General features: G+C 32.4%; 17 protein-coding genes across 28 annotated transcripts in view; 8 read left to right on the top strand and 9 right to left on the bottom strand.

Moving 5' to 3' along the window:
- Positions 1 to 3970, bottom strand: part of LOC134725853 (COP9 signalosome complex subunit 1-like) — an 18356-nt gene extending 14386 nt beyond the window's left edge. For both annotated transcript variants that reach the window (XM_063590082.1, XM_063590081.1), the window contains exon 1: positions 3896 to 3970. In XM_063590082.1, the coding sequence (XP_063446152.1) occupies positions 3896 to 3928 (33 nt within the window). In that variant the 5' untranslated portion in view covers positions 3929 to 3970. The remainder of the gene's footprint in view (positions 1 to 3895) is intronic.
- A 7158-nt stretch (positions 3971 to 11128) lies between these two features.
- Positions 11129 to 20130, top strand: LOC134725852 (oxidized purine nucleoside triphosphate hydrolase-like). Its single transcript, XM_063590079.1, has 4 exons — positions 11129 to 11255; positions 17156 to 17307; positions 18660 to 18805; positions 19565 to 20130. The coding sequence occupies exons 2-4, from the start codon at positions 17159 to 17161 to the stop codon at positions 19735 to 19737; spliced, it is 468 nt and encodes a 155-aa protein (XP_063446149.1). The 5' UTR covers positions 11129 to 11255; positions 17156 to 17158; the 3' UTR covers positions 19738 to 20130.
- Positions 20131 to 29580: 9450 nt separating this feature from the next.
- On the bottom strand, positions 29581 to 35688 carry LOC134725851 (TNF receptor-associated factor 3-like). The gene is made up of 3 exons (XM_063590078.1): positions 35515 to 35688; positions 32230 to 33128; positions 29581 to 30273 (listed from the first exon to the last, which is right to left on the bottom strand). The coding sequence occupies exons 2-3, from the start codon at positions 33103 to 33105 to the stop codon at positions 30241 to 30243; spliced, it is 909 nt and encodes a 302-aa protein (XP_063446148.1). The 5' UTR covers positions 33106 to 33128; positions 35515 to 35688; the 3' UTR covers positions 29581 to 30240.
- A 13453-nt stretch (positions 35689 to 49141) lies between these two features.
- On the bottom strand, positions 49142 to 54191 carry LOC134725850 (RNA demethylase ALKBH5-like). The gene is made up of 3 exons (XM_063590077.1): positions 53456 to 54191; positions 52944 to 53024; positions 49142 to 51714 (listed from the first exon to the last, which is right to left on the bottom strand). The coding sequence occupies exons 1-3, from the start codon at positions 54145 to 54147 to the stop codon at positions 51453 to 51455; spliced, it is 1035 nt and encodes a 344-aa protein (XP_063446147.1). The 5' UTR covers positions 54148 to 54191; the 3' UTR covers positions 49142 to 51452.
- Positions 54192 to 75679: 21488 nt separating this feature from the next.
- Positions 75680 to 80482, top strand: LOC134725846 (protein singed-like). Its single transcript, XM_063590071.1, has 4 exons — positions 75680 to 76608; positions 78013 to 78172; positions 78641 to 78942; positions 80109 to 80482. Exons 1-4 carry the CDS (start codon positions 75768 to 75770, stop codon positions 80312 to 80314), a joined length of 1509 nt encoding a protein of 502 aa, XP_063446141.1. The 5' UTR covers positions 75680 to 75767; the 3' UTR covers positions 80315 to 80482.
- A 3510-nt stretch (positions 80483 to 83992) lies between these two features.
- Positions 83993 to 104862, bottom strand: LOC134725844 (cytochrome c oxidase assembly protein COX11, mitochondrial-like). 4 transcript variants are annotated; one of them, XM_063590069.1, is made up of 6 exons: positions 104751 to 104862; positions 100913 to 101240; positions 100440 to 100592; positions 99389 to 99514; positions 98598 to 98639; positions 83993 to 84183 (listed from the first exon to the last, which is right to left on the bottom strand). In XM_063590069.1, the coding sequence occupies exons 2-6, from the start codon at positions 101210 to 101212 to the stop codon at positions 84022 to 84024; spliced, it is 783 nt and encodes a 260-aa protein (XP_063446139.1). In that variant the 5' UTR covers positions 101213 to 101240; positions 104751 to 104862; the 3' UTR covers positions 83993 to 84021. The 4 variants fall into 4 exon arrangements, with proteins under 4 accessions (XP_063446139.1, XP_063446138.1, XP_063446137.1 ...); XM_063590068.1 differs by having other exon boundaries at positions 104766 to 104860; XM_063590067.1 differs by having other exon boundaries at positions 104697 to 104854.
- Positions 104863 to 105139: 277 nt separating this feature from the next.
- Positions 105140 to 151068, top strand: LOC134726680 (GATOR1 complex protein NPRL3-like). Its single transcript, XM_063591094.1, has 29 exons — positions 105140 to 105331; positions 108489 to 108577; positions 112739 to 112810; positions 113405 to 113494; positions 114200 to 114260; positions 115010 to 115100; positions 115889 to 115961; positions 116761 to 116851; positions 117172 to 117269; positions 121494 to 121570; positions 122975 to 123063; positions 123725 to 123783; positions 124835 to 124888; positions 125564 to 125646; positions 129752 to 129894; positions 132536 to 132590; positions 133164 to 133199; positions 134038 to 134227; positions 134950 to 135103; positions 135583 to 135658; positions 136460 to 136574; positions 138334 to 138368; positions 139776 to 139938; positions 140197 to 140303; positions 145784 to 145916; positions 146515 to 146656; positions 147441 to 147636; positions 148665 to 149288; positions 149960 to 151068. The coding sequence occupies exons 1-28, from the start codon at positions 105268 to 105270 to the stop codon at positions 148819 to 148821; spliced, it is 2793 nt and encodes a 930-aa protein (XP_063447164.1). The 5' UTR covers positions 105140 to 105267; the 3' UTR covers positions 148822 to 149288; positions 149960 to 151068.
- Positions 151069 to 155587: 4519 nt separating this feature from the next.
- Positions 155588 to 160126, bottom strand: LOC134725848 (uncharacterized). 4 transcript variants are annotated; one of them, XM_063590075.1, is made up of 3 exons: positions 160049 to 160126; positions 157402 to 157887; positions 155588 to 156714 (listed from the first exon to the last, which is right to left on the bottom strand). In XM_063590075.1, exons 2-3 carry the CDS (start codon positions 157868 to 157870, stop codon positions 156353 to 156355), a joined length of 831 nt encoding a protein of 276 aa, XP_063446145.1. In that variant the 5' UTR covers positions 157871 to 157887; positions 160049 to 160126; the 3' UTR covers positions 155588 to 156352. The 4 variants fall into 4 exon arrangements, with proteins under 4 accessions (XP_063446145.1, XP_063446144.1, XP_063446143.1 ...); XM_063590074.1 differs by having other exon boundaries at positions 159978 to 160090; XM_063590073.1 differs by lacking the exon at positions 160049 to 160126 and adding an exon at positions 159776 to 159865.
- A 3158-nt stretch (positions 160127 to 163284) lies between these two features.
- On the top strand, positions 163285 to 166403 carry LOC134725847 (uncharacterized). Its single transcript, XM_063590072.1, has 2 exons — positions 163285 to 163478; positions 165321 to 166403. The coding sequence occupies exon 2, from the start codon at positions 165321 to 165323 to the stop codon at positions 166230 to 166232; it is 912 nt and encodes a 303-aa protein (XP_063446142.1). The 5' UTR covers positions 163285 to 163478; the 3' UTR covers positions 166233 to 166403.
- A 5657-nt stretch (positions 166404 to 172060) lies between these two features.
- LOC134725843 (nucleolar RNA helicase 2-like) lies at positions 172061 to 199967 on the top strand. Its single transcript, XM_063590066.1, has 14 exons — positions 172061 to 172241; positions 173753 to 173963; positions 174302 to 174385; positions 175473 to 175492; positions 175875 to 175949; positions 176504 to 176621; positions 176815 to 177000; positions 177989 to 178134; positions 178350 to 178556; positions 179136 to 179360; positions 179708 to 179781; positions 182343 to 182502; positions 196242 to 196376; positions 199244 to 199967. Exons 1-14 carry the CDS (start codon positions 172176 to 172178, stop codon positions 199577 to 199579), a joined length of 2043 nt encoding a protein of 680 aa, XP_063446136.1. The 5' UTR covers positions 172061 to 172175; the 3' UTR covers positions 199580 to 199967.
- An 833-nt stretch (positions 199968 to 200800) lies between these two features.
- Positions 200801 to 213309, bottom strand: LOC134725841 (interferon regulatory factor 1-like). 3 transcript variants are annotated; one of them, XM_063590061.1, is made up of 9 exons: positions 212044 to 213308; positions 208916 to 209083; positions 208320 to 208687; positions 207005 to 207086; positions 206428 to 206535; positions 205951 to 205991; positions 204334 to 204400; positions 203658 to 203711; positions 200801 to 202881 (listed from the first exon to the last, which is right to left on the bottom strand). In XM_063590061.1, exons 1-8 carry the CDS (start codon positions 212282 to 212284, stop codon positions 203674 to 203676), a joined length of 1113 nt encoding a protein of 370 aa, XP_063446131.1. In that variant the 5' UTR covers positions 212285 to 213308; the 3' UTR covers positions 200801 to 202881; positions 203658 to 203673. The 3 variants fall into 3 exon arrangements, with proteins under 3 accessions (XP_063446131.1, XP_063446133.1, XP_063446132.1); XM_063590063.1 differs by lacking the exon at positions 204334 to 204400 and having other exon boundaries at positions 212044 to 213309; XM_063590062.1 differs by lacking the exon at positions 200801 to 202881 and having other exon boundaries at positions 203657 to 203711; positions 212044 to 213307.
- A 1756-nt stretch (positions 213310 to 215065) lies between these two features.
- On the bottom strand, positions 215066 to 220843 carry LOC134725842 (interferon regulatory factor 1-like). Of its 2 annotated transcripts, none has more exons than XM_063590064.1 (10): positions 220717 to 220843; positions 219005 to 219270; positions 218455 to 218649; positions 218117 to 218232; positions 217704 to 217842; positions 217169 to 217273; positions 216857 to 216909; positions 216515 to 216614; positions 216058 to 216149; positions 215066 to 215606 (listed from the first exon to the last, which is right to left on the bottom strand). In XM_063590064.1, exons 2-10 carry the CDS (start codon positions 219249 to 219251, stop codon positions 215574 to 215576), a joined length of 1080 nt encoding a protein of 359 aa, XP_063446134.1. In that variant the 5' UTR covers positions 219252 to 219270; positions 220717 to 220843; the 3' UTR covers positions 215066 to 215573. The 2 variants fall into 2 exon arrangements, with proteins under 2 accessions (XP_063446134.1, XP_063446135.1); XM_063590065.1 differs by lacking the exon at positions 220717 to 220843 and adding an exon at positions 219669 to 219692.
- A 10364-nt stretch (positions 220844 to 231207) lies between these two features.
- LOC134725840 (CDGSH iron-sulfur domain-containing protein 2 homolog B-like) lies at positions 231208 to 246643 on the bottom strand. Of its 2 annotated transcripts, none has more exons than XM_063590060.1 (3): positions 246566 to 246643; positions 234879 to 235090; positions 231208 to 232714 (listed from the first exon to the last, which is right to left on the bottom strand). In XM_063590060.1, exons 1-3 carry the CDS (start codon positions 246588 to 246590, stop codon positions 232625 to 232627), a joined length of 327 nt encoding a protein of 108 aa, XP_063446130.1. In that variant the 5' UTR covers positions 246591 to 246643; the 3' UTR covers positions 231208 to 232624. The 2 variants fall into 2 exon arrangements, with proteins under 2 accessions (XP_063446130.1, XP_063446128.1); XM_063590058.1 differs by lacking the exon at positions 246566 to 246643 and adding an exon at positions 236451 to 236637.
- On the top strand, positions 236611 to 260134 carry LOC134725839 (ubiquitin-conjugating enzyme E2-17 kDa-like). The gene is made up of 6 exons (XM_063590057.1): positions 236611 to 236733; positions 252825 to 252894; positions 253664 to 253695; positions 255468 to 255545; positions 256162 to 256264; positions 257711 to 260134. The coding sequence occupies exons 1-6, from the start codon at positions 236710 to 236712 to the stop codon at positions 257851 to 257853; spliced, it is 450 nt and encodes a 149-aa protein (XP_063446127.1). The 5' UTR covers positions 236611 to 236709; the 3' UTR covers positions 257854 to 260134.
- Positions 260135 to 262184: 2050 nt separating this feature from the next.
- LOC134725836 (histone acetyltransferase KAT8-like) lies at positions 262185 to 281197 on the bottom strand. The gene is made up of 10 exons (XM_063590054.1): positions 280963 to 281197; positions 276404 to 276481; positions 275778 to 275950; positions 275466 to 275519; positions 274757 to 274921; positions 273021 to 273110; positions 269489 to 269629; positions 269160 to 269253; positions 266542 to 266692; positions 262185 to 263232 (listed from the first exon to the last, which is right to left on the bottom strand). Exons 1-10 carry the CDS (start codon positions 281159 to 281161, stop codon positions 263016 to 263018), a joined length of 1362 nt encoding a protein of 453 aa, XP_063446124.1. The 5' UTR covers positions 281162 to 281197; the 3' UTR covers positions 262185 to 263015.
- LOC134725838 (serine-enriched protein-like) lies at positions 265071 to 265898 on the top strand. The gene has a single exon (XM_063590056.1). It carries the CDS (start codon positions 265129 to 265131, stop codon positions 265849 to 265851), a length of 723 nt encoding a protein of 240 aa, XP_063446126.1. The 5' UTR covers positions 265071 to 265128; the 3' UTR covers positions 265852 to 265898.
- Positions 281198 to 281199: 2 nt separating the features above from the next.
- Positions 281200 to 288028, top strand: LOC134725837 (leucine-rich melanocyte differentiation-associated protein-like). Its single transcript, XM_063590055.1, has 7 exons — positions 281200 to 281337; positions 282603 to 282703; positions 283542 to 283668; positions 284361 to 284500; positions 285180 to 285306; positions 286149 to 286239; positions 286930 to 288028. The coding sequence occupies exons 1-7, from the start codon at positions 281260 to 281262 to the stop codon at positions 287007 to 287009; spliced, it is 744 nt and encodes a 247-aa protein (XP_063446125.1). The 5' UTR covers positions 281200 to 281259; the 3' UTR covers positions 287010 to 288028.
- Positions 288029 to 288358: the final 330 nt, after the last annotated feature.

Raw genomic sequence — 288358 nt, 5'->3', positions numbered from 1 at the left:
AATGTTGTTATTTACTTTAAATGTTTTGAATAGAACAAACTGTTAACTGTTATCCAACTCATTTATTATATGTATGATTATAGGCTACTCCTTATTTCATGTTTCTAACTTTCTAAACCTTTATGATTTTGACTGTTTGGGAATCATATTTTGAAAATCTACTTGAAGTATGAATAAGTAACAGTGAGTAGGGTCATTATTCTGTTAATCTTACTACATGTAGATCAACATGATAAACTTACATGATACAAATAGTCATGAGGCTTAAATTAAAATATTGTTTGTTTGCAGTTTACCGACCGACCCTTGAAAATCCTCCCGACTGTGAAGATTTTATTGCTTTAAATTTGAACAAATTTTTTTTAATACCTCTATTGACGCGATCCGGAACTTTGGGTCCTTTCCGGAAATGATTTAAAGTCTGGGTCAATTACGTATTTTAAGTTCGTTTTTTCTTAGCTTCCCGTCAAGCGTTCATGTGGCCATTAAATGATAAAGCACATGGAAATTGTTTACAGGTATCCATGAAGTCACGGAGGAGTACTTTACGCTGTCGTCTCGTGTCAATTTTAAGACAAATAATAAACAAAAAAGTTTAATAGTTAACTGTTTATACAGATTCAGGCACATGTAATGATGTGTGATGATATCATTGACGTTGATGCAGCGGATATTCATACCTGACACGATAACCATTCTGTCTCAAACAAATCGGGTTCAGAATCTGTGGAGCCTGACTTTATGGAACCAATTTCAGTGGTTAAATAATTCGACAGCAGCTTGAAGTATGGCATATTTTCTACAAATCGTTGTGAACACGACAAAGATGAAACCACTCCTCCGTGACTTAAATCTTCATTGATATCTGTCAACACGCCTGTACGGAGGAAGGGCTCATTTGAAATGTTAATGGATATAGATCATGCCAAATCAAATAAGAAGCAACCCTAACTACACAAAGATGTAGAGAAAATTAATGGTTAGCTTAAAAAATAAATCTACTCTCTCTATATTAAATCTATCTTCGATTGCAATGAGTATGCTCCTTTAGGATAAGGGGGGCTGCCCCACTCATTGCAATTATTCTCTTTCTTACAATATTAAATATACCAAAACTGTGTGGCCTGTGTGAATTCAATTTAAACATGTCCTTAGAAGCTATGCTGCCAATTTTTTTTATGCATTAAAATCATTTCAGTACAGACCATTTACTTTTAATGGGGTGCTATGGATTTCTTTGGTTTTCTTTAAAGCCTGGCAAAAATATAACCTTATCACATATAATTAAATATTGTTAGAAATATAAAAACAGTCGGATATCTTAATACATTTTTTTCAAGTTGAATTTTTTTTCAATTGAGGAAGATTCAATGGTTATTTTTTTTTGTTAAAAATACACTCTTTAATAATTGTCTTATAAATCTATTATTATATACATTTTTCTGATGAAAATACTCTACTCATGAAAACATTCTAGTCAAGAAGCAAACATGTCTGAATATATTTCTTTAAAACAGTTCTAGTCATAATGACATTCCTTGTTTATAAGTGTTCCAGTATTTAATAATTATACCATATTTTATGTCATAAATTGGATAATGACACTATGTTAAAGTTTCAGTTTTGGTTAAAAAGTTTTTTATCTGAAAATGCCTGTTCATTTGATGTTGGTTTTCAGCATGTCCAGTGGTTTGTTGTTTTAAAATGTTTTTTTTTCTTCGCAAGAAACTTGGTTTAGTGTAACTGCTTGTTTAAACTGTATTTTGGCTGATAAAATAAAATATTTTTCCTACCTACCGACCCTTCAGTCTGAAGGTACAGTCGGAATACTGCAAACAAACATATTTTTAAGGTTGGCCTGAACTACAAACTTAAATCATACAATGCATTTGAATTTTATTTATCTATGGCATGCTTTGCATTAAAACTTTCCAGATTCACAGGTTCATCTGAAAATTTTGAGATGAAAACACAGCCTTTTAGCCATAGGGTCCATCATGAACATTATTTTATTTCAGAACAACTGAATGTCTAATCACATAAAGCCAAAATCTCATCAGACTATTCACATCTGATTTCTCTTTGTTAAGCCTGTCAGTCTACATTCATTTGGTTTGTATCCTGGTCTTAAAGTTGTTTTTTTGTTATAAAAAATTTATCATATATATCTTTAATATAGAAATAGAATAGCATAGGGGTTTCTGGTTTATCTATGTCCACAGATGTCTCCAACAGCATACCTGTCAACCTGTGATGATGAAAATGCAGGTCATGACCTGCATTGATTGCCATTGAAGAATCAAAACTCAGGTCATAACGCGTACGAATGGTACATTTTCTTAAAATGTAAATCAAAGATACCAAAACATCAATGCATTTTCACTTGGTTAAGTCATTTTAAATTCTATTAATTATTATTTTATTGCACTTTTAAAGATTTTTTTTTTAAATTTGAGTACCACAGTTTTATGTTGTTTGCTTATTGAGATGAGGAACGTATTTTTGTTGAGATTATGAAACACAACAACTTATTATTGAAATGTAATTTTTGAAACATACCATCTGATAGACCAGAAGGAAATTAGACTATGATAAAATATAGTAATAAAGTTAAAGGAGGTATAAATGTAAAATATAATTTTCAACTATTTTTTAAAAATTGTATAAAGGTATAAAAATAATGATAAGTTATTTTTCAATATGTATTTGAATTTTATATTTAAATTATTAAATCTGTTTTACCCATAAAACGTAATTATAAGGAATAATTTTTGAATGTTGACAAATAAGGGGAAGTAAATCTTGGTTGAAATAACCAATAGTGCAATTTATATACGACCTAAAGCTAAGTTAATTGGTGTTAATTAACAGTGTGTTTGACACCAAAGCTGTCAAATTAAGCCATGCACATAATGGGTCACTTCATTCGACAGTTTACATAGCTAGATGAACTTTCTGTTCATGGAAGAATTACGAATTTGCCAGTATTTCAATTGAATATTACTTATGAAATCAATCTCAAGGCTAAGAAATACGGGTGAAAGCGGGTGATTTTCGGAATTCCCAGGTTATTTCAATGACCCGGCGGGTGATCAGGGTGATTCCTCAGAATTGTGAAAATCTCGGGTCACACCCACAGAATACGGGTCAGTTGACAGCTATGCCAACAGTGACACACTGTATATTAAACATGGCCATATCAAACTGTAGGGTGCGAAAGTATATTGGGCGCGAACGGACCTGATACCGACCAAGATGAACCATCACAGCGAAAAAGTTTGACAATTTCCAAGCAACAATCATAATCGAATAACAAGTGAGGAACAATACTATGTGCTTTGACAATCACCAGTAAAACTCAGCAACACTCAAACTCATTCTTTGCGTCCACTATTATTAACTGGAACCATCTTGAGGAACTATTTTGCACACAACCAGCATAGAGTAATTTAAATCCGCTCTCACAATACGTCAGTAAATCGACTGCGCCTTCGCCCCATTGTATAATAGACAGGATTGGTAACTATGACGTACCCAAACAGATACAATATGTAGCAAGCCCTCCAAATTTTTCAACTATCTTAATTTACAGTGCACCAGAAATACTTATACTTAAATTTAAGGTTACACATGCTTCGTCTCTTTCACAGGCAACACCTGCTCAATATAGTGTTTCTTTAAACAATACAGTAACACATTATGTCAATATTTAGCTCTATTTAATAAATATTTGTTGAAATTGTCATTATTGTGGAGTATGATACCTCGTGCAAGCTTGGTAAACATATAATTTACAGTTTTATCTACTGTTTACGGACTATGGTATAACCATAAAGATTTGGTTGATAACCGGCCTGTCCTACGGTCATTTTGTTTGCTGTAAGTTACAATTTACCTGCAGTAAACCTTGCTGAAATGACAGCGGCATTTTTCCGGAAGCTTATTGTGCAAACCGGAAGTGAAAATGCGCATATTCAAATAAAATCTGACCACTAACCAGCATATATTTTTATAAAATTTCAGAAAATAACGGACATGTAAAAATGAAACCACCAAAAGATTTATTAAAATACTTGATTTTGAAAACTTATGAGACTTTCTGGGTTTTTTTGTGCTTCTTTGTGACATATTTGTTCTTTTGAGGGTACTTTTTTATGCCTTTTTGTGCTTTTTTGATTTAAGAGTGCCTTTTATGTTGACTGCTGAACCCCTTTTTTTTTAACATTTTTACCTACTTTGTCTGTTTGTTTTGTTCACACATCTAAGACGATATTTTGTCATTTCAATTCTCTAAATTTTGACTATAACTTGAAATTCTGACTTTTCAAATCGCGAAATGTTGACTTAATGATCTTAAAATTTGGACTTTCTAACACATTGAAATTTTGACTAGTTTGAAACTCGAAATTTCGACTTATCAAAAGTCGAAATTTCCCCTTTAAACTCGAAATTTCGACTTATTTAAAACTCAAAATTTCAACTTATTTTCAACTCAAAATTTCGAATTTTTGAAAATTTCGAAATTTCGACTTATTTTAAACTTGACATTTCAACTTATTTTTAACTCAAAATTTCCACTTTTTTAAAACTCGAAAGTTCGAGTTTAAAATAAGTCGGAATTTCGAGTTTTAAAAAAGTCGAAATTTTGAGTTTGAAATAAGTTGAAATTTCGAGTTTATAGTTGAAATTTCGACTTTTTATAAGTTGAAATTTCGAGTTTCAAAAAAGTCAAAATTTCGACTTTTCAAAAAGTCGAAATTTCAAGATTTTAGAACACAGGCACTGAGACAAGTGCCTGTGTTTTAGAAGTCAAAATTTCAAGTTAAAGTCAAGATTTCGAGATTTGAAAAGTCAAAATTTCGGACTTTGAAAAAAAAGTTCACTGCCAATTTTATTTTTTCTATGTCCCTAATACGCTTCCGTAATAACTCGTAAATGTTGGATGTATATAAATACCCAGACATGTGTTATCTCAATGCGAATTAACACTCGGTTAAACAGTCATTTTCACGTCATGTCATGTCACGTTCGGAAATAACTGACAGAACAGACGATGTAGATGGTAAACCATTATGACATGATAAAAATGTAGTTAGTCAGTTAGTTAGTTAAGGCACAGACACCTTTCCTATTCAAAACTCTGTTTGAACAGTTTCTGCATGCGCAAGGAGCACACTACTGTATATGAAATCCGTATACAGTGAACATGCACGGGCATAATGTATCAACTGAGATATGTACACACCATACGATGGGACAGAGAGTATGTTTCTGCTGAGATAAGGGAAATTGATAATTGGGAAGTTGAAATAGAAATAGATTTTAGTGTGAAGTCGTCCCTCTGTGTCAATATTGAGGAAAATCAACATCACTGTTAAGATTGTGATGCGTTATATCATTAGAATGAGACTGAACAATTGTTTTTTTTTCTTTTTGTGATAAACAATACTTAACCTGGCGTAGCCGCGCATAAATATGTATATATGTATTTCTCTTTAAAAAAAAAAGACTTTTTAATGGAATATAACGTCTCAGTGAGTGCTAAAACTTTATCTGTTTTCTACGGAAATAAACCTATCTAATCTATATGTTGAAATTTGGTGAAAATATGAGAAGGGGCAATTCTTAACAGCATCTTTTATACCTTTTGATAGTTTCATCAGTGATAAAAAATAGAAAAAATAAATTTAATGTGCACTGTGTCCCTCTTCTTGTCGACTTGTTTCTTTATTATTATGAGGCTGACTTCATACAGGAACTTCTTAGGAAGAAAGATAAGAAGTAATCAATATCCTTTAACTCTCCTTTCCGCTATTTAGATGATTTTCTTTAGCTAAATAATTCAAAATTTGGTGACTATGTTGAACACATCTATCCCATCGAACTAGAGATAAAGGATAAAACAGATACAGTTAAGTCGGCCTCATATCTTGACTTACATCTAGAAATTGACAATGAGGGTTGGTTAAAAACGAAACTTTACGATAAAAGAAATGATTTCAGCTTTCCAATTTTGAACTTTCCATTTCTAAGTAGCAACATTCCACCAGCATCTAGATACGGGATATATATCTCACAACTGATACAATATTCCCTTCAAGTGCTTGCATTTCCTATCATGATTTTCTTGATAGAGGGTTGCTGCTCACAAGGAAGCTATTACAACCAAGAGTTCCAATTAAGTGGTGAATCCTTTTTACGGACGCCATAGTAACGAGTTGGTTGACCGTTGTGGAATAACTGTTTCAAAAATGATATTGAATATGTTCCATACGTCGTAACTATAACCCTTTCCCTTCCACGAATGTGGCCTACCGAATTATACTATTAACCGGTTTTTTTATAACATGACCAATCGACGGGTGCCATATAGAGCAGGATCTGCTTACCCTTCCGAATCACCTGAGATCAATCTTAGTTCGTGTTGCTTATTTTTTAGTTTTCTGTATTGTGTCATGTGTACTATTGTTTGATTGTCTTTTTCACTTTTATCCATGGCGTTGTCAGTTTATTTTCAATTTATGAGCACGGTTTGACTGTCCCTCTGGTATCTTTCGTCCCTCTTATGAATATAAAAAAGAATATGTGGTATGATTGCCAATGAAACAATTCGCCAAAAGAAACCAAATGATACAAAAATTAACAACTATAGGTCGCCGTATGGCATTCAACAATGAGAAAAAACCCATACCGCATAGTCAGCTATCAAAGGTCATTTAAATTACTGTACACATTCATGCATGTATAAAAAAAACAGTTCAAGTTGAAGGTATACTAATAATAATTCAATCCAATCAGATTCAACAATGACTGGTCGAAATCGTAATAAGTAATAGGGTTAACTGCCTGGTAGATTGAAAATGACATATATTTAAGTTATTTTTTAGCAATAACGAATAAAAGTTTGTCAACCAAAACTTGAAAAGTTTTGCTATAATTTCCCAAAACATGCCGCTGTTTTGTATTGGTATAGTTTTCGGAATTTTACACAAAATATACACCCTTTATAAACATTTTTAATGTTTCATAAACCGTATCAGAGATAGATACAAAGTAAAATCAATTATTAAAACACTGCAAAAATGTGCTTCCAATTGGTAAAGTGGTAAAGTCACTATAAGTGCATTGAAATTGTCCGTATAGTATGTTATATACCCCATGCAAACACCGAATTTCCTCACAAAATGTTATCGGTGAACAGTTTACCCTGGCCCAAGCAATGACAGCACAAGATACATGTGTGGCACATGTGATGATGTTGTGACTTGGGAACACAGAGGTATCGTTTGTGAAACTTGCGACCAATGGTATCATATTGATTGTCAAAACATACACAGTAATACATATGATCTACTAAATGATAGCATGATAAGTTGGAATTGTTTAATTTGCGAAAATCCAAACATGTCCTTTTGACTTACATGGTGTGAGTTCATCTAATCCATTTGAAAGTCTATATCATTATTCAAATGATGACTGTGGCATGAAAACACCAACAAACTCATTTAAACCATCTCACCAGTCTACACCAATACGTACAAATAAAACAAAAACAAATTGTAAAAAACCTTTGCGAATACTTAACATCAATTTTCAGTCTATCAAACGTAAACAACACCTTATTCAAAATATAATTGATAGCACTAAACCTGATATTGTAATCGGAACAGAAACTTGGCTCGACTCTACAATAAAAGACATTGAAATCTTTCCTGAAGAGTACACTCTATACAGAAAAGACAGAAAAAAACAAGCAGGGTGGCGGTGTACTCATTGCAATAAAATCAGAATTTATAAGTGATGAAGTTGAAAACCTTACACCTGATGATAAATGTGAAATGGTATGGGCCAAAATTGAAATTAAGGGTAGCAGATCACACTATATATATCATCCTTTTACAACCCAAAAACATCTGATGATCAAAGCATGAAGTGGTTTGACACATCAGTTAGGAGAGCTACTCAAATAAAAAATGCAGCTATATTAATTGGAGGTGATTTTAATCTCCCAGGGTGGGATTGGAAAAACAAAATACTTAAACCAAAATCAACCCACCAAAACATACATTATGATTTTGGAAATACTTTGGATGACACAGGCTTGGTACAGTTAATTGAAAATCCAACAAGAAAGGACAATATATTAGATCTCATGATCACAAATTTACCAAACCAGGTCCCACGAACTGAAATTATGCCGGGAATCTCAGATCATGACATTGTCTTTATAGAATTTAATTTAACACCATCTAAGCTAAAACAAACACCAAGAAATGTGCCAATCTACAACAAGGCAAACTGGGAAACATTGAAAAAAGAAGTAATCAACTTACAACATACCATACAGGAAAAGGTTAAAACACATACTGTTGATGAACTGTGGCTAGAATTCAAAACAAAACTCAATGAACTAGTCAGTGAGCATATTCCACACAAAAAGCTAACTACAAAAAATAAAACCCCAGGGGTAACATTTGAAACAAGAAAATTAATGAAAAAGAGAGACAGACTTTATAAAAAGATGAAAAGTCTGGCAATGACAACATGAGAAACAAGTATAAGCAAATTAAACATCAGGTACAAAAACAACTCAGACAATCATACTGGCAATACATTGAAAATATTGAACACCAAAACCAGATGAAAAAAAAATTTCCAACATGAAAAAAATTTGGTCTTATATTAAAAGCAAGAAAACTGACTACAGTGGAATAACATCACTTAAGCAGAATGGGAAACTTATAACTGACACCAAACAAAAATCTGATGCACTCAACACTCAGTTTCAATCAGTTTTCTCAGAACCAAACAAAATCACTGCTACTGAATTTGAAAACAATCAATACATGCAACAGAAAACAGCTTACCCTATCATGCCCGACATAAACATCACCATCCAAGGTATCTCAAAACTTCTTCTAAATTTAAACCCATCCAAGGCAAGTGGACCAGACGAACTTAAGCCACGTGTCCTTAGGGAGTTAGCACATGAAATTTCACCAATACTATGCCTTATATATCAAAAATCATTAGACACTGGCGAAGTCCCTACTGACTGGCGTACTGCACATGTTTCACCCATTTACAAGAAAGGTTCCAAATATAATCCAGAGAATTATAGACCTATTTCTTTGACATGTATATGTTGTAAACTTATGGAACATATTGTAGTTAGCGCAATCATGACACACGCAGACAAACATAACATCCTGTATCCCCTACAACACGGCTTTCGAAAAAACAGATCTTGTGAAACTCAACTTTTGGAATTTGTAGATGATGTCACTAAAAATATGGCAAACTCAAAACAAACAGATGTACTTATAATGGATTTCTCCAAAGCTTTTGATAAAGTCAGTCATAACTTGTTAACACACAAATTAAACTACTATGGGATACAGGGGAAAACAAATGCATGGATACAGGGCTTCTTATCATGTCGTACCCAAGCAGTTATCCTAGAGGGTGAGACTTCAGGCTATGTCCCTGTAAAGTCCGGAGTGCCTCAAGGATCTGTTCTGGGCCCAAGTCTGTTTTTATTTTACATAAACGACATACCAGTTGGGCTAAATTCCACCATACGCCTATTTGCAGACGACACCATTGCATATCTGGTAATAAAATCAAACAGTGATTGCGAAACCCTTCAAAAAGACCTCAACACACTAGGCATTTGGGAAAATACATGGAAAATGGCTTTTCATCCTGACAAGTGTAATGTCATGTCCATCAGCCGAAATAAAAATCCATTCGTATATAATTACACTCTACATGGCCACACTCTTGAACATGTTGATAAGGCAAATTACCTAGGTGTGACAATTCAATCAGACTTAAAATGGCACAGTCATATTAACAACATCTGTAATAAAGCCAACAGCACACTAGGTTTTCTTCGAAGGAATCTTAACATCAGTTCCACCTCAGTAAAGGAACAGGCATATAAATCTTTAGTCAGACCATCACTAGAATATGCCTGTTCAGTTTGGGACCCTTACTTTACTGAGGATATTAACAAGATAGAAAAAGTACAAAGAAGGGCTGCTAGATATGTCACTTACCGACACAGAAACACTTCAAGCGTTAGTGACATGCTAGATCATTTGAAATGGAGAGACCTGGCACAGAGAAGAACTGATGCACGCCTGGTCATGTTCTATAAAATTTCATATCACCTCATTGCTATCACAAAAACAGACAGATTAATTCAACCGCTCAGACAGTCCAGGAACATGCACACACTCTCATACCAAATTCCATCCTGGCGAACACAAATAAGACAACAATCATTTTTCCCACGCACAATTAAAATCTGGAACAGCCTTCCCCTGAGTATTGTGATGAGCGACTCTATAGAGTCGTTCAAAGTAGCCGTCTCAAACTACACCTACAGCCCGTAAATTCATCATGTGTAAATAGTTTTATCTTAATATTTAAAAATAATAAATTAAAAATATGCAAAATTTTTTTTTTTGTTTTTTTTTTTTTTTGTTTTGTTTACTATCACAAATTTGTTATATTTCACTGTATATATCTTCACAAAGCAATGCGCAGTACAAGTGACGTAAACTTCAACGTGTTGAAGGCGGTCATTACATAGTAGAAGTAGAAGTAGAAGTAGAAGTTTTATGGGTAGACTTTACATAGACAATTAAAGTTGTATTTGATAAGCAAAATGAGTATGTTAAATTTGATGTGTGTCTTTTGCTTCTTCGTTACATTTGTTGTTTTTACAGTGATTAAGGTGATAATATTGACTGCTGTACCCCTATTTTTGACATTTTTACTCTTTGAGTATGTTTGTTTTGTTCATGCATCGTTGACAATGTAAAGGAATTTGATGCGACTGTCATACAGGTGAGAGGTTTAGCTAGCTTTGAAACCACTGAGGTTCAATCCACCATTTTCTACATTAGAAAATGCCTGTACCAAGTCAGGAATATGACAGTTGTTATCTATTCGTTTAATGTGTTTGGACTTTTGCCTTTTGATTTTGGACTTTCCTTTTTGAATTTTCCTCGGAGTTCAGTATTTTTGTGTTTTTACTTTTTATGCAGATCGTTATTGTATGCTATTGTTCATGAGTCCTTTTGGTGATTGGTTAGTTAGTTTTTGCATCTTACAAACGATTATTTTCAATCAGACGCTTGTATTGAAAAGGAAAGTAGAAAACGTGTTGTTTTGTTTTGAAATCTGCCGGTTGGATCATTGTTTGTTCTCTTTTAAGAAACAAAAACAACCATAAAGTTGAATAGGTTTGTCATATTTTACTTAAGCAGGTTACACTTTAGTGTTTTAAATTGCTGTATAGATGATGTGGTGTAACTCTCCATCCAACAGTCCAAATAACAATTTATAAAAGTAAACCATGTGTCAATGTACGGCCTTCAACACAAAGCCTTGGCACCGAACAATGAGCTTTAAGGTAGCAATAAACAGTTGGCACTGGCTACGGTTACATGGAAATGTAACAATAATAAAAATATTATTGTTACATAAGAGACTAATTGCCGGAATGCAAAGTTGGGTAAGGAACTGATTAATTACGAGTGTAACAATAATTATTGAGGCTACGGTTACATTGCGTTATTATTACATGAAAAACGGCAATGTACGATGGGACTAGTAATATGTACTAAATAATAAAAGTTGAAAAAAATTATTTTATATTTACAATACATACAATTATAACATACAATTTCTTTATTTCTTTTCATTTACAATGACAGTTTCTACATATCCAGTAAGTGTTTTTTGGTGCATTTTAAAGTCAGACACTTTTTTAGAACTGCGTTTGTATAGTTGTATGAAATTTGTGACTTGTTATTAAATCAGTTTCGTTTCAAACCAATCCAAATTTTTAAATTTTTCACCCAAAACTAAATTGGTAATAGGAATCTCTTCATCTATTGTTCAAAGTATAATGAGTTATGAGAGTAGGTGTGCAGTTAAATACTGAGAAAAGGACACTGGAAAAGGAATGATTTCAACAAACCATTGAACAATAATTTTCGCCTTTAACACTACTTATCTGAAGTAAAATTGAGAATGGAAATGGGGAATGTGTCAACTTAAAAGCAACAACAACCTGACTATAGAGCATACAACAGCCGAAGGCCACAATGGGATCTTCAATATAGCGAGAAACTGCCGCACCCGGAGACGTCCTTCAGCAAGCCCCTTAACAAATATGTATACTAGTTCAGTGATAATGGACGCTAAGCTAAACTCCGAATAATACACAAGAAACTAAAATTAAAAATCATGCACGACTAACAAAGGCCAGAGGTTCCTGATTTGGGACACTATCTTTAAGAACATCAAAACCATTAACACGTAAAACTATTCAAACACAATTTGTTGAATAATAATATTTTTTATTTGTCATTATTACAAGTATTATTTGGTACATATGAAAGAACTAAAGCAACAAAACTATAGAAGATTTAAATTTGATAAATCCAGCGTATATTGCTGTTTTTCATGTAACAATAATGCAATGTAACCGTAGCCTCAATAATTATTGTTACATTCGTAATTAATCGGTTCCTTACCCAACTTTGCATTCCGGCAATTAGTCTCCAATGTAACAATAAATTTTTTATTATTGTTACATTTCCAGGTAACCGTAGCCAGTGCCTAAACAGTTAGGAACTAAAATTTGCCCTTATGAATTTTACCATCCCCTTTTCATTGCTTTCTTGCAATATCAAGTACACTGTTTGTGTCATATATGGCCAGTAGTCCAAATAATAATGACGTCTTGAAAGGCTATTATATTTTTTCTTATCGTCGATGTAAGGCGTCAAAGAAAAAAAATATAATAGCCTTTCAAGACGTCATAATTATTTGGACTAATATGGGCAGATGTCCCATATTTACCCAACCGCACGATAACCACTTCAGGTGTTAGTTCACCTTGTCCAAATTGAAGTTTACTTTTTTACTGTGAACCCCTGCATCCGAGAGTATCCACCTTTGCCAAACTAGCGTTGTATCTAACAACCACACAGCATGAACGAAAAACCAGACCATTTAAAAAGTTCTCAATCCGTTCCCCAAAATTACCAGATACGAGGAAAAAAGAAGGAGAGATTTGGAAACAGAAGCAACCACAGAAACATACAAAGAAGAAGCAGTCCTGACATCACTGAAGATTAACACACCATACATAAGTACACACAGTCAAAGGAATTCAGAATACCAGGCATTTTACTTAGAGATTAAAGGAAGGAACCAGAACCAAGATGAACCACATAAACCACAAACCATATTTATGAAGAAAAGCTTGATCCATGGACATTTTATTAGAAAAGTTAATTTTTATGAACATATCATCATCTACCAAGATTTACAATTCCCAAAATTGCGGCGGTCATACATTGTACACTTAACCTTTTACTAACTCAATGGAAGCAGTACCTCCCTCGGAGGGAAGCCAGTTGAATTGGTACGGGATGGCCAATGGGGTGTTGTCTAATTTGGAAATGAACTGACATTTTATGAGCTACTTCCATCATTTCTACAATATTACCACTAGAAACCTCTATGAGGACCACTACACAGACGTGCGAGAATAGCAGATAACCACATCGTTAATAACTTTATTGACTAACTTTCACTTTTAACTATACTAGATTCTTATTTTACTTTCACTTTCTATTTATATATATAACGTCGTCATAACAACCTCTATTGTTCGGCGAACCACACAACCGCCAAATTTGTACTTCACTATCTGATTTCATGTATAATATTGTCCTAAAGACGCCACGCTTGTTGGCGAAACATGTCAACCACAATAAATTAATCACCATGAGGAAATTGATGGGTGTTGTTGTCTTTAATGTCGATTATCTCATTTTTTTGTAAAATTGTGCAAAAACTTCGTGTAGAAAAAGAGTGTTTGTAAACAGTACATTAAATTCTGGACCAATGGCTGGTCTAGCTATGAAAATACGGATTGTCAAACAGAAAACAGCCCATGAAACATGTAAAAAATAATCTTGATGCTCTTATAAACCATCTTTGAAGGCTAAATTAGCACTCATCTGTCCTATTTGAAAAATCCACAGGGGCCAAAATGTGAAACTAAACACTAACTGTGTATTGCTACCTAAAGGGCCCCAAAATTACTAGTGTAAAACCATTCAAACGGGAAAACCAACGGTCTAATCTATAAAAAAAAGAAAAAAATACTGTACATTTGTATATGTTTTCTGTGTTACTGTTACAGAGGCTGTTTTAAAAAAAAAATATAAAACCTTCATGACTTATCATGCTTATAGTAGGGGCCTTGAAACAGTATACCTAACAATTATATATATTATATGCTCCTGGAGGGGCAGATGCTCCAATCCAGCATTTTTTTCAAGAGATGGGAGGTTCCAAAAAAAACAGGATAAAGGCAGTGTTCCAAATACATGTCCCCATTTAAATGCATTGATCATTTTAAAAAGGGGATTCCAACACCTGAATCCCCCTTTTCAAGATCCGTCATTTGTTATAGCATAGTCTCAGTAAAATAACTCCCCTATTGTTATACAATCATAGTAATTGTCATCAAATTCAGGGAAGATAGTTGATATTTTTTAGGTCTTTACCATTTTTTGGTCGAAAGACCACAGGCACTTGTCTCAGAATTTTATTTTCCTTTACACACTAATATAACACAAGATACTTTATGTCTTAACTCAAATTTTTGTAAAATGTCAGTTAGTTCCAGTGTAAGTCACCAAGCTTACAGCTTGGTGGGCGGCCGGCTTCGATGAACACATGTTACAGCCGCCTATAATTTTAATTGAGACTTCTACTTCAATTTCAATGGAAGCTCTGAGTTCGTTGCTAATTTCAGTTATCAATTTTTTTGGTCTGATTGGAATTTGGGTGGAAAGACCTTAATCTAGTTTTGTTAGCTCACCTGGCCCAAAGGGCCAGGTGAGCTTATGCCATCACTTGGCGTTCGTCGTCGTCTGTCGTCGTTGTCTGTCATCGTAAACTATTTCAAGAATCTTCTCCTCTGAAACTACTAGGCCAAATACTTCCAAACTTTAACTGAATGTTCCTTAGGGTATCTAGTTTATAAATTGTATCTGAAGTTTTGATCTATCAACAAACATGGTCGCCATTGCTAAAAATAGAACATAGGGGTCAAATGCAGTTTTTGGCTTATATCTCAAAAACAAAAGCATTTAGAGCAAATCTGACAGGGGTAAAAATGTTCATAAGGTCAAGATCTATCAGCCCTGAAATTTTCAGATGAATCAAACAACCCATTGTTGGGTTGCTGCCACTTAATTGGTAATTTAAGGAAATTTTGCAGTTTTTGGTCATTATCTTGAATATTATTATAGGTAAAGATAAACTGTAAACAGCAAAAATGATCAGCAAAGTAAGATCTACAAATAAGTTAATATGACCAAAATTGTCAAATGTCCTTTAATGACAATTTTTCACAATTTGTTCATCATATTTGCTTACTTTAAAAAATCTTCTCCTCTAAAACTACTCAACCAAATTCAACTAAACTTCAACTGAATGATCAGTAGGGTGTATAAAATAAAGTTTGTGTTTTATTTTCTATTTCGTCAAAAAACATGGCCGTCATGGCTAAAAGTAGAAAACAGGGTAAAATGCAGTTTTTGGCTTATATCTATCTCAAAAACACCAGCATTTAGAGCAAATAAGACAAGAAGTTAAAGTATTTATTAGTTCAAGGTCTACCTGTCCTGAAATTTTCAGCTGAATTGGGTAACTGGTTTTTCAGGTATAATGCCCCTGAATTGATGATTTTAAAGAAATTTTGCAGTTTTTGGTTATTATCTTGAATATTATTATAGATGCAGATAAACTGTTAATAGCAAAAATGTTAAGCAAAGTAAGATCCACAAATAAGTCAATTTGACCAAAATTGTCAATTGACCCCTTAAGGTGGTACCTAACACTACAGGGAGATAACTCTACAAAATCAGCTAAACGTTTTAATTACATTGTGTTGTAAATGGAATATTAAGCTTCTCAAAGATCAAAATTCATGGTTGTCAATTTGCTAAATAACCAGTGTAATTTTTCTGACAAAACGGTTGGTTCAAAATTTTTTAATTTTTTATATTTTTGTTAAAGTGTCAAAGTAAATACTTTGTTAAAATTTTTATGAAAATTAAACGAGCCAAATTAATTTTAGTCCAGGTGTTGGGTACCACCTTAAGGAGTTATTGCCCTTTAAAGACTTTTCACAATATGTTCATCATGTTGACTTACTTTAAAAAATCTTCTCCTTTGAAACTGCTGTATCAATTTCAGCCAAACTTAGGCTAAATGAGTTTCAGAGTATCTAGTATAAATTTTATATTTTATTTCCTTGTACATGTATGTCAAGAAACATAGCTCCTATGGCTAAAATAGAACATAGGAAAAAATTATTATTTTTTTTTTGCTTTTAAAGAAAATAGGACGATTCAAAGAACATTTAAATAAATTGAAAAGCCAAAATAATCATTGATGAGAGATTTAACCAAAAAAATTAAGGTGAGCGATTCAGGCTCTTGAGAGCCTCTTGTTGTATATTGTTTCATTTATTACACCATGTTTTATTTACATTACTGTGGATTCATTATTATTAATGGAATACCTATTTTTGTGGGTAAACTAAGACAAATTTAGATTTTAATAAAGTATACATTTTTGAAAAGACTTGTATGCAGGCTAAGGAAAAACCACAAAATCAGATTTCTATGGAATAACAATTTTTTTCTCTATTGATGAAAAGTGTTACCCACTAAACTAAATAAATCCAAAGAATATAACATGTACAGTGATGTTTTTCACCAATGACCTACCAGTCAAATCTAGTCAAATTGTATTCACAATCTACATACATGTACTTGTACATTGGTAAAATCGCTCAGAAACTCATTGTTTGGATATACATGTAGTTGATACCAGAATTAGATGAGCACCAAAATAACTTCATGGAAATGATACCAAGGTTCTAAAGAAGACATAAAAAATTGTAGTTTTGGTTTTCATATGGATCATTGAACAGCCAATTTTACCAATTTTCTCTTTCAAAAGTCTTTAGTCTGCAGATTTAAAGCATGCACCATTTTCTGGAAATATTACTAAACATTTTTGTATATTTGATGAACTTTTTTAGGCAATGATGAACAAAATCTTGACACTTGTTCTAGTTAGGGATGGAAAAAGAATTTTACTTGGAATGAAAAAAAGAGGATTTGGTGAAGGCAGATGGAATGGATTTGGTGGAAAAGTAGAAAAGCAAGAAACTATTATTGATGGTGCAAAAAGGTATACAAATGTAATTGATCTTTTGTCAGCATTTGTTTATCTTTCATTTATTTTTTCCAATTTTCTACTTCAAGAAACAATAATAGACAACCATTTAATGCATTTGCATAAATTCAAAATCTAATGGAGGTCTGACTTCTGATATAATTTAGGGAAATGATGCAAAAATGATGCTAGTTAAGAACCTACTGGGCTAACAAAAAAGGTGTATGTCATTGTTTCCTGAAGTATAGGATTACAAAAATTTAACAATAACGATTAACATATCACCTTACATTTATAATGGTCAACTCCAGCTGTAACCAAAATAGGGAAAAGTGGTGTAACTCTTGTCTTACCGTCATACTTTGAATTTCAGATTCAGATTAACTGACTTTACTAATTTGACTTCCAGCTCTGTTTGTCCTATACAATTAAATTTTCTTGCTACAAATTATTCACCACAAAACAAATTTAAAGTAAAAGTGGTATATTGTTTTTGGAACAGAAATCAGTCCATTTGTCAGTCTGTAAGTTATTTTCTGTTCCAGTTTCTGAATACTGTATAGAAGTTTTGCAATCTTACTTGTACTTGGATATGCGATCACATTTGATAAAAAGATCTCTATTGGTAATGAGTCAAATGTCAAGGTCAAAATGTGTGCAGAAAAATGGTTTCTTGATGCTGATTCAAATACAACATTGGTATTGCAACCGTATTTGTATCACATATAATGAGAGAAATTTCCTGATCAATTTCTGATCTCAAAGGTCATTGGCAAATTTTCTAAAAAATTGCCAAGGTTTGTTCAGATAAATCATGGTGTATGGATGATAATGCATATACTGCACATGGGCTTTTTCAAGCTTTTTTACTCAGATTTATACTCTTTTACGAATACTGATATATCCCTATTGATTTAGGGGTCAATATCTTGAAGGTCAAGGTCAGAGTTACTTAAAATACAATACAATTTGTGCAGATGAGTTGTTTCTAGATACTTATTCAAATAACAAATATGGGATTGAAACCTTACTTGGATCTATTGTCACATACAATGAGAGGGAGGTCTCTATTTGTAAGGATTTTGTCTAAATTCAAGGTCAATGTTACTAAAATAGATTTGTGTAAGACAATATTACTGTTTTGAAGAACAAATAAATAGAAGAATACTTTAAGGTAAGCAGAAAAAATTTTGAAGAACAAATAAATAGAAGAATACTTTAAGGTAAGCAGAAAAAACTATGCCATCAGGTCATTAAATGCTTTTCCCTTTTATATGGAGGTGAGAGGGTAAGTCGGCTTGCTCACTTAAAGCTCTTTAAATATTAGTATATTTCCACAGTTTATGGCAAGATATTTTATGTTTTAGAGAGTTAAGAGAAGAATGTGGTCTGGTTAGTAATATCCTGGAGAAGATAGGTTTGTTGAAGTTTGAATTTGTTGGAGAACCACAGCTATTGGAAGTCCATGTGTTTACAACAGAACAGTTTACTGGTACAGTAGAAGAATCTTCAGGTACATGCTCATATTCTATCCCATAATTCATTTTCCTCACAAAGATATTTTATATTTGTTCACATGGTTGATGCATGCATACCCTGAGACGCTTATCCTGTTGTCTCACCCGACACCACTTCGTTTTGAGTCTTGCTTTTACCTTTAATGAAATATTTTACATCAGTAAATAGTAAAATAACATAATAACCAAACTATTTGAAAATTCAAAACAGAAAGTCCAGAAACAAATGGCAAAATTAACCGTCCAAACACATTAAATAAATGGAAAACAACTCATATTACTTGTTACACACACTTGGTACAGACATATTTTTATGTAAAAGATTACCAAAAAGCAAGGACACAGTTCATTATCTATAGAAAATATATATATATATACACACAAGTCTAAATTAAAAACTACGTTCAAACCTATGATTGCGTTGGATAAAAACCACAATTTTTATATGTGTGCATGTAAAACAAATTTCGTTGTAGAAGGGTCTAAAAACAGCACAAACAACATATATATATATATAGATATATCTCCCTATCTCCAGATTGGAAAATGCCTTATCTGGCTGTTTTGTGATAGAAGACTGTAGCTAATTGCTTCTGTTCAGATTTCCTTTTGTTGAGTTATTTACCTCTGAATTTTTTCCTATTTTGATTATCAAAAAAAATAAGTTTCATTCCTTCAAAATTATGAGGAAAACACATTGAACCACTATATTCATAATATATCAATATGTAATAACATCTTTTATCTATTTTCAGAGATGAGACCTGAATGGTTTGATACCACTAACATTCCATTTGATAAGATGTGGCCTGACGATAGATTATGGTTTCCACTGTATCTAAAAGGTCAAAAGTTTTCTGGTTACTTCCTGTTTCAAGGTCATGACAATATTCTAAAGTACACATTAGATGAAGTTGATGACCTCTGATATTGAATCAGTTAGATGAACAGTCATGCTTTTAGCAAACTAAGTGAATATAAGATTGATTCAGGTATAAAAATGTGATGATGTGAAAGATTGTGTTACATAAGAAGAAAATGGAAAGCTTAAAGGACCAAACAATAGTTTCTTTACTGCTGTATACAAAGTGATAAACAAGCTGAACTGTATTGTAAAGAAAACGTCTAGGTGACATGTACACAAAAAGAGGAGGGCTTTGAAATAAATGTGTAAAAGTACAAAAACTTTAACAAATGTTTTCCTTATTTCCAGCCTTGGATTTTAAGAAAGGAAATCTTGAATAATAATTATGATATGTATTGTCGTATGTAAACCAAGCTTGGTACATTACTAGATCCATGTAGAGTAGAGATGTGCATTTGGTAGGATGCTTCTAGATGTAGGAGATTAATTCCTACTTAACAAATTAACAAACAGTTCTAGTTTCATGTATAGTTCAAATGTAGTAGCTGACATATTATTTTAGATTACTTGAAAAAGAAGGGCGAAAGATACCAGAGGGGGACATTGAAACTCATAGGTTGAAAATAAACTGAACGCTATGGCTAAAAAAGAAAAAGACAAACTGACAAACAATAGTATACAAGACACAACACAACACAGAAAACTAAAGACTAAGCAACACTTACCCTACCAATAACTGGGGTGATCATAGGTGCTTTGGAAGGGTATTAAAGACACATTATGTTGCCCATGTTATTACAAACCCAATAAGTAGTCTTATTCGGTAGGCCAAATTAATGATAAGGGAACATGATTGTAGTTACAACATGATTAACATATCCGAAATCATCTGTGAAAGGGATATTCCATAACAGCCTGGGAATAACGTATGAAGTTGGAGATATATACTCTATATGCAGGTGCTACTGGAATGTTGCTACATAGAAATGGAAAGTTCTCAATTGTGAAGCTGAAGTCATCTCTTTTATCGTAAAGTTTTGTTTTCAACCTACACTCATTGTCAATTTTCTAGATGCAAGTCTAGATATGAGACAGACTTAACCATATCTATTGTATCCTTTACCTTTATGTTAACGGGAAAAGTAAAATCACAAAAAAATAGTGAACACTGAGAAAAAAATTCAAAACGGAGAGTTACTGATCAACTTACAGAATCACAGCTTGATTACAGACCTTTTTTCTTATGTAGAAAATGGTCCATTAAACGTGGTTTGATAGCTAGCTAAACCTCTCACTTGTATGACAGTCACATCAAATTCCATTATATTGACAATGATGTGTGAACACAACAAACAGACACAAATGATAAAAATGCCACAAAGAGGAAAGATTCATTCAACATAGTTACCAAACCAATTTTTTAACTTTTAAGGGAGATAACATCATCTGTATTGCAGAAAGTAAAGTTACATGATATTAATAACTTTTTTTTTCTTCCTAATAAGTTCCTGCTTGAAGTCAGCCTTATAAAAATAAAGGAAGGAGACACAATTGTTTCCCAAGGGAATGCCAATAGTTTGTTGAAAACACGTCTTCCAAACCGTGAAACATAACATATATTGTAAATCAAGAAATCAAGCATCTTGACAATGTCATTTTCATAGAATTTTTTGTTTGAATCAGAAGTTTTTTTTCCAAAGTAGGATTTGTCCATCCCTAAGACAAGACACTTGTATCTACATTGGCCATTCTTTTTTATGAAACTAAGCATTACCAACTCTTTCAATTTGTCTTTTACATTGTAATGGGGAACACTTGTGTAAAGTGAAAGTATCGATATGATGTATACATATTTACCATAAACCCCTACATATACTTGACAAACCTTAAGAAATGTAACAGTAATTTTATTCCTGTTATTCATCTTTAAGTATATATGAAGTCTTCCACAGAGTATAAAAACTAACACCTCACTGAATGCAATGGCTGGAGTGGAATTCTTTAATTCTTAAATAAGTAAAGTTTCTCTTTTGCCTTGGAGATTGACACTGAGGTTGGTAACTTTCAACAGGTTGTTAACATATTTCAGTTTACAACAATGCAGTTTAACTAACACTTTCATAATTTGTGAAACAATATCGTCATAAAAAATAAACAACTTTAAGACAATAACAGGGCACATCAAGATATATATTGGGTTACCTGACTGAAAATAGACTATGGGAAATTTTGTGCCTGATGTTCATATGATGAAATCGTAATATTTCAGTCAGTTTAATTGAAGTCTGGAGCTGGCATGTCAGTTAACTGCTAGTAGTCTGTTGTTATTTATGTATTATTGTCATTTTGTTTATTTTCTTTGGTTACATCTTCTGACACCAGACTCGGACTTCTCTTGAACTGAATTTTAATGTGCGTATTGTTATGCGTTTACTTTCTACATTGGTTAGAGGTATAGGGGGAGGGTTGAGATCTCACAAACATGTTTAACCCCGCCGCATTTTGGCGCCTGTCCCAAGTCAGGAGCCTCTGGCCTTTGTTAGTCTTGTATTATTTTAATTTTAGTTTCTTGTGTACAATTTGGAAATTAGTATGGCGTTCATTATCACTGAACTACTATATATTTGTTTAGGGGCCAGCTGAAGGACGCCTCCGGGTGCGGGAATTTATCGCTACATTGAAGACCTGTTGGTGACCTTCTGCTGTTTTTTTTTTATTTGGTCGGGTTGTTGTCTCTTTGACACATTCCTCATTTCCATTCTCAATTTTATTTTATGGTATGAACGTATCTGTAAATTCCGTACTTTATTTGGCCTTTTTGACTTTTTGGATTTGAGCTTCACTGATGAGTTTTTTGTAGACAAAACGTGCGTCTGATGAGGTTATTTAAGTAGATGGACCACATATATATAATTACAATATGTGATGTCATGTTGAGTTTGGAAAATTAAAGATAATGGTACCAATAACATTAATATTTTTTTATTATTTTGCAACTATGTTAAACAATAATATAGGTGTATAATATGAATGAACAATAACTAATAAATAGATACAAACAATTAGGAGGTATATATAAAGTAAGTAAATAAAGTAAGTTTCTAGAGTGAGAAAAAGTAATGCTGATATCAATAGTTTTCTTCAACAGGAGGCAATTCTCACAAAGTTTCACCAAATTCATTCGCTTTCATGATATCCAGACATGCATCCAGGCTGATAGTCTACTTTTCCACAAAACTGACATGTCTGTAAATAGAATCCAATTTTGGTTACATATTTCATTTTGGTTCAATATTCAATTTCAACGTTCGTTTTCAGCATTCGATTTTCTACATTCAACATTCGATTTTCTACATTCAACATTCGTTTTCAACATTTGATTGTTAGCTTTCAACATTCGATTCGTTTTCAACATTTGATTTTTAACTTTCAACATTCGATTCGTTTTCAACATTTGATTTTTAACTTTCAACATTCGATTCGTTTTCAACATTTGATTTTTAACTTTCAACATTCGATTCGTTCAACATTCAGAATTAGTTTTCAACATTCAGCATTTGTTTTCAACATTTAACATTCGTTTCCAACATTCGATTTACAACATTCGTTTTCAACATTCAACATTCGTGTTTAACATTCAACATTCGTTTTCAACATACAACATTCGTGTTTAACATTCAACATTCGTTTTCAACATTCAACATTCGATTTTCAACTTTCAACATGTTATAAACGATTTGTATTAGTTGTATCTGATCAAATATCAAATTTATCTCAAAGAAAATCTGGAGAAACTAAAACCCAGTTAATCAGACCGAATGTTTTCAGTATAATTATTACCTATGAATGATCATTTTGCATTTCTATGGTGTAAAATATAGTAGATGGTAAAAACATATGAGAAAAAAGCTAAAATATCATGTTTCAAATGCAAACTTTCATGTAAGTTTTTCGCTACATTGAAGACCCATTGGTGGCCTTCGGCTGTTGTCTGCAACTATTGTCGTGTTGTTGTCGCTTTGACACATTCCCCATTTCCTTTCTCAATTTTATTTTATGTGAAAAGTACCACAAATAATAGTACCAAGAGAAATAATGTTCTTTAGTGATAAGATAATGGTGGTCTGTTAAACAATAGTAAATTCTGAATATAATGAAAGAGGATAATTAATACTTACACCCTGATTGGTAGTTATGTTGAACAGCAGATGATATGAAAAAAAGAAAAGAGTTAAATTGAAATTCATATATAATAGATCTATGTTAACAATCAAACAATATACTGTAAACTTAACAACTGTTACAGTTTGAAGTGGTATGTGGACTACTTCTGGTAACTGTTATCCCTCATCACATGCCGGCATCTTCTATCTCTTATTTGAAACAGATAAGAATAAATCCCATGACGGGTAAAATCGTACAATCACTGTTTTTAAACATTCACATTTAGGATCGATCATTATATGTTCCCGTTTCTCTACGAGTAGTTTTTGACAAATCAACCACATAATAGCATAAGGAAAATGGGGTAAGAGGATGAGGATGTATAGACAATATAAACATTGAACCAGGACCCTATTAATTTACCCATTCAAAGCAAAATATGCCAAACTAAAACCACGATACACACCTGCTGTTAATATTTATAGGAACAAACTAACCGGTGGTTTACAATGTTGTCTATCAAATAAAGATCACTCTATAAACGACTAGTATACTATGTTCATGTATTGCCCTTTTACCTCTGATTTGGGAAGTCATTATTTAAGCTTCCAAATCCTTAACCTTTGTTTGAGGATCATAACCAAGAGTTTTAGTTACATGCATTTTGTATTTCATCTTTAAAATTTGAGCTAGCATTTTCAATTACAGCTTAACTGCAAGTTGCATAAAACATAATTACATGTACACTAGACTCGTACCAGAGGAAATGTATAAAATCTGTGCGAATTTAAATTAGTTTGTTATATAGTCGACGCTTGACATTTTCGACAAGAATTATAAGACGACTCCTGTATGATTAACATATTTGTTGGAAAGCATATTGTGTTCAATTTGACTTTTTGTATATTCTTTATTTTATTTTCTGTTTATGATGTTTTCAACAAACTCAATATGTAAATTCAATTCAGAAATCTTACAAATTTCGTACATTTTCTGTACTTATTATACCATTTTAATCTTAAAAAGATTTGCATATAAATTTCACTTGACGTAAGTTGAATTTTATATGTTAAAATATGATTGAAAAAAAGTTCACATAAATGAATAAAAACTTACCCCCTGTTGTTGAATTTATTAGAACAGCATATGAAAAAAAAAAAAAATGTCAGTTACATTGTATTGATAGACAGTTACACGTACTAAGTCTTGTTACACCGAGAGACTTTGAATTATTTACAGATTATATTTCCAATTTTATAAAATGTATTTTTTTTACTGTAAAAATGTTTGTTGAATAATATTTAGAATTGTACAAATCGCACATTTGTTTCTTAAAAATAAATTGCATGTATTGTATATTTTTACATATTAATGGTATTTGGCAAATATGATATGTAACTGAATGTTAAAACTACTCACAAAAAGCTGTTTCGTCAGTCAGATTCAATGGAATATGAAATAAAAGAATAAATCTTAGACATTTAAAAAGACATCCTTACTAAATTTTATGTTACATTTTATCTTAAAATTATTCTAGTGCTAAACTACAAATGTACATGAAACCAAAAATGGGGTGGACTCAGGTGTAACTGAAATATACCATGCTCAACATGTGGCACCAAAGAAAACTTTCCAAAACATCAGTCATAGAATGTTATGAAAACTTTAAATAATTAACCTATGTTTTCTAACTGCTTGATGCTTTTTAATGATGTAATGCATGATAAAATACTAACCCCAAAATAGATCATGAATTTATACATTTTAAAATTATTTATAAAATTGAGAATGGAAATGGGGAATGTGTCAAAGAGACAACAACCCGACCAAATAAAAAAAACAACAGCAGAAGTTCACCAACAGGTCTTCAATGTAGCGAGAAATTCTCGCACCCGGAGGCGTCCTTCAGCTGGCCCCTAAACAAATATATACTAGTTCAGTGATAATGAACGCCATACTAATTTCCAAATTGTACACAAGAAACTAAAATTAAAATAATACAAGACTAACAAAGGCCAGAGGCTCCTAACTTGGGACAGGCGCAAAAATGCGGCGGGGTTAAACATGTTTGTGAGATCTCGACCCCCCCCCCTATACCTTTAACCAATGTAGAAAAGTAAACGCATAACAATACGCACATTAAAATTCAGTTCAAGAGAAGTCCGAGTCTGATGTCAGAAGATGTAACCAAAGAAAATAAACAAAATGACAATAATACATAATAACAACAGACTACTAGCAGTTAGCTGACATGCCAGCTCCAGACTTCAATTAAACTGACTGAAAGATTATGATTTCATCATATGAACATCAGGCACAATCCTTCCCGTTAGGGGTTTAGTATCATACCATCATAACATATATGAGAAGAACATAACCCGTGTCATGCCAACAACTGTTTTTAGAATAAATGTGTTTAGTTCCGCCGCAAAGACCTTATCAGTGACTCAATATTAACGCCAAAATATGCAATCTTTAATGACATGACAACAGTATCGTAATTATATCCCTTCTTAATAAGTCTATTCAAAGGTTTTGTAAGTTTCTGAGGTGAATACTGACACATTTGTGCTTTATAAAGAATATTTCCATAAAAAATTGGATGTGAAATACCTGAACGTATAAAAAGTCTGCATGTTGAGCTATATTTACGAATGATGTCTTTATACCGATGATAAAATTTAGTAAATGTTATACATATATATAATATCAAATATTTTTGGATGCCGATTTGACTATACTGAGTGCCGATTTGATCAGGTGTCGATTTAACCAGGTGCCGATTTGACTTGTACCCGTGGCACCCATCATAAAGTTTTTGTCACAAATGTATACTTTATGCATTTTCAAATTCCCACAACAAAAGCTTGTATCGTTTCCTTTTAAGGAGGATGCTTTTGACTTTTAAAATTACCAGTCAATTTCCTATTCATTTTACTATGAACTTCAACGTTGATCGAGTGGCTCGTTGGTCAAGTAGTCTTGGTAATCGAATGCATCAGTCTGGAGTAAGATTGTAAGTTTGAATCCCACAGGTGCCAGTTCGTTCGACTAAAATCTTAATTGATTTAGATTATCATTTTCTAAACGAAGGTCTTTGGTTCTTTTTGGATACTCCAGCTTCCTTTACAAAACAAAACCTCACCGCCACGAAACAACACAAGAGATGAAAGTGGCATTAAACACCAATCAATCAATAAACCAACGTTGATTAAGTAAATCCACCCTTTGTTTTTGATTTGGTGTACGGATTCTGACCTCGATAGATATTTCATAATTTTAGCAGTTAGGAGTGTTTCGTGTCTTAAGTGATTTGCCTCTTGTATCTCCAAAGAACTTTATTGTTGATATAGGACACGTATTGACAGGAATATCAATAATGTAGTCATTTTTATAAATTTCCTGTTTACAAAACTTTGAATTTACCGAAAAACTAAGGATTTTCTTTTCCCAGGCATAGATTACCCTAGCCGTATTTGACAAAACTTTTTGGAATTTTGGATCCTCAATGCTCTTCAACTTTATACTTGTTTGGCTTTATAAATATTTTGATATGAGCGTCACTGAATAGTTTTATGTAGACGAAACGCGCGTCTGGCGTACTAAATTATAATCCTGGTACCTTTGATAACTATTGAACATCTAAATAAGTGTGCACGTCATGTTTGACTTTTCAACATTTGATGTTATAACAGGTTATAGGCAAATAGTAATTGGGTGCCGCTGCCAGTCATATTAAATTATTATCAGTTTCTTTTTGTGACTGTTTGTAAGACTTTTTATAAATTTTAATAACAGTTCTTGTTGTCAGAGACATCAGTTAGCATACCATTTTTATTTGCAAAAATAGCGTATCCAGCCAGAAAAATATCGAAAACTTTAAAGTTATACATATTCTTAAAGATTATAAAGCCTTAGTTTTAATTGATAATTGTTAGCTTCTTAATCATCATGCTTAGGAGATGGAGATCTTACTATAGCGAAATCATTGTATTAAAGAGATGCAGTGGTGTTATATATGTTTTTTTTCCAATCGGGACTTCTCACAATTTTTCGAGCTTGATTGATAATATTACTGTTACATTGACTTACCGGTACCTGTTCAGAGAAGGATATGAAAAAGAAAATATATGATTTATTACCTAAATTTGGTATAACAATATTTCATACAATATACTCTACTGGGACAATTTGGTTGATAATTACTTTACGGTCATTGGAAAAAAAATCGTGCAAAGAAAAAGTTAGAGTGTGTGTCCATACGACACCTTGAAATGCCAAATGAATGCATCAGTAGTATACCGCTGTTCAAAACTCATAAATCGATATAAAATAATCTGGGTTACAAACTAAAACTGAAGGAAACGCATTAAATATAAGAGAACAATGACCCAACATTAAAATGTAACACACACAGAAACGAACTAAGCATTCGACAAAGTCCGATGAGTATAACAAATATAACATCAAAACTTAATACATGAATTTGAGATAGAAAAGTAGTACCTTGGCACGTCTTATATTAATTTGAATTCACATAAATATAAGAGGAAACAAACGACACAAAGGAACGTTAATTAAAAATGTAACACACACAGAAACGCTTACAAATATGTCCATTTTCAGTCAAACGCAAAATCTGGGTCAAAACCATTTTTCAGCATATACCTTTATAGAAAGTTATTCCAGATTTCAGTGAACATGGAAATGCAAAATTGTGACATAAGTATTATATGTTGACGGTAGAGTTTCATTTAAGGTTTCTTTATACTTTTATCAATCTTTCTCATGAGCATCTTACTCTCTGTCCTTTATCACTATAGTGTCTCCCGTATTGTTAAAGAACTAAACTTACTCAGCGAGTACACTTGAAGTGATATTCTCTTGTCAGATGGAAATTTCCTTGAACAATTTACAAGATGGTTATAACCATTTACACAAGACAAGTTATAAAAGTTTTGTAAAAAAATATATACTTACAATCTGTATAGGTCGCCAAATCGAGTCACATGAAAAAAATACACGTTAATATTACATTAAAGACTATTAGAAATCCAACTGTTTTATATGCATGTTCTTTTCCAGCAAGATAATATGCTAGGTTACATTCTATTTAAGTGAAAAAGCTATTGTACTAATAATTCCTTTTGTCAGTATTGAAGTTTTATGGACGCCATGATGAGGTGTTTGGCAGTTTTGGAATTTCTGAATCACAGATGACGACTGATAAATAAGATGGTGTAGCTATTCTTCCGTCCTCTTTTCCTCGATTGATTGTGACATGCATACTCAGTTTTCTTTTTTTTAGGAAGAAGAGTGGCCGAATTTCAAGTAGTTTATCTACAGCAATGATTAGCCTGTCAACACTCAGGTTGTTAGAACGAACTTTCATGTGGCAGATACGTTTGACTCCGATTCTAATTGACAAATATGACAGTTAGGTCGGTGGTTCGCACCGGGCATTCCGGCTTCCTCCACCAAATGATAACTGACCGCAACGATATAGCCAATAGTGCTATTAATATTAGTGGCATTAACATCAACAACCAATCAAGGTATGGCAGTGTTTTGGATGTATAAACACACATTTGATCTGTAGATATCATAGTTCCAAGTGTTATATGGTCCGGGAGTACAGTTATCGTACCTTGATTTAGTCCTTAGTGTGGACAGTGTGTTATTTGCCTATTATTTTTTTTATTATTATTTCTCTTCCAAATGTATTTATTCATGTTTTTATGCCTCAAATAGCAAGTAGGTGGATGACATTACACTGTGAAGAAATTTGGGTCATGCATTTTAAAGTAAAGTAGTGATTTGGTCCATCTTAAAAAGGTTAAAAATTAGGTATTTGGAACCTGTCAAAAAAATTCAAGATCCCCGTTACATAAAATTGTCCATATTTTGAGTTAGAGCGGATGAAGTTTTCTATAAATTTAATATGATTTGTTCCAAAAGTAGTACCACACACTGTAAAAATACCACTGAAAAAGCGCAGATGCTTTTTTTTTTAATTCCATTTATTGTCTAAAAGAAATGCACTACGAAAGAACTGTGGTGTCAGACCATATGTAATGATTTACCAAGACTTGTATTATTCATACACATTCTCATTACAGACGCTTAATTTTCTAGTAAAATATATAAATCTGTGTTTGGTAAAATTATAGATACACTTCTGTTTTCTAAATGTATATGGGTTACTTGAATCATTATATGAGACTTCAGACAAAGCATACTAGTATCTGTTTGAAATAAGTTTGATAATGGCAGGAAATCAGTTTAAACATACTTAAAGAAACCAATAAAACAAATGAAATTGTTCATCAAAGGTACCAGGATTATAATTTGAAAATGATAAGATAATTAACCTCATAACTAAATAAAGATGCTCATAATTACTTATTTTGAATAAGATAAACATATACTTACAGGCTGTAGAATGCATGAAAAGAAAAAGAATGAAAATTTTAAATCTATGTAAACAAGTTTTAGATCTACAAAGAGAATCCATCTGGGATATCTTTCAATAAAACAGTCCGAATTCAAAAATTGATAAAACCACACACTCACACTTATAACAGTTACTGTAAAATTGTAAATAATCAAATTGACATGAGTGATAAAAACGTCTTTGATCAGTTGCTTGCGTTCTCGCCCTCAAGCCGATAGTTGTCTCTTCGATATTCGTACATTATCTGCTTTTTTTTTTTTTTTAAACGTGGGTAAAGTCTCATTTTTTAAAGCATTTTCTCCGGATGAGTTATAAATATAAGAGGCGATGAATATCAAAGTGTGAGTCAAACTCATTAGGCGAAAACAAACTCGCAATGCCTTGCTAAAAAAACCCAAAAAAACAACAAAAAGAAAACCAACATTCTACACAATACGACATAGAAATCTAATGAATGAGCATCACTTAAACCACTAAAACCGGGGTGATGTGAGGTACTCCATTCGTTATCTTTTATATAAAGTTTATGCCATTCAGATAATATGTATATTTATTTGTAAATTAATCATAAAGCCATGAAACATTGCCAGTGTTAACTTTCTGGGTATCTTTGACAGATACATCTTAATTAACACCTGCATTCATACCATCGTTAGAGAAAATAGTTTGCATAAAAGACTTATAGTGGTGGTGATTTCAGTATGTATTGTTGGTGAAAACGATACACACAAGTTTATACTTGTTTTTTCTTTCTCTTATTTAATTTGTGGTATCTTAACCCGAATTATCACAGAACTAGTATCATTGTGTAAGAACCAGGATGTGACACATTTGTACTGAATGAGTTTCGATTCTCCCCTTGGTATCTTAAAATACCTTTTGCATTGTACCTACATTTCTACACATGCATGAAACCTCGCAATAACTCCAATAGAGTAATGAATAGTTTTCTTCCAACAACCACAAAATAATTAAAATTATCTTCGCTAGGCTTTATCAAAGCCGTCATATCAACATGAAAGTTGTTGAAATATTGTCCTATTATATGTCATTATGATATATTTCTATTATGAATTACTATATACGTTGAACCACAAACGTCAAAATCATTCAATCGCGTAGTGGAATCGACTATTTTTGGATTCTTATAAATTCTATAAATAACTTATGGACTAGTTTAAATCTCGGTCTATTTCTGAAATTTATTCTTTCATACTTTTGATTTTTTGACCCTGTATGCTAACATTGCCTATGTAAATTCTAAACTTGTTTGTATGCACATTGAACGACAAATTTATATGACGTATAAAAAATTTCTGACGCCAGACACTCACATCAATCAATGTATTCGTAGTTCTTAGATGTTTTTGTGTTCTGTTAAATTGTCCCTTTTAAAATTGTTAAACGATGATGACTGATGTACCCATATTTTGACTATTTTATTGTTTATCTAACACATCAATGTAAATATAACGGCATTTGATAAGACTTTCATTAAAGTGAGAGGGTTAGCGCTATAGAATCAGGTTTAATCCACCATTTTCTACATTTGAAAATGCCTGTACCAAGTCAGGAATATGACAGTTTTTGTCCATTCGATTTTGATGCGTTTTGTTATTTGATTTTGCTATGGGATTATGGACTTTCCGAATTGATTTTCCTCCAAGTTCAGTATTTTTGTGACTTTACTTATTGTTACTTAAAATTTAAAATAAACAATAGAACTGTCACAATAGGACAAATTCTTAATTTTGCATCTATTTCGAAATCGTCCCATTTATTTATTCTGATACCAACAATTGAATGGTTTGTCATTCGGCAACTCGAAACATAGTATCAGAAGGTAGTATTTGAACTGTTAAGTTTGTTTTTCTAACAATTATCAATGTGTTAGATGGTCGATCATAATTAATTCTTTTTTCGATATTAATACATACCCCTTCATGCCAACGGCAAGATTTTCCATGGTTCTTTCCAGGGAAGAAATGCTTAAGGCATCTATCACACTGCTGGGATCCAACTGTAGATCTAGAGTGAACAGGAGTTGATGTTAATGAAGTGTCTTTGTTTTTCAATTCTTCTAAATCGGTTAAGAAAAAACTGTCTCCAGATTCACTGTTTATGGCATCATTATTGTTTTGTGAAAGCAGTAACTGATGGAGTTTTTGTTTTCGTTCTTGCAGATAACGGGCATGTTGAATTACTTTCTTGGTTTGTTCTATGTCTAGGCGTATATGATCTCTCTTGACATTTGACCTGTGGTTTATTACTTCCTGATGAGCATGTCTTAACTCCCTTATAACTTGTTGTTTTAGCTTTCGCTCTAGACATTTTTTTCTACTTTGGTGAGTGAAAAGGTCTTGGAAAATAGTTACATGTCCACATGCTTCACAAGTTACTACTCGAAAATTGCATTCGTCAATGTGCTTATTCAAATCACACCGCTTCACCTTTTTCTTACACCCTTTGATCGCATTAGGACACGGCACTGGTGCTTGTTGACACTCGTCTTTAAGATGTTCTGGTAGCTGCGCCATTTTAATTTTCATGCCACATTTGTAGTTACATATAGCATTAAGGTTCAGTAGTTTTCGCTTGAAAGCCTCGTCAGCTTGTTTACAAGAAGGCCCATGATAAGGTGTCTCGCATGTTGAACATATATCAGCCTTTAATCGTGTAGCTCTGCGTACTAAGCAGGCGCTGCAAAACATGTGGTTGCATTGCAAAACCCTTGGGTCGAGGAAAACTTCGTTACAGAGAGTACAGATGACGTCATCTGGAAGTTCTTCAAAAAGCTTTTTAAGCAGTCCCATGCTTGCCTTTTATCTTCCTTTCCCTAGATAATAAAATAGTGTTATATAAATAATTTGATATAAGAAAACAACTACAAGCATACCAATAAAAATAAATGGCGGATTAAATGTAGTGTCCTTTTATACTTTTTTTCCGTTTCTTGTCGATCTCATTAGTAAAGCATTTTCCGAAGTGATCTAACGATTGTATTCATTTCTGTACCAAAATATATATGCATGGTTTGATGTAATAACCGAGTTGCGTCTTAATATGGAGGCACACTCATAATATCAGGAAGTGAATATGTTAAAAGCAATATGAAGGCATATAATTTGTTACACCAGACGCGCGTTTCGTCTACATAATTAAGACTCATCAGAGACACTCAGATCAAAATAGTTACAAAGCAAAACAAGTATAAAAAGTAAAATTACAAAAATACTGAACTCAGAGGAAAATCAAATCGGAAATTCCCTAACAACATGGCAAAATCAAATGACAAAATACATCAAAAACGAATGGACAATAACGGTCATATTCCGGACTTTGTACAGGCATTTTCAAATGTAGAAAATGGTGGATTAACCTGGTTTTATAGCTGAAATGTTTGGAGGAACCAAAATTCCAAAAAGTTGTGCCAAATACGTAAGTTTAGACGATAAAACGTCTGGTAAGAATGATTGATATATTAGTTTTAGAAAAGATTATTTATTTATTTGATGTAATCTGCTTCGAACTAGCTTTTAATTGCGGTTGTCATAGGTGTTCCCTTTTAATGCTTTTGTTTCGTGTGCTTCTTGTCGATCTTATGAGCAAAGCCTTTTCAGAATAATTTTAAAGATTGTATTCATCCTGGCGATTTACACCATTTTTACAGTTCTTCAACTTATTTATCGAATTATATATGTCTCTATTCTTAGTCGTGAGTCCTTGGTGAGTGGTTGTTGATGGATGCTATATACCATATTTGATTTAGGTGCATTGTTTACATAGGATTTTTTCTCTCATCAGCAATCAATCATCTACTTTTCTATATAGATAACAAGAACAACATATTTCAACCAGGTAGTCTACTCTAACTAATCAGGCATAAAAACAGAACGCACAGAAGATAGCAGGACATATCCATGGGTGTGTCAGTGGTTTTCGAACTCAACCAACCGTGGTAATAACGAGACCAAGATGTTGAGCTCCAAGTAAAAATGTAAACATAGATCATTTTTGGTCTGATTTGTTCTTTGCAAAACATACAAACTATTTCTATATGGTGCCTCAGCGGAATACACTGCAATTTGTTATTGTGTTTATTCAGTAATGATGGGTGCCATATGAAACTCCTGCCTTGACGGGATTTAAGAAGGGTTTTTTTTCTGGTAAGACAACAAGTTCTACAATCACTTGTTTTACCATCTCATATCATCACTTGAATATGTACGAACACGGTCTAATTCTTTCTTAAACTTATATCGATCAATCCTTAATGTCTACTATGCTTAATTCTCTCAACCTTGATTTCAATATACGCATTAAATTTCAAAATAAGACATATTATGGATACGAGACCTCTTAAAAATATATTAAAGTCTATTGAAAGTTTAAGTAGAATTAAAGTACTTATTATTAAGTACTGTAATAGGTAAATTGAACTTTTATTCCATAGAAAATTAATCATATTAACACTTTGCCAAGAGTCATGTTATTTCTAAATGAATTAATTAACGACTTAGATTACACAATTCATTTACATTCTAATAAAAAAATCCTTTTACATCGGGAAATATCTGTTGCAAATCAGGAATATGACAGTTGTTTTCTGTTCGTATGATTTGTTTTAGCTTTTGAACTAGCTTTCTATGAAGAACATTCCGTTTTGAATTTCCCTTTTGAGTTCGGTATTTTTGTTATTACACTTGATATCACCCGCTCTTGCAATTTGCCCTAAATACTCCCCTAATTCCTCGATTAATTTTTCGATAAATGTTTTTGACGCTCTTTTACTTTTATCCCCCACCCCAAATAAAGTTTCATACGTGAATAGAAGTGTCTAGGATCTGTGTATTTATTCATCTTTTTATGTTTCATATCATCTATTTCTTCAAATTTCTATTTCTTATTAACTGTTCTAAAGGACTTCGGATGTGAATGTCCGTCTCAATATTTTAAAACTGAAAGTCAATACAAAGTTGAACCGATTTTTTAATTGGTCAATTTCTTCTAGCTTCGGAATTTCAAGATACATAAATACATAATTTATCATCAAAATAATCAGATTCTTATGTGTTGACCATTTGGAAAAAAAACAAAAGCAACAGAATAATAACTCTCATTCAAAAAATAGAAATAGATATGGTATAATTTCTATTAAGACATAAACTATGTGTTAACAGTAATAAAGGTGTAAAACATTAAGTACAATGTCAGTAACATACCTTCTGTTCCTAGTGACTGTTTGCTCTGTGCTATCCTATCATAATTATGTACATAGAGACTGTATTACACCTGTATAAAATTACCGTGTAAACAGATACCACAAGTTTACCTGGTCAAAGGAAAAACTATTACTGGTATCAATACCCAATCTAAAACCGTTAGTCTCCGCTTCAGTAATCTGCAGAAAAAATAGAAAGGTTAGAATTTCAATTTAAAGAATAGAGGATCGTAAATACAAACAAACTTTAATTCTGTCAATTGATATTAAATGTTGAAATGAAAACTCTTAATTTGAGATATTTGTCATTGAATTGAAATGTTTAAATACCATTTTAACTCAAACATGGACAGGTACATAGAAACTGACAAAATATTGTAAATAACGTAGAAATTGTCCTATGTTGTACTACACTGGATTTAAATACCTAGCTATAATAAAAAGTGCATTTGTTTTTAATTGATACCAAAGATCGAAGCGTCAACAGTGATGTAACTCAAGTTTCAAATAATTGTCAAACATTTTTATAGTGATTGAAGTTATTGATTGTAGGGACATTAAATAAGAAGTGTACTTCACTACTTGTCCCTGTTGCCAAATTTAGACATCTGCACATTTTCTATCGCTTGACATCCTTTTATGTCATGTTACAGTAAGAAGTGGTGTCACATATTTTAACAAGATCTTCTTACACATATAGTTAAATAAATATTCCATTTACGTTTGTATGCAATGTATTTTGAATATGTCAGGAATATGGCAGTTGTTATCGAATAGTTCGTTTCTATATATGATGTTGCATATTTGTTTGTGTTTGTTGCACTAAAGTGTTCTGTTTTTTTCCTCTTATAGTTGATGTGTTTCCCTCGATTTTAGTTTGAAACCCCGGATTTTTTTTCAATCCATTCATGACTTTTGAACAGCGGTATATTACTGTTGCCTTTATTTATCTTACTTCAATCATGCGTGGAAAAAAATAAAATTGTCCTAAATCTCCATATTCCCATTGATGTAAACTTATTTAAGAATTGAATGCTTCTTTTTGTAAATTTATTGGGTGGTAAAAGCGCTGACCGAAGTACATTTTGTATGAAGCGCGGAAGCGCTTCATTCTAAAAATGTACGCACGGTCAACGCTTTTACAACCCTATAAAGTTTCAAAAAGAAGTATTCAATACTTATAATTACATTTTTTTAGCTAAAATCATGAAAACACGATTTTTATCCAGTTTTATTTAATTCACATGTGCACTTTTTTGTGGGACCTCGTGTCATCATGCATGATAAATGTTATTGTCTGATGCAAGTGTTTACGGAATAACATGTTAGCCAATCAGAATAACGTATTATAATGAAACTTACATCTAATGTAATTATTAGATATACAATCATAAAGAGATGGAGTATATGATTGTCAATTTGACAACTATCCACCTACGGAAGTGTATGAAAACATGTATGGTAGATAAACGCATGGCTTTGAGCAATAAATTAAACTAATCCCGTTTATCAAGTATAAAAGGCTCGGAAATGATAAAATGTAAAACATTTCAGAAGAGAAAACAATTTGAAGATGTCTAATTGACGATAAAAAAAACCAACACCAAATATGACAAGCAGCAACCAACAACAACCACTCAAACACTGGCACATAAATAATGTAGAAATTAAGGGGGCTTAATATTACTCATATTGAATGGACAGGCAAAAGTAGTAAAGTTGTGTAGCAGATTTCACAAATTTCGAAACAAGTTAATTTGTAGAGCTTGTGCAATAGTTATCAAAGGTACCAGGATTATAATTTAGTACGCCAGAAGCACGTTTCGTCTACATAAGACTCATCAGTGACGCTCATATCAAAATATTTATAAAGTCAAACAAGTACAAAGTTGAAGAGCAATGAGGATCCAAATTTCCAAAAAGTTGTGCCAAATACGTCTAAGGTAATCTATGCCTGGAATAAAAAAATCCTTAGTTTTTCGAAAATTTCAAAGTTTGGTAAACAGGAAATTTATTAAAATGACCACATTATTGATATTCATGTCAACACCGAAATGTTGAATACTGGGCTGGTGATACCCTCGGGGACGAAACGTCCACCAGCAGTGGCATCGACCCAGTGGTGTAAATAGTTATCAAAGGTACCAGGATTATAATTTAGGCGTTTCGTCTACAATAATGTAATACAATGTATATAAAAAAAATAAAAGGATGTGGTATGATTGCCAATGTGACCACTATATACCATAAACAACAAGACTTAGCAACAATAAACTATAGGTATCTGTACGACCTTCAACAATGAGCAAACCTCATACTGCATAGCAATCTATAAAAGGTTTCTATAAATGACAAGCAATTCAAATGAGAAAACTAACAGTCTGATTTATGTACTTTTCTGTAGGATTACAACAATCCAATAATTCGTGGATAAAAAATAAATGTATCATTCATTTATTACAAGGGAAATAAGAACATAAAATTTAAACTTTTTATACCTTTTTTTTTCTAACTGCAACTGTTATATACCTGTTTATGTATAATATATAAATATAAAATGTGTTCCCGATTGTTTTATAAGTATTTTATCGATATTGATTGACAATTTATTGGTCGGGCTCAACCAATTTCAAATGACAAAATGTTCTTATAAACCATGAAAACGCTGTGGAAGTATATAAAAATACTTTGTTTACAGAATTACGGATAATATGAAGAAAACCATTAAAATTAAAATAGCACATAGTATATCATGGAAAACAGTGGAATATAGCCATAGTGATATTTCATAACAATACCCGATACCGTCAATAATACTTTCAAAGGAATGTTCGACTTCAGATTTTTATTTGGAATTCTTTGTTCATTTGTTACACTATAACCAGCAACACTCTGTCAAAGAAATGATGATAGAGATACGCAAACTCTCAAACTATCGTATCATCAAGTAAAACAACAAGAATACTGAAATCCGAGAAAAATTCAAAACTGAATCCCTCATCAAATGGCAAAATCAAAATATCAAACACATCGAAAGAATGAATAACTGTCATATTCCTGATTTGGTACCGACATTTTGTTTTGTAGAAAATGTTGGATTAATCCTGGTTTGTTCAGTCTTAGAGAAGTGTTAGATATTTTCCCCTATTGTGGCATGTCACCACTTCAAACGGGAGATTTATTTTCCATTGGCAAGCATTGCTGCAATATTGCTACAGAGAGAGACTAGTAATCAAGAAGATTGGAAAGACAAATGTTTTTTATATTATTGCACAAGAAAAGAATTCAATATTTTACTCCGACAGATTTCAAAAATTGTCAAGTATCAACTCATCATTTACAGGGAGTTGATATACGCCTAAACTGTCGTTAAATTGTGTCGTTAATTTTTTGTAGATCGTGTATTGGTGATTATAATTAGTGTTTCTGTCTTATCTTTCAATATTAGAACCGGTAGAAGATAAATTTGATAATAACTATCCGTTAAAGGTACCAATTGTTATATAGAGACATCTTAACATTTTGAACTGATTGGCGTATTTATCCTGTTGGAAATTTTCTGTTAAACATTCCTACTTTTCTATGCGATTTTCTAGATAACAGCAAAATGTGAACAGAAAAAAAAATAGATAAACATCTTTATTCCAAGGGTACTAACTCGTTGAAAATTAATGCAAAGCTAACTATAGGCGGGTCTTGTCTTATTGGTCAAGTTTGCTTGTAAAGTTTCGTCTTTTTCCTTTAGTTTTCATGATAATCAAAAACTGACGAAAATAGATTACTGAATATAGTCATCAAAGGGCAAAATCTCTTAGAAGGAGTCAGTTGGCAATTTTGTTCTTTTCTACCTCTTTGAAGATTTGGTATATCTGGAACGTTTTGATCTTTATGGTTTCTGTCTAACCATTATAGTTATATTTCTCTCTTGTGACCAGTCATCACCTCAGATGAATCTTTCGAAGTCAAAATTCAAAGTCATCCATACCAGTTGCCTCGTACATGGATGTAAATATGAAAGGTTTATACAGGTCCTGACACCTGTTGCTCCAGTTAATAAGATTATCTTACTTATTCTCAATCATATTTAAAGTTCAGTAGATATTGACATACCAATAAACAACATATGCGTTTAACCGGCTGTATATATAGTTGTATATTATGTTGTTGTTCAGATCCTTCATGTTTAATGCGTGTAGCCTATTATTGGTCAATGTTGATTTTGAACTACTATTATCTACCCCAATACATACAACAGTAGTATACCACTGTTCAATAGTCATAAATCGTGAAACTGAAAACAAATTTGGGTCACAACACATCATCTTTAAGAGGAAAACAACGGAACAACAGAAACACTGAGCTGCAACAAAAACAAACGTCAACTGAACATACATAGAAACGGGCTATTTGATAACAGCTGTCATATTTCTGACTTAGTACACTGTTGCCTTTATTTGGTACTGGACATTTTAAGAAAAACTGGTTTTATGGCTAGAAAAATCTCCCGCTTATATGATAATGAAAAAATACAACTGAAATGACAAAATTACGTGACACAAATACAGAACAGATAAACAATTGTGATCTTTCCATTTCTAAGTACCAACATTGCATCAGCACCTGCATACGAATAAGACTATTTACCGGATTTGTTTTCATATAAGCATCACGACGGGTGCCACATGTGGAGCAGGATCTGCTTACCCTTCCGGAGCACCTGGGGTTCGTGTTGTTTATTCTTTAGTTTTCTATGTTGTGTCATGTGAACTATTGTTTGTCTTTTTTTTAATTTTTAGCCATGACGTTGTCAGTTTATTTTAGATTTATGAGTTTGACTGTCCCTTTGGTATCTTTCGTCCCTCTTTTACATCATGTAAACCATAGAATAACAACGGACATATTCCATGAATTTACGACAGTACACCACAAACGAAATATAAGCTGTGCTTCACACAAGTGTATAAAAAAGTGACTTTTGTATTTCACAGTTTGATTTAGAAGAAAAACCACATAGTTATATAATATAATTTATTACACAATTACTAATACAATTCTATGTTAAGTTCGTTGTAATTATTATGAAAAACATCAAATAACATAATTACCAATCTAATCTTAAATTATATCCAAATATAAGACATTAACCCGTGGCGTCACTTTTTTGTGGCGTTGCTATATTTTGTGTGACGCACAATTCGTAATTCTATTATGAGGTTTTTGTCGAGCCTTCGACTTTAGTTGAAAAAGCGAGACTAAGCGATCCTACATTCCGTCGTCGTCGGTGTCGTCGTCGGCGGCGGCGTCCACAAATATTCACTCTGTGGTTAAAGTTTTTTTGAATTTTTAATAACTTTCTTAAACTATACTGGATTTCTACCAAACTTGGACAGAAGCTTGTTTATGATCATAAGATAGAATCCAGAAGTAAATTTTGTAGAAATAAAATTCCATTTTTTCCATATTTTACTTATAAATAGACTTAGTTTTTTCTGCAGGGAAACATAACATTCACTCTGTGGTTAAAGTTTTTAGAATTTTAATCACTTTCTTAAACTATCCTGGGTTTGTACCAAACTTAGACAGAATCTTGTTTATGATCATAAGATAGTATCCAGAAGTTAATTTTGTAAAAAAATAAATTCATTTTTTTCGTATTTTACTTTTAAATGGACTTAGATTTTCTTCCAGTTAACATTACATACAGTCTGCAGTTAAAGTTTTCAAAACATTTATTAGATTCATTAACTATCCTAGATTTTTACCAAACTTGGTCAGAAGCTTTTAACAATCATAAGATAGTATATCAAGAGGAATATTTTTATAGATTTTTTTCCTCATTTTTGTTGAGCCTGGGATTGATTTACAGCAAAAGTAGGCGAGACACTGGGTTCCACGGAACCCTTACAAATTTTTGTTGTACTATCCTAAGTTTATTTTAGATATTTGTTTTCATTATGTTGTTATCATGTAAAAATGTGCTTTTATATTATGTATTTCTCTGTCCTGTGTGTTCTTGCATTTATTTGTACAGTATTCCTGTCATGTATTGTTGTCATTTTTGCGGTATATAACATTGACATAAACATATGGTTTGGCTAGCCACTATACAAGGTTAATCCACCTTTTTTTCTTAAAATGTCCCGTACAAAATCACGAATATGGCACTTGTTATCTAATAGTTTGTTTCTATGTTTGTTGCATTGTCGAATGTTTTTGTTGCAGTTCAGCAGTGTCTCTATTGTTTTGTTGTTTTCCTCATATAATTATTCTGTTTCTCTCGATTTTATTTTTAACCCAGTTTGTATTATGATCTTTTATCTCAATCAATTTATGACTTTTGAACAAATGATGAGTCTTATGTAGACGAAACGCGCGTCTGGCGTATAAAATTATAATCCTGGTACTTTTGATAACTATAGTACCGTTGCCTTTATGTATGTCATGACAGGTCTATTTATAAAAATGGAATAGATAAGTTTGTAGACACGTACAAGAATATAAAACTGGGTTTGAGTTTTAAATGGTAAAATTATTTGTATTTTCTAACCATGTTGATTTTTCTTCTAAATCAAAAAGAGGGACGAAATATACCAAAGGGACAGTCAAATTCATAAATCCAAAACAAACCGACAACGCCATGGCTTAAAACGAAAAAGACGAACAGACAAACAATAGCACACATGACACAACACAGAAAACCAAAGAATAAACAACATGAACCCCACCAAAAACTAGGGGTGATCTCAGGTGCTCCGGAAGGGTAAGCAGATCCTGTTCCACATGTTGCACCCGTCGTGTTGCTTATGTGATAAAAAAAAATCCGGTAAATAGTCTAATTCGGTAGATCACATTCATGAAAGGGAAGAGAATTGTAGTTACGACGTAAAAAGTAAAATCACAAAAATACTGAACTCAGAGGAAAATCAATTTGGAAAGTCCATAATCACATGGCAAACGTAAGGAACATATCCGATAGAATTTGTGTCTACCAACTCGTGATGGCGTCCGTAAAATTTACGAAGGGCTGATTTCAGCTTCAACATTTGGAACTCTTGGTTTAATAGCCTCCTTGTGAGCAGCAACCCTCTATCAAGAACATCATGATAGGAAATGCAAGCACGGGAATATCGTATCAATTGAGAGATATATACCCCGTATGCAGGTGCTGTTGGAATGTTGCTACTTAGAAATTGAAAGTTCACAATTGGAAAGCTGAAATCATCTCTTTTGTCGTTTTTGTTTTTTACCGACCTTCATTGTCAATTTTTAGCAAAAGTCTAGATATAAGGACGACGTAACTGTATCTGTAGTATCCTTTATCTCTAATTCGATGGGATAGATGCGTTCCACATAGTCACCAAATTTTGAATTATTTAGTGAAAGAACATCATCTATATAGCGGAAATTAGAGTTAAAGGATATTGCTAACTTCTTGTCTTTCTTTCTTAGAAGTTCCTGCATGAAGTCAGCCTCATAATAATAAAGAAACAAGTCAACACGTAGAGGGCACAGTTTGTTCCCATTGGAATGTCGACAGTCTGTTGAAAAACACGCCCTCTCCTCAAATCTATGTTTTAACAAAAAATCCTGTGCATTTATAGTAACATGTGAATTTAAAATATGAAATAGCGGATTAATTATCTAATAAAAATAACTTATAACATAAGACATAAGACAAAAACACTGTAGACGAATCACGAGTAACGCGACTATACTGACAAATATTGCATATGTGAAATGTATTGAAATTACAGAAACAACAAACAATAACAAAACCATTAAACTATTCTCACAGAATTTATTATTACCAGCACAGAAGTCACTAGTTATCAAAGGTACCAGGATAATAATTGAATACGCCAGACGCTCGTTTCAACTTAAAAGTCTGGTAATATCACTGACGATTGGATTAAAAAGGCATAAAGCCAAACAAGTATAGAGTCAATGCAGGTACTGATAATATGGAAACTGATGAAGATTGTAGGTTGCACCTAATTTCTAATCAAATGATTGAGACTTTTCTTTCGATTCTGCTAGAGAGCTCTTTCCTTACAGTGATATTGATTGGCAGGAAACAGTTACCCTTGTATAAGTGAACTAATGTCACGTAGCAATGTCTACTCCTTGCCATGTACTGGCACCTGCTGACAATTTGCTTGGCTGATGTTTAGTAAAAAAAACTCATCATATATACCAGGACTAAAGTTAAAGGATACATATTAGGGTATGAATCATCCTCAGAGTCTGGACATATTAACTCTTGGGTACCTCAAACCTCAACCTAACCTTCCCAAGACATAAGGACAGAAGGTGGAAGAGGAGAACATGTGGAATATGTTCTACGGAAGAGAAATTCGTCATTTGATAAGACAACTAATACTAGTACTACACAATTAATCAAGAGCACATTATAGACACTGGTTAGCGGTTCCAAAAGGTATCATTCAGCGAAGGGTACATTGGTACAGCGAAGGTTTTTCTTGGTTTCTGCATTTAACACGGAGCCTAGGTTCACACCGAATAACAAGCTATAGTTTCTAAAAGTACATTGTTGTCTTGTAGCTTGAAAACTTCAAAAAAATTGGTAGAATATCATAGTATTTCCAAGTGTCCAACGAGAAAAGAAATTCACTAATAAGTACTATAAGTCAGAACTTTAACATTCATATTACACATCAGAATGTCTGGTGGTTTTTGAAATTCTTCCACTTCCGCAGGTGAAAAGCAAAAGTGATAAAGGGAAGAAGAAGTCTAGTAAATGATGTATGTCCTTTTCAGCAGTACAACCACTGATGCCTGCTCATTATGTAGTTTGCGTTTGTTGTCTACTTGTCAATTAATGATATGAGAACCTCGGTCAAATACTGTTTTAATTAATTTATAATCCTGTGAAAAAGCATTTTTGCCATCAACTTTTATTCAACTCCAATGGAAAGCAGACGAAGTAAGTTCGTAGTTCAATGACATTACTTGGTGTTTTTTTGCACTGGTAGAGAGTCTTAAACCAGTCTCACAACACTTATCTCCAGTTCTTCCTGAGGGCAAATTTCCTATCGAGATTTCATTTTAAAGAAATACTATATAACATCTGGTTTCCCTCAGAGCATTGTTTTACTCAGTTTAATCTAGTCTATTTCTGCCACATTCTGTATGTGCCTGTGCCAAATCAGGAGCCTGTTAGTCAGTGATTGTCGTTTGAAGCTTTATATCATACTCATTTCTTTTGTTCATAAATTAGTCCATTAGTTTTCTTTTTGCATTGTTTTTCATTCCGTGTCTTTTATGCTGATGGGAAGTTTTTAACTACCTTGGCTGGCTTTACAGATTGAAATAAACAATTAATTTCCCCATAGGCGACAATGGTAGCCTTTTTCGAGATACAGACTTTAGAAAGTTGATTTTCTTACTGAAACCTTGCTAGAATCAAAGAAAAGTTATTAGGACAGTATTTTTTGGTCCAAAAAATATAGGTTCGCGTTGCTTTTCTTAGCGTATTTTGTACTTATCTCCCATGCCTATCAATTTTGCCCTTAAAAATACGTGTCTTGTCATCTCAGTGCCTTTAGGTCTACGGAATAATTTTTATTTTGCCTTTTGTATAAAGCAGAGTGCACGAAGTCTCTAATAATAAAAAATTCGTAAGGGTTCCGCGGAACCCAGTGTCTCGCCTACTTTTGCTGTAACTCCCAGGCTCAACAAAAATGAGGAAAACAATCAATACTACTGATACTATCTTTTGATTGTAAGATGCTTCTGTCCAAGTTTGGTATACATTTCAGGATAGTTTATGAATCGAATAAATGTTTTAAAAACTTAAAGTGCAGACTGTATTTTATGTTAACTGGATTTATTTTTTTACAAAATTTACTTCTGGATACTATCTTATGATCATAAACAAGCTTCTGTCCAAGTTTGGTACAAACCCATGATAGTTAAAGAAAGTTATTAAAATTTTAAAAACTTTAACCACAGAGTGAATGTAATGTTTCCCCGCAGAAAAAACTAAGTCCATTTATAAGCAAAAAACAGAAAAAAAGGAATTTTATTTTTGCAAAATTTACTTCTGGATACTATCTTATGATCATAAACAAGCTTCTGTCCAAGTTTGGTAGAAATCCAGTATAGTTTAAGAAAGATATTCAAATTTTAAAAACTTTAACCACAGAGTGAATGTAATGTTTCCCCGCAGAAAAACTAAGTCCATTTATAAGTAAAAAACAGAAAAAATGGAATTTTATTTTTGAAAAATTTACTTCTGGATACTATCTTATGATCATAAACAAGCTTCTGTCCAAGTTTGGTAGAAATCCAGTATAGTTTAAGAAAGTTATCAAAACTTTAACCACAGAGTGAATATTTGTGGACGACGCCGACGACGACGACGGAATGTAGGATCGCTTAGTCTCGCTTGTTCGACTAAAGTCGAAGGCTCGACAAAAATAACAGGCACACATATCGAACAATCAGGATTCGCCATTCTCTTAATTCTGAATACCATGTTATGCTCATAAAATGGCTGCGCCTATAAAATCTAATGGTGTATTGTAACCGACAGACATTGTACGATTGTTAGGGGCCTATTATAAAGATTATGCGGTATGATGTTTGTTTCATTAATGAAGGCTGCAGGGTGAACTACAGTTGTTATTTCGTCTCTTGTGAAGAGGTGTCTTATTGGTTATCATACATCTTTACAATCTCAGCATTTTTGTCCGGTCTACTATTTTCTGCAACTTCGTCAGTATTTTCGATATAAGACACTTTTATTTATTCAGTATTCTATTTTGCCAAGGTTTAGCTGGATTTCTTTTATAAGAGGAACAAGATACCCAAGGGATAGATTTTTCGAAAAACTAAGGATTTTCTTATCCCAGGAAAAGATTACCTTAGCCGTATTTGGCACAACTTTTTGGGGAATTTTGTATCCTCAATACTCTTCAACTTTGTACTTGTTTGGCTTTATAACTATTTTGATCTGAGAGTGTCACTAATGAGTTATGTAGATGAAACGAGATTCTGGCGTATTAAATAATAATCATGGTACCTTTGATAACTTTGATAAGTTTCAAAGATTAGTCCATACTAACCTTTTGGTTGCAGAGGTTTTTTTTATTTGTTAACCACAAAAGAAAACAAGCGTATAGCCAACAATCAAAACATGAAAATGAGATAATAGAGAAACAACCAATAATGAAACCTTATACTCACGCCATAAGCATCTTTAGGCATTCACATATTAATTGAGAAAATATAATCCAATCAGGTTGAGATTGATCTTCTGAGTATGGTAGTTAAACCAAGATCATGTGACAAATGTTAAAAGCATATAGCTAATCACACATGCTCTTCAACTTTGTACTTGTTTGGTTTTATAATATTTTGATTTGAGCGTCACTGATGAGTCTTATGTAGACGAAACAAATTATAATCCTGGTACCTTTGATAACTATTATATGTACTCTTTAATGCCAATGAAATTGCCCAAGTCTAAATTTGAAACCTCATTATTCAAGCAAATAATCAAGATTTACTTTTATAAATTGTTATTTAGATGAAAAGTTCTCTCATTGGCACTCATAACACATTTTCCTATATCTATGTAAAATTTTGAAGCTCACAAAGTTACATTCTCCCGACCAAGGTTAGCGGAAGTGCCAAACGGAATAAGATATACAAACATTTGTAAATTGGTTTGAGAGAGTAATCACAGTATGAAAGGTAACACAAATTTGTATCATCACAAAAGTTTCATATAAGAAGAACTTAATATATAGTGTTTATTTTCCACTTTTATTATATTTATCTATAAAGCATAACCAGATCTGATCAACAATATGAACCAAATAAGAATACAACAAACTGATGGACTAGGACTGTTCCAAATTTATAAATAAGTATCATTGATATTCATCGTACAGTGTGAAGCCATATCCACAAAGTTATTTGATTCAAAACAAAATTTCTCTGGTAAGCTTAATGGGCCACAAACCATAATCTACTAATTCCTTTTCTTTGTTTTCTAAAAATTCTTGTATTTTTGGACCAGACACTGTGTATATGTATATCAATGATATTTTTCATATTAACAAAATAAAAAACAAAAAATAACAATAGAGTTCACAGTATAAACTGACTACTGGGTATATCTTATACCAAACTCATTACAAAGTAACTCTTGCATCATAATAACTAATATATTTCTCTGAGTAATACTGTACACTTAATTGGCAACTGTTAACTCAGTCTAAAAATATAAGCAAAGGTTTAACTTGAATTACAGATGTATGCAGTAAGGATTTAATAAACAAATTCCAAAAACGTTTTAGTACCATCTGTCTTTAACCATTATATTTTTAAATCATCCAATTTCTGTCCAACTTTATAACTATAAATTCACAAACAAAATCATACACTAACTTTTCTAGTTTTTATGTGAAATAATGAATAAAAAATTACTGATTACAAATGTGTCTTTAAGAAAATGCTTATTTACAATCTTATGCCAATCAAAAAACTTTAAGCCATTATATAATTTAGTTGATAACTAATCTTGTTGTAGTACAATATTAAATCATTAGATAAGAGTTAACAAATGTTAATAACCAATCTTAACCTCATTTGAATCCTTCTTAAATTAAAACCCAAATCAAAAATGGTTAGTTTTCAAAAATGAAACATACTTCAATGTCATATGATGTAGCCTATGTAACAAATGTCATTGAAATAACAACTGTAACCTTATGCAATACTATCTATGTGTGCCTAATGACTTGAATACATTCTATTCCACCCATTCAAGATATACTTTAAAATATAAACAAGTCAATGTTATTTCATAGTTTTAATGGTTTTTACTAAATTTATCTCCTTTTGATTAACATCAAAGAAACATTTCTCTACAGTTGGTATACAAGGGAATAAGGTTTTTCCCTCTAAATATTCTTAATTGATATATTTCGTGCATTCAAATCCATTTTAAAATTGAAAATCATAAAATTTTCAAGGAACATTTTTTAAGTTATGTTGAAAATTTTAAAGAATGATCAAATTATTTTCACAATGTTTGGAAACCCTATCTTCTACTAGTTTAATCGATAACTCTGATACAGAAAGTTTCATGACATGAATATTTAGATAGATGGCAAGGCAGAGTGAACAAAAATAATGAAGGCCAAGGTTCTAAATGACAATCAGCAAAGCTCTGATGTTAACTTGGTCAATTTCTAAAAGGGCCTTTTTATAATTAAGAACAAGGATACATTTTCCATATCAAAACAAATATTCTATCAGTCACTATTCCTGCAAATGTCATCAAAGTGTCCAAGCTTTGAAATCTATCAAATATAATGTGTAAATAAAAACAGTCTAAATTTTATAGTCTTTTGCATCTCATTTTGGTTCATTTTTGTTTTAAAATATATGTCAGATGGTTTTCTTTTTTTTTTACTTTCTAATGCCTATTTCCTACAGCACTTTCAAACACTTTTAATTGTTATCTATAATTTGCTAGATATATAATTCTAATGAATTAAGGAAATATGATCTTAATAACATGCTTAAGTTTGTTTTATTTTCAAAAAATAATTAAAATCTATCAAATTTAGTAACTAAGCTCATCAATTAAAGGACACACTTTTAATACCCTTCAGAGCATGCAAATCAGAAGTCACCTTGTTTTTAATGAAACCATTGGTAAATAACTCATGTATATCTTGTTTATTGTAAAATTTTACTTTTGATGATCATTTGGACAGCTTTTCCAGAAAAGGGGTGTTTTTTTTATTTATTAGATCTGCTTTAGTGGATACTCATCAAAGCAAAGCTGAACTATAGGTATCTGAACGAAAGTTTTAAAATGTATGTTTGTTGGTGACAGGATAATAAGGTCAAGATTTTAAGAATAAATTAAGCTAGTGCTTTTCCCAGAGAGTTCCACATATTTGTCAACAAATGACAATTGTAGAAAAAACATCTTGCAGAAATACCCAAACAATGGCTCTTTGAAGCATGCATTTTAAGGAAATATATCTAAAAGTAAGATTTGAACTTCAAAACTTGCAAAAACAAAACAATCAACAAACAACAAAATAAAAATAACAAATGCAATCGTTAATGAGTTTCAACAAAAGAATACCAGTCAGTATTTTACAAGCAAAGAAACAATGAGCTTAATTTGGGGAAAATTACCAACCCAAATTCAAATTGGTATTTAAAACACATTAATTTTTGATAATTTTATGCCTTTTCAAGCAAATATGTTTAACTTAATATGGTGTAAAAGAATACAAAACTGAAAAAGACTCTTGAAATTTTTTGAAGAAAAAACATGTTTTATTTAAGGAATATGATCAAATGTAACATCTGAAATGTATAATTTTTTTTTTGGAATAATTTCTTTTCAATTCTTATAAGACATATTTGGTTTCTTTTAATTAACTTCAAACTTGCATTGTAAGAATTCACATAACACACAATGACAATCAATACATGTACCACTTTCTTCAGGTTTACATGTATGCAAGTCATTTAACTTACAGATAAACGAACAAGGTTTGTATTAATTATTTAAGATCTTGAAATTGAAATTATTATTCATAATAGTAAGAGGCAATCATGTCAAAAGAAAGCTTATACATAAACATTTCACTTTGAAGCCTCTGTTTATTTACTCATCACATTAGAATATCTGACATTCACAAGTCATTTTTTTTTAAACTGTTGACCATGATTCTCTTTAATACATTTTTCAATCCATAAGACAAAATCTAATACTCATGATAAATACAAGAGAAAAATGAAACACTATGTCCACCTTCATTGAGAGAGGATTATAATTAATTGTTGCCATACTAATAATAAATATTCAAAATTTCAAATCATAATCAAGTCAAGCTATCACTTATTCCCACCTTACAAATAATTAAAAACAAGCGACTATATATAGCGAATAATAATTTGGTAATATTAATTACTATACTATATTTAACTATGTAGAAACATTGAACAAGCACCATGTATAACATACACTGAGGTAAAATCTGTTAATAAAATATCCAAGCTATATTGGTCAAACCAATATATAACCACACAAAAAAATAATGTTGATATACATTGTACATGTTGTACATGGCATTGAAAGATCTGAAGAAGAAATTTTAATTATAGGATCTGAAATGACATGCTAGTTTTGATTTAAAGATGAGTATTAACGGTATAGGAACAAAAGTTCACCTTTTCTATGATGCAGTGAAATCAAAATTATAAGCCAAGTCTTTAAAAAAAAATTACAAAATACATTCTCCAACTTAATAATTGATAATCAATGAAATGCAAATTAGGCTTTTAGTTCAGTTCCTAAATTTTTGTAGATTTTTTTTTAGCTAAAAACTGATAATATACATGTATATATTCAGTCTCTCAAACACATTCTTTACAACCCCTTGTTTTCATATCTTTTCTTTTAATTTTAAGGAGAGAGGAGGGGGAATACAGTCTACAATACTAATACTTTAATCTATTACATGAACACATCTTGGAGAAGTGAATTAAATGAAAAAATATGTCCGATTTGACGTAAAAATCCCAGATTTTGTATTCACTATAAAAATTTAAGATGGTCAAATTTTGAATGAAAGAAGTAAAATTGTAGCATCCAAATCTCATCAAAACTTTTTAGTGCAATTTTAAACAGGAAACAAAAATTAGTTTTATTTTGTCTTTAAATTTTATGATTATTTCAGAAAATAATATGATTTGATTTTCTTTGATGGTCAATACATGTACATTAATACATGTTATTATGAATGTTATATTAAAATGACATAGAAGGCTTGTTACATGTATGTACAACTTGGCAAAATGTGGTTGTGAAAATTTGATTCAAAAATGCAGAAAAACACAAATCACAGGAAATATGCAATTATAGGCAAAATGTGCCATTCAGGACTTCTTGTGGTAACGCACTTCTCTGCGATGTTTGTGACTGGAACGATTCTCATTTGAATCATCGCTGGAGTATGAACCACTACGATGCCTTCTACCATTACTATTGTAGTGATCATGGCTGGATCTTTTATGCTTATGCTTCTTGTTACTCTTTCTTTGACCATCATCACTCTCAGAATCGGAATCAGATGCATGTTTTCTTTTCTTAGATGAGCTTGAAATTTCGGCTGGCAAGCGTGGAGCATCATCTAGAACTCTGATAAGAAATAATTCAATAACCAATTAGTAATGCTATTTGTTTATGTACATGTAAGTTTTCTTATTGGTCATGTGAGTGCTGTCTTCAAATACAATGAAATACTTGTATTAACTTATAAGTATTTTTTTTCTATCCAGATGTGCAAAAAGTGCTGGTGAAAAGGTTTTATACAATTAATAATAAATAGACCACAACCTATAGACATTAACTATCATTTTACCACTATTCTAAGACCAAGGAATATTTCAGCTAAATATTGGTTTTAAAGAGAAATTTTTTAGAGGTATTTCCTATCTGTCTGCTTTTCATCCTATGATACATAACACATAATAAGTAACAAAATGCACAAGTTACATAACTATTGTAACCTGTTTGAATGTTTTACACTAGTATTTTTAGGGGCCCTTTATAGCTTGCTGTTCGTTGTGAGCCAAGGCTCTGTGTTGAAGACGGTTCTTTGACCTATAATGGTTTACTTTTACAAATTCTTGCTTGGATGGACGGAGAGTTGTCTTATTGACACTCATTCCACATCTTCTTAATATCTACTATCTAGAATACCAGGATATATTTTCATAACGATTAAAAAAGTGCACACAGATATGCACTAGACCGGTCGGACTATCGGCAGTGGACGTTAACTAGTCCGAGCTTATTTAAACTAGACTCGGGCTTCAGGCTACCGCTTAACGTCGCAGACTGGTACATGTACTTTAATTGATTTGGTAATTTAATTACAAGAATGACAATATGTATGATCTGATTTCATAAGTCTGTTGGCAATAGCTACAAATTATTATGTTTATGGCACTACATTTTGTACTTTACGATCAAACAAAAATTAACATATTTATTAACCAGGGCTCTTTATAGTATGAGAAAATATCGAAGTAATCAGTTTTTGTTTAATGAAGTAAATGAACATCAAAACATGCATAATGGGGTAATCAATACAATGTGCAAATGTACATGTAAATGACTTCTATACATATACTACATTGTACATGTATGTTAAGGCCTACATACATGTATATATGTTTATACCACATGTATGTACAGGTCGTACAGTGACCTATACATGTAGTTATTTTCAAATTTCTGTGTCACTTGGACTCGTCGAGAATTGTCTCATTGGCTACCATGCCACATCTTTTTTTTATATTTTTATACCACATGTATGTATATGTTTTGAGTATTTAAACCTTGTGTGAGTAAATATAGCATACCTTCTTAGAATGACAACTGCTCTTCTCTCTTTGATATCTTGGGGTCTGATACAATGAGTGATCTCGTCTGCAGCATAACCACTGAAAAATAAATGTTAAATCATTAGAAATATGTGATTAAGAATGCCCTCAACTGTCAGGCATCAATAAGTCATTTTCAACTTCAAATAGCATCAGATTGGTGAATCTTTTATTGTGTTTTGTCAAAATATCTTTATAGTTATTTGTCAGATGTCTCATGTACATGTACGTGTAATTCTCTGCTACATGTACAATGTATCAATACTTCAGGAAAGAATTAAACGTGATATATCAAAAGCAGTGAGTTAACTTTTAACATCATATAGAAAATGTAAATTTTATTGTCATGCGCCAATAACTACTATCAATGCATTTAGCAAGATTGTTTTACGTTTATTCATCATGAGGGAGTATGTACCCCCATTACAAATACAAGTCTCTGATTCCATTAAAAGTATAAACATGCATCATCATTGTTGAGTGTTACATACCTGAGCAAAGTTACACAGCCTTGTCCAACTGGTAAACATAATATTGGCTCTGTTGTTCTGATAGGTCGAAATGAAAACCTACAACCAAAACACAAATAACTGTCACTGAAAAATGACACTGAAACTATAGGTCGATCAAAAATATGGATAGGATCAACATGTGAAACAATACAACCTCCAGGCATATAGTCATTGATAACGGCACTATTTACCCAATCCTTTGGGATTATATTTGCAGCTTCCAGTGGAGTAATAACCAAGTCATGTATCCATTTTGGTATTTCATCAACTTCTCCTTTTGGATATAACCTTTCCATTCCTGGACCTTTTCTTTCCAACTGAGATCCATACGTGTAACCTTCACCAAAGAAATACTTATTTCTCAAAGGAGCTCTATCTAGTGTATGCTCCTTAAACCCACCCTTATCACCACATTTTACAACCAAGTCAATCTTGTTTTCTATTTCTGAACATTGCTCCTGATCGAACACGCGAATCTGTTCGATCCCAGAATGAACTTTACGTAATTCACGTTCTCTTTCTGTTTCCCCCTCATCCCTGATTTGAGATTTATGTTTGGAGTAGGATTTTGAATTGTTTTTGTCTTTGTCTGATCTGTGCTTCTTTCTCTTTTCACTGCTGCTGTGAGGTGACTGTAACTTTTGCCGTAAGTCTTTATAAACTTCAGCCATTTTCTTTCCTTTGCAATATTTGTGGTCTAACCTAAGACCGAAAATGAATAAAGGTCAATAGTAGACCGCAACTACAGCAGCGATACTGATAATTAGGAATCAAGTTAAAAGGACCTTATTTTGACAATATGTGTACTCTTATGTTACACAATTGTGGTCCTACGAGATATGATATTAATGATACAGTGCTAGAAATGATTTCCTAATAATGAACAAGTTTTTAAATTACAAATACAAATATGAATTTTCAAGTGCACCTTTACGGCGAGCTCGACTTTAGTGAGTTAGCACGAGGTTTTTGGATTTAAAAGGTTTTAAGACATTTTGTTATCAAGAAACTTTTGCACAAAATGGAGAAGAAAGCGGGTTGTCTATGTACAGCTGCAGGGGCTTGTTACTATTTTCCAGGTTAACTATCTATGGGAACCCTAAAATTTGCCGGGTTTAGTATATTACTATCCCTAAAATGTACTGATGGTAAACCGGGAAATAGTAATAAGCCCATTTGGTTCATCATAACCTTTTTAAATTTAGCAAATATGGCCATACACACCACAAATTGTTCTCCGAGTACAGACAATCATGTCACCAGAAAAGTTTTAAGCGGCATGACTGGACCAAGATAAAAAAAAAATAGCTCACCTGCCCCAAAGGGCCGAGTGAGCTTTTCTCATCACTTGGCGTCCGTAGTCCGTCGTCGTCGTCGTTAACTTTTCACATTTTGAACTTCTTCCACTGAATGGAATGAAACCAAACATAACATGAATGTTCCTTATGAAGTGCTGAACAATTGTTGTTACTTTGTAGCCGATCCATCATCCAAGATGGCCGCCAACGGGGGGCTTAGTTTAACATAGGACCCGGCCTATGGGAAATGCATACATATGACTTCTTTTAGAGAACCACTGAATGGAATGAAACCAAACATAGCATGAATGTTCGTTATGAGGTGCTGATCAAGTTTTGTTACTTTGTAGCCATTCCATCATCAAAGATGGCCTCCGTCGGGGGAATAACTAAGTTTAACATAGGATCCTATGGGAAATGCATACAAATGACTTCTTTTAGAGAAAAACTGAATGTTATGAAACCAAACATAGCAGGAATGTTCCTTATGAGATGCTGACCAAGTGTTGTTTCTTTGTATCCGATCCATCATCCAAGATGGCCACTAAGAGGGGAACTAGTTTAACAAAGGATCCTACGGGAAATGCATACAAATGATAACTTTTAGAAAACCACAGAATGGAATGAAACCAAACAGCATGAATGTTCCTTATGAGGTGCTGACCAAGTATTTTTGTTACTTTGTAGCCGATCCATCATCCAAGATTGCCACCAACGGGAGACATAGTTTAACATAGGACCCATGGAAAATACATACTTTCTTCTTTTAGAGAACCACTGAATTGAATGAAACCAAACAGGTTTGTTCCTTTCCTTTTGATGTGCTTGCAAAGTGTTGTTACTTTGTAGCCAAATTTTATCTTTTCTTATATAATCATTTCAAAAACCCAAGAAAACACAAGCTCTTGAGAGCCTCTAGTTTAAGTTTCAGAATATCTGGGAATATTACACTAAATGATACAGTATGGTATAATAGTCCAAGAGAATATTAAAAAACTTAAGGTTTATTACCCCCTTCTGTGGCCTGTCAATTACGTTTCTTCAAACTGCAATAGTTTCAAAACAGCACAGATAATGAACAATAGAGATGGACCATTGTATACATATACCAAGGGGAAACTTCGTGCAACGCATTGTCATTTATAGTTTAATTGCATTTATAGAAAAAGAGAATTTGTTGATATTTTTTTTTGTAGAAGATCCAGACTTTAATATAGATCTTTTTGTTACAAAAGTTTAAACATAAATTACTCGAGGTATCAGACAGACAGGATACTATAGAAACCTTCTAAATGTTACTAAAGTTCTTGGAATATATATGGAGGTTACTAATAGATTTCATTTTATATAAAAAAAAATACTCTCTGGGCTGTTACATTAAATGTTCAGTCAACATTATATATAACAACAAGATTGTGTACGGGTTCAATCTTTAACTCACGCGAGATTTAGTTTAGATACAAGTGACGTGTATAGTAGCAACAGTTAACGAAATAGAAAAAATACAAAACGATCTAATGTGAATGTCGACTGTGGCTTTTCGCCTGGGAGAGAGTCCATGAATATTGCCTTAATATGTCTATAGTTGAATTTTAAGTTCTAAAAAGCAACGATGGTTTCAACTATCCGCATATATTATCTCATATTATAAAAAAAACCTCACCATATATACCAAGATTGAAATTTTGTATTTGCGCTAGACGCGCGTTGCGTCTACAAAATACTTAAATCAGTGACGCTCGAATAAAAAAAGTTTAAATTACGAATTTGAAGAGCATTGAGGACCAAAAATTCACAAAAGTATTGCTAAATACAGCTAAGGTAATATATTCCGGAGGTAGAAAAGACTAAGGCCGTGTTCACACCAAACGCCGTGTACAGTAAACATATTTACAATAAGTTTAATGTAATAGACACTGGTTTCACATTAAATTTGTTCACATCTTTACACCTTGTTTAATTACCTGTATACATAAGATTTGTTCACACTTGTAAACTATATGTCATTTAAATGTTCTTTACGTAGAACTGAATTCAAAGTTTTCGGACACTTTTTCTAGCAGTAAGGGAACGACCATTTGACTTCAAAAAGGGATATGGAAATATTCCGATCCCAAATTTGAAAAAAATAAATCTGGTCATACAGATGATAAAAAAAAATCATCTGAATCAAGAGTTTCCCCATACGTTATAGTATTGAAAAAAAAGTATTTGATCACCAGCATCGATAAAAAAAAACGGAATAAAAACGTACGCGCGAAGAAAAAAAATCTGACTCAGATAAACAAAAATAACCCTTCCCTTTCTTTAAGTTAAGTGTTTGCTACTTTATGAAAGACATTTTTATAATTTGCAGTAGTTTGAATATACTAGATATGTCTCGATTACGTATTAGAAAACGTTAGCTGCAGCGGCGTGCTTACTGCCGAAAAAAAGGAATGAGATATTAGGGATCACTACATTTTTATCTTTTCTGTTTATTTCAAATGGTATTTCCACTCCGAGGAGTATTTGGTAAAGGAATAGGGTAACTTTTTTATTATTATAAGTGTTATTTAACGGATCTGAGATACTAGACAAACATATCATTTACCTCACACATTTTTTAGTCATGCATTTATGCGTGAATCGTTTTTTGAGTAAAGACCAGTGGCGAATATTTCTATGTACGTCAATTCGATTCGGGAATACCTTTTCAAATGAATTAGGCAGCAACTATTTAAACATTTTTTTGGGGAGGGGGGAGGGGGCGTGGGCTATAGATGTTTTTCATGACAAATTTTGGTGACAAGTCAAAATCAATTTTAGCATTATATATAGTGGCAGCTGAGAGTGAAACAAACAAATATTTTTTCAGGGCCAAAAACTTGAAACATTTTTTTTCAAAAACAAATTCATAGCCCACCCCACTACCCCTGTCTTTATGACTATGATACCCCCCCCCCCCCGAAAATCAATTGGTTGCTGCCTTGTGGGTTCGGCAATGATGCTGCTTTAAGTCTTGATCAGGGGTTAATAAAATACGTTAATTTTTTTAACAAAAAAAAAAAGAGTAAAATTTAGACAACAATTTCTGTAAAGAACTGTACTAATAATTATCAAAAATATCAATTTTCCTCAAAAATAGTTTCCTCCTTAAATATATACACGGTTAAACGTATGTCCTAAATGCCTAGTTTTGTGTACACTGAACCATGGAAGTAATATTCAAATATTACTTCCATGACTGAACCTACATAAGGCCTACGTTGACTATCGACTGAGTGTTGATAAAACATGATTTAAACTACATGTATGATGTACTGATGTAGACATTGAGTTTTATCAATGTGAACGCAATTGTGTTTAGTTTACGTGTAAGTTACACTAACACAACACCGCATTTAGGTCAATGTGAACACGGCCTTAGTATTTAAAAAAGTTTTGTAAACAGTTACTTTAAAGTTATGACCATACTAATGATAATCCATGTCAGCATATAGAAGTGCTGACAACTGGGCTGGTGATACCCTCAGGGAATAAAAACTCCTCCAGCAGTGATATCGACCCAACCGACTGTGCAAGGGCTGTATAGCCAGTCAAGGTACGGTTGAAAGTTTCCATTTGTTGTATCAACCCAGTGCATGATTGTAAAAACCTCATATATACCAAGATTAAAGATCAATTTACCCCTTGTTTGTCGTTGACGTTATAGTTATCAGTCCAAATGACATTAACCGTCAACAGTCAATCGTCGACATTCAGAACTCAATTAAAAAAAACAACGTTTCAGCTTAATCTTAACTATATATCTACATCTGTCATATCCTACAAAATCCTTCAACTTCTATACCGACAGACAAAAAATGAGGATTATTTTGTAGTCTTATTAAACAACAACACACTCGTAAGGAGTAGACCGTTAGGACGGATTGTCTTTCCTTCTGTCAGGGATTAACACCAGTACTGATACTGATACTCAGTTTAATCCAAACCTTAACCTAAAGATAGAAAACACTTGCACATACACATTGTGTTCATGTCTCTGGTGGTACAATGTGTTCTTAGAGATGAAATGACCCTATTAGAGCGAATGTACCCGTTCCAGCGCTCGGTTAATACCCTGTTACTTATTTGGTACCTATTCGTTACCTATTCACTTATAATACGTTTGTTGTACGTTGCACCTTTTAAAAAAGAATTTTGAATTGTGCCCATGTCTCTGGTGGTAACAATGTGTTCTTAGAGATGAAATGACCATATAAGAGCGCATGTAACCTTTCCAGCGCCCGGTAAATCACCTGTTACCTATTCGTTACTTATTCGCTTTTAATGCGCGGGGTATACGGGGCACCTTGAAATAAATCGTTTTTTAATTGTGTTCAAGTCTCTGGTGGTAAGAATGTGTTCTTAGAGATGAAATGACCCTATTAGCGCGCATGTACCCGTTCCAGCGCTCGGTAAATACCCTGTTACCTATTCGTTACCTATTCGTTACCTATTCACTTATAATACGTTTGTTGTACGTTGCACCTTTTAGAAAAGGATTTTTAATTGTCTCCATGTCTCTTGTGGTAACAATGTGTTCTTAGAGATGAAATTACCCAATTAGCGCGCATGTACCCGTTCAAGCGCTCGGTAAATACCCTGTTACCTATTCGTTACTTATTCGTTACCTATTCACTTATAAAACGTTTGTTGTACGTTGCACCTTTTAGAAAAGGATTTTCAATTGTGCCCATTAGTCTGGTGGTAATAATGTGTTCTAAGAGATGAAATGACCCTATTAGCGCGCATGTAACCGTTCCAGCGCACGGTAAATAACCTGTAACCTATTTGTTACCTATTCACTTATAATACGTTTTTTGTACGTTGCACCTTTAAGAAAAGGATTTTTAATTAAGTTCTTATCTCTGGTAGTAATAATGTGTTCTTATAGATGAAATATCCCTATTAGCGCGTATGTACTCGTTCCAGCGCTCTGATAATACCCTGTTACTTATTCGTTCCTTATTCGCTTTTAATGCGCGGGTTACACGCTGCACCTTGAAATAAATCGTTTTTCAATTGTGCCCATGTCTCTGGTGGTAACAATGTGATCTTAGAGATGAAATGACCCTATTATTGCGCATGTACCCGTTCCAGCGCTCGGTTAATACCCTGTTACCTATTCGTTACCTATTTGTTACCTATTCGTTACCTATTCACTTATAATACGTTTGTTGTACGTTGCACCTTTTAGAAAAGGATTTTTAATTGTCTCCATGTCTCTTGTGGTAACAATGTGTTCTTAGAGATGAAATTATCCTATTAGCGTGCATGAACCCGTTCAAGCGCTCGGTAAATACCCTGTTACCTATTCGTTACCTATTCACTTATAATACGTTTGTTGTACGTTGCACCTTTTAGAAAAGGATTTTCAATTGTGTCCGTGTCTCTGGTGGTAACAATGTGTTTTTAGAGATGAAATGACCCTATTAGAGCGCATGTACCCGTTCCAGCGCTCGGTAAATAACCTGTTACCTATTCGTTACTTATTCGATTTTAATGCGCGGGATATACGTTGCACCTTGAAATAAATCGTTTTTTAATTGTGTTCATGTCTCTGGTGGTAACAATGTGTTCTTAGAGATGAAATGACCATATTATGGCGCATATATCCGTTTCAGCGCTCGGTCAATATCCTGTTACCTATTCGTTACCTATTTGTTACCTATTCACTTATAAAACGTTTGTTGTACGTTGCACCTTTTAAAAAAGAATTTTCAATTGTGCCCATGTCTCTGGTGGTAACAATGTGTTCTTAGAGATGAAATGACCCTATAAGAGCGCATGTACCCGTTCCAGCGCTCGGTAAATAACCTGTTACCTATTCGTTACTTATTCGATTTTAATGCGCGGGATATACGTTGCACCTTGAAATAAATCGTTTTTTAATTGTGTTCATGTCTCTGGTGGTAACAATGTGTTCTTAGAGATGAAATGACCATATTAGCGCGCATATATCCGTTTCAGCGCTCGGTCAACATCCTGTTACATATTCGTTACCTATTTGTTACCTATTCACTTATAAAACGTTTGTTGTACGTTGCACCTTTTAAAAAAGGATTTTCAATTGTGCCCATGTCTCTGGTGGTAACAATGTGTTCTTAGAGATGAAATGACCCTATAAGAGCGCATGTACCCTTTCCAGCGCTCGGTAAATAACCTGTTACCTATTCGTTACTTATTCGCTTTTAATGCGCGGGGTATACGGGGCACCTTGAAATAAATCGTTTTTTAATTGTGTTCAAGTCTCTGGTGGTAAGAATGTGTTCTTAGAGATGAAATGATCCTATTAGCGCGCATGTACCCGTTCCAGCGCTCGGTAAATACCCTGTTACCTATTCGTTACCTATTTGTTACCTTTTCGTTACCTATTCACTTATAATACGTTTGTTGTACGTTGCACCTTTTAGAAAAGGATTTCTAATTGTCTCCATGTCTCTTGTGGTAACAATGTGTTCTTAGAGATGAAATTACCCTATTAGCGCGCATGTACCCGTTCCAGTGCTCGGTAAATACCCTGTTACCTATTCGTTACCTATTCGTTACCTATTCACTTATAATACGTTTGTTGTACGTTACACCTTTTAGAAAAGGATTTTCAATTGTGTCCACGTCTCTGGTGGTAACAATGTGTTCTTAGAGATGAAATGATCCTATTAGCGCGCATGTACCCGTTCGAGCGCTCGGTTAATACCCTGTTACCTATTCGTTACCTTTTCGTTACCTATTCGCTTATAATACATTTTTTTATACGTTGCACCTGTTAGAAAAGGATTTTCAATTGTGTTCATGTCTCTGGTGGTAACAACGTGTTCTTAGATATGAAATAACCCTATTAGCGCGCATGTAACCGTTCCAGCGCACGGTAAATAACCTGTAACCTATTCGTTACCTATTCACTTATAATACGTTTTTTGTACGTTGCACCTTTAAGAAAAGGATTTTTAATTAAGTTCTTATCTCTGGTAGTAATAATGTGTTCTTATAGATGAAATATCCCTATTAGCGCGTATGTACTCGTTCCAGCGCTCTGATAATACCCTGTTACTTATTCGTTCCTTATTCGCTTTTAATGCGCGGGTTACACGCTGCACCTTGAAATAAATCGTTTTTCAATTGTGCCCATGTCTCTGGTGGTAACAATGTGATCTTAGAGATGAAATGACCCTATTATTGCGCATGTACCCGTTCCAGCGCTCGGTTAATACCCTGTTACCTATTCGTTACCTATTTGTTACCTATTCGTTACCTATTCACTTATAATACGTTTGTTGTACGTTGCACCTTTTAGAAAAGGATTTTCAATTGTGTCCGTGTCTCTGGTGGTAACAATGTGTTTTTAGAGATGAAATGACCCTATTAGAGCGCATGTACCCGTTCCAGCGCTCGGTAAATAACCTGTTACCTATTCGTTACTTATTCGATTTTAATGCGCGGGATATACGTTGCACCTTGAAATAAATCGTTTTTTAATTGTGTTCATGTCTCTGGTGGTAACAATGTGTTCTTAGAGATGAAATGACCATATTATGGCGCATATATCCGTTTCAGCGCTCGGTCAATATCCTGTTACCTATTCGTTACCTATTTGTTACCTATTCACTTATAAAACGTTTGTTGTACGTTGCACCTTTTAAAAAAGAATTTTCAATTGTGCCCATGTCTCTGGTGGTTACAATGTGTTCTTAGAGATGAAATGACCCTATAAGAGCGCATGTACCCGTTCCAGCGCTCGGTAATTAACCTGTTACCTATTCGTTACTTATTCGATTTTAATGCGCGGGATATACGTTGCACCTTGAAATAAATCGTTTTTTAATTGTGTTCATGTCTCTGGTGGTAACAATGTGTTCTTAGAGATGAAATGACCATATTAGCGCGCATATATCCGTTTCAGCGCTCGGTCAACATCCTGTTACATATTCGTTACCTATTTGTTACCTATTCACTTATAAAACGTTTGTTGTACGTTGCACCTTTTAAAAAAGAATTTTCAATTGTGCCCATGTCTCTGGTGGTAACAATGTGTTCTTAGAGATGAAATGACCCTATTATTGCGCATGTACCCGTTCCAGCGCTCGGTTAATACCCTGTTACCTATTCGTTACCTATTTGTTACCTATTCGTTACCTATTCACTTATAATACGTTTGTTGTACGTTGCACCTTTTAGAAAAGGATTTTCAATTGTGCCCATGTCTCTGGTGGTAACAATGTGTTCTTAGAGATGAAATGACCCTATAAGAGCGCATTTACCCTTTCCAGCGCTCGGTAAATAACCTGTTACCTATTCGTTACTTATTCGCTTTTAATGCGCGAGGTATACGGGGCACCTTGAAATACATCGTTTTTTAATTGTGTTCAAGTCTCTGGTGGTAAGAATGTGTTTTTAGAGATGAAATGACCCTATAAGCGCGCATGTACCCGTTACAGCGCTCGGTTAATACCCTGTTACCTATTCGTTACCTTTTCGTTACCTATTCGCTTATAATACATTTTTTTATACGTTGCACCTGTTAGAAAAGGATTTTCAATTGTGTTCATGTCTCTGGTGGTAACAACGTGTTCTTAGATATGAAATAACCCTATTAGCGCGCATGTAACCGTTCCAGCGCACGGTAAATAACCTGTAACCTATTCGTTACCTATTCACTTATAATACGTTTTTTGTACGTTGCACCTTTAAGAAAAGGATTTTTGATTAAGTTCTTATCTCTGGTAGTAATAATGTGTTCTTATAGATGAAATATCCCTATTAGCGCGTATGTACTCGTTCCAGCGCTCTGATAATACCCTACTTATTCGTTCCTTATTCGCTTTTAATGCGCGGGTTACACGCTGCACCTTGAAATAAATCGTTTTTCAATTGTGCCCATGTCTCTGGTGGTAACAATGTGATCTTAGAGATGAAATGACCCTATTATTGCGCATGTACCCGTTCCAGCGCTCGGTTAATACCCTGTTACCTATTCGTTACCTATTTGTTACCTATTCGTTACCTATTCACTTATAATACGTTTGTTGTACGTTGCACCTTTTAGAAAAGGATTTTCAATTGTGTCCGTGTCTCTGGTGGTAACAATGTGTTTTTAGAGATGAAATGACCCTATTAGAGCGCATGTACCCGTTCCAGCGCTCGGTAAATAACCTGTTACCTATTCGTTACTTATTCGATTTTAATGCGCGGGATATACGTTGCACCTTGAAATAAATCGTTTTTTAATTGTGTTCATGTCTCTGGTGGTAACAATGTGTTCTTAGAGATGAAATGACCATATTATGGCGCATATATCCGTTTCAGCGCTCGGTCAATATCCTGTTACCTATTCGTTACCTATTTGTTACCTATTCACTTATAAAACGTTTGTTGTACGTTGCACCTTTTAAAAAAGAATTTTCAATTGTGCCCATGTCTCTGGTGGTAACAATGTGTTCTTAGAGATGAAATGACCATATAAGAGCGCATGTACCCGTTCCAGCGCTCGGTAATTAACCTGTTACCTATTCGTTACTTATTCGATTTTAATGCGCGGGATATACGTTGCACCTTGAAATAAATCGTTTTTTAATTGTGTTCATGTCTCTGGTGGTAACAATGTGTTCTTAGAGATGAAATGACCATATTAGCGCGCATATATCCGTTTCAGCGCTCGGTCAACATCCTGTTACATATTCGTTACCTATTTGTTACCTATTCACTTATAAAACGTTTGTTGTACGTTGCACCTTTTAAAAAAGAATTTTCAATTGTGCCCATGTCTCTGGTGGTAACAATGTGTTCTTAGAGATGAAATGACCCTATTATTGCGCATGTACCCGTTCCAGCGCTCGGTTAATACCCTGTTACCTATTCGTTACCTATTTGTTACCTATTCGTTACCTATTCACTTATAATACGTTTGTTGTACGTTGCACCTTTTAGAAAAGGATTTTCAATTGTGCCCATGTCTCTGGTGGTAACAATGTGTTCTTAGAGATGAAATGACCCTATAAGAGCGCATTTACCCTTTCCAGCGCTCGGTAAATAACCTGTTACCTATTCGTTACTTATTCGCTTTTAATGCGCGAGGTATACGGGGCACCTTGAAATACATCGTTTTTTAATTGTGTTCAAGTCTCTGGTGGTAAGAATGTGTTTTTAGAGATGAAATGACCCTATAAGCGCGCATGTACCCGTTACAGCGCTCGGTTAATACCCTGTTACCTATTCGTTACCTTTTCGTTACCTATTCGCTTATAATACATTTTTTTATACGTTGCACCTGTTAGAAAAGGATTTTCAATTGTGTTCATGTCTCTGGTGGTAACAACGTGTTCTTAGATATGAAATAACCCTATTAGCGCGCATGTAACCGTTCCAGCGCACGGTAAATAACCTGTAACCTATTCGTTACCTATTCACTTATAATACGTTTTTTGTACGTTGCACCTTTAAGAAAAGGATTTTTAATTAAGTTCTTATCTCTGGTAGTAATAATGTGTTCTTATAGATGAAATATCCCTATTAGCGCGTATGTACTCGTTCCAGCGCTCTGATAATACCCTGTTACTTATTCGTTCCTTATTCGCTTTTAATGCGCGGGTTACACGCTGCACCTTGAAATAAATCGTTTTTCAATTGTGCCCATGTCTCTGGTGGTAACAATGTGATCTTAGAGATGAAATGACCCTATTATTGCGCATGTACCCGTTCCAGCGCTCGGTTAATACCCTGTTACCTATTCGTTACCTATTTGTTACCTATTCGTTACCTATTCACTTATAATACGTTTGTTGTACGTTGCACCTTTTAGAAAAGGATTTTCAATTGTGTCCGTGTCTCTGGTGGTAACAATGTGTTTTTAGAGATGAAATGACCCTATTAGAGCGCATGTACCCGTTCCAGCGCTCGGTAAATAACCTGTTACCTATTCGTTACTTATTCGATTTTAATGCGCGGGATATACGTTGCACCTTGAAATAAATCGTTTTTTAATTGTGTTCATGTCTCTGGTGGTAACAATGTGTTCTTAGAGATGAAATGACCATATTATGGCGCATATATCCGTTTCAGCGCTCGGTCAATATCCTGTTACCTATTCGTTACCTATTTGTTACCTATTCACTTATAAAACGTTTGTTGTACGTTGCACCTTTTAAAAAAGAATTTTCAATTGTGCCCATGTCTCTGGTGGTAACAATGTGTTCTTAGAGATGAAATGACCATATAAGAGCGCATGTACCCGTTCCAGCGCTCGGTAATTAACCTGTTACCTATTCGTTACTTATTCGATTTTAATGCGCGGGATATACGTTGCACCTTGAAATAAATCGTTTTTTAATTGTGTTCATGTCTCTGGTGGTAACAATGTGTTCTTAGAGATGAAATGACCATATTAGCGCGCATATATCCGTTTCAGCGCTCGGTCAACATCCTGTTACATATTCGTTACCTATTTGTTACCTATTCACTTATAAAACGTTTGTTGTACGTTGCACCTTTTAAAAAAGAATTTTCAATTGTGCCCATGTCTCTGGTGGTAACAATGTGTTCTTAGAGATGAAATGACCCTATTATTGCGCATGTACCCGTTCCAGCGCTCGGTTAATACCCTGTTACCTATTCGTTACCTATTTGTTACCTATTCGTTACCTATTCACTTATAATACGTTTGTTGTACGTTGCACCTTTTAGAAAAGGATTTTCAATTGTGCCCATGTCTCTGGTGGTAACAATGTGTTCTTAGAGATGAAATGACCCTATAAGAGCGCATTTACCCTTTCCAGCGCTCGGTAAATAACCTGTTACCTATTCGTTACTTATTCGCTTTTAATGCGCGAGGTATACGGGGCACCTTGAAATACATCGTTTTTTAATTGTGTTCAAGTCTCTGGTGGTAAGAATGTGTTTTTAGAGATGAAATGACCCTATAAGCGCGCATGTACCCGTTACAGCGCTCGGTTAATACCCTGTTACCTATTCGTTACCTTTTCGTTACCTATTCGCTTATAATACATTTTTTTATACGTTGCACCTGTTAGAAAAGGATTTTCAATTGTGTTCATGTCTCTGGTGGTAACAATGTGTTCTTAGAGATGAAATGACCCTATAAGAGCGCATGTACCCGTTCCAGCGCTCGGTAAATAACCTGTTACCTATTCGTTACTTATTCGATTTTAATGCGCGGGATATACGTTGCACCTTGAAATAAATCGTTTTTTAATTGTGTTCATGTCTCTGGTGGTAACAATGTGTTCTTAGAGATGAAATGACCATATTAGCGCGCATATATCCGTTTCAGCGCTCGGTCAACATCCTGTTACATATTCGTTACCTATTTGTTACCTATTCACTTATAAAACGTTTGTTGTACGTTGCACCTTTTAAAAAAGGATTTTCAATTGTGCCCATGTCTCTGGTGGTAACAATGTGTTCTTAGAGATGAAATGACCCTATAAGAGCGCATGTACCCTTTCCAGCGCTCGGTAAATAACCTGTTACCTATTCGTTACTTATTCGCTTTTAATGCGCGGGGTATACGGGGCACCTTGAAATAAATCGTTTTTTAATTGTGTTCAAGTCTCTGGTGGTAAGAATGTGTTCTTAGAGATGAAATGATCCTATTAGCGCGCATGTACCCGTTCCAGCGCGGGTAAATACCCTGTTACCTATTCGTTACCTATTTGTTACCTTTTCGTTACCTATTCACTTATAATACGTTTGTTGTACGTTGCACCTTTTAGAAAAGGATTTCTAATTGTCTCCATGTCTCTTGTGGTAACAATGTGTTCTTAGAGATGAAATTACCCTATTAGCGCGCATGTACCCGTTCCAGTGCTCGGTAAATACCCTGTTACCTATTCGTTACCTATTCGTTACCTATTCGTTACCTATTCACTTATAATACGTTTGTTGTACGTTACACCTTTTAGAAAAGGATTTTCAATTGTGTCCACGTCTCTGGTGGTAACAATGTGTTCTTAGAGATGAAATGATCCTATTAGCGTGCATGTACCCGTTCGAGCGCTCGGTTAATACCCTGTTACCTATTCGTTACCTTTTCGTTACCTATTCGCTTATAATACATTTTTTATACGTTGCACCTGTTAGAAAAGGATTTTCAATTGTTTTCATGTCTCTGGTGGTAACAACGTGTTCTTAGATATGAAATAACCCTATTAGCGCGCATGTACCCGTTCCAGCGCTCGGTTAATACCCTGTTACCTATTCGTTACCTATTCGTTACATATTCACTTATAATACGTTTGTTGTACATTGCACCTTTTAGAAAAGGATTTTCAATTGTGTCCACGTCTCTGGTGGTAACAATGTGTTCTTAGAGATGAAATGATCCTATTAGCGCGCATGTACCCGTTCAAGTGCTCGGTTAATACCCTGTTACATATTCGTTACCTATTTGTTACATATTCACTTATAATACGTTTGTTGTACATTGCACCTTTTAGAAAAGGATTTTCAATTGTGTCCACGTCTCTGGTGGTAACAATGTGTTCTTAGAGATGAAATGATCCTATTAGCGCGCATGTACCCGTTCAAGTGCTCGGTTAATACCCTGTTACCTATTCGTTTCTTATTCGCTTTTAATGCGCGGGGTATACGGTGCACCTTGAAATAAATCGTTTTTTAATTGTGTTCAAGTCTCTGGTGGTAAGAATGTGTTCTTAGAGATGAAATGAATAGGTAACAGGATATTAACCGAGCGCTGGAACGGGAACATGCGCAATAATAGGGTCATTTCATCTCTAAGATCACATTGCTACCACCAGAGACATGGGAACAATTGAAAAACGATTTATTTCAAGCAGCGTGTAACCCGCGCATTAAAAGCGAATAAGGAACGATTAAGTAACAGGGTATTATCAGAGCGCTGGAACGAGTACATACGCGCTAATAGGGGTATTTCATCTATAAGAACACATTATTACTACCAGAGATATGAACTTAATTAAAAATCCTTTTCTTAAAGGTGCAACGTACAAAAAACGTATTATAAGTGAATAGGTAACGAATAGGTAACCGGTTATTTACCGTGCGCTGGAACGGTTACATGCGCGCTAATAGGGTAATTTCATCTCTAAGAACACATTGTTACCACAAGAGACATGGAGACAATTAAAAATCCTTTTCTAAAAGGTGCAACGTACAACAAACGTATTATAGGTGAATAGGTAACGAATAGGTAACAAATAGGTAACGAATAGGTAACAAATAGGTAACGAATAGGTAACAGGGTATTAACCGAGCGCTGGAACGGGTACATGCGCGCTAATAGGGTCATTTCATATCTAAGAACACATTCTTACCACCAGAGACTTGAACACAATTAAAAAACGATTTATTTCAAGGTGCCCAGTATACCCAGCGCATTAAAAGCGAATAAGTAACGAATAGGTAACAGGTTATTTACCGAGCGCTGGAAAGGGTACATGCGCTCTTATAGGGTCATTTCATCTCTAAGAACACATTGTTACCACCAGAGACATGGGCACAATTGAAAATTCTTTTTTAAAAGGTGCAACGTACAACAAACGTTTTATAAGTGAATAGGTAACAAATAGGTAACGAATAGGTAACAGGGTATTAACCGAGCGCTGTAACGGGTACATGCGCGCTTATAGGGTCATTTCATCTCTAAAAACACATTCTTACCACCAGAGACTTGAACACAATTAAAAAACGATGTATTTCAAGGTGCCCCGTATACCTCGCGCATTAAAAGCGAATAAGTAACGAATAGGTAACAGGTTATTTACCGAGCGCTGGAAAGGGTAAATGCGCTCTTATAGGGTCATTTCATCTCTAAGAACACATTGTTACCACCAGAGACATGGGCACAATTGAAAATCCTTTTTTAAAAGGTGCAACGTACAACAAACGTTTTATAAGTGAATAGGTACCAAATAGGTAACGAATAGGTAACAGGGTATTAACCGAGCGCTGTAACGGGTACATGCGCGCTAATAGGGTCATTTCATCTCTAAGAACACATTGTTACCACCAGAGACTTGAACACAATTAAAAAACGATTTATTTCAAGGTGCCCCGTATACCCCGCGCGTTAAAAGCGAAAAAGTAAAGAATAGGTCACAGGTTATTTACCGAGCGCTTGAAAGGGTACATGCGCTCTTATAGGGTCATTTCATCTCTAAGAACACATTGTTACCACCAGAGACATGGGCACAATTGAAAATTCTTTTTTAAAAGGTGCAACGTACAACAAACGTTTTATAAGTGAATAGGTAACAAATAGGTAACAGGATATTGACCGAGCGCTGAAACGGATATATGCGCCATAATATGGTCATTTCATCTCTAAGAACACATTGTTACCACCAGAGACATGAACACAATTAAAAAACGATTTATTTCAAGGTGCAACGTATATCCCGCGCATTAAAATCGAATAAGTAACGAATAGGTAACAGGTTATTTACCGAGCGCTGGAACGGGTACATGCGCTCTAATAGGGTCATTTCATCTCTAAAAACACATTGTTACCACCAGAGACACGGACACAATTGAAAATCCTTTTCTAAAAGGTGCAACGTACAACAAACGTATTATAAGTGAATAGGTAACGAATAGGTAACAAATAGGTAACGAATAGGTAACAGGGTATTAACCGAGCGCTGGAACGGGTACATGCGCAATAATAGGGTCATTTCATCTCTAAGATCACATTGTTACCACCAGAGACATGGGCACAATTGAAAAACGATTTATTTCAAGGTGCAGCGTGTAACCCGCGCATTAAAAGCGAATAAGGAACGAATAAGTAACAGGGTATTATCAGAGCGCTGGAACGAGTACATACGCGCTAATAGGGATATTTCATCTATAAGAACACATTATTACTACCAGAGATAAGAACTTAATTAAAAATCCTTTTCTTAAAGGTGCAACGTACAAAAAACGTATTATAAGTGAATAGGTAACGAATAGGTTACAGGTTATTTACCGTGCGCTGGAACGGTTACATGCGCGCTAATAGGGTTATTTCATATCTAAGAACACGTTGTTACCACCAGAGACATGAACACAATTGAAAATCCTTTTCTAACAGGTGCAACGTATAAAAAAATGTATTATAAGCGAATAGGTAACGAAAAGGTAACGAATAGGTAACAGGGTATTAACCGAGCGCTGTAACGGGTACATGCGCGCTTATAGGGTCATTTCATCTCTAAAAACACATTCTTACCACCAGAGACTTGAACACAATTAAAAAACGATGTATTTCAAGGTGCCCCGTATACCTCGCGCATTAAAAGCGAATAAGTAACGAATAGGTAACAGGTTATTTACCGAGCGCTGGAAAGGGTAAATGCGCTCTTATAGGGTCATTTCATCTCTAAGAACACATTGTTACCACCAGAGACATGGGCACAATTGAAAATCCTTTTCTAAAAGGTGCAACGTACAACAAACGTATTATAAGTGAATAGGTAACGAATAGGTAACAAATAGGTAACGAATAGGTAACAGGGTATTAACCGAGCGCTGGAACGGGTACATGCGCAATAATAGGGTCATTTCATCTCTAAGAACACATTGTTACCACCAGAGACATGGGCACAATTGAAAATTCTTTTTTAAAAGGTGCAACGTACAACAAACGTTTTATAAGTGAATAGGTAACAAATAGGTAACGAATATGTAACAGGATGTTGACCGAGCGCTGAAACGGATATATGCGCGCTAATATGGTCATTTCATCTCTAAGAACACATTGTTACCACCAGAGACATGAACACAATTAAAAAACGATTTATTTCAAGGTGCAACGTATATCCCGCGCATTAAAATCGAATAAGTAACGAATAGGTAACAGGTTAATTACCGAGCGCTGGAACGGGTACATGCACGCTAATAGGATAATTTCATCTCTAAGAACACATTGTTACCACAAGAGACATGGAGACAATTAAAAATCCTTTTCTAAAAGGTGCAACGTACAACAAACGTATTATAAGTGAATAGGTAACGAATAGGTAACAAATAGGTAACAGGGTATTTACCGAGCGCTTGAACGGGTACATGCACGCTAATAGGATAATTTCATCTCTAAGAACACATTGTTACCACAAGAGACATGGAGACAATTAAAAATCCTTTTCTAAAAGGTGCAACGTACAACAAACGTATTATAAGTGAATAGGTAACGAATAGGTAACAAATAGGTAACGAATAGGTAACAGGGTATTAACCGAGCGCTGGAACGGGTACATGCGCAATAATAGGGTCATTTCATCTCTAAGATCACATTGTTACCACCAGAGACATGGGCACAATTGAAAAACGATTTATTTCAAGGTGCAGCGTGTAACCCGCGCATTAAAAGCGAACAAGGAACGAATAAGTAACAGGGTATTATCAGAGCGCTGGAACGAGTACATACGCGCTAATAGGGATATTTCATCTATAAGAACACATTATTACTACCAGAGATAAGAACTTAATTAAAAATCCTTTTCTTAAAGGTGCAACGTACAAAAAACGTATTATAAGTGAATAGGTAACGAATAGGTTACAGGTTATTTACCGTGCGCTGGAACGGTTACATGCGCGCTAATAGGGTCATTTCATCTCTAAGAACACATTATTACCACCAGACTAATGGGCACAATTGAAAATCCTTTTCTAAAAGGTGCAACGTACAACAAACGTATTATAAGTGAATAGGTAACGAATAGGTAACAGGGTATTAACCGAACGCTGGAACAGGTACATGCGCGCTAATAGGGTCATTTCATCTCTAAGAACACATTGTAACCACCAGAGACATGAACACAATTAAAAAAACGATTTATTTTAAGGTGCAGCGTATACCCCTGCGCATTAAAAGCGAATAAGGAACGAATAAGTAACAGGGTATTATCCGAGCGCTAGAACGAGTACATACGCGCTATTAGGGGTATTTTATCTATAAGAAAACATTGTTACCACCAGAAATATGAATTTAATTGAAAATCCTTTTCTAAAAGGTGCAACGTACAACAAACGTATTATAAGTAAATAAGTAACGAATAGGTAACGAATATGTAACAGGGTATTAACCGAGCCGGCTGGGACGGGTACATGCGCGCCAATAGGGTATTTTCATCTCTAACAACACATTTTTACCACCAGAGACACGGACACAATTGAAAATCCTTTTTCTAAAAGGTGCAACGTACAACAAACGTATTATAAGTGAATAGGTAACGAATAGGTAACAGGGTATTTACTGAGCGCTGGAACGGGTACATACGCGCTAATAGGGGTATTTCATCTATAAGAACACATTATTACCACCAGAGATATGAATTTAATTGAAAATCCTTTTCCAAAAGGTGCAACGTACAACAAACGTATCATAAGTGAATAGGTAACGAATAGGTAACAGGGTATTAACCGAGCGCTGGAACGGGTACATGCGCGCTAATAGGGTATTTTCATCTCTAATTACACATTTTTACCACCAGAGACACGGACACAATTGAATTTTTTTTTTTTATAATTTTGCTGTTTCCATGGTTACAGCGGCCATTTTGCAAATTCCAACTTCAAAATCCAACTCTGCCAATGCCAGTTACCATTACTGTAAAGTTTCATCCAGTTTGCTGAAAATTCTTATTTTTGAAATTTTTGACCTTTTTGCATTGTTTCCATGGTAACAAGACCTATTTTGGAAATTCCAACTCCCATGTTGCTCATCATTACTGTGAAGTTTCATGAAGTTTTGAGCATTTTGGTGTATTTTCCATGGCAACATAGTAGTTCCAATGATCGCCAAAATCATCCAACACCTGTATATCTTGGGCACCTACATTGTTTTAAAATATGATGATTCTGAGTTGAAGCATATCCAAACAGTTCACCAAAAACCAAAAACTGATTATGAGGTCTGGACTTTGTTCATTGTAGAAGGCCGTACGATGACCGAATTTTCAACAAAACAATTTACGAAAAACAAATATGACAGATTTGAACAAACGACAACCGCTGAACTACGGGCTCCTGACTTTTGGACAGGAATATAAAGAATATGGCGGTGTAAGAGCTCTCAATCATTCTTATATGGGACAACGGTGTGTAGCACCTGTATGACATATGTTACAATTGGCTCAACTCAAAAGACCGGAACGAAACACAAAAACAAACCCACAAAACACCGATTTAAGAGTACTCGCGGTAACTAAAAGCTAGTTCAAGCCAATGACAACTAATAAATAAATAATGTCCTCCAAGACTAAATTATCAATTAGTTCACATCCAACGAATAAGACGTCATTTAGATCCTGCAAATGCATGATTTTGTGCAGTGCCAAGATAACTAACAAATCAGTTTCAACAGCATGGAGGATCATGGGCCTGATTAACAGGATCCCGTGTCATATTTTTTTTTTTTTAACAATTTTCATTCTAAGGTTTTACAAGTGTTTTATTTTATTAGCTACAGAATTTTCTGAATGGAAAATTCCGTTTCAAGTTACTATAATTCAACTACTATAATTCAACCATGAACAGTGTGAATCAAAGTAATTATCGCTCTGAACATGGAAGTATTATATTGACTTCCATGCTCTGAATAATTGTATGGTGAGCTATTAGAGATGGACATTTCAATCTGATGCCTTTATTCTTTACCAACGAGTAATTTCATTTCAATGGAAAGTTTAAGGCAAATATGTAGATCAATATCAAATGTACACATTTACAAGAAAATAATGGGACGTAACTCATGTGGGCTTGTAGAAATTATATTATTAAATCCAAATTTTAATGAAATCAAGTGTGATACCATAATTTTGTGTAGACAACGTCAAACTTTGCATATAAATATGATTATGGATATCGCCTATATACATTGTAGATATACATTTCCGTACGGAAGCAACTTATCCGTGCAGATGCTTACTATTTCGTCTGTAAGAATAAGAATAAGAATACGAATTTTATTAGTTTGAAATCCAAACAATAGGACTGTTACTAAAATACACAACAAAAACAAACAAACAGACAGGCATATTAAAATTACAGAACGATAGTCATTAAACACTACAAACATGTAGCATTGAAAGAAAAACAAAAACATAGATTTTCTGTAAGAAAATGAAATACAGTGTAAGTGACAAACAAAGAATGACATATTTTAAAAAATATGAAAAATTATCAAACAATGTCAAATTATAAACCGAATTTGCATTAGATTCCATTTAATTCGGGGGAGGGGGACTCTTCGTTTATCCCCTTAAAAAGAAGTTTGTTATTTAAACAAAAAACAATGCCAGCTATTTATTGGAGTTGGGACTATCAAAAATGCAATTTGGAAATTGGTCTTTTTTTCTATTTGGACGATGTTACTTGAAAATCAAACATTTGTAACTATAAAAATATGAGTGCAATGGTATGTATACCAAATAATCACTTAATGCTAGTAAAATATGAACTATTTCATGGATATATTACAATTATACGATACATTAATTACGGTTTCGCTATTTAATTTGAAAGAAACACGATATATAATTCATTCATAGCCAGCCGGGGAAATTGAACTCCAACTGTGCCTTGATTCATTATTAGTGAATGTTTACATTGATCAATTATCAATAATTAATTATAGTTCGTTAATTAAAATGGTTTACAAGTGTAAAATAGTATTTGTTGCTGCACATGTAAGTGGTTATAAAGTCAGACAAGGTTCATAGGTAAAACAACGATAATAATAATGATATTGTAACAATTTAAAAATTAAGTTTAAATTTACACGATAATACGTCGTTTGATATGTTATAATATTGTGAATAAATTTCTTTGTTAATAAATATCCTTTTCTAATCCCATTGATGCGGAACGAAGTCACTGTGCGTCATTGACCAATGAAACGACGGCAACATATTATGAGAAGTGATTAGGCGAGGCAGACGGCAGAAGTGCTGGAGTTAGCAGACGTGTTTATCGCAAAACAACAAATTTTCAAAATGAATGGAGTGAGTAATGGCCACAGTCCTGCAGCTTTACAGTGGAAAGTTGGACTGGTCAATTATGCAAACAAATATCTTACAGCTGAAACATTTGGATTTAAAGTGAATGTTACAGGAGCGGCTTTAAAGAAAAAGCAGACATGGACATTGGAACAAGATTTAAATGAAGAAGTTGTATACATTAAAAGTCATTTAGGAAAATATTTATCATCAGATAAATACGGGAATATGACATGTGATGCTGGTGATGATGAATTTGATGCAACCGCAAAATTTGTGATAGAATATGCCACCGACGGGTCTGGAAAGTGGCACTTCAGGAATGTTCAGCATGGTAATTATTTAGGTGGTACTGATGAGAATTTGAAATGTTTTGCCAAAACTCCAACAAACGCTGAGCAGTGGACTGTGCAGTTATCCATACACCCTCAGGTTCATTTGCGGAACGTCAACCGCCGACGCTACGCGCACCTAAACAATGATGAAATACAGTGTACAGAGGTAACGCCATGGGGACAAGATGCGCTCATCATTCTGGAGTTTGTTGACGGCAAATACGCATTGAAGACTTGTGACAACAGATATCTTCATAAAAATGGTCATCTAGTGGACAATTTGGACAATGACAGTTTATTCGCTCTTGCAGTCAAATCGGGACAACATTCTGGACTAGCTTTTCAAGATTCAGAAGGTCGCTATTTAACAGCCGTTGGTTCCACGGCCTCAATGAAAGGAAGAAACAAAACAATAACAAAGGACGAACTGTTTACAATAGAAGACAGCCATCCACAGATTATTTTGATAGCTTATACAGGGAAAAAGGTTTCAACTAAACAAGGTAGGTTAAGATTAAATCAAGATTTATTTTTAATTTTCAGACGCAAACTTTTGATTATACCAATATTATTATTGATAATCTAGAGAATTATAAAAGTCAATAAATAATCAGGGATGAATGAATTAGTCATGAAACCGCGTGAGTCACATGGTTTAATTAAAGACACATACACAAAGAAACTGTGTGCGAACTCGAAAACCTTGAGAAATTGAATTTGATATTATAACCAGAAGGCAATGTCTTGCAGACTGATTTACGATGATTCAAGTAATCCAATCAGACAACAAACACAAAACAAATCAAATTTGTTGGGAACATCTGTCACAATTAAATAATAATAAAATGAAATTTGTCAACAGGTTAATAAATAATGACTAATTACTATGGTTAAATTAATTTTTTATATGACGTATATCAGGATTGTCACATTGTAATTCTACATGTACATGTACATTGACAATGTCATTGTACATGTAATATGGTTAATATTTGAAGTGGCCAATTAATTAATATAGTCAAATAAAGATGTTTGAATTTAATACCTCGATATGGTGATATGACAATCAGGAAGTGATAAGAGGCAGAATACACAATGTTATATAATGCACAGGTGTTAGAGAATGTATCTGTCTACTTTTTGTGGAATTTGATACCACTGTTTCTTGGGAAACTTGACGCACGTGTTATCAGGGGTTATCTCTGATAGCCACCGTCAACTTTAATGATCATAAACATCATACGCCGATCTACATGAATCAAACTGAACTAGCTTTACATTTTTCTATACTTAGGCAACGACCCATTTTTTTTAGTGTTTTTTTTTTTGGGGGGGGGGAGGGGGTCATTATGCAGTACGTATAGATCTTTCTGTACTTAAATGTGGCGAATTTGATTCTTTTATTTTATTTTGTCCTTTTGGTGGAATTATGAGTTGTTGTCTAGTGTCTTTTCTGGTGTTTAGATTCTTGGCTATATAGTATCAACGTTTGTATGTAGCTGGTTAATAAAGTGAAAATAACAGCAATACCGTACTAATGAAAATTCCTAACGGAAAGTTCCTTTAATATCAAATGGCAAGATCAAAAGCTCAAACACATCAAACTAATGGAAACCAGCTGTCATATATTCTTGGCTTGGTTCAGACAGTTCCTTGTGTCTAAACATGATGGAGAATTAAACCTGATTTTATAGCTAGATTAACCTCTCACTCGTTTGACAGTCCGCATTAAACTTTATTATAAGACAACAATATTTGAAAAGTTCAAACAGGAGGAGGGAAGTATATTGCATTGTGCGGAGTCTGCCTCATTGGAGTTCACGTTCCATTTTACTTTAATTTATATGCAATGAAATATTTTGAACAAATATACATTGTATTTACTATTCAATTACTTTGCTTTTAAGGTGTTGATATAACAGCAAATCAAGACGAAGAGACTGACAACGAAACATTCCAAGCTGAATATGTCAAATCACGTGAGAAGTGGGCCTTTAAAACAATACACAATAAGTATTGGACGTTTGACCAGGTCACGTCCGGAGTACAGGACAAATCTTCTGAAATGTAAGTTATATAATATACATATTTGAAATGACTTAAATCACTCAGTCAATGACAACTTAACAATGAAATAAGCAAAGAAAACAAGATAGCATTGTCCATGATACGCTTTCTGTGTTTACTTGAGAGATAAAAAAACGAATCTTTTTAATATAAACTCAATACTTGATGTAAAATTAGGGGGTCTCAATAGTATTTTATCAACTCTGCATTTCAATTTCTTTTGTGATTTTCCCTGAACCTACATGCCAATGGCAAATATAGGTGGCATAGGCGGATTCGCAAGGGGGTATTGCTTGGATATTTCTTTTATAATTATTTGGACTTTTCGGGGTTTCAGAGCCCCCTTTTCAAAAAAAGCTGGATCCGCGCCTGAGAGATATTACTAGAGGGGCTTTTTCCAATTTTTATGTTGCTCTTACTTCATACACAATCTATTCAAATACTTATTTAGCCGTATTACTATTTCAGAAAAGCGGAATGTTTGTTCGATTTAGAATGGCAAGGAGATGGTTCAATAGCATTGAAAGCATGTAATGGTCTGTACATATTCAACAAACAAACCGGCTGTCTTCTGGCCCAGAGCACGACTATTACAGATAAAGAAAAGTTCAAAGTGAAGATTGTCAACAGACCATTACTAGTCCTTAAATCAGAACATGGATTTGTTGGACAGAAAACCAGCACAAATTTAGAATACTGTTGCAACAGAGCCACTTATAATATAATCTTTATGGAACCAAGTCCAGAGGGAGGGTCGTACAGGTTTAAAGGTAAGCTTTTACTCAGTCGGAATGAAAGGTAATTTAAAAAAAGAAGATGGTGTATGATTGCCGACCATGCAAGGACTGTATAGCCAGTCAAAGTAGTTATAAAACTCCGATCTTCGTCGTGATTGCCTATGAGACAACTCTCATCAGGTTCCCCATTAAAATTTCAGATGCACTAACAATATCTAAGCTTCGTAGAGATTGTTGGGAAATCGAATATTCATTATTTGTACATTATGTACATTGAAACGATCTTCAAAGTAATCATGGTGTTCGAATTTCCATCATGATTTAAGTTACTTCATGGTCGATTTTTTTTCTGTAAAAATAAAGAATATTTCGCGTACAGCTATAAGACATATATATATATGAAATGGTCTACCCACACGGAAGTATGATACACAATTTAATTTATATGTATGTTTTGCACTTTATCCTTGTGCACTCATAACATTACAATAAAAAATATTGTAGGAAATACATGAAATAGGAAGGCGATAATTCAATAAAGGAAATTGATGCAGTCAGGTGTAAATAGACAGCTTTAAAGTATTCAGACAACCAACTATTGACAGCTTTGTTAAATTAGCTGACCCCTTGTTGTTCTGGAGCTGTCTATGATTTTTCAATCACTAAAATGTATTCTGTTGTTTTTTTCTCACTCAGGGGACCGTAAAATTGTTGTTTGACACATTTTGGTGATAAGCATTTTTACACTCGATTAAATTTGTATAACAATAAATCTCTTACTGTGTAATTTTTATTTCACTGTTAATTGTATAAATTGTGTAGTACAACACCTCGGGATATCTTTGTTGGAATATATTTTGTAAATCATATGTGAAAAAAATGAATAAATCAGTCTTGACCTACATGTGTAGGTTATAGTGGGAAAATTTACGTTTTGGGGACAAAAACTCGTTAATGCTATAGACATCAATACCAAGCGAAAAATACCACATCTTCTTATTTTTATATTGTATTATTTATTTTATTTTGTTGGTCTTTCATAGTCGGCTTTTTTGTTATGGGGTTTTCTCATTGTTTATGGCCTTACAACGACCTGTAGTTGTTAACAAGTACGTCATTTGGTCTTTGTGATTAACTGTCTCGTTTGCAATCATACCACATCTTCTTATTCTTACATTGTATAATTTCTGTATTTTTAGGTACAAATGGTAAATATTGGAGCCTGACATCAGACAATACTGTAAATCCAAATAGTGACTCCCCTGTAGATTTTATATTAGAATTTCAGCCAGAATCAAAACTTACAATCAAAGCACCAAATGGAAACTTTTTGAAAGGTGAACAAAATGGACTATTCCGTGCACTTGCCGAGGACCAAGCTTCAGCTACTTTATGGGAGTATTAAACCATTCCAGTATCACTGACCATTTATCGTACAATGTATTTTGTAAAACTTTTGTATAAAGCTAAAGATTCTAGTCTTACAAGGAAATCGCTTTTATAGTATTAACAGGAACATTGACTTGAGATGCTCATATTGTGCTTTTCAGAGAATTAAATTTATAGAAAAACATTTTACTCTTAAAAGTTGCTGGTAGACAGTATTGATTATTCTTTAGCCTGGCAAAGGGGATGACACATAATTGTCAGTGGTCGTATTTCTTCAACCCATCCCGATATGTGCTAATCTCGTTTCAAAATAAAAGAAAATGAATCTCACTTTATTATTGCTGAATAGGTTGGTTTCCTACTGGGTAAATTCAGCTTCATGCAGCACTTGTTTCTGTCATCGTCTCTGAAACCTTAATTCTAATTTGAAGGAAGACATATGTTAAGTATAGGATCAGTTATAATGTGCTTCCGAATCTCTGATCGAATTTAGACATGACGGACAGATGCCATCTTTGATTTTAATTGATCAAATTTCGAAAATTCCAATTAATACGTCTTCAGGGGATTCGTGATTGTCAGACCCTTTACCTACAATCCTCAATAAATATTGATCAAATTAGGTACATCGTGGTATTGTTGAAACCCATTTAAGATTCACTTAAAATAATCTTTAAAAACTTGCAATTGCTATTTTAACAAGAGTGCAAACACTGAAATGTCTCGCCTTCTTGTTGAGATTTGGCATGTATGTAAAGTCTTTTGGTATCCTGTAAAGTATAACAAAAATGGTGATCGTTTGATTCGAATAAAGATGCAGTCCATCTACGATTCAATCCATGAGTTGCCTTGTGGCTTGCATGCCTTCAAATGTCCCTATGTCAGTACAGTACAGAAAAAAGACAACACAAATTTTGCTTCAAGTGCTACAAATAGATCATGAAGATATTTCTGTCCAATATGTGTAAATTCACCAATTTCAAAGATGATTTGATAATCTTCAACAACAAAAATTAATGTTCACTAAAATAAATGCAGACCATTTATATTAAAAATAGAAAAGATAAAATACTAAATATAAATGTAATCATATGATATTTCGATAATGGAGAAACGAAATTTAAGTCCATTTATCAGTAAATATTCATCATAAAGATACGAAGCCAGCCACGTTTCATCTGCAAAAGACTCTAGGTGCATGAGTTAATGATTTGACATCGCGGTATAATGCAAATTGTACCAGCAAAAGACAATTATCTTACAATAATTAGAAATACATTCAAAGTCAAGTGGCCAATGAACTCGATGATTTTGGTGGTAAGGTGAAGATCGACACAAGAAAGACCTCGGGTACAAGTGGAACACTACTATATTACACATTTTGCAAATACTCAATTTGACAATTCAACTTTCAATTCTTTATTTACACTGACACAACATATGTGTTACATCAGGAAAAATAACAAATGACAAAATAGACCTGATATGATATTGTCGAAGATTTGACTAAGTTATTGATGACTAAAAAACTATTCATCAATGAAAAACAGAAAAAGTGAAATAAATATTTAAAAAATTGTTTAAAATACAAGAATGTTCCTAAATGTTGACGCAGACGACGGAATCAAGGATAACAGGCTCGACATCCAACTTAAAAGAGTTGTGTGTCTCGCCAGATCCTCTTAGTTTTCTTATATTTTAGTCACGTCGCAGGCATTACAGGTGAACAGTTTCAGGTCAGCTCTTGCAAGGAAAATCCGCATGTCATTAGATATACCTTTGATAGCAGGTTAATTTATGACTAGACTTCTTTTACAGTGACAAACCTACTTTCTTACATGTCTAAATACACAATCATCGAAAGTAAATAGTTATCAAAAGTACCAGGATTATAATTTTATACGCCAGACGCGCGTTTCGTCTACATAAGACTCATCAGTGACGCTCATATCAAAATAGTTAAAAAGCTAAATAAATACAAAGTTGAAGAGCATTGAGGATCCAAAATTCCAAAAAGTTGTGCCAAATACGGCTAAGGTAATCTACTCCTGGGGTAAGAAAATCCTTAGTATTTCGAAAAATTCAAAGTTTTGTAAACAGAAAATTTATAAAAATGACCATGTAATTGATATTCATGTCAACACCGAAGTGCTGACTACTGGTAACACTGGAACAGTGTGATTTCAAACAATATTCTGTTTAAATTATTTAAAAAGAGCAACAAAATTCTTGAAATATATGTTGTACCACTTTATTTGTTTCAAACCTTTAAACCGGAAATATTTTAATTTGAAATAAAAATAGCAGATCTTCTGTCTGTCTGAAGAACCTTTCCTTCCGGGGATTGACTCCAATTATTTTACCATGCAGAATGCATTGATGTTTGGTGATGTAATACTTAAACGTTATCTTAGCAATAGTTATCGGTGGATTCTATAGTTTAGCAGGTGCGCGTTTTTATGAGAGATAATTAATCAATACAAGATATAGCTTTAACAAAAGATCTAAAATGATTCACAAATACAGCTGAAAACTTTACGCTTTAGAAGTTTTATCATGAGATCGATACAATATATATAATATACAAAAATATAACCATCATACAGAAATATGATGCGTTTCTTTCTATCGGATTATTATGTCTGGTGCCATTTTGGTACGTCTGACAATGACTGACTTCTCTCTATTTGATTAGAGCATTAGAATCAATAAAATCGAAGTCTGTGTGAATCTGATTTTCCTCTTCAATAATTCAACGGGATAAATAGAAGATAAAAAGACAATTCTTTGTTTACTTTTGACTATAAAAGAATGAACGAAGATTATTGATAATTAAATTATCATAAATCCGTTTTATTGTTTTTTTAATGCCGCAACTTTGAAGAATCATCAAGATGCGAAGACTTTCCGATCTCTTCAAACATGTACACGAATTTCTGACAAACTTATCCCACAATTCCAATCCACGGGATAATTTTATAACCGCAAATCATAGTTGGGGATTATGCAGCACCAACATGAGGCACATTAGATGAAACGACACTCAACATGATAAAAACACTTTTAGAAGTATATATTAATAAATTGACTCACAGACCATGTGTGCACATATAAGCCGACTTGTACATCTAAATTAACGTACTTGCAACAGAAAATCTGTGAACCAGAAATCACTTATATTTTTTATAGAAGTTTCAACTTGGTTACTAACGTTTTCTGGTTTTATTGAGTTTAAATGATAAAACGTTAAAGAATGCTAAAAAGAAATTCATTCTTTACCAAACATTGCGTATACATCCGAATTATATCACACTATCAAAACGGAAATGAATAAATCAAATCGTATTCTGTTCAGAATTTTATACCAGTTGTATGTTACAATTTTGAATCACTATAATGCTTATTGCTCTCTTGTATATTTGTCAGCGTTGCTGAGTTGACTGTGGTTGACAGATGTAAAATGTGTATTGTTTAGACATAACACACCATAAGGTCACATCCAAGATGCACTAAAATTATTTTATCACTAACAGACGAGCCCAATAAAATACATTAAACTTCTGAACTATGCACTAACTGAGACGGTAGGTAATTAGGTACATTTGGGACCCGCATTGTGAACAACGGTAATAACTAATTAATACATATCGGATCCCATATGGATTCAAAATCTACATGTAATAAATAACGGATACATACTATAAATAATTTATTTACATTTTATTACATAGCCTCAACTTTTGGTGTTGGAAACCCTGGGTATGGTAATTTATCAGAGTCTTTTGCCTCAAAAAATGTGTATGATAACATTATCTCTTCTACTTTGTCCATGAAAGGGTCCTCCATAAACTCGGGATCAATGAAGAAAAACACTGGCATATCAACCTGAAAGAAACAAAATAAGTTAAGTTTTTAAAATTATAGGTTGGAATACTAAATTATTAATCTGAGTCCCTGGCCTAATCTACTTCGAGTCAGAGGCCTAATCTACTTCGAGTCAAAAGCCTAATCTACTTCGAGTCAGAAGCCTAATCTACTTCAAGTCAGAGCCTAATCTACTTCGAGTCAGAAGCCTTATCTACTTCGAGTCAGAAGCCTTATCTACTTCGAGTCAAAAGCCTAATCTACTTCAAGTCAGAAGCCTTATCTACTTCAAGTCAGAAGCCTAATCTACTTCGAGGCAGAAGCCTAATCTACTTCGAGTCAAAAGCCTAATCTACTTCAAGTCAGAAGCCTAATCTACTTCAAGTCAGAAGCCTAATCTACTTCGAGTCAGAAGCCTTATCTACCTCGAGTCGGAAGCCTAATCTACTTCGAGTCGGAAGCCTTATCTACTTCAAGACAGAAGCATAATCTACTTCGAGTCAAAAGCCTGATCTACTTCGAGTCAAAAGCCTAATCTACTTCGAGTCAGAAGCCTAATCTACTTCGAGTCAAAAGCCTAATCTACTTCGAGTCAGAAGCCTAATCTACTTCGAGTCAAAAGCTTAATCTACTTCGAATCAGAATTGTCTTGAACAGTGAGCAAATTATAGTTCGTTTACAGTCACATATTCGCTTTAACCAAGTGCTATGATTCAGTCCCCTCCATGTGTAGAGCATGCAATAGGTGTAGAATCTGTATGAATATGTTTCATTTTAGGTGATTGTCTGATATACTATATATATAGTGCAGTTAAATATGTTTAATATAGCCTCATAATCTAATGCATGGAATAAAAGAAGCCTATTTATTTCATCTATCTACTCAATTCATTTAACATATAGGAGTACCGTTTTTTTGGTTTTGACTAGATTAACCAGTATTTTGATCACGACTCCTTGGGACCATAGTGTATTACTGCATTTGGTGTATGAAAATATAAACTGCCGACATAAATGAAAATAGATATATATGTTCTTTGATCCTGTGATACCTTGCATTAACTGTTTACTAATAGTAGAAATTACTAAAGAAGCACAGTATGGAGAAGGATAAAAGATAAATATCTATTGTTTTGCTGTCTTATATTTATACAATTATTATGAATTCAAGCATAAATAATAGTCTAGACTTGAAATATCACAAGGTGTTCTCAAAAATGGTCTAAGAATTAACAAAATACATAGACACATTCATGCACAAATATGTATAAAACACTCTTACTGATTTGTGTACAAAAACTTTTTTCACGGAAGACTGAAGTATGTTTTTTAACAACTATCATATTCACACATTCATATATTTATAGACATTTAAGTATCATTTCATTGTATTTAAGATCATATGACTGAAGTTTCAAAGTTCAGGTATGTTGTGTTTTAAACTAAATGTGTCATTAGGAAAATAAACTCAACTACGATCGGATAGACCTATATATGGCTATAATATAAAAATAAGAAGATGTGGCATGCTTGCCAATGAAATCTCTTCAGAAGAGATCAAAATTACACAGAAATTCACAAATATAGGGTATCATACGACCTTCAACACTGAGCAAAGCCTATCACGCATCGTCCGCTATAAAAGCCCCCAAAATGACAAATGTTAAACAACTCAAACGAAAAAACTATCGGCCTAAATCATGTACAAATTACAAGTTTATAAAAAGTATTTTTAAAAGTAGATCACATTTTATGATCTTAAATGATATGATATTAAATATGTATGCAGCTTTCTTCCCTATAAACTACTTGACTGAAATCTGTCTTAAGAGCAACAAAAGTTTCTTCCTTGTTTAAGTGTTAAATTCAGATCAAAGTAACAACATCATGTCCTCTCTAAAACAACTACGTATATATATATATATCTGGCTTAGTGCCTGTTTACCCATCCGGTGTAGACTGGAAAATATTGTGTAACCCAATTATTTGTTAGATTATATTTTGGAAAGCTTACACATTTCCCGTTTTATACAGTCAACCTGCATCAAAACTAGCTACGGAACCGTAGCTCTTCCGCAAATAGTAAAAAAAATAACACAATGACCAAAGAGATCTGGTTCCGCAGCTAGTTTTGATGCAGTTGATATGATGCCCTTTTTACAAGTGCGATTGATTGTATGAAACGGGAAATGTGTAAATAGAAAAGCGCATCTAGTCAGACTGGAAGGTATTATACCCACTGGACATGCCATCTAATTCAAAATTGATTTCAAGTTCCAGCAACTGAACAAAATTGATTTTGCTGTTTATGATATTAATAGTACCCGTGTGCTCCACAAAAAGAACTGATAATACGTCAACTTACATATGTATTTTTTTAACTCTTGACTGGCAAAAAAAAACCCAATATCAAGTAAAACAGAATCGTGATGTTTCATAAAAGGAAATATAAGTGTTCCTATGATTAACTTTTTTCAATTTCAAAAAGGGTGTGGAAAACATGATTATATGGAGTTCCATTTTCTCTTAATAACATCATGTCATACAAGACTATTGATCGGAATAAAAGATAAGTTAGTGATATAATCTTAGTATGTAGGTATATAGATGTTTCTGTAATAAGTCATCACCTGTGTCTGCCCTCACCTGTTCAGTTATTGATCAATATTTGATGCAGATAGGGATTATCTACATCGATGTAGATAGCTATTTAATCTCTGGATCCTTAATGATGTGCCAGACAATCATATAGATATTTACTAACAATCGTGAATATTTCACATACATCTCTGATACATCAATTATTTTTAATCAAATGGAAAATATGATACTGGACAATATAGTTATACAAATTAAAAGTTCGACAGTCATTACTCTGTGCTTCCTAGACTTCTGCTAAAAATCTGCTTATAAAATCAAAGATCTGCATGGGTGAGACTATATGTAATGAACATAAAACCAAGGAATTGTATATTTAAATTTAAATATACAGTTCCTTGATAAAACACAACAAAATTGGCGAGTCACAAAATAGAAATTTTAGATTATGAATAGCCTCTGGTCTAGGGATTCATCAACTGGTACATGTACAAGATATATTTTGAATATAAATTTCAATCACAAAGATGAAAATTATGTCCGAATGATGATTTCCCCCTTCGTGTTACTGTGTTCTGTAATAGCAATCATGTTGATATGTTGACCATGTCATCGAACGCAACCTTTTAAGTTAACTCCCCCAAAATGCTAAGTATGGTATGGTTAGACATGCAAGTAGTTTCAGAGAAGGTTCATAAAGTTTAGGACCTTTGATAGAGTTTAGAATACAGAACAACGAAGAATGCGACCAGTGGACATGAATTAACTAGTGACCCAATGGGTCTATATTCTTTTATTGGGATCGTGTTGCTCACTCAGTCACTAGGTTAACAATCAAAAGTTGACACAGAGACGCCGAGTGATGTATAAGAGTGAGGTGAACATATCCTTGGTGAAAGAGGAGGAAAGGTTAGGACCCTTAGTTGATGGATCTTGGGTCGGCGTTGATTAGTCCGTAAATGGTGTTTTTTCCCGATCGACGAGCTTTGCAATTTATTAAAAGAAAAGACCCATAGCTTAGGAAGTGCAGATCGTTATGTTAATTTCTATTCACTGATTTTTCAGTTTGATCCTGCAAGTATCTTGTTAAAGCAGAAACTGCGTGACTCAAACTATTTATTTTTCAACAAAATTTACTGTCTCCAAAATTGGCAAACTGACAGCTAAGAGGTTACACATGCTATATCTTATCAGACACTTAAACTAACTTCCGACATCTTGATATAATTCTTAACACTTAAACATCACATTACATTCCTCGTCGACAAAATATTTATAATAAATGTTACTAAACTTGTGTGTAACACAATATGACATGTATTTTTTTTTTAGTTAATTGCTTGCATAAGTCAGCAAACTTGCTTTTTAAATTGACGCTAGAATATTGCATTTAACAAGTTTAATAATCAACTTATTCAATAAAAAAAGTCACGAAACATTACTTTCATAACATTATTGCATTAATCGGGTTAGAAATGTCTACAAGTATTTTAAATTACATGCATTTATAATCAATGATAACTGAACCATGCTTTTTATACATAAGAAAAAGAAAAGTTAATAAGTTCCACATTAACGACAAACAAGTCTATTTTCTGCAATCGTTGCAGCTTTTATAGAGCATATCATATGCTATGATTGTCCAATATTGATTTTTTTTTTTTTTTTACATAATAGTGACAAAGATCACTTTAAAAGGGCTTGCTAAAGCTTGCTCCCAAAAAATGAAAAAAAAACAAAACAACAATAGTTATATTTTAAACTTTGTACCTACAAAAGACATTATACCTCTTCATTTTCAAAATTCAGAACAAAGACACTCTTCGAATATCAATGCTCTTGAACTTTGAACTTGTTTTGGCTTTCAAATTATTTGAACTTAGCGTCACTGATGAGTCTTATGTCTGGTGTATCAAATTTTAAGCCTGGTACCTTTGATAACTATCATTGGTCCATTTGTGTTTTTTGTTCTGACACAAATGTTAGTGTAAGAAAATTATAGATTTTCAGGTTTTATTTTTTTTTTCATTTTCTGGTGTAATTTTTATCTTCCGAAAACATGGAATATGTTCACCATATCTACGGTCTACTGATACCAATGAATAAAATAGTTATACAACCCTGTTTATCATTAGTGAAGGCTAATTTATGTCGACATGTTTAATGGGATTACTGATTATCACGTTTAATTCATTAAATTTACTAATTTTCTCTCCGCACACCAATCTTAACTGTCTCAACCTTTGATAAAATATTAAATATTTTCAAATGCTGTTTCGTGAAAGAATTTGTTATGGAATTTACCATCATTTAACACAATATCCTTAATTCTCTTATTTGTTTTGAATATCATTATGTTAATCATTCAAACCTTCTTCGCGCGAGCGAAAGGATAAGTTTCATTTCACTTTTTGAGGATACTAAAACAAAAATTTGTTGTTTCAGCTGAACATCTATTTATAACAAAAGTTTGGAAATTCTTTACCTAGCTGAAATGATTCACTCTAGTCACTTATCAGCATTTGAATCTGTGTCAGACTTTCTTGCTTTATTACCATAGTAACAGAAACTTGATAGAAATTAAAATAAAGAGCAAACTTTAAACAGAAACACATACTTGTCATTGATTGATTTAGATTGTCATGTTTCATGATAGATCAAGTTCAATCGGCTAATTAACGTTAAACGATAATGATACTTCAATCAGTTAAATGATAGATAATGCAGCGATGCTGACTAGACGGTCAGATGAGGTCAATCAATGAGGTCAGCAACAGCATCATTATAAGTTCAATTTCAGGTTGTTAAAATTTCTCGACTATGATATATATGTATATAAGTTAATCAATAAGTAGTAATGTTTCTAAATGCAACCAATGATCATTCGTTTAAATCACAACACGACTGTCACTCAAAAATTCTCGGGGCGTTAGTAGTTTCAATCTAAGGGAGCCAACTCTATCTGGACTATAAGATGAACATAAATGACGTGCATCGTCTATTATTATATATGCATAGGAATACATATGTATATTATCAACAGTGTTGTCAACAAATGAAACTATTTTAAATTACTTAACGGCAATACCTACTCATGCACCTGGTTTTTATTCTGATCAACCGTTCTATGCACTAGTTCAAAGATTTGTTTTAATAACAGAAAAAATACATTTTCTAATAGTTAAAACTTGTAGCACATAAAGAGGCCCAAGCGCGATTGTTGACTTGTCACAGGACTTAGCATCGTCTAGGATTATAGACTTTTCCAAAGAAGTTAAAGATAGATTAAATCAAGACTAATCAAATACTGGAAATCTGTCTTAATATTATTGATGGAGAAAGCCTGAGTATAACCAACCTACGGTCAGCAATTCTAGTCGATTCAAAAGCAGGGTTCAAATTTACAACGTTTATGCTGAAAGGCTAGTGACGACGGTAGAAGAACTTGTTAGACAGGATTGTATTCTTTTTCATATGTGGGGCGATTTAGCTGTAAGCAGTGGGACGATTGTATTGCTTCCGTTTACAGTAACACACAGAGTCAGCATGAAATATAACGATCTATAATCATGGATCATTTCATGATTGCCTTGACAACAGGCCAATCTTTAAGATATCAGTTAATGTTTCATATTACAAGTTTTGCGATCTTATCAAGCATAATCTACATTGTGTTTTCTTGTTACATGTTGCGCACAAATCGGAAACAATATAATTGCTAGCAGCTTTGACCTTGTGTCTCTTGGTACTAGTGTTACAAGCTCGTCCCAACAATCTTCTAGCAGTCAGCAGCATCGGCCTACTGTGTCTTGGTTATCAGTGTTGCAAGCTCATCTGAACAATCATCTTGTAATCACCAGCATCGACCTAATGTGTCTTGGTAATCATTATTGCCAGCTCATCTGAACATTATTTTTGTAGCCGAAAGCATCGACATAGTGTGTCTAGGTTATCAGTGTTGCCAGCTCCTCTGAACGACCATCTTGTAGTCGGCAGTATGGACCTCATGTGTCTTGGTTGTCAGTGTTTTCAGCACCTCTGAAGAATCATCTTTTAGCCGGCAGCATCGACCTATTGTGTCTTGGCTATAAGTGTGGCAAGCTCTTCTGAATAATGTTTTTGTATTCAGCAGCATCAACCTAATGTGTCTTGGTTATAATTGTTGCAAGATAATCTGAACAATCATCTTGTAGCCGGAAGCATCGACCTCATGTGTCTTAGTTATCAGCGTTGTCAGCTCCTCCGAACAACCATCTTGTATTCGGCAGCATCGACCTCATGTGTCTTGGTTATCAGTTTTGCAAGCTCCTCGAACAATCATTTGTAACCGGCTGCATCGACCTTATGTGTCTTAGTTATCAGTGTTGCAAGATCCTCGAACAATCATCTTTTAGCCGGCAGCAATAAACCCCATGTGTCTTGGTTATCAGTGTTGAAAGCTCCTCTGAACAGTCATCTTTTAGCCGGCAGCATACACTCAATGTGTCTTGGTTATCAGTGTTGCAAGCTCCTCTGAACAATCATTTGTAAACGGCTGCATCGACCTTATGTGTCTTAGTTATCAGTGTTGCAAGCTCTTCGAACAATCATCTTTTAGCCGGCAGCAATAGACCCCATGTGTCTTGGTTATCAGTGTTAAAAGCTCCTCTGAACAATCATCTTTTAACCGGCAGCATAGACCCAATGTGTCTTGGTTATCAGTGTTGAAGGCTCCTCTGAACAATCATCTTTTAGTCGGCATCATAGACCCCATGTGTCTTGGTATCAGCGTTGTCAGCTCCTCCGAACTACCATCTTGTATTCGGCAGCATCGACCTCATGTGTCTTGGTTATCAGTTTTGTAAGCTCCTCGAACAATCATCTTTTAACCAGCAGCATCGACCTCATGTGTCTTATTTATCAGTGTTGCGAGCTCCTCGAACAATAATCTTTTAGCCGGCAGCATAGACCCCATGTGTCTTGGTTATCAGTGTTGAAAGCTCTTCTGAACAATCATCTTTTAGTCGGCAGCATAGACCCCATGTGTCTTGGTTATCAGTGTTGAAAGCTTCTCTCAACAATCATCTTTTAGTCGGCAGCATAGACCCAATGTGTCTTGGTTATCAGCATTGCAAGCTCATCTGAACAATCATCTTGTAATCTGCAGGATCAAAGTATAATGTTTCTTGGTTATTATTATTGCCAGCTCCTCTGAACAACCATCTTGTAGTCAACATCATCAATTTTATGTGTCTTGCCTATCATTGTTGCAAGCTCCTCTGAACAATCATCTAGTAATCGGCTGCATCGACATAATATGTCTTGGTTATCAGTGTTGCAAGCTCCTCTGAACAATCATTTTGTACCCAGCAGCATGGACCTAATGTGTCTTGGTAATCATTGTTGCCAAGTTATCTAAACAATCTCCAAGCTATAAGCATCAACATATTATCACCTGATATGAGTGAACATTGAAAACCTGTCCGAACAATCTCTTTTTTAGAAGCATCTACCCCTTTCTTTTATAGCCAAAGGTACTATTCCGAGAGAAAGAGATTAAGTTATAAAAATTGGCTCACAAAGTGCAACGACCTAGAGATATATTCACCTCATCTAAGCCATCTCATAGCTACCAGCATCAACCTTATACCTCCTGGTTACCAAATTTTTTTTTATACACAATTTAAACAATCTGTGTGTTAGTAGCAAATACTTGATGTTTCCTTGTGAAAAATGTTGCAATTGCACAAAAAATATCCACTTACGGGGCAGTATTGACAAAAAGCCTTCTTGTTAAAAAAGAGGGCTGAAAGATAACCAGAGGGCATCCAAACTCAAAGATCAAAAACATAAACTGACAATGCCATGGCTAAAACAGAAAAAGACAAATAATCAAATAAAAGTACACACCATAGAAAACTAAAGACTAAGCAACTCGAACCCCACTAAAAACTGAGGATGATCTCAGGTGCTCCAGAACGGTAAGCAGTTCCTGCTCCACATGTGGCACTCATCATGTTGCTCATGTTTATAAAATCCAGGTAAAGAGTCTAATTCGTGAAAAGGCAAGACTTTTGTCAACCTCTCTGAACAATTTCATAGACTATTTAGTATCTATTGACAAAGAATGTTGCCTTCTCGGTTAGAGAATATTTAATTTGAGAGTAAGGCTTATATACTGATATTGCCTACTTAGCTTATGTTGTCAATGCAACCAAACAATAACTCTTATAGATAAAAATACTCAAACTAAACACACACAAGAACAAATTACAACAATAAAACCATATTTCTACATAATTGTTGGTTGTTTCCCAGTAACTTATGAATAACTTCTCAAAACCATTTCTATCACCTATTTTCATTTTTATAGTCTCATAGTCTTAATATCCTTCTGATTTCTGTCATTCTCCAAATCAAATGAACTAGCTTGTCTTCTAATTACTAATGTTGTCAACCACTTTGATGTTAATAGAACTATCTTGTCTCCTCATCACTAGAGTTACAGACTAATCCCAACAAATTCCATGTTAACAGGACTATCTTGTCTTCTGGTCACTAGTTTTGACAACTATTCCATGTTTACAGTACTAGTTTGGCCTCATATCGATAGTTATGCTTCTGATAACTAGTTCTTCAACTAATCCAACAAGTTTCCATATTAACAGAACAATCTTAGCTTCTGATCATTTATAGTGTTAAAAGCTTATCCAACCAATTACTGGTTAACAGAACTATCTTGGCCTCAAATCACTAGTGATGTTAAATAATCCAAACAAATCAATGTATCAGAATTATCTTGGCTTCTGATCACTAGAGTTGCCAACTTTTCCAACAAATTCAATGTCAAAGGAACAACGTCTTCTCCAAATTTCTGTAGTTGCTAACTGTTCCTACCAATGTCCATGTTAACAGAACTACATTGGCTTCTAATCTCTAGTGTTGCCGAAATTAACATGTTAACAGTACTATTTTGACTTCATATCACTAGTTTGCCAACTTATCTTAACAGTTACTAAACTATCTTGGCTTTTGGTCACTAGTGTTGCTAACAATTCAAACCAGTTCCATGTGAACAAAACTATCTTGGCCTCTGATCACTGGTGCTTTCAACTAATCAAAGCAATTCCATGCTAACATAACAACCTTAGCTTTTGATCACTAGTGTTTCTAACTAATCAAAACAATCCATGATAACAGAACAACATTGGCTTCTGGTTACTTCAACTAGTGTTGCCAACTGATCTAACCAATTCAATGTTAACAGAACAACCTTGGCTTTTGATCACTAGTGTTGCCAACTTATTAAAACAATCCATATTAACTGAGTAAAATTGGCTTCTGGTTACTACAACTAGTGTTGCCACCTGATCTAACCAATTCAATGTTAACAGACCAACCTTGGCTTCTCATCATTAGTGTTGCCAACTAATAAAAACAATCCATATTTACTGAGTAAAACTGGCTTCTGGTTACTACAACTAGTGTTGCCAACTGATCTTACCAATTTAATGTTAACAGTCCAACCTTGGCTTTTGACCACTGGTGTTGCCAACTAATTAAAACAATCCATATTAACTGAGTAAAATTGGCTTCTGGTTACTACAACTAGTGTTGCCAACTGATCTAACCAATTCAATGTTAACAGAACAACCTTGGCCTCTCATCATTAGTGTTGCAAATTAATCTAACTAATTAAATGTTAACAGAACTAACTTGGTTTCTAATCACTAGCTATATAGTGTTGCCAACTAATCTAACCAACTTAATGTTAACAGAACTAATTTGGCTACTGATCACTGGTGTTGCCAATTAATCTAAATAAACATGTTAACAGAACTAACATGGCTTCTGATCACTGATGTCTCATGGTTTTAAGTACAGTTGTATTGCCTTCTCAATCAATTTAAACCCTTCTTCTAGATATTTAACATTAAAACAAATATCTCCTAGAAACTTAAGTCTGTTGCTGTTATATTATCCAGTAAACAGACTGTTTGTTAGAAATGTTACCATCTAATCTAACCAATTTATATAGTTAAACCTAAGGTCTACTGGTTAATTTTGAATACTGATTCTACTGATTTCTTACTACCAACATCTCCTCATAATAATGCTGCCTACTGGACCATCAAATCTCATTGTCAAAAGTACTACCCAATGTATCCAAAATACCATGGATAAGTGTATCATTGACTCAATAAAATAATCTCTACACTTATAATAATATTACAAATATTGCCTTCTAATTTTACAACATGTAAATTAATAGAAGGGTTAAATATCACAAGACTTGCCTTTTCATGGATCTAATCTGAAAACTTAATGTTTCCAGGAAACATAACTCTTTTGCACTGATTTTGGAAATCATTCAAGACCTATATTACAAGTTTTACAAAAATCTGTCAAGAATTGTACACATGAGAAGGGACATGATACAATTTCCATATAATCAATATTTCTAAGAGACATAACTCTTTTAAAATAATTGATCTGCACTGATTTTTGACTTGTCCAAGACATTGCTGATATAAACCTATGACATAATTTTCATAAAAATCTGGCAGAGCAGAAAATGTTAAACGGCTAACAAAACCTAAACGACAGTATTTCTATGTTCCAACAAAAACAGTTACTTACACAAGGTTATTACAACTACAAGGACACACAGGGGTGACAGCACCTGAGTGCTTTAAAGATGAGAGTTACTTACACCAGGTTATTACAACTTCAAGGACACAGGGATGACAGCACCTGCGTGCTTTAAAGATGAGAGTTACTTACACCAGGTTATTACAACTTCAAGGACACAGGGATGACAGCACCTGCGTGCTTTAAAGATGAGCACCAATATTACAACTACAAGGACACAGGGGGTGCTTTAAAGGGAAAATTCACGATTTTTTACTTATGGTTTAAATATGTTCATTATGACATAATATATATATTCACAAAGTTTTATCGCTATATGTGCAGTAATAAAGGAGAAATTCAATATTTAATGAAAAAATATTAACTACTTCCTGTAGGTCGTGACGTTTTCTCCTGGTTTTTGCATGCCGGGATTTAAAATACAATCATTAAAAGTCTTGGTTTTTAATCATATTTTAACGTAATCGTAAGCGCGCCGATGACTTGTGCTTTATCTAAATAACCATCCGATAATAAGAAGATAAAACGCACAGACGTTCAATTGTACATATTCATGAGATAAATTTTCTATGTTAAAGGTATATATTCGAATTATTTTTGTAGACAACACAAAAAGTTATAAATTTATTTTTAATTAATATATTTTCGGACTGATAAGGTGAACAAAGTAAAGTACAATAATCTGTGAAAAACAATATGTTGGTGTACTCTTATTGACCTTTTACTATCTCTGCTATGACTTGGTTGATACGATGTGTGTATTCACGGTTCTGTGGCAATACTCGTAGATGGCTTGTTGAAAGGTAAATTGTTATTTGCACTTCGGTATTTAACCACGCCTCTAGGGCACACCTTGCCAGGTGTGACTGTCTATTCGGATCAGTGAATTATAAGACAAGGGAGTATTTAATACACATATTTAAAATATATATTCAAGTTGGTGACAAATAAAAATTGATCGCCGTGGAATTATTTAATTATGTTTGGTGCTATTATTTATTTGAATTCAAATAAGTTAATTTACTAAGAAATACACAATTTTCGGTTAAAGACGGGAAACTTAAATCATATGTCCGGTTGAAATGATTTACACCTTTTGTCCTTGATTGATGTCTAATAAAAAGGAGAACTTAGAAATTATAAATAGCTTTACCAAAGTATTTTTATTTGTCTTTATTAGGCAAATAAATGAATGAGAACACTTAGATTTAGACTTTTTAAAAGCCACGTATAAATTAATAACTGGAACTCACTGAAGATAACTCTACCGAAGCGGAATATGATATGAACGAATAAAGAAAAAATATTTTTCTACTTGAGAAGTTTTAAAAAATTGACAGCAAATTTAAGGTCTTCTTGGAATGGAGTCGAAAAATTACGAATAGATATTCTTTATCAAGTGTGAAAAACGTCAACCAATCATAATCGGGGACGACCTTATTAAAATAGTCTTCGTCTCACAATGTATAATACTTAATAACTATTTGACCAAAGATGTTTAAAAACAAAAGACAACGAATTTAATGTCATCTTTCCCTATTTTTGAATGTAATTATAAGTCTGTTCAACTGGCAAGAATACCCCTAAAGCGGACAAATATCTGACAAGCAGTTTATTCTTTAAATTTGCTGTCATTGAATACTAGTATCAAGAAAGAAAATAAATCCCGAAAATGATTTGAAACTTTAATACTCAATAGCTTTCCTAGAAAATATTCACATCCCTCGGGGATTATTAGTGTACGTCCAGTTGCATATGTCGGAACAATTGTGGTGATGACGAATTTCTTTCTTTATTCGAGAACAATCTAATTGATATATAAATCTGTGATTTTACTATGTTCATAACTTCGATGAACCAAAGGGTCCTCTTCTTCTTCTTTTGGTATACAATAGTCTATCGAATTGGATGATTACATACTGTTGGTATACGTGGAATAGTCTATTTACAAAACTTTTACCCCAATTTGCACAAAATGTATGTTTCTTTCTTATGTTCAATGTATACATGTATATATTTTAAATTGCGCTGTAGTTCCGTAACTTTCTATCCGGGCGTATAAACGAATCGTCGACAAGTGCGCACATTTTTTTAATCAACATTTTTGGAATGATCCAACTATGTCCTTTACTATTGACAACAAGTAAATATTACATTTTCCCAGAGACGTCTCTGATTTTCCCAAATTAACCCTTGGAAAAAATACGTATATTTGTATATCTTCAATTTTTTTTTTTTTGTATCATTTTTTTTTTTATAAATAATATTCTTTACACCAGAAATTTTATTTATAAACAAGCGTATGAGTTAAGTAATGACTAGTATATTATATCACGTTCGGACACGCAAGACAGAGATGTATATTATACATGCAACTGATAGTTGAAAATGGAAAGTTATAAGTTATCGGCCGGGTACACTGATCAATACCTACAGAAGTGAAACGATGCATGAACTTGCAAGTCCGACAGGAAATCGCTTGAATACCTGGACGTGTCACCTTACACCCCTCACAATACCTTTGGAAGTAATACCTTAAGCCATGCGGGTGATCAGTGGAGCGAAGATCCTAATTTATTTGAATAAAGTATATTACTTTAAAGAATTATGAACGAATTAGATTTTCGAAAACAATTTTCACGGAACACTTATTTATGATTTGAACTTTGACTTTTTAACTAATTCCAATATAAACAGTTTAAAAATAACAGACTATATGGTTATTAAAAAAATAAGAACATTTTCTGTATCAAGTTAGTTAGTCCAAGGATTTGTATAGTTAGATCTAACTATACAAATCCTTGGTTAGTCAGATAAAACAACCGTACGATTGACAAGATATCGACACGTAATTAAGACTACATCGGTTACTGTAGTTTTGTTTCTTTGTGGTTTATAGACATATCGTGATTTTTATTTGGACAAGATAACAAAATGGCGGAAGGCAAAGAACTGATACTCAAAATTTAAAATCGATGGTGATCTCTTATCTAGCGGAATAAAACTTTAATATTTATAAATTTGAGCATTTTTATACAGAATGGACATAATATCAATTTTTGATTTTTTTGCGAAGTTTCCCTTTAAAGATGAGCACCAATATTACAACTACAAGGACACAGGGTTACAGAACCTGAGTGCTTTAAAGATGAGCACTAATAATGAAAAAAATATTTTTTATAGTCATTTAAAAATTTTGAACATACCTCTTCCTTTGGATTTAATCTTTGTTCTTCAAAACAGAAACACTAAAAATGTAAATATATGTATAATCAACATTTGTAATGAATCCTTCCTAGAATTTCTCTTGAACAAAAAACAAATACAATAAATATGAAGTTGTTGCTGACAAACATAATAAATAACGACAACACCAGTGTAACCAAAATCTAAATATTTACGATTCAATTGCACCAATTTCAAGAAGCAATTGTCAAAGGGGAGACAACCAGTATATTTATTTTTTTCATTTTTTCATTTACATTACCTTTCCTAAATTTTTTAGAAGTACATATTTATTGATATATAATCATGCCTGTTTCAATTTCTGGGTTCCTAACAGTATCCCGCAATAAAAGGACAATTTCATCAAACATGACAAAAACGTTAAAGTTCTCATAATTCATGCTAAAATGTTCAATTAAGAATTGAATGCTACTTTCTATAACCTTATTGGGGTGTAAAAGCATTGACTGAAGTGCATGAGAATGTGTGCACAATCAATGTTTTTGACCCCCACCCCCATAAAAAAATATAAAAAAGAAGCTCTACAACAAATTTAAGAGTATTAAACATCAAGCTGCATGACTGTTTTACAGTGTACTATTTTAACCTTGTTATGGACAGCAAATGCTGTCAAATCAGTTATATTATATACAAAAATATCATACGATCATGGAGTGACAAATGAATGTTTTAGCCAATCAAAATTACAGATTTTAAGGAAACATACATGTAATTTAATTATTTTATGATATCTACAATATAATTGGCTTACTTGTATTTTATTGAAGTATTGTCCTGCTTCCCAGGGTTCTATACTGTATGTAGATATACCTATTATAGGTTTGTCTGTTGGGTTTGTTGCTTTGTAGAAGGCTAAGGCTGTTTCACCAGGCACGACCTGTGGAAATATATGTGTATCATTATATACAACACAAAACATTTGATTCACCTTCGGCATAAAAAATATTAGCACCATCAAACTACAAACTCAAAAGGACTTGTATCAGGTAGGCTTCACAAATGCTTTTATTGATTTTAGTCTTCAGGAATATCATCTACAGTTGACATGGCCTGGAAGGAAGTCAAGCCTTGAAATGGCTTTCAAGATACTTTTGGTATGTACTAAATTTACATCTTATTTAGGCTACAATATCTTTCAGTGACAATTACAAGTGGAGCAGGATCTGCTTGCCTTTCTGGAGCACCTGAGATCACAGATAGGTTTTCGTGGGGTTCTTGTTGCTTAATTTTAGTTTTCTATGTTGTGACTTGTGTACTTTTATTTGTCTTTTTCTTTTCTAGTCATGGCCTTGTCATTTTTTTTCAGTCTATGAGTTTGACTGTCCCTTTGGTATCTTTCAGCCCTCTTTTATCATTAATTTCATCAGACAACATATCAAGCTTCCACAATATCCTCCTTTTATGTAAATCAATTGTATCTGATTTTATGCCCTTTATGGGCCCTGTAATTTGGGAAATAAAAATATTCTATTCTGTTCTATTCTATTCACAAGAAAAGAGATTGCCTTTACTATATTAAAGAATTCTGTAAGGAGTGAAATTCCACAAATAGATTATAAATGAAGTCTTTTGACCTGTGTACTAAATGCTTAAAGTGTTATCAAGTATTTACCATACTGTATGAATTTTGATTGACAGGCCATCTTGCTTTCACAAAAGCCAAAAAAGTTTTGAAAGAATTTTTTAAAGGTCCAAGTTGCAACTACCAATTTTGAATCAAATTTTTTATATGACTTATCTAACTTGACACAAAATTGGTGTCAGCTGTGAATGGTCGATACCAGGTCTAACAAATTACATACCCTGACTTCTGTTTGTTGTGGTTTAAAGTTCCACTGCATAGAGGCATATTTCTCCGCAGAAAACCTTATAACGATGGGTCTATCTCTTACAGGTTTCATCATTTCAACCTTTTCTATTTTACCAGCAATTGCTGTGCCCCCAACTCCTGTGGCCTACAATGAAAATGAAACAATGTCTTATTTTATTTTCACTTTATTTCTGCAAGATTTAGACATGAATTTAACTTAGTGATACAATATTAATGATTTGATTGTGCAAGATCGTGTAATGAATCTAACTAGGTGAAACAATTAACTGATTCGCATTGGGTAAATCTCTGAATATATATATATGTCAATAATATTTTGATAGCATAAAAATCCTGACATCAAAGATACCAGGCAAATCATATTGAACTCCAGACACGCCTTTCAACTACAAAATACATCAGGATAATCAAATGGTTTAATGTTTAAGAGGTTAATTAACTTACCTGACAAAGTATTCTGTATAATGGTACCATTGCATAGGCTGCACCTATCATAAATATCCCACCAGCCATTGCATACATGATTGTACTTCTATGATTACTTTGATTACTTTGTTTTGTTGTAAGCTGTCTATAAATTATCACTTTTTTAATATGTATTTGTTTTTGTAACACTGTTTTACATTTTGTAATGCAAACATTGTGGAAAGCTCGATTAGAAAAAGATCTGTTCAGTGTATTTAAATTTTTCAATAACGAGGAGCAACAGCGGGTTGAAATCTTCATACATGTCAGGACTGCCATTTTGTCTTGCTTTCAGTTTTAACTTTTCCTGAAAAAAAAGCAAAGAAATATTATCAAACAATGATATTAATTTTCAATGAATATCAAACTTTACAATTTCTGAACCAGAAAGTACACACTAACTGACTAAGTAACAAAAAATCATGAATTTCTAATTGGACACTTAAACTTGTGTAGTGTTAATTTGTTAAAATAACGATTGGAATATCAACTGATAGATGAAATATCAATTCACCAAAATCATTTATAAACATGATAAATGTATTTAGTCAATAAACAAGATAGATATCAGACGGATATTTTTCTGCAAACAAGGGGGAGCTGATATAATCTCAATAAACATGATAAAGTGCTACGTTTTTCCTGTTTCATAATTGTAAAATATGTATTATCGAATATTTTGTCTTGAAATTGTACAAAGCAAGAACATTTGATACATCATCTCGCTTCAGATTCTATCATTTTTATATAGCAAAGCTACAGGTTGACTTTATAACAAAACAATCACAGTACTAAAAGATGAAATATACCGGTATGGGTCAAATTAAATACCTATGTAATGAATCACAAAATCGGAGTAGGTGTGTTCGAATAGCTATTTTGTTTTATTAAAAATATTTGACGACAGTCTTTAAAGTCGAATGATGAACAAGAGGCTGTCACAACGACAGCAAACCGGATTTATTAACATTTATTTGTGTCCTGGCAATATCACAAGAACCATTACTGATGAATGGTGAAAGTGAACATCGTCAATATCAAATTTGACCTCTATTTTGTCATCAGTATCAACTTATTAAAATTTGAAAAGCTTAGATTGAATAGTTCATGAGTAAATGCAATAACGTGAATGGAAACGACATTTTACGATCTTTCAAGAACCATAACTCCTGAACGATAAAAGTCAAAATCATCATTTTTGAACTTGACCTCTATTTTGTCATCAGTAACAACATATAAAAATTTCAAAAGCTTTGGTTGAATGGTTCATGAGAAAATGCATGGACACGACTGGAAACACCATTTTTCAATCTTTCAAGAACCATAACTCCTGAACGGTAAAAGTCAAAATCGTCATTATTGATCTTGACCTCCATTTTGTTATCAGTAACAACAATGAACATATTAAAATTTGGGAAGCTTTTGTAGAACAGTTCATTGGTAAATGCACGGACACGACTGGAAACTCCATTTTTCAATCTTTCAAGAACCAAAATCAAAATCGTCATTATTGAACTTGACCTCCATTTTGTCATCAGTAACAACATATAAAAATTTGGGAAGCTTTGGTAGAACGGTTCATGATTTAATGCACTGACAACATTTGATTGCCGCCCGCCCGACCGCCGTACATCCCCAAATCAATAACTGACATTTTTGTCACAAAATCCGGTTAAAAAGCATATCTTCAAAAAAAAATAAAAAAAATATGGCTTCCATTTCTACGATTGCGCTTTATATTTGTCATCATGTGATGTTTAAAATTTTAGTGTCCTTAACCTCAAACATAAATGTAAGGCCCAATTAAATTTAAGTATGATGTAAACAAGCTGATGCCATGCTTGAGCAAACATTGATACAAACAAAGCAAGCAAGCCAAACAAAGATTTGTCTTGCTAGCTGTTGTGCCAAAGCTGTTTAACTAAATTTTCTTTCGTGATAGAAGTTATTACGTTGTTTAATGCACATAGTTTGTGCAGTTCATTTTTATATTTCATAATTCCCGCAATATTTTGGTAATGATTTTACCGGGAGTTGGTAGCACATTTTAGGTTGTCATTCACGACTCAGATGTTATGCGGAGTAATTTTCATAGGAACTGCAAAACAAATCAATTATATATGTTAAAGTTGTATGGAATTACCTTTTACACATTCATTTATAACGATAATCTTTCATAATTGTAGCCTTTTGCTACACAGCGTTCATGTTTACATTGTTACCGTTAACCGGAAGTAGGGAATATCTATTTTTGTGTATTAACTTTGTAAACTAGGTCAACTATAGTGAGTTTCAAATTCGGATTGCTAACGATCAGCTGCTTTACGAACTTCAGATAAAAACTCATAGATTAGTTATTTTATATTCAATTCAATTCAATTCAATATTTTATTGGAAAGAGCACAATAGAGGCGTGATCCAAATACAGACAATTATAATATTAAAACAACATATAAATGAAATAAAGATTCATGTAACAAGTCATGAGCCAATTCTATGTATACAAATACATTATAGACTGATATTGATACCATAGACTTATATTTCAGTATTATTATAGATTTTCGTATATTTACTTAAAACACACAATACAAGATATTTATATATATATATATGTATATGCACAAACTACTGTAAAAGATTATTATCTGATGAAACGGTATGGTGGTCTCTCAAATCAAGAGCTTCTTCAATATACATACAAATAGATTTTAATTCCTTTTCAGACATAGGATTTAACATTTTGGTAAAATTTTCATCCAAATTATTTGAATTAATATCATTTATTTTATATTTAGATCTAATGTTTTTATATTGCGGACATTCAATCAAGAAATGAATCTCATTTTCAATTTTTTCTGTGCAAAATTTACAAAATCTCTCATTAGATGGTATTTTTGGTCTTGCATACCTCCCAGTTTCTATTGCTAATGAGTGTGCACTTATTCTTAATTTAGTGAGTTTTTTTCTAAGGTATTTAGGAATATTAAAATTTAAATATTCTTGTTGTTTAAATTTAGTATAAATTTTACTAAAAAATAAAAGTTTACCACAGTTTCCATCTTTTATCTTAGAAAGTTCAAAAATAATTTTATTTTTGTAGAAATCTTCTAGTTTCTGTTTGAAATTAATATTACAATGCTTGTTAAAGGATATTCCAATATATTTCATTAATTCAGATAGTTATATAGGTAATTGAATACGTAGAGAATATTTAAATACTATTTATTGTAAATTTCAATAAATTTATTTCTGTTATAATAAACGGAATATATTTTACACCAGTTTTTCATTCATTGCTTTGAAATTGGTAAACTTGATAAATGGTCGGCGCTACACTAGCATTAATGTAAAAGCTGTAATGTTTAGAATAAAACGGTTGACCTGAGGACATGGCCCAGAGCCAATGGTACAAGTCAACAGATTGCTGGAAAATCATTTTGTACATTTTTTGCTTTATTAAGTGGTCAAATGAGTGGGACCAATTTAGCATTAATTTACCAGAATTGGCTAAGATATCAATGATGCACATCCTTCCTACTATTAAAATCCTTGACAGAACAATCCATACACAAGACCTCATGAAGTGTTTTTAAATCACTAGTACATCTATTATTGGAATCTTATAAGTTCATTTATCAATTGCTTCTTATTGAATACATTTTCATTAAAATTCTAAACTCTCAAAGGTTGCATAACATATTTCTTTTACCAGTTGTTTACCAGAATTATACAGAAAATCAATTGAAAAGCTTACACTTACATGTAAAATAAGAAGTCTTTTATGTTTAGATTAAAAATGCGTTTATCTGTATACTTTTACACAATATACCCTCGAATTATAGAGTAAAACAGTCTTCTTATATCTGTTGTTTCACTTTTCTGACTTTCATAACGAAATAATTTTGTGGATACGTTAAATGTAGGTGTGTTCCGAAGGTAGTGGGTTGTTTCGGCCCTATTCCCGGCTCGCTCTGTTTCAGTTCGCCACTGAACGTGAGTAATTTCGTCCCGGTAATGTGGGAGTAAATTTCATTTATTCCTGTATGAATTGTATAAAAGATATACAGACATAAAAATAACAATTAAAACAAAAAAAAACTCAAATTTTAAATGCCCAGACTCTCAAATGTATTCCATTATGAATAAAATCTGGCCGAAATGACACAGGGCGACCGCGTAACAGGCCGAATAGAAACAGATTTTTGTTCCGAAATACAACATGTCTGCTCCCATGGATCACTCACGATTTTTATTTTTGTGCATTTATTTTTCATTTTGATCAGTTACATATTTATTTAAACCTTTTAAAGTCTGCTATTTGAGGGAACACAATGGGAATCTTAGAAAAAATTGGGGAGATTGAGCGGGAAATAGGTCGAACTCAGAAGAATAAAGGTTAGCAAATTTGTTCTGAATTTAGGACAAATTTTTATTTATAAACTTAAGGTTCATCTTAACAAACGGACAAATATGGCTGTATTTACATGCCAAAAATTACTCTGAGTACAGACTTACCTGTAAAGTTGGAAAAGTTTTAATGCCTAGCATCCACTAGATATAAAAAAGTTAAATCCATTTTGTGTTTCAGTAACATAAAATCTCTTTTTGATTTTGATGGGCATTTTTTTTCCTTCATGCAAAAGGTGTGAAAATTGACTAAGTTGTGGAACAACTATGAGATGCTCCCTCAGGTAAAAAACCGGTTTGTATTGTTTTCATTGTCCTTAATTGACCTGGACACCAGGTATCTTCACAACTATAGGTGAGTTAAAGAGTTTATCTGAGTCAGTGAGTGGACAGTATCAAAGTAATGCAGGTGTTTGTTTATTTTTGCACCTTCTGAAAAAAGGAAAAAAAATGCCCAGCAAAAACCAAAAAAGATTTTATCTTCCTTAAACACAAAATGCATTTAACTTTTATATATCTAGTGGATGCTAGGCATTAAAACTTTTCAAACAGCACAGGTAAGTCTGTACACAGAGTAGTTTTTGAGGTAAAAATACGGCCATATTTGTCCATTTGTTATGATGAACCTTAAACAAGTTCAACTTATATTTTTTTCTTCTTTCAGTGTGTGGGACATTTTAAAACTTCCACTTAAAATTTGAAAAATCATGTCAAATACTTGTTCATGGACACAATATGTGAGCCAAAATTTGTTCCTGTGAAAAAAGTTCCAGTGGAACTTATTTCACATGAAATTTGTTCTTGGAGAACTTTTTTCACAGACAATTTCCTTATAATTTGTTCCATCTCTATGAAATAAGTTCCACACTTTACCTTGTGAAATAAGTTCCACACTTAACCTTGTGAAATAAGTTCTGGGTTAGTGAAATTTGTTCCTTACCTTGTGAAATAAGTTCCATGTTTGTGAGATTTGTTCCCTACCTGGTGAGATTTGTTCCCTACCTGGTGAAATAAGTTCTGGATTTGTGAAATTTGTTCCTCACCTGGTAAAATAATTTCCTCTTCTATGAAATATGTTCCACTGGTTAAACCAGTTAGCTTACATTTATATACTGAGCACTTGTCATCAGTGAGTTTAAGGATGTTCGCTACTCTGTTAAAAAAATAGCATTGGATAAAGGGTGTTTTAATAATTTAAGAAGTACATGGTAATCATTTAGTCTTGATCTTTGGCTAATGATCTACCTAAATATCAAGTCTTGGAATAGTATTTCATGGTAGTTATGTGACCTTGATATTTGGCTTAGGATACACCTAAATATCAAGTCTTGAAAAAATACTTCCTAGTAGACTAAATGATTACCATGTACTTCTTAAATTATTAAAACACCCTTTATCCAATGCTAAAGCCCAAATATGGTTATATCATCAGGTCACATGTTTACAGTATAGTGTAAAAATGTTTACCGTAACATGTCAAAAAGTTTACTGTAACATGAACATTAGCTAAATATAGATAATTGTAACCATGGAAAATCCCACTGAGATTTTTCACTGGTTAACTCAACCGCTGGTAAACTCAACTGCCGGTTAACTCAACCGCCAGTCAACTCAACCACCCGTCAACTCAACCGCCGGTTAACTCAACTGCCGGTTAACTCAACTGCCGGTCAACTCAACCGCCGGTTACCATGTCTATATAAATAGGGTGCAAACATTAATCCACCATGCTGCCTCTGATGAAGGTCCTTTTTGGACCGAAACCGGTCAGGCTATCAAACATCACCAGGCGCTGTTAATTATGTGTATTGGTATATATACTATATTTTTATGCTCGTACCATTATCTACTCCAATCAAAATCTGCAAACACTTATCATTGTCATCTCTGTTTCATACCATAAAGAATTGAACAATATCAGACTATTCTAAGAATTCCTTTTTATAACATTTATTTAAAAATTGAGATAAAATTTTAATGAATTTTCTTTGAAGACGTCAGAGTACATGTAGGTCTTATTGAATTTGTCCTCAACTTGATAATGGATTGACCTACATTTTGCACGGATTTGTAAAGTCATCCTTTATTTTTTAAATTAATTACAATTCATGTCAAAGTGGCACACCTCCCATTTCCACCCCTCTGAATTCAATTAAAATCTGATCATTACATTTCAAGAAACATCTCCTGTTATTGTTCTTGACAATCTGTATTCTAAACTTTAAATTAAGTGGTCTGGATGTAAGAAATTTTTAGAAACTGTATTGCCTTCAACAATGAGAAAATATATACAGTATAATTGGCTGAAAAAGACCCTGACATATCAATTATTAAACAATTTAATTGATTTAATTGAGAAAACGAACAGCCTAAGTTATAACAAATTAATTTCCAAAGCACAAATATGACTGACATAAACAATTTAGTAAAGACCAAAAGAGTATCCACAGCAAAATTAAGAAAATAAATTTTGTTTTCATTCTACTGATCAAAGAACAAGTTTTTTTCTAAGTTTTACAAACATCAATAACTTTGTAACACCTGAATGGAATGAAACTTGGACAGAAGCATATTAAGGTCAATAGACAGTATCCACAGCATAATTTATTAATTTGTTTGTTGAGTTTGCTGTATTTTACCAAATGCACATTATGACATAATTACTTTGTTAAATCTTCATAGAATATTTTTAAACTTGTAAATAAGCTAAGCTTCTTCAACATTAATAAATAGCATCTGTCCTGTCTGTAGAAAATAGCTTGATTTATTTTAGTTTCCCTGTATTTTACTGATAAATGAAATTAATACTTTTGGTGATTATCATTACACTTTGAGACTGACAGCAAAAATCTCAAGCTAGAAACTTGTTTTACTGACTTATTGTTGCAAATAAAGTATATAAAACCAATCCACACATGAATTGATTTTCCTCTGAGTTCAGTATTTTTGTGATTTTACTTTTTATGAATACAATACTGTAATGTCTTTTACATGTTTTATTTCCTAGATTCTAAAATATTTGAAACACACATTTTGATAACAAGCACAAACAATTCTTGTACTAAAATTAAATCATATCCTTGCTAGAGCTTTGCATGCAAATTTATAAATTCATTTACATGATATACTTCTTTTATCTTATTAGCAACTGAGTACCATTTAGGGTTGTTGAAGGCAAAATTGGCAAAGTACAGACAGCAATTGCTAGAACCTACAGGCAAAGCTGGAGCTAAGGTGAGTTTAAAAGGGCAATACTAGCTTTAAACTTATAGAGGTTACTAATAATTTTTCAGATGTCCCAGGGAGGGACTCATCTTTTTTGGCCTAGTGAAGTAGCAAAAATTGGTATCAAACAACCAAAGATTGTTCTCATCTTTTAACATTTATCCCAATACTTATGGTCTAAACATATTGAACTGAATCAGATTTAGATGATGATAATAATGATAATTCTTTGTTTTTATGGGGTGAGACAGTTAACTTTAAAACTAATCATTCCTGAGGCCCCCATTGAAATGACTATAAAAGAAAACAATATATTAATGATCAAACAAACACACATAAAAAAATATCAAATGATAAATAAACCATTGTTTAAACAGATAAATATAATGAATCATTCAATTTTGACACATTCAAATTGACCTCAACAATATCCAAAGTTCAAGTGTGCAAAAAAAATATATTACACAACTTCTTTTAGTTCTGACAAGTAATTTAAAAAAATAATTGTTGAATGCAATTGTACATTCAGCCAAAAGAATAACTGCAGCTTGAAACTCCTCTTTTTAGAAATTTGAAAATCCTGTCTAGTTTTCATTAGTTTAGTAATCATTCTAGGGCTGTTCTGTTTAAAACATAAATGGTAGGCAATGTTGAAATATGGTACAAAGTCAGAAATTATTGCATGCATTTATAACTGTGATTTTGTCATTTTCGACTACCAGTTTAATGCAATTTTGATTTTTGCAATATTGAGAAAAAACGTGTTTAACTCATATAGAAAATTTCAAAATGCGAGTTTCAATTATTGCGATTATAACCCTGTCACATTTTTCGCAATAATAAAAATCTTGCCATAATTTCTGAATTTACAGTAACTCAAAGAGGTTAATTGTACTTGACACCCAACCATTATTGAGAAGTGCATTCCCTTAGTCCCATGTAGGTTTTATGAAACAGCCCATAGGAAACTGAAAGTTATTCCTAGTAAAAAAATACAGAATTCTGAAATGAAATGCATGTTTTTTATTTAGCCTTTTGAGTAAGAAGTGCTTGAATCTGCTTCTTGCACTACAAATATTCCAGGTATTATTAATGATTGCCTACTTATTGAATTTGAGCCACCTTTTCTGGTTGACATACCATAACTGAATTAAGCTGACAAATGTTTTTGTGAAAATTGTTCCCTTTCTAATATAGTCATGAAACTTGTTCACATTCAAACATTTGAATAAAATTGAGAATGGAAATGGGGAATGTGTCAAAGAGACAACAACCTGACCGTAGAAAAAAAACACACAACAGCAGAGGGTCACCAACAGGTCTTCAATGTAGCGAGAAATTCCCGCACCCGGAGGCATCCTTCAGCTGGCCCCTAAACAAATATATACTAGTTCAGTGATAATGAACGCCATACTAATTTCCAAATTGAACACAAGAAACTAAAATTAAAATATAACAAGAGGCTCCTGACTTGGGACAGGCTCAAAAATGCAGCGGGGTTACAGCTTTTACATTAATGCTAGCAAGACAAATCTTTGTTTGACTTGCTTGCTTTGCTTGTATCAATGTTTGCTCAAGCATAGCAATTAAGATGGGTGGAGCTTCAGCTTGTTTACATCATACTTAAAAAATTTATTGGACGTTATGTTTGAAGTTAAGGACAGTCACACTAAATTTTAAAACATCACAAGATGACAAATATAAAGCGCAATCGTAGAAATGGAAGCCAAAAAATTGTATTTGTTTTTCTCTCGAAGATATGCATTTTTGTATCATCCAACTGAAAAGACTGTCGTCAAGTACTTTTAGTAAAACAAAAAAACTATTTGAACACACCTACTCTGATTTCGAGTGATTCATTACATAGGTATTTCTTTGACCCATATATTTCATCTTTTAGTACCGTGATTTTTTTATGCTATAACGTTAACCTGTAGCTTTGCTATATAACAATGATAGAATCTGAAGCGAGATGATGTATCAAATATTCTTTCTTAGTACGTTTTCAACACAAAATATTCATCTCAAACACACCCTAATAAAGAAGGTGCACTTGATTTTCTAATAAAAGAGATAAATTAATTAGGGGGGATGACTTAATTATTCTATTTATTATGTCTATTGTTATTGAATATTGCGCACTTTGGATTAATTTTTGCTTGTAAAACTTCAAACTGATTATTCTTTGTTTATAGAGAAGGCAATAAGTGCTTTCTGTTATGTTTAGGCAGCAACTATTTACTTTTTTTGGGGGGGGGGGGGGGCTATGGTTTTATTTGGAAAAAAAAGTTTGTTTCCAGGTTTTGGTGAAAAAATTAATTTTTTTTGGACCCTACGAAAAAAAAAATTGTTTGTTTCACCCCCCACTTGCAACTATATGTAATGCTAAAATTGAAAGAAAAAATTTGTTTACGGTTTGTCGCTTAAAAAAAATAGATTGTTCTTCGCCGAAGGCAAAAAAAAAGTTTACACAGAAAAAAAACATATTGGTTGCTGCGGCAATGCTGCCTTACTTTAGTAAGAATTTTTTTAAAAGTGAATAGAAACAAATAAAATAACAAGTTTCTTCTCAAATACGAGTGTTTTATTGTAAAAAACAACCATTTTCATAAGTTTTTAATTTATCTATTACATAGTTAAGTAGAAAAGTTGGATATCAAGTCGACGACATGGTTATCTATCAAGTTGGATGAAGAAAATTCTTCCCTTTTTTTAAAATTAATACAGACGGAGAACATATCAATCTATAAGTTTACTTATTTCCGTGTCTGTCCTTCCATTACGTGACTCAAGAAAAAAAATCAAAAAATTGGAAACAATTGTATCAAAAAGAGAAAATCGAGCGAACCTTCTTATGTTAGGGTGTGTTTGAGATGAATAATTTGTCTAAAAAACGCACAAAGAAAGAACATTTGATACATCATCTTGCTTCAGATTCTATCATTTTTATATAGCAAAGCTACAGGTTGACTTTATAACATAAAAAAAATCACAGTACTAAAAGATGAAATATATGTGTCAAATGAAATACCTATGTAATGGATCACTAAATCAGAGTAGGTGTGTTCGAATAGTTATTTTGCTTTTCTAAAAGTACTTGACGACAGTCTTTTCAGTTGGATGATGAAATTCAAAATGCATATCTTCGAGAAAAAAACAAATACATTTTTTTGGCTTCCATTTCTACGATTGCTCTTTATATTTGTCATCCTGTGATGTTAAAAATTTAGTGTCCTTAACTTCAAACATAACCGTCCAATAAAATTTAAGTATGACGTATACAAGCTGAAGCCCCGCCTATCTTAATTGCCATGCTTGAGCAAACATTGATACAAGCAAAGCAAGCAAGCCAAACAAAGATTTGTCTTGCTAGCATTAATGTATTAGCTGTAAACATGTTTGTGAGATCTCAACCCTCCCCCTATACCTCTAGCCAATGTAGAAAAGTAAACGCATAACAATAGGCACATTAAAATTCAGTTCAAGAGAAGTCGGAGTCTGATGTCAGAAAATGTAACCAAAGAAAATAAACAAAATGACAATAATACTTATTACAATAATAAGGACATTTGTTCACATTCAAACATTTTAATGATACTTGTTCACATTCAAACATTTGAAGGACACTTGTTCACATTCAAACATTTGAAGGACACTTGTTCACATTCAAACATTTGAAGGACACTTGTTCACATTCAAACATTTTAATGATACTTGTTCACATTCAAACATTATTTTAATGATACTTGTTCACATTCAAAAATTTTAATGATACTTGTTCACATTCAAACATTTGAAGGACACTTGTTCACAATCAAACATTTGAAGGACACTTGTTCACATTCAAACATTTTAATGATACTTGTACATGTTCACATTCAAACATTTTAATGATACTTGTACATGTTGTTCACATTCAAAGATTTTAATGAAACTTGTACATGTTGTTCACATTCAAAGATTTTAATGATACTTGTACATGTTCACATTCAAACATTTGAAGGAAACTAGTTAACATTGAAACATTTTAATGATACTTGTTTACATTCAAATGTTTAAACAATACTTGTTTATATTCAAACATTTTCATGATACTTGTTTGCATTTCATCTGTTATGGACCGATGCTTTCATGTTGTTCTGGCTTATTATGTTATAAAATATTTTTCAGGGTGAAGGTTTCGATGTTATGAAATCAGGAGATGCACGAGTAGCACTCATTGGTTTCCCTTCTGTTGGAAAGGTAGGTTTTTTAATAGGATTTATGCTTGTGATGCATGCTACATGTATATCCATCTGTAAGTAGCTTCCCTATGGACAGAGGAATAAGGAAAGTGTAAAATTGACAAATTTCTTCATTTGGATACTAGAAGTAATCTCTACTTTCCATATATATGTAAAATAGATTTTATGAAAACACCTATAAATAAAAATTTCAATTTTCCTTGTTTGCAAAGGGAACTTTTCTGATGACACAAATGCTGCATGATTTCCTTGCAAGATGAGGTGCCTCATGAGACATGATGACTAACTCACTACTATCTGCTTTTCAATGTCTTTATAAAGTATGTTTTATGACTAATTTGTATGTTTATGGCTAATTCTCTATTGATTCACATCTGATATGATGCAGAACTCAATTTAGGTATGCAGTTCTAGAAAGAGTTTTTTTTATTTTATCATCCATATTGTTAAATTAGATATCATAAGTGCCAATTTGGGAGTAGAGACATTATTACATGGTAGGTTTCTATATAATTTACTGCTTGTGTTATTAAAGTTTATTCAGTTGAGTACATATAGTCATTCATTCATTCAATTAACTTGTTATTTTCAGTCTACTCTGTTGAACACTCTAACAACAACACACAGTGAGTCAGCTGGTTATGAGTTTACCACATTGACGTGTATTCCTGGTGTAATTGAGGTAAAATATGAAACGAAGCGTAGATACATTGTCATTCTTATAACAATAAGTGATCAAAGAATTTTTTTTATGAAAAGTCGTAAATATTTTGATGAGAAAGAGCTACTAACATCCACTTTGTAAAACACTATCAACCAGGGTTTGGACAACCTATGGGTAGACATGATATTTGTCATAGTTTTTATCTCAATTGCATTTGTAATTGCAGTCATTTAAAATAATTTACTTAAGACAAAGAGGACCAAGGGCAAGGAATATGGTCACAACACATGAAAATGTTTAACTTGTACATATGTCCTTTGATATGGGTTATGAAATTCTGCATAGTTTAATGTCAATTTTAGATAAACATATCAAATATACAGACATTAAATTAAATTGAGCCCAACTGATAACTGAGTGACATATTGTTGATTCATTATATTCATGGATTTCAAGGGATATAGATCTAGATGAATCACAAATAAGCATATTCCACAATTTTTTTTCTATAATATGATTGTACACAGATGGTTTATAATAAAAAATAAATTAACCAACAGTTAGGTAAATTGGTTTGTTTCAATGGCTCGGCCCTTTGCAAGCAGTTGTATGAATTTGTTATATAATGCATGCGAGTAAAACAATGCTTCACAACATATTTCTTTTAGTTTTATGTATGTTTTTGTTTATATGAAAGAGAATGTTATAATTTTATATTTATAGTATAATGGTGCAAATATACAGCTACTTGATTTACCTGGTATCATTGAGGGTGCTGCTCAAGGTAAGTTATCATATAATAATTAAACTTTGGATGTAACATATCTTCTAAATGGCTGAAAGTCTTTTGTACATCAGCTTATAGACATAACTTTGTCATGTGACCGTGATGTCATCAAAGTTTTTACGTGATTTACTCCTGGAAAATGGAATTTAGAATTAAATTATAAGGAATTGCTGTAATTTTTTTTCTGTCTATTCAAAACCTTTTTAAAAAACCCATTACAGGGTTTATTCAGTGTGCACCACATTTTTAGCTCACCTGGCCCAAAGGGTGAAACATGTTGACCAAATAAACAGATACTTTGCGGTAAAAACTTGAGTGTTGTTGTCTTTATTGTCAACATGTTTATTTTAGGTAAAGATAGAGGTAGACAGGTTATAGCAGTAGCCAGAACAGCTGAAGTTATAATTATATTTTGTCCTGTTTATTTTAGGTAAAGGAAGAGGTAGACAGGTTATAGCAGTAGCCAGAACAGCTGAAGTTATAATTATATTTTGTCCTGTTTATTTTAGGTAAAGGTAGAGGTAGACAGGTTATAGCAGTGGCCAGAACAGCTGATGTTATAATTATATTTTGTCCTGTTTATTTTAGGTAAAGGAAGAGGTAGACAGGTTATAGCAGTAGCCAGAACAGCTGAAGTTATAATTATATTTTGTCCTGTTTATTTTAGGTAAAGGAAGAGGTAGACAGGTTATAGCAGTAGCCAGAACAGCTGAAGTTATAATTATATTTTGTCCTGTTTATTTTAGGTAAAGGTAGAGGTAGACAGGTTATAGCAGTGGCCAGAACAGCTGATGTTGTTATCATGATGTTAGATGCCACCAAAGGAGAAAAACAAAAGTATGTAGTGGTAAACTATTTACTTCAAACTTGTATCATCTCCATCTAAAATAAGAAATCTAATTGATGATACCCTTGTCCAAGTAAATTGACTTTCTTATTCAAATTCAATCTGTTCATCAAAATCAAATTTCTTAAACCCTCATTTATATAATGCAAAGACTTCATGTATTGTTGTGACTTTGGGCTTGTTTGCAATCCTTAATAGGAACAGGTTATAACTTTGTCCTGTATTCAAGATGACCAGTTAAGCTTTTCACATTATTTGTGTTATCTGTAATTAAATGAGCTGTGTTTGATATGACCCTTCATACAAATGAATATAAATAAATCTGTTTATCTGTTTAAGGTCGAAAAAATATCTATGCCAAGTCTTTCACTGTTAGAAAATTGAGTTAATTATGATTAGGAACCCTGCAAAACAGACCAAAATTCATCTTCAACTTCATATTGGAATGTTTAAAAGTCAATTAAAGTCTTGAACATGTTAATGTATACTTTTATTTTATTTATTTTTTTCTACTGTAATTCAACAAAAAATGGTGATCATTGAAAAATTTATATATATCTATGTCTTAATTATTACATTTTAGTTACAGCAACCTATCCAGGATAACAATAAATACTTATGTTCAATATAATAACTTAGATGACAAAAAAGGCAATATTCAAACCCACACAAGAATGGAGGCCCATATGTGCTTCATTAAAGGAATTTCTCTTGTAATCATGCTACAAACAAGATGACCACAAATGGGTGAAATATGAATGGTTGTTTTTATTTTTAGGGAACTTTTGACAATGGAGTTGGAAAGTGTAGGAATCAGATTAAACAGAAGAAAACCAAACATATATTTCAAGGTAATATAGACATAAGTCTTGTTAAGCATGTTAAAGTGGTAACACATATACTTTTTTGTATGCCAAAGGTCTATTTATTATACTATAGCAAATTACATGATTTGAATGATTGTAAGGTGTCCTTGTCCGTCTGGCAGGGTTTATCTGACCTGGACTTCATTTTATGGTTCACTGATTAAGATTAAGAATCATGTAAGGTCTGTTTGTCCGTTACTATGCTACATTTGGGTACATAATGATTGTTAGATGAACATGTACATCTTACAAGGTTCATCTGACCTTGAACTCATTTATATGGTTGATTGGTCAAGCTTTTGTGACTAGGAATGTTTCTCGAATACTTTAAACACAAGGGTCAACTTAATTTGATGTATTGAAGGCAAGGTACAACTTCCCTCGACATCATTTTATCGATCACTGATAATATTAAAAGTAAAATTGTTGGCATACATTTCAATTATGATCATTAAAGCAGTTGAGATACATTTCAGTGTGTTACTTTTTGTTTGAGCTTTTCTCGACTTACCTCTGGTTAGATATTAAAGAGAATTGTATGTTGTATGATTGCCTTTGAGACATGAATCAGCCAAAGACCAACAGACAATTATGTCAACTGCTAGTATACAATACATGGTTAATTTAATGTAAATTTTATGGAAAATTGAGCAATTTTAAAGTTACTATAATATTTTGTTAGGTATTTATAAATAAAATACATAGAAAAGATTCATCATTATCTTAACAACAATATTAAACACCATTAACATTTATGAATGATTTAAATTTTGTTTTATTTCAGCCGAAAAAAGGAGGAGGAATATCATTTAATTCAACATTAACGCTGACAAAATGTAACGAAAAATTATGTCAGATGATTTTACACGAATGGAGTATCCTTTTATAATATATTAGACAAAAAGGTTTTCTATCATTTTTCATTATTCATATTCATGCTTAATGATTAGAGGTATTTGCAGCAGGAATGTTTCCCTTTGATAGTAAATACTTAGCCAGCTGTAAATTGGTTGAGTGAGTTAAGTACTTCTTTAGCTCAGTGGGTTAAGAGTTTTGACTTGAAACTCAGGAGAAATTCTTGAGAATTAAATGGCCTTATCCCAAATTCCTGAAATATATTGTTCTGCCCTCTGCCTACCAAGACTGTAAATTTGTGTACATGAACTTAAAACATATTTCCCTTAACATTGAACAGAAATTTTTAATGCTGAAATATTATTTAGAGACGACTGCACATCAGATGAATTTGTAGATGTTATATTGGGAAGTCGTGTATATATGCCTTGTATTTATGTAAGTAAACTTTTTATATGTTTATTGATGTAATTGTCTGCCATTATATACTCATTGATAGGGATGATGATATGTTTAACATCCTTTAAATAATTTTTAAATCTATATCATGAGGATACGATTGTCATAGGAATTAGGCTACTTTTCAAAGGAACTTTCAATAAGAACCATTTTCCTTGGAATGTGATGTACTGACTATGTGCATAGATATTGCTATTGCATCTTATTGTGAGAAGCAACAACACAGATTTAAAAGTCCTTAATTCCATGATTTAAATTGACAACTTCTCCTTTACAAGGTTTTTTAAAGCAGCACACCAGTATTATATATGATTTAGGTTATTGGAAAAATAGAGATTTTTGGTAATTTTATAGCAATGCTTAGGCCACACCAATTTGATTCCTTGTTCAACAGACCCGCCCGCAACTATTTTTTTCAAAACAGATTTTTTTTTTTTTTTTATATTCCCGCTTCCCGCATCCAGAAATGTAATCATGTCCATGTCGCACCGTTTTTTTGTGTAAATATTATAAAAAGATATCAACATTTGTTTTTAAAATCACAGTCTATCCTGTAAATAACAATTTTAAACACAAAAGCACCCCACTACACAGTAAATATCTGTGAGAATATTTTTTCCAGCATGAAACCTATTTATCCAAAGTGGGACAGAGTGGAAATACCTGTAAAGAACAAAAAATTGGTTTCTTTCCCCCTTACTTATATTTATACCCCACGCAACAAGTTGCGGAGGGTATAATGTTTTTGACCCCTCCGTCCGTCAGTCCGTCTGTCAGTCCGTCCGTCAGTCCTGTTTCTTGTCATCTCAACTCCTCTCAAACCACACAACAGAATTTCACAAAACCTTTTCAGATAATAAGAACATACTATGTAGTTGTGCATATAGACGGGAAATTGCGATTCATTTTTTTTTCTAGGAGTTACGCCCCTTTGAACTTATTTGCTTTAATGTATTACTGCAACAGTTTGTCATCGCAACCCCTCTCAAACCACACAACAGAATTTATCGAAACCTTTTCAGATAATAAGGACATACTATGTAGTTGTGCATATCGACGGGAAATTACATTTCAATTTTTTTTCTAGGTCTAAGGAGTTACGCCCCTTTGAACTTATTTACTTAAATGTACTACTGCAACAGTTTGTCATCGCATCTCCTCTCAAACCACACAACAGAATTTTACAAAACCTTTTCAGATAATAAGGACATACTATGTAGTTGTGCATATCGACGGGAAATTGCGATTCAATTTTTTAGTTTTTTAGAATACTTTTAGTTTTCGCACTCTAACTTAAGTAAAAGTGAATAGAAATCCATGAAATTTTAACACAAGGTTTATGACCACAAAAGGAAGGGTGGGATTGATTTTGGGAGTTTTTATCTCAACATTTTAGGAATTAGGGTCCAAAAAGGGCCCAAATAAGCATTTTCTTGTTTTTTGCACAGTAACTTTAGTAAATGTAAATAGAAATCTATGAAATTTTGACACAAGGTTTATGACCACAAAAGACAGGTTTTGATTGATTTTGAGAGTTTTGGTTCCAACAGTTTAGGAATTAGGGGCCAAAAAGGGGTCCAAATAAGCATTTTTCTTGGTTTTTGCACCATAACTTTAGTATAAGTAAATAGAAATCTATAAAATTTAAACACAAGGTCTATGACCACAAAAGGAAGGTTGGTATTGATTTTGGGAGTTTTGGTTCCAACAGTTTAGGAATAAGGGACCCAAAGGGTCTAAAATTAAATTTTGTTTGATTTCATCAAAAATTTAATAATTGGGGTTCTTTGATATGCCTAATCTAACTGTGTATGTAGATTCTTAATTTTTGTTCCCGTTTTCAAATTGGTCTACATTAAGGTCCAAAGGGTCCAAAATTAAACTTAGTTTGATTTTGAAAAAAATTGAATCCGTGGGGTTCTTTGATATGCTGAATCTAAAGATGTACTTAGACTTTTGATTAATGGCCCAGTTTTCAAGTTGGTCTAAATCGGGGTCCAAAATCAAACTTTGTTTGATTGCATCAAAAATTCGATAAATGGGGTTCTTTGATATGCCAAATCTAAATGTGTATGTAGATTCTTAATTTTTGGTCCCGTTTTCAAATTGGTCTACATTAAAGTCCAAAGAGTCCAAAATTAAATTAAGTTTGATTGAAACAAAAATTGAATTCTTGGGGTTCTTTGGTATGCTGAATCTAAACATGTACTTAGATTTTTGATTATTGGCCCAGTTTTCAAGTTGGTCCAAATCAGGATCCAAAATTATTATATTAAGTATTGTGCATTAGCAAGAAATTTTCAATTGCACAGTATTCAGCAATAGCAAGAAATCTCCAATTGCACAGTATTGTGCAATAGCAAGAAATTTTCCATTGCACAGTATTGGGCAATAGTAGGAGATCTTCAATTGCACAGTATTGTGCAATAGCAGGTCTTTTCAATTGCACAGTATTGCGCAATAGCAAGAAATACTAATTGCACAATATTGTGAAATAGCAAATTTTTTTTCAATTAGAGTTATCTTTTTTTGTCCAGAATAGTAAGCAAAAACTATCTAATTGCAAAGTATTGTGCAATAGCAAGATTTTTTTTTAATTTGAGTTATCTTTCTTTGTCCAGAATCAACTTAAAAATCTTTGTTACATACACTATACAATGTATATTAACTTTTTACTACCAACTGATAAATTAAAACAATCTTTACCATTCAGTGATAACAAGCACTTTTTTTACATCTTAATATTTTATGATGTATTTAAATGAGTAGTTATTGTTGCAAACTCCATTAGAAATTTGAATTGAGATCAGTTTTGGAATAAGGGAAAGGGGGATGTGAAAAAAAATTGGGTGTTGGGGGGGGGGGGGTCAATTTTTCTCATTTCAGATTTCATAAATGAAAAGAAAATTTCTTCAAACATTTTTTTTAGAGGATTTATATTCAACAGCATAGTGAATTGCTCAAAGAGAAAAAAAAAAATTTAAGTTCATTAGAACACATTCATTCTGTGTCAGAAACCTATGCTGTGTCAACTATTTAATCACAATCCAAATTAAGAGCTGGGTTCAGCTTGAATGTTGTGTCCATACTTGCCCCAACCGTTCAGGGTTCAACCTCTGCGGTCGTTTAAAGCTGCGCCCTGCGGAGCATCTGGTTTTTCCTTACACTTATTTTATTTCTCCAATGACAATGTGGGGACGTGGGGTATGTGAGCGTGCTCACTAAGGTTCTTTAATCCCTATTAAAAAATGTTCGTTGTTAGAATAAAGTACAAAGAACTTTAAATATTTGAAGGATTTGCCCTCAACTGCAATTATATTGTATGCTGTCGAAACAAAACTATCCATAGCCGCTGCATGCATGTTTATGGATATATAAATTAGATCGTTGGTTTTCCTGTTCGAATTGTGTATGCTAATAATTTTGGGGTCCTTTATAGCTTACTGTTTGGTCTGTATCAAAGCTCTGTGTAAAAGGCCGTACTTTGACTTGTGTTTGTTATTGTCAGGTTGAGACACCCCCCTCCCTTTTTCATACAAATTTAATTTTACTGATGTAGAAAAGAAAATAGAAATACCAAGGATTAATTTTACATCATATTTAAAACAACTTTTTCTAAAAGAGGGGTCCACTTATTTTGCATAATATTAAACTGTTACATTTGTAAAGTAGATGTGTTAATTTCACATGGTTAAAGTCCAGGAATATTACAAAATTCCTGGACATGTTTTGAACATTTAATACCAGATCTATAGATATATAATTCTTTGAGAAAATATGAGCCCTTTTGTACAAACAAATATATTATAACTTATATTGATCCCTCATAAAACTTGTAAAAGGGATATTTATAACATTAAGGGATTGCCCCCACACTGATTATGACTTGAATGGAGAATTGTCTCATTGTTAGTCACACATACATAGACCAGATTTAATTATTTCTTGGTGAACAGGGAAAAAATACTTCAAAAATTAAAGAAATGTCAAAGTACAAGTGATAAATCAAGTTTTAATATTATCAAAATTTCCTACTTTATGTTTACAAAAAAAATATTATAATCGCTTGCCTTAACTTTTCAAGCTTTGCCTCAAAAATTTACAAATTTTTTTTTTTTTTTTTTTTAAATCCATAAAACAAGAAATTCAATTGGTGTGGCCTTAATACATATTATAATAAGTAATTTTATAACTATTTTTTAGGTGTATAATAAAATAGATCAGATTTCTATTGAGGAAGTTGACAGATTAGCAAGAAAACCACATTCAGTAGTTGTAAGGTATTGTAATTTTCTGTATTCAAGAGAGGGACGAAAGATATCAAAGGGACAGTCAAACTCACAAATGAAAAATAAACTGACAATGTCATGGCTAAAAATGACAAAAAGACAACAGACAAACAATAGTGCTCATGACACAACATAGAAAACTAAAGAATAAGCAACACGAGCCCCGCCAAAAACTAGGGGTGATCTCAGGTGCTCCAGAAGGGTATGCAGATCCTGCTCCACATGTAGCAAAATTCACAGTTATGTGAGTGTATTTCCTATAATGAATGTTGTATAAGCTTGATAACTAAATTTTTTACTCCACTTTTTATTTAGTTATAAAGAAAAGGTTTCTTCCCTTAGTGAAAATCATTGGATTATTCCATCTGTCAGTATGTCCCAAAGATCATTTCTGTTCTCTAACTTCAGTGTGCCTTTTGGTGGTGTCACTTTTACTGTTTTAGAGTGATACCCCTTTGTTTCCTTTCTCTAACCAAATGTTATGAACTTTTAAAAACACAATACTTATTACCACAAAATACTGATCAAGTACAGGTTTGGGTAGATTCACTTTTACCATTCTTCAATTATATCCCTTTACAACTTTATATGATATTTTATTACAATTTGATTGTGATTCTAAGATGTACCCTTAGTAATTGATAGAAAAATAGTTCAAGTTATATTAGACACCAGATTTAAATTGGAATCTCAGATATAGTTAAAGTTTTCTTTAAATGCTAGCTAATGCATTGAAAGGATGTTGATTAGATATGAATGAGACATAGCTCCTTCCACAAAGATGTGGTAACCAGCTTTTGCATCTATGGATAACATCATATCATATCAGCAAATGTCAACCAAACCAACACAAATATTGTCCATTGTTTAATGGAAGACATCAGAGAACAGAGAAACAGTGAAACCTTGATTGGATGAAAATCAAGTACAAACACATATACAAAAATATGCACACTAAATCATTTTATAAGCTTTTTTACTTAAAAAAATGAAACAGTGTTGAAATATAAAAAGTAAAATCACACAAAAATACTGAACTCAGAGGAGAATCCAATCGAAAAGTCCATAATCACATGGTAAAATCTAATAACAAAACACATAAAAAATGAATGGACAAGAAATGTCATATTCCTGACTTGGTACAGGCATTTTCAAATTTTGAAAATGGTGGATTAAACCTGGTTTTATGACAGTCTTGTCAAATTCTGTTATATTTACAATGATGCGTGAACTAAACAGACATAATAAATAAAATAGTCAAAATATGGGTACAGCAGTCATCATCGTGTAACAATTTTAAAAGGAACAATTTAACAGAACACAAAAAACACAAAAAACATCTATCTACAAACACATTCATTGATTCGCTTGTCTATTTAATTATTTCCTTTTCAGTTGCAATATGAATCTGAATCTTGATTATTTATTGTCAACGACATGGGAATATTTGGCCTTAGTGAGGGTCTATACAAAGAAGAGAGGAGGTAAATCAGTGCTTTGTTTAATATTTAATTCCCATTTTGATTGTAATGAAGAAGATATATTGATAAAACAATTTTTTTTACAAAGAAAAAGATCAGCATACGTATGAAAGAACCCTAAAAACAATCAGTAGTCAAAAGGAAGAACATTTTATGATAATAGCAATTTATTAATTTTCTATAATGACAAATCTACAACAGACATTCTCTGTCAAGGAAGCATGTGTTATACAGATCAAAGGTCCAAATTACAAATACATAGCTAAAAGTTAGCCGAAATATGAAAATAAGAGGTTGTGAATTTATGTCCTTCCCTTGGCAGCTGGATTTAACTCAAGCCAACCAGTCTTCTCTTAATCTTTCATGCTGCATGCTTAGCTAAAAAGCAGCAAATACCAATTATTAGGTTTTTGGTTTGATACAGCTGGAGATAGATCTAAACCTCCTGACTTCAGGCAAGCACATTACCATGAGACTAGTGAGTTTGTCTTGATCAAGGAAACCTAAAGGAAGAAACCACAATGTCACAGAAGTATGGTTTTAAATCTAGATATAGGAAGGACATAAATTTGCCTAAGCAAATTTGCACATCTAACAGTGTTGGGCTAAATGATAGTTGAAAATATTTTCCTTTGAAACTGAATATTAACATCTCTCATTTCAGCAAGACCAGATTTTGATGATGGACTGATTTTAAGAACAGGGTGTACATTAGAACATGTAGTGAGTATTGGAAACTTATGACTTTATTATACCCCCACTCTAGGATTGAGGTCAAACTTGCATTCAGCTTGTCTATCAGTCTGTCTGTTTGTCCACTTGTCTGTTTCTTCAACCAACAAATATTTCTATCACACTTTTCTCATGTACTTCTGACCTGAATAACTTCATATTTGAGAGTGGAAGGATGTGATCACTTTTCAGATCTGTTGGATACATACTTTCTGTGCTGATACTTTTTTTTTCTGTATGCTAAATAAACTTAGATCTCTTCATCACATTTTCTACAGTACTACTTGACAGAATGACTTTGTCGTCAGGTCTAGCAGAATCCCAAAAATTCTGTTTTTGGCGAGACATAGGGATTTATGAACCTGTCGCAGGCAGTAGCATCAACATTTAGGTTCAGTCTGTGGTGAAAGTTTTCTTAGACATAAATAACTTTGTAAAACCTTCAGAGAATATTTATGACTAAGATACAGTATCCAGAGCAAAATTTTGAAAATATTTATTTTCAATTTTCTCCTTTTTTTAACAGTTAAATTTAGATTTAGTCTGTGGTTAAAGTTTTTCACTCATCAATAATTTTGTCAAACCTTTGTGGAATACTAGTATTAGGAAATTTGGACAGAAGACAGAAGCTTGTTTATAACCTAAAGACAGTATTCAGAGCAAAATATTGAAAGTTGAAGCATGGTTGCCAATGATAGTATAAACTTCAGCAAGTCATAGTACAGCCTATAACCATGAGCATAATTCATACTGTCGTGTAAGCTATAAAGGCACCAAAATAACAAACTGTGTAACCATTCAAAAGAAATCAGCAATAACCTGATTTAAGCTAAAGAGAAATAAACAAAACACAATTATGACAGACAGGGCCAAACATCAGCCGCTGATCTTCAAGCACATGAAGAATGTGGCTAAATTTTTAAAAAATTCATCGCACATAACTCTGTACTATTTATTTCGTTAGTGAGAATATACTTCAACTTTTAAGGTTATGAATATCTTTAGAAAAATAAAATTTGTATGAACATTTCTCTACTTGTAGTGCCATAAAATCCATAGAACCATGGTCAGCACATTCAAGTATGGTCTAGTTTGGGTATGTATTTTGTATGTTTAATTACATTTATTTCGCATTCATTTTTCTCCCCACAACAAAATTTAGATAGGCATATATTATTTTACCCATATCTTGTGTCCATCCTACATAGGGTACAGTGCTTGACGAGCTATTTAACTCTTGGTTTTTAGGCCCAAAATTTCCAATCAAGTTATACTCCAATATTTCCTCTTTCTCAAACACATTGAACATAGATACACAATAACAAATCTAATTTGAATAAATCATATAACGCTTAAAAGTGTTAATAACACCAGACCAATATATATAAACAACACCATTCAATTGAGTGTACACATGTATCAAGACAACAACAAAAAAAACTCTTCCGTCATATTTCATTGAATATTTTTTATATTTTACATCTCAATGAATGCTATTTTGATTTCAGCAGTTGCGTTTTAATATCAAAAATGTATATAGGTAAGACATATCTCTCTGACATCAAGTTGTTCTTTTGTAGCAGTCTTACTTAACATTGTTGTTTCCATTACAAATGTACTGTGCAGTATAATGTTAATCCATTTTGAATCATTATTTCTCTCACCTGAATCCTACATATACATTTGTGTTGTTCCTTGTGAACTTTGATTAGTTGAACACATATTTGATATTTGATAGATTTTTAACAGATAAATATTTGTATTATTTCAGGGTCGGAGTGCTAAGTATAGTCCACAGAGAGTAGGAATACATCATAAAATGTGCCATGATGATGTAGTACAGATAATAAATAAATGAATTAAAATCATCAACTTTTTGCTGAATTGCGACTCAATACAGACACAGACTTATTTTAGTTATAAAGATAATGACAAAAATGTGTTCAGAACTGTGATATGCCTAGGACAAAAAATTAAAAAGTGCTCTTTATTAATATAAAAATGAAAATACAACTTTCAATCAGATATTGATATTGAAAAATTTTGTTAGTGCTTTTTTTATGACAGTCATTTATTTATCTTTAATGTTTAATGACAAAAAGGCATTATTTCTGCAATTAAGCATGTTTAATTTAATCCTGGTAATAAGATAAAATTTATAATTTTTGGCAGTTTTAATTTATGTCCTTTTCTGTTTCTTTGTGGTATGTGGAGACAGCTTATTACTATCAATAAAGTGAAATACAGCCATTCCATTTTTACTGTGTTTTCTTTGCTTAATTGGAGACATATTTCTTTTGGAATATTATCCATAATTGCAAATGTGGATTTCAAATAGTTTTTGATTATTAAATTATTTTTTTTGTTCATTATGAGCAATTAGCTGAAAAGCATAGTATGGAGGAAAAAGCGTTTTTGTAAACCCTAGGTGAATAACTCAAAATCTTTCATTATTAATTATGCCCCATTGTTTTTGCAAATAGATATGAAGACAACCAATCTTTTCTATTTACTATTGAAAAGTGGTGGATTGCAATAGGGTTTAAAATAGATATTATCTTGCAAACAAAATGAGTGAATAACATTTTGAATGGAAATGGGGAATGTGTCAAAGAGACAACATTTACATCACAACAACCCAACTAAAGAGAAGAAAACATCGGAAAGCCACTAATGAGTCTTCAACACAGCAAGAAAATCACATGCTTCAGCTACCAGTTCAGTTAAAATGGAAGTCATACTAAACTTCGAAATATGTTTAAATGAAACGAAATTAAAAATCATACAAGATTAACAAAGGACCTAGGCTCCTGACTTTGGACAGACGCAAAAATGTGGTGGGGTTAAACATGTTTATGTATAAATTCAAACACACAGCAATATGCACAGTAAAAATCAGTCTAAAAGAAGTCTGAGTCTGATGTCAGAATAGTAACAAAGAAACTGAGCAAATTGACAATGATTCATAAATTAAAAAAAGGACTACTAGCAGTAAATGACATGGCAGCTCAGACCTTTAAAGACCTGACAACAGAATCATAACTATATGACTTCTTAGTAACTCGGTTTAAGGTTTGGTTATCTTTTGAGGTGAATGCTGACAATTTTGTGCTTTGTAAAAAATAGAACCATAAAAGATTGGATGTGATATACCTGAATATATAAAATGTCTGTTTGTTGATTTATATTTTTTTTAAAAATGATTGCCTTGTACTGGTGATAAAATTTATAAATGTTTTGACTCGTTTGTGATATCGAAAACCCTGGTGTAATAATTTTTCAGTAATTCATAGATTTCTTTCCTACAAATCTAATACATTGTTACATACAAGAGTGAATCAAACAAGTTGAGATATATAAACACCATAAGATGGGGACATGGGAACTCAAATGTTATGAACAATTTAAGGTTCCCATCTTATAAAGAATATACAATCAGATTATAGTATGGTGATATCTTGTCAGTTTAATTTGAGCAAATTTTATATAAACAGCCCCTCAACCAAGATCCCTGAAACTTCACATTACCATATCATTGCACACACATATTGCTGTTTTGCACCTTTTGTTAGCTCACCTGGCCCAAAGGGCCAAGTGAGCTTTTCTCATCACTTGGCGTCCGTCGTCGTCGTCCTGCGTTAACTTTTACAAAAATCTTCTCCTCTGAAACTACTAGGCCAAATTTAACCAAACTTGGCCACAATCATCATTGGGGTATCTAGTTTAAAAATTGTGTCCAGTGACCCCGCCAACTAACCAAGATGGCCGCCATGGCTATAAATAGAACATAGGGGTAAAATGCAGTTTTTGGCTTATAACTCAAAAACCAAAGCATTTAGGGCAAATCTGACATGGTGGTAATATTGTTAATCAGGTTAAGATCTATCTGCCCTGAAATTTTCAGATGAATCTGACATTCCGTTGTTAGGTTGCTGCCCCTGAATTGGTAATTTTAAGGAAATTTTGTTGTTTTTGGTTATTATCTTGAATATTATTTCAGATAGAGATAAACTGTAAAAAGCAATAATGTTCAGCAAAGTAAGATCTACAAATAAGTCAACATGACCAAAATGATCAGTTGACCATTTTAGGAGTTATTGCCCTTTATAGTCAATTTTTAACCATTTTTCGTAAATCTTAGTAATCTTTTAGAAAAATCTTCTCCTCTGAAACTGCTGGGCCAAATTATTTGAAACTTGCCCACAATCATCATTGGGGTATCTAGTTTAAAAATTGTGTCCGTTGACCCCGCCAACTAACCAAGATGACCGCCATGGCTATAAATAGAACATAGGGGTAAAATGCAGTTTTTGGCTTATAACTCAAAAACCAAAGCATTTAGAGCAAATCTGACATGTGTAAAATTGTAAATCAGGTGAAGATCTATCTGCCCTGAAATTTTCAGATGAATTGGACAACCTGTTTTTGGGTTGCGGCCCCTGAATTGGTAATTTTAATGAAATTTTGCTGTTTTTGGTTATTATATTGAATATTATTATAGATATAGGTAAACTGTAAACAGCAATAATGTTCAGCAAGGTCAGATTTACAAATAAGTCAACATGACCAAAATGGTCAGTTGACCTCTTTAGGAGTTATTGCCCTTTAAAGTCAATTTTTAACCATTTTTCGTAAATTTTATATATCTTTTACTAAAATCTTCTTCTCTGAAACTGCTGTGCCAAATTGATTCAAACTATGCCACAATCATCTTTGGGGTTTCTTGTTTAAAAAATGTGTCCGGTGACCTGGCCATCAAACCAAGATGGCCGCCACGGCTAAAAATAGAACATAGGGGTAAAATGCAGTTTTTGGCTTATAACTCAAAAACCAAATAATTTAGAGAAAATCTGACATGAAGTAAAATTGTTAATCAGGTCAAGATCTATCTGCCCTGAAATTTTCAGATGAATTGGACAACCTGTTTTTGGGTTGCGGCCCCTGAATTGGTAATTTTAGGGAAATTTTGCTGTTTTTGGTTATTATATTGAATATTATTATAGATATAGGTAAACTGTAAACAGCAATAATGTTCAGCAAAGTAAGATCTACAAATAAGTCAACATGAACGAAATGGTCAATTGACCCCTGTAGGAGTTATTGACCTTTGTAGTCAATTTTCAATCTGCTTCCTTTGTTTAATATTCACATAGACCAAGGTGAGCGACACAGGCTCTTTAGAGCCTCTAGTTTTATAAGACATCAAAATGTGTTTTTCTTCGTATAATGCTATGATGTATTCATCGCTACCCTTGTCTCATTGGTTGAATACACATTTGGTTTCCAGACAATAACTTTAGTTGAAGTAAATGGATCTCAATGAAATATTACAAGAAGGTGCAATACCAGAAAATGAAGGTTGGGATTGATTTTGAGGGTTATGGTATTAATAGAATAGGAATTAAGGGCCAAAAATAAGTTTTTTGTAGTTCCCGACAATAACTTGTGTGTAAGTGTATGGATTGCTCTGAAATTAAAATCACAAGGTGTCATATTACATTGTAAAAGCCTGGATTGAATATAGGGGTAATTGCCCCAAACATGCAGGAATTTGGGGCAAAAAAGGGCCAAAATCAAGCTTTTATCTAGTTTCCAGACAATAACTTGAGTTACAGTGTATGGGTCTCTCTTAAATTGTACAAGGACTTAGGTTCAATACCAAAAAGGGAAGGCTCACATGATTAATTTGGTGGTAATTACTGCCAACTAGTGGAGGTGTACCTTCATTGGAAGAAGTTGGACAGACGGTGAACCGTAACAAATTAGTAAATAAAAAGCACCCATGAAAACTAAGAATAAATTTGAGTCAAAAGATTGGAAATTAACTTCTGTCATCAAATATGTTCTTTAGAACTTCAAAATCATTTCTTTGGAGAAAATTTCCGAATTTTGTTGTTGCTTGTCCGAGTCCGTTTTTTATTTATTTATTTTATAGAGTTATGTCCCTTTGACAATACAGATTTTTTTTTTTGGCAAGATTGAAGATGACAGATTTTGACCCGGTCTCTATTTTGCTTGTGACTTCGGGTACAAGAGGTGAAAGATTGCTATTTCAGTATCCAAATTTTGAAACAGCAAGAACCCACCAAGATATTGCTAAATGTAAGTTGTAGGTGTAAGCCAAAAAAGTGTCCCATGAAATTGTGTCCTCTAGAACATTATTTCACAGTTTATCTGTGAAATTTTGTTCATGGGACAGACTATCATATTTGTAAACTATAAAATAGTGTCTCCCTTAGTGAAAAATTGTCCCTAGTACTTGCACATAATTTCATGGATGTTGTATAAAAATATGTCACAAAGGACAATATTTCATAGTATAGCTATTTTTTCTGTTCCTAAAGAAGGGAAATAATTTAGAAATCATTGAAATGTTTTAATCAATTAGTTAAATCGTAATTGATATTTAAATAAAGACAACACAGATGTGAACAAAAATGACTTCAAGACTGAAACGTATGCAGAAGAAACGGCAATCAAGCATTTATGAATATTATTCCTGACTTTATTGGTATTGTTAAAGAGGACAATTCAAAGATGTTAAAACAATTCTTAGATTCCTATTGTATATTTAAAAACAAATGTCAATTTTGTCTTATTATTATTTTTTGTTGAATAATTTTTTTGGTATTAGACAAGACTTATGCAATATGGACATGATTTCACTATGAAAAAATGTCCAATGAAGGTCACAATAGAATCTCTGGTCAAGGGACACTTTTACATAGAAGTGGACAATATTTTATAATAATATTATGTCCTGGACCAAATTTCATAGGTCATACCTGTGCAATTTTGTCAATGGGACATCATTTCATGGGGGACAGTACTATTCAATCCTACATAGGCAGGTAAAAATTATCTCAAGAGAGTGATTATCTAGTGTTTAGGGGAAGGTCCTAAAGGGCCCATGCTATTGGGAATAAAAGGTCTTGAAATGATGGATTTATAGAAAATATATAAGTTCATTCGTACTGAAGGCACACAGGACTAGCTGTGCTTGCAACTTGGTCCCCCAAGAAAATTTTGAAAAATTAGGTGCAAAATCACAGGCACTTGTTTCTATCCTTCTTCTTCTTACAGGTTACGAGTCGAACTCTATAAAAGTGTAATTGACTCGGGCGCATCTCAAACAGACAGGAGGCCACTCCTCTCTGCCCAAAAGTAAAAGTCCAGGAAAATCTGGATGGTATTTACAGTAAAATATGCTTGATTACAACTATATACACTGGTTCTCCTGCTGTCTATTTAAGGTGTGGTTGGGTCCAGGGGATAGTGTTCACTCTGGCCCTGAAGTCCTCTAGTGATCCGGACTCCACTACTTATTCTGGGAGTTTGTTCCACTCTCTTGTTGTTCTCTGGAAGAATGAGTGATAGTAGACGTCTCTCTCCACTCTTGTCTGTCTAAATTTGTGGTTGCCCCTGGTTCTACTGTCACCTGATGTATTGTACTTGGCTGGATCAATGGCAATCATCTGGTGTTGAGTCTTGTAACACAACACCAGAATCTGTTTCCATCTTCTGTGCTGCAGTGATTCCCTTTTAAGTTGGTTCAGAAGCTTTGTGACACATCCTGGAGAGTTGTCCTGGTAGCAACTGTAGACCAGTGTATATCCATTGGAAGACTCACTATCAACGTATATTTATGGATCTGTAGGGGGTTAGTAAACTTTATAGGGAGTTCATGACATCACGTCATACTGTTAATGGTGATGTAGTCCTTTGATTTTGTTGTCTTTCATTGTTTATTTTTCTACAAAACGCAGCAGGAAAACTCCTATGAGCGATAAATTCGCACTCACCCCCTATGGATTTTACTAACCCTTTATGGATTCGTAGGGGTCAGTAGCAAACCATATAACTTACAGTATGATGTCATACTTTAACTTGTATGTGCAAAAGACTTAATCCAACATTTTTCAGAATTTTTATTTTACACATTGAGAGTGGAAGTGTTGACCATATAAAGTGAAATTGATTTAACAACTTGTGAAAATTGAATATCACTTGATACCAACTCTTATTGAATTTAGATAGCAACATATATATATTGAAATTACAAATGTAAATAAATTAAGTTGATATCAAGCGATATCCAATTCTCAATTTATTCTCACTCATTATAAAACCTATAATTATTGCTAAATAACGGTCTAATCTATATATAAAAAAAAACGAGATATGAGAAACACATATAAATTACATAAACAAACGACAACTACTGTACATCAGATTCCTGACTTAGGCCAGGTGCATACATTTGCAGCGGGATTAAACATTTTAATGATACCAAACCTTCTCCCTTTTTTTACAATGGCTGCATATTTTATATATTACTGAACACATTGACAAGGAATAGCACATAGGCTCTACAATTCAAACCTACCTGAAGTAGCATAGTCCCATAATCATCATGAAATAGTCAACTGTGCAAAAAAGGCATTTAACACCAATCAATTAACCTTCAGTGGTACACACTTAAGAATGTTAAAAGGCAGCTGTCAATTCAAAGGAGAAGCAGAAGTAAATCATTGGTAAAAGTATTAAACAGTTTGGAACGATTACCCAAATTGGTTATATAAATATGTTTGAGGTATTATATGATATCTCCAATGGAATATACATTTACAAAGCAACATAAAAGTCAGCAACTTTTGGTAATGAACAACTTTCTGGATACCTGATTTTAAAATATTTTTTTGTGATTAATCCATTTCATAATATGAACTCTTGTATATTTCAGCTAAAAGAAGAAATGTTTATAGTGTGCGGATTGCAGAAGATGTTGTCACAGTATCGTGAGTTTTTAGATGCTTATTAATCAGATTTATTTTAAAACTTCCATGTCATAATTTCTCTGAAATACTGTATCTTAAATGGCTTATGTAAAAAAAAATAACAGTAATTTCCCTTCCCCTACATATTTGTTTTGTATTTATTAATTAAAGACCTAACATGTAAATCTTATCAAATCTGTGAACTTTTCCTTGTACAAAGCATACATGTAGGACATATAAATACAAGTAATTTATATTTAAAAAACTAGTTTAAGCTAAAATGGCCCCATGAAAGGTGCGTTTACATCTACATGAAAACTTAGTAAACAGTTCCAGTATGATGTAAACTTTTAAAGAGGTATGCATAATTATGGTTTTGACCAAGATCTTGCAGTTCACTAGCATGGGAATTATTGAATTTAACTTTTGGTTCAAGATCTATTTAACAGTGAAGTTTTTCCTTAATTGTGATCTTGAGAAACTTAAAAACTTAATATAAATGCCAAATTAGAGTTTTTACTTAGATTTTTCAATTCACTGAATTAATTGTCTAAAATTCTTTTTTGTTCATACTGATTTTGCTTATAACTTCAGAAGTCCAGTAAGCAGCAACACAGGAACCTTATCTGGGTAAGAAAATAAATGTCTGATAATAAAAGATATATAGATTTCACCACTGCAACAAGTGTGTTACGATATTTCTCAACTCAAAAGAGAGTTTAATCATAATATTTAAAGTGTGAGTCATCACCGCTTGCAGAGATTTTACAATATTTAAAATTTAGCTGTTGAGTGTGGAGAAATATAGTAATACAGGACTTATAGTGGTAAAATTTATTTCTCTAATGATTTTTATCTCTTTCAAAGTTTTGCAGAAAGATGTGTCCATATATGTGACAGAGGTTGCCTTTTTTTATGACATCACAATTTGAAATTCTTCAGAAACACAAGAAAATTTAAAGTCATAATTAAATTTTAACCAATCATTTGCCAAGAACAGATATCTCACATACATTTCATGGATCAAGAAATGAGAAAAAGCACAAAATTAGTGAAATCAAGTACTCTTTAAAAAAAGGTGTCTTTTCCATCTGTTGGAGAAGTGTCTGTTTAGCTGTGCAAAATGTATATAAACTCTGTCACATTCAGTCATATAGGGAATGTTCGATCTGAGGGCATGAGTTGGGAGGGTGTCATACTCTACTTATTTAAGGACCCTGGTGCAATATTTAAGATTAGACCACTGCATGGTGAGACTGTGGGTTAGCTAAGATCTAATGTTCGTCATTCTATATGTGTTAATTATATCTAAATAATTTCAAGACAAGGATGCAGGTAGACTGTACTTAGTCATTTGCTATTTATCACAATGAAGAATGTAATATTTCAGAAAGACTTCTGAATTATTATTGTGAAATAGTCTCAATATCATCACATCATGTATTATAGTCATTTGCCTCCATTTTAGATTTTCAAAGGCAATATTAGCCAACCTTCTGTCAGTCAAGCCAGCCTTATGTGGTCAGCCATTTGATCTGAAGGTAGATGATTTAAGGTTTATAGGATTTCCAATGCTGTTGGATCAATCTACAAAACAACAGACATCTGGCAAAATATCCCACCAAATTGGCTCTTTTAATATTGTCTTTGTTTTAAAGGTAGGCAAACATAAAAATGTGACTGTGGAATAATTTTTTTTGTGGATTGATGGAAAATTGTATTTTTGTGTATATGTATTTGATTTCATGGTTTGTCCAAAGTTTAAAAACAAGCCTATTAATTTCATTTGACTCTTTAAAATTGTTAGTTCACCTGAACCAATGAATTTCATGAAAATTGGTATCACACAAATAATAACAAATCCACAGTACACAGCTATTTCATGTCTGTTGACAAAACTGAATAATAATAAGGTTATAAATTGTATGATGTAAGTTTAATTTTTAATTTTGTTTGTTAAGGGGTCATTGCATACAGTGAACATATTCTTATCAAAAAAGATGCAGTATGATTGCCAAAGAGACAACTCTCCACCAGAGACTAAACAATATAGAAGGTTAGCAAATCAAGGTCACCATACAGCCTTGAACCATGAGCAGAACTCATACCTCAAAGCAAGCTATAAAAGGCTGAAAAATCACAAATGTATAAAAAAAAAAAATGAGAAAAATCATTGGCCTGAATTATGTCAAAAGCAAGAACCAAAAACAAAAGCGATAAACAGCAAAAAACAACAACCACTGAAATACAGGCTCATACAGAATGTCGCAGTGTTAATCATGATTGCAGTCACCTAGACTGGGACAGTAGTCTAACAGTACAATACAAGAAGAAACTGTCAAAATCAGTAGTAAATATTCTTGTTTTTTTCTAATTTCAGGCCTCAGTAGATCAATCAGTAATCAACTGTTATTTTGATCTGGTTAAACAACTGACAGGGGCTATCAAATACGAGGAGTCTCGGCGGCAGTATCTATCAGCAGAGGCTAAAATCATGATATCAATACACGATGATATTGCTTCTCTTCCAGAAGGTATTTTTAGAAATTATGATTATTTTTGACAAAAGAAATACATCTACATTTGTTTGTATTCCCTTCAGCAGATATAGTTTAGTTTCAAAATGTAGTATATTTATTTTGTCATTCTAGTCTTAGTGTACACGTATCAATTATTGTTAGGAAACATGTTTAGGGTCATATGAGCTATCATCGTCACTTGGTGTCCTTATCATCTGTTAGTCAATCTGAACTATTTCTCTTTCACATGATTGAATCTTATGGTGTCTTTTTGTAGTCTGTTGATTATACTCTTGTCCAAACAGTATGATCATAAATTCTGAGTTTTCCTCTCATTAAAATAGACTTGAGAAATAATTTTTGCAAGCCATAGATTTATCAAATAAAGAAATTTTTGTTGACCATTTTGAGAGGAAAAATTCTGAATTTATGAATCATCTGTTTGGGAGAAAGACATCTGTCTTTCATTCAATGTCAGTTTTCATATTTTTCAGATCAGATGCATTTTCCATATGATTTAATACAGACGAAAAGTTCTTTAGCAAGAGACTTAAGAACAGCATATGAAAGGTATGATTATGGTTGAGATAGTCCATTATGTCATTACATTTAAACAACAGATCTGTATTTTCACTCAACTCTTGGGTAAAATGATTATTAAATACTGGAGAATGTATCTAGATGTTGTCAGTAATGTATGTTATAGAAAGTTTGCCTTTGTCCCTTATTTTACCATTGTTTGTTCCAAAGTTACTTTGAAGTTTGTTTTTTTCTTTAACTTTCTCTTTCAGTAGAGGAGCACACCAAAGCTCAATTCATAAAATTGATTTTTTTTCCCCACATGTGTGACAATAACTATGAAATTCATCAGTAATACTTGGAAGAATATTTATATGTACACTAAATAAAGTTCTATGAAGAAAAGAACCCTTTCCTAATTTTTTAAGATTTTTATTTTTGCATTCAAACAGGTACATTATTTTGTTTAATTTTAGTCAGTACATGTATATATTTGTTCTTCACTTTAATCCTTCCAAAAAATTTGGACTTTTCCAGATTGTTTTTTGTAATGACTGCAGAAGAGGGGGTGATTTTTGGCATATTGTTTAATGATGACTTATAGACAGATTTTGTGCTCATTTCTAAGAAATGACTTTTGGGAAAATTACAACGGACTTTAAAAAAAATTATAAAGCTAAAGACTGGGTTGTACTGACACATCTAGCACATCTAGGTCTTATAATGTAAATTAAATCAATAGAATTTCAAGGTTACACTTAAAAAATATCAACAATGATCCAGTTTCGCATTCTCAGTGAAAGTCATACCATTAATGTTTTTTTAAATTGTTCACAATTGTTCTAATTTCAGTGTGAAAGACAAAGGAGTTGTTCATTTATATATTAACAAGTGGATAGAAGTGACATTTTGTCTGCCACACAAAGTACATTCTAAATCTTCTGCTGCCTTATCTGTTAAAGTAAATGTAAGTATATACACAACTTTTAAATTAAATGTAAGTACATACATAACATATGGTATATATATGTAGAATGATGACTGATATCAGTTTTAATGTTTTTTACCAACACCAGGGATTTTTTTATGTATTTTACTATAAGACGCTTTACTTTTTTCATTGTCAGTGTCGTTTGAAGACAGGTGATTTCCGGATAATAACTTTAGTATAAGTAAACCGGAATCAATAACATTTGAAGACAAGGTTTATAACCATGAAGTTGAGATCGATTTTAGGGGTTTTGATCCCAACCGTTTAGGAATTAGGGGCCAAAAAGGGGCACAAATAAGCATTTTTCTTGGTTTCTTTTACAATAACTCTAGTATAAGTCAATTAGAATCTATAAAATTTATACACAAGGTTTATGACCACAAAAAGGAGGGTTGGGATTGATTTTGGGAGTTTTGGTTCCAACAGTTTAGGAATTAGGGGCCAAAAGGGTCCAAAGTTAAACTTTGTTTGATTTCATCAAAAATTGAATTATTGTAGTTCTTTGATATGCCAAATATAACCATGTATTTAGATTTTTACTTTTTGGTCCCGATTTCAAATTGGTCTACATTCAGGTCCAAAGAGTCCAAAACTAAACTTAGTTTGATTTTAACAAAAAATTAAATCTTTGGGTTCTTTGATATGCTGAATATAACCATGAATTGAGATTTTTTTATATTTGGGCTCCTTATCAAATTGGTCCACATTAAGTTCTAAAGGGTCCAAAATTAAACTTTATTTGATTTCATCAAAAATTGAATTCTTGGGGTTCTTTGATATGCTGAATCTAACCATGTATTTAAAGTTCTTAGACCACATTAATTCTGTGTCAGAAACCTATTCAGTGTCAACTATTTAATCACAATCCAAATTCAGAGCTTGAATGCTGTGTCCATACTTGCCCCAACAGTTCAGGGTTCAATCTCTTTGGTCGTATCAAGCTGCGTCCTGCAGAATATCTTGTTAAATTGTGTAATGCATAATCAGAACAGTAATCAGAGAAATGTTCTTATTAAAGGTTTGTTATCAGTGTTATTCAAATGATATTTGTCTATTGGTTTGAAATAAGATAAAATTGAGAATGGAAATGGGGAATATGTCAAAGAGACAACAACCAGACCATAGAAAAAAACAACAGCAGAAGGTCACCAACAGGTCTTCAATGTAGTGAGAAATTCCCACCCGGAGGCATCCTTCAGCTGGCCCCTAAACAAATATATACTAGTTCAGTGATAATGAACGCCATACTCATTTCCAAATTGTACACAAGAAACTGAAATAAAATAATACAAGACTAACAAAGGTCCTGACTTGGGACAGGCGCAAAAATGCGGCGGGGTTAAACATGTTTGTGAGATCTCAACCCTCCCCCTATACCTCTAGCCAATGTAGAAAAGTAAACGCATACAAATACGCACATTAAAATTCGGTTCAAGAGAAGTCCGAGTCTGATGTCAGAAGATGTAATCAAAGAAAATAAACAAAAAGACAATAATACATAAATAACAACAGACTACTGAGGTTATTTCTGCTTTTCAGTGCGATATAAAAAATATATTTACAACTTAAATTCCATAGAAATCTTTGAATAGCAAATTATTCCCAAATAACATATAATTTTAATTTCAATTAAAACACTATTTCAATTTTTAAATACATTGGACTTTAATTGCAAACAAATAACTTCACATTAGAATACTCACATAGTATAATTGTCAATTTATATTTAATCTAGCCTGAAGTTATCCAGAGATGTATAGAAGCTTTAAGGTTAGTACAATAGCTATGAATAAGAGGAGATGTGTATATATAATAATTAGATAGCAAACCAACACATTTAGAATTCAAAATTCAATCTTCAAAAATAAAACAAAATAAAGGTGTCTTTACAATATGTTGAAACTCGTCTTAGTCTAGAATAATTGTGATAAAAATAAAACAGAAACCATAAATAATATAATAATAAATTCTTTATTTAAAGAGGGTAAACTCAGTTAGTTACAATAAACTAATCTTCCCTGAGGCCCTCACAGACATAGCATCCAATGACATAGCATAAGACAACGACTGATAAGATCTTAACCCCTCTCCCACACACCCACTGAAATAAACTATATTTGCAAAAACTTTAATGAAGGGCTATTCCATTAAAATGTATGTGGGAGGGTAGGAAGGGAGATTAATTATTGAATGTGGGTCATCATAATGTATCTGAGGGGGCATTAAATTTTACCCTTGTCCATCTGTATATACATCTATACCTCTGTCCGTCCATACATCCTAAAGATGATTTCTGTTCTCAACTTCAGTTTGCCTCAACCAAATGCTATGAAACTTCTACAGAGGGGGGATAAGACCTTTATCAGGACTCTGGGATGGAGTGTTTTTAAGCTCGAGATTTCGGGATTGACCCTTTCAGGATCCGGGAATTATTTATTTCGAATTTCGGGACCTCAGGATTTATGTGTTTTTAAGCCTGGGATTTCGGGATTTTGAGTTTTTAAGCCCAGGATTTCGGGATCAGCACCCCTCCCACCCTCCCTCTCTACACATTGCTATTACCACAAAACACAGATCAAGTTTGAATTTTGGTGGGGTCATTTTAACAGTTTTAGAGTTCTGGCCCTTTCCAAACAAACAAAAAATCTGAATTTTTCCCATTCTTTAACTTTAGTGTATCTCAACCAGATGCTATGAAACTTATACACAATGCTTATTACCACAAAATACAGATCAATTATGAATTTTGGGGCGTCATTTTAACTGTTCTAGAGTAATGCTCCTTTACAAAACAAAAAAAATGCTAAGTTTTTTAGTTTCCAGTTTCTCACTTTTCTTTACCTCAACCAAATGTTATGAAACTTGAACAGAATGCTTATTACCACAAAATACAGATCAAATTTGAATTTATGGATTGTCACTACATTTTCTAGAGTTATGCCCCTTTACAAATGGAAAGATTGCTGGATTTTTCGTTTCTTGTCTTGCATTAACCATATTTTATGAAACTTATACACAATACTTATTACCACAAAACTCAGACCAAGTACAAATTTGGGTAGGGTTACTTTTACTGTTCTTCAACTATGTCCCTTTATAACTTTATATGATATGCAAGCAGGGGCATTATAGCTATTTATTTCAGTTACTCATTGAAAAGATATAATTTATCAACAGACCTTACCATGGAGTGTTATTACTTGTGGATGGACAGAATCTTTTGGATACTTTGTCAACAGATTGTACACCAGCTCTGAACAGACTTATCAATGTCATTATACAGCAGCCAGTCAGAAGTTTACAGATTATAGCATTGGAGGCTGATCTGAGTTTGTCACAGGTATGTTACTTTCTTACTTATAAAGTTATTACTAGATCAAATGGACATAAAGCAACCACTTGGCATTTTGCTGTATAACGCCTTTCATCGCTTTGTTTCACATGACATGGCATGATTTTAATTATTTTTGCTCAATTTAAAAAAAAAAAAAATTTATGTATTCAAATGATATATTTATCAGTTTAATGCTGAAAGTGTGATTTATTTAAACATGCTTTTAACAGAACTTGTCTGAAATTAATCATATTTAATTTCTAGGTATTCCAGCTGGTCAGTCATCTTGTATACTGGGGTAAAGCTACTATTGTGTATCCGTTATGTGAAAGCAATGTGTATTTACTGTCTCCAAGTTCTAATATCAAAATGTAAGTGTTTGTTTATAAATCTTGAAAATTTACCAAAATGAAAATCGTTTATCCATTGAAGGTGAAGAAATCATTTGTGTTCATGTTTTCGAACTATATTCGAAGTATTAGTTTATCTTACCGTTGTATTTCTTTTGTGACTGTACTACATTACTTTTTATTAAGTTTTTTTATGCCCCACCTACGATAGTAGAGGGACATTAAGTTATCTGGAGCCAATTTCACAAAACATCGTAAGTTTAAGTCTTAAGTGTTATACTTAATACATTCCTAAGTGCAGTCCTAAGACAATTTCACAAAACATGTCGTAAGTTTTAATCCTAAACTTAGGACCGCTCTTACGCTTGAATATTACGTCTAAACTTACGACCACTCTTAAGATATAAGTACCTTAGCAACGTTACTTTCACTTCATCAAAGCATGCGCATCGGTTACTCCCTATGTAACTGAACAAAACGGGACGGAAACATTCCATAGATCTCCCTTAACTTGTCAATGGAAATAACAAAGAGAAAGCCAGACTTGTCAGAGAGTGAGCTTCTTAATTTTCTCTGGCACAGTAACTTCCAACATTTCTGTGATTACGGCGCGGTTTGGACACAGCCTAACTTTCCAAGAAACAAGTACCTGTTGGGCACAACGTTGGATTTTTTTCATTGCCCATAAAACAAACAATATGGCAAAATTAGGAGAAAAGAGGCAAAAAGGTGTAATTACTTATTTATTTATTCATACATGCAAAGAAATTGCCTCGGATGAATTAATACTGATCATTTGGTATATAACACTATTCTAATCGACACTTACATGCAGGTCATACATTTTTTTTAATCAAATCAAATCTTTATCTCTTAATGGGTGCCGTAGGAGGTCCATCAGATTTTTAAGCGAGGATTTCTTGGCATGTAATTGATAGAAAACTTAGGGTTAAAATTCATAAAACAGACAAGGTACATTGACAAATATTTGATTTTTATTTTAAACGCACAGAGCGGTACCACCGGCACCCTTAGCCAAAAATAAATCTTCAGTTTTCCTATGTGCCTATACGGACCTTTTTTTTAATTGTAGTTCCACTTTCAGTATTAGGTATTTATTCTATAAATATTAGTCCTACGTGGTAAAAAATAACGTAATGCAGGATTATATTATTTTGGAGTTGGGCTATTTATTTCTTTTAAGGCGGTGACTCTAATCAGTTTTTAAACAAAGAGAGTTGCCAGTCCTGTATATGAATTAATCAGTTAGAAAGCAAAATTTAAATTTGAAGGTCCCATCCAAAGGGTGAAAATGGAGGGAGCAAAAGGAGGTGTTCCACGCGGAATATTTGTATCTTATGAACTCTTATACTTAAAAGTGTTGTTTGTTTTTTTAACAAAAAAAAAGTTATACAAATTGTGAATGGTCTTCTTTCTCCTATGCAAAGAAATTGCCTCCGTTGAAAGTTTGCAAATATTCCTATGAGCAAGTTACATGGATGATACATATTTACCATTTGCTACGTAGCCGTGTTCTAAGCGTACACGCAGGTCATAAATTAATTTTTTGAATGATTCAAATCTAAATATAGGCTTTCTTGGCATGGTGCACTTTGTTTGTATACCAAATATCTAGGCTAAAGACATTACAATACAAAATGGAAAGTTGTAGAATTGTTAGAGATAAGCAATAAACTCCTTATAGGCAGCTATTATGAGTCCTTTGATAGTTTCTCTTCATTGTTAGCGCACAGGTACTTCGTCTTATGAATATAAAAAGGGAAATATAAACTAGACAAAGTGATGCCCCCGCGCTCCACTCTGAAGTAACTGTATTATAACAAAATAAATGTGGGACGTTCTTTGATATATTATTGCGTCTAGGCACCCGCAGATGCAAACTGATATTTTAAAATAACTATAATATTTATGCTAATGTCCCCAAGAGACAAAGTTCAACTATCTCACAAAAGAGCAAATGTTAATAAAAAAAATAAAACCCTGACCACATGCACACGTTCAATATGTGGTTCAAACATACTGTACGAGGAGTTCTCTGAAAACGCTCCTCTTATGCAAGTAAATACTCCAATATAAAAATGACAAAGTTTAAACATATACACCTTACAGTCATCCAAAACACTAAATATAGTTGACATATTGCTTATAGTTTCTAAGAAAAAGACTTTACCAAGAAAACTAAACATTGACCAATGAACCATGAAAATGATAGCAAGCCTGGTCAAGGTAAGATGAACCATGTCAGACAGACATGTACAGCTTACTATTCTTCTATAAAACAAATAGTGTTGACCTATTGCTTATAGTAAAAGAAAAACACAAAAACTTAACATTGATCAATGAACCGTGAAAATGAGGTACCAGTCAATAAAACCTGCGAGACTGACAAATAAATTATGATATATTTCCATACAACAAATATAGTTGACATATTGCATAAAGTAAAAGAAAAAAAGACCAAAAACTCAAACAAGGTACAAATATGTAACAGGGTATTAACTGCGCGCTAGGAACTCATAGTTACATGAGACATGAACACAATTAAAATACGATTTATTTCAAGGTAAAACGTATACCTTGCGCATTAAAAGCAAATAAGGAACGAATAAGTAACTGGGTATTATCCGAGCGCTGGAACGGGTACATACACGCTAATAGGGGTATTTCATCTCTAAGAACACATTATTACCACCAGAGATACATGTATGAACACAATTGAAAATCCTTTTATAAAAGGTGCAACGTACAACTAACGTATTAAAAGCGAATAAGTAACGAATAGGTAACGAATAGGTAACAGGGTATTGACCGAGCGCTGGAACGGGTACATGTGCGCTAATAGGGTCATTTAACCTCTAAGAACACATTGTTACTACAAGAGACATGGACACAATTGAAAATCCTTTTCTAAAAGGTGCAAAGTATAACAAACGTATTACATGTATAAGTGAATAGGTAACGAATAGGTAACAGGGTATTAACCGAGCGCTGGAATGGGTACATGCGCTCTAATACGGTCATTTCATCTCAAAGAACACATTGTTACACGTGCACCAGAGGCATGGACACAATTAAAAAACGATTTATTTCAAGGTACAACGTATACCACGCGCATTAAAAGCGAATAAGGAACGAATAAGTAACAGGGTATTATCCGAGCGCTGTAACGGGTACATACGCGCTAATAGGGGTATTTCATCTATAAGAACACATTATTACCACCAGAGCTATGAACACAATTGAAAATCCTTTTCTAAAAGGTGCAATGTACAACAAACGTATTAAAAGCAACTAAGTAAGGAATATTTAACAGGGTATTATCCGAGCGCTGGAACGGGTACATATGCCCTTATAGAGTTATATCACCTCTAAGAACCCAAATCTACCACCAGAGACAACAAAACAATTGAAAATCATGTTTTAAAAGGTGCAACGTATGATACACGTATTATAAGCGAATTACAAGCGAGTGATAAAACGAATTAAACAAGGTAATAGCATGCTCCGAAACGATGTACACCCTGCTAACATGTTTAACCCCATCACATTATGTTAGTATGTGCCTGTCCCTAGACAAGAGCCTTAAATTTAATTAGTTATCGTCGTTTTTGTGTTACATATTTGTTTTCCGTTTATTTTTTTGTATATGAAATACGGCCGTTAGTTTTGTTGTTTGAATTGTTTGAGATTGTCATGTCTGGGCCTTTTATAGGTGACTACACGGTTTGGGATATGCTTATTGTTGAAGGCCGTACAGTGACCTATAGTTGATAATTTCTGTGTAATTTTGGTCTATTGTGGGGTGTTGTCTCATTGGCAATCATACCACATCTTCTTTTTAAGCTCACCTGGCCCGAAGGGCCAAGTGAGCTTTTCTCATCACTTGGCGTCCGGCAGCGCCCGTCGTCGTCGTCATGGTTAACATTTTACATTTTGAACTTCTTCTAGAGAACCACTGAGTGGAATGAAACCAAACATGGCATGCATGTTCCTTATGAGGTGCTGACCAAGTGTTGTTACTTTGTAGTCGATCCATCATTCAAAATGGCCGCCAGCGGGGGACTTAGTTTAACATAGGACCCTATGTGAAATGCATACAAATCACTTCTTTTAGAGAACCACTGAATGGAATGAAACCAAACATGGCATAAATGTTCCTTTCTTAATGAGGTGCAGGCCAAGTGTTGTTACTTTGTAGCCAAATTTTATCTTTTTTTTATATGATTTCGAAAAACCCAGGTAAAATCAGGTGAGCGATACAGGCTCTTGATTTTTTTGGCAGGAATTTGCCCCAAAGTGGGTCAACAGGTGCATAAAGCGTCAATTTTGCCGATTTTTCACCCCTTCTCTTGACCCAGAAGACCCAGGGATGCTGGTTAAGGTATCCAGCTGTAGCCTGCGTATAGAGTAGACCCTAGTGAACAAATTGACCCCAACAGTTGTTAGGTCGGAGTGAATCTGATCTTGATGCATCAGTCTACAGAATGTCATATGGACCCAAAATACTGAATTTCACGATTTTTGCTGATTTTTGACTTCGAATGGACCCAAAACCGGAAGTAGTTGTTTCCTATGCGTATTTCAATAATAATTATGATCAGCAGTTATATGGCTGTGGGTTTGCACTATCTTTGCCAGTTTTATGCCTCTGAACTTCTTGTGTAAGATACAGATGTGAAGCCTACCCCTCCAGAAAACCGATTTTTAGCCAATTTCAATTTTCCAAGTCCGTATTTGTGCTCAAAATGCTACTTATACATGAGAAACGTGAATATGGATAGCCTGAGGTTGACGGAACATGCATAACTTTTAAAATAAGTATCATAAAGTGGACTTCTAAAAGTATGGAACGCCATTGGAGCCAAATAACGGTTATTAGGGTCCGCCCGTCAAAAGACGGGTACCGCATGGTAAGGGTTAAGATAATCGTAAGAGTGGTCGTAAGTATTTATTGGACACTTAAGTGTGGGTAGAGGCACTCTTAAGTTTACGACCAAAGTTGGTCGTAAGTTTTGACGTAAGTTCTTTTGTGAAATTGGTTTTTGACTTAAGACTTGACTTAAGTATAATCTTAGAATTACGATGTTTTGTGAAATTGGCCCCTGATCTGTGTGTCTGTTCATTTTTCCGTTGGTCCATCTGTCCCATTTCAGGTAAAAGTTTTTAGTCAAGGTAGTTTATGATGAAGTTGAAGTCCAAACAACTTGAAACTTAGTACACATGTTCCCTATCATATGATCTTTCTAATTTTAATGCCAAATAAGAGATTTTTTCCAATTTCACGGTCTATTGGACATAGAAAATGATAGCGCAAGTGGGTCATCCGTGTACTATTGACACATTCTTGTTTTTAATAATATGCACAAAATGTATATTAATATTATGTTTTTGTGAGGATAAAACTAAACTCTTAATAAGAAAATATTTGATTTTATAAATAGTAATGGGTTAAATAGTAAATTATATATTTTATTTAACAGGAATTCTAAGATTGCAGAAGAATTTGTACAGCTCTTTCCTGGAAGATCTTTAGCAGTCGAGCTGTCAGAATTTTCTTATCCTACAAAGTTATGGGATACACAGGACATGCTGAATAAACAACAAAAGCAACAGGTAAAGAATGGACTGCTCTTTATAAAAGCCTAACATTTTTTTTTAGAATAAAAAATGATGAACTGTAGAAATATTAAAACATAAGTTAAAATAGATGATGCCGGTTATATATTGGTATTGTTATGAATTAAAGATTTGTTAATAATTAAGATCAAAAGAATAAAGAGAGAAAAAGAAGTCAAGTGGTCAATCAAAGACTAAAAGACTGCTTAAAAAGCTTGCTATCTGTATATATATCTCCTGACTTCTCAATATTTGTTCAGCGCAAGGTTGTTTCGAGTTTCCATCCATACTTTAATCCTTTTTTTTTCTCCAAAACTGAGGTGCCTTTCCATGATTTTATGCTTGAAAACCATTCATTAAATAAAACATTGTGCAGCCAATAGTGATAATCTGGTAAAACAAACTTCTGTCATGAAAATATAAATTTTTTAAGTGAAACAGAGTTGAATAGACATTATTCAATTGAAATTTGAAATTGACAACATTTAAAGGAAGTTTAGATGAAGGAAACCGATTTTCAAAGAATCTACTATATGGGATCTTGCATCTTTCCGAAGTACTCATTCTTGTAGCTGATCTTTAAATTATATTTCAGGAAGAGAAAGTTAGTATGGTTGTATGGTTATTACAGCATGGGTTGATACACCAACTACATACCTATGTGTTTCTAATGCCACCACTTAAATCCAGGCTTTGTGTGGAGGACAGAACATCTAGTTTCTCTGATGTAACTTCAGGTAGGTCATCAAGATGATAACGTTTTTATGATAATAATTTATGATCATGTGTACTATGTTAGAACAGAGATAGTGAAAGATACCATAGGGAGCAAGGACATTTAAATTAATAAGTTAAAAACAAAGCAATAGCAAAAGGACAAATAAAATACCAAAGGACAAAAAGCAGTTTACAAAGCACAGCTTAAAATGGGGTTAATGGCATTTGTGTTGCTAAGTGACAGTCAAAGGAGACTTTAGGTTTGCACTCCGTCTGTCTGTCCATATGCAGTCCGCCATATTAAATTTCCAGACTTTTTTTCTTCATACTGAAAGATATTGAATTGATATTTGGTTTATTGTTTTATATCACAAGTTACAGATCAAGTTGATTTTTGTTAAAAGTCTGATGATTTTGTGCAAAGTTATGGTCTTTGGACATAAAAAATTCATACTTCAAGATATTCACTTAATATTTGTTATATAGTTTACACCATGAAAAGTTATTATAAATCTAGTTTAAATTTTGTCCCATTACAATAATTTAGATAATGAAAACGAACCTCACCAAAATTATAGCCAAGTAAACAAGAAAACTTCAGACATTTCTGCATCTTATGGTATCTATTTTATAAAAATCGCTCATAGATTTAATTGGTAATAATTTTTGGAAAAATATTCATTTTAGTTGAAATGATAGGACATTTTTTGAGTGAGAACTCACTTTTGTACTATGACTGTATATATTTTATGTTATATTGTCTTATTAGTTTTATATGGTTTTATATTTTTGAATTGTTTTCAGTAAACAGTGATGAAAGTCAGATCCACTACCAGTCTCCGTCTTCAGAACTGGCAAGTGATGGGTCTTTTATATCTGAAGAGATAAAAGGTTTTATGCCCATGGAAGACACCATGTCTAAATTGACCAGAGAGGAGCAAGACTACATGCTCAACTTATCAGCTGCAAAAAATACAGATGATTTAAGATTATTTCTAAGGTAATTGATTAGTCAATAAGGGCAATAGCAATTATATTTATTTCTTGCCTTTAAGTTCGTACCTTACATTACAGGGAGATAACTCTGTAAAATCAGCTACCGGTAAACATTTTAATAACGTTGTATTTTTAAGAAAATATTACGCTTCTCAATGATCAAAATAAGTGTTTGTCAAACTGCTATCTATTCAACCATTTATTTTTATGCCCCACCTACGATAGTAGAGGGGCATTATGTTTTCTGGTCTGTGCGTCCGTTCGTCCGTCCGTCTGTTCGTCCGTCTGTCCCGCTTCAGGTTAAATTTTTGGTCAAGGTATTTTTTGATGAAGTTGAAGTCCAATCGACTTCAAACTTTGTACACATGTTCCCTATGATATGATCTTTTAAATTTTAATGCCAAATTAGAGTTTTTACCCCAATTTCACGGTCCATTGAACATAGAAAATGATAGTGTGAGTTGGGCATTTGTGTACTGGGGACACATTCTTGTTATGCCCCACCTACGATAGTAGAGGGGCATTATGTTTTCTGGTCTATGCGTCTGTTCGTCCGTCTGTCCCGCTTCAGGTTAAAGTTTTTGGTCAAGGTAGTTTTTGATGAAGTTGAAGTCCAATCGACTTCAAACTTTGTACACATGTTCCCTATGATATGATCTTTTAATTTAATGCCAAATTAGAGTTTTTACCCCAATTTCGTGGTCCATTGAACATAGGAAATGATAGTGTGAGTGGGGCATTCGTGTACTGGGGACACATTCTTGTTCAAAATAAGTTGGTCACAATAACAGTCTTATTTTATTCCAACCACGGTTTTATTAAAATTTTATTTTGATTAACTAAAACTAATGTTATCACTAATTTAATAATAAAGCTACAATAAATGTGATCTTATAATAATACATACCAATGTAAGCTACAAATTTGAAGGTAAATTTTTAAATGAACTGTGATATGAACCTCTGCTTTTAGTGGGGATCGTCAAGCATCACATATGAATGATTCAAAATTTATTTCAATTGTTTTTTTCAGGCTCTGTCCTTATTTTAATGGTCTGCACCATTTTGAAGAGATTATGTTTTATGAAGACCTTACACGATCTCAGCTTCTGACTTTACTAGACAAGTTTCAGGATGTTCTAATCACATGTCAGTATCCTGACCAAGCTACAATATTTAATTCATCCTGAGTGTAAATCTTTAAATAGACAAGAATCTCAAAGAAACTAAAGGATTGTGCAATACTTGTAATTTACTGCTTATGTAATCATTTATGAAATTATCATTATCAATTAGAAGTTGATACCGATTTAATCAGTGAAATTATTGGATAATTTTTAGTATGTTTTACATACAACATGTATATGAAGATATTAAACAACTGGTTTGATTTGAAAATGCCCCTTAAAACAGAACTGGGTACCAGGAATTAAAATGCGTAACCTGCTGAAGCAAATTATTTCATCAGTGATTTTTATCTAATCTTTCATGAAACAAGTGAATTGAAATTGATAACCATATATATGATTAGAGAAGCTTTTTATCCCGAAGTGCAATTAATTCAGATGAATTGAAAACCAGCAAGACTACAAGACATCATGAGGTGATTTGATTTACTGGAAATTATCAACTATACAATTAGGATCAAAAAGAGAAGGTATGATAAGATACATTAATAGATAGACAAGTTATATATTTCAAGCCTTTGAAAATAATGTTACAAGAAATGAATAGAACACTCATGTGCAGAAAGGTAACTTTGATGGAAGACTGTTGACTTATTCAACCTAAAATGAATATAACTTTCATAGCTGTTTGGCTTAATCAGATATGAGCTAAAGCCTTACCAAACAAAAGGCTCACAGGAGACTAAATTGCTCACCTAGTAAAAATATGCAAATTTGATATTTTTACGTTCATTGCAATCCATCATGTTTGCATTACAATTGTAAATCTTATTTAGTGGAATTTGTGTGATATCTTGTATTGATGCCCATTTTTGTACTTTAAAAAAATGTATGACTATCTTTTAAATTTTTGAAACAATTGCCTAAATTATAGAAATAAATAAAAACAATGGTCTACATTTGAAGGCAATAATTCCCATGGTTTTGTTGAATTCTTGCAGATCTTATTTTGCTGATTTTTTTTTCATCTTTATACTCTTTGACAAAAATACAAAATAAAAGGGTCTGACAATTTAGTTCTATTGTTTCTGGTACACAATCAAATGGAAAAGCAGTAATCTGTTAAGTATTTAATTGCCTGCCATTAATAAAACTATTACATGATAATGGTACCACATATCCATATTTTTTCTATTTTAAGAAGCAGTCCATCTATGTATGGCAGAAGACAAACAAGAAGAACCATTCATATAATCATGTGACAATAAAGACATTACCAATTCAAGAAGATATGTCCAACTAGTGTTTTCAACGATAACACAGTTTTGATAATTAGTTTATGTCTGAAGTTGACTTTATCATAGTTCAAAATGTCTGCTATTCATATTGTCTGTAGGTATTAATGTTTTGTAAGCTTATACATTTATAATCAATAAGGATACCTCAGAAGTAAATAATAATTAATCTTCATGTTTATGACAAAACAAGACATTATAGACTACTACAATTTGTTTTTGTTAGATATGATATTTTGAAATGAACTGTTACATGAATATATTTCAAAATGAACTAGTCCAACAACCATAACTCTGTACAAAATCATAAGACCTGAACAAATTCAAACTTGATCTGTAACTTGTCAATCTATATACCAATTATTTATTAAATAAATATCTTCAAGCTGTTTGATGAATTCTTACAGATTTTAGCAGTATTCTCTCCAGATATCTCACTCATCCTGGTAAGCAAGGAAATTTAAAAAAACAACATTTTTTTCTCTAAAACTTATAGCATCACATTAACAACACAATCTATAAGAAAAAAATAAGATAGTGTTACATTAAAAAATATAGCATCACATAACAATGATACTAAAAGGCCCTGGGAAGAACACTGATTGTAGATTATGTTCCTAATAAAAGGCATGATAGAGGTGTTGTATCTTTATGTAGTTGCTATCTGTGTATTTAAAAGTATAAGTTCATAGAGTTGTTGCATGGGATACATGTAAACCATAATATCCATAAATTAGTTGTGAAACAAGTATTCAATTAAAGAATGACATTTTTCTTTTTATCATTTTTCATTGGTTGAACATCATGTTATGAGAGAATACAGGCAGTTCTTATAGTATACATTGTTATAAACATACATGTAATTTTATGAAAAATATTTATAACAAAAATTACCGTAATAATTGTCCTAATAATACGTGAATCCATGAAATTGCATTGTACCACCGTGTATCATCAGTACAGCAAATATATGTACTAACAAAGCTGACGTGATCAATTTTTACCTTCCAGGGTAGCGATAATCTTTGTTTTGTTCACATACTATCAATGTGAAACCTCGATCTAAACATACTTGTTGTTAGGTAGCACTCCACAGTTAGGTGTGTAGTTTCGCATTTTGGCCCCTGTGGATTTTTTAAATATGAGAGCTAGTGTGCAATAAAATTCATTTTTGGATAGCTGAGTATTAAAATAGCCTTTGTATTGGGTTTATATGAACATCAAGGTTATGTAATGTATGTAATATAGGCTGTTTTCTGTATGACAGTCCGTATTTGCATGTCCATACCATACATTGGTCCGGCAATTATTGTAATGTTTTTTTCCAACTTTTTATCGCACGAACTTTGTGATTGGATTTTACGAAAAAATGAGGCGAAAGACACCCATTTTTTATTTGATCATTAGGAAGTTTTAAGAAAACAGTTTCTAAAAAGGTATCACTCAAAGGCATTGAAATTCTAGTTTGATCCAAATTTTGGGGGGATATATGACATGTTCACCCCCCTTTTTGCAATATTTTATGGTAAATAAATGCTGAATGTTGCCATGGATACACATAAAAGGAATTAATTTTCACCCTTTTAACTTTGGAAAATTGAATCTATGGAAGATACTGATTACATACATATGCACATGTACAACACAAACAGTTGGGTTAATGTATTAGAAATCCAGAAATAGGAGATGATAAAACATTTTGGGGCTCATTTTTAATTTTATTTTCTAACTGTGGAGTGCTACCTTAAGTAATGATTTGGTGGTAGGTTGATGATAAGAGATGTCTCATTATTTCCTTAAAACAAGAACGATTACTAAAAACATGTGCAAATACTTGTCAAAGAATTTGCCACTCGTCTTATGTGATATAATTCTATATTCATTGCAACTCTTTTTCTGATAGAAGGCCACTGTGCCTGTGTAATAAGTAAAGTTGTATCGATTATTGGCATTGAAATCTTTCATGCACATGTTTTTTTCGATATATTATTTTGAAAAGAAGTGTTGTGTACAGTGTTAAGCTGACCACATAAATCCTTCTGTACAGTGCATAGTTAAGTTAGTGAACACCCTACACAAAAACAAAATTTTCATACTCGTTTATTACCCAAAAAGTTTCAAGGAATGAGTAATCACAGGTAGCTTAATGATTGGTAACTATTACTTTTGCACTGTATCAGCTTTCTTTCAGGTAAAACATGTAAATGTCTCGACAATTGTATTGAAATTGAAAGTTGGTGTTAACATTTACAACTATTTGCGCATTTACAAGTTAAGTTGATCATGCCCCCTTGGTTAGTATTTATAGCCGCTGTACGATGATACACTGTGTTTACATTTACAATAAAACATTAATATATCATTATACACACGTAACTTGGCAGCAATCAATCATCATAAAATTTTCAAAGAATTTCTTTGTAGTTATACCCCTAATAGATTTTTTTCTGATTTTTTGGACAATGTTTAATAAATACTGGTAATGATATTAATTCAAAGAACAAAAGACACTTGATATTGAACTAGAAAAATCATATTTGATGAAAGAGAAAACATTATTTACTGCAAATTGTTTACTTATGTAAGGATTTTTTGTTGTTTTATTCAGTCCATTAAACCATATAATTAAAATTCATCATTTTAGTATTCAAACAATGAAATTACCCACAATTCTTTAGTGTCTGAAACTTGGTATCTAGACATCAAAATACCTTCACAGCCTCTATCCATTTAGTAAGCTTTTATATTTACAACATAAAGTTAATTCAACATTGTATAGAGTGAATTGTGCTAGTAAGAAAAGGAATGTTATTTGTTTTCTTGATACAAACAGCAAAATATATTGTAACTTAAAAAATATTTTGTAACTTAAAAAATATATTGTTACTTTACAACACTTTTATATCATTGTAAAACTTTTATTAAACTATTAAGGTGGTAAATATCACTACAGGGAGATAACTCTGCTTAACATTTTAATCACATTCTACTGTTTATAAGAAAATTTTAAGCTTTTCAATTATCAAAATTAGTCTTTGTCAAACTGCTATAAATCCAATGAAATTTTGAGATTTTTTTTTTTTTTAGCTTTGTCAAAGAATCAATATAAATATTTTGTCAAACTTTTTGAAAACAGATTGAGCCAAATTAATTTCACTCAGGGTGTACCACCTTAAGCTGGTAATATGTAATGAGATTTACTGTCCATCACAGAAGTTTATAATGGCAAAGTCCTACACTTTGCTTAGAAATGAACATAAAGCTATGTTGATTAAATACATATCATTTCATTATGGTTGTCAAGATGTAAAGTTATAGCGACAAAATTTTTTTTGCAAATTTTTTTTAATAGAACAAAAGATAGTTTTGTGAGTGAAATAAAAGTGTTTTTTTCAATGAGTCCCCATGTTGACAATTTTATAGGTATATACACAATCCAGACACTTTTGAAATTGTCTACAAATAACTTTTTAACGATATGTATATTCCGTATATTTGTAGATATAGATTGTCTGCACATTGCCATAGCATTGAAACTGGTTGATTTTATAACATTGAAAAAGAAAACTTTGTATATTTTGATACATATTTGATTGAAGATGAATACCATTATATTTCAGTTTGCAGCAAATATTATATAAAACCATCCAAATTGGTTAAAAACCATACATTTATACAATTGTTGTCTGTTCATAACATTAAAGAGCTTGACCTTTATTTAGCTAATAAAATTCTTTATTCATAATATAATGCTCTTATTATTTCATTATTTACTTTTTTATACGACCGCAAATTTTGAAAAAATTTTCGTCGTATATTGCTATCACGTTGGCGTCGTCGTCGTCCGAATACTTTTAGTTTTCGCACTCTAACTTTAGTAAAAGTGAATAGAAATCTATGAAATTTTAACACAAGGTTTATGACTATAAAAGGAAGGCTGGTATTGATTTTGGGAGTTTTGGTCCCAACATTTTAGGAATTAGGGGCCAAAAAGGGCCCAAATAAGCATTTTCTTGGTTTTCGCACTATAACTTTAGTTTAAGTTAAAAGAAATCTATGAAATTTTGACACAAGGTTTATGACCACAAAAGAAAGGTTGGGATTGATTTTGGGAGTTTTGGTTTCAACAGTGTAGGAATTAGGGGCCAAAAAAGGGCCAAAATAAGCATTATTCTTGGTTTTCGCACAATAACTTTAGTTAAAGTAAATAGAAATCAATGAAATTTAAACACAATGTTTATGACCACAAAAGGAAGGTTGGTATTGATTTTGGGAGTTTTTGGTCCAAACAGTTAAGGAAAAAGGGGCCCAAAGGGTCCAAAATTAAACTTTGTTTGATTTCATCAAAATTGAATAATTGGGGTTCTTTAATATGCCGAATCTAACTGTGTATGTAGATTCTTAATTTTTGGTCCCGTTTTCAAATTGGTCTACATTAAGGTCCAAAGGGTCCAAAATTAAACTTAGTTTGATTTTAACAAAAATTGAAACCTTGGGGTTCTTTGATATGCTGAATCTAAAAATGTACTTAGATTTTTGATTATTGGCCCAGTTTTCAAGTTGGCCCAAATCGAGGTCCAAAATTAAACATTGTTTGATTTCATCAAAAATTGAATAATTGGGGTTCTTTGATATGCCAAATCTAACTGTGTATGTAGATTCTTAATTTTTGGTCCAGTTTTAAAATTGGTCTAAATTAAAGTGCAAAGGGTCCAAAATTAAACTAATTCTTGGGCCTCTTTGATATGCTGAATCTAAACATGTACTTAGATTTTTGATTATGGGCCCAGTTTTCAAGTTGGTCCAAGTCAGGATCTAGAATTATTATATTAAGTATTGTGCAATAGCAAGTCTTTTCAATTGCACAGTATTGTGCAATGGCAAGAAATATCTAATTTCACAATATTGTGAAATTGCAAAATTTTTTTTAATTAAGAGTTATCTTTCTTTGTCCAGTATAGTAAGCAAGAAATATCTGCAAGAATTTTTTTTAATTGGAGTTATCTTTCTTTGTCCAGAATCAACTTAAATCTTTGTTATATACAATATACAATGTATATTCACTTTTTACTACCAACTGATAAATTTAAATAATCTTTACCATTCAGTGATAACAAGCAGTTTTTTTACATCTTAATATTTTATGATGTATTTAAATGAGTAGTTATTGTTGCAAACTCCATTAGAATATTTTAATTGAAATTAGTTTTGGAATAAGGGAAAGGGGGATGTGATTAAAAAATTGGGTTCAATTTTTCTCATTTGAAATTTCATAAATAAAAAGAAAATTTCTTCAAACATTTTTTTGAGAGGATTAATATTCAACAGCATAGTGAATTGCTCTAAGAGAAAACAAAAATTTTAGTTCATTTGAATACATTCATTCTGTGTCAGAAACCTATGCTGTGTCAACTATTTAATCACAATCCAAATTTAGAGCGGAATCCAGCTTGAATGTTGTGTCCATACTTGCCCCAACCGTTCAGGGTTCAACCTCTGCGGTCGTATAAAGCTACGCCCTGCGGAGCATCTGGTTTTGTCATTCTCTGCTGATGATTCAATTATTGAAACAAATTAAAAGTCCTTATGAATATTATTTATCTCCCAAAGAAGAGACATTGTTTGGCAACCAGCTCTATTAACAAAGTAAAATATATAATAATAATAATAATCTTTATTTACCAAAATCATAACAACTATAGGCATACAACATATAAATCATAGATAACAGACAACACATTACTGACTTATAGTTATCTCCCTTAAAAAAAAACCCAGGGCAATCCCTTTTAGTTGAACTAAAATTCATGCATTGAATATCTACATAAAAAATGCTACAGCTGGCTAATTTCAGTAAAAAGCTGAAAATGAAATGTGTTATGCTATTTTCAGAAGAAGAAAAAAACATAAATTGTGTTATGATTATATACTGTTGTTCATTCACAGCATCCTGCATTTTTTTTTTTTTATTATTATTATTAATTTTTTTTTTTTAAATCTTAGGGGGAGAGGGTTTTTTGCTGATTAATATATTGAGTTCAATACAAACTAAAATGTTTCTTATGTTTTTTCTCCATGTACATTACATACAGTTTGTTCTAGGCATTGAACAAGATTCTGTCTCCCTGTATTGCTGACGATTCTGCTGTTTAAAATCTATGAAGTACAGCCACTGATATTAGAGCAAAGGATGACAAGATATCTTATAAATATATACAGTTATGTTAAATAGTTTAAGTGAAATTCTAAACAATACAACAATAGTTCTGATTTGCTTGTAATTTCACATAATATGTATGTTACATTGCTTTTTCAGCCTCTTTATCTAATTTACTAACACATTTATTACCCTGTATGTAATATCTCAATGGTTTATCAACCCATTCTTCTGCATAATTAATATTTATTCGTTTACAATGAATAATTCTGTCAGGTTTTATTTCATCACCATCTTCTAACCATATCTTTGTTGATTTTGTCATGTCTTCTTTGTTTATTTGGTCCTTAGTGACATCCAGAGATAGACACAGTTTGGATGGACCATTACAAAGTTCATGTGACTTGAAAGTTTTTCCAGGAGTTCTTTTTTGTCGTAGTTTATTCATACTTAGAATGTTTTCTTCAGGTTCCAAAGCTCTCAGAAGGACAGCTGCACCATCCCCTTTAAAAATTAAACAAATTATTGTGAACTTTCAGATATAAGAAAACTTGTGTTCATTCAAATGTGTATAAGGATGGATTTTTTGTTTGTATCTGCTTACCAACTGATAGATTTAATGCAAATCTGTTTGCTGCTATTATTCAATTTTACTGTTTTTAGGAAACACAAGTTATATTGGCTCTCAGAGTGCAACTTGAAGGTACACATCAATAAAACAATTGCTACTTTCAGGGGCAGATCCAGCCATTTTAAAAAGGGGGGGTCCCAACCCAGAGTAAAGTGGGGGTTCCAACTATATGCTCCCATTCAAATGCATTGATCGTCCCCAAAAAAGGGTGGTTCCAACCCCTGGAACCCCACCCCTGTATCCGCCACTGACTATAAATTACAAATGCAGTTAACTGCCTATATGGAAAATTGGAGATGAACTTTTATGTGTTTATTTCATAATGGTTATACTTTAAAGCTATGTGTCGGTACAAGTTCATTATTTTGTTTTTAACATTCAAAGTCACTTCATTAGTACACACAACAAATATTTCAATTATATAAGTCCTGAACAAATTTACAGCCACTTTACATTTTGTTGATTAAAATTGAAAAAAAAAACCTGAAAAATTCTCTGAATAACTATGACATTTTAGTATTTAAGGTCAAAATAATTATAAGCTTTAGCAAAATACAAACCTTCACTTGATATGTTCATACAACAGTAGCTATGAATGTGGTAAACGTAAGCTGTTCCAGGCTCCATAAACATTGCTTCATTTTTATTTGTCTTCCCTTTGTATGAATGAGCTGCTTTGTCTGGATGTCCAAGGTAGGCTTCTGTTTCAACAATGGTACCACATATTCTCTCTCCTTTATCAGATTGACGTACTAATTTCTTACCAAGTAAGGCCTTTACAAGGTCCTCACATGGCCTGTTATAGAAGGTATAGTCAAAAGCTTTCGTAGCACTAGTAGACTCCTTTATTTGTTTCACTTGACTTTTATTTGGGTCATTAGACAACTTGATGGATTGTTCTTCATTTCCTTTAGGTATTATTTTTTTAGTTTTAGAATCACTGTGGACATCACTTGAGTCAAGTTTTTTTCTGATTTTAGAGGCTATTGATGTAGAACTTTTTCTGGCGGACCTCTTTGTTGTAGACATAATGAACTGTCTATTGTCTGTAAATAAAAATATTATGAAAGTGGTTAATTTTTTTTGATAATGAAACTTTCACATGTTCTGAAACAAACAGCTATACTGATTACAAAATGCTGTGTAATAAGAACTGAGCAAGTTAACAAAATCTCCTTCTCCAATGCTTGTATCACGTACAGTGAGAGTTACAGAAGATAAAAATAGGGTTTCTAATTTGGTAGTGATTATGTCTTAAACTATTTGTGTAAAGCTTCATATTTCTTAGGGTAGAAATTACTGAATATTCAAAATAGCTGGTACACAGATGAGAAACTGGTCTCATCACGAAAAATACAACTGAAAATTTTACAGATAGACCATGAAAATAAGGTCAATAACATATGAATTCTGTAAAACAAGTTTAACTAAAAACACCCTCTTCACCAAGTATAGTTGACCTATTACAAAGAGTATGTAGTATCTGAGAAACTGAACAGTTGATTTTTACAGTGTTAAACCGGTCTTACCTGTGTGTCATGATTTATTGCATGGTTCAAAGTTTTTCAAATGCTGGCACTTGTTGAAGGTTCCAAAATGTTGACCTCAACTCCTAGCATTTCAAGGTAATTATTAGACCACATAAGAAATATACAAATAAGCACACATCTTAAGGTCAAATAACAAAATTTGTAAAAAAGAAACTAGGGGACGAACAATTTATTTCTCATTTCAGATTTTGGAAAAAAAAGAAAATGTCTTCAAATAGTATTTATATTTTGCAAAAAAAAGGGTGGGTGTAAAAAAAGATTTTTTTGGACTGGTGGTCAATTTGCAACAGCATAGTGTACAAAAGCAAAAAAATGAATATATATTGAAATCATATATCCAAGTCTAAGTTCTTTGACTGCAGTTATTCTGTGTCAGAAACCTATTTGATCCTATTTCTATATAGTGTGTGTCAAATATTAAATGACAATCCAAATTCAGACCTTTATCAAGTGCAAATATTGAGTTAAATTTTACCCCAACTGTTCATGGTGGGACCTCTGGGGTAGTATCCATCTGCACTCAGCGAAGCAATTTAGTAGGCAGATTGTCCTTATATGCAGCATTTAACGATGCAAATCATATTTAAATAACAATGTTTTGTGGAAAGACTAAACACCATGAGTGAAATATCATCTGGATACAATTTTATAGACAATGGTTATATGGCATACAGTATACATATAGTACAATAGTGAAACAATAAACTGACAATAACTGAATTAGAGTGAAAGTGGTATTCACTTATAAAGACTACAATATGTGTGTATAGGATATATGAAGGCCATTATCTTTTTATACACTAACAGTTCTCATTTTTTTTATAAACTGAAAGGGAAAATGTATGATATCCGGCCCCACTCGGTGAGGAAGTTACGAATCAGATCTACTCTTACATCATTATGTTGATTTTCTAGGCACTTTATATATATTAATGCTTTAGCCATGAAACCCCATAACAATGCAAACAGATCACTGAAATTGATACCTTTTTAAGGGTATATTACCCATTAGTGAGGATAGTACTCATTTATGAGGATCTGCCCCACTAATGGGAATATTTATGTTTATTGCTACGTTTAAACGAAATTCTTTGATCTTAATGGATCCTTAATACTGAATGATATTTTCCTTTTTCAGCACAAAAGAGTGATAAACTGATATGACATATTTATGCAAGAAACTAAAGGTGCAAGTGTCATGTCAATGAAAATAAAAACGTCGGCAAAAGTGAGAAAATAAATCTTGTTGAGATGACCAAAGATATTAATCTACAAGACCACAATTAATTTCCTCAAGATATCCCAAGAGTTATGTGGGGGATATCTTCTAGGGATTTGCTTGCTTTTAAAATTTCACTATTATGTGGCAGTATAAGTAACATACATGTTTTGAAATAACTGAAACATGTGGGAGAAAACTATTGTTGTCTTGAACTGTTGAAAGTGAAAGTAGCGATTTTATCGAAGTGAAAGTAAGGAAGAAATTTTATACTATTCATTGGTGATTTCCAGAAGTGTTTTTTTTTTTTGAAAATATAATCTATTCCTTGACCGTTGGCTTTTAATTTTCTAAATACATTATTAACCTTCAATAATCTGTTCTTGAACTTTAAAAATATGCTAAATAGACATTAGTTTACTTTATACTGTTTCTTACATATCGTTCCACAAGCAACCGTTGCTCTCTATTACATTTCACTGGTACCCTGTTAGAATAGTTTCGAGTCCAGACACGAATTTTAAATACGGAGACTGTTGAGGCCTATAATGGGGTTACGAATGACTTTCAAGCCAAGTAAGTTAACATTATGGTAACAATAAACGTGGACGATGTGTTAACTTTTTTTTACTATTGTTTTTTACGCTTTTCCATATATTCTGAGTTTCATTTAATGGATTATTCTGTATCTCAATGTATTGAAGTGATGTTTTTTTCTCCATTTTTTCATTATGACAATCATTTTCCCTGTATTCCTTGATCTTATTCCTACTAGTCTTTTCCATTCGATTTTTTTCCTATTTCGTGGCTTTTTTATGTACCAAGAACATATATATATAAATTAAAGACAAATCTCATGGAGTAGAAAATTTAGAACAAATTTAAGATCGTTATTTTCGCCTTATATGTTATGTTCTGTCTATACTATATATACAAATTTTCACCTACATTGTATTCAAGTTGAAAAAAATATCAGTAATATTATAACAGTCGCACCTGTGCCGGTTATTGTAGTTTCAGATGTACATAACTTTTTTGGACGTTTTTGTTCTACTTCAAGATAGCGATAGTATATTATTGGTTTCATAGAATTATTTCTGATGTATAACAAAGTAGAGGCTATTTATGAAAACTCGAACATGGAATAAACTTTAGAGATTTGTATACACCGTGTATCATCGGTACAGCGGATATACTAGGTACAAGACAAGTTAAGAGACCGTCCGGCCGACTTCAAAAAATCAAGTTAATGATAAACATGCATAACGAAAACAGTCACACACAAAAAAAACCACAGACATAATCACCACATGCATGCACTGCACGCGGGCATGAGCTGTTTAATATTTGGATTCCAGTCTTCTTTTATTTTGATAAGTGCAGTTTGGCAACCAAAACCTGACCTAAATGCCGAAAGACGTGGTTGCAAATGTTTATTTAAGAATTACATTACTGATTGATCATAGCTCTTTCATAAATTTTCAAAATACATGGTAACACATTTACAGGTCTATAGTTTTTGTCCAGCCTGCGACTTTTGTCACAGAAATTTAAGCTCTGCATAGTTATTTGTAGTGCTCCGGCAGCGGCGGCGGCGGCATTAGCTTACTTCTTTAAAAACATCTTTTATGTTTTAGAAGGTGGAAGACCTAGATGCTTCATATTGTTTATAGATGCCTCATCATAATGTTACGAGGTTTCCGTCAGTCACATGTCCTTGACCTCATTTTCATGGTTCAGTGACTATTTGAAAAAAAGTTAATATTTTTTGTAATGTTAAATTCTCTGTTATAGTAAGTAAAAGGATAACTATATTTGGTATGTGCGTACCTTGCAAGGCCCTCATTCCCGTCAGACAGTTTTCACTCATTTCATGGATCAGACTGAGAACAAGGTTAAGTTTTGGTGGTCAAGTCTATACCTCAGATACTATAAGCAATATGTCTAGTATATTAGGTGAATGGAAGGCCTGTAAGGTGAACATGTCCAACTGGCAGGTGTCATCTGATCTTTTTTTCATGGTTCAGTGGTTATAGTTAAGTTTTTGTGTTTGGGCTCTGTTTTCTTATACTGAGTAGCGGGGTTGCTTCCCCTCAGTACAGGTAGAACATATAAAGCCAGTCTTAATCAACTGAGCTAGGGAACCGATTCTTTGGCTCAGTGAGTTAAATCACTGACTGTCACACAGACGACCGGGGTTCGAATCCCGATGGTGACGATATGAATTTGCAGAGTAGATACGTGCTCTCCGGTTACATTTGGCGGCCAATTAAAAAATCCACGATGATTATCTGGAGTATTGCCAGGGTGTGTGGTGACGATATGAATTTGTAGAGTAGATACGTGCTTTCCGGTTACAACTGTATGCAATAGGTCTTCTATATTTGGTATATGATTTTGACCTTGCCGCCACATTTTCAAGTGACCAAAGCTTAGTTTTTTTAGTTTTTGGTTCTTTTTTTTCTAATTTATTTGCAATAGGTCAACTATATTTGTTGTACGGAAATATTTAATGATCTATATGTCAGTCGCACAGGTGTTATTTGACTTTGACCTCATTTTCACGGTTTATTGCTCAGTGTTAAGTTTTTTTGTTTTGGTCTGTTTTTCTTAAACTATAAGCAATAGGTCATTGAACGATTTTTGTTTTATGGAAAAATGGGGGAAATTGTCTGCCTGGCATTGTTCATATCCTACCTTGACCTCATTTTCATGGTTCATTGGTCAATGTTAGGTTTATGTGACAGTTATAATAAAGCTTTATATTTAGGACTATCAACATAATATCATTCATTAGTAAAAAGGCGAGACATTTCAGCGTGTGCACTCTTTTCTTTATCTATAGAGAGTTATTGGTGTTTTTTTTTTCGTAACGTAAGGGTACCCAAATTGCACCGAGTACCCAAATTGCACCTATTTAGAAAAGATAGCTATCGGAAATCTTACAAGATTTATAAGAGACTAAACAATTTGTATTTTACTGATTTGCTACTATGCACGTCTTTTAACATAGGTAAACATATTTAGATATACACAAAACGTTTACAGTATTTATCAACAGATGGACTGTTTACTGAAAAAGCAAAATGTACGAAAACGTCACCATGCGACGTCATCAAAACGTCATCTTTTTAAAATTAGCAAATACAATATATTATCAGAAGCCATTTCGTAAAATATGAAGAGTAAGCATGGACTAATATACAATTGTTCAAAATATTTGAAAAAATTAAACAAAAGCTTGGTTATTAGACTTTTGACGATGTAAATTTAAGCATCTATAGATGCAATTTGGGTACTCCTCGTTACAGAATTATGGGTAGTTTGGAGGTTGTTTCAAACCCAGTTTTGTATGACTCAATATAGATTAAAAATCAAATTGGCGTATCTATACAATAAAGAAGGATAGGGCTACAAATAAACACAGTATGAGCATTTTTTTCTTGATCATAAAAAAACGAACTGGTGGAAAAACTGTCAAAATAGGTGCAATTTGGGTACCGTTACGTTATATTCTTTTCAAGTTTTGCCACGGTAAATTGACACTCTAAGATCTTTTTTGCGTAAAGGGTGCTGGTGATAATATTAATCTTCTTCTTTTTTATTTTATGTTTACATTATTTAACGAGTATAACGATTTTGTTTCAATTGTTCTAGGACATTCGTGAAATATACTTTTTTGTGAAGAGGAAAATTGTTCACCCTAAGCAACCCCAAATATTTACTCTGATGTGCGCAACTACAAAATCCGGGACATTTATGACGTTCACACAATACGACCTCCTTTTCACGTCCAGCCGTGGTGTGTAGATACCGGCAACTTCAGCTTCAAGAGAAATCCACCTTCTCTTCACAAAAGACCACCATCGTAAGTGCTTATAGTAGAAGGCAATTGAAGAATACCTTCGTGACATCATTTTCTCTAATCAGTACTTTTTTTTAATTCATAACTAACAATATTTCGCTCAAGGTGAATATTTACCGGTACTCAAAAAGTTGACATTGAATGTGTTGAAAAATATCATTTGCAATTTTACCTAGGATTTATGGAATTTATCATGCGGAAATTCACATAGTGTGCACTCGTTTAATCAGAAAGGAACACACAACAAACTGCTAAGTTGTTCTTAGCTTATTGCAAGCTGATAGATGTAAAAAAAAATGCTATAAGTCTGACCTTGTCAGAAAATATGTTTTCGCATCATTTACTCGAACGAGCAATACCACATCCTTTGAAATGCCATATATTTTCAAGAAGTATCATTCAATCGTTATTTTGGTACTTTTTCTGTACTGTAATTTAAAAATCTTGTTCCAAGTAAGAGAGATATAATAAAAAGGTTTATGATCTCTTAAAAGTAAAAATCTTAAAATTCAACACACATTGATTTGTATAGCTCATTTACATGTATATGTTCTACCATTTCTGGACTGATATAAAAATCTGGTATTTGTTTGTTTTGTTTTGTGAACATTTGTTCATGGTCAAACCAAGGGTAATTAAATGAATGGTCACTGTTTTTTCACAACTGACCTTTAAACTGAAAAAACACACATTTATAATTGGCCTTATGTGATATATGGACACAGTTAAAGTGAATAGTATCTTATTTCATACAGGAAAAACATACAACCATCATTCCTAGGTCTGTAGCCAGGAATTCTGAAAAGGAAAAGGGGAAAAGGGGGGGGGGGGGTATTTGGAGTCCCAAACTAATCTTTTAACAGTCACAATTCAAACAGAGCGTTTGAAATGAACAGTGCTTATTTGTTTTCCATGGGGTGGTTCGTACGACCCCCTGGCTACGGGTATGATTCCTTATTTAATATTAAGCACCTAAACAATGAAAAGGGGTGGGGGGGGGGGGCTTTAGGTTTCAATCTGTCCATCAGATTTCCACACTTTTTTCATGTTTGAAGATAATGATTTGATATTCGGTATTTTGTTTTATCATGACAATTTACAGATCCTGTTCCTTTTGTTTTCCAGTCTGACAATTTTGGCCCTTGGACTAAGAAAATAAAATAAAATAATCAGTTTTCCTCTTATTTTGTTGTGCTTCAACATATTAGTTTCATCATGACAAGCTAATGAATCAAGTTCAAATTTTGATTTGGTCTGATAATATACATGTATATATAATAATAGAAAATCTAAAAGGATAAATATGAGGAATCAAAATCAGTACATTAAACGCACAAAAGGCAAGTCAACAGTGCTTTTTATATTGGTAATTTCTTCTTATGGTATCCAATTATCCATCAGATTTTTTATGATTACTACCTGCTAAATTCATTATACATGTACATGAATTTGAGCCATCAACATGCAACTCTTATAAAAAAAAAAAAATAACATCTAATTATTAATTTCCCCAATTCCCAACACTAAATATTATATACATTGTAGAACGCAACATCATATATTTCTATTTAATTTTCTACAAACACTTTTGTTTGTCAGATTTTTATTTATGATGTATAAGGTCCATGTATTTATTCTCCTACTGATGTTTAATTTTTAAATAATCTAATACATGTAGACTAGTAAAATTAAAAAATTAAGATCATTACAATTTTATGAATAATGCAAAGTTGATGATGATGCAGAAGACAGTGACTGGAGGAGAAAGGACTTTATAGAAAATTATATCAAATTCTTTTCATAAATTAAAGCAGTTTTTAAATTGTAATTCTTCTATATTTTCAGATGTCTAAACAATTAAGTTTTGCTGAGAACTTTGCCCTTAGTGGTGCTGCAGCCGTTATATCCAAAACAGCAGCTGCCCCAATAGAACGTATCAAGCTTCTTGTACAGAATCAAGATGAGATGCTTAGAACTGGAAGACTTGAACAGCCATACAAAGGTGTCATGGATTGTACAATGCGTACATACAGAACAGAAGGTGTTCTGCCATTTTGGAGAGGAAACATGGCTAATTGCATCAGATACTTTCCAACTCAGGCTTTAAACTTTGCATTCAAGGACAAGATTAAGGCACTATTCAAGTCAAGTAAGAATGATTCCAATGCAACCAAATTCTCAAAAAATATTGCATCTGGTGGAGCTGCTGGTGCCATGTCACTTGTCTTTGTCTATTCACTCGATTATTGTAGAACCAGATTAGCCAATGATGCCAAGTCTGGAAAGACCGGTGGTGAACGCCAGTTCAATGGTATGGTTGATGTGTACCGTAAAACCATTGCATCAGACGGTGTACAAGGTTTGTACAGAGGATTCGTCATTTCTTGTGTAGGAATCGTCGTCTACAGAGGATTCTACTTCGGTCTGTTCGACACCCTTAAACCAATGCTCTTGGGAGACAAGGCCAACTTGCTCCTGTCATTTGCATTGGGCTACGTTGTCACAATTAGTGCTGGACTTTTGTCATACCCAATTGACACAATCAGAAGAAGAATGATGATGACATCAGGTGAGGCCGTCAAATACAAGGGATCAATTGACTGCACAATGACCATTGTCAAGAACGAAGGATTCATGTCCTTGATGAAGGGAGCAGGAGCCAACGTACTCAGAGGAATGGCAGGCGCTGGTGTATTGGCTGGATTTGACAAGTTCCAAGAGTTGTACATCAATTGGCGTATTGCACAAAATAAATAAACCAGGTGGACCTTAGATTTTAATAAATGAATTTGTGTGATATATTGAATTAGTAAATTCATCCGTGAACTGGACCATCATCGTTACATAGCATCCAGATGTTGATCATTGTGTTTTATATTGAAAGTTGAAAAACTTGCAAAATACAAGAAACAAAATTTTGTAAAATTATTTCTTCATTTTTTTTGGCCTGAAACTGTTGTCACAAAGTAACAAGTGACCAATACATGAATTGATCTTTCTTTTGACATGTTTTGTTGAAACTTATAAATTCACTCCTGAAACAACTTGCCAAATTAACCAAACTTAAATTGAAAAAAAAAAAGAATTATTAGATACACACAAACTATAACAGCCCTTTTATTAGGACTTGGGCTGTAAAAAACTTGCCTATCATGAGTAATGGGGTAGCTATGATTGGAAAATGGAATTATTGTAAGATATACATGTTCAACTGACCGGTTTCATCTAATCTTCAGACTTCACCTCATTTCCATGGTGCATTTGTCAATGTTAGATATAAGTCAACAACTATGGGTCATGGTCTTCAACAATGAGTCAAACCCTTACAGCATAATCTGGTATTGTAAGGTTTATCTAACCGTGAACTAATTTTTGTTTAGCCTTGGGAGTCAAAAAGCAAGACCGGTATGCAGTTTCTGGTGGCGGTGTGCAGGGTCATTCAACAATGAATTAAATTGTAGATACATTTGTAGGTTTAGTTTCTGGTGAAGAACTAGTAGCTTGTCAATGATATTTGGTAAGTATTTGCAGATCCCATTTCCATGGAAATTATTTAGCCCTGTTCCCTCAGTCATGGTCTATTGACAACTTTTTCTTAGTTCAGTTGACATGAATCAGTTAGTGCGATTAGGTCAGTTTATTGGAAACTCCGTGGAAGGCCAATGATATTTGATATGCAGGTGTATAAGCATAGGCACATCTCATTTCCATGGAGATTATTTGGCTTCACCCCTTGGTCAGGGTCTATTGTTGTGGAAACTTTTGCTTAGCTGACCTGTATTAGTTTTGAGTAATTTAGGTCAGTTCAAGGAGGCTTCTGTCAATTGTTATGCAGTTGCATAAGCATTGGCACATCTCATTTCCATGGAGAATATTTGGTCCTGTCCCCTCAATCATGGTCTAATGACTGAAACTTTTGCTTCTTTTACATATATTAGTTTGTGATTAGGCAGGTTAAGATGAACTGCTAACGTGAGCCAATAATATTGGTTTTGAAATTTATTGGCATGTCTTGTTTCCATGAAGATATATAGCCCCACACACTCATCATGGTTCATCAACTGAAACTCTTGCATAGTTTACAAGTTCATGCTTTGTTTACATGTAAAGGGAACAAATCTATGGTATAATATTTGGTATGCATTTGTATTAGCATTAGCATCTCAATTCCATGGAGATTGTTCAGCCATGTACCTTCAAGTCAAGTTCATTGGCTTTGAATATTTGAATACCTTAAAAGTATGGCTATTTTAATTTTCAACATACATTATTACAAAAAGGCAAGACTATCTCGGTGTTAACATTTTTATGGATTAATGAATAATGTAAAAGTGTGTAATTTTTCAATATAATCACAATGGTCTTGACCATATTTGGTGTATGATTTGATAAAATCTATGATGATTAAAGCAGACAAAAAACTCAACTGTTGGACAAGATTTCATGAATCTGGTCAAGGATATATAAATATAAAGTGTGTAGCAAGTCACGTCTTGATTAGAATATCATTTTCATCGTGAAGTCTTTCTGGAATACTAGAAGGATCTATAAGCCAAAGGTCAACTATATTGTAATGAAATGACTGTAAGGTGTTCATGTAGGTCAATGATTTATAGTTTGATCTGGATCTCAGCGGTTTTTTAATCAAAGGAATAGGATTTTTTTCATACAATTTCAGTCAATTTGAAATAACTTGAAAGTTTGTGCTCTTTTCTCAAATTGTTGAAATGATACTAGATAGCATCAACAAACTTGTATTAGTACTATATTGACTTGATGAATTTTCTGACCATTTTTCTAAAAATATTCAAGAACAGTTTAAAAACTAAAATGACTAATGACTCAAAATGGTAAATTTTCTCAGAAATTACTGACGTTTCTTTTGATTTTTTAACAAAATTTGAATATCCGGTATGGTTAGCGTTAGGACTACTATACTTGGTGTATTGTGTGATTATAAGGTGATTGTGTCCGTCTCTCTTGGTTCAGGAGAACGTGTCTAACCTTCCTTTCATAGACCATTAATAATAATGAATGCAAGTTTAAGTGATACCTGTTGCATAACCTTTATATCACACAAACTTTTAACACCAACTCAATAATGAGTAAAACATGCGAGGCATTTCAGTGTATGCACTCTTATATATTACTTATTGCATAACTTAAGACGAACTTTTTTCAGTCATGATCAAAAATGCAGGCAAGATTTCTCAGTGTTAACTAGAAAACATTCCAATTACGATTAAGTAACTGATAAATTTTGTACTTGCATCAGTAACAAGATGAATGTCTATTAATGCCATATGTGGAGCAGGATCTGCTTACCTTTCCGGAGCACCTGAGATCACCCTGAGTTTTTATGTGATTTGTGTTGCTCAGTCTGTTTTGATTCTCATCATCAGTGCATGTAAGAATTTGATATTGAACTGAACCAATTGTTTTTGGTTATGTGTATTAAGAACCTTCATTTTGGATCATCCTACAGAAATCCATCTCCTCAATAAGGACAAGATTGAAGAATTAAATCAGACGATACTATAACATCGAGTAGCATAGAAACACCACACTGCCGTTATAAACAACAGAAAAAACTTAGTTAAAACTATTAAACGTACCAAGTGCAACATCTCTCGGGAAAAAAAAAACCAAAAAAATCCTGTATTTACATGGAAAACTGAAATATTATTCAGTACACATCCAACATCCATTGGATTACAATCCAGCAGCAGTTACAATGTAAACTGTTTGTATCAAGCTTTCTTATTTCAGAAGGTAAGCAACTTGAATGCTACATACCTTGTAATTGCCTTATGTTATGAAGTTTCCATCAGTTATGTCTATTGAAAGTATTCTCATTTTCATGGTTCAATGAATGCTTGGAAAACCCTTAGGTTAGGGGAGGGTTGGGATCCCGTTAACATGTTTAATCCCTCCACATTATATATGTATGTGCCTGTCCCAAGTCAGGAGCCTGTAATTCAGTGGTTGTCGTTTGTTTATGTGTTAAATATTTGTTTTTCGTTAATTTTTTTACATAAATAAGGCCGTTAGTTTTCTCGTTTGAATTGTTTTACATTGTCATATCGGGGCCTTTTATAGCTGACGTTGTGGTATGGACTTTGCTCATTGTTGATGGCTGTATGGTTATTTATAGTTGTTAATGTCTGCATGTATGGCGTCCATTATAACTGAACTAGTATATATTTGTTAAGGGGCCAGCTGAAGGACGCCTCCGGGTGCGGGAATTTCTCGCTACATTGAAGACCTGTTGGTGACCTTCTGCTGTTGTTTTTTATTAGGTCGGGTTGTTGTCTCTTTGACACATTCCCCATTTCCATTCTCAATTTTATGTGTCATTTTGGTCTTTTGTGGATAGATGTCTCATTGGCAATCATACCATATCTTCTTTTTTTTCTTTTTTTATATATTAACAGTTAGAGAAAAATGTCTGACCTCGTGCAATGCTAATTAGATAAAGGTATCGACAGATTGTACAGCCATGAAAGAGACTGACGTATATTAATAATGTTTACTTCAGTGATATTGATTTCATACTGATAACAACATCAATATAGTACCAAAAACAATAATTGTCAAACATCTAATTACAATGTTGAATTGGTAACCTATTAGAATAAGTTTTAAAGGATAGATAACGAAGGTTACACGGATCGTATGTAAATTTACGGGCTCGGTAAACAACATTTCCTTTAAAATTAGGATGTTCTATCCTGTTTCAACTGATAAGTTTTCTACAGGCTTAAACTTCCAAATCAAATATTTGTATCTATTGAAGAATTTAAAAAAGTTTGTAGTAAAGAAATACATGACTAAATAGTTCACCTGACCAGTAACGCACGGATTACGTTCAGTGAAATCCAAAACCGGCCACAACAGAAATGGGCATAGCGAAAGAGTTGTGATATATAAACACCGTAAGACGGTGCCAAAGGAACATCACCGTCTACAAAAGAACAATATTATAATGGGGAACAAAATTTCGTGCCTGTTGTCGAAGTGTAAACCAAGAGAAAAATATAATTGACCAAGTATAGATATGCCACATATATGCAAATCAACTTATATGATAAGATGGATACTGATTTTACCACGGGTTTGCCCTTCAAGCAGATATTTACTCCTCGCTATTGCTCGTGACTAAAAGGGCAAGCAAACCCGTGGTAAAATCAGAATACATGCAAGCCCCTATGAATTATTTCTTTAACAATACTAGTATATGATGTTTGCGGACATGACTCAAGTCACATGGACACCGGGAAACTAGACATATATATAGTTTGCTGGAAAGGTATTGTTATCATCGATACTTAAGAATACAGAAGGCTTAGGGTGATCTGAGCATTTAGCAAGATATTGGATATATCATTTATGATACTAGGGACTGAACATGACACGTACATGAGTAGCAATACCTATGCTGCACTGGAAACGGTATGATATAATATTGAAAATATGTCATATTCAACCTTTGACTCAAATACATTTCTTGTACTAGTACTGCCCATTTTACCACCGATATAATATATATTACAATGGGGTTAGGGTTGCATATATTAGAACGGTTTCTCTTTCAGTTAAAACAACTTGTACAATATGAAGAGCGGCCACTTTTTTTTGCCACTTTGGAAAAAAAACCAAGTGCACTAGAATGGTCTTGACATTATAAATCTATATGGTTTTGGAGAGGACACGCATGATTGCAACATTGTGGTCTTCCAACAGACTACTGGAATCCCATTGGGTATCAATTGCGCTCCTCTACTTGCAGATTTGTTTTTGTATTCCTATGAAGCAGAATTTATCCAAGGGCTTGTACAGAAAGGAGAAAAGAAATAAGTTCAGTCTTTTAATTTCACCTTTCGGTATATTGATGATGTACTGTCTCTTAATAATAATATATTCAGTGATCACTTACATTTAATATATCCAAGTGAACTTGAAATTAAAGATACTGCCGACACAGATAAATCTGCTTCATATTTAGACCTTTTTCTCGAAATGACTACTGATGGTAGGTTAAATACCAAAGTTTATGACAAACGCGTAATTGACTTTAATTTTCCTATAGTCAACTTTCCATTTCTGTGTAGCAACATCCTAGCAACACCAGCATATGCATTATATGTGTCTCAGTTGTTACTCTATAGAGCAAGCTCAAAGTATGTTGATTTTATTGAACGATGCATCAATCAAATTAAGGTCATCCCTTAAGAAATTTTACCGTGTCCTATCATGAGCTGATTGGCCATTATGACAAAAGTGTGTCAGAAATCATATCTTCCTCGGTCATAATAACCTTCCATCATTACCGAACTTAACAAAGAATAAACACGACGGGTGCCGTATACGATGCAGGAAATGCTTACCCTTCCAGATCACATGAGTTCACTCCCGGTTTTTTACTGGAGTTCCTGTTGTTTCGTATTTATTATTTTTATCTGTTGATGTAAATCTCTTTTATTTGGTTTTGTGAGTCTTTGTTTACACCTTGGTTTTGACTGTTATTGTCTTTAATGTCATGTAATCTTTTTTTAATTTTCCAATCTCATCAAAAATGGGTTGTTATTATTGCAAGTTTGTGGTCCGGGGTCGAAATCAAACGGACATGTTTTATACACTGTCCTTTTCGACGGAAGCACGTGTATGTAAAGTTGACATCTTTACCACTGACCGTCTATTATGAAATTAACAGAAGAAGAAACTACCACAATGAAAACAGAAACAGTCAAAAAGGAGAAGAAAATCGTAAGCTTTCATAATCTAACCCGAAAGTTAATAATATCCTCGTATTTATGGGGTTTCGTGCTATTAAGTGCATTGTGACGTCACAATTTCCATTTCATAATAATAATTAATATATTTTGTTTATTCAACATACAATGAGATAAACTATAGGTGTGAATTTGACAAACACGGACACATAACAAGAATAGGATATCACAGTTCCCGACACTAAACAATTATGATTTATTTGAAAAAAATTGTCATAATATTTTGATATTTGACCAGATTGTAATAATTAGGTAAATAAATTGAAAACTTATGCAAATGTTTTTTTTAAAATTAAATACTTCGTAATTGAGAAGAATATTGTCATTTTGTTTGTTTCTATTAACTTTTAAAATTTTTGTTACTATAGTAAACATTACAGTAAGCATTTATCGCCTTTTCTAACAAAGTGCTTTGATAATTTTGTTTGTTTTATTTCAACCGGGTTTCTGCCTGATAACAAATGGACAAAAATGGCTGCAGTGATATTGTTTGTCTTAAATTAATGGAGAATACAGGCTTTTTCCCCTGGAGAAAAATTCCAATTTGAAAAAAAATGGCTTAAAATTATTCCCAAAAAGACAATTTTTTTCCAAACAGGGCAGTTTCAGTAGTAATTGTGCATGAATTCACACTGAAAAACACTCATTTAAACAATTTCTGTGCCTAAAATGACTATATGTGCACATTTGATGGTCTATTTATGTATCTTTGCAGTGATATTGTTTGCCTTCAATTTGTGGAGAATATTTTAAAAGGCTTTTTCCCCTGGAGAAGAATCCCAATTTGAAAAAAAATGGCTTAAAATTATTTCCAAAAAGACAACTTTTTTCCCAAACAGTGCAGTCTCAGTAGAAAATGCACATGAAGAATAACTGAAAACACTCATTAAAAAAATTTCATGTTTAAAATGACTGTATGTGTAGATTTGAGGCCTGAGGGTCTTTTTATATATCATCACTGACAAAGTGGGGTCTTGTTTTAAAGCTGGGTATGACTCTTGAAAACGGGTCTGTAAATTGAAGTTTCAGTCAAATTCATGGTTTATTTCAAATTTCCCAATTTGATGAAAATGACGCATATTTTCCCAATAAAAAAGGGTAGAGGTAGTTTTGAAAAAAGCTAACAATATCACTGGGCTGTATTTACACCTCAAAGTTAGTAAATTTTTGTTAGTTTCCATACTTTAACTTTAGTTTGCCTCAACAAAATGTTATGAAACTTATACACAATGCATATTACCACAAAATACAGATTAAGTATGAATTTTGGTGGAGTCAATTTTATTGTTATAGAGATACAAATGGAAAAATTATTGATTATTGCCTATTTTTGGCACTTTAGTAATTCTTCACAAGACAAGTTAAGGTAGTGCTATCACATTTACTAGTTATTATCTCACATGGTTATTATTACAGATTTGTTCAAGAATTCCAAAAGTTATTGACAATTCAGAGATTATTTTGAATTATTATTTATTGTTGTAGAAGGAAAAAACAAAAGTGAAAAAGGAAAAGAAATCAAAGAAAACAGACAAAGCAACCAATGGAGTTGATGAGTCAGCACCATCCAATGACAGCACAGAGGACCAAACAAAAGCTGATGACAGTACAGCAGAGAAGGAATTAACACCTGATGAACAAAATGGTGCATTCAGCAACTTTAACATATCTCAACAGTCCTTAAAGAAACTAAGTGGTAAAATATTTATCTATTCTTTTTTGTATTACACACACATTTTTTCGTTATAAAAGTGACGCAAGGAGTAATTTCTGTACAAACAAACTCTAATTTGAAAACCCCATAACAAAACATTTATCACAGTCAATGTTAATTCAGTGTCTTTTAGGTGAAATTTACCTAATCACCTGACAAAAAAGATGATGGTAGCAGTTATAATCTGTTCAACATGTTTAAGATAATGTATAATATAAGGAATGAGACTAAATTGCCATTTTATAAAGCCATTACATGTGATTACATGTACAACTTTGGATTAAATGAGATAAACATGTAAGATATGTTTTATTTTTCAGAAAGAGGAATAACTTACTTATTTCCTATACAAGCGAAGACATATAACATTGTGTATGAAGGAAAAAATTTGATTGCGCAAGCAAGTAAGTAATCATACTTCACCAAAGAAAAAATATTCATGTCATCGGAATGTTAGTTTAAATTTAACTGTTGACAATTAAAATGAATTTGAACAAGGTGACCAAACACCTGAAGTAGTAGTATTGGCTAAACATGTCATCCAGAATAAACTCCTACATGTGGTAATTAATGGGTGTTGTTGTCTTTATTATCGTCTTATTTAGAATGAATATCAATAACATGAATGAGACATTGGTGAATCTCAGTAAGATGCATTGTAGTAAGCCAAAAAACCCTGACACTAAATAGATATAGAAAGATGTGGTGTGAGTGTCAACGAGATAACTCTCCATCCAAATAACAATTTTTAAAAGTAAACCATTATAGGTCAATGAACGGCGTTCAACACAGAGCCTTGGCTCACACGGAACAACAAGCTATAAAGGGGCCCAAAATAACTAGCGTAAAATCATTCAAACGGGAACACCTAACAGTCACATCTATATAAAAAGCGTGAAACAAGAAACACGTATAAATCACTTAAACAAACGACAACTACTTTTCATCAGATTCCTGACTTTATGTCAGGTGCAAATATTTGCAGCGGGATTGAACGTTTTAATGGTACCAAACCTTCTTCCTTTTCTGAAACAATAGTATAACATCACAACATAGAAAAACACATTATAAAATATCAAAAGCATGAAAATATGAATAGGAATCACCATAAATAGTACAACTGACCACCTGACTACATTGTATTGAACATACAAATAAACAAAGACAAACAACAATAAACTATAAAGGAATCAGATAGCCTCTTAGTAAAGGCACAATTGTTGTTGGGTTAAACAAGTCTTTTCATATTTTTTTTCATATTTACCTGTAACCACATTAATAATGTATTAATTATAGCAACAAAAAAGACTAGATAGGAATTAGATCACTTGGTTGCATTATTTTTTTCATTATTTCACAAATTTTTATAGCTGACTAGCAGACTACATATTAGACTTGAATATTTTAGTCTAAAAACCTGTGACCTATGTTATCCTTGACCCAAATGTGGATTAAACGTTATTTAAAGAAGAACTTTTATTTCTTTTTTAGGGACTGGAACTGGCAAAACTGTAAGTCTTAGTTTTTTTACGCCTGTTCTGGACGTATGATGGTATACTGTTGTATGTCCATAGGCAACACAATATCTCAAAACACTTAAACCATGAAACTTTGGTGAATTAATTATATCTTTTAGCTTGCTTTTGTGTTTTTTTTTACAAATTTTGGATTTTAAGTTTTTGTGTATTGTGTTGTTGGGTTTTTTTTATTTAAAAAAAGGGGGATCTTCCAGTGTTCGGACAAAAAGTGGGGTGATATTCCAGTTTTCAGAAAATGCTTTGAGTATTTATCATGAAACTTATTAAAATCTATTAAGATCATTGAGTGGTACCCACAATTTTAATTTATTTTGTAAATACAAGGGGGAAAATAATTATATTATTTGTGTTTCAGCTATCTTTTGCTCTGCCATTGGTGGAGATCCTACAGAAATGTGAAAAAACAAAGAAAACAGCTAGGGCACCAAAGGTAAGACAAATGTTCTTCTATTCTCAACTACGATATCAGTTATTAGGGCGATAAAGGTAGGAAAAATGTTTTTCTGTAAGAATAGTATCTCAGTTACGATATCAGTTATTAGAGCGATAAAGGTAGGAAAAATATTGGAATCCTATCTCAGTTATGATATCAGTTATTAGGAAAAGGAATCATGTATTTGCCATATTACAATAAATGAATCAAATCATAATTTCTGTTAAATTCTATCTAAAACAAGACACCAAATTTGCAACTGCTCAGAACTTCATCAGTTTTAAACTAGGACAAGTGTGAGAGGAATTGATTCATTTGCCATTAAGAACAGGAATGGTGGACAATTAATTTTAATTCCTTGAAAAATTATGATAATGTTTTCAGTCATGCAGCCTTTTTTTAAGTGGAAGGAGGGACATGATAGGCAAGACGTGCTGACATCATATTTAAATGGCTTATTGTCCATCTGTAGACATAATGATTTATGTTAGGTAATTGATTAATATTGCAATCACCTAGTTTTATTCTTGTAAATTGAATTTCTATTGTAGGTTTTGGTAATGGCCCCTACTAGAGAGTTAGCTAAACAAGTCTGTGAAGATTTTTCTTCTGTTAGTACAAATCTATCAGCATTCTGCATATACGGGGGCTCACCCTATGCACCACAAGGTAAGAAATTGAAACTGGTAGGGATTTAGGTAGAAAAATGGAACTGTGAATCACAATAGTTAACATGTTAATGTTTTTTATTAAGATAACTACTGATTGCTTAACAAAAATGAATATTAAAGATTAAGTCAGTTTTGATATGTCCCTTTGATGGTGTCTCAAAATAAAAATGAATAATGAATTTACGTTTCAGAATATGCCCTGAGAACTGGAATTGATATTCTGGTTGGGACACCTGGTAGAATATATGACCATATAGAAAGAGGAAATCTTGATCTAACTAAATTACAACATGTAGTGTTAGATGAAGTGGACCAGATGTTAGATATGGGTTTTGCTGATATGGTCGACAGTATATTACAGCATGCCTATGGGGAAGGTGAGATGTTTATAATATGGTAGGCAGTATACCATATAGCATGTTATTTTAGCAGGTGTAAAATATCACAATTTTCATTGAAAAAGATATACAAAATATTTTGCCGGTTATAATTTTGGCAGATTCAAACTTTTATCAATACTTTGCATGTGCACTTTTAAATTCACAATATTTTGACGATTTTGTTCTATCCGCGAAAATTTACACCCTGCGAAAATAAGCCGCTATACAGTATTGCAGCATGCCAGTGACTTAAAACTTGTCCTACTGTCCACTAAACATAGAGAGTGAATGGGTGCTCCTGTGTACTGGAGACACACCTATGTTATTAATTAATTTATTTTTTTAATGGAAAAGGAAAAAAAAGATATATGTACATCAATCAACACTGTCTGTTCGTCTGTCTGTCCCTCTTCAGGTTAAATTTTTTGAAACTTAGTGCACATGTTCCTTTATATGATATGATCTTTCTAATTTTAATGTCAAATTAAGAGATTTTCACAGTCCATTGAATGTAGAAGATGATATTGCGGATGGGGCATCCATGTACTTGGGACACATTCTTGTTGATTCTGTTCTTTTCTTATTGATTCTGTTCTTTAACTTTAGTTTGCCTTAACCAAACATAATGAAACTAATACCTAATGCTTATTACCACAAAACAAAGAACAATTTCAAATTAATGTGGTGTCACTTAAACATTTCTAGAGTTATGCCCCTGTACAATGGAAAAATTGCTGATTTTTCTTTTCTATTCTCTTATTGAAGTAAGCCTCAAGTTTAACCAAATGTTATGAAATTTTATACACAATGCTTATTACCACAAAATACACAAAAAAACAGATTGAGTTTGAATTTTAGTCGTGTCTCTTACTATTTTAGAATTACCTCCCTTGACAAATGGAAAAATTGCTGAATTATTTGTTTGCATTCTCCAACTTAAGTTTTCCATAACCAAATTTTATGAAACTTATTCATGTAATTTTAGGGATAGAGAAGAAACCACAGACCCTTCTTTTTTCTGCTACCTTGCCGCCATGGGTTCAACAGACTGGCAAAAAATATTTTGGAAACAATGTTGAAAAAATTGTTCTTGTTGGCAGTATGGAAAATCGTACAAGTAAAAATGTGGAGGTAAGATAGATTAAATTAAGTAGGAGTATATAGTTAATTGTTTTAAGTTTGTCAATTTATCTACAGTTTTTAGAAAAATACACTTATTGATAGAATTTAAGTTGGAAGTGTTTGTCATTATTGAAATTCAAAATAATTGAATGTTCTTTATCTATGTAAAACAAAATAATAATGATTGTTTAGGTTTTCATATATTTTTTGTATTTTTTTTCCAGCATTTAGCCATTAAATGTAGTTACTTTGATAGAGCATCAACCATTGGAGATGTTATTAAAGTTTACAGTGGTAACCATGGACGAACAATGGTCTTCTGTCAGACCAAACGTGATGCTGATGAGTTAGCAGTTAGTCCATCTATCAAACAGGACTGTGAAGTATTACATGGAGATATTCCACAGATGAAAAGAGAAAGAGTACTCAAGGTAGTGTATATCACCATGCAATCTTCATCATCTACTGTTAATTCAGAAATTATTGTGATAGAGTTGTTATAGAAATAATTTAAACTTAAACATTCTAAATTTTATTTGAAAAAAAAAAATTGCATTTTAGTCTTAAACCACAAAATCACAAAAATAAATGTACACAATAATTTCTGAATTAGCAGTTAATAATGAATTGAATTTTGAATTCTTACATAAGTAACACGATGATATAATACACAATGATAATTGTAACTATGACAGTTACAATAGTGAATACAGTGATTGACCCAGGCCAAGCAGAGTTGGAGAACTAGCTTTTAAAATTATGTGAAAATGGACAAAAACAGAAATAGACCCCTTTCTTTCAAATTATTATACAAGCCTTCTTTGTCCCCTTCAAAAGTTACTATATCTCCTGAATATAGATTAAGAATGCTTTTCCTGATTTAAAGTGGAAAGAACATTTGCAGACTGAGAGGATAAGGCAGAATTTTTGAACAAATTGGCACAAAAGATTCCTCAAATTTAATCTGTTTATTATATTAGTTGTCTTAAAAGTTCATTTTGTTTTTGTAGAGTTTCCGAGAAGGTAAATGTAAAGTATTGATATCTACTGATGTAGCAGCCAGAGGGTTAGACATCCCAGAAATTGACTTAGTAATACAATGTAGTCCACCAAAAGACGTAGAGTCTTACATTCACAGATCTGGTAGAACTGGACGAGCAGGACGATCAGGAATTTGTCTGTGTTTCTATAAACCTCAGGAGGAATATGATATACAAACAGTAGAAAGGAGAGCTGTAAGTTTATATAATATATTTACAATGAATGAAAGTTTGTCTTCATTTCAGAATTATCCCCCTACTGCAGGGAGTATGGTAAACGTGTCCTTAAATACATTAAGAATGTTATCTATGAAGTTTGATTGACAAATGATGTGTTGTTTGTCCTATTGTACTACTATTTTGATGCCACAGTATTTACTGCAGTTATTAGACTTTCACTATTATTTTTATGGTAGTTATATTGCACCTTGTGGATGCAAATTCTCTTAGACTGTTTCAAAGATAACTTTCAGACTTTGTATATAAGAAATTGGACTATTGTACCACCATTGTTCTATGAATATTTTATTAATGCTTTACAGAATATAAAGTTTAAGAAGATAGGAGGACCAACAACAGAAGACATTATAAAAGCCTCAGCAGCTGATGCAGCAAAGTAATATTATATTAAATATTTTATAGAACACCATCCCTGCCTTATTAGAAGTAACTTCTATGAAAATGATGCACAAATTTAGAAATTGTGAGTGGCTGTATTTGCCCTGCACATGTTTGATATTAACTTGGTAACTCTTTAACTGCTTCGTTAAATAATGTCTTGGGGATCATGAGATCAATCCATGGCCATAAATTCAATTAAATTAAACTAATGCTCTATAATTTTTATCTCATGCTTTGAAGGTGAGAAAGCGTTCAGAGTGAGTACCAGGAGTTACAATTAAAATAATGTGCGTAGGATTGACAAGTGTGTTCCTCACTAGGGAATCTGTTGTAAAATTGCATGATAAGAATTTTGCAGTCCTTGTTATTCAAGTAAAAAGCAAAATATGATCTTAATATATTATTGTTTTCGTGCATTTTAAAGTAAAATTGGAATTGACCAATGAAAAACAATCAACTAATCTTCCACCATTCAGTTAAAGTCACCAATGATTGTAAAAGAGTTTTTGGAAAGATTAGAACTTGTTCTAAATCTTTACTTAGGCACCACCCTACCTAACAACAGGACAGGTTAGCTGCTGTTACTAAATGTATTCACACTAAAATATAGTTCCCTATAGTTCTCATGTATGCGCACATAATACACAAATAAACTGAAAAAAAACTGGGTATATTATTGGAGCAGTTCATTCAAGAATGTATGTCATTAAGGGCATACAATACAGTTTTGATTCTGTATTTACAAGTTCATAAAAATTTGCATATAGGCTATTTTTTATCTGATTAAATCAAATATGTTATAAAAAATATACCTTCATGTGCTACTTTTTGAGTAAAATGAGGTCGAAATTTTGTATATTTGCTCAAAATTCAGATTTGTGGCCGTAATTTCTTTTTCGAAAGAAAGACATAACTTTTTTGTTATAAAAGATAAACACAAATTGTTTTTTGTTAAGTAATCGGTAATTTTTGAATTTTATAAGTATCATAAAAAAATATGCAATTTTTTATTTAAGAATTGAATGCTTCTTTTTGTAAATTTATTGGGTGGTAAAAGCGTTGACCGAAGTACATTTTGTATGAAGCGCGGAAGCGCTTCATTCTAAAAATGTACGCACGGTCAACGCTTTTACAACCCTATAAAGTTTCAAAAAGAAAAATTCAATACTTATAATTACATTTTTTTAGCTAAAATCATGAAAACACTAATTTTATCCAGTTTTATTTAATTCATCTGTGCACTTTTTTGTGTGACCTCGTGTCATCATGCATGATAAATGTTATTGTCTGATGCAATTGATTACGGAATAACATGTTAGCCAATCAGAATAACGTATTATAATGAAACTTACATCTAATGTAATTATTCAGAAATAACTCATATTTATCAAATGTTCATGAATTGAGGAAAAAACGTCATTTTTCACTGCATGTTTATCAAAATTAAAAAAAATCTTCTATTTACAGTTTTATAAAATTTGGGTCACATAATCTCCCTGCAAAATGGAACAAATTGCCGTTTTGAAAAATAGGGGTCCATGAACTCGTTTTCAAATTAAATCAGTTTGAATGACAAAAATCAGTCGAAAAATGCATCTTTTCCCGATATGTTACAGTTTGACGTCGCGAAAATAACATTTTACGTTAGCAACGTCATTACCTCCCCTGTAACTGTATCGTATGCCCTTAAGGTGTGTTGATGTGCAGGCTTTTTTAAAAACATTTGGTTAGGTAAGTGGGTATTGATTCAACTAGTATGATTGACAACTGCCATTATCACTAAACAATCAGAGACAAGGTGGACATTTAATTACAATGCCCCACCTCCTAAACTGCCAATCAAATTGACCACATTACCTATCAACCTCAGTCTTACATAATTACAGACCACTACAATATGCATCTAATTCTTAATACACAAGTATTTGACCTCATAATTGATTACACAAATGTGTGTATTGTTTGTTTGATATTTTTAAGGATGATAGATTTATTTATTGCCAATTACTTTTGATCTACATTACATAAAGTAATTCTGTAAATTATATCTGAAAGATAAATGATTAATGGATTAACATGATCTAAAAAAAATGAAATATGAATATAAATATGAATATATAAAAGGTTTTTAAGTATGGCCTATAATTTACTTAATAAATTTCCAATAATCATCTGTAATTAATTAACAATTTAGATTAGTTCACTTTTTTTTATCAGGAATTGGCTTGAAACAGTTTTAAAATTTATAAATTTTTAATTATAACAAACCATTGTTTATTAGTTTATTTCCCTCAATCATGTCAATCATTTTGTCTATTTTAGTCATTTGAATTTTCATTTGAAGTAAATATATATTTTTGCAATCAAGAAAGAATCCACATTTCAATAAAATTAGTTTTTTAATTTGTTTACGTTGAAAAATAAAATTGGTTGAAAAATACATCAAAATTTGATCAAAAGGCACTCTAATTTTACAGTCTTTCTAAAGGAAGCATTTACTAATGAATCCAAAACACCACTGACCATGCTATACTAAGTTGATATTGTTAATTATAGGTCATTAGAACTGGTTGATGATGAAACATTACAGTACTTCAGAGAGTCAGCACAAGCCTTGGTGGAAGAGAGAGGAGCAGTAGATGCTGTTGCCGCAGCCTTAGCTGTTATATCAGGAAGCACAAAAATTGTACCAAGATCATTATTATCTTCAAAAGAGGTTAGTACACCACGTTTGTTTGTATACAATGTTGTAGATCAAGGAGATGGGAGTGTGATTACTGGGGATTTGTTGTATTTTTCATGGTTGGAGAAAATAATGTCTCTTTAAGGGTATTTAATTTCTTTGTCTCGTACATATAATACGTTTTCCTAAAATTCAATACGGTTATGCCAAATACAACTAAGTTATTCCTGAGGTCAACTAAGTTATTCATGAAATCCAGAAATATTGGTATCCCAAGAACACGTATGAATCCACAGTTTTTGGTCAATATGACCACATTTCTCTCAATTTAAAAAAACCAACATTTCTTACCTTAATAATGTTGGTGTAATGGTTCCAGGATGTCATTTTACAGAAAATTTCTTTGATGCTTGTCTACCATGTGAAATACCATTATATTTACTTACATTTCTTTAAATAGATTTGGTAGAAATCATTCAAGAGACCATTTAAGGGAAGGAAATTTGTTTATGACCCAGCTTTTTTATACCCCACCTATGTTAGTATAGGGGCATTACGTTTTCTGGTCTGTGCATCCATTCTTCCTCGGTCCTGCTTCAGGTTAAAAGTTTTGGGACAAGGTAGGTGTTGATGAAGTTGAAGTCCAGTCAACTTGAAACTTTGTACAAATGTTCCCTATGATATGACCTTTCAAATTTTAATGCCAAATTCAGTTTTGATCCTTATTTTATGGTCCACTAAACATAGAAAATAATAGTGTGGTTTCTTAACTTCCCATATAGCATTTATATCTAAACTTAAGTTCTGTAAACAATAAATTGATGTTCTACTTTCTAGAAATATAAAATGAAGCATACAGTTTTTCTGTCTTATGGCCTTTCTTTACATTCTGCAATTGGTGTTCTTCGGAAACAAAGCTTCTTTAGATAAAGCCATCTTTAGAACTTCTGTTGATATATATTCCATTTACTTATGGTAAATTCAGCAATGTATATACATATTATTGTGTTACTTGGTGTGTAAGTTCAGCAATATATACATATTATTGTGTTATTTGGTGTGTAAGTTTTCTGATTTTTTTTCATATTTTCCTTGATACTTAGTCAATTTTCAGCTGGATATGAGAAATTCTAATGCAATTAGTTTGTAACGATAATTTTCATTGGACGTTGATAAATATTTTGAGGGGTTAGATTCCACGTTCTACCAGTCCGTAACTAAGAAAGCCACCATTTTGAATTCTGGGATATGTAATTTCTCAAAAAATAAAAAAGATATTCACATTTTAAGCCTCAAAATCTTTTAGTCTATATTGAAACCATTCTGAAGCGTACGAAAAGTAAAAATATGTTTAGAATTCATGTTTGACATCCAGAGTAAACACATGACGTCACATTGTTTAGATGCTAAAGACAATGCAACAGTTTCGCGGGCTTTTTCATTTATGCCATTTTTTAAGCCAAAATATTTATTTAATGACATTTATTTTAATATGTGGCATTAGAATGGAGATAACTGTATTGTATTTTAAGCTTGGCCTTCGTAAAACTTGATTTTACTGTCGCAAATATCCGTTTACCTATCTCCGCTCCGCGTCGCTAGGTAAACTCAATTTGCGACAGTAAAATCTACGTTTTACGAAGGCCAAGCTTAAAATACAATACAGTTATCTCCTAATTTCGATTCACATTGTTTGGATACATTGGATTAAAATAGTACCAATTGAAAAAAAAAATGAAAATCTATGAAAGGTTTATAGAAAATTTTTATGGGAGTGATGTCACTTTGAAAATAAAAACTATGTAGAAAATTGCATTCCTGTAGAGCTTGATGAATTCAATAAAAATTATTGGAGAAATCAAAACCCTTATGTGGCCTTCATGATAGTTGTCAATTTTCCAGATTATATCACTACTTTTGATAGTAAACATGGTGTGCTTTGAGAACACCATTCTATTTATACTACCAATTATCCCAAAATTATCGATGAAACATTGATTTACAAAATGATGTGTATGTTTATAACCATATTTGTCAGGAAAATTACATAAATTGTGCATATTGCTTGAATCTAGTATCTATTCATTAAATGGCTACAGATGCGCATTAGTTTCTCCATAGGCGGTAATGGTAACATTTTCTTCTGTTGCTCAGTCCATATCGTTAACTTGGATATGTGTGATGGCTCAGGGTACGAAGTGAGATTACTTTTTCCGTAAATTAGCAAACCCCGAGTATCCTTTTGTGATGCGGCTCCACATGGTAAATAATCCCATTTTTAACACAATATTAGTTCTTTGAAAATTGAATACTTTAAACACATTTAATAGCTCCATAGACTTACACATTTATTCTGTGTTCCCCTACTTTCTAGATTAACTCAAACGGTTAAGCTCAGTCACTTGTTTATCATAGAAAAGTGTCAAATATCACTACACAGAGAATTTTTGTTTACACGTGACTATTGAGTTCCTTATTTCAAGGCGCATTAGGGATGTTGTCCCAAATAGCAATGATATATTTCAAATAGGGGTTATCTTCCTTTATACACAATTGTAGTTGAATATACCATACCTCCCATGCCTAATACAATTCAATGTTTAATTTAAGTTACCACTGCAAAATGAATGCAATATTTACCTGTTATAGAGGGCTCACAGGCACTTTAATATTTATATTACAATTAAAAGTTTGTGCTAATAAGATTTTTTGTGGATGTTCCAGCCTTGATTATTTACGCTACAATTTTTGTGTCCAATTATTACACTTTTTGGCTTCTTGTTCCTTACAGTTTATTCTCTTGTAGAAACTTAAACATTTTACAATGGTGATTATTTAAGGTAGATTGTGTGTTGATTATTTTGATAAATTCTTCAGATGTTGTGATTTTAAAACTTTCATGAAAAAATCAGAAAACTATCCTGGTAGAGTTAAATTTCGTTTATCAAATTTATGGTTTACTTTTACAAATTGTGACTTAGATGGAGTTGACCTTTTATATATATCTTTTTGATTTTATATATTGTTGGGTTCTTTACCTGAATATCTCCTTTTTATGGAATTAAATAACGAGTTATCTTTTTCATGTCAAAATCTTTCCATGTCAGCCATTCTGACATTGTCTGACATAACATATTTAAACAAGAGTTGTCTCTCTTATTGTGATCAAATATATTTTATTGGATGTCTAAAAATTTCTTAGTAAAGATATCAAGGGAAAAAACTTTTTCAGAGTCTCTCTGTAAATTGACATTTTATGAAAAAATCTGCTTTGATGCTATGAGAAACAATTTGCATTGATATAAAAAGTATGTACAAGCTATTAGTTAAAGACAGTCACATGAACAGGAAGAAATTAATTTAAATTTGAACCAATTAGGGAACCATATATATGTCTACAAATGTGGAAAATAGTCTGCACAGAAAACATATGATGGGTTCCTGTTGGCTTTTTTCTGATCCTTCAAATTTTCTGTTTGCTTATACTCTGAGTTACAAATTTAGGTATGCTAAGCAGGATAATTTGTCCATTCTTTTGTGGATTTTATATGAAAATCTGATGCTTTAGTTCACACGGATTCGTAAGTTAATACCATAAAAATGCAAGGTTTTTGTGTTTGATGGTAAGAACATTATATTTTGATTATGGTTTTTATTTATTATAAAATGTTACCCCAAATAATATTTTTATTGGATTGCATCATTTCAAAATCTGATTAACTCAATTCTTCATATGTGTAATTTGCAATTCTTTGTTTGATTTTCCATAAAATAAGCCAGTTGTCCAGTTAAATATGTTTAGGTGAAAAGTCTAGGGCTTTTAGATCTACAAACTAAAGCATTACTTTTGTAAAATAAGGTTTACATTCAGTGGTTAAGAAATTATTCAGAGTTTGAAATTTCTCCAGCAGTTTTTAACTTTTAACTTTAGAAATTGAAGGTCCACCTGTGGAAAAAAAAGTTCATGGACCTCTGACTGACATAATTGTGAAGCACAGGTAGGGACAGTGTGTCACAATAAAAAAGGTCATTTGCCCTGACTTGAACATAAAGTCAATGATGTAGTAAAATATTGTAGGTCAATGAAATTCTTTTAAAACTCAAAATTAACCTACATATGAGTTTATGTTCTCAGGACCATATCTAATTCATCACAAGGAAGTAACAAGACATCATACCAAAATAATTCAGTTACAAGAAAAGTGTTTGTAAATCATTCAAATATTTTACTTTTAAAATTACAACTGTTGACTGTTGAAACACTATTTGGAGAACTATGAAAGAAATTTACTGTTAAAACATATTTTACTTTTTTGATAGTTTTTTTTGTGGAGGTTTCAATAATTCTTTCTACATATATACTCTCTTTATTATAGCTTTTTATGGGTAGAAAATTGCAAGATCTATTCTTTAGCTAAATAACAAGCAATTTTGATTCATTTTTAATATAGTCTGATTGAGATCAAGCTGGTTGACATTGAAAAGACTATTCATGCAAGTAAACAGTTTTTTTGGCATTGTCAAGAACAGTATGTTGACAAAACATAAGTACAAGCCTATTGCTGTGATCTACTGATAATATACAGAAATCATAGATTAAACCCCCTGTGTTGGCCAATCGCCAAGTGTGAACAATGGCACGTAGGCAAAATTCTTCAGTGATCAATGTCATAACCTAAACATTTAAAAAAATATATATAAATAGACCTTTAGCAAGATTTAATTATTTTATGAAATGCACAGTTGGCAGCCTTTTGTTATTTGTAATGATACTGTTAGCATTACATTTAGAATATTAGTCTAAGCATTTTAAAATTCAAAATATTCATAGTTTAAAGTATTTTGTTTGTTTTTCGTTAGCTGAACAATTTTAATACCTTTTTGTAATTGTTTATCTTTTTAATCTATATTATAATTACAGCATGTCAAGGGAAACAGAATCAATAGCATATCATACATTGGTGAATAATGCTATAAAAAATATTTCTATTTATATATATACAGAAGGTAACAATATGTCCTATTTAAAAATGTTGGACACAGCAATTTTGTAATTCCCAAACAGAATTACTTTGAACTACTATCTACATATTTTTTTTAAAGATTTTATTTACTATTGATCCAATTGCCATATACAATGTATAATATAATTATATCTGGATATTTGTATTTTATATAACCTAAACAGATCTGTATTTATTAGTCCCTACTGATGAAGTCAAAGGAGACTTTAGGTTTGCACTCGGTCTGCCTGTATGTCAATCCGTCAGTCCACACTTTTTTCTTCATGCTTGTTTTCCTATAGAAAAAAACATCCTATAATCAGTCCAATAGAATCTATTTCAGTGAGGTGTTAGGGACAACATCAAAAGTTCAATGTAGGATAAAAAACTTAATTCACATAGTTTTTTCACTGACCCCCACACCCCCTTCTTAACTTAATTTGGGAAAAATTGATTTACCAATAGGGATATATGTAAAAATCGATTTCAGATATACAAAACTTGCAGAACTTTAACCCCCCCAAACTATTTGATTTAAGTTTTTTATCCTACATCGATCTTTAGGTCTTTGGGGATTTGTTTTGGTTGTTGGTTGTAGATTGATATTGCATCATTGTTTTACAAATTTGAGTCAATATAATGGCTATCTTACAAAACAAATTTATAGATACACCCTATTTTCAGTGTCTTTCAGTGGCTTGAAATGGCTTTTCAATAATATTTATATGCTATAAAAAAAATTCAGTCCAAAAAATTAAGAATGGGGTCCTGGTATGTGTCTAAGAGCTTGAAACAAGTATAAAGATCAAAATGTTCGGCTAAAGGCATATATTATCAAACCATTGCGGTATCAGAGAAGGCAATTACCCTCTCACATACTTGATTCGCATAGGATTATTTCAATAAAAAAAGATCATTAGGTTTAAAGTATAAATGCATTGTGAAAACAAATATTTCATCAATAAAATTCATGTCAGATATTCTCATTAATATTTTTTCATATTGGATATAAATTTTTCAAAGTCTGATGCAGACATTTTGTAGTCAAAGCATTTCAATTGAGGTACTACACAGGCGTCAAAAGGCGTCATTATGAAGGAAAGGGTTACTAAGGTTTACCTTTGCCTGTGCATCTGCATGTCTCAAAATGCTTTCCATTCTCTAAGCTTATGTTTTCCTCAATTAAATGTAATAAAACTCAAACACAATGATGATTGCCACAAAACTAAGATCAAGTACAAATTTGGGTACAATCACTTTAACTTGTGTAATCTCCCTATATAAAATTGTACAGGGCACCATAAGAGTGGTGAAGGGGGGTCCTTGCACGAAAAAAACCTGAAATAAGACATAATTTCACGTTGAACGTGAAATAATTTCTGTAATGAATGTTGCACGAAAAATAAATACTTTTATGACTGAGTCACTGTCATCTTTTATGTATTAACTCTTTGTTTTACTTGATATTCCTGATTTAGTATACACATTTATGATATAATTGGTTTACAGCTTTGAAAAAAGTATTTCTTGACGATCCCTGCCTAGTGTTTGAATTTTATTTGAAAAATACAGAGCACTCTAAATAAGACTTTGAAAATCACGATGCAAGTAAAATTAAATAAGCAGAACACGTTGAATGAGGCACCCATCTTGCATGACTGAACGTCAAATAAAAAAGTAAAAACATGTTGAATGTGAAATAAAAAATGGCAATCAAGTTGCATGAAAATAATCCTTTACCACCCTCCACCATCTGTGTCCCATGGACACAATCCCAACTTATTATTATTTTTGTCTTAACTTTATAAAAACTGGAATAAACAGAAACTTAAATATTAAAAATTACCTTTTAGATATAGCCAAATTATATTAAATTATTACAGAAATGAAATTTGATGTCAGTTCAGTTGTGCTACTGTAGTTACCAACTTGTTCAGAGATTTGGTTGTGGGTTCAGCTGAAAACTAATTTGTATAAAAGATTTTCATATAAATGCAGGAACAGAATAACAATCAACTATAAATAGAAATAAACAAAGCTAACCAGATCAATCAGACAATAATAATAAGGAAGCCTTTTGATATTCATAGAACTTTGTTCTTAGCATACAGATCATATCATCACCATTTTTTTCCCTCTTGAAGTGCAAATATTAATGTACATATATTATATCAGAAGAAATTTCCTCATACTAAAAATATGGTATTATAAAGTAGCATCAGTTGCATCAAATATAGACTTACTTGACTTATTTTCAGGAAACTGGAATATCTTTTTATAGTTCATCTATAATTAAACTGGGAGAAAGCATAGTCTATAAATATAGAATTATATTTGTTATTATGCGCCATGTGTTGGTAAATTCCCTTATAGTTATTTTTACTAGACAAATTTCCTATTTATTTATATAAAACAATAAATATGTCTGAACACCCACATTGTTCTATATATAGAAAATATTTTGCGTTTGTTAAGTTCTTTTGTAATTGTAACATGACCTCAGAACAGTTGACTAATGCATGGTGTGAATGAATCTTTTCATTATTCTACAACAAATCTTACGTATTTGTATTTTTGGACTGAATTGATGAACTAGATTTTAGTTTATATAAAGAATGTATATAAATAGAATCTGATCAAAGTTGACAAAATTCTTTTTGAATTGAAATAGATACTGATGTTGAATGACATTTAGGAAAAATAGTTACTGTAAATTACTGTAATTAACATCAAGCAGGAATTCTGACAGCCTCTTGTTCAAAATGCAACAATGTATATTCTTTTGTTTGAAGCATAATCATTAAGGTCTGCTCTGTACTTTGCAATGACCAAAGATTTTAGTTCAAAACCAGCACTTGATAGAGAACAATATAATTTATATAGGAAAATATTTTACATTTTCACACCAAATATGGTAAAATTCCAAAACTTCATTGTATGTTACACATGTTAAAAAACTATTTAAGTATAAAAATGAGGAAAAATAATATACCAAAAATATAAAAGTAGTTGTGGAGACTTGATTTTATCTCAGACAGCTCAAATGAGAAGTGAGCATTCACTAGCTTGACTTTGAAATCTTTCATTTTAGACATGAAGGGATATACTTGATCAGTTTATTTATAGATGTAAAAACTGAAGAAAATCAAGATGTTTTCCTGAAAAACTTGTACAGAAATATTTTTATGAGAAAAATTTGGAAATATTAAGTGCAATAGGGATTGTCACTACAAGATAATAGATTGTTTGCTCTAGATGACTTTACTACATCATCATGTAATTTTGAAGAATGAGTCAACTTAGTTAAACCAAATATAGTATAAACAGGTCTTTCTGTATATGATTAGTAACTATTCCATAATGTCAGAGGTAGCCACTACAGTGAATTAAAATAGCATATGAAATTAAAGAAACTACAGGGCATGTTGAAAAGGGTCAGAGACAGACGTTATAGTGTACCTACCCCTCAAAGAGTTTTTGCAAGGGTTCTTTCTTATACGTGCAGAGAGCAGGGGGACATTTGCTTATAGGTCCCCATTCCAACAGGATATGGCAGCTTTTTTAACTTACAGCAAAACGGATACCATATAACAATGGTCTAAATGTTTGACAGGGAATAGTCTATAAACCAGGTAATCCAAGAGGTCATATGTAGAAGAGGTGTCGGATTTGTATGAAATGTCTAGTTTTTGATCAAGATTGAAATTGAATAATAATTGCTCTGCTTTGAGAAAACAATTTGAGTTGGGTTTATATTTCTACACATGAAAGGAGCCTTGTAAGTGGAACATTATGAATTACACTCGAAATTGTTTCTAATAAATCAATTTAGAACTAAATAAAGTCTGGACAATCTAGAGCCTAACAAATTGTATAGACATGTAATGTCTGGATAATCTAGACTTTGACAAATTGTAAAATGACTCTCATTCATTGTTTAGGACTGTATGTTACTGTCTAGATGTCTTTGGTTATTTTTGTTGTTTAATTGCTGAGGGGCATAAATGGAGGGTATCTGCACGGAAGAACACAAAATAAAATTGCCATTTCACAATGAACGAACAATTAAAAATTTCTTGCATGTTGATCTTTTTACTGATTTCATGAAACACAGTGAATAATGAATATTTTTCATGGCTGCAAAAAAATAATCCTTTACCACCCTCGTTGACATACTGGTAAATCATTATCTCATTATATTTATATAAATGTCTAATTCAGTTTTATCAGGCCAATTACAAACAAAATATTAGAAATATATACATGTATTTAAATTAAACTTCTTGATATTGAATTTCTATTTATTCAAGTAATTTTTTTTTTTTGCATTGTCATGAGTTTTTTGTTGACAAAACATCAATACAATCCAGTTCATATTGTTTACTATATGATTGTTTGACAATATGATAAAAGGTATCTATGATACATACACTGATAGCTAAGCTAAAAATACTCAAAATAATTGATCTTCAGTTCTTGACCTTTTTTATGTCCTTGGCATTCTATATTGGGTACTTGTTTTGGTTTGTAAGTTTTCTTAATTTGCTGCTAACATTATTATTCTCCATTAATATGGGTACACTCAGTACAGGTATACACTGATCCCCTTATTTCTTAGTAAATTTCAACAATTCGAAAATATCTACATGACCAAAAAATGTTTAAACTTGATTGTATTAAATATTGTGAATGATTTTCAATGATTTCACTGTTATTGATTCTGAATGGTTCCTTTATAACTTTCGGAAAATATGGTTTATTATGTGGATTCTAGATTATACAAAGAGAACCACTGAACCAAAGAGGGTACAAAATTACAGAAATTTTATGTCTAAGTCTTGACTACAAAATACAGGTCAACTTCCATAATTTGTTTTAGTTTGATATTCTGCTATTTTCATGTATCTTTTTTGTCCAAAAAAAACCCTATTTATTTAGTGTCCAGAAGATACAGACAGAAATTTTGATGATGGCTTGTAGCAACACTAAGAATCACTTCTGTCGTCTGCTAGCTTTGTAGTCTGCTAACCTTGCAGCCTGTCGTCTGCTTTGTTGTAGGTGTCCATATCACTCTTTGTTAAACTGCAACTCCCTGACAACAGCTTTTCAGAATTCTACCAGACTTGCACTGACTCTTCTACAGGACAATAGAATGTGTACCTGCTATTTAAATTTTAATGATTTTAGGGTTTACCCATACCAAAACATGGACTTTGACACTTCTTAGTGATTCACAACTTGACAGTATTCATGCACAGATTCTTGGGGCATGACTTTCTGCCCTGCTGTTTTAATTTTTGATGAGTTTCTCATTCTAAAACATGGATTTGGCCATTTTTGCGTTTATATACTCGGGTAATTGTAGATTGTGGGCCATACATTTCTACTTTTGAAGACTCATATTTTTTAACCACAAGATTTAGGTCAAGTTCTATTTTTTGCCTACTTTTTCATTTGCCATTCTGGAGACTGACCTTTATTTTCTGAAAAATTATCCTTGGACTATTTATTATACAGAAAACTGATGAATCAAATGAACTGAATTTTAATTTGTTATTGACCATCAAATACATCTCAAGAAATTTTGGAATGGTGCTGAAGCTTTGAATGTTCAATAATTTGTTTTGATATAATTTGAGGCTTCCAGATGATCTTTAGGGAACTGCTGTAGTTGTAATTATTATTGACCATTTAGTACAGGTCATGTTGGTAATAATGTCTTTTGATTTGGTTTTTGTTTAATATTTCTGGCTGATAATATAAATATTATAGACACAACTTGAGAAAAAAAATCTTCAATTTAAAATCTGAATAATAAATGTCATTTTTTGTCTATTAACCAACTTTTCACATCATTAAACCATGTCACTCGAAATTTTCTTAAATTTATATAAGAACATTAGCTAGAAATTGTAATGTATTTTTGTCCCGGCTTAAATTTAAAAAAAAAACTGTAAGCTAATGCTTTGTAAAATCAACCAAGCCTGTATTCAGGAAATATAATTCCACAAAATCTAATAAGTCCTCTTATAGGTAAATGTAGATATAACCTAAGTAGGTCAGAACAGGTAAAACTATTTCACAAACAAGATTTTCAGAAAATCGTAGCTGGGACACTCACTGAACAGGGTGACCTTTTGTATGGTCTATTTATAGTTGTCTATCGATTATGAGTAACATTATTATTGACTTATAAACAGACACTTGTTCCATTCCAATAAATTAAGTATTTAATTTGTAACATAATATTATAGTACATTTATGAATTAGTATTAAAAAAATCACAGTTATTTTGAAATTTTACTTTCTTGGATGATTTAGTGGCTTTTAACTTTGGTTCAATCTAAATGCCTATTTAAAAAAAAATTATTGATTCCTTTAGATACATGTTGAATCTACAGTCTGCACTGTTAGCCACTAGTCCGATGCCCCAGACTAGTAAATATTGATTCGGAGTAGTGAAAATTTTCGAAATTTTATATAGTCATATAGGGACAAGTTTTCATATTTAGTGTCCGGACTAGTAGATTAAAATGTTTTTGGTGCAGACTGAATCTAAAGTAAAAAGTCTTGTCAGACTTGGAAATTTTAAAAGTTTGATGTAAGTTTTACACACCACCAGAGGGAGGGACTGTGTCCTGAACAAGGTTGGAATGTCTGATCAGCAATGTCAAGGTCACTAACTTTGTTCACCTATTTGCACCAACACATTCTGCTATAAATGATCAATATAGTGATAACATTACCAAATACAAAATGACCTAATTTTTTAGCATAATTTCTTATACAACATAAAAGTAAAATTTGATAGATTGATGGATTGGTAATTTCTTGAAGCCCAATCTGCTAAAAAAAGCTATATGTGGTGAGATATGCAATACATAGAGTGTAATGAAATATTATCAAGTGTCCACTTAACTTCAAGTCCCTTCTCATAATGATTTGTCTGTCCTTGACCTCTTTATATTGAAATATACAACACAGTGTCGAGACTTGGAAGATTTGAATGCCTTCATATTATTGTTGCCCATTGCCTGAAGGTAGAAAAAAGGAGAACATTTTTTTTTGTCTATCAGATAATAGATTATTAATATCAGGAATAGAAAAAAATTAATGGAAACTTCTATATCCCACATACAAACAAAGAAAATCAATAAGGAAAAACACCTGGTCTTGATAAATTGTACAGGGTTATTGAAGCATTTAAGTTTGTGTACTTTAGAAAAAATGTATGGCAACTAATTCAAGAACCAACTTTATTTCTCATTCTGTTAATTTGATTTCTTATTTCTAAAAATAGCTTTAGTTGGTCGGCAGAGCTGGATACTAATTACATTTTACTTCATATTCAAAGTTAATGCATGATAAGGTAAAATTAAAGTTGGAATGTTATTTAATTCCATGGAGACATAAAAACAACCACTGTTTATTGTGTGTAGATAATGTTGGGTGTATTTATACCTTTACTGGCTCTATGGTTCTGACATTTGTTTAGATAATAATGTCACAACAGATAGTATGCAGAAAGTTTGCTAATCTTGAATAACTCCTTGACCATTGTTTTTATAATGCATGTGGTTTGTGTCCTTGTAATGATTAGAAATTGAAGAAGGTCTGTGCATCATAGTACTAAATGTCCTACTATCTGTCCAAAGAATTTTGTGGTTATTTGATTTGTTGAAGGGTTGTTAGTGAAACCTCTTTGCATTTTCACAATTTAAATGTGTCTATCACAACACACACTCAGAAGCGGATTAAGGGGGGACCAAGGCCCCCCCCTTTTGGGAAAAAATTTGGTTGCTCATATAGGGAATCACTGAAGCGTGACTGGAGCGGGCCCCCTCTTAGGTCAGTCAGTGGGCCCCCACTTATGAAAATTCCTGGATCCGCCACTGACACTAGTCAGAAAAACAAAAAAATAATGAAAACAAACAACCGGGTTTTTTTTTCAGTTTAACTAGCTAGGATATTTGTGACAGTCCATTTTATGGAATTTCACCAATGAAAAATTGGTCTTTAAAACAACAAATAACTGCTAGTAGTAGTTCAGACACCTGATATCTTCACTACTGTATTGTATGATGTTCTTCTCATAAATATGTGCCTTGGTGAATGTGTGGTAGTTGTTAATGTTTGTGTCATTTTGGTCTTTTGTGGATAGTTTTCTCATTGGCAATCATACCACATCTTCTTTTTTATAAGTAGTCAACTAATGTTTCACTAGCCAGTCAACACTTTAGGTTGTGATTTCGAATCCTGCACAGGGCAGGTGCACTCGACTCCAATCTTAAATGACTAGGATTGTCAGTTTTCTTAACAATGGTTGTGGTTCTATCTGGGCAATTGGCTTCTTCCACCAATAAAAACTGACAGCCATGAAAACAGTGTTGAAAGTGGCATTAAAAATCAAAGTGATGCAAGTGTGTCTCAATTGAAGACACAGATTTTCCTAGCTTCACAATTATTAACTGATTCTTAAGATGGGTCTTGATTTACAACATTTGTTTTGCCTTATTTTGAAGAAAAAAACAGGACTACTTAAGTATCACATTTTTCAAAAATTACTTTTGAAAAGCTTAAGCAGATAAAAATTTGTCCATGTAAGGGAAAGATCGGTCATTTTTTGTCCTTTCTTCTCCACAGAAATATATGTAAAAGTTATGATAGTTATGAACATTGTTAGATAAAGATATTATAAAGTCTTTATTTACAAAATAGACTTAAAAGACGTTATTATTACAGAGCTAACAAAATTCCACTTTCTTTCAGGGTTTCACAACATATATATTCACAACAAACATGGAAATGAGAACAATGAGTTATGTTTGGAGGGCATTAGAGAAACAGTTACCAGAGGAAATCAAAGAAAAAGCCATGCGAATGAGATTTTGTAAAGACAAAATGGTAATTATGATCAATTTCTAATGATATTCATGCCTTTGGTAGGCTCAACATTTCTCTTTATTGTCCACAAACTGATTTCAGCTGCTCTTGTATGTGATCTTAACTATCTAAAAATAATTTGTGTGTTGTGAAAATCTCCTTATTACCCAATTACCAATTGCAAACAAAGTAGATTGCATTATTATTATATTCATTATTAAATAAATTTTCAATTTCTCCTCTGACAGGATATATGCCAATTGAAATATTTTGTAATGGATAGAAATGTTTTATGTAATAATCGTCATACTGGCGTCTAACATTTATAGGTGTTTCTATCCCAAATAAACCAACAATTGAGAACATGATGCATAGATCATGGACTTCTAGCAGAAGGTTAAAAATTTGATATTGGACATTTTCCTGTCCTATATCCTTTGGTATAGGATTTTGGTATATAGCAACCACTTTAGCATGGGAGTACAACATCACTAGAAAATGCCAGTGAAAATCAAATACATTTTGAAAGAATATTACCTGGGTATTATATTGATATTATCCTGGCCTTATATTGCATATTTTACTTATTCTTGTCACACAGGGAAAAAGATAGAAAATCAATGGTAAATGTGGGATATATTTTAGTGATTAGAGAAGTTCATGAATAATATTTTTAACAAGATTTACAAAGTAAAAAATCAATTTTAATAAACAGTTCAACGAAAACAGATAAAAGAAAAATGTGTTATCATAATCCAAATAAAAGATAGTAATTACATAATGTTTGTTTGTATTATTGACAAAACTATGTAGATCTACATTGACTTGGTCTGAACCACTTATCTGAAGAGTTTTATCTGTGTCCTTGTTGGGTCACTAATGTCAAATATGATAGTCCACTTCCTAGTTCAGACACGCTGAAAAAATTCTTTTGTTGTTGCCAACACTCAGTCTTTGTATTTAATATATAAATGAATTATGAGCTTAAACTGGGTGGGGGTGGGGGGGGGGGGGGACTAGATAAGAAAAATGATAAACTATTGGGGAATGCTTAGTTATCTATGTCTCTTCCACAACTATTAAGTTGGGTCTATGATGTGTATGCCCCACTTATAAAGTTGAGAATGGAAATGGGGAACATGTCAAACAAGACAACAATCTGACCAGAGAGCAGAAAAACAGCCATGATTTCCTATGCAATTTTAGATTGAGAGATCCCTTGTTCATTATAAAGTTAACTATTTAAGATATTCAGGGGCGGATCCAGGATTTCAGATTAGGGGGGCGCAAATTTATATTTCGCGGAGCGAGTTGAAAAAAAATTTGAGGTTATTTTATTTTTTTTAATATTCTTCGCAATGTAGGTATTTCGAACTATTGTGAGGTACAGTCAGCAAGAAATTATAGTTTCAAGTAGAAACCAAATAAATCCAACCTGACAACAATCTACAATCACTAGTATCATGGACGGACAGATGTAAAACAATATGTTTCTTTTCCGCGAAAAACCTCTCAGTTATGATGGCAAGGTCTCCTACAAACTTGAAAAAACTTCAACAATCTCCTGACACCAATAACTTATGCACTACATGTAAGAGATTCATTCTGCAACTATGATAGAGTTTATAAAGCTGCAGCCCAAAACAGAAACTGAAGATCATGCGAATATTTTATTTTGTGTCTGTGTTTCTATGCAAACCAATATACACTCAAACACCAGCACTTCTAAAATAATCTATTTATCAATATCAGGTCAAAAATACCTGTCAACCAATCCTTGAAAGACATTGGTGCTGGTAGTTGTGATAAACAGAAAAACAGAAACATCACAAAAATAAAAAGCCCTTATTTCAGATCGTCAATGTGTCTTAGCCATTCAACATGGTTTCAATCACGTGAAATGAAACCGGTTCACTTAACAGCTTAAGAATTACTTTAACACTACATAACACCATCCTTGACAAACTTAATTAGGACCGGATGGAAATGTATTAATGTAAAGAGTTGACAGATAGACGGGCAGATCGACGGAGGCAAAGTGAGACAAGACAGATAACATCAGTTCACATGACCAATATAAGATACTAGAATTAAATTTTGCAAACGAAAATTTCCACTTTTCGCCGTGATTTTCAATTGTTCTTTCATAATATGTTTTTACTTTTTGGATTTTCGGAGGTCGTGCAAGACTTTATATATACTGTGTTCGCCACAAACAACTATAATCAGAATGAGATGACGCGTGATTTCAAAGTTATTTTTATTTTGTGGGGATATCGGCACTGCATGTAATACGGTATACATAATTCGGCACTTCGATTATCAAAGAAATTGATTATAAAAACGGCAAATATAATGTAACAATTGTTTGTACTTTAACTGCTAAAACATTTTCTTTAAAGTATATATAATATTTATAGAACTTGAATAAATCGTAGGTCAGTTGATTAGTTAACACGTTGATTCTGTTACTAAGTTACTTAGTATAGAAAAACCGGGTTAAACTGACTGTTTTATATATTTTGAATGTTAAGAAGGTATGGTCTCTTCTGATACTGACTAAACATGTTGAAGACAACCCATACTTTGCAAATTTTAGGGGGGGGGCGCACGCCCGCCACGCCCCCGCCTAAATCCGCCCCTGATATTATTTAAATAAGGACTTTAACTCAACATTTTGGGTTCAATGGACATAGAAATCTGAAATATATAAAAGACTAATGCTTTGACCCAGGCTTTGGGGTTCCGTGAACAGATCTGTACTAATAAAAGCTACCTATTGATAGAGACATATTTCTCTAATGTAAGAATAATTAATGAAGGACATGATATTTATCTACTATATTTTACTTTTCATAAAATAATTTTGTGTTTCTTTATTTTTGTAGTCAAGTGTGTTTGATTTACCATCAGAGTTTGAAAGCGAGGTAGCAAATAAATGGACAGATACAAATTTTGACACTTTACAAAAAGCTACGGCACTACCAGAACTTTTAGAATCAGAATCAAGTAACAAAGGATATGGCAATAGCTGGGGAGGTGGTGGTGGTGGTGGTGGTGGAAGAGGAGGAGGGTTTAGAGGTAGAGGATCAAGAGGGGGTGGAGGCTTCGGCAGAGGTTCAAGAGGGGGTGGACGAGGAATGTCTAATGGATTCTCAGCACAGAAAAGGAGAATTGACACTTCAAATGGAGAACCTCAAAATAAAAAAATCAGATTTGATTGATGATAGTCAAATTAATAGAACATGTTGTAATTGTCAAATAAATTATCGTACAACCTACATGTAGAATTATTATGAATTTAAAAAGAAGGTTGAAATGAATAGTGAGAAAATATATTGGGAACAAGTATATAGACATTCTGCAATTTGGGATATTTATTTATTTTTAAAAATTTCAGAATAACGAAGAAATTAAAAGAAGTTTTATTCACACTTTTGAATAATAAATATCAGGACTAAACATAAAATTTGTTTTTGTTGTTATCATGGAAAAGGTTTTAAAGTGCAATTGTTTATTTTGAAGTCAGATAATGGTTTGTTGTAACTAAATTTTTATCAAAATGTTGATATTATATTTATTTACAATATCTAATAAATACATTTCCATTTATCTAGTTTTTATCTGTTTAATCATTATACCTAAAGTAACTATAGACTAGTATGTGCACCTGATCTGCAGGTAACCATCCGACAGGTGATCTGTTTTGTTTGTTTCTGGGAAATGAACTACACCTGAATAGAAACCATATTTATACTGTACAATAATGCACTGCATGATGATTAACATAAAATCTCAAATACCTTCTATGCATAATGATGTACTGGTGGTATTAAATTAGAAAGCAGTGGCTTCAAAAACCAAGTTTGATGGAAATATTATTCCAATTCCTCAACTATTCTCTCAGTCTTTTAACAGTGGTTAAACTAAGCATGAAGTAACTTTTATAATTTCAATATACATTCAAATTTATTCTTATAAATTTTTTATACTCTTTTGAGGTGAATGATATGATAATTGGTGTACAACTTTATAATGTTGTGTTGTATATTATAAGCAATGAGAACCACTGAGGAAGATTATCCCCCCTTAACTACTGATGGCACTGTGGTATATAAGGTCCAACACCATCTGTTTATATAATAAGTGAGACGGCATTTATTGTCACATGATAGACATATTACAGTTGGCAGCTACTTTAGTATTGATGACGCTTAAAAATTTTGCTTTGTCCCCTGCAACACAGTGCAGGAGATATAAAATTACTTGGCGTCCTCAAGCCAAATTGTTGTTCAGTTTTCTTGAAGTTTATACCTACAGCATTTTTCTGATGGTTTCCAAAATTAATGCAGATCAACTTCTTAATGAGTAACAAGGCTTATCACATGGGAGTTTTAACTACTGAAAAAATATCTGCATATAGCAATTAAATACAAAACACCACAGAAAAAACAAAATTTAATGAACAAATAGTTAACAGATCATAACAATAGATAATTGCTGCTGGAAGGATGAAATCCACCATTAATACATTAACACCTGACATGTGGATTGAGGAGTAAGCTATCCAAGTAATACTCGAGACAAAAGTCTTGGCCAAAACTAATTGTATTTATGCACATAAGGTTAAAGCTTCTTTATATTATATATTGGAAACCAACATGTAATCACATCTTTCAAATTTAAATTTACATGCATAATCAAGTTTAAAGTCGGGAATAGAAACGAGATGTGTATTCACAAGAGACGAATGTGGATGAATAGAAATTAAAAATATTTTGCAGTTCGAAATAATTCAGGAAAAATTCCCTAAACAAAATTTTATCTCATAGATATCCTTTGTTGAAATCAAAGAAAAGAAATATACAAGAAAATTCTTATCTAAATCTCAAATTTACAATAAAGTAGTGTACCAGTACTTATTGATTTGGAAATGACTAATCAAATTTTTCACAGGTACTTAAATATTTTAACATTATTAAAGTTTCTAATAAATCCCACATAAACCTGGTTTCAATAAAGAAATAAGAACATAATTTAACTGTAAACTTGTATCCTGACAAATATTAAATTTGAATTCCTTTAAATTTCTGCCCAATCTGTGGGTGTCAAAGGTCATCTGAATCTGGTTGTCCACATCTAGCTTGTCAAAGGTTTAATAGGTTTGCAGGAACTTTGTGATTTTCATAAAAAAAATTATATTTATTTTAAATTTGATCTTTATATTTAAATTTCCAAAAACTAATACAAGATCGACAAATATGCCAGTTCAACTGAAACCTCCAAGTTTTCATAAAGCCCTTTCCCTTGTTTAAACCTACATTCTCTTTCAAGAACATTTTCATCTTTTTCTACAACAAATAATTACTTTCCAACGTAAAGGTTTCAAGTGTTGTTCAATTTTAGTGCATGACCTACACAAATGTATGCAAATAGTTTGTTTAACCTTAAATTAACTTACACATTTTTTATTCTTCATAATAATGTTAAATTTTAATTGAATTAAAATATCAGATTTCTTTAACTTTATGATATAAATGTATTTAGTGTACTTCTCAACCAAGTCTGACCAGTTTAGGAGATTCTTGGGGGTAATAGCTTGCCACATATGTTAGGTATGATGTTTTTGAATACTTTATCTTTCCTGTACAATAGCATTCTAATTAAATATCACAGATAAACATAAAAAGAGATCACTGAAGATTGAGGACTGAAACATCAGGTTTCACATACACTTTGTCTTGTGCCAATCAACTGCTCATCACGTCTAACAAACCATGTCCATTCTTGTTCATATCTAACTATAAATCATTCACACTTTTTCAGATCTAACAAATTATCCACTCCAGATCACATTTAACAACTCATCGTCCATTCTTGTTCACATCTGAGCTATAAATTATCTTCTAATTTTGTTAACATCAACAAATCGACATTCACACTTGTTCATATCTAACACATTATCCACTCTTGTTCACATCTAACAAATCAGCATACACCCTTGTTCAAATATAACAAATAATCCACTCTTGTTCACATCTAACAAATCAGCATACACCCTTGTTCAAATATAACAAATAATCCACTCTTGTTCACATGTAACTAATTATCATCCGCAATTGTTCACATCTAACTTATTATCAACTATTGCATACATCCAACAGAAATATTACCTTCACTCTTGTTTACATCTTGTACTTATCTTCCTCTTTATAAAAACATCTTACTGACTTTTTTCACTTTTCATCATTCACTCTTGATAACATTTAACAAATTATTTTCAAATCCTTGGTTCACGTCTATTGAATAACAATCCATGCTGGTCCTTTTGTTCATGAACACATTAACAAATTAGTTCCCTTTCTGTTTTAATGATAAATCATAGTGGTGTCAACCACTCTTCATATAATCATATAAACAAAATTATCTTCCTCTTTAACTTGTTCCAAATATTCTTCCACACCATGATATAACATGTTTTAACCAATTAATTTTGATTTAGTTCTCTATTGCTGTATTTTTTTTCCTGAAATAGTAAATAACAATTAATTTCGATTGGTGGTTTATTCATTATAAATGATTTAAGCCAGTCCTTTTGAAGCCAAGGTCAGTGATGATAGACACCACCTGAAGATTGTACTCAACTATGTAACTGTTAAGGAGGAAAGCTGGTATATGGTTCAACCAGAACATAGTTTTCCCCTCATCAATTAATATAGAATCTTGTGAAAACTAAGCTTTGTATAGATTAATTATATCCTGACACAGTCCTACAAGATTAATTCATGTTTTCTGAGTGAAAGTTAGTTCGTTGGTTTTGTCAGAGAAGTCTCTGTTAGTCTCTTAGGACATCTGTATCGAATGATAATTTTTGATAATCTACTGCTTGACAAATACAGGAGATATATGCTACTTTAACAGATTTTTTTCTTCACTTTCAGTCAACGTTATTTTTGGTGCAAGTATTATTTGTGCTAGATACCATTTAAAATAAAAATACTCAGCAAACTAGCATTTTGGTCTGCTGTAAGCATTCTAATGAAATTGAGAATGGAAACAGGGCATGTGCCAAAGAGACAACAATCTGACCAAAGAGCAGCCGAAGGCTACCAATTGGTCATCAACACATGTGGCTATAAAATCTGGCACCCAGTAGCGGCCTAGAGCTGACCCAGAAACAAAAGTGAGAAACAGTTCAGGGAAAATGGACGCAACACCAAACTCCGAAACTTATAAGCCAAAATTAAATAAAGATTTATTTTGAATTTTAAAACATTGCACTGTGTAGTTTATTAAACATACCTTTTGATTTGTGGTATCACAAATAGGTGTATTCTGGTGAACTGCATGTGGAACCTACAAAAATAAATTTAAATGAAGCTTTGTGTTGTGTATGCCAAGATTCAAATGCATTGATCATCGCAAAAAGGGGAGGTTCCAATCCCAGGAACCCATCACTGCGGGAAGAAACATACGAATTCCACAAAAAATGGAGGCGTCAATCCATAGAATTTAAAGTTCATGTTTTGTTTGGCCTGAACATGAAGTATATATACGATAGAGCTATTTGTAATCTGTAAAATTTAATGAAATTCATTAAAAGAATAGCCTACATTAAAGTCAAATTTAGGATTGCAATGGAATATATGCTGGTGAAACAAATCTTTTTTGCATTGCACTCAATTTCTGTTTGTCCAGTGATTGTTCGGTGTTGTCTGCCATAATTGTTTCCCTTTAATGGTATTAGTTAACACTTTAAAAAGATGCCTGTTTTTTGCTCAAAGATTAGACATTTAGATATAAACCAGTGAAAACCGAACAAACGGTTTATTTTTGGTTTAAAGTGTAAAAGGGGGAAATCTTTAAATTTCGACCATGCTTGTAAGCCACATCAATATCAATTTTGCAATTTTTAACAGATGAGTAGACTTGCATCCGATTAAGATGTTGTTAAAGCATAAGCATAGTTTTTACCTACCTAGGACTGAACAATCATCACCACTGGATTCGTTGAGGAATGCGCCGTTACCAGAAGGGAGCACCTCCTACAGAAAAGTAAGAGTCCCCTATTACAATTCAAGATAAAACCTTACAACGTAGAAGATAGAGAATAATCAAGTTGTCCTTCGTTAAGGAAGAATTTAATGATTTACCACTAACTAGTGTATATCAGAGACATATATACAGAGACTCTGTGTACATGTAGTCGTTTGCAAGACAGACTGTGGCTGGATTCCCCTTTAGAAGACATTTTTGATTTGGATTCTAAATTTAAACAAAGTGATTGTAAAGACATCGATGGTTCATTGTAGATAATAGTCCAATATATGCTTTGTTGGTTTTGTTGTCAGTTGTTTTTTCCGTTGTTGTATGTAATGGCAGAGACATATATTATGTACTATATCAATTTATTTATTTATATAACTCTGGTAATGGTAATGCTAAGGTATTTATTTATTCTGAAGTAAATCAACATTATCTTATGAGGCTTATACGAGTATACTATAATTATAAGATAGTGAAATGTCTTATTGTTGACCCAATTACTTCAATCATTGTATCCGAATTATATGGTTTTGTGGGCCCTGTAATTTGGAAAAAAGAATATTCTATTCTATTCCATTGTGCTCCTTTGTCAATTATTCATCAAACGCAATCAAGCTGCCAATAAGACTCGGACTATAAAACTTTGTAATTATCTGAAGGCAGCATTAAAGATGATATGTCATATTAGTATACTTTGCATCGTATCAGGTGTGTTGTTTTCTGCTGTTTATATTGTATTATCGCTTTTTTGTGCATTTTTCCTTTTCATCTTTTTGTGTGATAATTTTTTCATATCTACTTGCTATCGCTAGAAACTAAGGAGGAACGTGGCATTGCTTATGCAATTAACAATGTCATCCTATATAAAATAGCCGTACCCGGCTCAAGCGAGAAAACCAATCTCATGATATGATCAATGATAATCTATAAATATATGTTTTGATGGCCATGGTATGTATATGCTTTTTGCAAATAAACCCAATCATTACTTAGGATCACACTTACAAATTCTGGTTATCCTAATACCTAATAGTATAGATACTGGATTTTAATTAGTATACATTATAAGTGGTATGATTGCCAATGACAAAACTCTCCACAAGAGACCAATGACACAGAAATTAACTATACCACTACTCATGTTGCAAATATATACGACTATACATGTTGCCATAGTAAATGATTATCCATGTTGACACACCATACGTCTACCCATGTTGCAACAATGTATAACTACACATGTTGCCACAATGTACGACTATCCATGTAGCCACAATGTATGACTACCCATGTTGCCACAATGTGACTATCCATGTTGCCAAAACAAATTATTACCATGTTGCCACACCATATGACTACCTATGTTGCCACAATGTATGACTATCCATGTTGCCAAAACAAATCACTACCCATGTTGCCAAAACAAATCACTACCCATGTTGCCACAACATAACTACCAATATAGCAACAACATATGACTTCTCATGTTGCCATAATGTACATTCTGAAAAAAAAACCCACAAGAATGTGAGAAGGTGTGTCAACATACCTTCAAATCACTTGAAAAGTTGCTGGTAAAAGTTTTGGAATCTGTAATAAAGGATAATATTTGTAAGAGAATGAACAAATTGCACACGTGCAGCTTGATGAAGCATTATGGACAAGATTGTGTTTAAAATATATAAATAAAGGTATAAAGAGTTGATACAAAACTATCATTTAGCATTCACTGTACATAAATTAATAAGTAAAATTTTATTATTTTGTGAAAATATTTATGAAATAAGTTTTATTTTGTGATAATATTTCTGAAATAAGTTTTATTTTGTGATAATATTTATGAAATAAGTTTTATTTTGTGATAATATTTCTGAAATAAGTTTTATTTTGTGATAATATTTCTGAAATAAGTTTTATTTTGTGATAATATTTCTGAAATAAATTTTATTTTATGATATTTATGAAATAAGTTTTTGTTATAATATTTCTGAATTAAGTTGAACAGTCGTTTGTCTTTGAGACTAACCTGAATCTATTGCACTTGGTTCAGTAAATCCATTTATACACCCTGAAGTTTGAATCATTATAAACCCACTCATATGGTTGAGAAAAACTCCTCGGTCTATTTCTATCTCTGAAAAATTAATATACTATTTAATAGTAACTTTGTATTATTTTTATTTCATTAAAAATATAAGAAAAATATGCACACTAATTTTATTAATAAATTTATCTGACAAAAACTAATAGATGGTATAAAAATCGTTGGTTTTATTATTATTTTTTAATCTTAAAATTTGAAAATTAAATTAAAATCCATCTAAAAATCTAAACAGACAATCAACATCATGAACTGGCCGTTTCAGAAGGGCCAAATTTTGCGATGACTAGAATTCTGAAAAATTTCAATTTTGCATAGCCAGTTCCTCATCTTGAATTCCATGCAGTTGTATGCTATTAGTACAGTTTGTTCTTGCACAATTGTGAGATGGTGTATTGAGAAAAATCTATTGAGAAACTGTGTAATTGAATTCGTCAATAGCTTGGAAATAAAAAAATATCTTTTTTTTAATTTTGAAGTCAACAACAAAGTGTATGCTCACCAAAGTTATCTCCAAGTGTTGGTTTGAACGGCAGAGTGATTTCTGTAACTTCAGTGTCTATACGTTCCTTTTTTATGCCATCCTAAAAATATTGGGCAACATTATAAGCAAACATGTCTACTTCCACAAAATAATTTGAATAAAAATGCACTTGATCTTTGCCTTATTTAGTTTTCGAAATGTTCTGATCGCATTATTCTATTCTGAAACGTGCGTAATAAGGAACCGACATGATAACAAAGAGATATAAAACTTCTTGTCAAATTGAAAAAAAGTTGTAACTACTAACATACATGTAAGTAGGGCAAGTGATTTTCAAGAAATAATCTAGGAAAACCAACATGTTATCAACCAATCTCGACATTTTGGTCATATATATATACTAGTTTTGACAGAATTTCATAAAATGCTCTTTGTTTTTTTGAAAATATGCGTCTTGATTATCTAATTTTAAGTCGTATACATTTTTTCCATAAATATAAAACAAAACACGCTTTGGTATATTTTAAAAGAGATGCCAATTTTTTCCGAAAATTCAAAAAAATAACACCAGAGTAGTTTTACGTACACCAGTTTTTGTTTCTTTCATAACAATGCTTATTGTGTGCTCCTTTTTTATTTTATATATTTGGCTTCCTGCAAATTAAATCTAAATTCCTCTGACCTTTTAAAATTAAAATTGATTCTTTTGTATCTCTCTTAAAGCAATTGTATTTAGGTTACATGTTCATGAAGCCATACTGTAACTTTTAGTAAAGCTTAAAAGAATTTTCGAAAATGACCTCAGTATGGAAAACCCATGCAGTCGAAGGATTTGGATAAAATTTAGAGGAAATTGGCCCTTACCTCCTTTTGAAATGACATTATTAATAATCCCATGCCGGCGAGGGATTGGATTAAAATTTTGGGATGTTGGCCTTTACGCTCTTTTGAAATATATAAGTAGGAAATCCCATGGCCAGCGAAGGATATTGTTCATTTTATTTGGGAAATTGGCTCTATATATATCCTCTTTTTTAACGTTATTATAAAAAGCTTATGCATGCAGGCGAAGGATTGGGTTAAAATATTTGGGGAATTGGTCCTTTAACCTCAAAATGATATAAGCATAAAATTCCCATCCAGGCGATATCTTGCTTGAATATTTTACGGGGAACTGTTTTAACCTCTCTTTGCTAATGAAATGACATTAGTATAAAAAGCCCATGAATGAGATGAAATCGTAGAACATTTTGTGGAAATTTCACATCGTTATATCCCATGTTATTTTTGTAGAAACTTGAGTCTAACTAATCTTTTCACATTGTCAACATACCAGAAGAATGTTAAAATCTAGTTGAGATGTAGAATCTGGGAGTGGTGAGATTTGGTCTTTGGTTGGTTCTTGGAATGTTTGGTGGTCAGGACTGTATTTTAATTCATTTGATTTTACATCACTTTTCTCAATACACGTGTACTTCTTATAACTGGAATGTTTAGTAAGATCTTCATCCATTTTTCGTTTCTTTGAATCTCTTGTAATCTTGGTAATGCAGTATTCAGGAGATGAAGAGGACACATCGTCATCGCTCGTGTATTTCGTCGTGCTTGATGGCGAGGATGTTATACTACTATCTGCATTACACTGAGATGATATGTCGGATTCTGATGACAATTTCCGTCGTCTGTATGGCCGGCGTCCCTCTAGAATAAACAAAAAAAAGTGACAACTTGTCTTTCGCTGTGAATAAAAAGAGACCTGTCCGTTCATATGATAAATTGGGATAACAAACCGTTTAAAGGCAGACAAATAACTCTTCGATTGAAGTTGAACAATAAAAATCAACCCCATAAAAGCTAAGCTGTCTCAGATTTATTTAGTTTTTTTCAGATATGCTAAACTTGTCGCAAGGTGACAAGCCGTGTACCTACCACGCTCTTTCTGTTTTGTATCATCACCAAACTGGTACACTCTGGTACATTTACTTTCTCTGTCAGTTTTCCTGGGGGTGACTTCTTTGACGTCCGTCAAACTATGCAATGCACATCGAAAATTTGCCTTCCATTTCTTTGGATTCGGCTTTCCTTTTTCAAATCGTCCTGTAATATCAGAAAACAGACAATTGAAGTATTGTCAATATAATACTCCCAGGAACAGACTAAGACCATACATTTTTAAGTACAAACAGCCATTCCAACTGAGTTTGTATTTAGGGGGAACACCAGAAGGAATGCTAGACAATAAAGAGGGGATGTCTATAGTTTGCCTCTTTTTCATTTCGTTTGAAACATCCTTACAAATGTTTCATTATATTGATTATATTATATTAATTCAATTTTAAGTTCTGGACATACGAAATTAAACAATTAAACATGTTATTCTTTATAATATATACAATTTTCATTTTGTAATACATATTTATTAAGACTATGTCACTATGTGAAAAAAAATATTTATTGTCAATTAAAAAATGCATTCAGTTGAAATTATTTCCTTTTTCTTTTCCCTTTTTTTGGTAACATTTTTTCATAATTTTGATAATATTTTAATGAATACTTCATTTTTCCTTCAACCCTCTCTTTCAAGTGTAAGAAATGTACCCGTGAAAATTTCGTGTTTGGAAAAAATACAGTTTTTCAATATATTCCCTCTTATTGGTGCGTCAAAGTGATAACCAAACTAGTGCTGTAAAAATGTTAGGTGGATTTTCTAAATGAGCTTTTTTAAACATGTTTTTAATTATCAATTAAAACTGAAAATGTTTCAAAAAACAACTAATGTCAGCTAAACAAATGTGAATATTTGGGAATATATATACATCGAATATCAGGTGAAAACTAGACACTAAATATCTGGAGGTCTTTATTCTCTTTTTTTATTATGAATATTTCCTCGGAACATGAAATGGAGGCAATATGATGTCTTCTGCAGAATATTGAAGTTGCGCTAAGAATAATCCCAATTTAATATATAAAAAAAATGAAAAACTGAGAATTTCTATGGATTAATCTTTATTTTTTTGCTGCACAAATTTTCTATTATTTTAATGAATTTTGAATATTTCGTCCAGTGACTCCTTTTATCTAAACATTTTGATCAATGGAACTCATATTTTGCCTCTTTTTAATTCCTGATTTTAATTTTCAAACAGAAACTCCGCTTTGAAAAATTAAGAAAAAGAATAAAATGATAATAAAAATAATAAAAAAAAAAATATATATATACATAAAATATTTTTATTTCTCGCGAGATAAAATGGTCGACAATATTTATTTGTTTTGAAGTTCAACAAATTAATCTGTAAACTAAAACTTGTACGATTCCATGAATGAAAGTAAATTTTAACTGGTATTAAGATGATTTTTTTTTACCTCAAATATTATTTGGACAGGCCAAACTTTTAGGAAAGTACAAGATGTATTTAGGTACACAAAAAGCATTCTTCTTAAAAATAAAATAAAATTAAATTAAACTTTTAATTTTATTTTGTTCTATAGAAACCTGGCTCTATTTTTAAATTTAGACTGGATTGCACACGCCAATTTTTATAAAAATACAAAAATCAAAACTTGAATATATAAATGAATATCTGATAATAATCTGGAAAAATATTTTACATTTATAAACAAGACAGTTTTGTTTCAAACTTAGACAAAAGTTACAAATCGAACTTACCCGTAAATGTTTTGAACTAGAAAATTATGTTTTGAATTTTTAAATTCATTGTTTCAACTGGACGAACTTGAAAGAACTTTGTTGGCATTACATTTGGTTTACTTAAAACTTTGAAGGCACCTACAGGATCACATAATACGGAAGATCCGATGGCATTGTCTCTGATAGAATATAACAAATAAACATTTAATAATAGTGGGTTTTTTTTCAGAGACACGTGCCTGACTGTGAACCTATCCCGATTGTTATACTTAGTCTACCTATTCTTCCCCATAAAATTTATTTTTTAAAGGACTTAAAAGCCTTTAATTAGTTAAGATTTGTAACATATTGTCTGATTAACTAGTTCAGTCAATATAAACATTTGTTTAAGGTTTTATGCTTTTAAATACATCTCCATACTTTTCGTATGAAATCTTGTATGGACATTTAATTTAAAAAAGGGGTGTCCTTTTTTTATATTGGTTGATTTTTTTTTCAAATTGATGGACACACTTTTCTTCTCTTTTTCTCATCTACAATTATGTATGAAAAATCTTAACCAGTCATAACTAAATATTTCCCCGAATTTTTATGAAGTAAAGGCAGTAAAATTATTATGAAAATTATGAAATTCTTTATCATCTTTTTTCCCCTGAATCCGTCACTAAATAATTGGGATGAATGTTTATTTAAATGCATTTATATGATAATGCAATATGTATATATACTTAAGGGACTCAGGCCCGTGGCCAGGAACTTCCAAGGGGGAGGGTGGGTCTTTGGACTCACAAACTCGACTTTAACAGTCACAATTCGAACAGAACATTGACTTTAACAGTGCTTATTTGTTTTCAAGGGGGGTTGTGGTTTGGACGACCCCCCCACCCTTGGCTACGGGTATGGGACTGCTTTGATTGTTGCTTATCTTCTTGGTCAATTATAACCTCTCCTCTTATATGTTTAAAATGGTTGTTCCCTAGAGACCTATGAGGTTATCATATTTTCAATAAAGGTCGTTTAATTGTTTATTCGTTTTATCATTTTTATGAGAACAATTTTGACAAAAGAAAAGGACTCCCCCTTTTTTGGAATATTTGTGAGAACTGTTTTGTTGTGACTGGCAAGTACTTGTAGTAAAAAACGTACATCCTTATTGGCTGTCTTTATATTATCGTTGATGTTATTGTCTCATGGACGGTGGTACCGGCCATATCTCTTTTTTATTCAAAAATGTAGTATACTTTTGATATCCCAAAATATAAACAATACATGTACGAAAAAGTGACATAACCAAAGCAATACTGCATGTACAAGTCTTAGAAAGTAATATTAACCAAAACATGTACGTGAAAGCATGTATGAGAAAGTGATAACCAAAGCATGCACGAGAAAATTGACCTACCTGTGTGTTTAGCCCATCTCTCAAACAAGTCTGCATCCTTAGTTTGATTCCAGCCATGTCTAGATCCATGTCTCCATGGAATTTCAAATATTTTCATTTTCTGGTCGGTCCATTTTAGACCCTCAACAGATCTATTGTTCAGGAGGTTCTCGAGCCATGGTCTCATTCGCTGTCGTTCAACAGGTCGTATGGGTCGTGAGGACATTTTAATCGTGTTGTTGTGTGTACATGCACCGCACATGTGGGGAAATATTTGTATAAACGTTGATAAATATATTTGTGATCACATTGATAGGAAGGAGTTTATCGTTTAGAATTTTCAGTCAATAAACATACAGAAAATTAACTTTCTGTAATACAAACTAACTTTACAAAAACAGAAGCTCATTTTTATAAAAGGAGTCTGATTTCCGGTAAACTACATTTGATTTCTAGAAAATCTATCTGGTTAAGACAGATAACTATGCAATTTGACCTGACGTAACTCATGCATAATTAGCATGTTAAATATTACATACGTATACATAGAAATGACACGTGAGATAAGTTTAAAGCAAAGTCAATAAATATACCTTCGACATTATTTTATTTTTCTCAACATGGATAAGTATAATAGGATATGCTGAATTGTTTTGTTTTGTTCAATGCCAATGTCAATCGATTATAAAACGCATGTACTCTGGGACTGTTATATTAGACTGTTCCAAATGTAAGCAAGTGTATTTATGTTTAAAATATACAAGTGCAACTCATTTGTTATTGTATAATATAAAAGTAGGTAAAAGTTTTCTTCGTCGTCAAACTCTTTATTCAAAATTAATAGAGTTTTACTTGATGCATAGTAGAATCAAAACTAAACGTATATTGATTTATTGGCCAAATTTTCCTTCGATGTGTTATTTAAAATGGATAATTTGTTCAATTGCATCGAATATTCAGGCTTTTCATTAAATAAAATTGAGAATGGAAACGGCCGGGGAATGTGTCATAGAGAAAACAACCCGACTAAAGAGCAGAAAAAAGACAAAGGCCATGCACCAATGGGTCTCAAAATAATTAAAACCCGGCACCTGTAGATTTCGCAACTGACATTGAGCTGTTAAAAATTGCAATGCAATAACAGTATAGAAACCAATATACAAAACAGCCAGGGGCGGATCCAGCCATTTAAAAAAAGGGGGGAGGGTGTGTCCCAACCAAGGATAAAAAGGGGGCGTTCCAACTATATGCCCCTTTCAAATTTATTAATCGTCCAAAAAAAGGGGGGTTCAATCCCCGCCCGAACCCCCCTTTTTCACACTGCGGATTATGGATCATCGGAGTTATTTGTAACATTTTATAGTTCAAATCACATTAATCTAGAGCTGCTAGATTCATACTTTTTACTACTGGTTTTGGTGAGAGAAAAAAATACATGTACTTTCAAAGTGGTCAAGAAAATGTAAAAAGGTAGTAAACATATATATATGTCTATAAAATCTGTGAATTTTGTTGTTAACCTTTGTGTTCTACTTTGTTTATATCTCGTACAATCACTTACTTAAATTAAGCGAGAATTTCCGTCTCACTAGTCTAGACGGTGTAACGTACCAATTGTTTCATTAATGTTAAGGAAGGATGTGTATATATATAATGTCCAGATGCAGGATAATATAAGTTAGCTATGTAACTTATTAGTAGTGAAAGATTCTCATGGCAGGTCAAGTTCGTTATGTACACCCCGTAGCAGTTATTTTGGTTTCGTTACATTTCTTTACATATATTTTTTGTTTTGTAGATTGAAGTCCACGTAAGCGTTCCAATTAAAAGACATGCACACATTGTTATCAAACAAATAGTACCCCTCTTTCAATAAAAAATAAGTATGCTACTTAAGATATATGCTGTTAAAGTCCAAGTCCATTCTACCAGAAATAAATTAAACTCAGTGTAGTTAGTGAGTATAAAAGTAAAACTTGCTAAGGTTTATCATGCAAATCCTAGATGCATCCGGAAATGTGAATCAAATATCACACTGTACACTAACTGCGAATGAGATATCAGCATTCAAAATAAAACTGACAAAATGCGAATGAGATATCAACCTACAGTAAAACTGACAAAATGCGAATGAGATATCATACTAAAGTAAATAGTTACAGACGCGCGTTTAGTCTACATAACATAAGACTCATTAGTGACGCTCATATCAAAATATTTATAAAACCAAACAAGAACAAAGTTGAAGAGCATTGACTGACAAAATGCGAATATAATATTATAAAGAATAAGAATATATCACCCTATGAAATCAATGAAATTCAAATATCACCGAATTCCAATATTTATACATGAGCTGCACAATGAATGCAATTACGTATGCTCAGTTGAAGTTTATATGGTCAGTTTTTTAGCAATCGGTTAAAGTTCTTTCTTATTTGTTCTAGTCCATTTTCGTAAGATGTTGTGTCCAAGGATAAATTCTAATTAACTATGGAATATTTCAATACATTTGTTCAATATTAATATTCCAGGTGCACGTTAGGTGGGAGTTTCAATGTGTCAAAAATTTCATCCACGGATTTAGAAGGAATTCTTCCCCATAGCCAGGAGTATACATAAGTGATTGTAAACTCTGCTTTTCTTTTAATAATGTTTTATTTTTGTAAGAGGGATTTCGCTCCTTTCAAAATACACAATTATGAAGTCCTTTTCCTAAAAAATGGATGTTTCTGGTGGTGGTATTAGTATACACAGCATCATTATTTCAACTATATGTATGTGCTCGCTTGCAGGTATAGAAAAATCGAAACAAGTTACCAAAACGAATATAACATTTGATTCCTTTTTTGAATGTTTATTATCTAATCACCAAATGCTTATTAAGTTTGGAAGCGGTTGAAAGTTATCAAAATGCTTGTCCTTATGGAATGTGCGAATCATGTGTTAGAAATGTTGGTATAGATATGCATTTGCTATCTGTAAGGACTCTACATACATTTCAATTTGCTTTTTTTGGCAATTGTAAGAAAGGAAAATCAAATATTTTCTTTTATAATTTATTGATACTACATTTTACTACACTTTTGCACCACGAATGATAAAGGTCCATTGTCTGGTCAAATCATCGTACTATGATACATGAAGTGCTGGTCCTTTTTATGACTAGTCAGAATGAAATATTCACACATTGCACAAGTTAATATGACGATTATGAATAATGAATATAATAGTATCATCATCACACGTTAATATCCAATTCAGATGAATTAAAAACTACAGCAAATATTATAGATCGTCCAATGGCTGTCCTTCTCCGTGCACAACTCCCGAATCTCCGTATTCATACGGTTTGTTTAGTGACTGCATGCCCGGAGGTAAAATGAATTCAAACTCTCAAATAGAAGGTCAAGTATGACAAGGTGAAAAGTCATATTATTGAATTGCTATATATCACAGAAGTCTCTCTTGTGATAGCACGCCTTATAGTACAGTCACATACACGTGTAACATTTGATTGTCTACGATATCAAAGTTAATCACATCAATGTTCATATCAATGAAAGATCCAGACATGTGTAACCCTGAAAATATAATAGACGGCATAAGTTTATGTCAACAAAACTTGAGACATCATACATAACAAAAGGAGAAATAGATTACTGTTACTACTGATCTAAATTTAACCATAATGGCTTGAGAATTTTCTTTTCCCTTACTTTTCCCATTTCTATATTTAATTGTTGCAATGAATATCAACAAATAAACCCACACTTCACATAAATTGTCTGCTTGATCGTTTCATTATATCCTCTCTCAGGTACCACTGCTTCAAAGTTCTGTTTTCAATGCTCTTATTAAATACTCCAGCTATCTTCTATATCTACATCGCGAATCTTGACGTATCAGCTTTCTCGCCAATCCTCAATCAAGCTGTGTCAACTCAAATTTCATTTAGCCTCTTTTTTCCAACCCCCTTTTCCCTCAATCTTGAACCTTCTTTAGAAAACAATAAGTAAGTGTATATAAACTTACCATATCACCACCAAATGTGATTTGTTGTGTAACAACGTTTTCTGTTTCATTTATAACACAACCATCTAACAAATCCTGCTCCATGTCTTCGCCTACAAGATAAACATCACAAAACTTAAGCTTTCAGAAGTGAGATGTTATATGAACAATCTATCCAATTTTTAATTATTTATAATTTTTCATATTATTGTACAAATTAAAAGATAAAATATTTAACATACAGAAAGAGGATACCTAATCTTTTAATCAATACTGGTATAAACATCTTTGAAGAAAACCAAGTAAATATTTAGTTGAAGATAAGCTATGTTTATATCTGTCAATAGCGTAGCAATAGAGTTGAACATGAACCTGCTATCATGAACGTGAATTCCTGAATCATCTCACTCCTTGGAACACTCTAAAGGAAAAGACAGTTACCGCTGCACAACTGCAATGAGACAATATATGTACTTACCAATGGTTACATCAGCTGCCACAGATGACCAAATATCAATTGGCTCATCTTTAATCTCAACAATCTCTCTGGCTCCAGGACTTTCTACATTCAAAATTAACTGAAAACATAGAAAGAAACAACTTTTTAGAAATATAGCACCGCCGATATACAGTCTATGGCAAACGCATTTTAAATGAATTGATAAAACTTTCGTACAAAATGTAGTATTATTATTTGGCTTTATATTAATATTACTGCAGAAGAAGATTTAAAAAAAAACACGTTTTTAATGCCTGAAACGTGTAATTACACAAAAATAGCATGCAAACAAATACGGTAATGGAATGTAATGAAAAGTACCTCAACTAATTCTTCTTCCGTCATATCACTCTCTGTACTACAATTGTCATCATCTGAAACGGAAATAAAATATAAATATAGTTTTACTACTTTTTTTTAGATTAAAACAGTTTCAAATATATCATGGAAACTTTTGTTAAAATAAATTTTAATTAAAATGATTATTTCAACAGAGGTATTAAATCGCCCATCAAAGTTTATGTCTTGCTTTTCCAAATTCAGCCACATGATTTTTACCAAAATAAAAATTAAATATCAAAGTTAAAAAAACTTCTTCTTCGTGACATATTTCAAAATTGACAATATTCTTACCGCTTTGTGTATTATAAATAGCCATTGTGGTGTCTGGTAGGGTAATGTATCCTTGGTTATAGGAAAAATTATGGCACTTATTTTCAGGCTTGAAAATGGATAAATCTGAAAAAGTAAATGGTAAAAAGACTTTTAAATAACAACTTAGAAAAAAGATGTTTAAATCACAACTTAACAAATGACATACAAACAGGAAAATTGTTTTGTTCAGACTTTTGTTCTGGTAAAATTAAAAAACATGGTTTCTTAATCGGTTTTTTTTCCAAAGTAAATACCGAAGATATTATCATGTTTACATAACATCATTCAAGGACAAACTAAAATTTCAGACTTAACGAGTTTTTTCAAGTTTAAAAATATATGAATTGACAATTATCTTTTCATGGAGTCAAATTTCCTCTAATCATATATGTACTAGACACGTCTCTACGGATCACTGAGAACTATACACACAAACCTTAATACTTCACAAGAAATACAAATTAGATTAGATTACGATTGAATCACATGTTAAAGAAAGACAGAAATAACGTACCAGATTCTCCACAAATCTTTTCAAACACAGGAAGTTCATTGCTATCTGTTGAAAAGCGACTATACCGTTCTGAAATCAGCTCAGGCTCAGAACCAGAGGTCGATACTTCATCTGAATCTCGTCGTCTTGAGGACTGGCACTACAAATAAAAAAACCCATCATATTATAAGTAACAAATATATCGTTACAGTCGTTTGTGATAGGGAAAAATGTTTATGCATCCTAATTCTTTTTTCACTAGCAAATAACTTGGAATATCGTCAAAGCTAAATGTCAAATCAATGCTGTAAAGACCGAGCTTGCCATGTTATGTTAAGATTTTTTTTCCTTAGCCTGTTTTAGAATTTCGTATTTTATAGAATCAAGTTATTAAGTAGTTCGTTTATACAAAGACTATAAAAGACTATACATACCTCATCGGAATCCTCCGACATTTCCTCCTCGTCCTCATCCGACTCACTGTCGGCAAAACGACGACATGGTTTATTTTGTAGTCGTTTAGATGCTCGTTTAGGTGAACTTTCAGTTTCTGTAATTGAAATTGTACAATTATCAGTAATTACAATTCATGACATGTTCTGGCATATATAAATGACTTCTGCATTGGTAAATGGTGTTTAATTCAGTGTGGAAAAATCTTAATTCAGTGTTAAAGCAATTGTGAACAACCGATAATGTTTATATATGTTGTTAAATCTAAATTGATGAACTAAAAAAAGTAATTTAAAAATATATCTGTAACTATAATTACCTCTACAATTATTGTTTTGTTTCCTCTTTAATTTCATTTTCTTTTCGTCCAGAAATTTGTAAATTTTGAATGCATTGTTTCCCTTCCTCAGACCCCTATCTTTCAGTTCCTCGACATCAGGAAGACTGTTCAATGCACAACGGAAATTTGCTTTCCATCGTTTAGGATCTGCATCGTCGCCGTCCATGAATTTCCCTAAAAAAATTAGTAAAATATACCTTTCTGAAGAAAATGTTCTACCATTTTAATAGTTTCAAGTAAACGAAATGGGTTAATCTCTCACTTCACTATTCATTGGACTGTTTTATTGTATTACTTCACAATTTATAATTAGACCGAGTACATATTTTCTAATTATGTTTACTATGGTACTGTCTCTGAACCGGTGAAATACAAAGAGAAAATGAGAACTGTGCAAAGGAAGAAAATCACGTTCAGCAATCAGTTATGTGCATAGGGAAAATGTTTCTGAGACAAGTGCCTGAGGTAAAATGCAACATTACAAATCTCTGCATTTGCAAGTGCAAGGACATGATGGAAAAACTAATACCTGTATGTCTGGCCCAACGTTCAAACAAATCAGCGTCATCCCGTGGGTTCCAGCCTTGTCTTGCTGCATGCCTCCATGCAATTCTAAATGTACACTCTCTTTTCGACTCCCACTTGATGCTCATGACGTCCTCATTCAGTAACAAGTTGTACAACCAAGGGCGCATTTTCTGTCGTTCAATTGGCCTGATAGGCTTCCTTCCAGCTCCAAGAGAATTCCGACTGCTTCCTTTGTGACTCTTCTTCATTGTTGTGATTTAATTTAAACTGAAACGTAAACATTGAATTTAAAGTCTTACTTCCAATTTCAACTATTTGCCAATAAAGTAAAGCTGTGCTTATTTATCAAAACTTTTAAGATCTTACTTATGTGTACCATTTATAATTATAAAAAAAATAACAAAACAAAGAAAGCCCAATGACATTAATTTTTTAATTGAAATGTAATTTTTCTAAGAGAATTATTTTCTGTTAAATTATGCATGGTTTTGCACAAAGGTTGGTTACCAGTGTAGTGCGATACGTTAATCCTCTCATCCCACCCCACCCCACCCCATACCTAAATATTTTTTTTTGCATGCTCAGCTAAACAAACCGATGTAAATATAGATTTTTTATGTATCCGTTGACAATATTATGCACGCACAATAAAAAAAAATACCTGCCTATTAAAACTTCCAGTACTCAACCAGGAAGTTTTTACCGACCAAAGTCGGCCTTGATAACAATAAAATCTATAAATTTAAAGGCTGGCTACTTGCCAGTTTACGTTTGTGTTTGTTAAGATATAAAATGCTTAGTCAATAAAATATATCGGCCAGAACAGATCAGATGACAGTATTTTTTAGTCACCAGCATAGCCTAAATAGGTTTAAACTTCCACGTATCGGTAAAGTTAAGAAGCAAAAACATATACTAGTAATACCTGCTTGTATTATTAATGCCCACCATTGTTTACACGACATAATCGTTGAAATAAATAGTAAATGCCTCCATGAATTTTTCATTTTTCAAAAACTATATAATATGAAAATGCGATAACAACAATCAGTAAAGGTGTCATATATCTAAAAAAAATCAGGTCTTTATAAATTGCCGCCGGTATATAGTATATAATATATATATATATCTCCACATATGAACATTCGAAATTAATGTTTCACTTCTGACCGACTTGTTTGAGAGATGCAGATAGATTATCAAGCCATGTTATACATATAATGTTACTTAACAGAGAGCATATTTGACACGTCAAGCTTATTTCAAAGTGCGTTCAAGGACCATTTTTCGACGTGACAAAATAGTTTTTAAAAATACCCCTCAACACATTAGAGTGTCAACTCAATCATGTTGATATTGCTAGAGTGTTTCCTAAAACAAAACCAAGAAAACAGAGAGTTTTTTTTCTAACTGTCTTCGTAGAATGCATCAACCAGTCAGACAAATGATTTAATCACTAGACTTAGTAAATGGAGCACACTGCGTCGAATGTTTACAGTTCGAGCGAGCGACTGCAAAATATTATAAACTGAAAGCAAAACTTAAAAGGTGTTTTCCCATCTAGATGGGGATTTTGTTTTCTCTATGCCGAAGTTTGCCATGCTTATTTATTTATCAAACTTGCATGTTGAATAGTATGTATGCATAAGCATTATAATGCCAAAAACAAATAAAACAAAGAAATGTTCACAGTTATTGAATAAAATTTCTTACCTTTTAGCTAAGACGATTCTATTGAAAATGTATACTGTATGATTGAAACGGCCCTAAATATATATGAATAAGATCATGTGACCTCTTTTCGTCTATTCCGAGAATTTACATTGGGAAAACACAGTTTATTTATAGATCTAAGTTTACAGTTTACCTTTAAATAGAACTGATGGTTTTCTGAAAGCCATTTGTGTTGCTAAAAATAAATGCCACGACATTGATATAAATAGGTAAACAGTATTTCCCAATGATTGCACCATCTGGTTGGGCAGAAGCATGTAGAGTGTCGTCGATTCATAATATATTTCATTTTATGATCAATAAACTTTTTCATTATGTTTTTTTAGATGCATATAGTGATGGTTAAATATTATAAATATACTTTGTAGGAATTTTGGCGGCTAATTTTACTAAAAATTGCAATCCAGTTATTTTTGTACTCATAATTTTAAGCCAACATTTGTCAGACACTACACAGGCATATGTTTCTGTCAATATGGGGTTTACTTTCCATACCCGTACGAACGATTTTTCGTACGGGTATAACACAAGCCTGTGAGACAATAACTAAAAATGAGTCAGGTTTTAATTTTGAATTTTCTTGAACAACTACAAGATTTTTAGAAAAAGTACTCTGGAGGCCTAACACATGCATTATGTCCCAGACAATGAACTATATATAAGTGATACTGCATTTGTAAAAGGTGTTAAAAATGCAGTCGTTTATAGTTCTCTCCGTATGTTGTCTGCTCTATAGTGTATATATGCCCCCCGTATCCCGCTTACACTATATACGTAGGCAATTCTCATTTTTTTTTGTCATTTCCCGGGTCCCGCAAGACCTCATTTCCCGTTTTCACGACACAATAATTTGACTTTCACGTTTCACGCTTACAAAAAATGGGCAATCCCGCGTCACGCTTAGACCCCAATGAGACCCACTTGGCAGCAGTCCTTTTGCGCCAATTGCTGTTTTTCGGGGGTATCATTTGCGCCAAATTTTGTTTTCCAAATGTATCAATTGCGCCAATATTCGGAGCTCATTTGTACCAATTTACTTGTACACATATCTATCACATATATGAATGATTAATATATAGTTATTCTTCTTTTTGGCTTAAAATGTATCATATGTTCGGAGATACAATGTTCGTCATCATGTAGATGAGCACCTGGAGAGAAATGACTTAAAATGCATTAGACAGTCCATGTACAGAGAGAGAAGAAAACTTATTGCTTTGCTGAATATTGAATAAAAGATATGCAAAAAGAGAAGAAAATAGAAGCTTTTGCTTAATTATGTTTAAGTCACATATAATGTTGATGACACAGTGCTTTGTTTCCTTCCACCATGCGTATGGACTGAAACTCTCTACCACAAGACGTACCAGTAATGGAGCAGAAGCATTCTACAAGCATTACAATGAACTTTTTTGTGCATTTCATCCTTCAATGTTTGTGTTTTGGACAATAAAGTGAAGTAACAAGCTACTACATACATGAAATTGGGAAGTACCCATGCAGCAACAGTAAGAAGATGGTATGTTTCAGAAAAAGGAGCATTCGCCGTGTAAACTGCCAAGTCATAATAAAGGAGGGGGAAAGTAATTTTTCTTCTAATTGGCGCAATCGTATGTTTCATTTTTGGCGCAAATGATACAATGTAATTTTAAAACAGGTGGCGCAAACGTAGCATCGGAGAAAAAAGTTGTGGCGTAAAAGGACGCATTTTTGGCGCAAACGGATTTCTCCCTTTCCATTCTCAATTGTATACTGGTTTTTTTTATCTGCCTGTCTGCAGCTCAGTCTACAGCGCAATATTGTTGTATTTATTGTGTTGTGTCATCTGCTTCATCGGTACACATTATTCTCAGCTACAAAAAGACAGAATAAACTATTGATTTGATAGTTTTAATAAAGGTGTCTAAATAACTATGACGGCTCTGGATGGTATTTTGAATTTTCCTTTGAATTAATATCCATCTATTTCGTTTTTTTTTTTTCGTTTTTTTTCAGTGTTCCATGAAATAAATTTTCAGTTTAAATTAAACGATCATGGAATATTGTGCATATTGTTGTTGTACAAAATGATGGGTTCTTGAGTTAGATTAATATTTTTTTTATTTAATCTTAATTTTTTTTACAATTATACATTTCATTGGAGCTCAGATCCCAAAACTATTAAACAGAGAAACCATGAGGTCTAAATCATATGAAGCACAACAACATGGTGTAGCCTGGAAACCGGGATTGGAGATTGTGGTCAAGTCCCAATGGGACATGGACTCAATTGGTAATTAAAGGATATTCTTGTTTAAAAATATGAAGCCATATAAGTTCAAATTTTCATCGAAGAAATAATATGAAAAGTACTATAAATCCAATCTAATTATCAAAAATACCATCTTTCTATAGGTTAATTACGACGGATCAGATTGTATAAATAGCAGGCATACATCATTCAACAAACGCATTTTCTGAAAATACCATTATCTTAGATTTATAAAATATGTTTTTTTCTTAAATTTATAAAATAAACAATTTCTTAAATTTATAAAATAAACAATTTCTTAAATTTATAAAATAAACAATTTCTTAAATTTATAAAATAAACAATTTCTTACATTTATATACAATAAACCGTGATACACACACCATTTTCACTGTCTTCTGCGAGTAAAGGTATAAAAATAACTATCAATAGGGATAATCTGCGTATATGTTACCGTTGATAATTGGGTTGCAGATATTTTTAAACATATAATCCTGATTTTCTAAAATTTCGACTTACCAGATTTAAATGTTACAAATATCCCTATAAGTGCAAGTCATTACACCTATGATTAAATTTCGGTGGTCACGCAAAATGAATCAAAAACGAAACACCTCAATTGTTTGTGTAAACTTAAATACCGGCTATCTCCAAACAATTTAAAATAACCAGATGCTCCGCCGGGCACAGCTTTATACGGCCGCAGAGGTCGAACCCTGAACAGTTTGAGCAAGTATGGACACAACATTCAAGCTTGATACAACTCTGAATTTGGATTGTGATTAGAAAGTTGACACAGCATATGTTTCTGACAAAGAATGAATGTGTTCTGATGGACTCATTTTTTTCTTTTGCTTTTGAGCAATGCAAGCAATGCACTATGCTGTTGAATATCCATCCCTTCAATTGAAATTTTCTTTTTAATGTCTGAAATCTTAAATGATAAAAATTGTAACCCCCCCTTTTTTTCACCTCACCCTTTCCCTTCTTCCAGCAATAATCTCAATTCAAACTAATGAAGTTTGCAACAATTACTACTCATTTATAAAATATATATAAATTTCTTTTCGATATAAGGCTTAACAAATACCGTTATGCGTAGTTATTTGCACGGCTGGATTCATCCGTGCATACCTAAGCGGGCATTAAATCATTCGACGGTTTGCATTCAACCAGTCTACACGTTTTATTCAATTGCTGTTAAGGAATATGTACCCTTGTGTTGATTCACTGCAAACATATGGAAATTTTATAGAAAATCCACAGCGTTTATCCTTGTACCCTCATATTTGGCAATTTCATGACTGATAGATATAGGATTAGTGCATGCAGCGCTAGCATCGATTAATCATTTCATTAAAACGAGCTTATTAATGTAGCTTTTGGTTAAAACATATTGAAATATGGACCAAATCAAGTACACCTTTTAGGGTGTGCTCGACTTTAGTGACTCAGCACGAGATATTTTGGAATTTATAGTTTGCTTAAAACTTTTTATAAAACAAATAAACACTAGCACATCATAGAAAAGCAATTTTATAACAAAAATCTCTGTATTAAAGGCTATGTATTTTCTATAAAAATCTTGTTTTATTTGCCACAAAGTAGTTTTTTTTCTCTATTAAATGCAATGAAACAATAATAATAATGCTTTGCATCAAGTTTCCCCTTGGTATATGTACAAATGGCATATCTCTATTATTCATTACATCTGTAGATTTTATACAATTGAAGTTTGAAAAATTCGTACAAAAATGGCTACAGAAGGGGTCATAAACCTTAAGGTCTGTTTGACTTTCATTTTTATTTTTTGTTTAAAAACAATTTTTGTTCTATAGGTATTGTCTTCAAGATTTCAAAAGTTTCATCCAACCTCTCACTACACCAAATAAAGTAAAGTCTCACCCTTACAACACCAAAACCAAGTATACAATATATATTCTACATTATTTACAAAACCACAGCAGAGACAGGTGAGCGACACAAGGGGTGTGTTTGGATTTACGCCTGAGGCAGCATATATGGTTATCCATAGGTACCTATGGTTTGATATTTTGTGTTTAAAATATCAAACCATAGACCATAGGCCGCCTCAGGCGTATATCCAAACACACCTAAGGTCTTAAAAATGCGGTCGTATTATATTTATGTATGACGTTGCATCGTCGTCATCCAAAGACATTTGGTTTCCAGACAATAACCAATTGCGGATTCATTGTGCATGTGAATCCCATATCTGACCGGAAGGTCTGTTCCGCAGAATTGATATACTGAATATTTTTTTCAAAGCTCTGACTGCAACCGGCCTGCTGGTTGTGGCCTATTTGACTCCATGTGCATGTCGACCGTTATTCACTACTCCATTTTCGTTTCCGATTCTTTCGTAGCCTTTTTGGTTGATTTGTACCCCTCGCTTCCATTTTTGGGTGAAACATTTCAACCAAACAATTCAATGGATAAAAATTTCTTGTTTGTTTTTCTTCGTGTCGGTCGTATTGTAAACAACGTCATTGAATAGCCGCATATCTTGTTCACAACAAGAAATCTGTAAAGTTATGCTAACTAACCATGCAACAAACGGGAATTTCCCATGTCCATTTTTTACTGACAAATTCCACTTCAAATATATTACATAGTACATAGCTTTGGATCCATTCAATCAGTTTATACTAGATAATCAATGTAGAGAATACGGCAACGGCAAAAATGTCCAGCCCCTTCACTTTGACTAAAATGCATTTTACACTTATTTTATGTTTTTTAGCCACGCTCGGCGAAATTTCCCACTTTCCAAAATCTTGGAACCGCCCCTGATAACTGCGTTATTGAACTAGATTAATTTTATAGTGTTTGGATCTGTATAAAATTGTACCACAAGGTTCCATATGTGTATTACTTATTGTGTATTGTGTATTTCACTAATGTTTATATAATCATTGTATTATGATTTATTTATATCAAAATTCTTGCCCGACAAGGGCCCATGATTGGTATAATAAAAATAATGTCTACTGTCTAATGTTGGGATTGATTTTGAGGGATATGGCCCAAACCGTTTAGGAATTTGGGGAGAGAAAAACAAAAACCGTATTTTCTTGTTTTTCTGGAGTACAGATCTATGGAACTAAATAAAATTGTACCACAAGACTTCATACTAAAAAGATGGTTAGGAATCTGGATTGGTTTTGGGATTATGGCCCTAACCTGAGACTTCTATAACACATATAGTGTTATAGTAGTCTCAGCCCTAACTGTTCAGCAATTCGGAGCCAAAAAAGGAAAACAAACTATACTTTTCTTTAAAGTTGTATAGATTGCTAGCTTATTACTTGACTAATTTCAATTCATTCTTGATTATTTGGGGTTCTTTAATACGGTGAATCTAACTGTGTATTTCGATTTGAAATTTAGGGCCCCTTTTTAAAATTAATCCACATTGAGACCTAAAATGATCATTAATTAAATATTGCTTGATTTCATAAAAAAAATTGAATTATTGGGGTTCTTTGGTATGCCGAATATAACCAATTGTCTAGTTTTTATACGCCCGTTTACGGGACGTGTTATGGTATACCGTTGACCCTCTGTCCGTCCGTCCGTCCGTTCGTCGTCATCATGTTGGACATTTACTTAAAAACGCTTTTACCAATGTACATGACAAATTGACTGATGTTAAAGGTCCAGGAGTTCAAAATGAAAGTTTGTTTAATCTCATTAAAAATCGAATTCTTGCAGTTATGTGATATGCTGAATCATTAGACATACTGTGTGAAATATTTTTTTGATTTTGGACCCTGTTTTCAAATTGATCCACATTGAGGTTTTAAAGGGTCCAAAAGGAAACTTTGTTCGATTGCAAAAAAAAATGAATTCTTTGAGTTATTTGATATTGGCAGATTTATGTTTTTGATTAAGGGTCCAGTTGTCAAGTTGGTCCTAATCGGGGTCAAAATTAAACGTTGTTTGATAAAAAAAAAATATGAACTGTTATTTTCCTTTATATGTTGAATCAAACTGTGTATTTAGATTTTGGATTATGCACCTCGTTATCAAATTGGTTCAAATTGCGGTTTTAAAGGGTCCAAAATTAAACATTTTTATTTCATCAAACATTGAATTTTCTTCGATATGCTGAACTAACCATGTATGAATTTAGATTTTTACCATAATGGGTTAATATCCACTCTTTAATACAGTTCTCAGACCACATTCATTCTGATCTCTGTCAGAAACCTATGTTATGTTAAATAGTTAAATCACATACCAAATCCAGAGATTTATCAAGCTTGAATGTTGTGTTCATACTTGCCCCAACTGTGCATATAGGCTTCGAACTTAGTGGTCGTATCAAGCAGCGTCCTGTGCACCTTTTATAAATCTATTATGCTATGGAAGTGTGCATGGGATATGATATTCACTTAAATAAGTAAACTTGCAATTGGTAGCTGCATGAATTGTAACAGGTCTTGAAAATTTCACTAAACTGATTGCAACTTTTTACGCAGTTCTGAGGTTGGCACAGAAACTTAACTTAAAGGAGATTAAGAAAGTATCAGATATTTTATTCATCAAAAACATACACCATGCATGCAGAGAAATTACTTTTGTAATAGTTTCCCATGCAAAGTACCACCAACTATCTGTTGCGAAATGGTCAAGATAGTATTGTTTCGTTTCATTTGTAATTTTTTTCCTTACTACTGAATATTTTATTCCTTTCCCAATATGAGGATGGAATAAGCTGGATCAAAAATAGAGGCGAAAATACCAAACGGATATTCCAACTCATAGTTAAAAAAAATTGACAATGGCATGACAAATGACAAAAACCCACAACAGAAAATTTACTACAACGTGCACGTGGAAACGTAAAGACTTCAGCAACACGAACCCTGCAAAAACAGAGTTGAATGCATGAATGGGTATGCCAATGCTGCTTAACTGGAAGCACCCGTCGTGTTTCTCATGTGATCAGTTTAATTTGGTAGGTTACATTGAATGACAAGAGTACGGTTTTGTTTCTTTAGTAATTGGAACATATAAGTTTTCCTCTGTGAAATAGATATTTCAATATCGATCAAGCAACTTGTGTTGGCTTCCGTAAAATTTCGAAGGTATGAAATTAACTTAATTTTTTTGGATCTTTTTTGTAAGCAGCAATCCTCTATGTTAGAAATCATGAGGGGAAATGCAAGTTGTGGAATATTGTATCAATTTGGACCCGGCACATACTCCATATGCAACATAGTTATGAAAAGTTTACAATTGGGAAGCTGAAATCATCCCTTTTGTCGTAAAGATTTGTTATCTACTAGTATACCGATCCTCATTATCAATTTCTAGATGTAAGGGAAGTTGTTTCCTGACCTTGCAATGTTTTATTTGTACTTAAGTCTTTCCGAGAGGAGTCGATGTCGACGACCGTTTTTTACCCATTACAATCTATATAGAATAGAATAGAATATAATAAAAAATATTTCCCAAATTACAGGGTCCATGATGTGCATTAAACCAGTTACAATGGCTATACTTGATTCTTCTCGCGTCAATGTGAAAATGAAAGCTTTTGCATAGAACGATTCCTTGTATTTCGATTTTTTTTCTTCTGAAAGTTAAAATTTTGATAAATTTCATTAACTGAAGTCTTATTTGGATTACATATCATCAAATATTTTTGAAACGTTATGACTGAAAACTTGATTATGAACAAATGAATTTCAGAGGGATGCGATTTCAATTTTTGGTCAATTTTATAAAGGACTCTCTGAAGAAAGGTACCCATGCAGCAAAGACAATGTTTTTGGAAACACAATCCCAAACTATTTATGGTATGCGAAACAATTTCCCGCGGATTCCATGCTTCATCACTCTTGGACTCATAATCTCATATATGTGGAACTATTAGATTTGAAAGGGTCATTATGTAGTAGCCATTTTCGGTATATTTGTTGGAAGTCTCTGGTGAAAGTCTGCTAATGAGTACTTGTAATTGCACATTCAAGTTATCTTGAGTGTTTCTGATCGCTTTCTAAATTTATCCTTTTAACGTAGCCAAAATAGTTTTATAAGAAACATAAGTGCCAAATTCTGCAAAGCAAAAGTATTGACATTTTAAAAATAAATTGGTCAAAATGAATGTTTTAAGGTTAATTGCTCACATTTTAAAAAAAATCATATTTAATTTCAGAGAAGATCGATCATGTGGTGCTTGAAGTAAAAAACTTACATTTGAGGGGCAATAACTTGATATAAGGCATTATCCGATTTTGTGGGTTGATAGAACTTTCAATTTTGATATTAAGCGATTTTAACTTTTAACCTAGGACTTAATTTTTTTCTAAATAATATAGCAAGATGACGACCAGGTGCTCCGCAGGCGCTGCTATATACGACCGCAGTAGTCGAACCCTGAATAGTGTGGGCAAGTATGGACACAACATTCAAGCTTGATACAGCTGAGCTCTGAATTTGGATTGCCATATTTAACATAATATGAGTTTCTGACACAAAACAAATGTCAAGATTTTACAAATCTATTGTGCAATTAAAGATTTCTTCTTTAATTGACTTTTCAAAAAATTGGAATTTGAAAAATTCCCCCCAATAAAGGTAAACAAGGCTACCATCCCCCCTCTTTTTGCAATGTGTCTAAAGCCTGACATTTCTTTATAAATAACATACTAGTGTAAGGGAGGTAAATCCGCACATACCCACATTGTTAAATTCAGTTCGCGTCGTATACGAACAGTTTAGGGACCATACCTTAATTACAAGTTGACAATTTTTTCTGTTCCTTATAAACTGAATTTAAAAATGTGGGTATGAGCCATTTTGATGTGTTTTTGTTTTCTGAAGATTTAATTTTGGTTATTTTCGTAGTAGATCTTGTAATGATGACAAGTTGTTCTGTTTACAGTTCAAATCAAACCATTGAAAATTTTGGGATAAAAATAATGTAATGTTGACTTACTTGCAGAACTTATTCTGCTTTTTAAAGTTCCTCTCTAACTCTTACAGTTTTGACATAAATATTAACAGAGAATGAGATGCCAACTTGACAGCAAACCAGGTTTTCTGTTTTTGAAAGTTACTACAAGACTTTTTTGACCTGTCACATTCTTTGCATATTATCCAATCTATCAAGGACCATAACTACTGAAATCTTCAATATCAAAATTTAAACTATTTTGACATCAGAAATAGCATATTAAAATTACTGCCTATTAAAATGTGAAAACCACAGATTGAACAAATCGCAAGAAATGATGGAGAAATACAGTGCCATTTTCCAATCTATCAAAAACGAACTACTGGAAGGCAAAAGTATCAATATTGAACCTAACCTTCTATTTGTCATCAGTAAAAACATATAATAAATTGCTTCGCCAAGCGCAGCTGGATACAACTGCAGAGATCCAATATCCAATGAGTTACCTCCCTTACACTGCTTTAAATTGTCTTCATTGTCCATTAACCAGAGTTATAATTTTAGAGAGATTTATACACCTCAACACAAGTTATTGTCTGGAAACAACAAAAATGCTTTTTTGGGCCCCTTTTTTTGCCCCCAACTCCCAAAATCAATCCCAACCTTCCTTAAATGGTATTGAACCTTCCGGTAAAAAGTTAAAGAGATCTATTTACTTAAACTTAAGTTATTGTCAGGACACTAAATGCGTCTTCTGCTATCGAAACAGAACAGACAACGCAGATGACAACATGATAGCATTATACAACGCAACAAGTTTTTTGCGGTCATATAAAATTTTTAATTGCATTGGTGAAGTGGTTCATACTCAAATGCATGGAAATGACATCAAACAATATTTTCCAATAAATCAAGGGCTCCTAAATGGTTATAAGGAGTTTCATAAATATAAGCCATAAGCCTGTATTGACTGTGTTCTATTTTCAGCCATGGTGGCCATCTTGGTTGATGAGCAGGGTCTTTGGTCATCAGAAACGTTTTTTTAACTAGAGACCCTAAGGATGATTTAGGCAAGTTTGGTTTCATTTGGTCCAGTAGTTTCAGAGGAGATTTTTGTGAAAGTCAACTGACAAAGAAGATTGACAACATATGCCAAGTGATGAGAAAATCCCATTTGGCCCTTTTGCAGGTGAGCTCAAAATGAAATTTGCAAATAAATTGCATAACAATCATGATGACATTGCTACATCTTTTATGTAGTTACATGATGAAATTATCACAAAAAAATGTGTTTCTGGTTTGTTTTCATTTATTAAAAACCATATGAAATACAAAATACTTTTCAGGTATGTATAATTAACAATTCGATCTAGTTATATAAAATTTCTCCTCTCTACATTCGGTGTGGTAACTCTCATAACATCCTCCACCCCCCCCCCCCCCCCCCCCCCCCCATCCCCAACTCATATTGAAAATTGAAAGATAAATCCTTCCACACACTAAATACTAACCATTGAATATCATATAATCTGCACAAATGCTGTTGAGTGTCTAACATTGAATTTTATCTTTACCATAAATCAATGTTTAAAAAGAAAAATGTGACTAGATTTAGTGGAATGACTCAATGATGATAGCATATAATTTCAAAACATCCCCCCTTTTGTAATTTCATTATCCAAAGTGGCGTCTATTTGTGATTTAGAAAGTTAACAAAAATAAAGGAAAGATTTTTTATTTCAATTTTCAGTTAAAAGTGTGACATGCATGGTGACAGGACAAAGTTGGATGTAAAGTCTAGCAACAATATGAGATATTGCACACACAAAGTTTATTTCTTTTTCTTTTTCTTGAAATGATCAAGTCTGAGTTTGACAAAACTTTTCTAAAATGAATTCTACACTAACTCATTAATTTATAATAAAAAAAAATATGTTACAACCAGCATAAAAAAAACCACAATCATATGAGTGAGTTAAATAACCAAAACAACATGTTAGATACAATGGTTACTCTTATGTTATGTAAATAAACTTTTTTTTATTTGTATTTGTATATATATAGTATTACTACTAATAGGAAAACATAGATTTGCTAAAGAGTGAGATTTAAAACCTCCCTTTCAAGAGACTGATCTTGAGAGGAAGATTTAGGTTTTTTTTAACAAGTGATCATGGAGCTCAGACTAATATATGAAGAGTTGATAACCTTGTTTGCCAAATGTGGAATAATTGACTTCTCCTATGTGTGATGCACATTATGTATACACGAGCTGGGTTTTCTAAAGCTTATTATATATTAAAGGACACAATAGTCTATTCAAAGCAAAATATACATGTATTAAGCAAATGGTAAACATACAACTGTTCAAAAATATACAAATCTACTTTAATTGGCAAGAAAACAAAATTCCTATCATTTTTTCTTTAAAATAAAGATCTTTTTCAAAAATCATTGACATAATTATTGTATAAAAATTGTCTTTCTTATAATTTAATATATAATCCATATAAACCACAAAAAAATGCAAGAACCTTGTAAAAAAGTTTTTGTAATTCAAATATTAACCTAATCAATTAAACAACTACAAAACACAATATTTTCAATACTTTTTATAAAAATTGACCAAAATAACAACCTTTGCATGGTATGTTAGTACAAAACCCTGTAAATGAATGGGTCCCATTGCTCTTTGTAAATATACAAGGTTAATTACTCTTCCTCTTCAGAACAAGTGGTCCAACATTGTCACCAGTTTCTTCATTGTGCTTGGTATGTGATCCATCACACAATGGAAACTGAAATCAAAACAATATATCATAAATAAAGTGACATTTGTACTAAGATACCGAACCATCCATGTAGGAATATTCTCTCTCTCCCTAATAACCCTTGTAAGTCTCAAACCGGTACTCTAGCGTTCTCATCCTCACCTTCTGCCTCTGCTCTCTCATGCTTGTCTTAAGTATGAAGTCATGGGTTAAACCCCAGTAATGAGGGGGGATAGGACCTTTATCAGGACTCTGGGATCAGATTTTGGGATTGACCCTTTTGGGAACCAGGAATTCTTTTTTCAAATTTCGGGATGTCGGGATTAATATTTATTTATATTCGGGACCTCTGGATTTCGTGTTTTTAAGCCTGGGATTTCAAAATTAGGACCCCTCCTTACTCCACTCATCAATGCCAACCTTTAGAATCCGCTTTTTCACTGATACGGACGTGGCATTAAAGAGTAGGAGCAGAGACTGGTTGTCAGAATAATGTGTCAGGCTAAGGTAACATATCTTCCTGTGGCTGTGGTATATTATCTGATGAACTAGCACCTTAAAATTTGTGTCTATTATTCAAGAATAAAAACCGGTTAATATTTATATCACATTATCATGTTCTTGTCCTGAATATACAATGTACATTTAATTTGCCACTGTTTGTTAAACATCCTTTCATTATCTTTTTCAAACAAGTGACATCCCATTTTAAGATGTGTTGACTAGTTGTGTGTCACAAAGCAAGTAGCTCCATAGTAAGAGATATATCTTTTTAACTTCAGAAATACAATCGACTCTTAACAATACTGCACATTGTGCATCACAAATTCTACAGGTGCTAAATGTAAACTTCACATTGATTATAATGAATAGAACAAGCCCAATTATGGGACTTGAAACATTTTTAACTTCTATGTACAATTTTGTCAACTACAATGTCTATTGTGCAGGTGATTAAAGTTTTAAAACAATATTTTCTAAGAACTTGTTTTTTTTACTCTTGATTTTGTTGTATTTTTGGCTTGTTGACATTTCATTTTACTCTAAATGATTTAGGCTGAAAGACACCCTACCGGTGGCAGAATTTTCGCTACATTGAAGACCCATTGGTGGCCTTCGGCTGCTGTCTGCTCTATGGTCGGGTTGTTGTCGCTTTAACACATTCAACATTTCCTTTCACAATATTATTTTACATGTGTAAAACAATTTAAGAAAGAGGCTATTTTTCAAGGAGGTTATTTAAAGCACAGCAATGCTTCAAATAACCATGATAACTTCTGCATTACTCATGTAATTTTATCATAATTTATATACATACTGTAAACCGGGAAATTTTCGCGCCGTCTTTATTTCGCGATTTACTTACACGATTCTAATTCGCACCGTTTTGAATTCGCGATTTCCCAGTGGCCTAGATAAATATTTTCATAAATGATTTGGAAAGTGAACAGCTTTACATATATCTTAAATGAAATGATAAAATCAATCAGAAATCTTTTGTTTTCGGTTCATTAATGTTAAAGTAGATTAAAAGTTTGGCATGTTTCAATGCTCGTAAAAACACATACACAATAATATAAAAGTAAACCTAATTAGGAATAAATTAAAATAAAAAGCTGTCAGGATTAATGCTAATTAATTGATCAATCTTTGTACATGTAGTAGATTCACAAGGTGATACCTTTATTACTGATTAACAGGTGTCATTAACATGATTGTAATGAGCGTTGTTTACATAACAATATCCGTAATGTTCGCTTCAGTGAAATAACTGATTTGAGATAAAGACATGACTTTTAACATTGCTTTTCGTTAAGAGATACAGTTATAATTTAAATTATATATTTGTCGTCTTTGAAACCAGTGTTATACAGTAGTCCTATAGATATTCTATTCATATACATAGATATAAGAAGATAAGGTATGAGTGCCAATGAGGCAACTCTCCATCCAAGTCACAATTTGTAAAAGTTAATGCAATTAAAACAGTTTTTCCTTGAATTTTCGCGGTCGTTTTATTTTCGAGTTTCACTCCTTACCGCGAAAATAGCGAAAATAAAACTACATGTACAACGAAAATTTCCCTGTTTACAGTATATAGAAAGTAAGATTTCCTGTGACAATCTACTTTATACAGATGTTTCTCTTTTTTAAAATTTTTTGACAACCCTAAAATTGACCTTGACCTTACCCTTTTTGATCTCCAACATCTGCAGTATGAAACTTTTTCTCCAATCTCCTCAATATCAACAATATTAACAACTTTCTGTACTTCTTTTTGGATTTTTAAATTGCATATAGGTTTCTTCGCCACTGGAGGCTTAGGTTGGAATGCTTTAACAGTGACATAGGCTATTAATGATACTGTTCCTACGAATGGTATCAGGGCTATCCAATCACCACCTGCAAAACATTCAATTAATATAAACAGGACCGTATTGTTAGATCAATCATCAATTCATCATACATATAAAATAAGGAGATGTGATATGATTGCCAATCAAAGTTCAAATGAAGTGGATGCAAGTAATTATAGTATAGGCAATAACAAAACGGACAAAATCCCTAAAATCAACAAAAGCATCAATTTTGTGTTCATTTTTAAATCAAGAGCGAGAAGTTTGTCAAAACTATCAACAGGAACCAAATGTGTATAATTTAAGTAAGTGGCAAAAACTGTATTATTTTTAAATTATTGTAGATTTGTACATTATACTGATATGGACAGGAGACATCTGCACAACAATTAGTGATTCAAACTGATTAATTAAGTGCACAGTACCCTGTGAAAATCGTTTGCGTTTTTAAACTATATACATGGATCTTCTGCAGGATTGAAAGAAAAAAAAATATCTCCAAATCTTTCTATGCAGTTGAGTGATTGGACAGGTGATGTTCTATTGATATCAATTTAATCAATCATTTCAAATGAGTTTTGTTTCCTTTTGTTAATTTAGTTGATTGGGTTGAGGGTTAATTTTCAATCCTGATCAATTAAATCTATCATTACACTCCTGTCTTTGCAATTCTAAATCAAATTGACCAAGCGGACATCTGTTGTGAAATTGTCATAAATGTTATCTATTATTACAATCAAGTTTGCAACTTTTTATAAAGTTGATATAAGATCAATCATGCGACAATGGAATATATGTATTTTAAATTCTTTGCTTTATTGAGTTGATCCAGTCACTATAGAGTCTACGATGTAAATAGCAACTATTCTTTTATCAATGATTGTTATAAATTGTATCCTATAAATGTAGGTTTGGGCAACTCATCCAAATTGGGTATAATAATCTCAAATTGAGCATAAAAGTATTCGATTATAAAAGAGGCAACTTTTAAAAAAGAACTTTTCTGGAAACCTAAATGTCTGATTAATTTGTACAAGATAGATGTAAGGTGTCCAGAAGTTGATTTCGGCCACATATTAAAAGGTAGGAGTGCCCTTAGCGTCAAAAGTCATTTTTTCACTACCATAAGACGTGTCATAAAAGCCTTATTTTTTAGTTATCATTTGTCATATCTCATTCTATAGCTACAGTTGGCGTCAAATTGAGTAAAATATTTAATGTTAACATCATTTTAACAAATTATTTTATATATCACCATGAACACAGGACATCATTCAACATGTGGAGTACCCCATTTCTACCATCATATGAAAATTGTTATAACACCCCATACTGCCATAGGCAGGTAAAATTATATGTGAATCATGTCATTGAATAAAAAAGTTATAAGCAAAAAAACACTATACCAGACAGCTGTATAAAGCCAAAGACTGACTTGGGAATAGGTAAACTAGCAAAATAATTTGGCAAAGTAGATGTGATAAGACGATTTACAATTTCCATGTTGCCTGGGAAAATTAGACCAGTGGACAAAGAATCCGAAAAAGTAAGAGAGGTTCCAAAAGTGTCTAGTGGGAGACAACTCTAAACCGAAACCTGAGAAAAACGAACTCGAAACAGAAAAAAGTCACAGTAATGTGTAAATAGTGAAAATATACCAACTTAATGGCTCTAAGAATCATAAATAAGGTATTTATAGACGAGAAAGGGAGATATTATGTAATAGACAAAAGCGAGACGAAAGAAATGTCTTATTTGTTCATGGTTTTCAGGAGATTTGTTTTGGTTTGACAACATTCCTGAAGTTTGTGATAAAAGTTTAACTGCGACGCAGTATAAATATTCAACAATCCAGTTTTAAAAAAACCAAACCAACAGCAATATAACACCAAGGAAGCAAGACAAATCGCCCCACTTATTCCTCAGGCACTTCTTTCTTAGTATCAAATTATTATGTGGGGTTAGTAAACCCTGAGTCTGAGACTTCTATATCACTGTGTTATAGTAGTCTCAGGTAAACCTCACATTGACAGAAACAAGTACCTGTGAATTTTTCACCATCTTGTCCCACTTTTGAAAAAATCACCCCAAACTGGTTTACCAACTAGCTCCATTTTAAAATAAAATGCCCCACTTGTGAAAATGGTTATCGATAAATCCTGTTAATTTTTCTACTGCCAAAATTAATGTATAAAGCCAAAAAAGTGTTCTATGAAATACACCTTATCGCTATTTGTCTGCCATTACTGGATATCACACAGGTTCCAGTAAAATTTTGACGTCACAATACAAAATATCTGACGTCACAATGGAAAAGTGATTGTTGTATGCGTTAAAAGTTCAATTAAGCGGCCGGGTCAGCCGGGATTACAATAAGGTGTATTGTGTCTTCTTGAACTCTATTTCACAGTTCATTTGTGAAAATTCGTTCATGGGACAGAATATCAACTCGCCCCATTTGTGAAAAGGGTTAAATCGTGTTAATTTTTCTCCTGCCAGCTCTCCCCACTTAATCATTAATGAAATTTGTTTAATCTATATACATGGAAAAAAGTATTGCAACACCAAATTGAAATTGAAATTAAAAAAACACTCTTTATTTTTTGTATGATATAATTTGGCGAAATATAATTAGTTAACATTATATATATAATATTTATGTATCACCTGAGTTTAATTAATAAATATTGACTTGATCAGTTCTTATCTGCACATGCAGCTACTGTACCCGTAAACAGCAAAACAGATGTTTTTATCCTCATTGTTTTCAACGCTTTAAATAACCAAGTTTTTAAAGTTATGTGTTTGACACCTTGTAATGGTTCCTCGACAACTCTTAACTGCAGCAAGATGGCAGATTATCAGCATGAGAGAAGCAGGGATGTCGCTGTAACAACTGCACGTATTGTTGGTCATCACTATTCCACTATGAGTCGTTTTGAGAATAAAAATCTGACAATGAACGATGTTAAAGACCTTCTGTGATAAAGAAGACCCCCTATACCATTTGCTAGGGAAAATCAAGCATAATGAAGGTTGGTCAGAAGGAAACCCGTTGCATGCAATACAATCCTCAAAAGAGAGTGGTGGGTATACAGGAGCCTTTTAATAAGAACTGGTCGAGATCGACTCATCGCTACTGGTTATTGTGCGATAAGACCATATCGGAGACCTTTGCCTTCAAACAGACACTCAGTTTTCCCTATGCAATGTTGTGCAGAGGTCGCCAAAGTTGAAAATTAGCATCGTGGAGGAAGATTCAATGTTCTCATAGAATTCGGTTCATCTTCCTTGGCCCGATCGTAGCCCTGATTTGAACCATATCGAGCATATATGGACACTATTGGGCGAAAAGTGCGCGAAAGGACACCCCAGTTCAAACATATCATGAAATAAACAATGCCCTTCATCAGAAATGGTTGCTGCTACCTGTGCAACGAATAAGTCGATTTATGCCAGGAATCAGAGGAGGTTATGATGCGGTTATCTGTTTGAATGAAGGCTGCGCACAAAGTATTAATTCTTTGGCGTATAACGATCACCCATGATGTGACCAGTCATCTGAAGATTAACTTTGAAATGTCTGACATTGTGAAGTTCAACTACAGTAAAAGTTGTGAAATGCATTTTTTTTAACAAAAAACACCTCATTACAATTGTGGTTATATAAATCATTTTTTTGTCAAACATTTTTTGTTCTTTTATTGCGAACCCTATTGAGCCTTTCCATAGATTCACCTGCAAGTTACCTGTCCAGGTAGATTAATCAATGAGTGATAGATTTCTCTTAGAAGAAATTTAAAGGTCCTGGTGAATAAACTACACAGAGAACAAAACCTGTTGTATTTGTTAGATGGGACAATAGAACTGCCAAAAGTTTAAATGGACAGGTAACTATCAGGTGAATCTATGGAAAGGCTCAATAGGGTTCACAATAAATGCCAATGTTATCATAAACTATGTTTCAATAATATTATAGAAATATTTTATTATATTTCATCTAAAAACAGAAGCTGATTTTTCAAGTTTTAAAAAATCAAGGTGTTGCAATACTTTTTTCCATGTGTATATATATATAATTTCCAACTCGCCCCTCTTAAAAGCGAAAAATTATTAAAATTATGTTTATTGACTATGTGTTGCATGACTCAATTCATCAGGACTTTTTATATTTTTCATAAGTGGGGCGAGTTGGCAAGACTCATTTTATCAGGATTTCTCTAGTTTTCACAAGTGGGGCTAGTTGGCATTCGCGTCAGAAATACTGATACTCACTTCTTTCTGCTTTATTTCAACATAAAGGAACAAATTGCAATTTATAAAAGAAAAGCCATTATAGGTCAAAGCCTTGGCTCACACCAAACGATTATCTTTAAAAAGAGCCCCAATATGTCTAGTGTAAAACCATTCAAACCGGAAAAGCATGACAGTGTTTATCTAAGGTTTTCACAGGTATTGATTTTATTTTAATATGAGTGGTATAGGAAGATAGATATACAATGGGATTGTATCTTTTGCATCAAGTGGGGCTAGTTGGCATTACCAGTACTTAATTCATCAGAATTGAGGCGAGGTGGCAGACCTTATTTCAGAGGGATTTTTTACCCTTTTCATAAATAAAGCAAGTTATCCCATCTATTTAAATTGGATTTTAACTTTTTTCATAAGTGGGGCGAGTTGGTAAACAAAAGTGGGGCGTTTTGGTGAAAAAGTTGGGCGAATAGGTGTGGGTCATTTTTGTCGAGCCTTCGACTTTAGTCGAAAAAGCGAGACTAAGCGATCCTACATTCCGTCCAGCAGTAAATTTTATAAAAATAAAATTCCATTTTTTCCGTATTTTACTTATAAATGGACTTAGTTTTTCTGCGGGGAAACATAACATTCACTCTGTGGTTAAAGTTTTTGAAATTTTAATAACTTTCTCAAACTATCCTGGGTTTGTACCAAACTTTGACAGAAGTTTGTTTATGATCATAAGATAGTATCCAGAAGTAAATTTTGTAAAAAAATAAATGCATTTTTCCGTATTTTACTTATAAATGGACTTAGTTTTTTCTACGGGGAAACATAACATTCACTCTGTGGTTAAAGTTTTTGAAATTTTAATTACTTTCTCAAACTATCCTGGGTTTGTACCAATCTTTGACAGAAGTTTGTTTATGATCATAAGATAGTATCCAGAAGTAAATTTTGTAAAAAAATAAATGCATTTTTCCGTATTTTACTTATAAATGGACTTAGTTTTTCTGCTGGGTAACATTACATTCACTCTGTGGTTAAAGTTTTTAGAATTTTAATAACTTTCTTAAACTATCCTGGGTTTGTACCAATCTTTGACAGAAGCTTATTTAGGGGACGACCATTTGATATTCTGGGGGGGGCCAGGAGGATTTTGAAAATAAATAACTTAGCCTTGATAATTACAAAAATAAATGGTTTGTTCTTTGGTAGTTTGAAAATAAATTACCTGACTTGGAATGTATTGAAAATAAATAACTCAGCAGGTCTTTAGCTTCTTGGGCCTTCAGCGGTCCCAAAACCCTTCAAAAAAATTTTTGCCTCGCTCCGCTCGGCGAAATATGTTTGACAATACTTTTGAAAAGGCTACCTACACCAAACTTTAATACTATGTACATTGTATATATTCAATACATGTATATTGGTTGGGTATATCAAGGAATTGTATATTATACAATTCCTTGGGTATATAAATGATTCTTTTCGTGGAGAAAAGTATAAAATACTTAATCTAATTATACCAATTGTCTTTTATAATATACTATGTATTTGTGTTTCGTTTGTCCTGTCTCGCTATGTATTATCTTAATATGTTTGTATATATTGTCCTCTTGTACACAAGTATGTGTCTGAGGTTATGAATAAAATCTTGAATCTTAAAATTTTTGCAGGGGATTTAATGATTAATTTTGATTAAATGATACACAATAACTTGACTGTACATGTATTATTCATAATTAACAAATATTTTTAAAATTGTATGTTTTCGAATATCATAAATATAGTTGTGAAAATGAATAATCAGTCCCTTGCTTTAATGAAAATGAAAAATCTTGCTTCAATAGTGCAGAAAATGAATAATGTGTCCTCTTAGTTTACAAAAATAAATAACCGATCAAAAACAAATCCTCCTGGCCCCCCCCAGAATATCAAATGGTCGTCCCCTTATGATCATCAGATAGTATCCAGAAGTAAATTTTGTAAAAACAGAACTCCATTTTTTCTGTATTTTTCTTTTAAATGGACTTTAATTTTCTTCCAGTTTACCTTACATACAGTCTGCAGTTAAAGTTTTCAAAACATTTATTATATTCATTAAACTATCATAGATTTTTACCAAAATTGGACAGATTAGCTTCTCACAATCATAAGATAGTATCAAGAGGAATATTTTTATTGACTTTTTTCCTCAGTTTTGTTGAGCCTGCGATTTACAGCAAAAGTAGGCGAGACACTGGGTTCCGCGGAACCCTTACAAATTTTTCATAGGAATTAAGGGCCAAAAAGTGGACAAAAACAAGCATTTTTCTAGTTTCAGGACAATAACTTGTGTGTAACTGTATGGATCTCTCTGGCATTGTACCACAAGGTTCCATATATACATGTACCGTAACAATGGAAAGGCTTGGATTGAGTTTTTGATTAATTTCCCTGAACATGTAAGAATAAGGGGCCATCAAAGGGCCTATGCTGTGTCAGATTAACCACAAGTTATTAGACCACATTCATTTTGTATCAGAATCCTATTCTATGTCAGATTAACAACAAGTTATTAGTCCACATTCATTTTGTATCAGAATCCTATTCTATGTCAGATTAACAACAAGTTATTAGACCACATTCATTATGTATCAGAATTCTATTCTATGTCAGATTAACCACAAGTTATTAGACCACATTCATTATGTATCAGAATCCTGTTCTATGTCAGATTAACCACAAGTTATTAGACCACATTCATTATGTATCAGAATCCTATTCTATGTCAGATTAATCACAAGTTATTAGACCACATTCATTATGTATCAGAATCCTATTCTATGTCAGATTAACCACAAGTTATTAGACCACATTCATTATGTATCAGAATCCTATTCTGTGTCAGATTAACAACAAGTTACCAGACCACATTCATTATGTATCAGAATCCTATTCTATGTCAGATTAACAACAAGTTATTAGACCACATTCATTATGTATCAGAATCCTATTCTATGTCAGATTAATCACAAGTTATTATACCACATTCATTATGTATCAGAATCCTATTCTATGTCAGATTAACCACAAGTTATTAGACCACATTCATTATGTATCAGAATCCTATTCTATGTCAGATTAACAACAAGTTATTAGACCACATTCATTATGTATCAGAATCCTATTCTATGTCAGATTAACAACAAGTTATTAGACCACATTCATTATGTATCAGAATCCTATTCTGTGTCAGATTAACAACAAGTTATTAGACCACATTCATTATGTATCAGAATCCTATTCTGTGTCAGATTAACCACAAGTTATTAGACCACATTCATTATGTATCAGAATCCTATTCTGTGTCAGATTAACCACAAGTTATTAGACCACATTCATTATGTATCAGAATCCTATTCTGTGTCAGATTAACAACAAGTTATTAGACCACATTCATTATGTATCAGAATCCTATTCTGTGTCAGATTAACCACAAGTTATTAGACCACATTCATTATGTATCAGAATCCTATTCTATGTCAGATTAACAACAAGTTATTAGACCACATTCATTATGTATCAGAATCCTATTCTGTGTCAGATTAACAACAAGTTATTAGACCACATTCATTATGTATCAGAATCCTATTCTATGTCAGATTAACAACAAGTTACTAGACCACATTCATTATGTATCAGAATCTTATTCTGTGTCAGATTCACCACAAGTTATTAGACCACATTCATTATGTATCAGAATCCTATTCTATGTCAGATTAACCACAAATTATTAGACCACATTCATTATGTATCAGAATCCTATTTTGTGTCAGATTAACAACAAGTTATTAGACCACATTCATTATGTATCAGAATCCTATTCTATGTCAGATTAACAACAAGTTATTAGACCACATTCATTATGTATCAGAATCCTATTCTATGTCAGATTAACAACAAGTTATTAGACCACATTCATTATGTATCAGAATCCTATTCTATGTCAGATTAACCACAAGTTATTAGACCACATTCATTATGTATCAGAATCCTATTCTGTGTCAGATTAACCACAAGTTATTAGACCACATTCATTATGTATCAGAATCCTATTCTGTGTCAGATTAACAACAAGTTATTAGACCACATTCATTATGTATCAGAATCCTATTCTATGTCAGATTAACAACAAGTTATTAGACCACATTCATTATGTATCAGAATCCTATTCTATGTCAGATTAACAACAAGTTATTAGACCACATTCATTATGTATCAGAATCCTATTCTATGTCAGATTAACAACAAGTTATTAGACCACATTCATTATGTATCAGAATCCTATTCTATGTCAGATCAACCACAAGTTATTAGACCACATTCATTATGTATCAGAATCCTATTCTATGTCAGATTAACCACAAGTTATTAGACCACATTCATTATGTATCAGAATCCTATTCTATGTCAGATTAACAACAAGTTATTAGACCACATTCATTATGTATCAGAATCCTATTCTATGTCAGATTAACCACAAGTTATTAGACCACATTCATTATGTATCAGAATCCTATTCTATGTCAGATTAACAACAAGTTATTAGACCACATTCATTATGTATCAGAATCCTATTCTATGTCAGATTAACCACAAGTTATTAGACCACATTCATTATGTATCAGAATCCTATTCTATGTCAGATTAACCACAAGTTATTAGACCACATTCATTATGTATCAGAATCCTATTCTGTGTCAGATTAACCACAAGTTATTAGACCACATTCATTATGTATCAGAATCCTATTCTATGTCAGATTAACCACAAGTTATTAGACCACATTCATTATGTATCAGAATCCTATTCTATGTCAGATTAACCACAAGTTATTAGACCACATTCATTATGTATCAGAATCCTATTCTATGTCAGATTAACAACAAGTTATTAGACCACATTCATTATGTATCAGAATTCTATTCTATGTCAGATTAACAACAAGTTATTAGACCACATTCATTATGTATCAGAATCCTATTCTATGTCAGATTAACCACAAGTTATTAGACCACATTCATTATGTATCAGAATCCTATTCTATGTCAGATTAACAACAAGTTATTAGACCACATTCATTATGTATCAGAATCCTATTCTGTGTCAGATTAACCACAAGTTATTAGACCACATTCATTATGTATCAGAATCCTATTCTATGTCAGATCAACCACAAGTTATTAGACCACATTCATTATGTATCAGAATCCTATTATATGTCAGATTAACCACAAGTAATTAGACCACATTCATTATGTATCAGAATCCTATTCTATGTCAGATTAACCACAAGTTATTAGACCACATTCATTATGTATCAGAATCCTATTCTATGTCAGATTAACCACAAGTTATTAGACCACATTCATTATGTATCAGAATCCTATGCTATGTCAGATTAACAACAAGTTATTAGACCACATTCATTATGTATCAGAATCCTATTCTATGTCAGATTAACAACAAGTTATTAGACCACATTCATTATGTATCAGAATCCTATTCTATGTCAGATTAACAACAAGTTATTAGACCACATTCATTATGTATCAGAATCCTATTCTATGTCAGATTAACAACAAGTTATTAGACCACATTCATTATGTATCAGAATCCTATTCTATGTCAGATTAACCACAAGTTATTAGACCACATTCATTATGTATCAGAATCCTATTCTATGTCAGATTAACCACAAGTTATTAGACCACATTCATTATGTATCAGAATCCTATTCTATGTCAGATTAACAACAAGTTATTAGACCACATTCATTATGTATCAGAATCCTATTCTATGTCAGATTAACCACAAGTTATTAGACCACATTCATTATGTATCAGAATCCTATTCTATGTCAGATTAACCACAAGTTATTAGACCACATTCATTATGTATCAGAATCCTATTCTATGTCAGATTAATCACAAGTTATTAGACCACATTCATTATGTATCAGAATCCTATTCTGTGTCAGATTAACAACAAGTTATTAGACCACATTCATTATGTATCAGAATCCTATTCTGTGTCAGATTAACCACAAGTTATTAGACCACATTCATTATGTATCAGAATCCTATTCTATGTCAGATTAACCACAAGTTATTAGACCACATTCATTATGTATCAGAATCCTATTCTATGTCAGATTAACCACAAGTTATTAGTCCACATTCATTATGTATCAGAATCCTATTCTGTGTCAGATTAACCACAAGTTATTAGACCACATTCATTATGTATCAGAATCCTATTCTATGTCAGATTAACAACAAGTTATTAGACCACATTCATTATGTATCAGAATCCTATTCTATGTCAGATTAACAACAAGTTATTAGACCACATTCATTATGTATCAGAATCCTATTCTATGTCAGATTAACCACAAGTTATTAGACCACATTCATTATGTATCAGAATCCTATTCTATGTCAGATTAACCACAAGTTATTAGACCACATTCATTATGTATCAGAATCCTATTCTATGTCAGATTAACAACAAGTTATTAGACCACATTCATTATGTATCAGAATCCTATTCTATGTCAGATTAACCACAAGTTATTAGACCACATTCATTATGTATCAGAATCCTATTCTATGTCAGATTAACCACAAGTTATTAGACCACATTCATTATGTATCAGAATCCTATTCTGTGTCAGATTAACCACAAGTTATTAGACCACATTCATTATGTATCAGAATCCTATTCTATGTCAGATTAACCACAAGTTATTAGTCCACATTCATTATGTATCAGAATCCTATTCTATGTCAGATTAACCACAATCAAAATTCAGAGTTGTATCAAGCAGAGGATTTAATTGAAGGCTGGTAACATGTCACTGCACATAATGGTTGGTTAATTTCTGTTTTCATCCATTTCAGTTCTCAGAAATAACTTGCATTAAAACTATGCAAACAAAAATCTCTTTCCTTCGAGTTAGAGGGGACAAAAGGAATTATTACTAACAAAAGGACAACATAAAGATATCAGAGGCAGATAAAGAGGGGGCTTTTAGTAGGAAAATTTTAAGGCAGTCAGTGACATCAGAGACATATAATATTATATGTCTCTGGTGACATACTCCCCTTCAAATATTCATTCAAACAAGACTGTAAGAATTAATATCCCACATGAATGAAAATAAGCAATTGACTAATACATTTGATTTTTCTTAAATAATGATAATACTAAACAGCTATGAAAATGTCAAATAAATATTTGTCACCTGTTTTTAATTTGATGAAGTTCATGATGAATAAAGTCAGATTAAACTTCTCTTTATCTTTATACTATCCTACACATAATAAAGTTAAAGATAACACTGTAATCTTATTGTGAAAAGTCAGGTAACACAAAACTTAAAATCAAGGCTATAAATGAGACCCTTTTTACATGGCTGCTTGAAATAAGTAAATTTAAAGGAGTAGGGGCTTTAATGACCTTGATTTACAAGATAATAAAAATTCTAACAGAGCACATTTTTCTCCATAAATTATTAGAATATGAGTAAATGATTTTAAAAAAATGATTTTATTTAACTAAAAAAGGTTCAATGAAGTCACAATGGTAGGTGCAAATGACGTCATTATTGGGAAAATTAGCAAAAATACCGAAAATTTGATGGTTTTTCTAAATTTTGACCACCGCACCATGCTTGCACCAATTAGAAATTTTAACATTTTGACAAGTTCATACATATCAAACTTCGGATAAAAAATCTTTTTGGTGCAAGGTTGGTGCGATAGTTTATTTTATATTTTTCATAGCCAAGCGGAGCAATAAAAAGCTGAAATTTGCCGTCCATTTTGACCTTTTCATCTGACAAAGTTTAGTTTATACATTCTTATGCCTATAGAAACTTATTTTTTTTGTTTATGAATGTAAAGTGTATTCCTAATTATATTTCCGTAAGTTTATCTAGTTAAATTTCTTTAAAAAAATCCGACAGCAATGAACTTCATGTGTAAGGCAGTCAATAACAACTTTGAGGACATTTTTTTAATTATGAAATTTTAGATAGACCTTCAATATAACAAAATCTGTACATTTCTGATGTTTTTGCTAATTATAAATTCAAAATTTGTTGTTTGAATGGGGCAATCTTCTCTCTCTGGTACTAGGGTCAGATCCATGATTTATGTAACGAAAAAGGGAGGGGGGGTGTGTATTTTACCTAAATTTCCATAATTGGCGAGAAACACGAGATTTATTTCGAAAATGAAACTACATGTACCTATATTCCAATTGGATGTGTCTTTGTTGGTATAAATGTGCATAGAGAACAAGTTCTATAAAATTTTATGGTTAAAAACGGAAACGGCATAAGTTAGACTATCCATATATCTGTATAAACATGTATATATAATTATATGAGGAAACTGCAAAAGACAAATTGTCAAAATCAATGTATTTATATATTATTATTGTATAACTAATCATAATTAATAGTTAATATTTTTACTGTATAATCTCCCTGGTTAAACAGTAACTAATTTACAGGGATACTCGACTGAATGCTGTGAGTCGAGTAAGTTGTAAACAGCAGAGAAATGTGCAATAAAGGATTTATTTTATTAAAAAAAAATAAAAAAAAATAATTATATTAGTACGCCTGAGGCTGTGACAACTCTACAACAGATTTATCCATTGTATCACCAACAGTGATGGTGATACATGGCTGTGTACATTATGTATATACAACTCGTCTAAACATCAACCCAACAATGTAAGATCTGTAAATTTGCAGATGAATATATACATATGGATAATTGACCTTTCCATGCATAGAAACAAGAGCCTGAAGTCTGTAAGCATACTACATGTCTGTTACCTTTTTAAAGGTTATGTTTTGAATAGTTTTATAATCATGCGTAAAAAATGAAGTGTAAATTTTAAAATGTGACCCGGCTTTGTTGTTAAGGCCCATTTGTGGACATTATGTTTTCTGGTCTATGCGTCTGTTCATCCGTGCGTATGTCAGTCTGTTCGTACGATTGTCCTTGTGTCTCGCTTCAGGTTTAAGTGTTTGGTCAAGGTAGTTGAATCTGACATCAGACTCAGACTTTTTTTGAAGTAAATTTTACTGTGTGTATTGTGTTTTGATTTTTTTCTACTTTGCCTAGAGGTAAAGGGAGAGGGGGTTTGAGATCGCAAAAATAACATGTTTAAATCTGCCGATTTTTTGGGCCTGTCCTAACCTAGGATTTCCTGGCCATTGTTAGTTTTGCGATTTGGGCATCCATGTACTAAAGACACACTCTTGTTTTCAATAATTTTGACGAATATATAATGAATATTGTCATGATGATCAAAGACCAAGTCATACGACACTAAGATTAGTGAAGGGGAAAAGTAAACTAGTCACATTGACAAAAACTACAATAAAACAAATAATATATATTTATAATGAATATAGAAAAAATCTAAGAATACAGATTTATTTGATATAGAAGCATGTTCCAGTTTTGTAATTCTATAGAATGATACGGTTATAAGTCTGGACGACTGAAATAGATTATAAAAATAAGATGAATTTCGAAAATTAAATCCTAACGATCCTTTACATAAGTCTAGAGGGGGAGGGGGTGTACTTCAATACTTAATTGATAGGGGGTGCTGCTGTTTTGTCACCTTACCCAGTTTTACATTTTAAAAATATATACCTTTTCATAAATTGCGTAGGAAAAAAATTTATATCATATATATCTAATAGTTTTCCTAACTTTTCACTTATTCAAGCTTATAAAGGTGTAAATAGAAGTGCTCCCCTTCAACCCCAATCCCTTCCGGAAACATAACTACTGTCATGGAAATACACTGACTTTTGAAAACACCCTTTAATGCATGTGTCTGTGTATCTATTTATTTTAGATAATCAGTATTAAGATTTCTTAGCTCTAAATGGGTCTTGTCTTTGTATTATTCTTCTTGTCGCTGATAAGTGAGACCCAACCCAGCATCAGACGCACAACCTGTATATATCAGCAATACCCGGTGTTTTGTTTTGTTTGTTGGTGTTTCAATATTGCTTTCCCCCTTAATATTTACCTTGGAGTTCGTTTCTTTTTACAATTTACATCTTAAATTGCCTTTCTGTCTCAATATATTTAAAATAAAATCTTGTAAATAGAAAACAAATCGCGGTTGCCATGGGCACATATATGTTGCTAGGGAGAAACAAAAATGAATTTGGCAAAAATGTTCAATTAATTATGTAATATTTAAATAGTGTACAAGTGTAAAGTTCACTACATGCTGAACAGGTTCAATTTCAAACATAGATATATTAAAGCTGTATAATAATCATATTTGATGGGTTTAACTCCGCCATTTTAGTGGTTGCTAGGCAACAGAATAAACGAGCTAGACCCAAAATTCGATTATTTTCAGAAGGTCTATGGTATAGACTTACAACATGACAAATTAAATGAAATTTGGGGTGGGGCCAAAAATGGCCCTTATAGCCCCTAGTCCTTTGATGTTATAAATTTACAACTACATTAAATATAATATTTCCAGGGCTCGTTACAACCCTCATTTGACCATATAGGCTTAAAAAAAAGTAAAATAACACTGATTTACATACAACAAATAATAAATTAGAACTGCCCTAAAAAGAAAGCAGGTTTGCATGAAGTTTACTTGTCCATAATGTATAATGCATGTTTTAAGATATGAATACAAAGGAAGATTACTGTGGATTCATTATTATTCGTTGGATACCAATTTTCGTGGATTTCGTTGGTACAGGTTAACCACGAAATTAAATGTTCCACGAATACCAAACTTTCCGTAGGCTTGTATGTTGACTTTGATAGAACCACGAACTCAGATATCCCCGAACATGTAAGTTTTCCTCAATCCACGAAAATTGGTACCCACAAAATAAATGAATCCACAGTATTTAGTAATAACAAAGCATGTCCTTTGATATTATTTTGTGTGTTGATAGCAAATAATTTTTGTTGCCTTAATTGTCTTGCTTTGACAACACCGAAAGTTGAGTCGAAGGCATACTATTTGGGTTATTTCCTTGAGAACTGCTTATGCTAATTCAATGTTTTTTGGTATGCACTTGCAGTAACATAAGCACATTTCATTTTATTGAAAAATATGTTGCCTTGCTCCTCAGTAACTGAAACTTGCAAAGTTTAACTTTATTTGTTGATGTTTGTGATAAGTTAACTTAAGATTATGATGAACCACCTATGATTAGTCAACGATATTTGGTATGCAGTTACAATGTATAACAGCATTTATAATTGGTGTATCTCATTTGCATTAAGATTATATATCCTTGGCCCCTCTTTTATGGTGTATTGAGTTCAAAATTTATACTCATATATACTACAAATCCTTTTTCCACTACATTATTCTCTCAAATTTGTAATACTATTGATGCAAATATCCATTGATATTATTTTTTGTTTGTTTATGAAATCAAGCGAAGATACAATAATTATATTGATTGCTGAAAATTTGGGAATGTATCTAGAGTCTGTCAGGAACACTCTGAAAATACATGTATTGAAAGAGATTTAGATCCTTCATGTTAATTTGTTGGTTTGATGTGCTTTACCAATGAATTAAAATTGCAGCAAAGGTAAACATCCAGTGTTGATTCATATGGCACATCCCACTATTAACTTGTTTGTTGAGAGATAAACATCTTTAGACAAGCAGGTTTTTACTTTGAAAAAGGTGTCTAATCTAATTTGTTTCTTTTTGTAATTGTGACATTATTATAATTCTGTTTTGATTTACAGCTCATCTTATCTGTCATCTTATCTGTCATTATCTTGTGACCTTTTCTCATCACTTTGTTTCTTTTGTTTATTTGTCTGTTCTGCATAGGATGTATTGTCTGACTATAAACAAAGCATCACACTTGGAATAGCATATTAATCTATTGCAATAAAAATTCATAATTTCAAATAAAATTTGTAGATTTAGCTAACTAAGTCCTTATATTTGTATAAAACAACATTTGTTTATAGTGAAACATTGTTTTAACAAAGAATTAGCTACAATTAAAATTTGCTTGCTAGTCCTTCTCTGTGATGACACATAGATAACTCTGGCTTATTTCCCAATTTTTTTTTTATCATTATCCACGAACATGTAAGTTTTCCTCAATCCACGAAAATTGGTACCCACAAAATAAATGAATCCACAGTATTTTGTAATAACAAAGCATGTCCTTTGATATTATTTTGTGTGTTGATAGCAAATAAGTTTTGTTGCCTTAATTGTCTTGCTTTGACAACACCGAAAGTTGAGTCGAAGGCATACTATTTGGGTTATTTCCTTGAGAACTGCTTAATATGCTAATTCAATGTTTTTTGGTATGCACTTGCAGTAACATAAGCACATTTCATTTTATTGAAAAATATGTTGCCTTGCTCCTCAGTAACTGAAACTTGCAAAGTTTAACTTTATTTGTTGATGTTTGTGATAAGTTAACTTAAGATTATGATGAACCACCTATGATTAGTCAACGATATTTGGTATGCAGTTACAATGTATAACAGCATTTATAATTGGTGTATCTCATTTGCATTACGATTATATATCCTTGGCCTCTCTTTTATGGTGTATTGAGTTCAGAATTTATACTCATATATACTACAAATCCTTTTTCCACTACATTATTCTCTCAAATTTGTAATACGATTGATGCAAATATCCATTGATATTATTTTTTGTTTGTTTATGAAATCAAGCGAAGATACAATAATTATATTTTTTCGAATTGGCACATAATACCACGGAATGTCACTCATCATACAAATGGCACATCCATATAATTAATTAACTGCGCAATCGTGCTCCCCCTTTATGATGATTCTGAATTATAAATATAACCAAAAGTTGTTAATCTATAGATAGTGAAGACTAATGAAAGCTAACCCACTGTAAAAATATTTTTTTGCACTTTTTTAAAAACTTCCTCAGAAAAATTCTCGAGCCACTTGACTTTCATAGCTCAAAATTAACGTTTTTACAGAATATTTAAATAAAGTAGTTACAGATTATTCGCTTCTCAAAGTGTAAGACGCAATAAAAATCGTATGCTTGTCCTGAACATTTTGACATTTTTTCGTTTATTTTCATAGAAAACCGGTTTAAACAAATCACTAATACGTGTTAAGATCCGACTAAATACCTATTTTCCGATATGGTCAGGTAAAATTGCTACTTGGATCACTTTCTTCTATGTCCTCATCAACCTCACACTTTGTTGAAATAAGATTAACAGAATCAGCGACAGATCCACAACTTTCATAAGGAGGGGGCACTGATTGACCTAAAAGGGGAGGGGGCACTGATTGACCTAAAAGGGGAGGGGGCCCTGGTCAAGTCATGCTTCAGTGATTCCCTGTATAATTAACCGAACAATCAATTTCTTTTAACAGATTTATATTTAGCTAGCTATATGTATGTGAAAAATATACCATGCTGATATTATTCCTTATTTGTTTTAGCAATTTCAGCAATTATGGCAAGAAATTCCAGAAGAGTTTGGATTTACAGCAGGCCCTTTAGAAGATGACTGTAAGTTTTGCTGTAAATAAGGCTAGGCCAATCCATTTTATGATAATTATGCACTGTTGTAATGTGACATACTTAGTAAAATGATTTGAAAAAAAAACAATACACACAAAAATAAAAAACAAAAAAATAATTTCCCAAAGCCTATAATGTTTCAAAATTTAAGGATTTAAAAGTAATAAGGACTTTTATGATGAAGACAATCTTTCAATCAGTTTAATTGAAGTCTGGAGATTGCATGTCAGTTAACTGCTTGTTTTCAAGTTCTTTGACTACATTTACTGTAAATTCAGAAATTATTGCGTGCATTTATTATTGCAATTTCGTCATTTTAGACTTAAATGCGATTTTAATTTTTACGATTTCAAGAAAAATCCTGTTAAATTCATATAAAATATTTCAAAATGCGAGTTTAAATTATTGCGTTTACAACTCAGTCGCATTTTTCACAATAATAAAAACCTCGCATTAATTTCTGAATTTACAGTATTAGAAACACATATGTCAAACATTTAATTACAATCCAAATTCAGATTGATATCAAGCTTGAGTATTGTGTCCATTTTTCCCAACTATTCAGAGTATGATCTCCGCAGGCGTATCAGGGAAGCAATTTATTGGTAACTCCTGTTGTCCTTTTCATGAAAAACAGATAAAAAAAAAGATGGGGTTGTAGGTTAAAAATGTGAACATACATGTATTAATTACCCATGTAGATTCAGTAATTAAAGCATATAGAAATTTTGCACAACTATTTTTGTTTACTTTTCAGTATTACACTGGCAAGCCTCATTATTAGGACCTGTGAGTATAGTGAAATAGTATATATATTTATGTATTCAGAATAAATAGCTTCCTTGGTTGTTTTCTTACTTTTTTGCCTTTTCATTAATATTAGAACTTATACCACCATAGATAAAAAGAAAAAAAAACTTTGATTGTTTCCCTGTAACACATACCTATATTGACATATATATATTTTAATTCTTCAGATATAAATAATGTAGGTAAATAATTTATTATTTACTACTAACAATAATCAATCATAACAGCAAATCATAAAGGAACAATATTTAAATGGTAAAATTTTCTGTAAGAAGAGATTGAAAAAAGATTCAAAAATTTGGAAAAAAGTGACAATGTCATGGCTAAAAGGGATCTGAGGAATAACAACAGTATAAAAAACACAACATAGAGAGCTAAAGCTTGAACAACATGAATCCCATCCAGTATACATGATTTTGGCAGCATCCAAACTGCCATCAGATTTTTTTCACAGCTAAACATTGGGTATTTAGGAGTAAGAACAAAGACTAAAAGACATTGAGTTAGAAAACTGACATTGTAGTCAATGTAGTGTGACATGGGTTCCTATTTATTGATATTTTATTAGCTAGTAAGTAACATGTTGAATAGCCAACCAATTATGTTGGTTGAGTTCAGGTTTTATGAATACCTGACATTATTAAAATATTGTCATAAGTATATGTATAAAATATTTGTAATGGGTATAAAAAAATCTATCTGTCATAATCCTATATTTTGCTATTGTTTACACTTGACTCTTTTTTAAGCAGACTCACCATATAGTAGTGGGAGATTTTTTTATGTTCTATTTTAGGCAGACTTGCCATATAGTAGCTACATATAGTGATTGTTTTTTAACACCTGATAGTAGCTATATATAGTGGTAGATTTTTATGCTCTATTTTAGGCAGACTCACCATAAAGTATTGGTAGATTTTAATTGACTTTATGCTCTATTTTAGGCGGACTCACCCTATAGTAGTGGTAGATTTTAATTGACTTTATGCTCTATTTTAGGCAGACTCACCCTATAGTAATGGTAGATTTCAATTGACTTTATGCTCTATTTTAGGCGGACTCACCCTATAGTAGTGGTAGATTTTAATTGCCTGGATCTATTTTAGGCCGACTCATCCTATAGTAGTGGTAGATTTTAATTGACTTTATGCTCTATTTAAGGCAGACTCACCATATAGTAGTGGTAGATTTTAATTGACTTTATGCTCTATTTTAGGTGGACTCACCCTATAGTAGTGGTAGATTTTAATTGACTTGATCTATTTAAGGCAGATTCACCCTATAGTAGTGGTAGATTTTAATTGACTTGATCTATTTTAGGCAGACTCACCCTACAGTAGTGGTAGATTTTAATTGACTTGATCTATTTTAGGCAGACTCACCATATAGTAGTGGTAGATTTTAATTGACTTGATCTATTTTAGGCCGACTCATCCTATAGTAGTGGTAGATTTTAATTGACTTTATGCTCTATTTTAGGCAGACTCACCATATAATTGTGGTAGATTTTAAATGACTTTATGCTCTATTTTAGCCGGACTCACCCTATAGTAGTGGTAGATTTTAATTGACTTTATGCTCTATTTTAGGCGGACTCACCCTATAGTAGTGGTAGATTTTAATTGACTTGATCTATTTTAGGCAGACTCACCCTATAGTAGTGGTAGATTTTAATTGACTTTATGCTCTATTTTAGGCAGATTCACCCTATAGTAATGGTAGATTTTAATTGACTTGATGCTCTATTTTAGGCAGACTCACCCTATAGTAGTGGTAGATTTTTTTTGAGATTAGATTTTACCACGGACTTTCCCTTTAAGCCACCAAAGGTAAGATCATAAACCGTGCAGTATTATTGTGACAAAATAATGTAAATAATATATAGAAATTTTGACAAGAAGATGTTATTCTAGGATTAATTTTGTTATTCAAATAAATTGGTTATCTTTAATTTCCCTATTTCTTCCTACATAAAGATTTAGAAAAGAAACTAATTATGTAACAGTGTCAATATTGGGCTAAATTCTTCTTTAGTTATTTAGAAAAATCTTTTTTACCCTTTTGTTTCATGTATCTACTTTGAAATTGATAGACTGTGAGTGCCCTCGTAACAACAGAAAGGGATTTTTTTCTTAATGAAAATAATCAGTGAAAGCAGGCTGTTGTACAATAGATGCTCTTAAGTCAGTAAATTTTAAATGTAAAATGATGATTTTGTGCATTTTCAGATCTAAACCTACAATCCAACATGTTATGTAACAAAAAAATCTACTCCTCTGCAAACAAAAGTTTTCCAATTGAAGAGAAATCAGCATTTGTAATAATATCACATTATATATGTATTTGTTATTCCACACAAAAAAAATTATATGCCGAGAACAAAATTGAATAAGAAATTATTAGAGACCGTTTAATGCATATTGATATATTTTTTATCTTTGATAGATATTATTCCAGACCAAAATATATCATCCCAATGTAACAGAAGATGGTAAAATATGTGCTGACTTCCTGACGGAGTGGAAACCATCATTCTCTATTGGATATAGTAAGTCTATATAACATGTGTTAATACTGAGAATATATACACCTCCAGACTCATACTTTACCTGCATCACAGATTTATAACAGTTTGCTGATTAAATGTAGATTCTAGACCAATGAAGACAAATATCAAAAATATATAAATAAATGTTACTTTGCAGATTTAAAATACAGTAGCAAGGGCAGATGATAACACATTCAAATTTAAAATGGCTGTTGCAAATGATAAGCATACAAAATCTTGAAAATTATCAAACTTCATCAAATCATTTTATCTATTTCATAAATTTGAAAGCAGTTACAAAGAACTTAATAATCCAATAAAAATATGATTTCAAATAATCTAAATCCAACTTAACCCTTACCATGCGGAATTGTTTTTAGAAAATGTCTAATTTTCGTTTATTTGCAAAAATATGCAAATTATATGCAAATGAGCTTAGCCCTGTTGCTGTAGCATATTGATTTCTTTAAATCTAATATAGGTGATCACGGGGTGGGGTGGTCGGGGTGACGAGGCGGAATTTTTTTGACGGGAATTTGCCCCAAAGTGGGTCAACAGGTGCAAAAAACGTCAATTTTGCCGATTTTTCACCCCTTCTCTTGACCCAGAAGACCCAGGGTTGCTGGTTAAGGTATCCAGTTGTAGCCTGCGTGTAGAGTGGACCCTAGTGAACAAATAGACCCCAACAGTTGTTAGGTCGGAGTGAATCTGATCTTGATTCATCGGTCTACAGAAGGTCATTTGGACCCAAAATACCGAATTTCACGATTTTTGCCGATTTTTGACTTCGAATGGACCCAAAACCGGAAGTAGTTGTTTCCTATGCGTATTTCAATAATAATAATGATCAGTAGTTATATGGCTGTGGGTTTGCACTATCTTTGCCAGTTTTATGCCTCTGAACTTCTTGTGTAAGATACAGATGTGAAGCCTACCCCTCCAGAAAATCGAGTTTTAGCCAATTTCAATTTTCCAAGTCCGTACTTGTGCTCAAAATGCTACTTATACATGAGAAACGTGAATATGGATAGCCTCAGATTGACGGAACATGCATAACTTTTGAAATAAGTATCATAAAGTGGACTTCTAAAAGTATGGAACGCCATTAGAGCCAAATAACGGTTATTAGGGTCCGCCCGTCAAAAGACGGGTACCGCATGGTAAGGGTTAAAGACCTATTAACTTAAGGAACATGTGTGAAAAAAACTAGTTAGATTATCTCTCTCTGTTTCAAAAGTTATGTTATTTTTGCATATTGCCATTAAGGACAAGTCGCAAACTATGTCTCTCTCCTTTAGGACAGCTTTGTGCACCAGTTATATGTAGTCAAGAATGATAATTTAAAGTTTTCAAGCATATCCCCACGTATTTATAGTGGATCAATATTTGCTAATCATCTAATTCCATACAACCCTACAAATATTTTAAAAACGTTTTCTTTTTCAGTTTTACAAGCCATACAGTCTTTACTTTTGTTCCCTAATGCAGATAATCCTGCTGCACCAGAAGTAGCAAAAGAATTTCTTGATAATAAAGAACAATTTGAGAAAACTGCAGTAGAATGGACTAAATCTTATGCCGTAGAATGAGAATTCTACAGAAAATTATGTAGGAAATATTTATACTCTATATTAATAGAATGACTTTTTATACTGCAACTGTGCTTTATGTACAGTCAAAATGCATTAAATATATAAACTTGTGCAGTCACTAATTGTATTGTGCCTTGTTTGTGGCCGTGATAATGTTTTTTTGTGCAGTGAAAAGATACAGGTTTGCAGAATTTTTATACGATCTGCTCCAAATTCATAATAGTTCCAAATATTTCATTTAGACCAGTTTAAGTGTTGCATTATAAATAGAACAACCAAACATTGTCTCAAAATATAAAATTATTTGTACTTCACTCAAAACATGATAACAATTTTCAGCAAAGCATAATGTTCTACCTTTTCGTAAGTCTTGTACAAATGTATTTCATAATTTGAGACAATTATATAGATATTTTATACCAATCACTTTGTAAAACAAGATTAAGACATGATAATGGTATTGAAGTTAATACACTTATACCTGTTAACCTTATGTTTTTATTTTGGCAGCAACTGTTTGAAACTTTAGTCTTTTATATCTGGAAAATTACAGTTTAGGTAACAGTAGGTCCAAAAGATGTTTGAATAACTGTACAATGCTTTTTTTATATTTTGTATGTTTGTATATTTTGTTTTCAGTTTTTGTATTAATGGTTAATAAATGTTTTTGTGCATAGTATAACTAATAACCAAAGATGTGCACATACATAATTTAAACCAAAAACAGGTTATTATTTAAACTTGGAATTATTATTAATTATGGAATTTTCATACTTTCCTTGTTGCTAGAAAATTTCTAATAAATTCCATGCTTATTCTGTACTTCAATGGTCTGTGCTGCGCACAACACTTTCTTTTACAAAAAAGATGGTACATTTTCAATAGAATGTACTGTGCCGCGCACAACACTATCTATACAAAAAACGTTATATGGAAAGTGTTATGAATCGCTCAAAACATCATTATACCACATAAACATGGAATTTATAAATAAAATTCCAGCACAGAAAATTTTGCAAATTCCATAATTAAAATTAATTCCAAGTTTAAATAATAGCCTGTTCAAAGCTTAAGTATTTATTGTAGCACTTTTTTACATTACCTACTTCATATAAAGTTATTAGAATCTTAACAATTTATAACTATTTTAAATGCATCGTAAAAGGTGACTGTTCTATATGCCATGTAGGTTATAAAGATAACAGAGGGAAACCAGTGGTCAAAACATCCTTAAATTTAAATCTACTATAATAATTCATCTCAGACAATTGTCATTAAGACTTAAGTGTGATATTTCAACTTAATAATACATGTATTGATTATAATTTCCTTAAATCTATTTAATCAGGACCAGATCAAATTTGAAATGAACTGACCAGTTACATGTGAAATTGTTATTGTGTATGAATTGGTTGTGCTGTTATATGGAAAATAGTTTAACATTCTTTGCTTTGAAAATGTAGGCAAGATTGAGTGAATTAACAAAAAAATCATATTAACCTAAACAAACACATATGAAACAAAAGATTCTGTAACCAAATTATCTCCCTTCACACAATGTGTAATACCCTTTAATATTTTTCCATATACATGTACTTGATTAAACATTCCACATAATATATATATTGATATGTGCATATGGTACAAAGTATAATAAACATAAAATGCAACAAGGCATATGACTAAATTGTCAAAAAGTTGTTCAATGGGAGATAACCCAAAGTTTGTTTCAAAACTGATGAAAATCAAATATGTCTTTTTTCTCTCTTGTTCTGTTTATAATGTACTGTTCAGTTAGCTAATTGCTGCACTGTGATATTTGTAATCCTTCCCTTAATTTCCCCTTTACTGGTTTAACAAAAATACTGTATTGTATCATTTAAACTAATCTATTCTTTACCCATTCTGATTTGATCAAAATATGATTAGGACCAAGAATCTCTAAATATCTATCAGCAAAAGGAAGGAGTGCCAATACATGTAGAATGCTTAACAAAGTAGAGCAGTCCAGCGATCTGATACATTTTTTGCACACTTTTATTTGATATTATCGTGTTATTAGGAAATATATATATACCTGTATGTATTATAAAAGTGATGCAGTAAGATCGAATAAACAGAACAATACAATCTCAGTTTGATTGCAAGGAAACAGGATTATGTTTGCTCTGCCACCTAATTTTATCAAATTTGAATATATACCATGTGTCCATATTAAATGTGATGTATGTTGCTAGCTGAGCTGTGATATATTTTACAATAAACTCTCAGGAATTTATGTTTTGTTTTGGTTCCCTGTAGTGGGCCTGTGTTAAGTGATCTACTTTTTTTAATTTCCATTAAAATCCCTGAACTTTACAGGGGCCTCAGTGGCTATGTGGTCTAAGTAGTTCTACTGTCAATGCAGAATGCAAGACCTAGGAATAACAATACGATTTATATTTGGCATTATATTTTAGAAGGTAGACATCTGGGATGCTTCATATGTGTATGCAGGTGTCTTATGTCACCAAGTAACTGTCTCATTGTCCTCGACCTCTTTTTTGTGGTTCAATGTGAAATTTTTGTTGTGTTAGGTATCAGTAACAAGTTATAGAATAACAATATTTGGTTTATGGGATCCTTTCAAGATCTACATGTTTTTCCACTAACCTCAACCTTATTTCATTGATCAGTGATCAAGGTTAAGTTCTTATATTGAAGTCCATATATCTAATACTATTAGCAATGAGTCAACCATATTTGGTGTATGGAATGATTGTAAGGTGCACATGTCAGACTTGCAATTTTCATCTGACATAAGCTCATTTTTATGGTTCATTGGTCAATGTTAAGTTTTTGTAGTCTATTTCTCAGATACTACAAGCACTTGGACTCTATAATGGCTGTTTGGAATGATAATGTTAATGTCACATCTCCTTACCCTCATTTACATAGATCATTGATAATGTTAAGTTTATGTGATACTTGTAGATCAAACTATATTTGGTGTACGGAATTATTGCAAGGTGTACATGTTCGATAGGCAATTTATTGCTTTTCAAAGTTTCTATCTATAGCTGGTTTCAAGACTCATATTTTATCCTTATGTTCTAGTTTAATCCATGGCTAGCATGTTGCTTGTTAAAAAGGACTGTTTTACACTTCCATAAAACAAAATAGCCCCAATAAAATCGTGGCCAAGTTTGATTCTAAATGGCCCAGTAGTTTCAGAGCAAATACTGAAATAGTTTCATAATAAAGACGGATGATGATGAGGATACCTCATTCGACAATTTTGGGCAGGTGAGTTACAGCAATAAAATATTTACACAATACAATGGTGTTACCAAGGAAGAAACTACACCAAACTGACCTAACTGCAACATAAACTTAAGGACTGAAAATATTTCTATATCTCGCTTTCAGGTCAATAATTAGATGAGACAGAAAATCCAACAAATATAATTTTACTGAAAGAAAAAAACTTGGTCAACAAAGTATTGATTGAAAACTGAGGTTTAACGCAACTTTCAATTAAGAATTGAATGCTTCTTTTTGTAAATTTATTGGGTGGTAAAAGCGTTGACCGAAGTACATTTTGTATGAAGCGCGGAAGCGCTTCATTCTCAAAATGTACGCACGGTCAACGCTTTTACAACCCTATAAAGTTTCAAAAAGAAGTATTCAATACTTATAATTACATTTTTTTTAGCTAAATTCATGAAAACACGATTTTTATCCAGTTTTATTTAATTCACCTGTGCACTTTTTTGTGGGACCTCGTGTCATCATGCATGATAAATGTTATTGTCTGATGCAATTGTTTACGGAATAAGATGTTAGCCAATCAGAATAACGTATTATAATGAAACTTACATCTAATGTAATTATTACTATAATGCTATATTGTGATGGACAGTTTATATCGGCAGAGGAAGCTTGGAAGCCTGGAGAAAACTAATGGCCTTAGGTAGGAATACTGACAATCGTGGTCGGTTAAGGTTGAAGTTTTATGCATCTGCCGTGTGTAGGATTCCAACTGGCAACCGAAGTGTTCACTCACTGGCTAGTGCTACAGCAGGGTGTAGGATTCCACTCACAACCAAAGTGTTCACTCACTGGCTAGTGCTACAGCAGGGTGTAGGATTCCACTCACAACCAGAGTGTTCACTCACTGGCTAGTGCTACAGCAGGGTGTAGGATTCCACTCACAACCAAAGTGTTCACTCACTGGCTAGTGAATCACTGTCATATAGCAGTTTGACTAGTTAAACCACTCGGCCATTAAGGCCCACAAAGTATTGATGAATGTTGATTCTTGCAAGTCGTAAATTTCAAAAACAATGATCTATTAACAATTTTATTAACATTAAACACATTGCTAAGATGGACATTAATAGCAAGGTTTGTTTAAATATAACATCAAACACTTTGATCAATAAATGTGACAATTATGTCCAAAGTTCACTATTGTTGACATTATGAAGTGTTTACTGTGAATAAGCATACTCTGTTATGATATAACAATAAAAGGAACGTCTATACATTGTTGAATACAAATTAATATCCAATTAAATCATACACATGTACCTCAAGTTAACTGTTTGTTTCAATATTCATCAAAGTAACATACTAATTTCAGAATATTCTGGGGGAAAAGTTTTGAAGTCAAACATCAGAAACATATTTTCTTTTTTTAAATTATCAATACCTGTGCTTAAATTCAATTATATTTTTCATGATTTCTCTTCAAGGTTTCTAAAATATTGAATTTATTTGTGTTAACATTTTTAATAGTGAATGAGAATCTAGGAAAGACAATGGCTTTGCAAACCTGGGAACATTTTTTTCTATAACATGTGAATAATTATAAAAAAAATTCCTTTACAATAATTTTTAAACAGATACCAAATGATTTTACTGCATAAAAATCAATTAAATATGTCAAACTTTTTTATAAGATGTTTTTAAGTAAAATATCGATCACAGAATCATTTTCAAGGTTTTTACAACACTAAATCTTCATTTATAGCAAAATAAAAACTGATTATTAAAACACTGATCCATTCCACTTGATTGAACAGTCATTGAACTCTCTAGGTATCTCTTTTGTTTGAATGCCAGTGAGACAGACTGGTATCTTTCTGTTTTTATTGTGTATAGCTGTACAGCAATGCTCATTTCTTGATCATTTTAGCGGGTCTTTTTAGCGGATCCCATCGAAGGCAGCCATTGTCTACAGGAAGAACAGGACGTTTGTATTGTGCACTTTTGAGATGCTCTTCGACAAGTTTTGGTGTGACACAAATGACGTGTTGTCCCTTCCAATACTTGACCATGTTCATTGATTGTAGTGTGCTTATGATGTCATGCTGTGTGATACTGGTCATCTGGCTAGAAATAAATAAATATGGCTTTTATAAGAAACAGCTCTAACACATTTATGCTAACATTATTTAGATATATTAATTTGTCATTTTGCTTGCTTTAAATAACTGCGTACTAAATATCTCTTAAAAAAAGCTTACACTGAAATTACCAGTACCCAGTTTACCATGAAAAATATTATTCAAACCTAAACTGATACTGAGTATCTGTCTAAAAACTGGCAACTCTATTCATGTGCCTGTACGTCAGTCAGGATAATAAGACATCACAGGTCATAGGGTTCAATGGGATATATGTTGCATCATTTTGGCTTAAATAGTATTTGTGACCATGTTTGATATCTTAGAATTAATCAATTATAATTGTAAATGTATAATTGAGACAAAAAATGGCAGTGTATTATTTATTGATATTTTGGAACCCCCATAAGCATATCCATTGGGATAAACAACTCCTTAGATTATATATAACGTACCAAGACAATGTCTGTCATTTTACTTTTAAAAAAATTGAGACAGAAGGTGACTCACATCTTCCTTGAATTTTTTATATATTATCATTTAGTTACATGCATCTATAAAACTTTACTCATGCCAAATATTTCTTTCTTTGAAAAAATAAATAAACTCTTTACCATATTTTGACAAATGCCATTTTCTCAAAGATTAATGGGGGGAAAACAATTGAGGTATTACAAATGTACTCCTGACAGAAAACAATATTGAATTAAATTGTCATCTTAAATAAGTAGCAACATTCTATTATAATTTTAAGTCTTCATTTCACAGAAAAAATATTTTATTTGAGTTAATGAAAAGTTGAAGTAGTCAAATATATGTCCTTAAAATGCCCGTGTACTGTAGCATATGTTGCCATTATGACATTAAACCTGACAATCTTAACACTTTGGCATAAGAACTATTGACCATAAAATTTACTGATGAAATTTGATGATAATTACAATGATTGGAATGGTGGTTATGAAAATGAGGAGAAATGATGTTATTTTGGATGATAACTGTGTGTTAGTTTTAGAAAAATGGTGATATAATAATTAAGTAATTCTATATAAAGCATGTCTTTCATTTGAAGGAATTTGGAGGCTATATTTAGACTAGAATTGGAAATTTTATTGATATAGCACAAGTTTCTCTTCACTTTCTTTGGATGGTATATCCATGGTGTTTGCTTATAATGTTTGTGTATTTGGGTTAGCAATTGAATTTTTTTATTTATATTCTTGCAGATTAACCTTTTTTAACAGAATTATGACCCTTTGACCTTTTATTAAATTTAATTAATACTAGTGGCTAACCCTTGCCCATTTCTTTTTCATTATAGATGCAGATATTAGATAAATTGAGTAAAATTTGTTCCAATTGACTTACATTTAAGTATAAATTAAAAGTCTAATCTGCAATTATTCCATAATTTAAAATAAACATTTAAATTTTAAATTTGTAAAATATAGATTCAAATTCAATATTTTATTAAAAAGTTGAAGGAAAAATGATTGATGTCTTTATTTTTTTTAACATAGATAATTTAAAATGTCAGATTTTAAAAGCGTTATTGATTTAATTACAATAAATTAATCATATTTACTCATTTTTTCCCAAGGATTATTACAAAAAAAATGATTAATCAAATTGGCTTTACAAACTAATCAACCAATCAATGAAATTAATTGAATACCTTGACGACCCCAAGCCAAAGACAAGCCAACAACTCAGTGGAATTGTAATTGACAGAAATGTCTCCATGTCTAAATTTTTATGCTACTTGTCACAAAGGAGCAATTCATTTCATAAAATGTCATGTATATAAATATAGTAATATGAAAGTACAAATCAGTTCAATTTGTACCTCTGTCTTTACAAACATATATACACCAATTTAAAAATGAATAGATGTGAATCCACTCTGGCTTTAATTGATTTTGAACAAGTACAACAGGATGACTATTCATCTGGATACGAATCCACACCATCAGACTCAGAGTCATCCACATTAACCAAGAAACCTCAGAATAACAGACTGATACCTATCAGTTACAACAGGGACCCAGTCAAGATCAAAGAGAAGATGAGCTACAGAAATACACAAACTCTGACAGAACAATTGAAGGTCATCTCATCCATACCAGAACTTTGTGATGTTACATTTGAAGTGGGTTCAGAAAAGGTCAAAGTTCATGGTGTCAAGGCCATCTTGGGAACAAGAAGCAGAGTGCTGTACAATCTTATCTTAAAGAAACAGAAAGAAGCTGAATTTCAGAGAAAAGCTGATAAAAAAGACAAGAAAAGGAAAACTTCAGTTCAATCAGACAAAGTGATCATTGTTGTGAAGAAGTATGAACCAGAGGACTTCAGAATGATCATACAGTTCATACACAGTGGTTCTGTGGACATCAACAGTTCATGTGTAGCTGGACTTTTATGTGGTGCAGCACAATTTGGTTTGGATGACCTTGAAAGAGCATGCTGGGACTTTATCAACCATTCTGTTAAATCAGGGACCATCTCAAAGATTATACCAGCTGCCAAGAGATACAGTCATCATATAACTGGACAACAACTCCTAGAGAAGACATTCAGTTTATCAGAGCAAAGTGTTGACCTTTGACTTTAAGTGCTGACTGATTGTTTTGTTAAAACCTTAGTGCTATACTGTTAATTATGTGCTTACCATGTGCTTATTATTTGTGATACATAATGTATTAAATATCAAGCAAATTTCACTTATAGATTGTCTTTATTTCATTTCATATCTTGGGTGTGGTCATTGTAAATGGAACAATGTTGATCATATTAAAAGCAAAATTCAATTACTAATCAAATAGTAATAAATAATTTCACTAAAAAAACAAACATTTTTACAAACATGAAATTCAAAACCTTGGTTTAATAGGAAATGCTGGATGAGTAGAAAAAAATTCATAAAACTCGAAAGAGATATATGTTTTTTTGAAAAATGCTGAAAACAGACGTAAAATGAAAAGCTAGTAAAGGACATAAAATAACATTAAATAAAGCTTTAACAAACTATCAACAGAAGGCTGTTGATGACTTGCGTAACATTTCTAAAAAGGATACAAAAGCTCTATGAAAATTCCTTAATAATCTTAATGATAGTAAGTAAAAAGATAACAATGATAATATATCTCTAAAAGCATTATATGATCATTTTAAAATCCTAAAGGATAATGTAGAGCCAGAAAATGACTTCGAACAAGATTTGGAATTTGATACTCTATCAGATGATGTTGAGTTATTTTTAAATATTCCAGTAACCGAAGATGAAATTAAAAAATACCTCAAATCCCTAACTGACAGGGTTCCTCTAAAATCCCTGAGTATTTCTAACAGTACCCATGACCAGTAGCTTCTGTAACTAAGTTTACCCAGGTCTGACAATGGCTTTTCTGGAGACCCTACTGAGCCTTCTAACTTGGATAACTCATAGCCTATAATGAAGAACATATTTATATGTGATCAGCATTTACTAATGTAACCATTTCAATATACATTGTAATTAATACCATAAGAATGTTTATATTAGTCAAATGATTCATTGAAGATAATGGATTTTTTTATTTAACCACAATCAATTTTCTCTCTGCGGGAGCTGTACTGTTCCAATTTATAATTTAGTTGAACATTAGACACAATTCCTCAAAACATTTAAAATAAAAGCCATGCTGTGCTTTGCATAAGCATTATATGAGCTTCGTTGGATAGAAATTGACCTTATGCAAGTGTACATATACATGTATAGGACTTGGGTTGATTTTGGAGCATGTTTATGCAAACATAAAGATAAATGTTGGTCTGTTTTGTAGGCTTCTTATAACAACCCAATTTTTGAAGAGTTTCAGACTTTCCGTAGAGATTTTTGAAGAGTTCAGACTTTCCGTAGAGATTGTTTTCATCCAGAAATACTGTATTTATTCTATTTAAAGCCCCCCTTCTAATTAACGCCCCCCTACCGAAAATAGTGTGTTCAGAACTTTTAACTTCTAATAAACGCCCCCATTTTGTAGTTAAAAAAATAAATTTCCAATGACAAAGACGAGTTTGACGGCAAAGTTATCGTTTGGATTAGCTTCCTCTTGTTCACATCTTAGTTTGTCGCCGATTGCATAACTCCAGATACTTTTGTATACATGATAACCCCTAATTGAGCTGTTGAAGTTATGTTCCATCGATGTTGACGCTTGTTCATTCGAAAATTTTAACAAATTATTAGATGAGGTCACATTACCGATAAACGCTATTTATAGATTATGGAGACAATAAAAAACATGTGTGTGTAACTATAGTCTATTTCAACAAAATTCAGGTAAAGGTCAATGAAGTAAGGTACGAAATTCGTTTCTCTAATTGACGCCCCCAGTTCGGAAATTGTCTACGCCCCCGGGGCGTTTATTAGAATAAATACGGTAGGTTGACAAATGCATTGATATTCAATCATGTCCATAAGGTCCATTTCAATCAGAAGTGGTCATATGTTAAATTAAGTCAAACCTAATCGTTTTACACAGAATTTTGATGTTTCACATTTTGATGTTTAAAATTAGAATTGGTTTGATCTTAAATCATATTCACTTTACATTGAAAGACATTCATAAACTTTACCAACACCATCACTGTGATATATATATATTTCTCTAATTCACCCATTTGTATAAAAATATTTAATCAACATGTGGTTTGTTTGATCTCAGTTCTTCATTGGTTCAAATTCAATTATGACGTCGAATTTTCTTGCTTTCCTCTGAATTTCCTATTGCGATGGCATGAAAAAAGGCGACCATGCCCGATGACGTCACATAGAAAGAACACATCTTTTTGCAGATCATTCGAAAAGAAGGAATACGTTTGCCTGCATGTTTGAAAATCATTAGAGAAACAGATTCTACCACCAAATCTTGTGTAAAAGGATATTTATCCAATCTGGACAGTTAAATTTTAAATATTTAAACGCTCGGCAAGCCTCATGTTTTAAATTTGAAAATTTAACTGTTTCGAGTGGATAAATATCATATCACACTCTATGCAGTGGTAGAATCTATATATATCCACCTCAAGTCATACACATTCTTTGTTATTATATTTACCTAATATGCTTCTACTGTAAAACTAACATTATCCCAAATCTACAAGGGCATACGATACAGTTTTGATTCCGTATTTACAGTTTGATGAAAATTTCCATAAAGGCTATTTTTTGCCAGATTAAATCAAATATGTAATAAATAATATACCTTTATGTGCTACTTTTGGGGTTTAATGAGGTCGAAATTTTGTATATTTGCTCAAAATTTGGATTCGTGGCCGTTTTTCCTTTCAAAAGAAAAACATTACTTTTTTGTTTTAAAAGATAAACACAAATTGTTTTTTGTTAAATAGTTTGTGATTTCTTTATTTTATAAGTATTTTAAAAATTTATGCATTTTTTATTCAGAAATAACTCATATTTATCAAATGGTAATGAATTGAGAAAAAAACTACATTTTTTGCTGTATATTTATCAAAGTTAAAAAAAAAATGCACTATTTAGTTTCATAAAATTTGGTCCACACAATCTCCCTGCAAAATAAAACTAAATGTTGTTTTGAAAAATAGGGGTCCATGCACTTGTTTTTAAAGTAAATCAGTTTGAATGATAAAAATCAGTTGAAAAATGCATCTTTTCCCCAATTGTCACAGTTTGAAGTCACGAAAATAACACTTTACGTTAGCAACGTAATTACCTCCCCTGTACCTGTATTGTATGCCCTTAACCATAATTGTAATAATTCAATCATAAACTAAGGTAACTTTACTCTTTCATAATAGTTACATATTATTGTGCTAGAGTTCAATAATAATAACCTTATGACAGTACTTTTTGAATGTTTCAAAAATTCTTTACTATAATATCCTACTTACTGAATGCTATCAGAAATTTCCCATAACCTTTCCTTTGAAATGGAGGTAAGGTTAAAATACAAGCAACATTGTTCCCATCAGGTGATTCCTTTTCCTAAAATATACAAATACCATTAATGCACCTGTATTTCAAAACAGTATTCCTATATATAACAAAGATAAATTTATTTCAAAACAGTATTCCTATATATAACAAAGATAAATTTATTTCAAAACAGTATTCCTATATATAACAAAGATAAATCTATTTCAAAACAGTATTCCTATATATAACAAAGATAATACATTTATTTTGGTTAAAATTGATCTATACTTGGTGTTCTACTCACCTTGGAGAAATAACCAACTAGGTGACATCCAAACCGGTCAACCTCTGTCAGTATGTAAAACATAAATGGTTCCACATCAAAATATAATGTCTTGTGGTCCAGAAACAGTTTAGCCATTAAACACAGATTCTGACAATAAATCTGTAAACAAAAATCAACAAAGACTGAAATCTAAGTTTACATTTATAACACATAATGATACTTAAAGGGAAACTTCGCAAAAAAATCAAAAATTCATATTATGTCCATTCTGTATAAAAATGCTCAAATTTATAAATATTAAAGTTTTATTCCGCTAGATAAGAGATCACCATCGATTTTAAATTTTGAGTATCAGTTCTTTGCGTTCCGCCATTTTGTTATCTTGTCCAAATAAAAACCACGATATGTCTATAAACCATAAAGAAACAAAACTACAGTAACCGATGTTGTCGTAATTACGTGTCGATATCTTGTCAATCGTACGGTTGTTTTATCTGACTAACTAAATTGATTCGGAAAATGTTCTTATATTTTTAATAACCATATAGTCTGTTATTTTTAAACTATTAATATTGGAATTAGTTAAAAAGTCAAAGTTCAAATCATAAATAAGAGTTCCGTGAAAATTGTTTTCGAAAATCTAATTTGTTCATAATTCTTTAAAGTAATATACTTTATTCAAATAAATTAGGATCTTCGCTCCACTGATCACCCGCATGGCTCAAGGTATTACTCCCAAAGGTATTGTGAGGGGTGTAAGGTGACACGACCAGGTATTCAAGCGATTTCCTGTCGGGCCTGCAAGTTCATGCATCGTTTCACTTCTGTAGGTATTGATCAGTGTACACGGCCGATAACTTACAAATTTCCATTTGAACTATCAGGTGCATGTATAATATACATCTCTGTCTTGCGTGTCCAAAAGTGATATAATATACTAGTCATTACTTAACTCATACGCTTGTTTATAAATAAAATTTCTGGTGTAAAGAATATTATTTATAAAAAAAAAAAAATGATACCAAAAAAAAAATTAAAAAAAAATTGAAGATATACAAATATACGTATTTTCCAAGGGTTAATTTGGGGAAAATCAGAGACATATAATTGTATTATATGTCTCTGGGACAATGTAATATTTACTCGTTGTCAATAGTAAAGGACATAGTTGGATCATTCCAGAAATGTTGATTAAAAAAATGTGCGCACTTGTCGACGATTCGTTTATACGCCCGGATAGAAAGTTACGGAACTACAGCGCAATTTAAAATATATACATGTATACATTGAACATAAGAAAGAAACATACATTATGTGCAAATTGGGGTAAAAGTTTTGTAAATAGACTAGTCCACGTATACCAACAGTATGTAATCATCCAATTCGATAGACTATTGTATACCAAAAGAAGAAGAAGAAGAAGAAGAGGACCAATTTGATTTAAATACAGGTCGATCTATAACTTGCTTTGGTTCATCGAAGTTATGAACATAGTAAAATCACAGATTTATATATCAATTAGATTGTTCTCGAATAAAGAAAGAAATTCGTCATCACCATAACTGTTCCGACATATGCAACTGGACGTACACTAATAATCCCCGAGGGATGTGAATATTTTCTAGGAAAGCTATTGAGTATTAAAGTTTCAAATCATTTTCGGGATTTATTTTCTTTCTTGATATTCAATGACAGCAAATTTAAAGAATAAACTGCTTGTCAGATATTTGTCTGCTTTAGGGGTATTCTTGCCAGTTGAACAGACTTATAATTACATTCAAAAATAGGGAAAGATGACATTAAATTCGTTGTCTTTTGTTTTTAAACATCTTTGGTCAAATAGTTATTAAGTATTATACGTTGTGAGACGAAGACTACTTTAATAAGGACGTCCCCGATTATGATTAAATTTGGTTGACGTTTTTCACACTTGATAAAGAATATCTATTCGTAATTTTTCGATTCCATTCCAAGAAGACCTTAAATTTGCTGTCAATGTTTTAAGACTTCTCAAGTACAAAAGTATTTTTTCTTTATTCGTTCATATTATATTCCGCTTCGGTAGAGTTATCTTCAGTGAGTTCCAGTTATTAATTTGTACGTGGCTTTTAAAAAGTCTAAATCTAAGTGTTCTCATTCATTTATTTGCCTAATAAAGACAAATAAAAATACTTTGGTAAAGCTATTTATAATTTCTAAGTTCTCCTTTTTATTAGACATCAATCAAGGACAAAAGGTGTAAATCATTTCAATCGGACATATGAATTAAGTTTCCCATCTTTAACCAAAAATTGTGTATTTCTTAGTAAATTAACTTATTTGAATTCAAATAAATAATAGCACCAAACATAATTAAATAATTCCACGGCGATCAATTTTTATTTGTCACCAACTTGAATATATATTTTGTTTATGTGTATTGGATGCTCCCCTTGTCTTATAATTCACTGATCCGAATAGACAGTCACACCTGGCAAGGTGTGCCCGAGAGGCGTGGTTAAATACCGAAGTGCAAATAACAATTTACCTTTCAACAAGCCATCTACGAGTATTGCTACAGAACCGTGATTACACACATCGTATCAACCAAGTCATAGCAGAGATAGTAAAAGGTCAATAAGAGTACACCAACATATTGTCTTTACAGATTATTGTACTTTACTTTGTTCACCTTATCAGTCCGAAAATACATTAATTAAAAATCAATTTATAACTTTTTGTGTTGTCTACAAAAATAATTCGAATATATACGTTTAACATAGAAAATTTATCTCATGAATATGTACAATTGAACGTATGTGCGTTTTATCTTCTTATTATCGGATGGTTATTAGATAAAGCATAAGTCATCGGCGCGCTTACGATTACGTTAAAATATGATTAAAAACCAAGACTTTTAATGATTGTTTTTTAAATCCCGGCATGCAAAAACCAGGAGAAAACGTCACGACCTACAGGAAGTAGTTAATATTTTTTCATTAAATATTGAATTTCTCCTTTATTACTGCACATATAGCGATAAAACTTTGTGAATATATATATTATGTCATAATGAACATATTTAAACCATAAGTAAAAAATCGTGAATTTTCCCTTTATGTGATTTACATGGTAATTAAAATTTTCCATTTTGTACAATAATGTAAATAAATTTCACCAAGTTTCCTGAGTCAGCTTTTTTTCTCAGTATTTACTTGTTATTTTCATATAAATTATACATAAATATGAAATATGAAAATATATATACAAAAAACAGTTTCCGAACTCTTGGTTTTTCGTTATTTATGTGGTTTACTATGGATACCCATCATTTTTCGTATAATTTTTATAAGTTTTTGATGTTCCTTGAAGTAAGAATATCATAAGAGTGTACAAACAAAGTGTGATAAGCTTCTATAACTGAAGTGCATGTTATAATTCTTAAAGGACATACTGACAAATATTTTTGCTATTCCTTAGTCAAGTAATACAGTAGCTTCATATATACAGTATTAGTCCAGTATGTAAAACTACTTTGAAAGTGAGTATGATTCTCCATTAAATAATTTACCTTGCTTTCTTTTCCATCCACTTCAAACACTGATATAGTACCTTTTCTATAGATTTCCTTGCCAGGTGGATGTCGGAAAATACATTGTGTCTGAAACAAATATGAAGACATAATATATTTCAATGTATAATATAAAAATATTATTGTTTACTTTGTAATGCACCTGTATGTTCCAAGCATAATAGTTCCACTTCTGATGCTTTGTGTTTCCATTAATTTCAATGTCATTTATCAAATTTTCTAAAGACCAGTATAATTTTCCCATTGTGGATAGCATATACTTACTTATAAAAATAATAACACCCTATTGGGTTTGTTTTATGTATCTATTGATGTTATATATTATAAACCATCCTCTGAAAATCAGTTTAACAAAATAATTGTATAACTACCGTAGATGTGTCAAAGCGACACAAATGGCCCTGTCTCAAAAAATTCAATATCCTGCAATTTCAATAACACATGTGGACACAAACACAATGCTAGTCTCACATATGAAAAATCAGCATGTAGAAAAGTCTGTATAACTGTGATTTTCAAAGTTGTAAACCCTTAATTTTGGAAAAAAACAACGGAGCACAACAAAGCCTACACTTAATCTGAAACTCATCATGAGTAACTCACATACCAAAAATCAGCCCAATATCTGAAAGATTTTTAGAAAAAGGTGTAAATAACTGTCACAATTTATCAAAGTGCATAGCCCTTAATTTCGGCAAAATCAGCCAAGCAGAACAAAACTTAAAGTTTATCTGTAACTCATCTGGGTTAACTCACATGCCAAAAAATCATCCCAATATCTGAAAGAGTTTAGAAAAAAGTCTGTATAACTGTGATTTTCAACAATTTATCGAAGTCCAAAGCCTGTAAGTTGTAACTTCGGCAAAATTTAGCAGAGCAGAACAAAACTTAAGGTGGTATGGGTGTCTTCCTCCATCTTGGATTGTAAAAAACAGAGAATCAATGGTCCATATTTTCTATCAAGCTATCAAAATTTGATGCAGGAATGCAGATATTTAATGTGAATTTTCATTTAAAAGAACCAATTTATAAGATTATAACTTATAAATATTAATATTTTTGTAAATGATGATTATTTTTGGTTGTTTATAATAAAATTTAAATTGACATTTTAAGGGGAGGTAACTCTAAAACATTGCATTTTCTGAAGGATTCTACATGAAATTTTCCTATTTTGTAATTTTGCCGGAAAAAACGTACGGTGACCATATCTTTTCTTTCGATATATATTTTAAAAACATTGTCTGAAAGCCATATTTTCCTTAATTATTTAACAATTCCATCATTTTGTTTAGTTTCTAATCACAAAATGGTGTTTTTTCCTGTATAATCCATACACAATGTGTCATTTTGTTACGTCCTGTAGCTTGAGAAAATGCACGGTGATCTATCATTTTTATTAAATTTTTGAACATTTTGGCAAAATATGAACAAATTCTATCATATATACCACCTTAAAGTTGATCTGTAACTCATCTTGGTTAACTCACATACCAAAAATCAGCCCAACATCTGAAAGACTTTAGAAAAAAGTCTCTATAACTGTAATTTTCAACATTTATCAAAGTACAAAGCCTGTAATTTTAGCAAAAATTAGCGGTATGGAACGAAACTTAGATTTGATCTGTAACTCATCATGGTTAACTCACATACCAAATTGATTAAAGAAATTAATGAGGAAAACAAGATAGTTCAAGTATTTAGCGTTTATTCACCTGGTGATATCTGTATGATTTCTCTAACTTCATGTATTTAAGACAATATTCACAGACCCAGAGCTTGGACTGTTTACCATACTCCTCAGGGTAGGGAGAAAAGTACCAAGCATCTATCTCATATCTACCAATCTGGATCTTATCTATATATTTCACTTTTGTTATCTAGGAAAGAGAAAAAGAATTGTGAAAGAAATTAAAAGTTTTAAAATACATAAATTTACTGTACTTTAGTTACACAAGAGGTTATCTTTTAGCCAATTAGCCATTGTCATACAAGATTTACACTAAAGTGAACAGTCTTATCAAAGTATATTGAGAATTATTTATGATATCTTCATTAGTAGGAGATGTTGAACAATTCTAATTGTTGAAACTTTTCATTGAAGAGATGATATTACCGTAGATGATAAAAAACTGTTCCTTAAATGTTATTTTCAGTTTTTATTCAAAGTAATATTAATATTGAGTTTTACTTTACCCTAATTAGATGTTATATTGCATTTTACTTCAACATAATTGAATAGAATATAGATTGAAATGTTCTCTCATTTCTTGTCTTTCCTAATATATTTAGTTCTTGACAAAAAATTGAAAGAACTTCCATAATATGATTGTTATAATTTTGCGTGTGTCAGTTATTGTTCTACTTTATTTATGTCAATTATTTTCATAATTATTTTGTGTCAGTCTTCTAACCGGTACTCACAGCTTCATGTTCTTTCTCTAGTGCAGCTGTAGTAGGGTCCATCTCGGCATAGGTCTGAAATGGAGAAACCAATGAATAACTTAAAAATGTATCTTTCAAACAGTTCTTCCTTTTATATAAAGTTCTAGTGCTTTTTATACTACCACCATCAAATACTATTACCAATTTTTTATAAAATATAAAAGTTTAGGTTTGTTTTCACTTCGTATATAAATCTTTGCACCACTTGACAAAAGTTCCATCATTGCACTAACATAACATGTATGTTAGTTTTTTTGTGATTTGGAGATTTATATAAATAGCTGGTATTACCTTTTGAACATGATTGATTTCATCATGTTTCCTTTTCTGGTTTCTTGTTATCTTACGATCGTCTGTGAGATCTGTCATTGTGATAGAAACATCCTTTATTTTACAATGGTCCTCAAGTTTGTTGTTGAGATCAAATCTAGTCATGGTTACCCATTCATCCAGTCTTCTGTTAACTGTGATACAAACAAATATTAAATAAAAGGATTTCATAGATATGTTATGTGCACAATTTTGACCTTCAAGTTTAAAATCGGTATTAAGAGTGGAAAGATTGTGGTTATGCCTGTCCTTATGATCCCAATCTTGATTTTGAATTCTCACCATTAAAAAATCTGTATCTTAAGAATCATGCAAAATATTTTAGCAAAATTCCAATAAGTTCACTTTAAAAAAAAAGTCTATCTTATTTTTGAAAGTGTAACTTCCTACCCTTTGTACATTTATATCCAAAGAAGTCATAGCTACCCAAATCTGATTGACAAGCACAAGCAGTAGTTCTTTTTATGGAGAATAATTCAAATTGAGAAAAATATAATGTAATTTTGGCTAGCAACAAACAGGTCAATACTACATTGTAGTATAGAATGAAGTACATGAAGTATAGATAAGCTTAACAGTACACTTACATCCTTCATAGTGTACATAAAATTCATGTTTGCCTTCCACCATGTCAGTAAGTCTAGTTTGTATTATCTCTGCTGCATCTGTAAAATAATAAATGTATTGATCAGTCATGTCAGTTAATAGCTATTCTGATATCAAGGTTCCCACATTTTTCTATTGGATTTAACAACCTTTGTGCGCATGCTCACATGTCTAACCACATTAATCATGACAGGGATACTCATGGATAAAAATCATCAATTTGATTGCAAATTACAAAATTAATTCTGAATTCCTACGATAAGATATATATATGTACATGTATTCAGATTATCAAATTGCAGTTGATATACAAGTACATTTTGTACATCATCATATACATTGTAATTACTTCTCAACTTGTAAAGTGTTTTAATATTATCAAAAAGTGCTGTAATCGTGTTATTTGGCATGAAATTATGTTCTGTATAAGTACATGTAAACGTCTTATTTTGAACTCTTATAAATAAGGAGATGAATAGTATACATCAGTTAATATATAAAAGCATGTGTCCAACTTGTTAAATTGTTTTCTTTTTAACTGGATTATTAATTTACTTTTTTAACCTACATGCAGTGTTCCAGCTAGGCGGTTTTCAGAGGGCGAGGCGCACGCCCTTTCCCGAGTGGCGCCCTGTGCCCTTATTACAGTTTACAGGGCGCCCTGCCTTTTTTGAAGATCAATTGTATATTAATTTGTTCGTATTGATATGAACGTTGAAAACCATAATAAACTCGTTTAAGACATTGTTTTACTTGTTTTCTGTGAAATAAATAGAAAATTCGGACGTATTTGTCATTGACTGCCTTCATTTTGATACGAAAATAACAAAATCTGCCGCCACATTGTGATCCTATTTACGTACTGTTTATAATCCTCCAAAGAAGGAGCACACCCGAATAAAGAAAGATAACTCAATCTGAATTTTTCCCTAGCATTGAGTAACCCATTTACATATTCTTAAATATGTCTACATACTTCTTTTTAAGAATATATATGTTTAGGTATTTATTTTGAGTTATGGGAAAAGTTAAAGAGGGTCTTAGTACATGTAGCAGTGTTGGTAGGGTGCCTTGGTCATCTTTTTCTGTATTCTTTATTTTTGATACAATTTTTCACTGTTGCTATATATCCTGAAATTGTGCATTTACTGAGCACAGCTGTTTTGTGCTGAGCCTGTATTGCCATTAAGCACAGCAGGGGTAGAAAGGTGAAACTTGTAAAATGTGGCAGACTATAGAAACAGAATGAAACAGGTCACCTTTCAAAACATACTGCTACAACTGTGCCAAGCAATGATAAAAAAACTTGTGTGACAAGCTGCTTGACAAGTTTTTCAGCCTAAAAAGTAGACAGATAGAGTTCTATATGGGCTAATGATGTTGTTCTTGTATAACCTGTGATTCAACGAATAAACACAATGTTTGATTAATATCTTTTATTAAAATATGCCCTTTTCATATTATCATTTCGCGCGTTACATGCCCTTTTTCAGGATTGGCACCCTGCCCTTTTGGAATCCTAGCTGGAACACTGACAGTATTGGCCTTGGAATTATATAAATCGGCTATCAATCAGTAAATTTTTCATTTATCTAGGGACAAGCTCTGACTTCCCACGGCCCCAGCTTGTCTGGCAAAAAAGCTGCTGGACGTCAGTATAATCTCGAACTAGCATCAATGATTCATACTTGAAGATATTTAACAAAAAAGTCAATGTTGATGGTGAAGCACAATCTCTGTATGAGGACTATCAGTATGAGGAAATCCCTCCTTCAAAGGAGCACTTTGAAAAGAATACACCTTATCGCTTATCTCGGCCGCTTGAACTTTTGACGCATACAACAATCACTTTTTCATTGTGGTGTCATGTATTTTGTTTTAAGACGGCAAAATTTTACAGGAACCTGTGTGATATCCAGTAATGGCGGACAAATAGCAATAAGGTGTATAGGGTTTTCGAAAAGTCTATACAAATTATGTATATACTTGGTAAAACATCATAAAACAGGTGATGGAGATCCATGCATGAATCATTGTCACAGAGCTCCAGATAAGAATTCACAAATTGGGGTTTTTACCCACCATTTTCTTATATAATTGGGTGATAAAGTTTTTTAATTGCATTATCAATTCCAATTCACCCCTTAAGTTGATATCAATTTAGGTTTTTCACCACCAAGCTCCTTAATGTATTGGTTTTTTTCATCAACACAATATTAATATTTAGGCAATATCAACCCCAGATTTTTTTCCATCTTAAATATGTTTCTTTCTTTGTTTAGCTGTTTTATTTGGTTTAGGATTAGGGTTATTTGCTAGCTGTTTTATTTGGTTTATTCACTGAGGAGCAATTGTAGGATTAATTTGTGTCCCGTTTCAAACCTTCGGTCATTTATGTATTTTCTCACAAAAGTGGATATGTGTATTCACAGCCACTCGTCTTATACCTTTATATTATAAATTGTGAGACCAGTGCCTGTGTGTGTATTCATTAATTAACCGTAAAATGAAGAAAAAAAATAGTATAAAAACTCTATATTATACTTGCATGTTTTTGTTTTATTCAATTTACATAAATCTGGGTTTAGTTGTCTTTTATTAGAAATTTTGGTTTCTGATGCTATATCATGTCATAATTGATTTGGCCATTTCACTTTTTCCAACTGATTTTGTTTTTGACGAAACCCTGTGTTTATTAGCAATGTTCTCGTTTAAAAAGGCACACACGCCTGTGCGTTCTATGGACGCTTCCTAAAAACACTGGCTAAGTCTTGTTATCATCATAACTTTCCCTCAGCTTTTCAAAAGAAGCAGAAAACATGCTTATATTCAACATGATTCAATATTTTTACCAGACATTCACTTTCGTTTTAATTCAATGTATGTTATGATAAATCCCGAGCAATGCGAAAAGAATATAACTACATGACACAAGCTAATTGAATAAACGCCGAGAAGATCGAAATATTTTCAAAAACATGTGTACCTATTGAGCAAGGGAAAACTCCAACAGGGACCCATTTTAGCTGCTTGATGCAGGGATCTATTTTTAGAACGAAAGGAAATTTCCAATTATAAATATTATAAAAATAGATTTACGCGACAACTGTAAATGTAACGGTTTATTTCTTCCTCTGTGATATTTTCTCCTGAGGATAATTTGTCACGGTAAATTTTTTCCAGGCATGGTATTTCATAGGTAGAATTTTTCCAGAGGAGTGAAAATCTATCTGTTATGCGGATAGTATGTACTGGTATATCTTTGCCGTATCATATTTCACAGAACCTTGTGAAATATAGTCCCTCTAACTAGTATGTAACTTACCCGCAATCAATATATACCTGACATTAATTATAAAATGTTTCACAAAGGTAAAACAAATTTGCATAATTTATCAAAGGGGGGTAATTATGAGCAATTTATATCTTAAAGATATTACAATGTAATATAATATATTCCTGAATCTTTTTCATAGTGAAATTTTTCCTTGAATCATATTTTTTATATATTCATTTATATAACAAGATGACTTACAACATGATTTTTTAATAAGACAGATAACATTTCACAGGTAAATACTATCCAGCTGTTAAAATTGCTTTTGTTCCAATATATTGTTATGCTATAATTTATCTGATTTCCATATAATCAACAACAACATCTTTGTCTCCAGACTATTTAAATATTAAAAAAATTATCATAATCAAATTCTTCCATTACTGTTAACAGTAGTAATGCAACTATATTTCTACCTTTACGTTTTAATTTATATTTGTACTGAGATCTGAAAACAACTCACTTTTACATGTATTTCACTTACCTTATTTAATCATGATATTATTTCACAATTACAAATTAATCTTTGAAATTATTTCTGGTTTTCTTTCTTATGTTTAATGATAATTTTCTTTTAAAACGCATGATATTTACTAGATTTTTTTCAGGATTTTTTTTCAATGATAATTGTGAAATAATTCCCATTATAATACATTTTTTTTTACAAAATAGGTTTAATTCAAATACACTATTATTATTTCATAGTATTTGTAAAGGATAGTCGTTTTTTCTAATAACTATTCAATAAGTGAACTACCCAGATAGAATTTCACGGCAAAGGAAAAAATATCCCAGGGAAATATTTTCCTCCGGATAAAAAAATAACAACAACTACTGTGACATTTTTTCCTCTGGATCAAATTTCACCCGGATATAATTTTGCTTTACATAAACAGATAAGGGGAAATAACGCAAATGGTAGCCAATAAAAGGGTTGAGAACTCATGGTTTTGGTATATAATTGGGTTTTCCTTTGAATTAATTGGGTTATTGAACCCTGCAAATGCAATGGGCATTGCCATTGGGTTTATTATTATTTGTATTGCGTGATCACGCAAATACACAGCTTATCTGGAGCTCTGTAATAATGTCACAAACTAGTTAGGACAATTAATCGACGAAACAGAACTCAAAAGAAACAATTAATGAAAACACAGTTTTAAAATGCCAAAGATTAAGAAACATAATAGGTATAAATCATACGCCAAGTTCCATCAGATCTTCGAACAAGGTAGTGATCTCCCAAATCAGGAACATCGCTTTCTCCATGTCCATTCTTGTCTCCATTAGTTTCATTTACAGACATATTATTCAATATTTCTCCATTTGAAAGTCTTCGTAAAGGTATTTGTACATTAAAGTCATGATTTTCTAAAATTTCTGGATTTTTCAAATCCGCCATTTTTGTTATTGTCTGTTGAAATTTTTTCTAAATGTTGACAAAAGACGGAGTAGAAGTGAAATTCCGGACGTAAAAATTAGAGTCACGTGATTCTAAAAATGGCAGACGAAGTTGAAGAGAAAGTAAACCCAGAGATAAAAGAAGATGAAGCAATAGAACAGTTTCAAAATGGACAGGTCTGGCGAACGTTTAAATAACTAACAGAACATTAGAACTTTAATAAATGAGAGAAAACAATCGTTTATTCAGTCCAATATACGGATTTGAAATTTATTAGAAGCACCTGTTGAAGAATAAAAATAAATATTGATAGTACAAAGTTGGGAGACAGTGATGTGCCAAGTCAATGAATGATATGGACACAAAAAGTTTATAATATTTTTTTATAATTGCTTCGAAATATGACATCAAACAATTTATGCTAAAAGTAAAATGTAACAGTTTAAAATATTTGCAAACTTTGGTAACCCTGAAATTACTATAAGTTATAACATGTTATAAGTAGTCTCAGGGTAAGCTAAAAGGATCAGGGGCGGATCCAGCCATTTTAAAAAGGGGGGGGGGGGGGTTCCTAACCCAGGACAAAGGGGGGTTCCAATTACATGTCCCTATTCAAATGCATTGATCGTCCATAGAAAAGGGGGGGTCCAACCCCGGAACAGGGCCTTGAACCCCCCCTCTGGATCTGCGCCTGAGGACTGAATCATCCTATTAGTATTAGTCCAAATAATTATGATTAAATAAAAAGGCTATTTAACTTTTTGCTTTGACTCCTTACAGCATTGTACAGCTAGCATGTACAGAGGCACCAAAATAAAAGAAAATAGAATAGCCTTTTCGGACTTCATAATTGTTTTGACTACCTTCCTATGACACATCACACAAATGTATGAGCTTCACAACCAACTTACAGAAGTCTCACAGAAATTTAAAAATATGACCAGCATTACACTGTTATTACAAATTTCAAAGTATAGAACTGGAAAATGTTATGATACGTGTACTAGCGAGGCTTACAAGATAACTTGTGATACCACATCTTTTCACCTAATTTATATTGATCCAAACAATATTGCAGACTATTTCAAAAGTCAATGGAGTAATCTATCACCTTTAATTAAGGGCAAGTCCTTCTTATTATACTTTGTCTGGGTTAACTCTATAGGAGATGTCAAATGTCTAATGGCTCAGTCCAAGTTCACTTGGGCAAAGTTTTCTCTGGCCCTATTTGACCAACATTCATGTAAAAACCAAGTTGAATAAAATTTTATATGCATTTTATATATTTCAGAATTATAGAAACTGTTTTTTTATTATTTAATTTGCAATCTGGGACTATTATTCTAGTATAGACCAAACAGTCTCTAAATCATTGCAAGACAGTCATCTGCATGCAATTTAGTTAAGTATTTTGTTAATTCATGGTATGATATCATTTCAGCTGTCTTATATTGGACAAAATGAAGAATGCATTCCAACTTATCTTGCTGAAAAATATTCATCTATTACAAAGAGATTTGATCTGAGTTTTAACCAGTTGAAGTAAGTTTTTAATAAACAAATCAAGGACTTACATTACTTATTACTGGAAGAGAAAATTAATTTATTTAGAAAGTGCACTATTAAAGGTATTGAATTAAGAAAAACAACTCATTGTACATGTACATTAAACATTAAAGTAAACCACAAATAACTAGCAGTTTCTAAAGGACATTGAATAGTCTTGACTTTATCTTTATAGTGACACCATTCAATGGGTATGAAAGCTAATCTCCCTACCTCCTCTGAGTCATGCCAAGGGGAGTTATGGTACATGTCTCTGTTCGTCAGTCTATCTGTCCCAAACTCATTAATACTCATAGGCGTTGACCTTTTGGCATAAAGCTTTCATACTTAGTTGGATCATTTGTCATCATATTCTCTTGACCATGTTATAGCATCAATATCATTGGACAATTTTATTGGGAGTCTTGGGATTTGATCATTTTATATAAGCATTGTTTCAATGACAGCTTGTGGAATCAAGAAGTTCTCTGGTACCATTCTTCAGATAGATTTAATACTCAGGGATATTGTGAACCACCATGTGTAGGTAATCCTTTTAAAATACCAGTTTTATTCACCCATTTTTTCATGAGTTATTTGACTTTGACAATTTTTATGGCCCATTTGTTATGCCTCATTTAGGGGCATTATGTTTATCGGTCTGTGTGTCTGTTCCTTTGTTTGTTCATGCATCTTCGTCCTTTTGAACCAAAAAAAGAAACTGAAAACATTTACCCCAAATGAGGGATAATTGAAAGATTTACCAGTATGCTCTAATGTTTTATAAATCATTAGATTTTATACACATTATGATATAGAAATAATTTTATTTCAGGTCATTATCCGATTTAGAAAGATTTCAGAATTTAGAGGAACTAGTTCTGGATAACAACAGATTAAGTGATGATGTAGTATTTCCTCGTTTAAACCATCTTCACACACTCACACTGAACAAAAATTGTGTATCCTTTTTCTCTATTATTGTGATTTTATGTAGTGCTTATATCAAACCAATTCTATTTACCATGGTTTTTTAAATATTCTATTCTGCCAAACATTTTTGTGGTCACATCATGTGATGTACAGTTAACAAAACTGCCACAGATTCCTTATCTGGGAATGAAGTTATTCATCTGCTACTTACATGATTTGTTGAAAGATTCATTCCCAGTTTCCCAAATACCCTAAACAGCCTATTATTTAGTTTTCCATTCAGTTTTATTTCTTTATCAACAGCTAATGACTTGCCAATTCTGCTTACAAATGTTTGGAGAGGACAAAAAATATATGTTCTAAGGGTACGGATGTGATGGTAAGACTTAAACATTTTAAGTTTAAAGTGTTAACCTCAGGTATAGCAGAGACATTTTGAATTTACATTTAGCACAAAGATTTGAAACAAAATGTATTTTATCTACTATAGTATAATCAATTAGTAATTTGCTGAAAGAGAAGGTTCTCAATTTAGAGATCAATTTTTCATATAGAAAAAGACTTTTGGTATTTGATACTCAGTACTACTGATCAATAATAATAAAGACATTTGAATTCATTGAAATGTAATTGAGCATAAAAAATATGTTTTATAGATATGACTGCCAATGCCTCCCCTTCTACAGTTGACTTTGTTGCTAATCCTTAACTGTTTGATCAGATAACAGATTTATATCATTTGTTAGACAACCTTGCAGAAAATGTTCCATCATTAACCTATTTAAGTCTATTGGGGAACTTAGCATGTCCAAACCAGTTATCTAGTCCTGACAATGATGAAGAAGATTACCAAAGATACAGGTAAAGTTGTTTTTTTCTGTTTGCCACCTGAACTATACACAAATATATGTTAAAAATATCAGTTAAGGTTTCACAGATTTTGGTAGACTCCAAGTATAACAGTGTATGAATTTTGGTTGAATAATGCATCAAACTTCCAGTATTTTAGTTTCAAAATATACATTTACCTCCCTGTATCTATAATTTCTTTGTAAAGACAACCAGTCTCGTACTACTGTTTGAAATTGAAGTAAATGCAACTGTTAACAGAATGTCAATTATCTGTCATCAATAGTTATTCTGAAATGTCGGTCTCATTGGGGTCTAAGTGTGACGCAGGATTGCAGGTTTTTTGTAAGCGTGACACGTGAAAGTCAAATTATTGTGGCATATAAAAGTGAAATGAGGTCTTGCAGGACCCAGAAAGTGACAAAAAAATGAGAATTGCTTACGTACATAGCGTAAGCGGGATCCGGGATCGGAACCCCCCCAATGAGACCCCTTGAAATGGAGCTGGTCCTGTAGATACATGTATATACAACATGTACAAAGCTGTACACATAAGATTTTCACTTATACTACCATGGACAACTTTTAAAAGCATCTTTATTGTTAAAATAGATACAGAAATATTGATAGAACCCAATTAATTTATGAACCTCATACATTATTTGGGCACAATATATTGTCTTTATTTTAGGTATTATGTATTATATAAGTTACCAAAACTAAAGTTCTTAGACTCCACACCAGTCAAACAAGAGGAGTTACTCACAGCCAAAGAGAAAGGTGCTTTTATGAAAGTCATCAAGGCAGAGGAAAGTGAGGTAAAATTACATGTTCAAAAGGAAGTATTTTTTCAGCATATCTCATTCTTTTTCTGCATTCAATAGACCACTTTCGAGTTCATCCGTCACCGGAAAAAACTCATCAATTATACGCGCCTTTATCATCGTCATTTGTGCGTTTAGGGGCGTCGTCACTTCCTTCCAATGTTGAGCGAGTGGTTGGAAAACTATAATTCTATATTGTACGAATTAATCGGCAAATTGAATTCTCAAAATTGACAATCAACACTGCTGTCATTAGGGAAATGTCAGTAAGTACCTACAGAGCAACCATTATTTCTAGTTTATCCTGCACAAAGGCGATCACTAAGACGCTTGATGAACGTAAATAGTGCAGGGATACAGGCGAGCCCCTCTATCTGGTAAATGACGTCATAAAGGCGTGTATAATTGACGAGTTTTTGCCGGTGACGGATGAACTCGAAAGTGGTCTATTGGGTGTCTTTAACGTGCAAGAGATATGGCTCTCTTTTAACAAGGGTCAGCCATTTATCATCCCCTTCCGATGGACTATCATCGTTTCCTCAAGATTATACTTGCAAATGGTGTTAAGGGAGAGCTGAAAATTCAGTTCCTGAAATTTTAATCCTGGAACGGGAATCAAACCAAACAATATGACCTATTCTCAAAAATGATGTCTTTTTAAGTCACAACTAAAACACTATACCACATCATAACTAGACAACAAAGTGGAAATGTTTATCCTGCACCTAATAAACAAGGTTACACATGTAAGATGAAATAATAATGACCATATCTGTTACATCTGAAATTCTATCGGGTATTTTGTAATTCATTCAATACTCTTCGTTTATCAACAGCTGATTTCTGACCCAAAAATATCACCTGAGACAGATGATTCAAATTACAGTCCACTTCCACAGTCTGCACGTAATGCTGATCAGCATTCAGGTTAGTATTGTATATTCTCTTATGGTTGTGGCCTGTTATCTATTTCTTGCATGAATAGATATTTCTCTACAAAAAAGGGATTTGAAAATCTGCTTTAATTGATTGGCTTATGGAGAATTACAAGACAATATTACAGCAATACCATTGGCTATTCATTAGGTCATTGATGACTTTCAAGGGTTAAGACAATGTTTCCTCCATGACATCATACATCTATGTGATTTCTTCAATAATATACAAAATACTTACACTTTGCACCCGACAATCTTCTTTTTGTCAAATTGTCTTACATTCTGAAGTGTACAAAAAGTCTGAAATTGTCTGATTTTAAAGTTATATAGGAGCTTCTCACACCTAGAACTCCTTAGATCCCAGATGTACATAGTTTTGATTTGTAAATAAAAATTAATGTAAATAGTTACTGCTAGTTTCAATAATGGAGGAGGAAAGGCCTCATGATTACATGAGCAAGAGTCATTGTACACTCAAGAAGAAGAAGAAGAAAGTTTGACACTGGAAAATCATATGACGTCAATTGTTTATATCAACAGCAGTTCTCTTTGGTTTAATTTACTAGCTTGTAGGGTAGCATTATATGACGATAAAATTCAAAGTGTTTCCTAGTTAATTTAAAGGTATCCAAAGAGATCAAAGCCATTTTATGCAATACCTTTGTTTTCTTTTTTGCAGCTGCCTGGGGGAAAAGTAAATATGTTTACTATGGCAACCATTCAGAGGGAAACAGATTTATCAGAAACCCTGACCTTTAAATGACATTGACCTGTGAATACCATGACTTTGATAGAAAGAAATAAGATAACATAAGATCTTCACAATTTTTAACCCCAGTAAAAATTATGAGTGGATATATTTTTATATATGTTTAGGTAAATGTTTGGTATATTTGAAGTGTACATGGATAAAATGATATCTTTTTTTTTTTTTTTAAATACATCATGATAGGATGTGTCATTCTCATACTCTCAACCTACACACATTTATGTACATTCTCACATAATCATTAATAATTATCGTATATATGATGAAATAGTATGAAATACCTGGCAGAAAAGGTAAAAAATTGATGTCGGATATAAGAAATATAAAAAACATTTTTCATACATAAAATATATTTTATGTTTCACAAAAAATACAAACATAACATAATCTTATATATAATGTTTTATGCTGTTATTTATGCTTACAGATATAATTTTTGTCATGTATGTTAAATATTTTAAGTGAATGTTTATACATTTGTATTTACAATATATATATTTTTATAAAAAAAAATGTTGAATAATATCTTGTGACAGTTACAAAAAGGGCATTAAATTGTCCAATAATTATATAATGTTAGTATGTTAACTACTTACTGTGCAAAGCTGTATAAATATGTGCCATACAAGTCAACCTGTTATTAATTGTGGTGGATCCTAGATTTTTAAAAAGGGGAGGCAAACAGGACAGTCAGTTTTTTTTTAAACGGCCCAAAAGGAGCTCTCAGACCTAGTTTGCCAAAATAAATTGCAATAGGGTGTGGATGAATGCACTGCAATAGTTTTAAGTCACATGAAATGTTTCCATATTATATGTCTATAATATTCTATTTATCTTTTCAAACATTTACTCATTATTGAAATTTTATGTACAATGTACTGGTACTTATTAAATTAAGATATAACAATTTTAATGTTAAATATTGTTTTCTGAAATTCCATTTCATGTAAAAATTGTGTATACTTCTATGAAATAGTCCAAATACATAATAAATAATCAAACATTTAAAGTATTATTACTTTCTTAATTTTATGTTGTTTTTTTTAGCATGAGAAATATAAAAAAGGAAGATGTGGTATGATTGCTAATGAGACCAAATGATACAGAAATTAATAACTATAGGTCACCATTTAGCCTTCAACAATGACCATGAGCACTATTAAATTGAGAATGTATACCATGATGTATGTCTTCAGCATGAGTATTTTGCATAGGTTAATGTACGTTTTCAGCATGAGTACTAGGCATAGGTTAATGTACGTTTTCAGCATAAGTACTAGGCATAGGTTAATGTACGTTTTCAGCATGAGTACTAGGCATAGGTTAATGTACGTTTTCA

The sequence above is a fragment of the Mytilus trossulus genome, chromosome 7 (genome assembly GCF_036588685.1).
Source record: "Mytilus trossulus isolate FHL-02 chromosome 7, PNRI_Mtr1.1.1.hap1, whole genome shotgun sequence".
In the NCBI taxonomy this organism is placed as follows: domain Eukaryota; kingdom Metazoa; phylum Mollusca; class Bivalvia; order Mytilida; family Mytilidae; genus Mytilus; species Mytilus trossulus.
Note: the sequence above shows the minus strand (reverse complement) of the source record. Positions and strands in the feature narration are given on the sequence as shown.

Excerpts from the sequence above, each read along its gene's own strand:
- LOC134725852 (XM_063590079.1), top strand. The coding sequence starts at position 17,159 with ATGATGAACAAAATCTTGACACTTGTTCTAGTTAGGGATGGAAAAAGA. Across the intron at positions 17,308-18,659 it reads ATTATTGATGGTGCAAAAAG|AGAGTTAAGAGAAGAATGTG; the intron begins GTATACAAATGT and ends TTTATGTTTTAG. Across the intron at positions 18,806-19,564 it reads TACAGTAGAAGAATCTTCAG|AGATGAGACCTGAATGGTTT; the intron begins GTACATGCTCAT and ends ATCTATTTTCAG.
- LOC134725851 (XM_063590078.1), bottom strand. The coding sequence starts at position 33,105 with ATGGGACTGCTTAAAAAGCTTTTTGAAGAACTTCCAGATGACGTCATC. Across the intron at positions 30,274-32,229 it reads CTTGCCGTTGGCATGAAGGG|CCTGTAAGTATATGTTTATC; the intron begins GTATGTATTAAT and ends TGCATTCTACAG.
- LOC134725850 (XM_063590077.1), bottom strand. The coding sequence starts at position 54,147 with ATGGCTGAAGTTTATAAAGACTTACGGCAAAAGTTACAGTCACCTCAC. Across the intron at positions 53,025-53,455 it reads GGCTGTGTAACTTTGCTCAG|TGGTTATGCTGCAGACGAGA; the intron begins GTATGTAACACT and ends TTTATTTTTCAG. Across the intron at positions 51,715-52,943 it reads GCAGTTGTCATTCTAAGAAG|AGTTCTAGATGATGCTCCAC; the intron begins GTATGCTATATT and ends ATTTCTTATCAG.
- LOC134725846 (XM_063590071.1), top strand. The coding sequence starts at position 75,768 with ATGAATGGAGTGAGTAATGGCCACAGTCCTGCAGCTTTACAGTGGAAA. Across the intron at positions 76,609-78,012 it reads AAAGGTTTCAACTAAACAAG|GTGTTGATATAACAGCAAAT; the intron begins GTAGGTTAAGAT and ends TTTGCTTTTAAG. Across the intron at positions 78,943-80,108 it reads AGGGTCGTACAGGTTTAAAG|GTACAAATGGTAAATATTGG; the intron begins GTAAGCTTTTAC and ends CTGTATTTTTAG.
- LOC134725844 (XM_063590069.1), bottom strand. The coding sequence starts at position 101,212 with ATGGCAGTCCTGACATGTATGAAGATTTCAACCCGCTGTTGCTCCTCG. Across the intron at positions 100,593-100,912 it reads TATACAGAATACTTTGTCAG|GCCACAGGAGTTGGGGGCAC; the intron begins GTAAGTTAATTA and ends TTTTCATTGTAG. Across the intron at positions 98,640-99,388 it reads AATACTTCAATAAAATACAA|TGTTTCTGTTTTGAAGAACA; the intron begins GTAAGCCAATTA and ends TTACATTTTTAG.
- LOC134726680 (XM_063591094.1), top strand. The coding sequence starts at position 105,268 with ATGGGAATCTTAGAAAAAATTGGGGAGATTGAGCGGGAAATAGGTCGA. Across the intron at positions 115,962-116,760 it reads AACCAAACATATATTTCAAG|CCGAAAAAAGGAGGAGGAAT; the intron begins GTAATATAGACA and ends GTTTTATTTCAG. Across the intron at positions 135,659-136,459 it reads TTAAGAACAGCATATGAAAG|TGTGAAAGACAAAGGAGTTG; the intron begins GTATGATTATGG and ends TTCTAATTTCAG.
- LOC134725848 (XM_063590075.1), bottom strand. The coding sequence starts at position 157,870 with ATGTCTACAACAAAGAGGTCCGCCAGAAAAAGTTCTACATCAATAGCC. Across the intron at positions 156,715-157,401 it reads TATGAACATATCAAGTGAAG|GGGATGGTGCAGCTGTCCTT; the intron begins GTTTGTATTTTG and ends TAATTTTTAAAG.
- LOC134725847 (XM_063590072.1), top strand. The coding sequence starts at position 165,321 with ATGTCTAAACAATTAAGTTTTGCTGAGAACTTTGCCCTTAGTGGTGCT.
- LOC134725843 (XM_063590066.1), top strand. The coding sequence starts at position 172,176 with ATGAAATTAACAGAAGAAGAAACTACCACAATGAAAACAGAAACAGTC. Across the intron at positions 177,001-177,988 it reads ACAGCATGCCTATGGGGAAG|GGATAGAGAAGAAACCACAG; the intron begins GTGAGATGTTTA and ends ATGTAATTTTAG. Across the intron at positions 179,782-182,342 it reads TCAGCAGCTGATGCAGCAAA|GTCATTAGAACTGGTTGATG; the intron begins GTAATATTATAT and ends TGTTAATTATAG.
- LOC134725841 (XM_063590061.1), bottom strand. The coding sequence starts at position 212,284 with ATGTGCGGTGCATGTACACACAACAACACGATTAAAATGTCCTCACGA. Across the intron at positions 209,084-212,043 it reads GAGATGGGCTAAACACACAG|GACGATTTGAAAAAGGAAAG; the intron begins GTAGGTCAATTT and ends CTGATATTACAG. Across the intron at positions 204,401-205,950 it reads ACTTTTCAAGTGATTTGAAG|GAGGTGCTCCCTTCTGGTAA; the intron begins GTATGTTGACAC and ends ACTTTTCTGTAG.
- LOC134725842 (XM_063590064.1), bottom strand. The coding sequence starts at position 219,251 with ATGAAGAAGAGTCACAAAGGAAGCAGTCGGAATTCTCTTGGAGCTGGA. Across the intron at positions 218,650-219,004 it reads ACGTTGGGCCAGACATACAG|GGAAATTCATGGACGGCGAC; the intron begins GTATTAGTTTTT and ends TAATTTTTTTAG. Across the intron at positions 216,615-216,856 it reads CGGAAGAAGAATTAGTTGAG|TTAATTTTGAATGTAGAAAG; the intron begins GTACTTTTCATT and ends CTATGTTTTCAG.
- LOC134725840 (XM_063590058.1), bottom strand. The coding sequence starts at position 236,547 with ATGGAAATTGTAAATCGTCTTATCACATCTACTTTGCCAAATTATTTT. Across the intron at positions 235,091-236,450 it reads TGGCTTTATACAGCTGTCTG|GTGGTGATTGGATAGCCCTG; the intron begins GTATAGTGTTTT and ends AATGTTTTGCAG. Across the intron at positions 232,715-234,878 it reads GATGTTGGAGATCAAAAAGG|TTTCCATTGTGTGATGGATC; the intron begins GTAAGGTCAAGG and ends TTTTGATTTCAG.
- LOC134725839 (XM_063590057.1), top strand. The coding sequence starts at position 236,710 with ATGGCTCTAAGAATCATAAATAAG. Across the intron at positions 253,696-255,467 it reads AAGCCTCATTATTAGGACCT|GCAGACTCACCCTATAGTAG; the intron begins GTGAGTATAGTG and ends GCTCTATTTTAG. Across the intron at positions 256,265-257,710 it reads ATCATTCTCTATTGGATATA|TTTTACAAGCCATACAGTCT; the intron begins GTAAGTCTATAT and ends TTTCTTTTTCAG.
- LOC134725838 (XM_063590056.1), top strand. The coding sequence starts at position 265,129 with ATGAATAGATGTGAATCCACTCTGGCTTTAATTGATTTTGAACAAGTA.
- LOC134725836 (XM_063590054.1), bottom strand. The coding sequence starts at position 281,161 with ATGGCGGATTTGAAAAATCCAGAAATTTTAGAAAATCATGACTTTAAT. Across the intron at positions 275,951-276,403 it reads TTATGTACACTATGAAGGAT|TTAACAGAAGACTGGATGAA; the intron begins GTAAGTGTACTG and ends TTTGTATCACAG. Across the intron at positions 269,630-273,020 it reads TGGATGGAAAAGAAAGCAAG|ATTTATTGTCAGAATCTGTG; the intron begins GTAAATTATTTA and ends TTTTGTTTACAG.
- LOC134725837 (XM_063590055.1), top strand. The coding sequence starts at position 281,260 with ATGGCAGACGAAGTTGAAGAGAAAGTAAACCCAGAGATAAAAGAAGAT. Across the intron at positions 283,669-284,360 it reads TCACACTGAACAAAAATTGT|ATAACAGATTTATATCATTT; the intron begins GTATCCTTTTTC and ends CTGTTTGATCAG. Across the intron at positions 284,501-285,179 it reads GAAGATTACCAAAGATACAG|GTATTATGTATTATATAAGT; the intron begins GTAAAGTTGTTT and ends TCTTTATTTTAG.